Genomic DNA, 288,358 nt, shown 5'->3' with positions numbered 1-288,358 from the left:
TTCAGCAGAAGCAACACTGTTGCATTAAGAAGTTTATTTGAGGGGCCCCTGGGTGGCTCAGTGGGTTAAGCGTCTGACTCTTGATTTCAGCTCAGGTCATGATCTCAGGGTTTGTGAGTTTGGGCCCTGAGTAGGGAGGGCTCCAAGCTAGCAGTGTGGAGCCTGCTTCAGAGTCTCTCTCTCAGTCTCTCTCTTTCTCTCTCTCTCTCCCTTCCTTTCCCACTTGCACTTTCTCTCTCAAAAATAAATAAGTAAACTTAGGGGCGCCTGGGTGGCGCAGTCGGTTAAAGCGTCCAACTTCAGCCAGGTCACGATCTCGCGGTCCGTGAGTTTGAGCCCCGCGTCGGGCTCTGGGCTGATGGCTCAGAGCCTGGAGCCTGTTTCCGATTCTGTGTCTCCCTCTCTCTCTGCCCCTCCCCTGCTCATGCTCTGTCTCTCTCTGTCCCAAAAATAAATACACGTTGAAAAAAAATTTTTTTTTTAAATAAATAAATAAATAAATAAGTAAACTTAAAAAAAAAAGAAGTTTATTTGGAATTACACTCAATAATGAAATAGTTAATGTTATCTAACTACTCACCATAGGGAAGTAATTACCCATTTTTTGGCATTAAAACATGAGAGACTATCTTTCATCGACAAAAATTGATATAGACAAAGATGACCTAATTACACAGAATCCGTCATCCTCAATGCTACTATTCTTTTAAAAACAAAACCTGTCGGGGGCACCTGGGTGGCTCAGTCGGTTAAGCGTCTGACTCTTGATTTCTGCTCATGTCATGATCTCATGGTTCGTTAGTTCGAGCCACACATCAGGCTATGTGCTGACAGCCCAAAGCCTGCTTGAGATTCTCTTCCTCTTTCTCTGCCTCTCTCTCTGTCTCAAAAACAAATAAACATTTAAAAAAATAAAAACAAAATCTGTTCATATTGCTCCCCTACTTGAAATTATGCAGTGGTCAAAAACTCAGGAGGTGGCTTTCTGAGTTCATGTTTACGTGTATGAGAAACTACCCAGCCGCTTTCCAAAGCGGGTGTACCGTTTTACTCTCCCGTCAATAGTTTATGAGAGTTCCAGTTTCTCCACATCCCTTGCCAGTGCTTATCATGGTCAGTCTCTTTAATTTTAGGCATGCTGATAGGCGTTTACTCGTATCTTATTGCGTTTTTTTTTCTTTTTTTTTTTTAATTTTTTTTTCAACGTTTATTTATTTTTGGGACAGAGAGAGACAGAGCATGAACGGGGGAGGGGCAGAGAGAGAGGGAGACACAGAATTGGAAACAGGCTCCAGGCTCTGAGCCATCAGCCCAGAGCCCGACGCGGGGCTCGAACTCACGGACCGCGAGATCGTGACCTGGCTGAAGTGGGACGCTTAACCGACTGCGCCACCCAGGCGCCCCTCTTATTGCGTTTTTAATTTGCATTGCTTGATGACCAATGATACTAAATGTCTTTTCATGTTTAGTTTCATAGTTAGGGACCCAACAGAAATAAAAACACATGTTTACAAAAAGATAGCATGTACACGGATGGTCATTGCAACTTTACAACAGTTCAAAACTGAAAACCCAAATATTCATCAACAGATAAACGAATGAACAAAGTGTGGTATATTCATACAATGGACTTCTACTCAGCAATAAAAAGGAATAAACACCCAACAACACGGAAGCATCTCAAAGACATTATGCTGAGTAAAAGAAGGCAGATATAAGGGTAACATGCTGTATGATTCTATTAATATGAAGTTCTCACACAGACAGAAGTAATCTATTTTGACTGAAGAACACATCAGTGGTTACCTGGAAGTGGGATTGGAGGAGGATGTTGACTGCAAAGAGGCACAAGGAAATTGAACCATGGAAATGTTCTATATCTCAACTGGGGCAGTGGTGACACAGGTGTGTCGGCCGAAACTCACCAACTTAAAATGGGTGCATTTTATTGGATTTGAAATACACCTCAATAAACATTTATAAAGAAGAAAGCATTGGGGCGCCCGGGTGGCTCAGTCGGTTGAGCGGCGACTTTGGCTCAGGTCATGATCTCACGGTCCGTGAGTTCGAGCCCCACGTCGGGCTCCGTGCTGACAGCTCAGAGCCTGGAGCCTGCTTCAGATTCTGTGTCTCCCTCTCTCTGACCCTCCCCTGTTCATGCTCTGTCTCTCCCTGTCTCAAAAATAAATAAATGTTAAAAAAAATTAAAAAAAAAAAAAGAAGAAAGTATTCAGTTGCTCCTCATTACATCAGAATGAAGCAACTTATACTAGTATTACACACAGGTCTTTGATGATATGACCCCTTTTGGTCCCTCCAACTGCTTTGCCTGCTAGAATCCCACCTGTCTTGCTCCAGCCCTGAAATACCTGCTGCATCCCGGTCACCATATTTATTTCATGTCTCTGTCTTTATAAGTGCTACTCCCACGTCCTGGCATCCAGACCTCATCCCCTGCCACTTGTAACTTGACTCGCTTCCACTCAGCTTTCAAGATCAACTCAAGCCTGCTTGAACTCCTCTCCAAGGCTATATCCAATACCTCCCTGATATCTTCTCACAGCATCCTGCACATTCCTCTAGCCTGATGTTTTCACTGTGGTATGTATCACAGCTAGTATTTTTTCTGTCTCCCTGACTGATCTCCAAGCATCTTAAAGCCAGGGTCTGTCTTATCACATTCTTAATCCCTAGCACAGAGTTTCCTACATGTTGCTAGTGAATGCTGCATGGACGAACGGAAGAGTGAACGAACAAATGCCCTGTCTACCATCAGAAGGACCCACTAAGGATCGGGTAAAATAAAAAGTGAATCCCTGCCCTCTATTATTTGGGCGTTTGACTTGAGCCCATAATATAGTTGTGTGGCTAAGACTATATACCTTCTGGGATCCTCCACCAGGGTATAACCAGTAAAGAAAACTTTGCCAGTTGCTATCTTGGGATCAGGGTGACAAACATCCCAGCATGAGCTCAGGAGCTCCTTGAGAGGTCATCAAAAGAAGTTTGACTCCGGGAAGTCACCAAGCTGACAGTGGTGGCCGCATTCCTTCTGTGGGGTAGCACACCTCAAAACACAGCTATTCGTTTCCATAACATTTTCCACTCTTCCATATAATATTTGTTCATTGATATATGTAACCTAATTATATTTGCACTTCTAAGACCATCTGTTTTAGTTTAATGTATACTCTTTAATTCCTAAAGATTCTGAGCCGTAAATGTTACCAATATCTGTCCAAGCAAACACAGGGCAGCCTTGTCCTCATTCCCAGAGACTCCCTTGGCCATTTCCTTGATGACATACTGTTGGAGCAGTGGCTTTGCATGATTGAGATCCATTTTCTTCACCTTCACTGAAGCTCTGTCCAGAAAGAGCTGGAACTCTGCCATACCCTCCTCCCTCTCATCACCTTGCCACTTCACCAACATCTCCTCAGCATCCAGTTCCGTTCTGTCAACGCTGCCTCCAGTTTGATGAAGAGTGACAACCAGCTAGGTGTCAGTTTCTTGAGTGAGGGCAATGGAGGCATTTCACACCCCACCATCATTCCTTGACCCTCTACTTTTGTTTCACAAGTGCTTTTCCTTCTGTTTTGGCCAGAATTCATTAGAGAGCCATCCAGCCTCTTCTCCTGCACAACCATCACTGACGGTCTTTTCTACTGCCTGGCACTGAAGGTTAATCTGGCAAAATAAAGGTTAGTGAAACCTTGGACCAAGTCAGTGCTCAAAGGTGAATCTCTGAAGGGGAGAGGAGGGAAAGTCCAGCGAGAGGGAACAGTATTAAATAGAGTTGGGTTCCATGATTCTTTTTTCAAGTCACAAGGAAGGATTCCTTTGTTTACTTATTTATTCCTTCTTTCAATCTGGCTAGCTGTCCCAGAAGCGGCCTCATCTCTAATGTGGGCCCAGAGCTCCAGCTCTGTCAGGAACTCCAAAGTTCCCCAACGCCACCCCAAGCTTGCCCTAGAGAGTAATGTTTTGTGGACACTCAAATCCATGGAGAGCTTAAAGATGGTTCTTTGGGGACAGGGCAAGGTGACGGAATGACCATCATCAGCAATCTGTTCTCTGAAAAATCTGAGCCATGGGAACAGAGAACCTAAGTCTTGCATACCGCAGGGGAGGAGAGGGGGTGATTGGAATGTTTGCCCATATTCTCCTAAAATATCCAGTGAACCGTGAACCTAAACTTTATACCTGAGGCAAACTGGGAATTGCTATTTTAACAAAGCACAGCTTAGAAAACAATCCGCACACGTTTTGTAACTTCGGCCAGCCCCAGAGAGATTTCTGGCAGCGTTTTATGGGTGACTAATACTCAAGTTAAAATCAACACGGGTTTTCCAAACACAGCCTCTCCGAGGGCAAACAGACTTTTCACCTGTCTGCCACAGCTCTTTGCCACATGGGATCCGGGAAAAAGCTTTTTTCTGGACATACAATGGAGCTTTTAAGCTGCCTTGAGAGTATTATCATCTGGTCTAGGCTCTCTCCACTCGGTCTACTGGTGTATCTCTCATAGAGGAGGACAAGAGAGAGCATGTGCAACATGAGACAGGAAATGCACTCGTTGATTCCACAAACATCTGTGGAACTCCTCCCTCCCTGTGGGGCCACTGGGGAATACCAAGATGACTAAGCCACAGTTGAATGAGGGCAGATAGGAAAACAAATAATTAAAACAATGCAGCCAAGTGCTGAATAAAGTTTATACCAACAGCCGTGGGAACACAAAGAAGGAATAATTAATTCTATCAGAGGGAGACAAGGAAGATTGCATAGAGGGTCACCTTCGAGCTGTCCCTTAACAGATGAGTTGGAAAGTTCAGGTGACAAAGGAGAAGGCGGGCATTCCTGCAGGCAGAGGGACCGCAGACAAGAAGGTGTGGAGGCATGAAAGCCCCATGAGAAGTGTGGTGTGTGAGTACAGGGCAGGTGAGAGTGAACAGAAAGGGTATGAGGCTGATACATGGGTTGGGATGAGATGTGTAGGCATGTATGCAACACTAAAGGATCCAGACTTGAGGTGCCTGGGTGGCTCAGTCGGTTAAGTGTCTGACTTTGGCTCAGGGCATGATCTCACGACTCTGGGTTCCAGCCCCATGTCGGGCTCTGCACTGACAGCTCAGAGCTTGGAGCCTGCTTAGGAGTCTGTCTCCATCTCTCTCTGCCCCTCCCCTGCTCGTGCTCTGTCTCTCTCTTTCTCTCTCTCAAAAATAAATACACATGAAAAAAAATTATTTTAAGGAGCCAGACTTATTTCTTTGGGTGAAACAGAAGATTTTAGGCGTAAGTATGATTTATCAGATTTTACAAAGATACATCAGGCAGCTAGTGATGTGGCACAGGGAGCAGGAAGGTCAGAGGCTCGTACCATAGCCCGACTAAGAGAAAATAAAAGCTAAAATAAGTGAATTGTGGGCGAAATGGGGAGGAGAGCCGGGCATGTGGCCTTTGGAAAATGGAACCAATAGCACTTGGTGGCTAAGGAGATTTGAAGAGCGAGGTGGGAAGGGAGTCAAGGGGGATTCTGAGGTTACCAACCTGGCCATGATGATGGCGGTAACGGAGCTAGGAAATTGAACACAAGAGGCTGAAACACAGAGAAATTAGTCTCTGCTCATCCCAAATGTTTAATATATAGTAATAGGATATGGAACAGCCTAGGTAAAGGCGGTTGCTTTCATATAGACATAACTTTTAAATCAATTGCTATGAAATTAAAACATTCTTTTGTTGTGGGTGGTGTTAGACACGTGTCCTTCAGGGAGACAAGTGAATACAGTGCTGATGGAAGAACATTCCCTCTCCTAGGCAGAGTTCCCGAGGTAACTGGCAGTGAAAACAAGAGCCAGGCAGGAAGGACCTCTGCCTTCCTCCCCATTTCCAAATGCGTTGAGTGCCTAGGGCATGGAGGGCACCGAGGAGACCTGCTGAGCTGAAAGGTCAGGCCCTGGCGTGACCACTTGGGATGGCCAGGAGCAACTGGGGTGCAATTAGGTGCAGTATTTACACTGGGACAGATTGCAAGGGCAGAGGTGACGAAGAGGCGCTGCAAGAGTGGCCATGGGACCTCAGAATTACTTCACTTCCTCCTCCCTCCAGTCTGAGCAGCCCCAGAAAATGGCAGCTCTGAGCTGGGAGGCTGATTGTCACTCTGTGTAATTAGCCACCCTGGTTGACCACATCCCGCGGGCGGACAGCCTGGGCTGTGAGTAAGAGGCATCCTTGCCATCTAGGAGGCTTCAGTCTGAGGATGAGAAATGTAAGTGTTTACGTTCAATGAGGGGACCACAGAAGGTTGAAGCCAGAGATTAGGCGAGGCTGAGGAGATAACCGTCAGCGTCCTTCTGAAAAGAAAGGCTTCCTGGAAGCTATGAGCTGTTCCTTGCGTGAGGAACAGGGGAGACATTCCAGGGGTAAAAGCACTAGGTCGGCTCAGACCTGAGAGAGTTGTGCGACCTCCCTAGTGGAAGGTGAGGCTGTTGGGGTTCAGAGCAGTGAAGAATAGCCAATGGGGAGCCATCCAAGGGTTTTGGACAGAGGTTCGACTTTGGGGAATGATCATTTCAGCAGTCGTTTCTGAGATATGCAGGCTGGGGAGAAATGAAAGACAAGATCCGCTAGGAGACCACTGGAATACGAAGTAGGAATCTGACTTTTATTAAGGCAAGCACTGAGCTAAAAAATGTTGACATAATCTTATACGACCAGTATTATTACTCCCCATTCCACAGTTTGGCGAAAGTGAAGCTCAGAGGTTTCATAGCCATGTCTGTTGGACTTCCAAGCCTGTGTTCGCCTCGTACCGTATTGGAGGTGGGTACCGGTGAGAGTGCAAAGGACAGTGATATCCATCCCTGGCTGAGCGTTAGATTCACCTGGGGAAATTTGCAAGATCGTGATGCCCGGACCAATGAAATCAGGACCTCTGAGAGTGGAACCCAGACATCAGTATGTATGTAAATCTCCTAGTACACACCTGACTTTGAGAACCACGGCTGCGAGAGATGCTGCAAAGAAGAATTGGTAACGGTTGCTAGCAAATGTGAAGACTGAGAGGGAAGGAGGATAGAAGGTGATTTTTCACTTGGATAAAGTCTGAAAGAGATGCGATTGTGGAAACAAAGAATTCATTTTTAGAGTCCTTTATCTTACCCTTGTACTGTGATGTCCAGGTGGAAATGCCCAGGGGATGCTTGGCTTCCAGGGCCTCAGAGACGAGACCATATCAAGCTGAGCACCTCAGCACTGTGGTGTGCCGGGGCCAGCCCAGACCAGCTTGGGAGAGCCAACTGCTCCATTTTCCGAAATGCTGTAAGCCAGTTATCCACGTGGCCATCATTCAAATCAAATCATAAAAACTTATAATTAAATAATCTTAAAAACAAATGTAATCTATTCTCAAAACTCGTCCCTTCCTAATTACTTTACCCCGCTTTACTTTCATCTGTGCTCTTGAGGTTATTTACATCTTTTTATCTGTGTGGTGAAAAAATCGTGTAACGGTATCTTACGTGGACCTCTCCCCAAGTCCATATCGGCCATGTCAATAGCTTGAAACTGGCCGGGATGAAGACTATTTACATCGTGAAAACTGGCCGAAACCATAAATTAGGACCGCCCGCTCCCCCAAATAGCCAGTGGTCAAACATTTGCCAACACGCCACTATCTGCAACCGTGTGATGGTCTATGCAGAAAAGCCCATGTGTGAGCATGCTCCAAAAGCTTCATGAAGGTGAACCAAAGAGAGTAAGGTAGAAACTAAGACCTCACAGGTGAGGGGGGCAAATCAATGCCAGAAACACTTTTTAATATTGACTGATATTTCCCCACACACAAGTTCTTTGCCCTACTCAGGTCCTTTGGGATCACTGTTATTCCAAATAAACCCGTTTCATTTAGCTCCATGAATAAGAAACTTCTAGTCAGAGAAGATATATTTTATACGCACACATAAAAATACTCTGTTTATATAGCACTTTCCTTTTAAGGAGCTCACAGCAATTACACATGTTCTCATTATTCCTATGAACACCCTGGGGAAGTAGCTAGGTGGCAGAGGAAATAGGAAGGAATGAAAAAAAACCTGTTAAATTAGAAATCAGGGCATTACCTAGCCTGAGTACTATAAACAATCTTTCTTCTCCCAGTGCAGGAAACCCTGACTTCAGATCTTTAAAGCATCCTGCTTAAGAAGGTTCTAGAATTGGATTCACATCACTGACATTTCCCCATGGGCATGGCTATGGAAACCTCCCACTCTCTCCCTTCTTTCCTCCTCGTTCTCTTGCTCTTTTGGCCCCATCTCCTAATTTGGGCCAGAACTGGAGTTTGCAGTCCAAGCCTGCTGGCCCAAAACCCTAGGGAGTTCACCAAAGGGGCCAGCCGCAGGAAAGGAGATGAGCCCTGGGCAGCAGTGACAGTCACTGTGTCAGGAGACCTTCCCTCGTGACTCGATGTCTCTGTGATGCTGATTCCTGGGCTTGGTGCCAGTGACACCACCATTCCCCCTGCACCAGCTGCTTTGTCCCACTGGGGATCCAAATGACTTCTCTGGCTTTCCTTGGCACTCCCCTGTGAGGCTCTGGATGATTCCAAATTGGTCCTTTGGAATACAAGTCAGTATAACACTAGTGCCAGCATCTTCTCCATCCATTTGGGATTTATCCACTACAGAGCACCACTTATGAGATTGGCGATGATGAAAATGGGAGGAAGAATGAACTGAAGTGCATGTGTCTCCAAACCAGAAACAAACTGAGAAAGGCAGATGGAAACAGAGACAGAGACAGAGAACCAAGAGGGGCAAAGAGTTATAGAGCAATTCGTAAACAGAGAAGTTATTTTCTTTGGAGTAGTTCTGTTTTGACTAAGAATTTCACTGTTTGTGAGTAACTGGTGGGGGGTAAATCATTAGGGTAAATCTTCCTGATGGATGACTTTGGGCTCCACCCAAGCAAGACTCCCATGTGGCAGTGTCCCCTTGACAACTCCTCTGGAGGCAACCCTGAGCAGGGAGTAATGGCCTGAGAGTGAGCCCTGCCATGGGGAGCAAATATTTGGCCAAATACCACTAGATATTCAGATTGTGGGGACCCAGTCGAGTCTGAAGGAGACATTCCCAGGAAGGGCTTCCTACTGGCCACAAAAATGGCAGCAGATCTGCTGGTGCATTCCTTCTCACCTTCTCGCTCCTAGGCTCTCCTTCTCACCGAGTTGTGAGGTTCTGAAGAGTTCCCTGAGATCGGAAGGCCCTCGGACTCAGCCGGTGGTCCACACCAGCCATACAAAACAAACAAGTCAACTAAGTGGAAGCAGCCCTAGCTTGGGAGGCAGGGGACAGGTTTTCATCCAACCAGCTCCTCGCGGCTCCTGGGGAGCTCAGGTTACTCACCTGTGAGTTGACTTGGTGAAAGTAGCAGCAGGTCATTTTCATTCCACAGTCATGTCCTGAGTACCTACCAGATGTCCAGGGTTGTGTTGGGTTATAGAAACAAAAAGCCAGACAGCCCACAGCGACCCAGGAGATATCAATGAGCATACAGGCCATGCTCTCTGAGGGCACGTCCATCTAATGGTCTCTAAATAATTTCACAGGGGGCTTCCCAAAATCTCCTGAACTGATGAATTCATCCCTCTTAAGTAAGAGGAATCCTGTTTTGTTTGTTTGTTGTTTGTTTGTTTGTTTGTTTGTTTACATTTGGGTTCGCAAACTTAACTATTTGACATGCGTCTGTGGGTGTCTGGAATGTTCATTGAACCTCCCCACAGCCCCTGGGGACGTAGGTGCTACAACATCTGCCACAATCCGAAACAGGCTTCAGGCTCCTGTCTGCTCAGGGCACCATATGCACTATGTTAAAGAGGCACAGCCCAGCTGTCCAGAAGCTTCTAGAAACCCTGGAGCTCACCCAAATAAAAGACAAACAAACAACTGAGCAAACTTGGATAAAATGGTGCTGTCAGACCAACAAAGGGAATGCAAACGAAGAGCTGGTGAAGAACCAACAGTTGGGGGAGCGGGGGTGGCGGGGGGGGGGGGGGTGGCGAGAGAGGGATAGATGAGTTTGCACAGGCCAGACAACGGGGTTGGGGGTGCAGGGTCGTTCTTTCTGTCTCATCCGTCCAGGGTTGCCAGGGTCTTTTGAATGGTGGACAAAAGAGGGTAGAGAGAACTGGGGTGGGGACCGAGGATAAAGCCCCACAGTGAATGAGTCCCAAAGGCGTGGGACATGGGTGCAAAGTCACAAAGCCAGGGTAAAGCCTTCTAGCACTCCACTCTGGCTCCTTCTACAATCTGCTCCCCTGCCCGCCCCTCCCCTCCTAACATCTTACACAAGAGTCTCCTATTGTGTTAATATCAGGGGGAAAAGTGACTAAGGCTGGGGTATGACTAAGGAAAATAAAACTAGGAAGGGAGTCTCAAATGCTTGCCTCCACCCCCAGGTTACTTGGCTCATTCCCTGATTCCGTCAGTTCACAGACTCTGACATAAAAGGCAGGAAGTTACATACGCTAAACAAAGCTCCTTAGATGTCAGGAAATTAACCTGGGAAATCGGAGCCAAGAGCGATTAAAGGCGCTGTACTCGGAGTTCAAAAACCACTATGGCGTTAGATCAAAAGCTGTTTGCTGGGCACCCCGGGCTCAGCTCTGCCAAACTGCACATCCCGGAAAACCTGGCCACAGGGCCCGCATGCCTGTCTGCTGTGCATTTGCTCTGCCCCATGACTTAATCCTCACTCACAGCTACGGCTTTTGACTCCTCTTGCCATAGCAGTTTGGATGCCTGCCCTTGGTGGGTCAGAGCCAGAAAAGCAGCCAGCCTGCCCTGGCTTCTGGGGGTGGGGAAGATCACACACCTAACCTCAGAGGGAGTCCAACAAGTGGTCCCCTGAGGGAACAAAGAAAGTCCTTAAAAGGAGGGGGATGGGAGGCACACTGGGGAACCTGATCCTCCTCCCTAAGAGAACAAATGCTTCATGGAGGGTGGAAAGGTCAGAGCAGAGCAAACCGTAGAATTGTGAGAATCATTACTTACGTCCTCAGCAATAATAATATCCTTTGAGTGTCATCTTTATAATCTTTACAATTAAGGGATTAGACTAGGTGTTATGACACCTTCTAGTTATCATATACTGAAATTCTTAAACAGCTTTAACATTTCACACCACAATGAAGTCATCAAGGGACTCGCGCACCATTTCATTTGTATCTCCAGCGATGGGCATTAGCCTCAGGTACAGAGGAGTAAACTGAGGCGCCGGGCAGCGGCTTGCCTAATGTCACAGAGCTGGCAGATAGCAGAGCCCTAATAAACCCTCATTCTGGTGGCTTCCGGTCCATCACTCTAGAAGGGCAAGAGTGGAAAATGGCATTGTCCCCGAAATGACTGAAAGTACATTTCTAATCACAAACTCAAAAGTGTTAAGTCGTCCTGATTTTTTTTTTCTTCTGGTATTGGAAAGCAAGTGAGGTCAGAGAGAAATCTTTTTTTTTTTTATTTTTACTTTTTACTGTAGTAGAGTTGACCACACTATTATATTAGTTTTGGGCGTGCAACAGAGTGATTCAACAATTACATGTATTACAAAACGTTCACCATGATAAGTATGGTTCCTATCTGTCACCATACAACGTTGTTATAATATTACTGACTATGTTCCCTATGGGGAGAGGAGCCATTTAGTGTGCCAGGATTCTGGGATATGGAACACTCAGAAATGTTGCACCCCACAATGGCCTCACAATGGTGTAAAAACCTTTTTGTGTCTACAGAGGTTAGGTTAGTTGTATTAGCTAGAGAGGAAAATGGTGAGAGAAGTGTAATTAGTTTGTTCTTCACCCATGACACCTTCAAGACTGGCCCTGTCCCCGCTCTGCATGGGGTGATCCTTTGGGCCACACCACCCTCATCCAGAGCTTATTGGACCAGGAAGAGTAAGTCAGAGTTGCTCTGCCACAGGACTGGTATGGACACGTAGAAAGGGCTGTTCAAGCATCATGAGCTTGAAGCTATTCAATCACTGTATTCGTCAGTGTTCTCCAGAGACGCAGAAACAATTGGATGTATGTAGATATAGAAAGAGATTTATTATAAGGAGTTGGCACATGCAGTTATGGAGGCCAGCAAGTCCCAAGATCTGCATGGAGAGTCAGGTAGCTGGAGACCCAGGAGAGCTGATGGTTTAGTCCCAGGCCAAAGCCTGGCAAGCTCAAGATCCAGGAAGAGCCAATGCCCCAGTTTGAAGCGTGTGAGGCAGGAGGAGGCAGTAACTTCTCTGTTACTTAGGTCAGGACTTTTTGTTCTATGCAGCCCTCAACCGAGGGGATGAGGCCCACCCATATTGGGAATGCAATTTGCTTTATTGAGTCCACCAATTTAAATCTTAATCTCATTGCAAAACAGAAACACCCAGAATAATGTCTGGCTAATATCAGTGTATCCCATGGCCTAGACAAGTTGACACATAAAATCAATCATCACAATCACATAGAGAAGGGCCAGGTCAGCGGTGGGAAGCCAGAACCCAGGCAAGACCAAGGAAGGAAGCCCACAGATGCAGGGAAAACCAGCTTAAAGAGCGGAAAGTGATCATTCTCAGTGAGGAATTGAGATGAGGGATGGACAGAGTACTGGCCGGAGGCCTTCCGGATCCCATGAGGGTTCTCTGGTCCTCCCAGCCCCCCCTCCTTAACTGAACTGGTTTGGGTAGGTTTCTCTTTCTGATGACAAAACCACCTGTGATTAGAACAAGCACACCGTGGATGTCTTTGAGTTGTACTGCGTAGCCCCGTTCTCCCAGCTTTAGACCAGCCATTAATCAAGTGATGAACCATACTGAATGCCACGTTGTATATACTCTGTACCCTTGGTCCTTGGATAATTTACATTTGCAGTTTGATTGCATGCAAACACCCACACGCAGCTGAAATAAAATGTTTTCATGGGATATGGGCTTGAATAAGGTGCTTTGACCTATAAGGCTTAGGGACAAAGAGAGTTACTCAGCTAGTGAGAGATCTCATACAGCTGCTCAGCGTCTAGTCCACAGTGCAGTTTTACTCTTCTCGACTCACTTTTCTTTAGGAATTTTCTGAGGAAAATCCGATGTTAGGGGATTTCCCTGAATTTAGGAATTTGTAGTGGCCCAGGCTGAGTTCCTTCCAAATGCCATGTCATGAACATAATTTTTAGACATCTCTGTCACCTCTTCTACTATTAGCTTTTTGGAATGCCTTATTCAACTGTGTGGCTTTTATACTCAGAACACAGTTACCTAGGACCTCGTAAGGGCACAATCCGTTTTTAAGTTCATTCTCTCATCCAGTTCTCACAAGATCATATTATTCTCGATTGTATTAATCTGCTTAAGCTAAGTTGTGCAGCCATAACAGAAAACCCACAAATCTCAGCGTTTACTGCGGCAAAGTTTTATTTCTCGTTCATGTGATACGTGCACCGTGGATCAGCTACGGCCCTTCAGGTCATCTTCATTCCAGGACCCAGCGACAGAGAGACACAGAGTGGTAGACCACACAGTGTCTCCTAAGGCGTCCCGAGAGCACTGACACAATTGACTTTCGCCAGCCAAAGCAAATCTCACAGCCAAGCCTGACGTCAACAGGGCAGGGGCTCTATAGTTTTTCCACAGGAAGGAGGGGTGCCCAAAATCACACGGCCACACCCGGCACCAGGGGACAAGGATGTATAATCCTTCCTCTGAAGGAGACGGCAAAATTATCAACACTAATACCACAGAGCACAGTGCCTTACAAAAAAAAAAAAAAAAAAAAAAAGAAAAAGAAACCGAGCTGAAACAATTGCCTGATCAAACATCTTAGTAGCAGACTGGTATTTAAAGGAAGTTTTAGGAGTCCAGGTGGCAGAGTCTTTCCACTACACCACAGCTGCTTCCAGGTCTTCCTCTGGAGACATGCCCTCCAGGACCCGATCTGTATCTCGTGCCACCCCCGGGTACTGTTCACGTCAAGTTGTCACACTAAAACATTTGGCCCTTGAATCTTTTATTCTGAAGGATCCCACATCCGGGGGAAATGCAAGCGAGCCAAGGCAGACAAAGTTAGCAACGGAGAAAGATAGATCGAGCCAATAAGGTTCTCAGAAGTGGTGCCATTTAAATTTTTCCTTAGTTTAACCAAACCAAAGACAGAGAGGAGGTGGTGGCACCTGGAAAGGACAAGAAGTTGTCATCCTCTAAGGGACAACAGAGAAGAAGGACGGGGCTGCCTGGGTGGCACAGTTAAGCTCCCGACTCTTGATCTCAACTCAGGTCATGATCTCACAGTTTGTGGGTTCAAGCTCTGCTTCGGGCTCTGCACTGACGGCATAGAGCCTGCTTGGACTCTGTCTCTCCTTCTCTCTGCCCCTTTCCTGCTCGTGTACTCTCTCTCTCTCTCTCTCGCTCTGTCCCTCAAAACAAATAAACTTACATTTGTTTTTAAAAAGGGAAGGACAGTGCTGTCTGCTTGCAGCACTTCAGGGTGGTGTCCACTGGGTCCCTCTGGCCACTGGCTGATTACACCCTGCAGTAGCCAGAATAAAGGGTCTGGGAAGTACAGGCACTGAGGCCTGGGAAGAGCCAGGCACCAATAATTTAGAAAGGGCCTTAATCACGGCCTGGTCAGCATTTCCAGGGTTCATGATTCCCATCACCACTAACAGCACCCATCCCAAATGGGCACCCTGGTGGCTGTGGCTGATGATCTCTCTGGCCAGCAAGAAGTTTTGCTCAAGGAAAAAGTCCGACTGCATACGGGTCCCCAAATATAGAAAACCAGTCCGAATTCACTGGGGTTTTGTTTCTGGATCCTTTCATTTCCTTAAGTTGCACAGATGACGTGTTCGGTCTTCGGATGGTACTGGCTACAAAAAGTTCAGTGCTGTCACACTTCACAGCAGAGTCTGTATGGAATACCTGTTCCCTCTCTCTGCCAACATTTTTAAGAGTGGGTTTGGTTCAAATACAGTAAGTCAAGAATCCATCCTGCCCGGGATGTATCAGATTGCACAAGTGTTATGAAACACATACCATCCTGGACGTTCTTCCAAAAGAACGTGCAGAAAATGCTGCCCTTCTGCCAAACTACAGGCTCCTTTCCAACCTGCACCACTCTCTGCCCTCAGTCCAAACGCCCAACCAGCTGACGTGTGTCCGTGGCTGTGACCGACGGCTGGGCTGCCTCGGGACACCCGATGTCACCTCTCCTGGGTTCTCTTCAGTGCGTCGGTGCACAGGCAACACCAGGGGACTTTGAAGGAAAAGGTAAGAAGGCTCAATGGGGCAATTTCCACAGCATCTTACTACTCTATATTGCTGGTAAGCAAACAGCAAGGCTCGCTTTTGAGAGGGACGTCTCAAAAGAAAGTCCAGAAAGCAGGCTCAGAATCGTAGCCTGGCTGCAGGCCAGAGTGTGGCAGACGTACTCTCGGGCATGTCAGATACAGCACTTCAATGCTCAGTTCATTCACAGGCCCAACCATCTGTGAAGCTGGACACAGGGTCATGCAGAAGGAAGTCACTGAAAGCATCCTCCAAAACACCCAAAGCTGCAATCCCAAAGTTACTATCGTTTCACTGCTGTGTCAGACATGTTAATAGCATACAGGCCAAAGGACATTAAAAAAGATTAACGTTAATAGAATGTTAATGTTAAGGGTGCCTGGGTGTCTCGGTCGGTTGAGCGTCTGACTTCGGCTGAGGTCATGATCTCACGGTTCGTGAGTTCGGGCCCCGCATTGGGCTCTGCGCTGACAGCTCAGAGCCTGGGGCCTGCTTCGGATTCTGTGTCTCCTTGTCTCTCTGCCCCTCCCCGACTCGTGCTCTGTCTCTCTCTGCTGCTCAAAAATAAAGAAAGAGTAATTAAAAAAATAAAAAATATATAATGTTAATGTTAATGATAAATATTAATGTTCAAGGGGGCGAAGAAGATTACAGAGCAGAGCTAGGGTCTGATAATAAGCCAAGAGCATTTAGCAGGCAACACAGAAAACATGGATTTACAGCCGAAGCTCTCCCCCGGGTGGGCAGGAGCCATCTCTCAACACTCAGCCTACACACGTTTACTGTGGCCACCACATGTCCATATGTCGACAGGCATGCCAGAGTAGCCATAGTATAGCACCGAAGGGGACGTGATGCCTGCCCCGACAAGTAGATAAGACCTACACACCAATGAGTGAAATGACACCCCACAGGTGAAAAGTGCCACAAAAGAGGTGCAAATGAAGCATTTTAGGATGTCTGAAGACAGATTGCTCCCCCACAGTGGTGAGACCTTGGTTTTACGGAGAAGCAGCATTTGAGCTGAATCTGAAAAGGGGCTAAGGATGAAGGCTTATGGAGTTGGGGACTAAGAGACCTCATCAGCTGCAGCCATGTATGTCGCAGAGGTGCTGGGGTCTCGCCCAGATCCCCTTGGCATGCGGGGTTCCCTTAGCCTAGCTGCTGGGGCTTTGGCTCCTCACGGCTGCTCCCAGCTGCTCCCCTTCCCTGGAGGCTCGTCCCCCGGCTGACCAGAGCACCTCACCAGAGAGATAACCACACCCTGCCTCCGGGGCGGCTGACAGCCAGTGATGGATAGAGGGGTACGCAAGGCCAGGCCCCTTGCCCCCAGGCGGAGACAATTCTGCAGTGTGGTGTATGAAGACACCACCCCACCCCAGTGGCTCGGGCTGAGGCTAGTCTCTTTTCCCTGGCTTCTCTCCCCACTCCCATCCTGCTTCACCTCCTCAGTGAATCACGTGTACCCAATCCTTATCTCAGCCTTTGCTCTAGCTCTCCCTCCTGCAGCTGCACAGGTGCCCTGCCAAGGCTTTCTTGGGATAGCCTGCAAGCTCCCCCATGGGCCACCTGTTCCACCCTCTACCCCCTGCTAACTTCCTCTGCTGCAGCCCCACCCGTCCCCTCACTGCTTCCACACCTCACACCTTACTTTTGATCTTCCTCCTGCTCCAAAAGCTTACTCTCCATTTGTCCACCTCTTCCAAGATCTAACTCAAGTTCTACCTAGTCCACCACCTGTACCTCAGGTGTATTTTTAAGTACTGAAGACAGGTGCCAAAACACGTACCTATTTTTTTTTTTTTTTTTTTTTTGCCTTTTAGACAATTAGATCAGAACTTAATCATCTAAATAGATGTTGCCACTTTCAAAGTACTCATCTTGAGAGATTAATCACTTCCTCCAATGCAGCCACGGCCCATCCTAATTTAAGGATCCCACTTCTGAGTTTGCCTTCAGAGCATGTCATCGACATTAGTGAACACACGACAGCCTCCAGCAGTTCTCTGCCCTTTGAATTTTTAGAGAATCACTCAGGACCGTGACTAGTGATGGCAGGTCAGTGAGAGTTTATATTTTTTTTTTGTAATTCCACAATTTACACACTTAGGCCTGGCCCTTGGAAAATAAAACCCTTCATGCCACAACACTGCCTTAACCCCAACCAATCCCAACGATGGCAAATATTTGCTCCATGAAAGTGATTTTTCTTTCCTTTACGAGACATTTGGATTCACACCTGATGAGTAATGCAGGTATTGATTTCTTCATTCCACAAATATTTATTAAGCACTTTCCACATGCAAGCACTGTGCTACAAGGCTGTAACATCAGATAGAAGATAGTTTTTACTCACATGAGGCTTGGATTATAAGGATGCTGGATGACGAGGGCAGGAACTACTTGCAGGAAGGCATAGATAGAATTCTGGCACAATGAGGCCCCTCTTGTGAAGGGCGGACTGGAGAATGAGCACAGAGGTGAGAGGTACTCAGGCTGCTGAGTGGCCAGCAAGGGCTCATCTTGAGAGTGATGGGAAGCCACTGAGGGCTCAGTGAGAAAAGCCAACCAACAAAGAAAAGCCGTATCATGTGACTAAAAACTCATGAAACAGTTGTGATGTGTGTGCTCAGTACTTGTTCACATGTGCTAGCCTGATTAATTCTCCTAACTTCGTGAAAGACACATTCTTGTGGTGCCTTCACGGATGAGAAAACCAAGACCAAAGAGGTTTGGTAATTTGCTCAAGATCGTACAGCTGGTAAGTAGCAGAATTGGGATTCAAACTCTATCTCTCCACATCTCTCAACTCCAAAGCCCGGAATAACCCCCTTAAAGAACTCAGCAAAAAACATAAACAGATACTTCATTTCAAAAGAAGCTTTGAATTCCGAATATATGTACGGCGTTCAACCTGGGCACCAACCAAAGCATTGGAAAGTTAAACAATAATATTGAGCCACTTTATACCCATTTAACTAGTAGGAACATTAATAACCATGCATGCGTCCGTCTAATTTGTGTCACTCAACTTATCATTAATACATTAATGGCCATATTGTAAATTTACGTAAATCTCTTGGAAAGCAATATAATAATATATATCAAGTCATAAAAATGTCCATATTCCTTTATTGCCTCTAGGAATTTATCTTAAGAAAATGCTTCCAAAGTAGACCCAAAGTTTATCATTGCAACATCATCGTAAAAAGTGCAAAATTGAAAACACCCTATATGTGGAATAATAGGACAATAGTTTGGTAAACCATCATACAACAACTCAATGGAATATTCCATAGTCATTTAATATGATCTTTACAAGGATTACATAATGCCATGTGACTGTCACGTAAAAAGGTAAAATACAGTACACTATTGAATTCATGAAGAATATGGCCCAGTATCTTTGCAAATTCCCAGATAAGTGAAAACCATTGTAGCATACAATTTCCCCCTTTAAAATGCAGTATCTAAAAATGTTAAGTAACCCCTTAAGACTCTTAATGTATCTACGAGTTCAGAATTTGCTTATAAAGCTATATATATACATATATATGTATATATATATATAAATTCTGCCAATAAAACAAGCTCTAGATTGCATTATAGCACATTATTAGTGTACTTACCCAAATTTACTGAAATCTGCAAAGAAACAACATCTTTATCGTTTCATGAGCATTCCTTGCAAGCTCCACACGCAACCACAAAAGCAGTGTTGCAACGCTGCCCCCAGCAATGGTGGGAGGGGCTTGCTCACTCACTCTAGATTCTTACCTTCTCACACGACGGTTTGGAAATCCAACCATTTCAAAATCGAACCCCCACAAAATTACAAATTATTGCCATCTTTGAAGTTCCAGGCAAATAATGAAGTTGAGAATATCAGATTCAAGAATGTCAACAGTCAACTACCATCCGTAATTATAAAAGCATTATGATTACAGCTACTGGAAAATGCAGACAGCCAATGCTGCTTGGAAACACAAAAAAAAGAAAGACAGTTGCATTTGGGTGAAAGAATTCTAAGCAATATTTCCTTTTAAAACATCAAGTGTTATATTGCTGTTTTATAATAAATAAAGTTCACACAAAGATTTATTATTCTACAGCCACATTCTTCTACATTGAACTCCATTGCCTTTAGCCCATTGGTATTTTATAGTTTTTAATGTGTTTTTACGGCTTTAGGGTTACGATAAATGGGTCAAGACTGGAGAATTAGTAGGAACTTGCTGCAGAATTAACCATTTCATGTAACGTTCAACTAGAGATGTCAAAATCAGCAGGGTCTTTGTACCCATGAACACTGGTACAAAACCACATACTTGAGTTTCAAAGCTGACTCTCGTTCACTCAAATAAAGAAATGTGCCTATGATTGTTGATCACCCATTGACCGATTTGACGGGAACTACAAGTTACATCTGGGGCTCTATCTACATGACTTGGAGAAAGGAAGGGAGGAAGGAAGGACAAAAAGAGGAAGGGAATCATTACGTATTCATGCTAACAAGCATTGTGAACCAGTTTTATTTTTCTTGCTTTCACAGCAACTTGTGTTGATCTTTAGGGGTCATTCTACCTGTCACATGCATGTCACCAGAGATGGAAGGAGAGAGGCCGACGGAGCAGGTGAGAGATGCTTAGCCTACACATCAGTGTGTGAAACAGAAACTGGGCCTGATGATCCTCCAGGGACTCATCATACAGGAGCATCTAACTGAGAAAGCAGATGCTCTCTGATTTTGCGGAAGGGCACAGGGAGGGAAGAGCCACAAATGTTCGGGAGCATGAACTTTGCAATTTGTAAATACTCACTGTTTTTCCACCTAGTATAAATAATAATAATAACAGTAATAGTAATAATAATAATAATAATAATAATAATGCAGAGACAAAAATTCTGATGTCAAAGGAGAAGCTGAAAACAGCCTAAGAGAAACACCAGTAACAAGGATTAGTGGGGATGGGGAACAGCAGAAATTACCGTATTTAGCTCCAATCTTGAAATATTGTGAGTTTGCTGTGAAATCCAATTTCTGCGTTTTGAATAATGGAATTTCATAACCTCGTTAAGCCTTGGGGTTATGCATTTTTTTAATCGACCAAATAAATTTAATAGAGGAATGGAGTGAAGGCTTAGGATAAGAAGAAGTGAGAAAATTTAATTACGCAAGATGAGTAAGTTCTGGAGATCTAACGCACAGTATGTGATGATAATTAGCAACACTAGAGCATATGCTTGAATCTTTTAAGAGGGTAAATCTGAAATTAAATCATTTCAACACACACACACACACACACACACACACTAACCATGTGGAGGTAACTGTCACCTAGGTTAATTATCTGGATCATGGTGCTCAGTTCACCATGTGTATATATATCGAAGTATCAAGTTGTACCCCTTAAATATACACAATTTTAGGTCAATAACGTCTCAGTTAAGCTGCCTTAAAAAAACGTGCGAGAGGAGAAAAGACTATTTAAAACATTTTAGGAGTATTAGCACCTCCTTCTTTACCAAACTATCATCCTACCACTGCCGGAGTGAAGGGCCATGAGGAAAAAGAATAAAGCACGCTAAGATCACACCACAGAGAGCTCAGGCTTCTCCTCCCAGTACACCTCCCACCCAGCCCGCCTCCCAACTAACAAACTCAACCCCTACTGACTGTCCCCATTAATCAGGCACAGCCAATCCTCATCCCACTGACTCCTCAGATCTGCAAACAGGTTAGGTAACTAATTGAAGAGTGCCGTGAACACTGTGGTTGACTTCGCCAGCCAGGAGCTGCTTCAAGAATGTTCCTGGAACGTATTTCTGCTGGCAACCTCCTGGGGAAAGCTTCTCTCTCATGAGAGACCATCCCTGGCAGAGGAACTCTCTCACCACCCTTGGGCAAGGATGTGATTGATGTATCTTTTCCCCAGCAAGGATCACTCTAAGGATGGCCGAGGGGCAAGGGGAAAGATAGCAAAGACCCGGGGTGGCATCACTGAGCTGCCAAGCACACCAACCCCACAGTCAGCCCAACTTCTGGACCTCATGTTAATGAGATAATAAAATTCCTAAGTGTCTACACCAGGATGAGTCAGATTCAATCTCCTTTTCATCAAAAGCATCCTGGCAGATGCAAAAAGCCAGTATCCAAACGCAGGTCTGTCTGATGACCAAGCACCTACTCATTCCGAAGGTTTTCCAGTCTGAGAGGCTGTCTCTGATGGGCAGAAAGTCTCGAAGTGTTTCCAGCCCAACAGCTGCAGTGGCTCTGGCGTCAGATGAAATCCCAGCTCTGACACTCAATGTCCGTGCGATCGTAGGCAGATTACCTCTATTCCTTATTCCTTTTACCTCATCTGAAAAACGGGAATAATATTAGGGCTTGCCATAAAAGATGTCTGAAGCCTAAAGGACATTTCCATACAGTAAGTAACCAGTGTCCCTAGCTCTCATGAGAAAGGGGGCCTCATGACTTTGGACACCTAGATTCTTTACAGAATTTTTATGTTTTGAACAAAGTGGTTTTATTTCCCACTGATTTACTATATCTATGTCATAACCAAAATACAGTGTTTCCCTGATGTTTGTCCCTCTCTGAGCTTTCAGCTTTTTAATTAGTGACTGTCCTCATTCTTTTTCAGGAGAACACAACATCGTTGAAGAAGGCACTTAAAATCTCACCCATAGTATTGCACTACCTAAACTATTTTCGCTCCTTGATATTACCTCTTGCATATAACGTGTACACAGCCACAATGATAGTGAGCATTCTACTTTGCTGTTATTTTTACGTAACTCATAACACATTTCTCTGTAATTCTACACATTCTTTGTGAGCATTCATTTTAATAATGCTATGGTATTGGTATAGCACAATCCACTGAACATTCTCCTAACATTGGTATTTTTTTATTCAGATTGCTTCCTTATTTATTTTATCTTAAAGATAATGCAGCAGTAAACATTTGTGTTTACATGTTCTTTGATTTCTGTGAATTATTTCCTTAAGAAAAATTCCTAGGAGTAGAATTACTGTGTCTCAGCTATGTAGTGACTTTATGCCTCCTGCTGTATAATTCTTTCCAAAAGGATTGTTCCAGTTTGCAACTATAAACTTTATCTTAACTAGTCAAGACTGAAATTGAGTTCCTCTGAGCAGTGACTTGGTTTGAAACATCACAGAAGTCTTTGTAGTTTGGTGAAATCAGTATTTTGATTGCCTTGCCACGGTTTCAAGATTTATAAGTCAAGTTCTGCTTTCTTGCTTTGAAAGTTCCCCCTTGAACCAATCAGTCTTTTTTTTCCCCCATAGGCCATGAACTTTTAAAAGCCTGTCTGCTTTTATCTCCTTGTCTCCCTTCATGAATTTAATTGGATTGATATACACCCCCAAGGATTCGTAAATGGCTCAAGGACACCATTTTAAATGGATAATCTAACCCAACTTCGTACTTCCTGTGAGAGGCACATTTCTAGTCTGGGAATGAAGTGGTACAATCACTCCATCCAGATGGGATAGCACTGATTTTCCCAGCTCCTTGGAAACCCACTGACCGCTTCATGAATACCTGGGACATTAATTGGTGAAGTAATTAAGAAAAATTCATCCCATGCAACGTTTAAGGTGGACCCCTCCTCACTCCTCCATATAGCAAAAATAACTACCCTCCTTTTCCTTTGGAGCATGGAAAGTGGGTTTGGCTATGTGAGGATGGGTCTCTTGAGGGGGCGTATTTTTGTCTGGTTCTGAATTTACCTGACTCATGGGCAGACACCTCTCGGTCATAGGCAAGGCAGTTAACGCAGCCCTGGGTGCTCTTAAAGGGACTTTGTCTGCTTGCTATGAGGTCTTTCCACCTTCTCATCTTTCCAGTGATGATCAACCCTAACCTAAATGCAGACACTGAAACACAAGGCACCATGACTAGGTTCTAGAGCAGTCGTTCAGATGATGCAGAGCATGCTTATGTTCATTTTTCCCTCCAGATCATCATCCACATGAACACACAACATTGAAAAGTTCTGGAAGAATTCCCACAGTATGTCTAGAGACCTATTGGAGTTACAAAGCCCATGTTAAGAAACACTTCAAGTTGAAGGAGCTAGAAATGTTTTTGTTTTCTGTAAAAGATCAGATAGCAAATATTTTATATTTCGAGGCCCATATGGTCTTTGTAACAACTACTCAACTCTACCAGTACAAAAGCAGTCATAGACAATTTATAAACACATAGGCACAGCCATGTTCCAATAAGACTTTCTTAATGAAAAACGAGTCCTGGATTTGGCCCAAGAGCCATAGCTGGTCAATTTCCATCTACTATGTGAATGGTAAAGTGGGAAATCTGCCTATCTATCAGCTCTGTGCTCTTGCTATCTGCAGATTGTGTTTGCAAGCCCATTGGTTCATTTCATCAGTGTCTGTATTTATATGTCATGAGATTTAGGATGTAGATATTGATTCATTTCGTTCAAACATGTCGGTGTTTTTGCTACTTACGGTATGCCATCACAGTACAGTTTTGTCCTTCAGTCGTCTTGTCTCTGTCTATTAAGTCTGACCCAAGACTGCATTCTTTGGTGAGGTAGGTGGAATTCACTAAGAAAATTAAAGCTGAACAGTGGTGGGCAGTATAAATCAATTTCCAAGAACTTCTGATGAGCAATTAGCTCTAGCTTCTGCTTTGAGATCTGAGCAGATTGACTGGAATGGCTTTTCTAGGGATCAATGAAGAGTTGAAGGCAGGAAACCTGTCTGATGTAGACGAGGATACGGAGCTCAGAGCTAATGACTGGTGCTGCAAATATTTAACTGTGTGACCTTTCCCTGGGCAAGCTGTTTAATTTCTCTGGGACTCCATTTCCCCTGTGTAAAGCAAGAGATTTGTATTAGGCTAACTGGATGAGTCCCAAATCGGCTCAAGCCTTGAACAAAGTTTTGTGTCAACCAGTCTATGCTAAGAGGCTTCCAGTATGCCAGAAAACAAGCAATTTAAAGAGATTTCTTTGTCTAGTGGAGGTCAAATACGCATCCTGTGAAGGTCCCTCATTTTGCTTTCACCTAAAACTAGGACATTTCGTTCATCTTGAGCACCATGATGGTCATGAAAATGTACCTGACTTACAAGTCTTCCACCCAAGGTTTAAAGCACACATGAAACTGCAAATTGCAACCCGAGGCAGAGTGCAAACAGAGGGGCGGCGGGCCGCGGGAGTGGGGAGAGGAGGTACTGACCTGACCGGAAGCAGAAGCATTCAAATCGGGCCCTGTGGGATGAGCAGATTTTAATAAGCCTGGAAGGGGGGGATTCAGAGTATGGTCACCGCGCGAGGGGGTGGGCTGCCTACTTCCTGTTGCTGTCGGTACTCACCTCCGCCGGTTCAGCAACAGTAACTATCACAGCAAACACGCACTGAGGAACTTTTCATTATATATGATTTTTTTTTTTTTTTCCACATTGAGGATGACACTTTGGTTTGCACCTTTCAAGTGGCTGATCCTTCAGGGTCATGGGCCCGTGGTTAAAAATAAAGTCAGGTCAGGGCACCTGGGTGGCTCAGTCGGTTGAGCATCTGACTTTTGATTTTGACTCAGGTCACGATCTCGCGGGTTGGGGGATCAAGGGCTGCGGTCTCTGCACTGACAGCTCAGAGCCCGCCTGGGATTCTCTCTCTCCCTCTCTCTCTCTCTGCTCCTGCCCCACCCCCAAAATAAATAAATAAGCCCAATACTGGCAATTTCCTTTCAGTAAAACACCACCTAACATATGAAATGAAGGTTAATGACTTGAATGCTATTGATATTTTTGTCTTATTTATATTTAATTCGATTTCAGTGGTTGCATGACAAATACAAGCATACAGAATGTATGTCTACTTTCATATTTTTACATTTTTATATAACTCTATGAAAATAATTTAAGTCAACACTTGGAGTCTGTAAGAATTTTTTAAAGGTATTTATTACTCAATCTTTTAAATATCACATTATATGAACTCAAAGTTTATTTCTTCATATACCAGAAGGAGATGGTAATTGTTTATTTTGCAAGGCTATTAGGAGGATGAAAAGAGGTCTGGAAAGTTTAAAATGCTACATAACAGGGGCGCCTGGGTGGCTCAGTCGGTTAGGTGATCGACTTCATCTCGGGTTATGATCTCGCCATACCCGAGTTCAAGCCCCGCCTTAGGCTCTGTGCTGACAGCTCAGAGCCTGGAGCCTGCTTCAGATTCTGTGTCTCCCTCTCTCTCTGCCATTCCCCCCGGCTTGTGCTCTCTTTTTCTCAAAAATAAATACACAATAAAAAAATTAATTAATTAATTAATTAATTAAATGCTACATAACATCAAGGAGATAAAATGGTATTTATTGTTAAACAGATACAAGTGAAAAACCCAAAAAAGCCATCCAGTATCTACCTCTGAGCCTACATAATCAGGGTTCTTGGCAAAATGATTTTTCTGGGTAAAGAACAAGGACTCACAATTTAGATGGGTTCCCTGGGGAGCCCTACACATGCAGCAAAACTCTACCTGCCTGATTGCATCATTATTCCTACAAGTTCAGAGACACTCATGAGTTAAGTCAAGACTCCTTCCATTTGAAACAAAACTCAGTCCCGAGTCAATGTAACTGCCAGCTCATAACACTGAAGCTTTGCAGAACTGTGTGCAAGCAGATGATGACAGAATGCATCTTGAAATCTAAGCTGGGAAGTCTTTTGACTGAGGCAGGTGGACAAGATTTTCTATAGAACATTCTTTTGCATCAAGGAATCCAAATAGGATGCATCCCGTAAGACACTCCATTCCAGCTGGGCTCGGGAAGATGGGTGCATGCAGGAATCACAAGGCAAGTGTGTGTCCAGCTGAAACTGTGGAGGACAGTGATGGGGATCCAGGATTTCTGCATGAAATGGCTCACTGATACCCACACATTAGTATTTACTGAAGAGAGGTGGATCACCACCATCAATGAAAATAAAATTTGGATAAGCCAAGCATTAACTAGTAATTTCAGGAATTTACATTTTTATCTGTTGCACCAATGTGGCAATTCCTTATTCAAGGTGAATCAATTCCCATTTCTTGGGTGTCCAAGGAGTGACTGGTACTGAAGCTTTTGAGTTTCAGTTGCACTGTTTTAATGATAATGACATTTTCCTGGCTGATAGAAGTTTTTATAGTCTCCAAGAATTTTTTTGAACTTCACAACAAGGTGGAAGTATGATTTTTTTTAACTTGAGATAGATACCTCTGAACTATTATGCTGGAAATTTTGTTCCACGTCACTGAGCAAAATCAGTCCTTATAATTACTGTTTCTGCATTCTTCTCAAATGCCTGACAAATTACTCTAGCTGGTACGTTCTCCCCAACCAATACGCTTTCCCAATTCACCCTGGGGGAAAATTTGGACCTCTACAACTGGACCTCTACATTTTGTCAGGAGCTATCTATTCTCTTCCTCTCACTAGGGGTAGGGTCCTCTTGACCAGGTGAGAAGCAAGCGATCTGGTTTCAAAGCTCCCTCTTATTGCCTGCTTTCCTGGACCACTCCTGGTACCAACTCTTTCAGGTTGGCAGTCAAACTGGATTGTTCAGAAGCAGACTTGGAAATGGAATTTGGCAAACTGGGTGTTTCTTAGGGATCAAGAGCTGTGGAAGTGAGAGGGAGGTGGGTAGGACTGGTCAGAGGGAGAAGTCAAACCAATACATGCCAAACACAGTCATGGCCAGCATCACAAGGAGCTCAGGAGTGTATATGACCCATATGGGGCTGAAATGGCTGGGCCTCTATACCCACCTCAATCAGTCACTGGAAGAGGCAGATCTGTCACTGATACAAGGCCTGAAGATACTGACAACTGGGAAGCCAGTGGTTTCTTGAAGGGGGATCTGGACAGTGCACCTTTGTACCCACCACAGTCCACCCCTTGCACTGTTCAGAACCACTTCTTGATGTTCATTTGGGGAGCAACTCTTTAGGATTCCAGAGAACGCTTCTTCCTGGAGAGACTCAGAGGAAGTTTTGAGTGATGAATCGTATCTCCTCACACTGCATCTGTTATTAGGGACACAGTGGATACTCAACTTCTCCCTCTTCTGTTATTCTCTACTTGAGTCCTCTTATCTATAGCCACCACGTCTGTGGGCTCCCGTGGCTTACCAAGGGTCAAGACCCAGACCTTCTTTCTTGAGTAGTACGAGTCTCGGGCCACCATGACCTTCTCAGGCCAGGGTTATAGCCTCACAATTAGGCAGGGGAGTACCAAGAGGCACCTGAGTGTATCACCTGAGGGCCACATATATTCCTCCTTGCTTCCATTGTATGACAGCAGCCTTGCTCCTAAAAGCACTCAGGTCAGGCCACCTGGCTTCTTAAAGCTTTTGGCCACTGGGACACGCACAGGATTGTTTCAATCCACTTAATTGGAATCCAGCCTCACCACAAGCCCTCCCAGGGAGAGCCAGAACACAGAGCTCCTGAAAGACTGAGCCTGACCTAATATGGAACTCAAAACTGAGTCCCCACTGTAGAGAATCTCTCTCCTCTTGAGCCTCTACTCTAAGCATTTAAACTCTGCTGGCACACCATCCTTTTCTAAAATGAGATTCCAATTTTTAAAATCCAGTTAAAAAAAATCAACTCTTAAAGCAGCATCCTGCCCCTAAGCCCCTTCTAACTTCTACAACGATCCATGGGTATGAGCCACTTCACTCTCCTCTAATTGTTGTTCCCACGCAGCCCCAGCCCTTCCCACCATGGGCTCACAGAAGGCAAAAGGAGACCCAGTAGGATATGAGAAGTACTATTTTCACTCTGGAGAACTTGAGGAACAAAAAGCTACCTGCATAGAAACTCACAAGAGAACCTGTAGAAGCTCTCTTATCACGAAAAATGTCTCATTCATTTTAGTATTAAAATAACATCACATCAGAATGGTATTTGGGAACAGTCTTTTGTTATCTTTGAAATGCCTTTCTGGAGCATTGCTATCTCACGGAGCCCTCCCAATGGCTCTTTGAGGTAGATGTCTATTTTGCCAGCTGATCAGAAAGTGGTTCAGTCACTCTTCCACAGCCAGCATGTGCAGGGAGTCTGAGTACAGAGGTCTTAAAATCTTCTGGGGCTGGATAGGGCCCCATGGAGAAATGTCCTTCTGTCCCTTCTGCCGCCACTGCCTTACAGGGCCCGGGTCTCATCAGTGGCCTCGCCAGGAGACGAGATGCTGTGTTGCCTCTCTTACCTCTGTCAGTGCCCTCCACAGCAACCCCCCCCCCCCCACAGTGAATGCAAAATCATATACTTGTTTTGGAAACCCAATTTCACACAGACTTTACCTCTACGCCCCTCCTGTATATTTTCAGCACCTCTCCTGGGGTCTCACAGACAGGATTTACAGTCTGGGGACCATGCGGTAATCTCTGAGTGAGGGGGAAGGGTTGCCGGAGTTGAGACAGAACACTCGGTCCCACTCCTCAGGCACAGTCCACGGCTGTATAGCTGAGAATTTACTCGGGTGAAACAACTGTTCTCACCATTGCTTCCCCACCTCCTTCGTCAGGAGCTCAAGAAGCCCTGATAGATAGCGAATGTTCTGGCTCTCAGAGGCTCCGCACAGTTCTGGAGGGGTCCCAGCTGGGGGTTCAACGTGTGCCTGCTCAGGTCATATCCTGAAGCCGGTTTTTTAAAGAAGACCTCTCCTACCTTTCCCTCTCCTATATCTCCCCGAGGGGCCTCATATCCTCAGGTGCAGCTCAGGCCTGCGCCTTTGGGCTTTCTTTGCTGGTCAGATAAACTGCGAATTCCCCTGGGAGGAGGTCTATTTTAGCTTTATTAGCCCTTTTACTTTAACATGAATACACTGTAGAACCTTTCCTGGGGTAGTTTTGACAGGAAAATGCCTAGTGTTTGCAACTGCACGCTCACCAGAGAAAGAGAAATGCGTCCTGGGGAAAGGCAGAGCCGAGAGGAGTCAGAGGAGTGGGGACTTCCGCTCACTGAGGACAGCTCCTCGGTCCTGTTCGCTGCAGATGTGCAGTGATCTCTGGGGGGTGGAGCTGCCAGGGCTCCTGGTTTCCTAGCAACAGAGAACTTGGGGGGCTCAGCACAGCCGGGAGGTTTTTCTCAGCACAGCTGGTCTGAGAAGTCAAGTGCACAGCCAACGACCCACCACAGGGATGAGGGGATTAGGAGCTCATCTCTGCAAAGTCACACGAGGTCCCCAAACTTCTGCACACATCCCTCCCCTGCCTCCACCTAGGACTCGGTGCAGGGGAGAATTCCCCCAGAGTGCCGGGCTCTGTCCTAGTGGCAAATGTCCCCCAGAGAGGGAAGCTCTGTTCCTTACCTTGATTTAAGATGGGGGGGGGGGGGGGGCTTCCCTTCCACCAGACCAGATGGATTTGAATCTCCAGTACAAGGAGATTTCAGGAGGAGGCAATAAAGATAGCATAGATTTAAAATCAGGCAGAGGAGCTCAATTCCTGGCTCAGCCACTTACCGGCTGCATGACCTTGGGCAATTGATATAACCAGTCAGGGTCATGGTTTTCTCATCCATTTGATGGGGGTAACATTTTGTATCTCACAAAGTGATTGGGTAGAGTTTCAAGAAAATGAAAACATAAAACAGCTGGCCCCGAGCAAGAATTCGGTAAATACTCTTTCCTTTCACCTTCTTCCATCCCAAGCTTCTGCGGGTCATTGGCCCATCACAGGTCCAGCCTGGGGTGCAGTGAGAGCAGTTCTCCACAGGGATGAGCTGTCATTGTTAGACGGAAGGAGGGGGCTGAGCCCACATCAGCATTTCTGAGGCAGCCAAGGGCGAGAATCTTGGACCCCAGCGGCACCCAGGCGTGCTACGTGAATACCCACCCAAACAGCCTCTGCAGCTGCGAGAACTCCAGCCCAAGTTATCTGAAACCCACCTTATGAAAGCAAAAAGCAAAAAACAAAAAACAAAAACAAAAACAAAAAAAAACAGAATCAAGGAAAGACAAGTGACTTTTCCCAGTCCAGCATTCCTAACTACTCAGGCCAAACAAAAGATTGATCCATTAATTTTTTTAATCCGGAAAAGGTATTCTCTTCCCACTGGAAAGAAATAGGCAATGCTTAGAGAAAAAAGGCTCCCTTTCAGATTGCCTTAATGGGACGAAAGTCTGATGAAATTAGCACAAGCAAATATGAGCCCGAATACACCCCTCAAAGGCCTCCCCAGGTGGAATTTGTTTGGAGAGAAACTGCCCAAGACCATCACTTGCCTCCTGTTTGAGAGTGTGGTGATGGCACCCCACCCCTGAAGTTAGACGAAATATTTGTATGTCTGTAGTTTTTAACTACAGTCCTGATCTCAAATATTCCATGCCGTTGCCCCACAAACAAATATTTGCCCAGATGATAGATGTGAATTCAGAAAATGTGGCGGGGCAAACATAGGCCCACTGTGCTCAAAGGCCCCATCTGCCCTGGTTTTCACGGTTGGGCCTGAAAAGCCTCTTCTCTTGTTGACTCTCGTAGTGGGTCCTCCAGGCGCTAACAGGATGCCAGCACCTTCCTTGCAGGGTGTTGCTTTCTTCCCAGAGCTGGAGGACAAGGCCTTCTTAAACACACACACACACACACACACACATACACACACACTGTGCTGTCTATGGGAACGTGAGTGGTTACTGGGCCCCTGAAAAAATTTCCAAACAGAGTCAATCTCTTGGAACACTTAGTAACAATTTTTCTCTTGGTTTTGATGTGGGTTTTTGTTGTTGTTGTTGTTGTTGTTTTTAATCCTCATATCCAGCCTGTCAGGGCCCTGTCATGGGAATAAGACACCGGAGGCGAGGGTGCATCTGAGCTGAGTAGCAACCTGCAAACCCCTCTCCACTCTGAGGTTCAAATGCCAGCAGGCCTGCCGGCTGCTCGGCCCCACAACCTGGGTGAGGATTCGCTGTTCAGCTTCTACTGGCTGAACCGCGCCCCTTGCGAGATTCCGTTCTTACCTCAAGGCAATACCCTCAAGGGGCCCATTTCTTGGAGACAGGTGTCCTTTAGCAAAACTTCACACACAAATACAAATTAGTTTACCCAGTTACCCGTCAACAAGAACTATTTACTTAAGTCTTCTGCTCTACCCTCTTGCATAAATTATTTAGCTTTCGTGTGAAATATCACTTACAATTTCTTTACTTACTTGGTGAGAACGTTGTCTTCAGGCATGTTCACCAGCAGTTAAATAGAAAGGAAAATAGAAGCAAAATAAAGTGAAATAAAGTGAGTAACAGTTCTTTAAGTGGGGCCTAAAGCTCTCTCCCTAGGCCTAGAAGTTTTCATGTGAAGCGCCTTTATCATCCTGGCCAGACAAGTGGTTGCTTAGTAACTCCTCTTATCAATGATTTAGGTTTTCTCCTGATTGCCTTGTAAGACGATAGTACCTCTGGTATTTTCTATTCCTTCCCTTCCACTTGTAATGAGAAACGATTTTGTAAAAGGTCACTGTCCAGAAATTTACTTTCATTTACAAGCACAGCCTCTCACTAGCACGTGCCCACGGCGGAAGTTGTACAATAATTAATGTTAATCCTCCAACAGCGGTTCTCAAATTTTAGTACTCATCAGAATCTTCTGGGGAAGTTTTTAATAACACGGAGGCGCAGGCCCTATCCTATTTCGAAGAGCCTGAGGCTCCGTATTCTTTCCTAACACACCAGTGGTGGAGACCCACTCCCAGAGCCTGCATCCACTTGCTACAGAATCACCAGAACCCGTAGTGCTCAGGTGTCCACGTGCCGATGCCAATCAAAATCAGATCGATGCCTTAACTTTCACATGTGGCTCCAAGGAGACTTCTCCAATGCATTCATCACGACCCTGCACCCAGGCACACGCAGACGTCCTAGAGGCCCCGCGTCAGCTCTCGTATCCGCACGCCGTGTACACAGAGGGGCTGTGATGGCAGTGTTTGGGTCCTGCCTCCCAGGAGACGCATTCTACAGAAGATGAACATCAGAGAGAGCGAGCTAAAGTCTCACCGAGGGGAAAACAAGGTCCGAGTCTCACTTGCTTCAAAGCTGACACTTCAGTTAGCTGGTAAAACTCATTTCGCAACAGGGCTGTGAGACACTGAGATTCACTGCAAAAACAAAACTGCCGTGGCATTTTCTTCTCTGGAGAATTTACGAGTTCAGAGAGTCATCTCTCCGCAGTAGTTGAAAGCACAGATCTGGCTGCATGTACGTGACTTGAATTTCTGTGATCTTCAGAGAAACTTGAGCTGCTTCCTGGAATGGTTTGGAACAGTTTCTCCATCCTAGAGCACTGGATCAAACAGGCCAATACAACAGAAATGCAACTGTCCTAAGTACACACGAGAAATCAAAAATGAAAGATGATGAAGGCAGAAAATACTCTAAACCCTGTCAGAATTTCTGCTTCCAAGTTCATCTCTCCTTCCAAAAAAAAAAAAAAAAAAAAAAAAAGAGCAAACTGATCTTTTTTTTTTTTAAAGAAGGAAGAAGTTTACTACTGTTTGGTTTTTAAAATGAGGTGCCTAGAAAATATGTGTCATCCTTCCCTCAGCTGGAAAGACCTATGGAGCAGACATCCAGCTGCTACAAGGCTCATGTCCCAGGTAGAAGCACCTCTTGGCCACATTGACATCCTCACAAATCACTGGAAACAGAACTTTGTGGAGTAGACAAGGAAAATGCTGGGGTTACTGGCAACTCTGTTCAGAGACGACCTAGACTCTGTTGGCTTCGTTTCTACACACTCAGAAGTCCCTGGGATAGAAACTCATACTGAAGTTGTGGCAAGAACCTGGACTCCAGAGGTTTAAACTTTGCCCAATGGAAATGAAGCTTTACGACAAGGCCTAAAAGTGGTCGTCTTGCATGAGTAACACTTTTATGAGCACTATCATCTGCTGTTTCGCACCTAGAGAAGAAAGGAAGACTGACAAATGGAAGGCTGCCCATCAATATATACAGAAAGGATGGGCTTTGGGTTCACACAGAGCTGAGTCTGAGACCTGCTTTCACCACCTTCCGCCTGTGTGGTCTCAGGAAAAGCTGTTTCGCTTGTCCAGACCTCCGTTTGCTCATCTGTAAAATGAGACAGTTAAAGCATCCACCCATGCAAAGAAAGTGCTCAGTAAGTGTCGGTGGCCATTTGGATTCTACAAGGAAACAAGATCGCTTTATACTTCCAGTGAAATTCTCAAGTCAGTGGAAAGCTGGTAATTGTAAGAATGAAAACGAAGTCATAGAAGGTGATGGAAGGATCCGGCCTGTTATCTCTTCTAAAAATAAAATGTATGGAGAACTTAATCAATTATTTATTGAGTACCTGAACTACATGCCCAGGACTATTCTTGGCATTACCGAGAAATCAAATATGGTCCGTACTCTACAAGAGGCTACAGTCCAATTGTGTGGACAAATCATACAATTATCTAACTGTACAAAGAAAAATTAGGTACAAAGCTAAATGATATGTTCAGTGAAGAAAGGATGAGAAAAATGAGATCAGCGCGAGCTTGGGAAAAACTTTTTGAAGGCAGTGGGGTTGGGAGAGGGCTTGAGAAGTAATTAAGATGCCTCACATTTGTGTTCACATCAGTCACCATGGGAAATCCAACTCTCTAGGCCATGCCTACCTCCTGTAGAGGTCTGTATACCCCCACGCCAACTCAGTCTCACCCTCTTCCGAACCTACCAAACCGTTGTCCTGGGCCCTCTGATCTCATGACTGAAACACTGAAACCTAAACCTCTTCTCTCAGAGTCCTTGTCACCTTCTTGCCCTAACTACGCCTAGCTCCATCCTAACCAGGCTGATTCTCCCTCACCTTCTCATACCTCTGAGTTACCCATGTGGCCAGGGTCCTCTGTGCCTCCTCCGGCTTCTCCTCCCAAACCTCTGGTGAGTCTAACACACATACTCTCAGACCAGAAGCCCTTGTTGTGTCATCTACACACAGCCTGAGCCCATCCCCACTTCTTGAAGCCTTTAGCACTGGAGTGATGGGTATTCTTTTCATCCTTGGAAACTATAAATATGTTACCTGTGATATGGCCTGAATCCCATCTTCCCCAAATTCAAATGTTGAAGCCCTCACTCCTAGTCCTCAGAATATGACTGTATTTGGAGATAGGGTCTTTAAAGAGGTAATTACATTAAAATGAGGCACTTAGGTTGGGCCATAATCCAATCTAACTGGTGTCTTTATAAGAGGAAATCTGGACACGCAAAGAGACATCAGGAATGTGCACACTAAGGAAAGACCATATGAGGACATAGCCATCTGCAAGGCCAGGAAAGAGTCTTCAAGAGAAACCAAATCTGCCAACACCTTGACCTTGGACTTCCAGCCTCCAGAACTGTGAGAAATAAATTTCTGTTGTACAAGCCCCCCATTCTGTGGTACTTTGTTATGGGAGCCGACTAACACACATGACAAAGGGAAGTTGTAGATGAAATTAAGATTGCTAATGAGCTGACCTTAAAACAGAGAGATTATCCCGGATTATCCAGATGGGGCTGATCATAAGGGTCCTTAAAAATGGAAGAGGGAGGGTCGTCTGGGTGGCTAAGTTGGTTGAGTGTCTGACTCTTGATTTCAGCTCAGGTCATGATCTCAGGGTCATGGGATCGAACCCCCATGGGGCTATGCACTAAGCATTGAGGCTTCTTGGGATTCTCTCTCTCTCTCTCTCTCTCTCTCTCTCTCTCTCTGTGTGTGTGTGTGTGTATGTGTGTGTGTGTGTGTGTCTGTCTGTCTGTCTGTCTCTCCCTAAGCCCTTTTCCCTTGCTGGTGCATTCTCTCTCTCTCTCTCTCTCTCTCTCTCTCAAATAAAAAAAAAAAAATGGAAGAAGGAAGCAGAGAGGTCAGAGTGATACCATGAGAGGAAGATACAGCCTACAGTAGCCAGCTTTGAAGTGAAGGAGGGCCATAAGCTGAGGGATCTGCAGGCAGCCTCTAGAAGGTGAAAAGGGTAAGGAAACATATTCTCCTCCAGAACCTCCAGGAAGGAACACAGGCCTGCCAACACCTTACTTTTAGCCCATGACGCTGTGTTGATCATCTACATAAAAGTGAGGTCATCCAGGGGCGCCTGGCTGGCTTGGTCGGTTAAGCGTCCGACTTCAGCTCAGGTCACCATCTCGCGGTTCGTGAGTTCGAGCCCCGCGTCGGGCTCTGTGCTGACAGCTCAGAGCCTGGAGCCTGATTCAGATTCTGTGTCTCCCTCTCTCTCTGCCCCTCCCCTGTTCATGCTCTGTCTCTCTCTGTCTCAAAAATAAATAAACGTTAAAAAAAAATTAAAAGTGAGGTCATCCATGTGTGTTGCTCAAACCACTACATTTTTGGTTATTTTTCACAGCAGCAATAGGAAGCTGATACAACTCCAGTCATGGCAGTTGTAACATCTATATAGAGTAGACAGTCCATCCAATATCCTCCCGTCCTTCCGTCCGTTGGGTTTCTCTCTTCCACAGGCCTGTCCTGCACACTCCCTCAGGCCACATTCCCTCTTGTCACTGCCTGTAACCTGTCCACGTGTCATTTTAAAGCACCACACTCTCCAACTTTCACTTGTTGTCTTTCCACCTCACTCTCCCAGTTCCCAGCCCAGACTCTAGACATCCCGCAGCTGCACGTCCTCTCTCCCTCATGCTCTTCCCAGTTGAGGGGCACTGGCCGTAAACACAGTCATCCCTTACATGCAGCCTCCCCATCTTTACTTGTTTTTTCCCTTTCGTACTCATGTGGATGCACCCTACCCTCCATCCACTCTGTACTTGTACCCAAGCACTTGAACATGGCTCAAGGACAACATTCTGCAAGGCTCCATGGTCTCGGTTTCAATCCATGACTAATAATCTCAAGAGGACCCTCGGTGCTATCAGCTAATCCTACCACGTTCCTCTCCATTCACTCTCTCACTCTCCAGGATGTATATCTCATACCTGAATACTGACCTTGAGCTATCGCCTCCTTACCTCTTCCTTGGCCACCCCAAAGCTGACTGAGGTACCTCTCCTTGGTGGGGGGGGGGGTGGGGGGGGTGGGTCTTAAAATATTCTGTGCATCTTATTATACTTACCATCTTAGATTATAATTATCTGTACCCTCCCTGGATGGTGAGATCCCTGAGGGCAGAGACCAGGTGCTTTTCCATGCCCTGCAGTAAGCCTAGTATCCAGAACAGAGCAGGTCCTCATAAGTGCTTGATGAATGGATGAAGAAATGAATGAATGAGCCAACAAATAACATGGAAGGAAAGAGGCATGGAGTAAGCCAGGTGACCTGCAGCATTATATAGTAGTTTCTTTAAACTCTGAACCACTTTTTCCCAAAAGAATAGAAGCCAGAGTGGCTGGCTGACCTCCTAAGTTCATTACCGCACTAGGCAAACATCCTGAGACAGCCGTTGGAAAGTGAGTTGTATATATTTGTTTAAATCAGGATAGATTTCATTTGGAGATGTTCTCAAGTCTGGAGTCATGAAATCTTAGAAGAGGATGGGGCCTTTGAGGTCATGTAATTTCGTGCTCTGAGGTTGTCCAGCCCAATCTGAGGAGTGAGCTTGGCTTGAAAGAGGTGCTGTTTGCTATTTTGGTGGATTTGTTATTATATCAATTATTTTGAATCCAAGTTGTCTAGAACATGACAAAGACACTGGAAAAGAAAAATAGTCACCTTAAAAGAGGCCAGTTAAAATCGGCCTCTTTCACACATTTTCCTGATTTGAAAAGTTAACACAGAACCAGAGGGAATGGAGAGATACGCAAACCAAAGTCAGGAAATCGAGGTCTATAGGCTCCCGTGTGTACTTGTGCAAACCACTGAACCTTACCAAGTTTTTATTCCAGACAATAGAGGTTACTGTACCTCCATTCCCCTCCCCAGACCTGACTACATTAGGTAATGCCTGTAACTACACTGTGCTCCCAGGAGAGTGGGTACGAGCAAAAGTTATACTGTTGTAAATATTCCAGCAACAGTGAGAAACTAATGGCCCTTTCTTGTAATTTTTTAAAAAATCATAAACCACATGATTTGACCCAGCCAAGTTGTGAAAAATGTCCCTCGTGATTTGACTTAGCCAAGTTGTGAGAAATGCAGCTGACCACAGCAACTTACAGGATAACAAATGGAAACTTCTGGATTTGGGCTGCTTTTTACTAGAAAGAAAATCAAATGCAAAAATACAGAACACACAGTGTCTCCGGGCCAGGCCTTTGAGCTTTCCGTGGCGAACATTTACTTGTTAAAAACGCAACACAACAGAACAAAAACCAAAACGTGTATTCAGCACCTACACAGTGCACGGTGCTGGGCCAGGCCAAGATAGATAAAGATGATAACTTCCAGTGTCTTCTCTAGAGACACTCACAGGTGATGGTTGGGGAAGACAAATCACAAGGATGACAAGTGCTGCTAATGAGGCACTATGGGGATGAGAATGCCATCCGCTAACATTTTTAGTCCCTCTTCTGAGCAGGGGCGAGTTGGTCTGGTCAAGAAATGTTCGAAAAGATACTATGGGCAGAAGAATTTAACTGCCAACGTGAGACTCGGTGGAGACTCCTCTGGTATCTTAGTGCCTGTGGAAGTGTGAACTTGGCCTTGAGCCAAGGCATGAGGTCAGCCACCCAGGAGAGGCCCCCAAAGTCACGGCAAAGGGCCTCGACTAGAACTCCGTGGTTGTTGTTTGGGGCCTGTGAGGTTTAGGGAGTGTCTGTTGTCCTGCTACCCTGACTGCAGGGGAGATGCTACAAAGGAAGGTGTTTGAGAGAAGCCCCTTCGCCCCCTGCAGAGGAAGGGATGGGAACCAGAGCCCTACCAGAGGCATTACCTCAGCACTAGGGCTGTTCTGTTTTGTTCTCAGTGTTCAAGGATTCCATCATTTCTTCATAATCCGCCTGCCCCACTGACGCTCTGCATTCTTGCCGAGTAAGCTTCTTCGGCAAACTGTGGTCGGAAATAGGTCTTCACGTCCGGAATCCGAGGCGCAAAGAGCAGTCTTCCCTACTTGTGTCGGGAGACCCTTACAGATGCAAATCAGAATGACATCATCCACGGCAAATTTGAACCTAACGGCATTTTTTTTTTTTCAGGTATAAAAATAAGAGAATGTAAGAGTTTAGTATCTTCCTTGAGTGATTTCTCCTCCACTTATCCAAATATGCTATCTTAAGAAGTCACCTGCTGGAGAACTCTGGAATACTACGTACATCCCCTTCCTTCAGGAGTTTGGAACATCCCTAAGGGCAATTGAAGACACACAACACGCGGGCCGATCCACTTGCAGAGGTGTCTCTACAGGACGACTAACCCAAAGTGTTAGAACCCCCTGGAGTGTTAGGTATCCGGGTGAAAGCTGTATCCAACACAGTAAGATGACTGGTTAAATACAACACAGATTTTTAAAAGACTTCTTGAGATTTGTATATTATAAAATTGACCCATTTTAAGTGTACAGTTTGAGTAATTTGATTTTTTTAATGTTTATTTATCTTTGAGACAGAGAGAGACAGAGCAGGAGTAGGGGAGGGGCAGAGAGAGAGAGAGAGAGAGGGAGACACAGAATCCGAAGCAGGCTCCATCCAGGCTCGAGCTGTCAGCACAGAGCCCGACGCGGGGCTCAAACCCACAAACCGTGAGATCATGACCTGAGCCGAAGTCGGTCGCTCAACCGACTGAGCCACTCAGGCGCCCCTGGTTTAATTAATTTGGGTAAACTTACACAGCTGTACAACCATCACCTTAATCCAGGTCTGGCGCACTTCTATCACCTGAAAGTTTCCTCACACCTGTTTACGGCTAATGCTTGCTCCCATTCCCACCCTCAGGCTACAGTTTTGTCTTTTCTAGAAATTCCATATAAATTGAATCATTGCAAAATGGAGTCTTTTGTGTCTGGGCTTCTCTCACTTAGTATAACATTTTGGAGTTTCATCCATCTTGTGACGTGTTTAGCAGTTCGTTCCTTTTCACTGCCGAGTAGCATTTTGTGATACGGATATGTCACATTTTGTTTGTGCATCAGGAGATGGACATTTGGACTTCAGACTATTATGCATAATGCTGCTCTGAGCAGTCACGTACAAGTCTTTGTGTGGGTAGATATTATCATTTCTCTTGAGTGGATACCTAGAAGTGGAATTATGTTTAAGGGTTTGTTGTTGTTGTTTTTTCAGTAGGCTCCACGCCCAAGGTGGGGCTTGAACTCACAACCCTGAAACCAAGAGTTACATGCTCTACCGACTGAGCCAGCCAGGCACCCTTATGTTTAAGTTTTAAGAAACAGCTAAACGGATTTCCAAAGTGACTGTGACTGTACCATTTTACATGATTATCAGCAATGTATATGGGTTTCAGTTTCTCCACATTCTCTCCAAAAGTTCGTACCGTAAGTCTTTTTGATTAGTGACATTCTAGTAGGTATAGAATGTACCTAGTATATAGACGTATACCAACTAGTTGTGATGTTATTTATATTTCCCTAATGATTGAGCATGATAAGCATCTTTTCCTGTGCTTTTTTTTGTTTTGTTTTTTGGCCATCGATGCATTTTTGTTGATAAAATGTCTATTAAAAATACCTTGTCTATTTATTTGTTGGATAGTTTGTCTTATTGGTGAGTTGTAGGAGTTCTTTTTTTTTTTAACGTTTATTTATTTTTGAGACAGAGAGAGACAGAGCATGAACAGAGGAGGGTCAGAGAGAGAGGGAGACACAGAATCTGAAACAGGCTTCAGGCTCTGAGCTGTCAGCACAGAGCCCGACGCGGGGCTCAAACTCACGGACCGCAAGATCATGACCTGAGCCGAAGTCGGCCGCTTAACCGACTGAGCCACCCAGGCGCCCCATGGAGTTCTTTACACATTCTGGATATAAGTCTCTCATGAGAGACATATGGTCTGCAAATCATTCCTGTTAGTTTGCTTTCCATTTCTCCTCTAAATGTTACTCAAAAGTCAAAGTTCTTAATTCTCATAAAGTCCACTGTATCCTTTTTATTTTCTTTTATAGATCACACGCTTGAAGTCTTACTTAAGAAATTTTTGCCTAACCCAAGGTTGGAAGGATTTTTTCTAAACGTTTTATAATTTGAGCTCTAACATTTAGATTTGTGGTCTGCTTTGAATTAATTTTTGTGTATAGAATGAAGCGTCTAAGTATTTTATATCTGTTGCTGTTGTTTGTTTATTTTGCAAATGGATATCCAATTTTTCCACTACCATTTGACAAGACTATCCTTACTCTTTTGCATCCCTTTTAAAAATCAATTAACCACAAAAGTGTGGGTTTATTTCTGGACTCTAGCGTCTACCATTGACCTACATTCTATCTGTATGCAAATACCACATGTATTTGGTTACTGTACCTTTAGAATAAGTTTTGAAATCAGATTGTTTAGGTCCTCCAACTTTGTTCTTCTTTTTCAACACTGTTTTGGCATTTCCAGATTTAGTTTTTTGCATTTAGGTCTTTTGCATTTCCAGATAAAGTTTTAGGATGATCAAACGTTATTTTTTATTTTTTTTTTTTTAGCACTATAGTTTTTACCTTATGGAAAAAATTCTGTATTTCTTCCAAGTATTTTTTTTTTTTTCTGAGAGGTCAGAATTCGATCTGACTTGAACAAGAGGGAGGGATTGTCAATGATGCGAAGTATATAAGATGATCCCTAAAGTGTAACAGGTGCTTCTCCCTTTTCTCCCTTCCACACCCTCGCTTGTGTTTCCCCCAGAAGGTGGGGAGTCAGAACAACATGGATTTAGCTTCTGCCTCTGTAACTTACCAAGTGGGCAAGTTTAGGCGATTTATTTAACTTCCCTGAGCTTAATTTCTCGATCTGTAAAAGAGATAATAATATCTACCTCACAGGAGTGCCCTGACTATTAAATGTAATGTGCCAGGTACCAGAAAGGTTTAACAAAGACTTTATAGATAAATGAATAAATAAATAAAGAGTTGGTGATTATTCAAGCTTTATGGCAAAACAGACCAATGACAAACATTCTGTGGCTTCATGATTAAATGCACATTGGGGAGAGAGAACTCATTTTCCGGTTTCCCACAGATATTCCTCGTAGGAAACTAAACAATCTGATTCCACTTACCTTTGGCACTAGTAGAAAGGATATTCAACACTCCTCCCTCAAGGGTCCAGGCTGAGATTTTCAGAATTCAGGGATCTGCTTTTCTCTTTCTTGTGTTCCATATAATGCCCTTGTAGCTCAGTACGGCCTTGAGTCCCAGGGAAGCGAGAGCATGCTCTTGGCCTCTAGGGTTGCCACATTTAGCAAATAAAAATACAGGATGCTCACTTAACTTTGAATTTCAGAGAAACAGTAAACAATTTTTAGTGTAAGTATGTCCCATGCAATTTTGAGGATATGCTTGTCCTAAAAAGATGGTCTTTGTTTACCTGAAATTTAAACCGAATTGCGTGTCCTGTGCTTTAGCGGGCTTTGCAGAATGTAAACACACTTAACACAAACAAGCAAAAACTGTAGTAAAGAAATACATGGGCCCCCTGTCGTCCGTTACGCAGACCTGGCGCTCGTCGGTAGCACCGCATAACCTGTCGCCATAAACGTTCTCTCTCGTAACTAAACCATTCTCGTAGCGAACGCCACGCCGGCCCCAGGGAACCCCTTGTCCACACCTCTTGCTCTTTTGGCCTTGAAATAAAAGGCAACTGCATCCAAACGCCCTGAAAGCCTGTGGCTAGGGCTGCTGCCAAGGTCAGAGGTGGACGCTGCTTCAAAGTGCCCGGAATGTTTGCGTGACAGAAGCATGAAGGTAAAAGACAAATTAGCTTGCCGAGAACTTCCTCTCAGATAGCACGGATGACATCAATTAAGTATCACTTCCCAGGAGTGCCGGATGGCTCATCTGTGCTCCAGAGCATGGCTCTGGGGCTACTCGCAAGTCAGCAGGGCGTTGGCAACACGCTGACAGAAGAACGTTTTGCGATGTCAAACAGCTCGCATTACTCTTAAATTTGTGTGTGTATATAAACATGCACGTGACATACACAAACCGTGATGATTCTTTTACGTTGGCAACTGAAGGGACACGTAACGCTAGAAATACAAACAGATTTATTTTTTATAAAGCATTTAACAGGATTCGGATATTTGAAAAATTAAAAACTCCACTCCATGTAAATCATTTTGGTTGGATGTGCCTCATAATTTTAATTTGCCTCTTAATTTTAAAAGGCCACTGCCACTATTTTAGGAGAAAAATAACGATTAAAAATGTATATGAAATAATGATTAGTTTTCACATTTAATGTCGTTCATTTTTTAAATAAAAACAGACTTACTTCATCACCTCCAAATAATTACAATGTATTTTAATAGAGACATTATTTAATACAGACATTTTAATAAAGACATACATGTCTTTATTATGAAGTAAGCATAAACGACAGAAAAATCTTGATTATAACAGAGTGGTTGAGCTGAAGTAGGGCAGGATAAATAAAATGTATGTAATAATTATATAATTTATTATGATTTAAGCCTCGACTTATTATTTATCCAACATTGCCAGTTCACCAAAAGCTCACCCAGCCATGTACAACATGTTAAATTCCGTATTTTGCCAACTATGAGCCAAGTAAAAACTATAGCCTTATATGTATTTTTATTTATTTATTTGTTTGTTTGTTTTGAGAGAGAGCGAGCACGAGCTGGGGAGGGGCAGAGAGAGGCAGAGACAGAATCCCAAGCAGGTTGTCAGCGTGGAGCCCCAGTGGTAGTTTCCATCTCAGGAACCACGAGATCATGACCTGAGCTGAAATCAAGAGTTTGCCGCTTAACCACCCGAGCCACTCAGGCGCCCCCACCCTATAAGCATTTTTTTTTTCAACGTTTATTTATTTTTGGGACAGAGAGAGACAGAGCATGAACGGGGGAGGGGCAGAGAGAGAGGGAGACACAGAATCGGAAACAGGCTCTGGGCTCTGAGCCATCAGCCCAGAGCCTGACGCGGGGCTCGAACTCACGGACCTCGAGATTGTGACCTGGCTGAAGTCGGACGCTTAACCGACTGCGCCACCCAGGTGCCCCATAAGCATTTTGAAGCTTTGTTGCTGTTTCGCATGGTAGGCAGACATAATACATTTTATTTACCAGTTTGCTGGCAACGTTGATAAGCTTTCTGGACACAGACGTGTGGGCTGTGGTTCTCCACCAGAAACTCTTGCTCTGGGCACCCCCACCCTGTCAGAGTGGGGCCTGCCTAAGCAGCCCAAATAATTGAGGTGGGCAAGGGCAATGGGCACGATGCTGTATCACCCCTGAAGGGAGAGGAAGAGAGAAGGACCAGCGGGCAAAGACCTCCCAAGGTGCTGAACAAGCAAAGTCAAGGCGAACGTTGGATTGGTGGGCCATAGAATTGCTAGATCCAGCTGGGTCCTGTGATGGTCCAAGAGGCAGGCCTTGGTTGGGACCTGGAATTTCTCCAGTGCATCAGGTAGAGGGGAGTATGCCATGGCCCGCTGTAATTGAGGATGGTGAGGTCCGGCGTGTGCAGAAATCCCGGCTGAGGGTGAGCCCAAGGCCAGGTGGGGGCGTGTGACTAGAAGGACAGAGGGAAGGCTGCAAGAAATGACTTCAGATATGCACACGACTGAGCACTGCAGTCTTTGCAGGGATCAAGATCCAGGGAAGGTTTGATTTACATAATTAGCCGACATAATGACTGGCCCACGTTACCTGATGATGGCAAAACAGTCTGCCACACCCTCAGCTGCCTGTTCCTGCTGGGAATGGTTGCCGATATCCCTTCCTCCAGTGGAGGCCCTTCACCTCCAGCAGGAAACCCTTGTGCCTGACCCGGAAGTCAGCACCAGCCCCACCCCGCCCTCCTCTCCCACCTTTCACTTTTATCTCCCCACCCCCATTTTCCGGTGCCCCCATTTGACTCGGAGGAACACCAGAGGGTTTGTAAGGTTTCCTCACAGTGTTTCCCATCCACATGCTCGTCCCCACCTTGTCATCTCCTTTCTGTTTCTCATGGAACCCTGGACATCTTCCAGACCCAGAACAGTGCCACCCCACCCACTGCCAGCCCAGATTGGGGCCATGGCCTCCCATAGGCTCTTGTCACACAGGATGGATTTCTGTGTCCCGGCCATCCTTTAGTGGATGGAACAGGGTCTATCCTCAGTAAACTGGGAGCATTTGAGGCTCAAGAACCTTCCATCTTTTGTTCCCTGCATCAAGCATGGTGCCTGGCACATAATCAACACTCCATAAACATTTGTTGCGTGAAGTGAACACAATCACACTTGAACTTCACAGCACCAAGTAGAAGTTGGCGTATTATTACCTCATTTGTATGGGTGAAAACTCAGGCTTAAAAAATTGAGATTCTCTCAGAAAGGATCTTGGTATTAATCCTAAAAGAAAAAAAAAAAAAAAGTTACCGGCTCCTAAGGCCACACACGGGACCTTCTACTAAATTGTGAGTGCTCAATTAAATGGCTTTTTTTTTTTTTTTTTTAATTTAAGAATGTTTCTGTAGCTGTGAATTCTGTTTGAAGAATAAGGGAACAAGTTGTTCTCACCTTTGAAGCTATGAAGCAGTAGTTATACACTTTAGAATATTCCTTGGTCAATGAGAATTGTTTTTGAACCTTCCCTTTGCATAAAGTTGAGTTGGTATCATGAGTTAAGAAATAATTACATAGTAAAGAGCAACTCAGCCCACAAGAGCCTTTGTTGTTGTTGTTGTTGTTGTTGTTGTTGCTTTTAAATCAGTCCTTTACAGGAAGCTGGTTTTCACCCAGGTAACTGCTGCAAAATATTTTTCCAGGTAAGAGCAACATTCTGCAGCCAATCAGAGGCATCTCTGTTGTGCGACTTCACCTACCTCATTACCATTCACTACACAGGCCAGCCATGTAATTACCTTCAGTATGGCACACATCCTGTTTCCGCTTGCTCAGACTCCCAGACTAACATTTTCTCTGACTTTCCAGAACTGGGCTGTGAAGCCTCAGACGGGTAAATAAGTGGCCTGACTCTCAAAACCCCTGCCTCCCAGCATGTTGGGGCACAAACTCAAAGCCAACCCTGAACTGTGAGAAGCACGACTAGCGAGCTCCCACTTGGTCCTTCGGGAAGAGGGTCATTAAAGGAGTCCCTGGCTCCAATCAGGGGCTAGTAAATAATGCCCCGGGACTCACACACGGGCACCTCCTCCTGGTGATCCTGCCCCCCTCTCTCCCCATGAGCAGACCCAAAAAGCATTAACAACCGCCAGAACGTTAAGGGGGAGCCTTAACATGACAGACACCAAAAGCTCCAATAAGCCTGTCTCCTATCCTTTGGCCCAACATAACAAACAGAAAAGGGGTGATGATTTCTCAAGGGCCAGCCTCGAATACCATCTCTGCCTCTTTGTAGCAGTGTGACCCGGAGCAAGTTATTCAGCCTACCAGGCTTGCTTAGCCATTTGTAGTACGTATTTTGTAATTTATACTTGAGGATAATAGTATTTGCCTCACAGCTGTTGTGAAGATTAAATAATACAGGGTGTGGAAAGTGCAGGGCACAGAGCTGGCCCATCACCAGACATTATTTCTCTTCCCTCTTTCCCCCACCCCCATCCCCGGAAGCTCAGAGAAAAATGGCTTAATCATCATGAAGGAACTTGAAGACTGAAAGCGCAAAAGCAGGGGGTGCAAATCCAGCCCCCCGCCAGGGCCAGGAGACGTTAATAAATATAACCAGTATGAGGGCATGGGGGCTATGACAAAGAGGAGAAAGTGTGCCCCATGGAGAAGGGCCTCTTGGAATTCTCTCAAATACAGAGGCGCCCGGCCCAGCGTTACCAGAGCTTCAATTATTTAAGAGAAGCAAGAAAGAAATCAAGATATTTGTTTGAGAGTCCCCAGTTTTTAAAAGTTGAATCACATTAAAATAAAACAAGAATATCTTGAAGGTCAAATAAAATACATTCCCTTGGGCCTCCAGTTTACGATCTCTCTTCAAGGTAAAAATACAAATGGCACAATACGTTACAGAGGGGACTAAACTTGGAGACCAGTGCAAATCCTGTGGCACTCACGTCATTTACTGTGATCTGTAATCCCCAGACATAAATCTGGTAGTTATCACCACAAATAGCCAAAAAGAGCTGTAATGAGCTCTTACCGTGTGCCGACATTACCCCACCTGATCCTAACAATCCTATGGGGTAGGTCTTACCATGGTCACCATTTTGCAGATGAAAAAAACACAACGGAGAGAGATTACTTTCCCAGCATCATCTATTTGTTAAGAGGTGATACTGAGATCAGCAAATGCGTGCTCCAAATCCCAGTTTCCTCAACACTCCCGAGATCCATGCTTCAGTAGGCTTGAAGCGTTAAGGAAGAGAGGCTCAGGGAGAATCATAGTCGACAAGTCATTGCTGCCATGTCTACTCCGTCACCGTGTCCACTTGGCACAGATTCTCAAGAGACATGGGAAGCAGAATGTTTTCTGCCAAGGGCCTTTGGCTGGAGGTGTTTTCTGCCCCGCAAGCTTCTCAGGAAGAGTGGCTCCTGAATGTAACCAACTGATAAACAAAAAGCAGCCTACACTTAAGAAAATTAGGGTCACTATTTGTTATGGCCTCGCGTCCCTGACAACTAACAGGATGTGGGTACAGAAGCAGTCATCAGACTCAGAGCATGACATATCTTCCACCCACCCCACGGGCCACACCCCAGCCTGCCCACCTCCTCCCTGTGTGCTTCGGACACTCAGGTGAGCATAGAGGGTGGATGGTATACAGCCTCTCCTGAGAGGCTTAGACTGGTAGTACCGAGGACATAGTCCACATTCCAAAAAGCCTTTACGCATGTCAGAAACAGAAAACTCACCAGTAAATTGAGACAATGGAGTTACCTCTTCCCACTCATCAGATCTGCAAGAGTTGAAAAGTTTGACAATCCCAAGTGTCGTCGAAGATGTGAGGGAAATGGGAATACTCACACACGGCTGGTAGGAGTGTAAATCAACGTAAACATTTAAGAACATTTCATAATATTGCAGGTGCACGCAGCCTGTGACCCAGCTAAGCAATCTAGGTACATAACCCCAGAAGAAATGCCCCTTAGGTGCACAAGGAGCTACGTCCAAGAAGGTTTACTAAAACATGCTATGGGATAGCCCAAGACAGGGGAAGTGATAGGTTTTGTGGTGGGTTCACACTAAGGAACACAAGGCAGAAGTGGAAATTCATGAGCTAGATTCGTATAAACCAACATGGTTACCTCTTAGGAATCTGACGTGAAGCGAGCAAAGAAAGTCACCGCGTGAGAAATAAAACATGTCACCACCTCTCTGCAAGTATTTTTAAAACACACTATTATGGTATGGTGTGTAGGGAAAGCAAAAAAGACATGTATTGGAAGATGTGCACTAAATTCATGGTGGTGGTGGCATCTAGGGAAGGGGGACCCGAATAGGACTGGAAAGGAGACAGAAGGAACTAGGTCGTTTCTGATAAAACCCGTGTATCCGTTCCTTCCGGCTGGTGGGCACGGGGTATTGGCTCTATCTGTTGTTTCGTTTTCTTTTCTTTTTTTTTTTTTTTTTTTAGTGTTTATTTATTTTTGAGAGAGAGAGACACAGAGAGCGAGTAGGGGAGGCAGAGAGAGAGAGAGAGAGAGAGAGAGGGGGAGACACAAAATCCAAAGCAACCTCCAGGCTCTGAGCTGTCAGCACCGAGCCCGATGCAGGGCTTGAACCCACGAACCATGCGTCATGACCTGAGCCACCCAGGCGCCCCTACCTGCTGTTGTTTCTGACTTTTCATCCAAACTGTAAAGTGTGGAAAAAAATTCCATCTTCCTCATGTGTCTGTTGTGGGGACTAAATTAATGAAGAAAGCATGTCCTTACCATACCATGACTCTAAGTCACCTCATTTCCCGTTTTAAAATCTCTGCAGTCAGGGACTGCTTACAGTCCCCAATATCTTAAAATTATAATTGGTGGTGATTTTTGTTTGTTTTTTCTTAAGCCCATGACACAGAGGTATGTGATACGCAATGGGGGTCTTAGCTTCTATTGTGGTAGTTCCTGACCTTTCTGTTTCAAATAGCAGCTACGTGTAAATCAAGATAAATCAGTACATGACTGGGCTGTTACCCAATCTGTATAGCCAACCCTCAGAAAAGGGCTAAGAAGAACTTACCCCATTTTAAACAGTCATCCCAGCCTACTTAGGAATAGAATGAGGTTCGCTCCTGGCCCTAGATATGTTGTATCTCTAAAATCAGCCAGTGTATTTCAACATAGTTTATGGATCTTTTGCAGGGCAGCTGCCGGGGTATCCCCGCTGGGACAGACAGGAGTATTAGGTGCTCAGTAACCACGGTAAACGAGCCCTCCAGCCCATCTTTTTAACAGGCAATGGAAGGATTTGCTAATTATTTCTGAGAGATGAGGACATATTTGGACAATCTGTGGGAAAAAAATGTGATTACAGATAAGGAGCCTGAGAGGCAGTAAAGTTACTGTGCCGAATGATTTAAAACTGGTAAATAATGATCCAGGAATCTGGACCCAGGTCTGTCCAATTCCAAAGCCTATAATGCCACGTTGGGTTTTATCGTATGTTGACCTGTTGAGAAGTCCGACCCTCCCACCGACTGCGCTGTAAGGTTGCTGAAGATGATTGACTGGCACCTCGTGCGTCCCAGCCGGGTGTTCCTCCTTTTGAAATCTTGGATCCCCGGGGCGCCTGGGTGGCTCAGTCGGTTGAGCGTCTGACTTCGGCTCAGGTCATGATCTCGAGGTCCGGGAGTGCGAGCCCCGCGCCTGGCACGCTGCTGTCCGCCCGTCAGCCAGGAGCCCTCTTCTGATCCTCTGTCACCCCCCCCCCCCCGTCCCTCTGCCCCTCCCCTGCTTGCTTTCTCTCTCCAGAAATAAATAAAACATTGACTTAAAAAAGAAAATAAAATCATGAGTCACATTCGACATTCATGGGATGACGGACCCCAGGATTAGACTAGACCCGGGAGACCATCTTGCTCAGGCCTCTGCCTGTGGACAGGCCGCACACACTGCCCTTGTCAGAGAGGACGCTGACTGCCAGGGACGCCAGGAGGTGCTGGGACGCAGGTGCGGCAGGGGACAGACGGCAGATGTTTTCCAGTGCCCGGCTTTTTCATCATTGGGAAATAAGGAATAAATGCTGGGGAAATGTGTATAATAACACATATTATGCTTTATATTTTTCAAAGATTTTTTTTCACTTGTTTAATGGGCTCATCACAACAATTTCATGCATTCAGGGAATAAATATTATACGACTCTTGTTTTACAAATCAGACCAGTGAGGCCAAGAAGTAAGTGGTTTCTGAAGACCGTATAGCTAGCATAGCGAAGAGTAGAACCCCGATGTTCCAATTCTCAATCTAGCCACTTTCCAGTCAACTCTAAGAGCAACCCAGGAGAAACCACTTATAAAGATTCTGTTATAATGGGCTCGCATGCCAAGTATTTTATTAGATTTCTTGCTCCTCCTTTCAACCTATTTCGTGAGCAATAGCAGCCGAATTACTTTTCTTTTTCTTTCTTTCCAACTTATGAACACATGCGGTCTTTTCTTCCAAAACATTTGACGGTGTGTGGCGAGAGCAAAACCCAACGGATTCACTGTTGTCCTGTCCCAGCCTGGCAATTTGCCTGTGTCTCCGGGCATATTCTGATGAAATTACCGCTCAACTCACAGTGTACTTCCTTAGAGCCCTGAGTGAACTCCCCTGCCCCATTAAGCTGAAGTTTTATCTATCCAAGATGTCAACTTGATATCTTATTTTCCATCCTGCCTAATGCTCGCAATGCAATCTGTGAAACAACACATCAAAATGGAAATTGCTCCTCGAAAATGCGGTCATAAACATGCATCAAGTTTTTCACGTGGTAGATTTTTTAAAATACAGTTCTAATAGGCTTAGGATATACGTAATCAAGAATACATCTGTGTTTTTTTATTTTCGAACCAGGAAAGTGAGCTCCCAAAGATTTTCGAAGTAGTGATTTGACTTTCAACAAGCTTGTTTTTACGGCCCATCGCTAGTCAATAACCCATTATTTTCATGTGCTGGAACGACACAAGAAGATTAATTTGTACACTGTGGAAACTCCAGCCAAAACAGTTGGTTAATAATTACTACTTTTCACCGAATGCCTATTATGCATCAAGTGTTATACTTTACTTGGGGAGATTAAGTATTATGAAACTGGTTTCACAACTGATGAAGTTGAAGCTCAAAGAAGGTAAGTGACTTACTTGCCTCCGATGGCCCAGCTCAGAAGTAGAAAGTCAAGATTTGAACTCAAAGCCTATACCCTTAACCACTCTGATATGATTTAATTTGACCTGAAGTTTTGTCTTTAAAATGGGGTTTGAGGGGTGCTGCGTGGCTCAGTCGGTTAAGTGTCCGTCTCTTGATTTCAGCTCAGCTCGTGATCTCACAATTCATGGGTTCGAGCCCCAAGTCGGGCTCTGTGCTGATAGTATGGAGCCTTCTCTGTCTCCCTCTCTCTCTGCCCCTCCCCCACTCACTTGCGCACGCGCTCTCTCTCTTTCTCTCAAAAATAAATGAATATACATTTAAAGTGAAATCAAATCAAATCAAGTAGGGTTTGAAGATTCAGAATCTGGAATTCCCATGAGACGTTGAGTGGCTCTTGAAATAATCCTGCAAATATTAGTATGTTTTGGCTTTCATATATTCAGTCAATTGATACCATTTTCCTTTCTTCTTCTTGGTCCTGGGGATGAAATGGTGATAGCAGATATGGTGTCTGTCTTCACGGAGCCTACAGCCCGGAGGGAACACCAACTGCTAATTGAATAATCGCACAAGTGAATGTCAAGCTACACTCCTACAAGCTCCTCTGCCACATTTAATGTGATAAAGGAGATGTATGGTACACGTTCAGGGGGACCTGACCAGGTCTCAGAGGTGATGACCGGCTTCAGAGTAGGAAGTGTTGAGATCCATAACCCATGAAGCACAACACTCGGTGGGTTGTCGCCTCTAAAGCTGGGGAAACAATAGGAATGACAACCATTAGGATTTCTGAGTCCGGCCGTCAGTGCTTTCAAACTGAGTCTCCTATGTCCCCTACTGACCTGATCCCTATTCTCTTAGAGCAAAAGACGGTGTCTCCAGCTCTTTCAACTGAACCCAAGGGTGTTCGAAATGGCCCATCCCGTCAATGCCATGGGCGTGGAGAGTACTTGCGGAGAGCAGAGTCGAGGAGGACTCTGAAAGTATCAACGTGGGTAGCTAGGAACTGAGCTCCGTCCTTCAGTAGCAACGCTGGAGTTGAACAGCAGTGAACAGGGGAACTTGGATTGCAACAGTATATATCGCGTTTCAGGCTAAGAGATTCAAGCCATGGTAAAATATCCAAGGGGAAACAGCTTGCAGACTGGCAGTGCTGGGGGAAGGGATAAGAACAAATTGTAAAACTGAGTCTCAGACCAGAATGTATCTGCATTCAGTAATAATGATTCTTTATGATTACATACCATCATCATCATTTCGCATGGTGCTTACTACACGTCTGCACACATGTTAACTGCTGGAGTCTTAGAGCAAGACTGGGAGGCAGACACTGTTATCATTTCCATTCCACAGATCGGGAATCTGAGACACAGAGAGTTTAAGTGACGTGGCCAAGGTAATAATGCCAAGCCAGTTTCAAACACAGGCAAGCTGGCCCCCAAGCCATTGTCCTTAACCAGCCGATGCCTCCCTACATAGCGTTACCAATTACAGCGCCCTTGTACATCCATCCCATGCTTACCCCCCCACAGCAACGTATTCCCTCGACAGAGGAAGCTTCTTGTTCTGCTTAGCTTTACAGAAGGCCAACACAAAAGCCGGCCCACAACAGAGGGTTTCAGAACTCAAACCCATGTCTTCTGATTCCAAATTCAGTATTCTTTCACTCCACCAACGCTGCCCTGGAAAGCTCACGAGCTCCCGCCTCAGGCAGCACAGAAGGAAAAGAGGGAATTCTCACAGGTGTTGAGGAGAAAAGCGGGACGGTGTAAGAATGAAAAGCTAGAAAGACAAAAGGCCTAGAAAGCCGGATAAAGATATTTTCCCTTCTAGTAACAACCTTACCAAATCGTGATTGATGACTGTGGGCAAAGCGCTATGTTGGGTGATTAATAAAAGCTCGTCCAGGATCAGATGCAATGCTAAATACCTTGCAGCAGACCCGATTCTTGTCCTCGATGAGCTTACTGTCTTGCTGGGAAGTTAGTCAGACTTCAAACACAGGGAAAGAATTTTTTAAGGCAATCGTACTGCCAGTTGAATGTCTGGGAGAAGAGCAGGAGGACTTTGGAGAAGGAAAAGTTACCAGCTGAATTGTTACAGAGAAGTCACAAAAAATGCCTCATGGGGGAAGATGGGTCCTGAGCAGTTTACATAGAGAAATCATTCTGTGCTCATGCTCTTCTGTTTATTTTTTTTTAGTGTTTGTTTGTTTGTTTATGGATGGATGGATGTATTGAGAGAGAGAGCAAGTGCAGGAGGGGCAAAGAGAGGGAGACAGAGAATCCCAAGCAGGCTCCATGCTATGAGCACAGAGCTCAAAACCGGCTCGAACTCACAAACTGCAAGATCATAACTTGAGCCAAACCCAGGAGTCGGTCGCTTAACCGACTGAGCCATCCAGGTGCCTCTCTTCTGTTTATTTTTAATTACATCCACACATTTATCCTGATCCTTTAGGGACCAAGACGGCAGAAAACAAATTCATATCCTTTCCTCTACGCTTCCTCTCTCTTGCCAAAAAGTGAAAAATAATAACTTCTCTAAACGCAGCGTTGAGGTAGTTACCTGAGCGGCCTGTTCCAGTTCTAGAAGCTCTCCTTCCCCTGCCACAAGAATAAGTTTTATTTACACTCTTACCCCAAAGGAATTTGAAAGTGCTCTGAAAGTGCCCAAGGGGCCACCCTCCAACTGTTAACTAAGTCAACAGTCCCTCAAGGAAGTAATTTTGCTTTTAGAAACCGGCAAAGCCCCACCTGTAGCCGAAGAAACATAGTCCATGTGATTCCTATTTCCCAAGAAGAAACTAACCCAATACGGACAGCGTTTGTTAAAGTGGTTTCCTTATCACCGTAAAGGGATCTCAAAAAGCCAATCTATAACCAGGAACCCAGCTGTAAATCTCCCCAAGTCCACCTATGTTAAAACAGATGCCTGAAATAAAGACCAGAAGTTGAACAAATCCCTTTCCCCTTGATGTGAAATCCCGTCGCTGCTGTTGAACAGGATTTACAGACCTTGAGTCAATTAAAGGGAATTATATGCAGCTAGAACGGGCACCTAGAACGGGCAAATTCATAAAGACAGGATGGTGGTTACCAGGGGCTGGGGGAGGGGGAACAGGACAGTTGTTTTTAATGGGAACAGAGCGTTGGTTTGGGGAGATACAGATGTTCTGGAGATGAATAGTGAATTGGAGTACAACAACGCGAACGTGCTTGATGCCACAGAACGGATTAAAATGGTAGATTTTATGTTCTGTATATTTTACCACAGTTTTAAAAAAGGAGTAAAGAGAATTTGTTCCAAAACCTGGAATCTAGAATCTTTCCTAATAACAGCGACGAAGGCAACTGCCACCATTTTATGACAAACTAGTTTTCAGTAAACTATTTTTAAAATACCATAAGTGAGGGGCGCCTGGGTGGCTCGGTCAGTTGAGCATCTGACTTCGGCTCAGGTCATGATCTGAAGGTTTGTGAGTTCGAGCCCCGCGTCGGGCTCTGTGCTGATGCCTCAGAGCTTGGAGCCTGCTTTGGATTCTGCGTCTCCCTCTCTCTCTGCCCCTCTGGCTCATGCTCTGTCTCTGTCTCTCTCTCTCTCTCTCTCTCTCTCTCAAAAATAAACACTAAAAAATAAATAAATAAATAAATAAATAAATAAGTAAAATAAAATACTGTGAGCGAAGGGAAGGGAGACAGTAAGGCTTTTGAAGAGCGTAATATGAAGAAGAATCAAACTGTTTACCAGGAGCCATAGTATGAGTAATTCAGGTGCACCATCATTTCCTGGATTATTTGAGGAACAACTCAGCCCGCCAGATGGTCATTCAGCAACCTAACAGAAGTGCGTTGAGGGTTTGAGCCAATTATTATCCCTTTAAGGAAACTAAGACTGCAGAACTATATTTTGGTGCCTGGAATAGACCAAACTCATAGAAACAGAAATAGACTAGAAGTTACCAGAGGCTGGGGAGAGTTATTGTTTAGTGGGTATGGAGTTTCTGCTGAGGATAATGAGAAGATTCTGGAAATAGTGGTGATGGTTACATCACATTGTGAGTGTCCTTAATGCCACGGAATTGTACCTTCTGGAATAGTTACATTTTATGTTCTGTATATTTTACCACAATTTTTTAAAAATGGTAAACCATCTCAGCTGCTTGAAATAACAATAAAATGAAAACCCGTTCCAAGAAAGAAAGAGGGAATCCTGAGGAAAAGGACGAATAAAGAGCTGGTAGTTGGTAGACAGTGGAAGGAAGAAATCGTATTTCACAAAAGGGCCACTGTGGGCATGAGGCAGCACGTAGGCAATCTACCCTGCAGACATCTATCACGGATCTCTGCCGGCAAGGTCCCATTCAGCCAAAAGTTTTTCTATCGGCCCAGCCCCTCTTTCTCTGTCCTCCTGTCCCCTTCCTCCCCCTCCTAAACTCTTCAGAGCCCTAACCCGTCATTTTCTTTCTTTTAAATTGGCAACCGCCCACATTGGATAAACAAGATACACAGGATGGAGGGGGGTGGTGAAGCGGAAGCACATTGCAGGGCTAAGAAAACAAATAGCCAATGAAGCAGAAGAAACCACAATGTGACTTAGACGCGCTTGGCTCTGGAGAGCAGTGTCCGACGAGTCAATTATTTCCAGATCTCCACCGGCCCTGGGATGGAGAGGGCAAACCGCACCGTTTGTCGGAGTTGAGTTCCTATGGGGTGGAGTCCAAGTCAAAGGAATGGATAGAGAGAAACAAGAAGGGGACTGAAGGTCCCTTTTCATTAAGTTGTCACTGGGAAAGCCAAGTCTGTAATAAAGCTTGTTGGGTACTGATTAAGCTCTGTGGGTTTGGGCAGGGAGGAAAAGGATAAAATAGCAGTCGTGACATGACACCTTCTCCCTGGCTCTCACTGGAGCAAAGCCGGAAGATGTGGCCCACGCCAGGCACGGAGGCCACAAAGCCACATGGCCACACACTGAGAGGTTCCCATGGGCGCTCAGGTCCGAGCATCTCGGGAAGGCGGCAGAAGCAGCAGGAGGAAGGGCGGATCACAGGCAGGTGAACGGGCTCCGCCTCTTTGGCACTCTTAGCCACTGGGAGAAAGACCTAGATGGACCTTGCCTTTCCATGAGCTCTTTCCTGAGCCATGAGCGCAGAGGCAAGGAGACCCTTAAAAAAAGTCAGTTGTGGTTTACTGTAGACAGAGGTGAGCAGGGCCCTGTCTCTCAGACAAAGAGAGCTGCTGGATGAGCTAGATGATTTGTTTGCAAGTCCAGCCAACCCTTTTGGCAGGTAGCAGTATAAACGCTCCCCCCCACCCCCATTGCATAGAGTCAAAACGTGGGATGCACCCTCAGGCTATTTTTAATGCAGGCCAGCTTTGCCCATGTGAAGTGCACTCGCTGCCTGAACGTCAGTGCCTTTGAAACGTTGACTGTGCAGAGCACTGTGAAAAGCACCGTAGGGAGGGTGACCAGAGAACAGATCGTGCAAATAGGAACCATGTGGATACGTATCACATGGATACGAATATCAATGACGACAAAAGATAACGCATAAAAGGGGCACCAAGACACTGGGTGACCGGGGAAGATGTGTAGATGGAAACAACCCTGGGACTTTTCTGGAGAACCAGGCTTGCCAGTAAAGTGGTGAACTTTTAGTATTAAAACAGTAACGCTAACATTAACCACCATTAACCTGAAAGAAACGTATGTTTGTTCCTCCAGGACAAAGGAGCAACAAAGCCCTCAGTCGACCAGTCACATTTTCTTCCTTCTGGACTTTGTTCCTTTAATTGCCAAACCGTGTTTATGACTTTTACTACAGAATAATGACTACCGTGTTCAGATGAAGTGATTTATTTTAACTACGTGCACTACATATTATCAAAACGAACAGAAAATGGACCCCACGTGCTCAGATTCTTTGGGTACAGTTTTTGCATATGAAAATTACCAGTCTCAGTTACCAAGCACGATCATGATGAATTTTCCTCCTTTTGACTTTTGCTCTGCACCCGTTTAAGTGGGAAGTTGGACTGGATAATCCCCAGGTCCCTTTCAACCCCAAAGTCCCATGAGTGCATGTAGGAGGGGGGATCGTGGACTATCAAATGAGGAGCTCTGACAAAGAGCGGGGAGACTGGGCGACCTGAACCCTGACCCACTGCCACCATTGGTATGCCCGTGGGAACATCCCCCCACCGCCCCCCGGCAGTCAGCTGTCACTGTGGGCAATGGGAGCACCAAAGAGACGGTACCAGGGTGGTTGGGCACATTTGGGATTTTCTCAGTTGTGTATAAAATGTTTTGCAAACACGACTTCAGGACACATTCCTACCACTGCCCACCCCACCCCCTCAGACCAGATTGTTGCCCCTGAGACCCTCCTGTAGAGAAATCCTGTAGGGTCACCATCTGTGTGCTAGTGTCTCAGCTGTAAACCTGGAATAATAATAACATTGACCTCTCTCCCCATAGTGGCGTGGGGATTGACTAATTAAGCCCTGTAAATCGCCTTGAAAACTGGACAATAGAATTCTCTGCCTGACTGTCAGAAAGAATTCACACCATCCCCCGGGCCTGACCCGAGGGTGGTGGCACAGCTCTCTAGTCCCTCTTTGCTAGTATTTTGTCACACTTGGACAAAGGGCTCTGGAGTCAAAGGGCAGCTTAAACCACACACCCAATATCTCGCTAAGAGGAATTCCTGAGAATCAGCTTAGTGCTGATGATTGCCAAATGCTCTGAATCACTTCCTTTTCTCCCACAGACTAGCTTTTTCTTGATTTGTGTTCCCAGATGAAATGGGTGTGTATGTGGGTGTGGGAGAGGGACCATGCCTGTAGCCCTAGGCTGGTACTTCCCAGTGACATGGCGGTTCTAGACGCTGCCACGGTGACCCAAATAGGGATTCCCTTCAAAGCTTCCTCTTCCTAGTCCCTGTTTCCTAATCTTGGTTCAGATTTCACTTTGATACTTAACTACTCGAGGGCAGACCCTGCCTGGTTTTCCACCCAGATGAAGCCGAGGAAACCAGTGCGGCCCAGAGCCCTCCAAAATCATGCAGGGATGTTGTACAATTAAAAAGCTGCTATGGTTTCTGTGAAAACAGCTCCGTGCAAACATCTGGACCTTCTGCAGATGGTTTACTAATCCATACATATCACTGCCAATGAGCTCTTTGCAAAATCCTTTTAAAGTATATCAGATGTGACAGGTTTCCAGAAGCTGGGATCCTGAGTTTAATGTGCTGACATTCAGAAAAGCCAATAGCATTCCTGATAATTCACAAAGCTCCTTTCAAGTAACTTTGTGATGCAGTTATTGAAAGGGCTGGACTTTTCTTTAAATCAGACCTGACAGAGATTAAAAAATAAATAATAACTATAAAGAGGAATGAGTGAATTGGATCAGGAAAACATGAATGTTATTTAAAATGGTAATTTAAATTTTCACTTAGATCAAAAACAAATAGCAAATGCAATTAAATGAGGGCTTACATTGTTATCTGTTTTAGACACCAGGGTCACAACTCGGAGTATGAACCTGTTTTGTGTACCTAGCACAAGTTGACAGGTACTCTGAATGAATGAAATACCAACTACATAAAATACTGAATAGATATTAATTGCAATTAATACCCCAATCCCCCAAATCTTCTCAGTTTTCCACTATTCGTTCATTCCGTATTCACTGAACACCTACTGTTTGTCACCATGACAGCTTATGGGGTCACCGTGATGAACAGCTGTGGTCTACGCCATGAAGGAGCTAACGGTTTATGAAAGGCAAGGATTGTTCATAAATATAAGCCCTCTTTCTCTAAATTGTTTAGAGCAGTCTACTAAATACAAATATGTCTTGCTAAAAATAATGAAGCTTAGCAATATTATCATTTTTAAAAATTTAGATCTTTCAATAATTTCCCATTAAAAATTTACACTCTTTAAATCCAGAAATCGGGGCGCCTGGGTGCCTCAGTCGGTTAAGCAGCCAACTTCGGCTCAAGTCATGATTTCGCGGTCCGTGGGTTCGAGCCCCGCGTCGGGCTCTGTGCTGACAGCTCAGAGCCTGGAGCTTGCTTCCGATTCTGTGTCTCCCTCTCTCTGACCCTCCCCCGTTCATGCTCTGTCTCTCTCTGTCTCAAAAATAAATAAAACGTTAAAAAAAATTAAAAAAAATAAATCCAGAAATGGTCAAGAGTATTGCCTATCTGTCCATTTTCTACTCTAGTCTCTATTGTGACTCACAGAACATGGAAAGAACTAACCTTGACTAAAGTGACAGCAAAGCTAATTGAATAGTTAGTGGATAAATTCATGACCTTGGCCTCATTAGCAGAGCACTCAATCTAGTAAATATAAAGAAATAAAATGAAGCAATGCTCTTTACCCAGGATTGTTTTGTTTACGGCCATACAACTCGGAAATCATAGCCTGAACACAGTTATATACATTATGGGAGGAGTATACATTGATACAAGTTCTCCAGAGATAACTTGGCAATATCTATTACACATTTGTGCACATAACTTTTGGCCCAGTAACTATACTTCTAGGAAGTTCTCCAACAAATAGATGCATGCATATTTGCAAAAACACCTACACAAGGTTTTTCATTGATTCATAGTAGCGAAAAACTGGAAATAATCTAAATATCCGTCAATAAGGGATTGGTTAAATCAATTATTATATCTCCATGCAGTGGAATACCATGCAGCCATTTTAAAAGAATGAAATAGATCTAGATGATGTACATCAACCTCCGTGATATACTACCAACTGAAAAAAACAAAAATAAGGCACAGATCATATTGAATAATATGATACTCTTTGAGATTTTCAAGAGGAGATTAAAAGGATTTTGTAAAGAGCTCATTTAAATATATATGTGTGCATATATAAAGTGTATTATGCATGCATGCTTGAATTTACATAGAAAAGACACACAGTGGTTGCTTTGAACTTGAGAGTCAGGGATGAAAAAGACCAATTCTTCTCTTTGATATGGTAACGCTTGAATTTTTTTTTTTTTCAGATTTTAAAGTAATTAAAAAGAAATGACCTGGAAAGATTGTCCACATGTTCTGTCTCTCAATTCAATGGCTTCTTGTGTTCATCCAGACTTGAGACATTCAGTAGTGTTTAAGTACTTCAAGAACACTCCAAACCATCTGAAGGCAGGGACTATGGCTCGTGGTCTTGACCTTCCTTGGGCAAGTTACCTATCTTTCATAAACCTGTTGCCTCAATGGTATATGGAGACAATAACAGCGGTAGCTAACATTTATTAAGAACCACGATCCAGCCTGTTACTGCTTTTAATGTGGATTGCACCTAGTCTCAAAACAATCCTAATAAGCATGATTGCTGTATCCCATTTTATAGATTAGAGAAGACACATATCACTAAAGTTGTAAGTGGAGGATTTGTCTGTGTCCAGGCCCCTTGTACCTACTGGGTTGTGTAAGAAGTGAGAAAGTGCGTGTAAAATACTTGGCAATGTCCGGCTCTTCAGGAAGTGCTTAGGAAACGTTAGATATTATTCCTGATGTTATTTCTTCCCTTCCAGGAAACTCTTCCAGCCATTAAAAACATGCACCAACTGAACTGAAACAAGGTAGCTCTGTGCTGAAAGCACTGAGATCCTAGCAGGGGCAGGCTCATGGGAGATACACAGCCACTACTTGGGCTCAGACATGTGGAATCACCTCACATGTCTTCAGCCACGTGTGGATTGCCACGGGAAGTCATTAGGGAAAGTACTGTAGCAGGGTATGTGTTTTCCCCTTGGGATATGAAGGTTCTACTGCCAGTAATAACAGATGTGGCCAGCCAATTACAGACTAGAGATGGGTAATCACATCTTGCATTTTAAGGCTTAATCTGATCACCTCTGGGGTCAAGGAATGACAGTTATCGTAATGGCTAAAGTTTGTTTCCACCTCCACTTATGGACCGAAGTTCAAGCCTCGGAGGTCTGAAATGGAATCTATCTTTGTTCTGCAGTATGCATGTATGCATGCACAGGTGTGCATTCCTGCGTGTGAGTGCGTGTGTGCATGTGTGTGTGTGTGTGTGTGTGTGTGTGTAAGAGAGAGAGAGAGATTTTTTGTGCACATATAAGATGCTCCAAAGCTTGGCCCTGTCGCCCTGTCTCCAAGTTTACCTAGTAAATACTTCTTTTGAGAAAACGGGGAGTCAGGAGGCCTCACTTCGGCTTTCAGTTCTGCTCCAAATTGCTTTGCAATTCCGAGGCTGTGGCTAATCTGTGAAATTAGGGCAGTCTCCAAACGTTTACTTCGTCTCCCCCACACAACTGAGAACTCCCCAAAGGCAGAAGCTCTTGTATCAATCATCGAATTCTCAGTGTCTAAAATAGTGTCTGGCATACAGTAGACACTCAGTAAACACAGCAAACGACTGAGTTTCTTTCCAGTGACAATGTGGCGTGAGTCCACGAAATCATAATCTAATGCGTTGAGTTGATTCCAGCACGTGCAGCAGATAACATTGGCTGTCAGCTCTCTTCTTTTCTCTGCCTGCCGTTGAGACACCTTCGTGAACATTGGCACCAGAACCTAACATGTGCGAAAAGAGATGATGTTGAGATCTGCCAAATTTTTCTCTACTCCGGCAGTAGTGGAAATGATTTGGATGAAGAAGAAACAAAGTATTGGATGAAGAAGAAACAAAGTATTAATTCGAAGGGCTGGTGATTTGCTGGTTTTGTTGAAGCAAGGTGTGTCTGTCAATCGCCCCATCCATACTCACAACTGGCCACCCACAACACTTGTCACCAAGGCCTCTATCCTCAGTTCCCCTCGGTGAGACAAGTCAAAGACTGCTGGCTAACAACGTCTGAGGGCTTCCAGTGACATGGCAATCATTCCAGATCTGGAAGGGAAATGACCAAGGAGGACCTTCTGGGTTTTTGTCTGTTTCCATGAACGTCAGTCAGGGTTCTTGGATGCAAACAACACAAACTCTGACCAACAGAAGCAGAAGGGGGGTTTAAGAATTTCAGGTACCACAAATCAAGTGGGGTCCGCCCCTCTACCACCCCCCGCCTTTACCGCCGCCCCCTCCGGTGCTGAATGCTGCTTGCCTCTTGGGTACCCCACCGCCAGGGTGAACGTTGATTGGTCCCTTGGTTTTCGTGCTGTTTGATCAAAATTCGAAGTTCCAAAAGGAGCATATGATTGGCCAATCTGGGCCTCACCGCCCCCCCCCCCCCACCAACCACAGGCATACACCAGATATACTGCAGGTGCTGTTCCAGACTACTCCAATAAAATGAGTATCACAGTAAAGCCAGTCAAATGAGATTTCTTGTTTCCCAGTGCATATAAAAGTTATGTTCACAGTATATTGTAGTCTATTAAGTGTGCAATAGCATTACATCCAAAAATAAAACAAAGCACATACCTTACTTGAAAACTACTTTATTGCCAAAAAATGCTAACCATCATGTGATCCCTCACTGAGTTGTAAACAATGATCGCAGATAACTGTAACACATAAAATAATGAAAAGTGTGAATATGGCAAGAATTGCCAAACTGCAACACAGAGACATGAAGTAAGCAAACGCTGTTGGAAAAATGGCACCAATAGACAGGCTTGACGAAGGGTGGCCGCAAATCTCCAATTTGTAAAAAGCGTAACATCCGCAGAGCATAATATGGCAGAGCACAATCACACAAGGTATGCCGTATCTGTCCCAGTGGGCTCCCACAGTGGTAAAGGGGGTCCTAACTCTCACACGGCGGGGGAGTCCCCCAAGTAGAAAGGAGATTTGCATGCTGGTCAGCCACAGAAAGGTGACGGGTAGCCACTACATCACAACCCGATAGTGTAGCATCTGTGCGCTTTGATAATACATCATTTGTAAAGATGGGTAAAACCTAGAGCCTACAGTCACAAACCCCAGCACTCGAAGCGGGGCAGACTCGTGATGGATGGACATGGGGCTTATTCGAATTCCTGCTCTAAAGGCTGAAAAAATCACCAGCCCAAATTAAATTTTAATCACTGGGCAGCTTCCTGCAACTTCACCCAGAGCCATTTTAGAAGTTGTGGTTGAGCGCCACTGGTGTGCCCTAAAGTTCCTGCTGCCACCACGAATTCAGCCAAGGGGACTTCCGGCTCTTGATCAAGCTTCCATTCCTCTCTTAAGTCCTCCCACCTCCAAAACGCAAGATGACCCCACGCCTTGCTCCTTCTTAGCCCAGGGGTCACTCTGGAACTCCAGGGACACAGCTTCAGACCTTGGCCCCAGCTTCCCTGTAGAAGGGGATGAGCCAGCTCAACCTCTAGTTCATGGCAGCCTGACGGTGGGGTAGGAAGGGACAGAAGCCAGGGTGGGAGGGAAGACCCTTCTCAGCAAATAATGCTGATGTTCAAGGCAATGAACAGGACTGGGATCTACAGAGTGGGGACAGGAGGGGAAGCCCAGATGGGTAGGGTGCAAGTCACAGCCGATGGACCCGTCCCAAACCAGCAGCAGTGACTCTACCAAAGGACTTGAAAAGGTGCAGCAGTGTCACTCCCAGCCATCTGTTGCACATGTGTACTTGCACAAGTGCAAGTGCATAAAGGTAGATGTGCAGGGATATTCACTAAAGCATTGTAGACAAACACACACACACACATGCACATGCACACACACACACTGGAAATAACTGCCTAGCAATAATTCAACAAATTCTATACAATCATCCTAAGGGGTATTTGTATATGAATAAAAAATACTGGAAGGGTCACCTAGGACCCGTGGGAATTAGCGAGAAGGGCAACGAAAAACCCTTACTTTTCACTGCGTAGCCTATTTCATTTACATGTTGACTGTGGATACGCAGCCTCTGCTCTATAATTAGAACCACACATTTAGGGGCGCCTGGGTAGCTCAGTCGGTTGAGCGTCCAACTTTGGCTCAGGTCATGATCTCATGGTTCACGAGTTTGAGCCCCACATAGAGCTCTGTGCTGACAGCTCAGAGCCTGCAGCCTGCCTCAGATTCTGTGTCTTCCTCTCTCTCTGCCCTTCCCCTACTCGTGTTCTGTCTCTCTCTGTCTCTCAAAAATAAAAACGTTAAAAAAAATTTTTTTTAATGATGTAAAAAAAAAAAAAAAAAAAGCAAAGCATAAGGCCGCTATCGAGCAGGAATTAGGGGTCAAGAATTTCTTCCCAGACAAGGGGTTCACCTGAGCCTCTGGGAAGGCAGGCTTCTCTCAGGTGAGAACACATTTCTCCTTGCAGGCCCAAAGGGATAACCATCTCTGCCCGTATCTTTTCCTTAATGTTCCCCAGAACCAGCTCTGTGCTCAACTCAGGTGGAGACTTACCTTCCGCCTCCTCCGCAGGAATGTGGACAAGATTTGTAAAAAGTGAGTCAGGGAGAGGAACTTTCTGGGCCTCACATCACGGTGGGGGATGGGACAGCCCTCTCTCCCCATCCAAAGAGTCAACAGTTACTAAAAGCACAAGCGTTCCGATAACAGGCCCGCTTGGTTTGTAGTTCTGTATGAATGGTGGAGATGTTGGCGGGAACTGGTTTGCGAACTCAACTGACCTCTAGAGCCAGAAAAGTCATGGCCAGACTTTACTAACTGCTAGGTAGATTGTCTTCTTCTGGGCTGCCAAAAGCAACCCCCCAAAACAGCTCGTATCAGAGCTGGGACAACAAGAAATGGGGAGGAGGGCGAGGATGAGCTTAATAAAGGGCCCTTAAAAGAAAGAAGGAACTTCCCCTAAATTTCTACTGACGCTAGGACACTCTCTCCACACAAAACCTTTAGAAGCCCGGCCACAGATGCCTGCAAGGGAAGCACCGGGGGGCGCGAGCCAAAGCCAAGCCTAATGCCTCCGTTCTTCCCACCGCTTCCTGCTGCCCCGGACCTTCCAGGCTGACGTTCCCCGTTTTCCTCAACGCTTCTGAGCTTCTAAGAGCTCACCTCGGTTCATGCGGCACAAGGAAAAGTGAGGGACTGAACCCCTTTCCCCCTGCCCCCACCGCCGACCAGGCAATCTGTAGGGCCCTAACACCAATGTCTGTGGGTCACATACACTTCAGTTTTTATCCGTCCACTGCAGGGAAGCTCCCAGTTCAGAGCCCTTGGGACGCGGGTGGCTGGAGGAGGGCCAAACTGCTCCAGGCAGGTGGGGAGCCTAAGCTGGTCAAATCCGTCCACTTTAGGGTAGTGACCGCCACATCTGGCTGGGCTGCAGGCCTAGGACCTTCCTCCACTCAGATGCTGACGGTTGCTGCCAGTGTTCCATGGAAGGCCCTCAGCTACCAAGGCAAGATGACGGAGCCCACTCCATCCTCGCACCCACTTATCCGCATCCTTGGGGAGTTCCAGCCCTTTCCGCAGTACTTGAGAAGGGTCCTGCGGTGGGCTTCCCTCGCCCCGGGCCCTTCCCCAGACCCCTGAAGGGGAGGTTCTTTAAACTGTCCCCCAACAGCGTGGGCCGGGACTCGCCCTCATTCCACTTGTCTTTTGAGACCCCCCCCCGCCCCCCACCCCCACCCCCACCCCCACCCCCACCCCCACCCCCACCCCCACCAAGGCCCGCCGGCCGCTGCCTCCAATCCGGCCCTCGGCCAGGGGGTAGTGGTGCAAGGCAGACTGGCTTAAAGCGCGGCCGCCCCAATCCCGGCCCCGGGCGCCGGCGGGTCCCCGGCCGCGGAGCTCCAGAGCGGCTGCGCCCCCGGCCCCTATGCGCGCACAAAGCCCGCGGCCGCCGGAACCCTCGGCCCCGCCGCGTTCGGCCGCTGGCTCCCGAGCCGGCAGGGGCCCCGGGCAGAGCGGCTCCGCGCGCGGCGCTCCGGCCGCCCAGCGCGGGGAGGACGCGCGGCAGCGCCAGCCTCGGGGCCGCGCTGGTTAGGTAGCAGGGGGGACCGGAAGGATGGCGAGGAAGTAGGAGAGGGTTTCCTGAGATGAAAGATTACTTCCGTCCGGGCTCTGGCCTCTCTCTGGAGCCGGCTCGTTGGGGGCTGGGGAGCGGGGTGCGCGGGGCTCGGGGGCCGCGCCTTGCCACCTGCAGCGCCCGCAGCCGGCGGGACGCGCGCGGCCGGGTCGGGGGGCTAACGCGGGGGGATTCTTGCAGGTGGGACTCGAGGGCATTGCCTAGCGCCCAAGCCATGGTGGCCAAACAGCGGATCCGGATGGCCAACGAGAAGCACAGCAAAAACATCACCCAGAGGGGGAACGTAGCCAAAACCCTGGTAAGGCGGGGGCGGCGCCGACCGGGCCGAGCGGGGCAGGGCCGGCGGGGGCGGGGCGGGGCCGGCGGGCGGGTGGCGGGCGCGGGGCCCGGCCTCCCCGCTCCCCGGCCCGGGCCCGGGCCCGCCCCTCCCGCGGGGTCCCGCAGAGTGGGCGCCGAGTGCCGGGCTGTGGGGCGCGGACCTCGCGGAGCCCTGGCGGGCGGCGAGGGCCGGGTCGGTGGTGGCCCCTCAGGGGGCGGCCGCCGGGGCTACCACGGAGGCGCGGGAGAGCCTCCCCAGGAGAGAACTGGGCCTTTGTCTCCGGGAAAAACGGAAAGTCACATCCTTCAGGAACAGTTAAACCAACTGCGTGACACAGGACCCAGTAGGTGCTAGAACGTTCGATGAATGAATGAGCAGGTAAATGGAGGCCTCTTATCATCACCCCCTTCCAAGCTCCGACTCCTGGCCTCCACCCTCAACAGACACCCACCAGGATAAGGTTTCCCCTCCAGCCTCTTTGTTATGGCGCTGAATAAGTTGGAAGGGCGCAAAGTGCGAAATGAGGTTCAGACCCATGTTTCCCTCCATCCTCCGTTCTCTCCTTCTCCTCTTCTCCAGGGAGGCCTCTCGCTACCGGGCTGAAGTTTAAATGCAACGTTACTCTTGTTCACCCTGTAAGTTCTGGCTCATCCTGGTGGTATGATCCAGAACTTTGGAGACTAAAGCTTTGTAACTGGACTTTAAAGTAAAATCTGTGCCTTATGCACCAGGGTTAGTTTTAGCAAAGCAGAATGTCTTCAAGAGAAAATGCCAGGTCCGTGAGTTTGGACACTCAGAGGCATGCCTGGGATGAGTTGTTGGGCAGTGTTGGTCTCCAAGTCTGTGAGCCAAGATGCCTGGAATCTGTTACCCCAGACACTTAAGTGAAGTCCAGCTGAAGCTTTGGGCTTGGCTGGAAAAGCTCGCAGACCTGATGAGGCACTTCCTTTTAGCCAAAGAAATGATCCTGGTTTGAGTAACTGAGCAAAAAGCTAGAGCTGCAATGATCACACCAGAATTCTTGCAAAACTGAGCAGTACCACGGCAGAGAAATCTTAGGATCAAACTCTGTTCTACTCAGAGCTTTATCCACAGTTCCAGGCTTAACTTATGCTGGAAATTCTCTCATTGGGAGTTAGATCATTTAGTTGTGACTGAACAGTAACATGCTAATATACCAGTGAATTGGAACCATTTTTCACATAGATCTATTTTTCCTATTTCTTTTTACTCAGAAAAACAAACCTTGCTGTCCAAATTGACCTTGAGAAACAAATTTTAATCGGTGTTAAAGCACTTAGGGTTTTATATCCCTAGGAGGTCACTTCTTCCTAGATATCATACAGACTAGCTGAGGTACTGAAAATCTCCAGTTGTGTGGTTCTCTTGAATGAACTAAGAAACTACAGAACTAACAGTTATGAACTAAACTCGGTTGACAACATATCCCACTGCAAAAGTAGCAACACGGTAACTGATTTGCAAAGCTAAGTTATCCATCCCGGCTTGGTGAACTCAAGGTCGGCCACCTTTAGCTTTTCAAGACCATTAGAAGGTGTTTGAGACCTGGGGGAGGGGAGAGGGCGAGTTAGTGGCTTCAAAATAAGAAAAGAAAATTTTAAAATTGGAGGAAAATATTTAAATATCTAGGAAATGTAGTTGCTCTCATTTCAACTCAACTTTCAAAGCTACATTAGGACGAATGTTTAATCTCTGGTGTGAGTGAATTTTAATAAGTTCAGATATACCATGGCTTGGGGCCCTTCAGAAGTGCCTGGTACCTGTGAGGATGTTCAAACGGCCCTACTACATTTGTAATGAAAGGCTCCCAAACCAAGCCACGGTGTATGTTTATTTTCAGTTGGCTAGGAGAGCCTTTTGGTTAACTTTATTGTAAATAGGCCAACATCCAAAAAGAAAACCGAAGTACTTTAAGCCCTAAATCTCATTGTCCTAATTACAGGTCAAACCCAATTATACTTTGAAAGAAGTAACTTGCAAGAGATCACTTGTTTGGGAGGAAATTGGGAACATATGAACAGATTCGAACTGAAAAATCAGCATAAGCATTCGGAAATAAACCCCTTCAATTGTATGCAGATGCTTCAGTATTTCATTAGCTAATAGCTGTGGAGTAAATCGATATTATTCTCCCAGATAGCAGATATATCCAAAAAAACAGAAGTAGAGTAATCATTTTGTGATTATATGGTAGTAACTTCTCCAGAATGAAGGGGATTTAAAGTTCAGAGTTCTGAGTTACCCTGCTAGTATATAATCATGGGGGAAATGAGCCCCTGACATTATGAGGGAAGTAACATACTCCTGTTTGAAATAAACCATGTCATTTGCAAGATTCTGCTGCTTGTCTTACCTTTACCAGCGATAGATTCAGGCTTAGGTGAATTGCCCCAAAGGGATTGTGCTGGGGACTGCTTCCAAAACAGGAATTCAGAGCTCTCAAAAAAAAGGATATATTGGTGTTCTTGAGCTCTGAAAATCCCCAGATCATATCGAGTCACTGGAAAATGCCATCAAACAGATTTTGGTACTATAGAGTCCAAGCTCTGCATGTTGATAATTTGTGTTTTTCTGCAAAGGAAAAATAATGGACTCCATTGCTATCTGCACCCGGCCAGTAATTCATTTACAGGCTCCTGAATTCACTTGTTGGCTTTGCTGGAGATCAATGAGCTTTTTATACAGCGTTAGTGGGATGACAGCAACAGAACTGGTTTGTGGTCAACCGTGACAGATGGGTTAGGAAGTTAGTGAAAGAGGGTGGGGACGGGCTAAGTGTCGCACTCTGTTCAGGTAACTTTATTTGATATCTCTGTTATTTACGTGATCTGGCCTTGACCTGGCGTTGGGTGCCAAAGAGTGACACAGTGACAACACTGGTTCAAGTTATCTTACGCAGTTATGTAAGACTGATTTTGTCCTTGTCTGGTCAAGAGCGGGCACCTATTCCCTTGCAGTGCGATTTGTTTGTGCAGGCGTGGTGGTGGAAACAAGCTCGTCGAGGACAGAGAACCGAAGGGTTTTAATCCTTGGAGTCTGCCTGCCACTAACACTTTAATCTCTGCTCTGGTATGGAGAGAGTCAGGGATAACCCTATCACCAATTAGGAAGTATTTACAAAAAAGGTAATATCCTTCCTAGATCCCGTCTTTACTCTGCTTGACCTAAGAAGCCATATTTAATGACGTTGGTGTGCTTATTCATTCTTCAGTGAACACTTATTGAGCACCTACTATGTTTAAGTCCTGTGCTAGGCATTGCTATATGCATTGACACGTGAAAGAGACACAGTGCCTGCCCTGGTGGGGTAGGGTCCGGTGGAGAGACAGACAGTAGACACGTTATCATGAGAATAAACATGAGATACAAACTGGGATAAATGCTGTGAAGAAAACATACATGGCGATTTAAGTGGTAAGGGAACCCACTTGAGGTAGAAGAGAGAAGGCTGTCTCAGAAAGTAACAGGTAAGCTGAGAACCGAAGAATTGTTGCCTTATTTATAATAAAATGAGTTCTTGTCTTGACGTGGGTAACAGCCTATTTCTGGCTCACACATGTGAGGAAATGTTAGTGAGTTATTTTCTTCACTCTAACATCTCCCTTTTTATTGGAGAAGATCACTGTTTTTTTGGACGCCTCTCTCTCAAAAAAAAAATAGTTTTTCCTTGATCGATTTGATTTTTTTTAATGTTTACTTATTCACAAGAGAGTGAGAGACAGAGTGTAAGTGGGGGGTGGGGCAGAGAGAGAGGGAGACACAGAATCCGAAGGAGGCTCCAGGCTCTGAGCTGTCAGCACAGAGCTCGATGCGGGGCTCGAACCCAAAAGCCATAAGATCGTGACCGAGCTGAAGTTCTACGCTTAACTGACTAAGCCACCCAGACACCCCCATCGGTTTGATTTTAAGGACCAAGCCGTACCTGCAAATAGACCTAGAGGGGTTGTGGATGGTTGTTCTTATTACGTCTGTGTTTTTAGTATGAGGGGAGCAGGAGGTGTGCAGGGACTGGGTTCGTGTGTGCACAGTAGTGCCATTCTGCTCCCCAGGGAAGGAAGAGATTTCTTCAAAGTGTAAGCTTCATTTGGGTTGAGGAACTTTTCTCATTACAAAATGCTGCTTCCTTTGCCTACGCGCTCACCGTTGCTGTGGTGCTTCCGCCATTCTGAGAATTTCCACAGCACTCACCTTCCCCATGTTCTTGGCGTGTGGAAGGTTTTGAGAAAATGGCTGTTCTGTGACCTTATTTGGAATCCACAGATTGGGGAATTTAAGATGATTCTGTTAGTGGACACCACCCAGGCTCTGTAATGAGGCAAGTCTAAATTTGAATCCCAGCCCTTGATCAAATTAACAAACTCTGGGTGTCAGTTTCCCAACCACAAAATGGAGTTAATAACACTTGCCTGGCATGGAATTGTGAGTGGTGGAAAGAGTGGTTGTAGATTGCCTAGGATAGAGCCTGGCATCCAGTGTGCCTTCAGCAAATGGAAGCAATTATTAGTACTATCATTTGGGACTCCCAAATCACTGTATCAGTTGGTACTTATACCCCATCTGTCCCTAGAATACTTAAGAGTGCCAAGTGCGCTGAGTTACAGGAGTATAAATAAGGTTATTGGTTAATTTTTTTCACACCTATCTGGATCCTTCACAATTGGCTTTATTCAGCTATTCCCTGCCCATTGGGCATTGAGAATGGATCCATCTCACCCATCGTGGTATTCCCAATCTTTAGTAGGGTCTAGTAGTACCCCACAAATGTTTCCTGAATGAATGAACCTAATCTTACTTTACCCCATTCCCTTTCAGAGGCCGCAAGAAGAGAAATACCCTGTGGGACCATGGCTGTTGGCACTGTTTGTTTTTGTTGTCTGTGGCTCAGGTATGGGTTTTTCGCTGACTTCATAGACCATGCTGTCCTCTGTCCTTCAAAAACACAGGTTTTATTCACAAGAAAATAGACAAAAAAAATACACACACACACACACACACACACACACACACACACACATTGTTCTGGGATTCAAGTTAATCTCTGCCTGAAGCCTTCATCTTAATGGGTTTTGATTTGGTCTCTAGTCTAGCAGAGCAAATATGAGTAGAGACAAAATTGATATCCTATCAAATCATAATCATAAAATGATTACACTGAGTAATTAAATTGGCTGTTTACACTTTAGAGTTCAGTAAAACATAGCCTAAAAAGGGCATTTAGAACAGAAAGTGGAACACCTGTCTGTCTACCCAAGGTAGATCCAGATTGCAGAGAAAGGGAGAGGCTTTATGCCTTTCTCAGAGGAAACTCTACAGAACTCATAAATAGAACTGAGCCTTTGACCTGAGCCTCAAGGTACAGTCACCTCACACTGAAAGGTGGCCAAGTTCAGAGAGCTTTGCTTACACTCACGTGCAAACATGCGCACACACAGGGGAGGCTTGAGCAAAGGATCATGCAGTTGTCTCTCGTTGAATTTGGTTACTGGGAGTCTTGTAATTCCTGGTCCCCAGGGGTTGGGTCTCTAAGATAGTGGTAAGTGAGGAATAGTGGCGCTACTTCTAACAAGGCAGGCCTTCCGAGGTTCCTGAGATCTCTCACTCGAAGAAACAAAACTGCGCACCCCATTCCCAAGGATGTGACTCGAAGGGAATATTTTACCCAATACAAGGAATCCCTCTTCTTTAACAGAGTTTACCCAACCTCTACTGGAATACTTCTGAGGGTGAAGGGCTCACTTCTTCAAAACGCCTATCCCATTTCTGTATAGCTCTAGTTATACATCTTTTGAACTACACTGAACTATCTTTTCAGTAGTTCAGGTGCAAACTCCTAAAACCACAAGGCATGGACTCATTCTCTTCTGAACATCTTGAATCATCTTGACTCTTCGGATATTTTAAAGATGAGTTTAAATTCCGCAAACTAAACTTCCCTACTTCTCTCAACCTAGCCTCAAAAGATGTGGTTTCTAGACCCCGCTTCTGGGTACACTCCATGAGTGTCTTAAAGTATATAACATTTGCAGCTGTGGAAGTTGGTCTAGAAGGGGTGTGACTGCTACAGAGGCATTAGGATTGCCACTGCCCTTGATCCCATCACTCTGCTTCTATTAATGTGACCCAAGCTTCAGTTTATTTTCAGCAGTCACAGCACATCCTAGACTCACATCAAGCTGAAGGATAGCCTGGCCCCTCCAAATTCTCCTTAACATAAATGCTCTACAAGCTTCAGAGAAGCATGTACATACCTCCCCCCAATCCAGAGCTGTCTCTTACCCCATCACACATTGTTTATTTTATTCATGACCCTCATCAAGGTATGACATTATTTACTTTGCTTCTTTAGTATATATTTCCCACTGCTGGGACATAAGCTCAGGGAAGGGAATGTTTATTTTCCACTAAACCGGTAGATTCTTACAAGTATTTAGCATATAGCGAGTGCTCAGTGTGGTTGGCTGAATGGATTCACGGATGGGTGGATGGATGAGTACAGCAAGATGTTCCCCATACTATAGATATCCAGCTGGCTTTCTTGAGACCTAATATAAAGCTTCATGAATATTTCTATTAAAATTTTATTGTTGGTTGTCAGTTGTCTTTTTATAGCGTAGCCACAAAGTCTAGAAATACAGAAGAACATGCATAGTAAATGGCTTGCATGAAATTGCATTATCATGTGCGATATGGTCAGTGACATATGATATGGTCAGCGTATCGCCTTCATCAGCGATGCGTAGTTCAGAACGCTGTACAAAATTCCGAGGAATATGGTGCATTAATGCAGCATTTCCATCACCGCCTGCATATTCGTCTGCCGTGTGTTGCCTCAGATGATTGGTCTCTGATTTTCACCCGGAAACAAAACAAACAAAAAACCATGTGCCTTTAGCAAGCCATACAAAAATCAAGAAAAATAAATCTATGTGAAAAGGTGATCTGCCCTTTCAGGCCTTGTGGCCAGCCTGTAGATTGTTAGATCTTGAACCTTGAGCCTCCTATCTAATCATCTTTCTTTGCCAGCTTTATAGTCTCGGAAAGTATACTGTACCTCCAAGTCACTGATAAAGTCTAGACTTGGAGAAGCCCATGGAACACAATTCGAGACAACTCCCTCCAGGTTGACTTTGAACCTCTCTGCAAAACTTGTACAAACAATCATCGTGTCTTGGGGGCTTGGCGGGGTCCGCTGTGTGCCTGGCACTGTGCCAGGCTTTGGAACAACCACTTTCAGGAGGCTGCAGGCAACGGGAGAGGCAGATAAGGAAGCTGTCAGTTGTACCTAGGGCAAGAGTTCTATGATAGCAGAGTGCCCAGAGTGCTTGGTGGGCACGGATAAGGGACTGTGTTAGCCTGCTCAGGCTGCTATAACAAAATACCACGGGCTAGGTGGCTTAGAAGTAGCAGAAATTTACTGCTCACAGTTCTGGAGGTTGGAAGTCAGATTAGGGTGCCAGCCTGGTCTGGTGAGGACCCTTTTCCCGGTCACAGACCTCTCCTCATATCTTCATATTGTATCCTCACATGGCAGAAAGGGTAGGGAGCTCTGGGGGGGTCTCTTTTATAAGAGCACTGATCCCATTCATGAGGTCTCCACCCTCATGACCCAATCAGCTCCCAAAGCCCCCGCTTTCTAGCACCATCACATTGGACATCAGGATTCCAGCACGCGGATATGGGAGAACGCAATCAGACCATAGTGGGGACTTCTCAGTCATACTGAGCAGAAGAGAAAGTTGCCCAGAGGAGGTGCCATTTGTGGTGAGTTTTGAAGGACAAACAGCCAGACAAAGGACAGGTCGTTCCACATGAGAGATTACTACGTGACAAAGGCACATAGACTGGAGATAGCGTGCCGGGCTCAAGAATGGCCAAAGCCCAGTGGCAAGGACCTGTGAGTCATCACGCAGCCCGTGTTGTCAGGGGCTACAAAGGTACAGAGCCAGTATTGTTTTCTTTTTTGGCGTCCAGATACATATTAACCGGTGCCCTCCCCAGTCTGCACCGTGAGGTAGCACATGGAGGGGGTTAAGTCGATAAAGTGATTTGGTCTGTTTTTCTCAAACCGGTGTTAGTTCTCAATATCCACCCTTTTCAAAGGGCTTGAAAACCTTCTCTAAATTACGCTTTAATTAAGATCTTGCCAGGCTATCGGTCTATATAGTAGGAACTGTATCTCCTCCCCCCGCCCCTCCCCCAACCTCCGGGTAAATTGGGACATCTGCTGACAGCAGTCTCTTGGAACCCTCCCAGTCTCCATTCGTTTTCTCAGGGATCAAGTACATTGGCTCTGTTATCCTTTCTGGGATGGGAGATCTATCAGGGGGCTGGAATGGGAGCCCACAGGGCCCAGAGACATGGATTTAAAGTGGCTAAGAGGACACAGCACTTACTTGCATGCCACACCCCCCCTGTCTTCACAGCCTGTTCTCTCCCGGTGTCGCTTCTTTAAATCCTTGTCGTCAAGACCGCGTTGCTTTTATGGAGAGGCTAGTTAGGAGTTGGTTAACATGTTACCATGATCCCTAAGTAATGGGCTTCATCTCTTTTTTAATCGTAACTAAAAATAATCCACTAACCCACCTTTAATTTTTATTTTTATTTATTTATTTTTTTTGCTAACTTACCTTTTTTTTTTTTTTTTCCTGCAAGCCTCAGCTCAAGTCAGGCACTGTTCTCACAGAAATGTGTCACTCTTCTCAGCTTGTCCTTGGTGCTGTGCCCTTCCTTCTATCTTTGTACGCGTGCTTTTCGAAGCCAAACATGTCATGAAAAACACAATAACTCCTTTAGGTCTGTCCCGGTTCCCACCTCGCTGGGATTAGTCACGATTCAGTTCGTCTTGCAGAGCCTACTGCCCTTCTTGAGTTTCTCCTCCTTCAGGTTGTGGGGCCAGTGTCTTCTCTATATTTAAGAGAGTGTCATGTCCTAACAGCTAGCCATGCCGTCTGTGGGTTCCTTTGCCTCATGTCATGAGCCTTCCTGGTGAGAGAGAGGATGACGGAAGCCTCGTGTCACTATTCTCTCTGAGGCCAGGTGGCTGGCGGCTCATATGTTGTATATTTTTATACAGACGGGGAAAATATGAAAGCTTCCAATATTAATGAAGGTGCTGATCAATGATCTGATTCTCTTGAAAGACAACGCTCTCATCACCTCACTCTGTTGACCCACTGTTCCCATGATGATTGGTTGGGCAAAGTGCTCTTTTTAGAAATAGTGTCCGTGTACCTAGGATAGGTAAATATTTGGGTCAGGCAAGTAATAAGGAATGCACACCGTATCCGTTCTCCTGGCGAGATTGTGGGAAAGGATCAGGACTGGGGAACGTTGGCATTTAGGCTCATGCACTCTTATTGGCCACCGTTACTCCACTTCGTGTGGAAAAAAAACAAGTTAACAAACCTCCAAGAGGTCACAGGACCCCTTGACTATATGGGGCGTGATGTGTCACAGCAGTCTTGACCCCTTGCTTCTTGGCTTCTTCCCTGTGGCCTTCCTCATTCTCCACACATGCCTTTAATGCCTGCGGTGCTGATAAGAACAAGATAACAAAAAAGAAGGGAGAAGAACCAGGAGAGCGGCAAGAGTACAGAACGCAGAGGCCCCTGGCGCAAACATGCACCCAGGGAACACTCACCCCCTCATCAGGAAATCAGATAAGAGCACCAGACCTCCTGGGGCTGCCCTGAGGCCCCCAAGATGTGAGTCCAGCCCAGGTACACGGTGGTAGCCTCTAATACATTACCCCGTTGACATGCAGTTGGAAGGAGGCGATCTAAATGCACCCCTCTTCAGAGTAAGTAAATTTCCACTCTCCGTGATTGCAAAAGGGCTCTTAGGCAAGACGCTTCTTTGAAGCCTGACCGTTTGGCAGGAACAGGATGAGAGATGAAGAGGCCTCAGAGAGGAGGGTAGTTTTGGAATCTGCCAGATGTAGGTTCAAAGCCTAAGATTCACTGTCAGCTGGACAACCTTGGACACGTTATTTACTCTCTGTATCGATTTCCTTATTGATCAACTAGGGATACGAGTAGCCCCTCCAAAGGGCATTGACTGGCTCCGGGGATATTAAGCGCTGGCCCACAGCTCGACACCTGCAGCCTCAGTCACTACCACCATCCCCATCAGCGTAGCCCCGATAGTGGCACCGTGGATGGGAGGGACTGGTGTGCCATGGGGGGGGGGGGGGGTTCAGGTTTCCATTTGCTTTGCATCTTTCCCTGCTGGGCCTTCCGTGGACAGCCCATGGGCAAGGCTCAGCCACTCACATTGGTCTTGCTCTTCAACAGTAGGCCCGGCCTCTTCGCTCCAAGGATGAGTGTCTGCAGTTTGATAACATTCCATTCCGAGGGTGTGAGCCTATCTTTCCATGATAAAGCTTCAAAATCTTCCCAACCTCCCCACGCAGGGGAAAGGAAGAACCCACCTACAGACCAAAATCAACAAACAGGGGTTTGTAGTTTACGTCGATATATCAGAAATATCTATTTCTGATATCTCGACCTGAATACACCACTGTTTTGCTATAAAAGTTCTCTTTGTGAGATGCAAAAGCTCTGGGAACAGTGCGTTCTTTTGAGACCCAGTATTATCCAGATAGAGGACATCTCAGGGCCATATGGTTCTTTGTTTTGTATAATTTGGTAACTAGCTGTATTGTTATTATATACATCCTGTCAGAAATCTGAAACCTGTTTCTCAGAAAGCGTGTTACGAGAAAACCTCATACGAGGTTTATGTTATGAGTTATGAGTGTCCTCAGATAATTATTCCAAACTTCTCTTGTTCAAGTCTTGCTTGGCCCGGGACTTTGTTTTGCTTGGGCCTTTTTAACTGGTTACATTTGTCTTTACTTGATTTCCTAGGGCCCCAGATCCACACTGAAGCCTTAAGGATTCAAGCATCCCGCCCCCCGCCCAGCCCCTCTTAGAGACTCTGCTGTGTTTTTCTTCTCTTTTTATAAAAACACTGTCTTCCATTTCTGCAGGCAGTGGGGCCTCTTTCCAGATAAGCACCTCATCCTGTCTCTCCTGGCCCTTGGTTTCAAACCTGCCTCTTTGAGAACCGTGTGATAGCTTCTGAAGAGTGCTGGTTTTTATCTCGAGACTCAGAGACAAGCGTGACCCAGAATGTCTGTCTGAGGCGGCAAAGATGCCGTCGCTCAGACGGGCCCGCCGCTATCTCTGGGGGACACTTGCAGTCCTGATGCACTGCCCCAGACCATGAATGAAGCCAGTCACCCTGCTGTAACCCTGGATTTTCCTCTACTTTTGTCCTCAGCTCCTTTAAGAGTTTTCTAGACAAGGATTCTGAGGCCACGCCCAAGCTCGGGGGGGGGGGGGGGGGGGGGGGGGGAAGTGTGCTGCAATTGATTAACAATGTCCATCCTAAACCTGGTGTGGACAGCGGGGTCCCGTGCTCACCCTTGCCATCCCTGGCCTTTCCGTGATGGGAGTGCCACGGGGTTCACAGGACAACTGTCTTCCGCATTCCCAGCTTTCCTCTTTGACCAGAATGCCCCCTGGACTCCACGAGATTGATTAGGTCTTTTCCTTAACACATTCGTTGTCCAGACAATCGGGCTGTTTAGTCAGCATATACGCGCATCTTGTGATCCTGTAGCATGATTTCCCTTGTCCGAGCCCTGTGTGAAACTTCACGGTGACAGATGGCAGCGGCCCGAGACCAGGCTCTTTGCAACCTGCTTGTCCCCTCCCCTGTCCTTACCCCTCACTGAGGTTTCTACTGGGATTAATGGAGTCCCCGTTTAATTCCTATTATCCCTTGATTCCCAGAGGGAAACTCTCACACATCAGCCGTGCCCCAGCTCCCTCCCTCAGACCGTTTCTCCCTCATGTATTCCTAATTTCAATTTGATTTCTCTCTCTCTGGCCAAGCCTGATATTCATTTCCTAATTAGGGATTATGAGAATTTTAATGGTTACTGAAGCCTGAGCATTCTTGAAACTGATGAGCTTATATCCCCCATCAAAGGGGAACCTCTCGGGTAATAGGATTAACGAGTGGCTGTTATTTCCTTCAGACTTTTCTATTTCCCCGTGTGAGCATATATGACTTTTATAATATAGAGAAATACAGACAACTTTCATAATCTAGAAAAAATTAAGTGTATTTTAAGAAGAAAACATCTTGACTAGTGGTTTTTAGCCTGTTTTTAACAAGCAGCCAAACTCTGTTCATATCTTAGGAACAAACGAAAGAGCAGCTGTTCTGGTGGAAGTGGGATCTGTGTGTGTGTGTGTGTGTGTGTGTGTGTGAGAGAGAGAGAGAGAGAGAGAGTGAGTGTGTGTATGTGTGTGTGTGAGTAGGCATGTGTGTGCGTTTGTGAGTGTGCATATGTGTGAGTGTGTACATATTTGTGTGTGTTTACATTTGTGAGTGCGCTTGAGAGTGTGAGCGGATGTGCGTTTGTGTGTGTGTATGTGTTTGCGAGTGTGTGTCTTTGTCTGTGTTTGTGTAGGGGGTACCTCCGGTGTTGCTGGATATTCTGGGTTTTTTTCCATCCCCGGACAGGAACAGACATCTGGACCCTCTTTGCCCATCAAATAGGAAGCTGCGTCTGGCCCGGAGCTGGCCTCTGTCATGACAGAGCTCATGCCTCTGAGCAAACGGCCTGCTAGGTTTATTTGGCACATGAGTTGTGAGTAGTGACACTGTTTCTGGGCAGGGACATTGCTTTCGTCTGTCGGTTTAGGGGCTGTAGGCTCCCGTATCCCCCAGGGAATCTGCCTGTGGACACAGGGGAGGTGGGAGACATAGCATGTCATAGACCAGTGCGTTTTTCAGGACAGCCTATTCAGAACGGATATGAAGAAGTGATTCCCTGAGATGTTCTTGGCTGGGCCTGAATCCCTCCCATTCCCCAGTCTCATGTTTCAGGTGGTCCAAGGATCTCCCTGTACAGAAGGCCTCTCCATTTCTGGAAGGGCCAACACCCCTGTCCTTCCTAGGACCTACTGTTTCTGCTGAGAACAGTGTGGAGGAGGGAAAGGATCAAGCCACCTGTGTGCCAGCTCCAAGGCCAGCCTCCCTGGGTTTGACACCCAGCTCTGCGACCTACTAGCCATGTGGCCTTATCCAGCTTACGCCCGTTCTAAGCCTTGGTTCTCCCATTCTTAAAAGACCTAAGAATGGTCCCTAACTCCTAGGACCTTGGGAGTTGATTGTTAGTCATTATATTCATGGCCCTTAGTCACGCTCTCTCCCCACATCTCAGCCTCCCAGGCAAGGTTCCGACCAAGACTCTGAATGCTCACAGAGAAAGAAAGAGAACATTTGGATCTTCCTAGTGATTTTGCTGTACGGTGGTAAGAAAACTTGTAGGGGGGAGCATACTAGCTCCGAGATCCTGAGGAAGCTGGGGTGATGTCAGCCAGAGGTCGGTGGGGTCACCTCTGTAGGGGCAGCGGGAGCCTCCTCTCTATTTCTAGAAAGAATTCTTTATATAAACTAGCTAATAGGGATGAGCAGGACCTGTTCATACAACTGTCTTGGCTACTTACTATACACGTATATTTTCTCTTCTCGTCACATAATCCCTACGAAGGAGCTATGGTACTCGTTTTTCCAGATCGTAAAACTGAGGCTCCTAGAGGAAATCAGCTAGCATCACACAGCTAAAGAGTGAGAGAGCCAGTCCCCAAACCTGAACTCGAAACCCTATTACACTGCCTTCCCTCCCTCTTACCACTTCTCCCAAAAGTACTACCAAGCAGAAGGTTTCCACCCACCTTAGGCCTTCAGCATATGACCATGTATTGAAAAGAATTCCTGTTAAAACATCTCCTGCTTTCCCTGCCAGAAAAGGTGCGTTGTCCAGAGGTTCCACGTATACAGCCATCCTGGGTCTGCTCCCAGATGGATAAACCCTTGACCCAGCCGTGGGCTGCTTGTTGACTGGGCCACCGGGGCACCCGACCTCCTTACCCTTTTCTGGACCTTGCTCCAGGACAGATTTGAATTCACCGTGTCTACAGGTCGACCCAAAACACTGGCCTTTCCTGGAGACCGCCAGAACTGTCTCGAAACTGTGACACCCAAAGTGGCTGTCACTCCCCTGAGACTGACAAGCAGGATGTTTGAGGAGCTGGGCAGCCTTGGAGAAGGTCTTCTATTTCACCACAAAGGGAAGACTGAGGACATGCCTCTGCCGAGAAACTCCTGCCTCGAGACCTGACATGGACACTCTGGAAAAGATGTCTCCTCAGCCACTGGCTCCCTCAAGGTGACCTGCATCCTCCCTTGTTCCATGCCCTGTACCCTGTGCCTCATGGAGCATTTGGGTTTGTGTCTGATCTGCTGCTCGAAGAGCGTTTCTGCTGTCTGCCATTTTACTGTGGATAAAGGGCATCACGCTCTTTGCTAACGTCCCTTCTCTTCACAGTGCCTTTCTGCCCTCTATCCCAGGCACCTCTGTCTTTCCCCTCGTCTCCATCTCTGGAGACGCTACCAGGAAATGCTACCAGAAATAGCATCATGCCTTCGACTCCCTTTGTGCTGATTCTTCCTGAGAGCTTAACCCGCCTTTGCGACGTCTCCTTTCTTGACGTTTCTACTTGTCTCTCACAGGACCTATACTTTTTCCTACCAGCTTTTTCATTTTTTAAATGGAAAATAATCAAAATGATGTGATTTCTAGAGCGGTCTTGTCCTCCTCAATGGTATTCCTGTGGCCTCTCTCAATCTCTCTTCTCAGCAACTCTCTTGAGCTCGCTTATCATCAACCTTATTCTCAATAAAAGTGGCCTCCTGAAGCTTCCTGTTATCTTGCAGGCAACGCCGGCAGCCTCCCACTCTCTAGCTGTCTCCCTTCTGTCACCCCTGTGTCCTGGCGCTCCCAGTTAGCCGAGGTAGGTCTGTCCCCAGGGTAAGAGTGGGCTGGGATGACACAGTCCCAGGCCTTAAGGAGTTTATGGTCTTTCATGACTTTCCTTCCCTGCCAAAGACCGGGCTCTTGCAACATCGGAATCTGAAAGCAGTTATTTGATGTTGTTTCTTGGTTCGCAAAATAATTCTCTAAGGTTTATAATATGTGTTTTCCTCCATGCTCTTTGCAATTATTCACCTTTCATTTTCCTCCAAGAAATATTCGCTGAGGACCTGCTACGTGCCTGGTGCTGAGCTAGGCCCAGGGTGGTCATGAGCAAAATCATGCACGGTCCCTGCTGTCCTGGAGCCTTCAGTCTGGTGGGGAAGCAACATAAGTTTACCAAGTAGTCATGTTGAAACCTGCGCGATTTCAGTCATGAAAGTGGAGGAGAGACATGTAAAGCTGTGAAAGCAGATAAGGCAAAAGGCTGGGCAAGTGGTTCTCAGAGTGTGGTCCCTGGACCAGCAGCCTCAGCATCACTGGTGACCCAGTTAGAAATACACATTCTCAGGGCACCTGGGTGGTTCAGTCAGGTAGGCATCCAACTCTTGATCTCAGCTCAGGTCTTAATCTCAGGGTCCTGAGTTCAAGCCCCACGGTGGGCTCCCCCCTGGGCATGAAGCCTACTTAAAAAGAAATACACATTTCCATTTCCCACTCTAGACCCACTGGATTAGAAACTCTGGAGGTGGGGCCCAGCCTCTGTTTTCACACATCCTCAGGAGACTACCATACACACGCAGGTTTGAGAACTCTTGCCTCAGATGGTCAAAGAAAGCTTCTCTGCAGAAATAACTTCTGGATTATAAAGGAAAACTAGGCAATAGGGTACGGCGGGAGAAGTATTTCGTACAGAAAGAGTGGCACATGGAAAAGCCCTGAGAGTTTTGAAAACATGAGGGATTAGCCCAGGAGAGAAGAGTAATATAAGATACATCTGGACAGGTTGATAGGACCAGGATATATAGGTCATGGAGGCCACATCAAGGATTGGGCAATAGGAAGCTTTTTGATGTGCTTGAAACACAGGGATGACACAATCTTACTTGTTTTCATTTAAAGAATAAATCTAGCTACAGTATGGAGCAAATATTGCAGAAGAGCAAGGGTAGACCAGTTGGAGGTCATGGCAGGGGTCTGGGGAAAGATGGCGGTAACTTGCACGAAGGTGGTTTCTGGAGGGATGGGGAGAAAGGTGCATAATCACAAGATTCTTAAAGTCCACAGGTGTTGGTAATCAGTTGGAGGTGCCGAGGATGACTCTTGCGTTTTGAGTTTATATGCAAGATGGAGGGTAACGAGGCCAAGTTCGGCAGTGGGAAGGGATTCTGAGAAGGTCCTGTTGAGTTTGAAGCGTCTTTGAGCCACCTACATGTAGATATCAATTCAATGATGGAAGGTGTGGGTCTGGAGCTCTGGGAAGTCAGGGCTGGCAATACACATAGGTGAGTCAGCAAAAGCTAAGGGCCACCTAAAATTGTGGGGCAGGGTGAAGTCACCCGGGAAGTGAGAATGTGAGACATGAGTGAGAATAGAAGAAAGCCCGAGTGCTCACTGAGAGGTGTCATTATTCTTGTTTATTGGTCAGATGGAGTTAGGATGACCCCTGTAAAACCCATTTAGTGTAAAGAGCCAAAGAAAACTAGAAAACCAGGGAAATATAGTGTCACAGAGGCCAAGGGATGAGAGGGTATAGGAGGGAGTGGTCAACAATGGTGAGTCAGGAAGTCAGGCAGGAGGTAGCTGGAAACTGCCCATTGGATTAAGTGACATGGAAGGCGCTTTGTGTCCCTAGCAAGAGATATTTTCGGTGGAGTGAAGAGAGCAGGAGCTAGAATAAAGTGGATTGAGGTGGGAATTGAAAGCAAGGAAATGGAGAAAGTGAGTATAGACAGCTTTTTAGAAATGGTTGCAAAGCGGAAGAGAGGGCACCTGTTGGTAGCAGATGTGGACTCGGGCGGATTGATCCGGTTCATTTGATTGTTGAGTGTGAATGTTTCTTGCATGCTAAAGCCTGAGGATTTCGTTGAAAGGGGATGGTTAAATAAAAGAGAGATGTGACCATCCGAGGTCACCAAAGATCAGGATGCCAAACACAGGTTGGAGAGGGCAGGGGCTCGGGGATTCTGTAGCTCCTGCGCTAGCCTGGATTTTTCTGAACCCCAGTGACTTGCCCGAGGCCAGATGCCCTGACCTGGAATGTCTGCCTGTCCCTCCTTTCCTTGGCATCTCTCTTCCCTGCTGTCTGGCTTACCCACGGCCCCTTTCCTACAGCCTGCTCAGCTGTTTTCTCAGCTTTGTTCACCCACTGTTAAGTTATTAACTTGTCAGGGTCCAGACTCCCCACTTCCTTTCCCTCTTTGAACCCACTGTTGGCTCCCTTCCTGGTCGCTGCCTCGGGAAGCCAGCACGTGGAAAGCCAGGGTGACTCTGCGGGTCATTACTGGCAGGCACAGAGACGTACAATTAACATAATTGCTCTAGAATGTTGAAGGCTTCTTAAAGACATTGATACAACTGAAAAAGGAATAATAAACGCAACCCACTCTCCCTTATCTCAAAGGTGAAGGCAAATGGTGAACTTAAAACAGACTTTATTCAAAGTAATTTCTCCAACCAGGTTCCATTTTAAAGAGTCACCTGTACACCTGTTAAGGACCATCAGATTTTTACATTTAATTCATGGATTCAGTAGGGTCAAGAGTGATCTTTAATTAGTTCTTAAAGCAGACTTAGGAACTGGTAAGTTGCTTTACCAGAAGTGTTGCTACTCCGAAACAAAAAAAAAATCTCATCTAAGACTCTTTAGAGAAATTTGCAACCGTTCCGAAAAGAGAATTGAGTGGCTTTATCATTACCTAGCACTTTTGAAGTCATGAATTAACTTAATGGGGCATGATGGACCGAAGGCACAGACTGTTTCCTATTTGTTGACCTACTTTCCGCTGATAACGATGTCCTGTCTAAGGCTAAAATGAAGGGAGAAATAACATTTTTGAGCATTTTATTATGGGCAGATTTTTTTTTTGCTTCTATCATGATCTTCATTCCTTGCCATCCTCTGAGATGCACATTATCTACAGCTTTACCAGTAGAGAAAGCAGGGCTCCGGAACTGTGTGGGAGTTTCCCAAAGTTCACACCACTAGGGAGTGGCAGGTGGCACTTGGTACTTGAGCTCTGGTCTCGTGCTCACGCACGGAGAAGCAGCGGTCATGACCGGAGAGATGGTAACAATAGCAGTAGCTCCCACGCATCGAGCCCTCCGTGTAGGCAGAGCCACTGTCGTTATCGTTTAATCCCTATGACAGCACCGCAAGCACCATGGTTCTCATTTCACCCAAAAGGAGGCGGTCTCGAAAACGTTAACTAATCCGTCCAGTGAAGAACTGAAATTCAGACCTAGTTCCATCTGACCCTGCCCTTCCATGGTAGACCTGTTTGTCAAGATTAGGGATGCTTCCCTGACCCCAAGAACAAAACGTGAGGCACGGTAGATGTAGATATTCTTTTTCCTAATGTTGTCCAATATACAGCTGCCTCCCAGCACTCCCGTTGAACCGGAATACGGCATGTTTATTTAACGTTTGTTCCTTGTCAGCCCTGGCAGGGGAGGACAGGAAGGTCAGCCATTTCTGTGAGCTTATCCATTTGGGGAAGGTACTTTCTCACCCCCTCAGCAACTTCTGCTGTCATAGACCCACCTCCAAACCCGGGATGGGCCAAGGAAACTTCCGAGCACAACCATAATGGAGGATCACAAGTTGTTGAATTCACTCCTTCGCTGGACGCGGAGAGGACAGTTCACACAGAACTGGCTAACTTCGATTTTCTGTGTAATTCTAAACGGTCTTTGTGTTCAGCTTGGTCGGTAGCAACATAGTAACAGAAGAGGGCCCAGCACAGGCTGGTTTGGTAACACCAGAGAGGTGAGCGGAGATCATCACTGAAATAAAGGACGCAGAAGCAGAAACGAGAGCCCAGAGCACAGTCAACCAGAGCTGTTTGGGTCTCAGATCAAATACCTTGCACACCCCGTGCCAATACTCCATCGGGGTCTTAGCAATGACTGTTTTTCATTATGGTCACACTGAACCTTCGTGAAAAATTAATATTATGTCAGGTTTGGTGTATATCCAATTTAGGAGGGTAGTGATGATGCGTGCAGGGTTTTTGTTTTGGTTTAGTTTCGGTTTTTTAGGGAAAAAAAATGCATTCATGCTTTATCTTTCCTTCAAATCTAGCTGTCCAAGGAAGATCCCCCAAGGCCCTGTGTGTTACTAACCTCTGCACACCCAAAGCACAGTACCTGGTGCACAGTACGTGCTCACTAATGTTAGATGATGGAATGTCAAGGGCTTGTTTCCCGAAGGTTCTGGGTAGCCTGCTTTAGCGTGGCCGCTCAGCTCGTCCCTGTTTATCCTGTTTTTAGACGGGATTAAATGAAATGATACCCAGCCTCACCTCCAAGAAATCATGCAGCACATGGTAGTGACGGTTCTCATCTGTTCTCGTCCTCATCAAGCCTGACCACCATTGCCCTCTGGGGAGGGCGTAACAAAGACGCTTCGGCCTTATGTTCCCCAGGACACATTTAACCCCAATAGCTAGAACCGGGCCGGGGGAGCTAACTCGCTCTTAGCAAGATAAGCGGGGGTGCCAGGTGGGCTTCCAGGCTCCCCACCCCCTCGGTCAAAAACTCCTGGTGGCTCTGGATGAGAGGTAGCGGCATTTCAGAGGAGTTACAGGCAGCCAGCAGATCTTGCATCAAGGGCTACCGGCATCCAGGGGCCCGGTTTGATGCATCTGCTCCAAGCACCTGGCCTGCATTCCCTGCTCGGGGGCCGCTCATTTTCCAGGCCACTGCCGTTTTGAAAAGGCAGCCTCGCTGACCTGTGAAATGAGTGCGGTGCCTGTATGAGAGCCCCGTCCCCTCTCCCCAGCAGCCACAGGACACTTCTGGGGAAGGGGGCCAAATCCGTGAGCGCCTGAGGGATCCTGATGGAATTAGCAGGAGTTATCTATAAATCCCCGAGGCATCCATCAGCAGACAGAGCAAGGCTGCCTTTTTAAAGAAGTTCACTGACCTCGTGTTAACTTAACTCCTTGTTAGGAAATATCTAATCAGCTGGATGCTAACATGTCAAGGGCCCAGGGGTCAGCAGAAGCAGGGTTCGCTGTGGGCTTGGGTTTCCAGCTGTGTGCTGCCTGCTATCTGAGCTGTCTTGTTTTCCTCTTTCAGCTATCTTTCAGATCATTCAGAGCATAAGGATGGGCATGTGAGAAGGCCTGGGGATTTGACCCTGCCCCCTCCCTCTGGAGGGCGGAGGACCACTTAAGCTTTTAGCCAGGGATCTGTGGGAAGCAAACAGCCACACCGAGTAGGAAAAAAAAGGCTCCCTCCATTGTTCCCTGATCACTTCATCGTGGATGTCAGACCACACTGCCTTCTCACAGGACATCTTGGTACATCCGTGTTCTCGAGCGGAAAGGACATTTTGCTTTTCTGTTGGTGGGATTGGTAGCTCCCAGATGTCTGCGGCAGCACCCTGTCTGGTTTTGCCCCTGGTCTCACAAATGTATGTATGTGGCCCTCCGAAGGATCACCAGGTTACTTTCTATGGATACAGCCTCTCCTCCGTTGGGGATTGGTTTTACGAATAAATGTCTTTGTTCAACCTTATACCATGTGTGGGTTACAGTGAGAAACCTGAAGTGAAGAACATGCCAGAATAGCTCCAGGTGGGGCTGGGGTGGGGGGTGGGGGACAGGATTAGACGTTTGGGAAAGGGTCAAGGAATCTGTGGCTGGGGAATTAGAGCTAGATTTACCTTCGAGGTCTTGGCCCAGAATGAAGCCCTGGGCTGCTCTCATGACCTTGGATTTTCCACACATTTTACTTTTTTACTCTTTTTTTGTTTTGTTTTGTTTTGGGCGGGGTTTTTTGTTTGTTTTTTTTTGTTCTTTTTTTCGATGCAGAAAAGCCACCTGCAAAGCGTGTCAAGGTTCGACTAGCTGTTATCTGCTCTTTGTCTGTCTTAGGACTTGACGAGGAGCAGGTGTCTGAGCCCTCTTTATGAAAACCAGCCAACCTCAGGACCCAGGAGGGCTGGAGTCTCATCTCACTCTGGGTGGTCAGCCTGGAGGCTGGGAGAGTTTGGCCCAGGGCTGGTGGGTGCACACCTCTCCCTGGCCAGCCTCCCCACAGCCCCTCAGAGTGTGGTCTGCCTACATGGGCATCCCAGTGTGTGGCGGGGGTGGGGCAAGTGGGAGATGCATCTGGAAATGCAGACTCTGGGGTTCTACCTTACGCCTGCTCAATTTAAGTGCGGCAGGTGGGGCCGACGCTAATGTTTTGTACAAACTCCCTGGGTGAGGCTTACGCACTCTAAATTTTCAGGACCACGATCCTGAGAAGACCCGGCTAAAGAGAAAGTTTTGTCCCATTCCAAGCGGCAAAGACAGCCCCCGCTGAAGCTTGCTCTTAAGCGAGGCCTATCCTGCGGGCACGGCTGGTGGAGGAAAGGGAGAATCAGCCTGCTCGGTTGTTCTGACTTCTGATACGGCCTCAGGAAGTCCGAGGGGCGACCACAGAGATCGGCATCGGGATTAAAGATGTTCAGTGTGCAACTTTAAACAGTCCTGTGTTGCTTCTTAAAATTCCATCTTTGCACTCTTGGCAATTTTGTTCATTCCTCAATATTGGGAGAACTTTAAACATGGAAGCGGTGGCAGTGGCCAGGACTTCTGCCAACCACTTCGGGGGCTTTGTTGGAAATGGTGCACTTGGAAATGGGGCGGGGGGGGGGGGGGAGCTTTTTGTCCACTGGAGTCTTTTACGAAACCCAGACCCTTCAGTGATATTCTTTAGGGCCTTCTTTTCTCCCATCCTCCTCCTCCTCCTCCCCCTCCTCCCCTCCCTCTCCATCCTCCCCCTTCTCCTCCCCTCCATCCCCCTCCTCCCCCTCCTCCCCTCCCTCCCCCTCCTCCCCCTCCTCCCCTCCCTCCCCCTCCTCCCCCTCCTCCCCTCCCTCCCCCTCCTCCCCCTCCTCCCCTCCCTCCTCCTCCTCCCCTTCCTCCTCCTCCTTCTCCTCCCCTCCCTCCTCCTCCCCTCCCTCCTCCTCCTCCCCTCCTCCTCCTCCCTCCTCCCCTCCTCCTCCTTCTCTTCCCCTCCCTCCCCTCCCCCCTCCTCCTCCCCTTCCTCCTCCTCCTCCCTCCTCCCCTCCTCCTCCTTCTCTTCCCCTCCCTCCTCTTCCCCTCCCTCCTCCTCCCCTCCCTCCTCCTCCCCCTCTTCCCCTCCCTCCTCCTCCCCTCCCTCCTCCTCCCCCTCCTCCCCTCCCTCCTCCCCCTCCTCCCCTCCCTCCCCCTCCTTCCCCTCCTCCCCTCCCTCCTCCCCTCCCTCCTCCCCCTCCCTCCTCCCCCTCTCCCCTCCTCCTCTCTTCCTGCTGAGAAGAGGGTTGCAGGCCTGCTTCAAAACCAGCAGCCCCAAGGACAGTCTACCACCCTTGTGCTCCCCATCACTGCCACTGCCAGGCCCCTCCCAAGCCGGCAGAAGGCATCTCCCACCACGAGAACTGCACACGAGATGCTCTGCGAGCTGGTCCCCTCATCCTGTTGGCTCTGCTGCCTGTTCTCTTCTAGGTCACTGAGTAAGACCAGTGTACTGTGAAAGATCAGACCTCAGGGCTCCTGCCAAGAGGCCAGAGGAAGAAAGGCTGCTTGACGTAGTTTACCTGGTCCGTGCTCCCTTACGTGGCCTAACTCCCACATGGCCTAGTCTTGCTTGGAGTCTGGCCTTTCTCTTCCTGCCCTAACAGCATGCCCACCATGAAAGGCCCTTGCTGGGTCCACGCTTTGCGGGTCTTCCCCCACCACCAATTGGGTTTTTCCCACAACAGTAACAGTCAACAGGGTGGTAATCCCTATTTTCAGGAAAGGGAAACCGAAATTTAGCCAGATCAGGCTCTGGATAAGCCCCGCTGTCCCCAGGTGACAGGTGTGGCCAGCTGAATCAGCTACTATTGGTAAAACTTCCTGGGATTGATTTATCTCCCCAGGCTACTGGGATCATCCACAAATTGGTTTCCTATTACTTTTCAGGGAGCCTCCCCGAAGTTCTCGTGTGTGACAGTCTGCCCTTCCCGGTGACTTCTGTCACTCTTCTGAAAGCAGAGACAGGGCTGCCTAAGTACCTTAGGGTCATGGTTGATTTATGCCATACGGCAGAGACGTACATTTTTTGCCACGACCCATGGTAAGAAATACGTGGCAACCTAAAGCACAACGCATCCACCAAAACAAGTTTTCCAGGACAACGCTTATCCTTTTTTTCTTAAAATTTTTTTTTCAGACAACGCTTATCCTTAACATATGTCATGTAGTCTACCCCCTCCCCGTCCCCAGCCTCTTTCTTTCTTTGTTTTTTGTTTTTTTTGTTGTTGTTTTTTGTTTTTTTTTAACACTGGTTGCGTCCCCCTCAGCTGATTTTATAGCCCATGAATAGGTTCCAACCCAGTTTGGAAACGCTGCTCTTCCACCGAAAATCAAGCCCCTGGCGGGAGACGGATGAGCAGGTCTCATGAGGTGAGAAAGTCTGAATCTCACTTTGCGTGCTGGTGAGAGCCTGGCGTCACGCCGGTCACAGCCAACCAGTACCTCCTGCGATACGTGAGCGCTTTCTCTGGGTATGTAAATTACAGTGGCAGACCCTGCAAAGAGAGCACTAGCGACCCCTTGAATTCATTGTAATAATGTGAAATAAACACCACATTCCATTTGTCAGCAATCCCTTGCTGTTCGGCACCATCTCTTGGGGTGGGGAAGGGTGGTTTTTTTTTTTTTTTAATGTTTATTTATTTTTGAGACAGAGAGACAGAGCATGAACGGGGGAGGGTCAGAGAGAGAGGGAGACACAGAATCTCAAACAGGCTCCAGGCTCTGAGCAGTCAGCACAGAGCCCGACGCGGGGCTCGAACTCATGGACCGAGAGATCGTGACCTGAGCCGAGGTCGGACGCTTAACCGACAGAGCCACCCAGGTGCCCCGGAAGGGTGGTTTTTAAAGCTGGAATCCACCCAGGGTCTGCAGAGAACCAGAGTCTCCAGGGACCACACGCATGCGTGTGTATATCTTTTCAGCGTCCAGAAGATTCTGATGCTGCCCATCCACCAATTAGCATCTGGGAACAAACTCGCCAGCTTAAACTTTGACTTAGTTTAAGCCAAAGCAAGGACTCAGCAGGAATACCCCCAAATTGAGCACTGCATCGACACTGTGCAAGAGCTTTTCCTGCCCGCGTTTTAAGCCTTTGGGGTTCTCCACGGAGTTCGGCAACAATGAGACGCTGTGTCTTGTTTTGCTCCAGGTCTTGTGTGTCTTTGTCGTCCCAAGTAGATCACACACCGGGGTACAGGGCGCTGAGTCTCGACTCCCAAAGCTCTGTCCATGGTGCAAAGGCTAAGGGCTTTTTCCACGTCTCGACCTAAAAGACAATTCTCATCCTATGCAGACACGAGAATATTCTAACTTCGTGTCCGGGTGCCGCCATGTTGCAGTAACAACAGAAAAGCTCTCACTCAGCCAGTGGGTGCTTCCTTCTCGCTCACACAAGTCTGACCGGTGCAGGCTGGCAAAGCTTCCCTGCGAGGGGTGTCTCGATAGGCCAGCTCGCACCGCCTTCATAACACAGGGTCACCGCAGCACAGAAAGTGAGACGTAGGAGAGACACCACCCTGGCCCCGGAGGTGATGCTTCACTTCCATGCAGCATGACATTGGCCACTGCCAGTCGCATGGCCCAGCCTGTCTGCAGGGAAGACTGGGAAATGTTGGGGCGCACGCGGGTATTCGGTGAACTCAGTTTCTGCCGTAACACTGACTCTATTTAGCATTTTAGATTCAGTGTTTAGTTGAGGTCAGTTTTCTAGCCATCGCCTTTTCTTATCGAGGAAAATTTAGATTTCTTCTAAATCTCACTGCTCTCCTTAGGCCTCGAGGGCCCATCTGTGCAAAGCTCACAGTGGCTCAGAGTAGGCCAGCTGTGTGCTACAGGTAAGTGACCATGGCATTTAGCACCCCAGCCAGGATACTTGTAGGCACGAAATGGGGTACTATAAATAATCATACCAGGACACCAAACGTAAATGGTGACTGTCCTGGGCAGATCAGGACGTACGGTCAACCTGCCCACGGATTGATGCACAAACTGTCATCTCGAGAGACACTGGATTAAGTTGGAAAGTTTTGCACTTTCACAAGCCCCTTGTCCATAGCATAAGACAGACTCTCCTAAGAAATTCAGAATTTAAACAATAAAAGTGATACAGGTAACTGACTTGCCTCGGCAGAGCTGTGAGAACACCCAAGGATATCAATCCTATCTGTGCCCCAGGGTGAGTGGGGCATCAGATGGGACCCTGGGCAAAGCCAAGCCAGCCCCTTAATGGTGGGGACGGGGGAGATGCCTGGAGTCAAGTTCCATCTGTGAAGTAACTAGAAAGTTTCAGCCTTGGATGTTCATAATGCTGTCAAAACAGAGGCATAAACTGTACCACTGATCTCTTGAAAGTCCTCAGTACACACACCTATTCGCAGACTTCTTTTTTTATCTTACTTTGACGGACACAAACTTTAAATAATTGCATCAGGGACCCAATGGGAACTTAGTAGAACTGCATAGAGCTCCAGAAGAAAAGCCCACATGAATAGTTTTTAAACGGGCCATGAGATTGGTATAACTAATCCATTTCTTCTTGGTGGGAGAAGACGAAAGGAGGTACAGAGAAGAGAAGGTAAGTCACTGCTAAAAAGAAAAGGCCAGAAAGAAATAAGTGTAGGGGCGCCTGGGTGGCTCAGTCGATTAAGCGTCCAACTTCGGCTCAGGTCATGATCTCATGATTCGTGGGTCCGAGCCCCACGTCGGGCTCTGCGCTGACAGCTCGGAGCCCGGAGCCTGCTTCGGATTCTGTGTCTCCCTCGCTCTCTGCCCCTCCCCCACTTGTGCTGTCTCTCAAAAATAAATACAAGAAAAAAAGAAACAGGCATAGAGTCATCACCCAAATTTTACTGCAATGTATTCGTAAGCATTTTACAATCTTCACACGTATTTAGGTTTTTCAGCCCCCCCATAAGATCGGTTGGACCCACCAGTAGCTTTTCTGGAGGGCTTGCTGTGTGCCAGAGACGACTCAGGTACTCGTGAGAATACACTTGTACCCTCGTGTCCACCGCACTAAACAGCCCTCAGGGAGGTACTATAATTATCCTTGACTTACCGATGAAGACACTGAGACGCAGAAGGTTTGAAAAACTTGCCAGAGAGGCTGCTGCTGGTGACCAGGGGAGCTGGGACTCAGACCCAGGCAGCCGGGCCCCAGCCTCTGAGCTCTTTATCACGGCACTGCCCTTAACAGGGCCTAATCATAATGAACAGAAAGGGCTGGTTTGGGTTTTGTTTCACTTTTATTTTCACTGCCGTGTATTCCAGACATACAACAGTGCCTGGAGCTCCATAATGGTTCATGAAAGGAATGAATGAATGAGTCAGCAAGTAGTAGCCTTTTGGTGAATACATACTTTCAGCAAGACCGGAGTGGTGGGGGGAGGCAGAACTGAATTGTAGAAATGGCCCAGGACCAGAAATCAGGCCATTGGCTTCTCGCCCTGGCTTCTGCCCATCACTCTTTTCTCTGGACCTTGATGTCCTCAGCCATACGTTTGAAGATGTCCTGCCCTCTCGCATCACAGGGCTGTCGTGGGAAGCAAATGATATGATGTATGTGACATTGCTTTGAAAAAACTGTAAAATGCATGCAGATTATATATGTACATAATTACATCTATGCATACAATTATATATGTAATCATTGCTGCAACCATATAATGATATAATAATAATTGCTACTCAGGACAGGTGGGGACTGCATAGGTTAAAAAAAAAAAAAAAAAAAGATTCACATTCAAAATCCTACCCCTACCAGGACCCTATCTTAGAACAACACGCTCTCAGCAGCAAGAATGCCCAGACAGTGTGGGCAAGTGGGAAAGTGTGGATAGGTCAATGCAATCCATTCCAGCTGATGGAGAGAATTCAAAGTTCAGGTAGTACCTCGGTGCCATGATTATCTATATTATTGTTATTTATAATCAATAACAGAGGTTAGGCGAGACTGAGAATTGCTCTGGGCTCTGGAGGACCATCAGAATCTGTTAAGAGGCTGACCGACTGCTAGTTTCACTCTCATTGTATGTTTGTCATCTTCCAGTCTCCTCCTATGTCACTCCTGAAGGGAGCGGATGCAGCACATGTGGTCAACTCACATGGAGCTGGAGATTCCAAAAGGATGGGGCTGGGGGAGGAAAGGAAGATAGAGAGGAAAGAAAGGAGGGGGAAGGGAGGGAGGAAGGAGGGAGAAGAAAACGGCGGGAGGGCAGAGATTTTCCAACATTTCAGTGATTTGCCTTATCACCCACTCGGAATCCCCGGACGTGATTTGCTTGGGCCAGGCCACAGGCCCTGCCTGTTCCACCTCCCACACTCTCGACCTTCACTCCAGAACCACATCCCAGAGGGACGCGTCCTCAGGAAGGATGGGAGAAACGTGTCCAGTTCTGAGACCTGTATTACTTCTGTATGAGAGAAAGGCTTATTTCTCCTTTGTCTTTCATCTTAACTATCATTTTGATAAACATCTTCAGACTGGATAAGCTGGTGGTGGCGGGGGACGAGCGAGAACAGAACAAAGGTACATTTCTAGCGGTAAGGCGTGAACAGGATTGTCAGGGAGTAAGACGCAGGAAACGGGAGCTAGATGTTGCGGACTGAGCATCTAGCTCAGTTGATGCTGAGCTGGACACAGATGATGCTGTGTCTTCGGAGCTCAGGACGAGCAGAGAGCCGGGGCCTGGGGCTGCTTCCTGGGCTCGTAGGCTCCTTAAAGACTTCACGAGCACGAAGTCACATCGTGGGGCCCACAGCATCTGGCATCCTCGGGACCCCCCACCTTTCACACTGGTCCTGGGGGCACAATCTAATTGTCCTTTGAGGAAGTCAAGGTGGTTGCCAGAACACAAGACGACTTTCAATACGATGGTGGCACAAAAGGTATCTGTTTATTAGGCAGACCTCCACTAAATCGGTGTTTGCCCTCTCTTCTGGTAGGTGTTTTGGGAAAATAAAAGGAGAGAGGTTGGTGGCATTGTTCCGTGCTCTGTATGTGGGAAAACTCAGGCTCTTTACACAGTAGGAAAACACTCCGTTTGTTCCCTGCCTAATACGGTGGAGAACCTGGCCGGGGGGTTTCTTTGCTGCAAAAAGCAGAGGATGGAAACCGAGCAGGAGCGTGCAGTTCTGTGAATTAAGGTCATTTACTGGCAGAAGTCACCAGACCTGTATTTCAAGGGACATCTCTCCAGCTCTCAGTCTCTTGGGCTGGCCTGCAGCCCTGAAGGGACTGGGCTTAGCTCCAAACCCTCTCAACCTGAGCGAAACCCAAAAGATGCCTCTCCCCATTTTCTACAATCAGGGCCGCTACCGAAAATTATCGTTTATTTGTGTTGGAAAAGATTCCTGCTGCTTTCCAACCTGGCCAGCCTCCCCAGGGGCTGAGGAGGGGGAAAGTCACTGATGTAATCACCCAGCTTGGGATTTGCTGCCATTTGCACCCGGGACAAGAGGAAGCCAGCGCACAGCCTCCCCTGCGCACCGATGCCACAGGGAGGCTGGGCAGAGTGCCAGAGGACCAGCCATCAAAGCAGCCCTGAAAGCGAGGGCTCGCGCTTTTCCCTAGTAAGCCACCTTGACAAATGTCCCTTGAGGGGGCCGGGGGTGCTTCTTTCTGCCTCTGTCCGTCTCAGTCTCTCACCAAGGAGCAGTTATCGCTACTCTGTGTCTAACACGACTACTTATTCTCTCCCCTGGACTTGGGTGTTCAATTAGCATTGCCTCTTCAAACTGCACGAGCTGTGGCCCGCTGGCTGGTCTCCAGCGTCCCGCCCCCCCCCCCCTCAGTCCAGCGCAGGCTGCACGCTGTCCCCCTTCCCCAAGCCAAGCCAGCTCTTGCATTGTCTCACCTGAGAGGCCCGAAAGCTTCTGGATGATCTCCCGAAGCCTGAGAGGGTATGGGGCTGACGCAGACGGTCACTGGGCCTGGCGATCCGCCCTTTGCTTGGGGCCGAGGTTCTGTTCGTGCAGCCACCACCAGCTCCGGGCACCAGGACGATGCCGGGGACAGCAGTGTTTTCCAGGCCGCCAGCACAGGAGCCGGCCCCGCTGGGGTAGAAACCCTCCTTGGGACGCTTCTCAGCCTCCACGGAGAGAGGAGATCACATTTTTTAAACGTTAACCCAAAAGGGCCCCCTGTGATGGCCCAGATTGAAAATCAGTGTGGACCCGTGTCCCGCCCTTGACCCTTCAGAGCCATCACAAAGTGGGGCAGGGCCTCAAGGCACAGGTGGGGGACGGAGCTCCAGCCACACAGCGTCATCAGGGCCTGGAAGGGCCAGGACCCATCTCTGCCCAGGGAGCCCCGGGCTGTGTGGGCTTCACCCTCAATCCGACACAATCTGGGAAGGGGTTCCCTCCGGCCAAAGATGGGAGGAGACCCAGAGGGTTTACAGGGGTAGGAGGGCAGGCACGAAGGCTCGGGCGCACCGCGGAATCTTTACTATTAGGGCTGAGGCGGTATGTGGCCACCAGGCCCCTCCGTCACCATCCCTGGGACCTAGATGGCTGTTGCCAGGCAGACTCTCAACGCACAGCGTGCTGAGGCGCTTCAGGGAATCCAGAAAATCGTGTTCCTTCACACAATGGAGGCTGCGCTATTTAGATTTAAAAATACAATGAGGGAGGAAGAGGAACAGAGTCAGCTTTATGGGAGAAGAGCCAGACAAGGGAGCCCCGCCCAGATTCCACCTTTCCTTGCATTGCTGGGCTTCCGGGACCAGCTCCTGCCCGCACCACCCACCCCCCTTCCCTTCCTCTCTCTAGTCCACCACACTCTCCACCTCTGCAATAATCAACAACGTCCACATGGCACTTACCGTGCCAGGTACAGTTCCAAGTTCTCTTCAGGACACTTAGCTCCCAAAACTCTCTGAGGAAGGTTGTTTCTTTGCATCACTTCTCCTCTCTGCTGCCTCCGTCTCTACCCCACCCTTGCCCCGCGCCTTGGGTTTTCTCACACACGCATTTACACACACCCCTCCCCACAACTTGGACCTCTGTCTCTCACACGCGGCCTCATCTACGGTTTCCCAGGAAGCGAACCCTCTCCTCAGGGAAGGAAAGGCCTCAGAGAATGAAGACCTTCATCAAGTTTTCCTCTTGCTGGGCCATCTGGAGATCAGCTGAGCTACCCTGCGCTGGGGTTGCCTGGAGGGACCCGGGGGCTGAGTCCCCCCTCACTCCATTAAAGCTTGTGGGAAAGGAAGCACACTCCCCTGCTTATGGCAGCCCCACCGACTCCATGCTGGGCTGCCCGACCTGGCAGGGCCCTGACCCAGAGCTGGGGCTGGCTCTGGGGAGGGGTCTGCCCTGTCTTCTGAGGGAGGAGACAGGCAGAGAGCAAGGGGGGAAACGACAGGACAATCGCCTTTCGTGGAGAAGGCCGTGTGGCAGCAAGGCCAATTAGAGAATGGGGACCATGGGTTCGGATCCTGGCTGGCCCACCAACTACGCCAGGATGCCTGGCAAATCACCAGCCCTCAGTGGGTTTCCGGTTTTCCCACAGGGAACTGGATTATATTCGTTTTTGTTTTTTTTATTGTTATTATTTTAGGGACGGTTTTTCCCTTTCAAACAAAATCAGAAAAACCCCATGTATAAAAATACACGCGAGCCGGGGCAGGAGGGCTCAGCACCACGCCCTCAGCAACAGCCCTGACCAGATTTGTTCCATTCTAAGCCTTTCAGAAGGCAGACTGTGGGCCCTCCATGGCATCAGGGTGTGGGAATGTTGAACACGGTTCCCTGGCCACCAGGAACCTACAGTCCAGCGGGGAGAGACCCATGCGAACAGACAATGGCCACACACCTTAATAGGTGACAAAATTCAGGGGCCTCAGTCAGTTAAGTGTCTGACTTCAGCTCAGGTCATGATCTCACGATTCTTCATGAGTTCAAGCCCCAAGTCAGGCTCTCCACTGACAGTGTGGAGCCTACTTGGGATTCTCTCTCTCTCTGCCCCTCCCCTACTTGCTTTCTCTCTCTCTCTCTCTCTCTCTCTCAAAATAAATAACCTTTAAAAACAATAGGTGATATAATTCTCAGGAGCCACCCACAAACAACCGTTGTTCACCTCAAAGGAAAAGTGATCTACAATTGCTCATCCACTTCTGGGCATATACCCCAAAGAATGGAAAGCAGGGACTCGATGAGATATTTGCGCACCCGTGCTCAAGGCAGCATGATTCACAATAGCCAACACGTGGAAGCAACCCAGTATCCTTCGGTGGATGAACTGATAAGCAAAACGTGGTCTGCACGTACAATGGAGTATTGTCCAGCCTTACGAAGGCAGGAAACATTCTGACACATGCCACATGAATGAACCTTGAGAACATGACGCTAAGTGAAATAAGGCAGTCACAAAAAGACAGATACCGTATGACTGCACTTGTATGGGGTACCTAGAGTAGTCAGAGTCCTGGTGACAGAAAGCAGAATGGTGGGTGCCAGGGGCTGGGGGAGGAGGAGTGGGGAGTTGTCGGCTAATGGGTGTCAAGACAAGACACCCAGAAGACATTGGGTGTCTTCTTCCGGACAACATTTCTGGAGATGGATGGTAGTGATGGTTTCACAACAACGTGAATGCATTTAATGCCACTGACCCGTACACTTCAAAATGGTTGAGATGGCAAATTTCATGTGACGCGTATTTTACTCACAATAGTTTTAAAAATTGTTGATGGGGGCGCCTGGGTGGCGCAGTCGGTTAAGCGTCCGACTTCAGCCAGGTCACGATCTCGCGGTCCGTGAGTTCGAGCCCCGCGTCAGGCTCTGGGCTGATGGCTCGGAGCCTGGAGCCTGTTTCCGATTCTGTGTCTCCCTCTCTCTCTGCCCCTCCCCCGTTCATGCTCTGTCTCTCTCTGTCCCAAAAATAAATAAACGTTGAAAAAAAAAATTTAAAAAAAAAAAATAAAATAAAAAAAATTGTTGATGTGGCTCAGGCCACTCTTGATTTCGGTCCAGGTCATGATGTCACAGCTTGTGAGATCGGCCCCCACGCCAGGCTCTGCGCTGACAGCATGGAGTCTGCATGGGATCTTCTCTCTCTCTCTCTCTCTGTCTCTCTATGTCTCAAAATAAATAAACACTAAAAAAAAATTGTTGAGTCTTTGGGTCAAAAGTGGCCAAGGTTTCGCATGGGCTGTGGTGGAGAAGTATAGACAAGGCTGCTCAGCCTGCTGGGGTTCCAGGCCCCAGGCCTACCTCTATTCCACCCCCGCCTCCCACCAGGCATAAGGAATCTTCTTCATGGTCTCAAGGATTTTGCATGTGCTGTTCCTCTCACCAGACGCTTTTCCCCCAGGTATCTCCCTGGCTCAGACCCACCAGGCTCTCTCCTCAGATGTCACATCCTCAAAGAACCCTTACTAACATCACTAAAATAATGTGCCCATGTGCATGTGCACGCACACACACACACACACACACACACACACACACACTCACACACTGCCTAGCACCCACCTTACCTAGATTTACTTTCTTCATAGCACTTACTACCATCTCCTGTGTTGGCATTCAGATATTTAGTTGTTTCTTTTCGGACTCCCCTGCCAGAACATAACAAGCTTCACCACGACAGGGACATTGTTTTTTCCTCACCGTTATCTCCCCCATGGCTGGCATATTGTAGGCGCTGCTGATATGAATTTTTTGAAAGAATGACAACGAATAAACAAATGAATGACAGCTCGCCTGCACAGCTCACCAAGCCTCCACTCTGGAGCCCCATCTGGTCACAGGCCCGCCTACCTGGCGTTGTCTTTTTTGTATTTACCTCTCTCGAGAACTTGGCCGAGAGGTGATGTCCGACTGAGGACAGGGGTCGAGGATTTGATTCCAAATCGCAGCTAAGGAAGAGCTATTACCATCTTCTCCTCTACTTGGCTTTACAGTTCAGATACCAGGCGAATGACAGATGGTGAGCCGGGAAGGGAGAGTCAATTTTAGAGAACGTAGAACTCAGTGTTTAAAATAGAATCCTACAGTCTTTGAGGTGGAGAGGGCCGCAGACTTGGGCTGGGCTTGAAGCAGCGAGACGATTGCAAATGGGCCGCATGGCCCTGGCCGCTACCAGCCCCCGTGACATAGACCGGCCTGGGTGTCCTCTTGGTCAAGCTCCACAGATAAGCAGGGCACTACGAAATGCCTCTGCTGAGGAGGAGAAGAGCTGCTGTTGGCAGCAAGGGCACAGAGGAGAGGCCCAGGAACCCTCGGACAGGCACTCGAGACGAGCTGTCCTCTCCAGGCTCGCTCCAGAGCGCTCCAGTGATCCCCGACATTGACTTCCATGAAACAGATGCTTAAAATCACTCATACCCACCGGCGTGTTTGAAGAGCTTTCACTTGCCCTCCCCCGCAAACTGGGCCAAACCTAAAAAAGGCCAGCTTGGGGTAAGAATTCTCCGAAAACCTGAAGACAGAATGGCGATGTTGTTTGATTTTTTTTCAAGGCCATGAAGCCAAGTCCCGTTAGATGCACCGTCGCGGTGACACTATTACATTCTCATTCATGATGCCTTAAATTCTACCGTTGGGGGGTCACAGACTCTCCGGGATGGAGGGAATACTGAAGGTCACTGGGCCAGTGCTGCTTAAGCTGTGGGTGGGAGTTATTTTTCAGGTCATGAAATCAATTGAGCAGACCACAAGCGGAATTTGAACTGGACACAGAACAGAATGAAATAGAGAATATCGCAGTGTGTCGCACACGGCAAAGGTAGGCATTGCTTCACCAAACTTCTCATTCAAACGTGCGTGTGTCTACAGCACTGCTGTAGTAGCTATGTTTCTTAATATGAATCCTGCCCCCCCCCACCCCCCCAAAAATGAAAGCTACTCCCTGGGTCCATTTTCCACGGAGGACTCAACACTCCTATATCCAGCCCACGTTGAATCATTTCTTAATCCTCGGATTTATTAAGTGTCCGTGGCATGGAAGGCCCTGTTCTGGCCCCAGGGAAACAAAGATGAATAGAGAACACTGTGTTAGGCAGGGTCCCGGCAGGAACCAGGTGGCATGCCTAATTGGGTAATACGAGGAGAGTTTAATAAAGGAGCTATTTATCTAGTGGGCAGGATATAGGGAAACCGAAAGAGATAGTGCAGAACCCGGGGCTGTGAACAGCACCGCAAGGCTGGAAGGGGTGAGGGAAGGGAGGTGTTTCCAGAGCCCAAAGCCATGTGGAGAGGCCTTTCTGACAGGAGCTGTCGCCTTCAGTTCAGGGAGGCAGCCTGTAATCTTGCAGAGAAGGAGCCGGAGGGATGAACACCTCAGCCTCACTGTCCTCTCTGTTTCTCATCTCCTGCCAACGAACGCGCTGGCCTACCAGGCCCAGGGTGCCATGACGCAGTCCACATGGGAAAGCAGGGTGACGGGGGCGGAGAGTGAATATGGAGTTCAGACAGAGCATGACCCGTGCAAACAAAATCTCTGCCCTCCAGGAACTTATATTCCATGGATGGCCAGGTATGTAATCCAAAAAACCCACAGGTACCCCCATGCTGGCAGAGAGGTATTAACGAGGACTTCTGGAAGCACCTGCCAAGAAGCACTTGCCTCTCCGCGTAGGGTTAGGGAAGGCTCGCCAGGGAGAAGACACTCTTTCTGCCCAACACCCTTCCTTGGGAACCACCCTCTCTGTTTCCCTCCCTGCAGAAAGGGTCCTGGTTGGTCCCGGACATGGTGCTCCGCCCCTCTGCTGCAGGGACCAATCAGAGGGAGTCTTTAATCCCCTGGCCACAGTGATTGGCTCAGGGAAGGGCCAAAGTTCAGCCCACGGACTCTTACGTGAGAATGTCCAGCTAAGGACCAAACTGTCTCTTGCCTCTGAATTCCGGTTGCTGGGAGGTTGTGAAATTAGAACTGTCGGGTGCCATCTCTCCCCTTTCCCCAGTAAGTGTAAATATCCAACCTAGGGGGGAAATGGAGGCAAGGCAGAGACTCATTTTACGGGAAATAGTTTATGTTCCGGGTTACTGTATGTTCGGGCATATACTGCATACATGATCACTTCTCCTTTTAAGTTAGTTGGAGTTGAGCTTCTGTCCCGGCTCAACATGCAAAGAAAACCGCCTGTGCAAAAGTGTGGAGGGGAGAAAGCGGATGGCATATTGAGGGTCCGGCTGGGTTTGTGGTCTGGTGCTGGCGAAGTGGGCAGAAATTGGAGAAGGCTCTAACAGTGGGCTTGGGTCAGATGCCGAATGTATGAGCATTCATGAAGGGGGTTAAGCAGGAAGTGACACGAACAGATGTGCATTTTAGAAAGCCCACCCTGAGAGCCATGTAGAGGACAGGTGGAGGTGAGCAGGCCTGGGAGGAAGGGGGCTACGGCAGAGCCTGGGGCGACCTGGTGGGCGTGCAGAGCTCAGCTGGGGACACGCGGGAAGGAGGGCAATGCTGGGATGCAGGAGGGATTGAGGGGAGTGAAAGAGTCTAGAATTCGTACCAAAGTGCCAGTTTGGGTGAGAAGGTGGATGACAACATAAATGGGATCTTACTTCCCACATCTCACAACTTGGAGGGCCTTCTCCTTCCTCAACATTTCCTGAACGCATTCTGGGTTTACCCATCGCATATGTAAGACATGGGGGCCCAGAATAGGACGTATTACTCCAGATGTGGTTTGACCAGTGGAGGACTTGGACCATGACACATTTTCATGAATGGAGCCCATCCATCCGGAGGTTCTTCCTCGAAATCATTTCACTACGATGACTCATGAAACACATCACTTAGGGGTCTAAAACCCCTAAGTCGTCTTTAACACAGGTTCCAGATCACTTTTGTCATGCGGTGGTGAATATTTTTTCAAGTGAATAATTCTCTTGCCCTATCTGAAATGCAAGCCTATGGCATTAAGTTTAGCACGCCTTCCCTGCCTCTGAAAACTACACCTCTCCAATTCTTTTCCTCTGATCGAATTCAACCGGCAAGCATGAAGCAAAGAGTCTGAAACGGGTACTATGGGGAACGCGTGAAAAGGACATGTTCTTCCATTTCCAAGAAGCTTAGAATCCAATTATATGTCTATAATGAGGTATACGTATAATTATTAAAAGTCCTTGGAAGTCTCTAGTTGTGAAACATTGGCGTGGAGTGCTCGCTATGATTTTGAAGGGCCCGGGAACATCCACCATGAGGTTCATCGCAACATCTTCCCGGGCTGGCAAGTCTGAATGCTTTCACCGTGTCAACTTCTGATTGCCTGTCATCTGTCCACATTGCAGATAATTCAGATTTGTCACTGGCACTTCACCTCTGTGGCCTTTGCCCTAGAATATGTCCCCTGAGTCTATTCATTATGGGTTGGTACCATTCTCTGGCTTCTCTTTTCTGGGGTTGATCTTTTATTTATTTCCCCAGATCTCACTAACTTCTACAGATACGCCTTACAAGGGGTGGTAACAGAAAGCAGGTTTCTTGATATGCCTTTTCCAGGTGTTATGTAAACTCTCTTAAACTCACAATTTCCCCCTCCTGTTCAGGTAACTCCCGCCTACCTCGGTACTCATCACCTGAGAATATGTTCCTCAGCGAGTCTTGCTGGAACCACTACGCCATCAACCTCTTTCCGGTTCTCCTGGATCACCTTTTTATTCAATCCCAGGAGCCAGGCCGTGGGCTGTGCTGTGAGTCCCCCACACCATTACACTGGCCCTTTTCTAGGGATTGTGGGGAGCCTGACACAGAGCTCTCAGGACAGGGCAAGATGTGCAAATCTGTTCATCCTTCCAGTATTTTCTGAGTGCCTACTGTGTATCAAATGCCCTGGGTGAGCAGGAGTGTCCCCCCCCCCCCCACCGAATGGAGTTGGGAGATGGGGGAAGGCGGGCCAGCTGAGCCCAGATGAAAGAAGGAGAAGGCAGGGGAAAATGACTGGCCCAAGAAAGGGAGGAGTGTGGCTTCTCTGTGCCCCAGGGTGCGCGGGATGGAGGGAATAGAAGAGGCTACCCGATGAAGGGCCAGAGGAAGCGTTTTAGTCATAAGCCATAGGCTCAGACTTGTATTTCCTTCTTTGTTAGATAGCCTAGAAGCTCAGAACTGAATTTGCAGCCCACTGCTAGAAACTAGAGGGCCCATCCACGTGCGATTTGGAGATTAATTGACCTTTCCATCATCTTGTTTTCCCTTAGTCCCCGTGTCCTCATTTACTAACTTCCATTGTACTCTGTGCATCTCTGCAAGCCCCGCCAGGTATCAAGAGATCTACCCTGTGAGCACGGTTACTCTCATAACGCCACCTGAGTTAAACACTTGTACGCCCATTTTATACAGAAGGAAACCTAAGTTGGGAGAAATTCGGGAACTTGCCCACATGGCCTTAGCACCATTTCACTCATTCTGGGGACTTGCTCAATGTCTCGCTTCCCCAACAGATGGCAGATACAAGGAGGCAGCGATGGGGGTCTGCCATTGGGGGGCGGAGGGGGGTGTGTGTGGGGGTGTGTCCACCTCATGAGCTGGAGGTCCCAGCCCTGGCTTCCCACCGCTGACCCACCCTCCCTGCCCCGGGCTGTAGGATCCCCTGACCTGAGCACCATCCAGCCCCGCCCTCTGCCACACCGGCCCCTCCCCTCCTGCTTTGGTTCCCTGCCTGCTGCCTCCTCAAAGCCTCTCCTGTGTCCTCCACCTGTACATGCTTTTACAGAAGACTTGTCATTTCACTCAAGTACACCAAGTAACTGAAACCAGCCTAACAGGTGGCTGCCTTTAGAACTACATTTTTCGGACTAAAGCAACCTGAGCAACGATTCTGACCTGACCAACTCATTTCATGATGAGTTAACTCAGGTTCAGAGACGGTGGGTGGCTCCCCACAGCTGGCTAATAGCCATTTTGGGGGCGAGGCTCTGGTCCCCAGGCACCTTAAAAATGTTCTGCCTGGTATTTGTAGTGTCAGTTTGTTCATTTGGAAACATGAAGAGTCCATGTTGAATTGGGTCTGCTCCTAAAACTAAGTCGTTTGATATACTTAGAAGGGCTGGTGAACGTTTGTTTTTAAGAGATGTTAAGCCACAGCCCCGTGATTTGTTCTGCCTCAGATACTCAGAAAACAGCCCTACGTGCTCTGGGCCACAGCTGTCCTCCCTGTCTCCCCACTCACTCACAACTGTCACGCTGGCCATCTCATCTGCTCGTCAGCCTTCCCCCCCCCCACACACACACTAACATCCCGGGGAGCCCCGGGGAGCCATGATAAAGCACTAACACACTTGGGGCACTTCTATGCACCAGACACTGTTCTGAGCACAGAGCCACCATGGCAATCCACACTGTGCAGGGGAGGAAACTGAGGCCCTGAGAGGAAAACAATTTGCCCAAGGTCACAGGTGGTAGCACTAAGAGTCCCCTAAATGCCTGACTGTAGCAGGTCTCCTTTACCGGTACAGGACTGTCCGTAAAGTTCAGCTCTGGCCCCAGGTCCCCTCTCCTGAGCTCCAAATCCCGGCCACCATTTGCCCACTGGGGTCCCCACCAGATTATCCCAGAACCAACTCAAAGCTGAACTCGACTCCTTGCCTCCAAACTGGCAGGTTGCATGGCATGGCTGGCACCAGTAATGGCTGGTCCTCCGTCCCTTGGTTTCCTTACCCACCACCTGCTACTGGTTCACTTCATTCCTAGATAGTTTCAGGTCTGCTCCTTCCTCCCAGCGTCACAGTCACTGCTCATGGCTACAGTTTCCGAAGTGGTCTCTACGCCCAGTGCCAACCATAGCCCTTGCCCGGTCCCTCACCCCCAGCCTGCCCCCCCCCCCAAACAAGTGCCAGTGCGGGAGTTCTAAGGGCAAATCTGAGTACCTTCCCACGGACCTCAGCTCTCGATGGCCCCAAGCATGACCACAATGCTCCCTGTAGCCACACTGCTGGCTGGCCTCCATTGGGGCGAGCAGCCTGGCCTTGGCTGCAAGACCCGGTTCCAGGCCAGACCGTCTGGTTTCACGTATCTCTGCTCTCCCACCCACTCTTCTTCCTTGGAATGCCCTCCTCCCCTTCCCTCAGTGACCAGGACTGGACGTTTCCTCCTTTGCTCCAAGCCTGCCTCTTACACTTATGCTCAGGGGCACCTGGGTGGCTCAGTCGGTTCAGCATCGACTTCAGCTCAGGTCAGATCCTGCATCGGGCTCTGTGCTGACAGCTCAGAGCCCGGAACCTGTTTCGGATTCTGTGTGTGTGTGTGTGTGTGTGTGTGTGTGTGTGTCTGCTCTTCCCCTGCTTGCACTCTGTCTCTGCCTCTCTCAAAAATAAATAAACATTAAAAAAAAAAAAAAACATTTTCACTTATGCTCATCCAGCACCCTTTCTGGGTTACAATGACTTACTTTCCCATCTCCCCTCCAGGCAGAGAGAGCTATGGTAGGCCCTCATAGCTCAGTAGTGCAGGTAGGATTTACATCCGGTCTCTTTGGATGTAGGTGGATGGGTAGGGTGAGGAAAGAATGAGTGGCATAAAGCTCTGCCAATCAGTGGGGCATTCACTTGTGCAAGGCGCTCAGCTCTACCCAGGCCCCTGTGGGCCCAACGACCCCAAGCAACTCCATCCTGTCCACATCTGCCACCCCCTCCCCCCACCCCTCCAGCTTCCCAGCAGCACCCCCAGTGAGCCCCCCACCCCAGTCCGGGACGTGAATCCCTCCCCTCAGCCACCACGTCCTTACCTCAAGGGCTTCCCTTAACTAAACTGGGAAGAGTGGTTGGAATCTGCCAATGGATGGTGAACAGTAGCCCCGCACCCCCCCCAACCCGCCACTACCCCACCCTACCCTCTGCAGTCCTAGAGGGAGCCACCAACCGTTTGCTCTCTCTGACGTGAGCACTCAGTAAATATTTGTGGAGCAAAGGCACGACCTATAAACATTCGTTACAATGAACGCGCAGCTTATCTCCGCAAGAAAAAACTTGCTTTGCTAAAGCAAAGCATCAGGATTTTCCGACATTTGAGGTTAGCAGATTTCAGAAGGCTGTTTTGGCGAAATGAATGCGGATTCCTTGCCCAGAGTTGCCTGGGCCCCCGGCCCCCTCTAGGTGAGAAGGAAGGGGCCGCTGGGCCCCACGAGACGCTCACTGCTCCATACCTGTGTCCCAGCCCCGGGCGCAGGCTAGGTGACCCACAAGTAACACGCTGCTGCTCTAAGTGGCAGGCTGGCCCCTGCTGTCAGTGGGGGTGGGGCCCCGGGGGGGGGGGGGAGGCTCCTGATGCTGACTCCTCCCCCCCCCCCCCCCCCCCCCCCGCCAGAGATTCAGGCTTCCCCCCCCCCCCCCCCCCGCCAGAGATTCAGGCTTCTGATGATGAGACAGGCACAGGCTTCAAACCTTTCCCTTGGGAGCACTTTGCTGTGCCTTGTTCTTGTTGTTGTTTTTAAGTTGCCTTCACTGAATTCACACTGCTGGGAGATGGGTTTGCCCTGAACTTTAATTTGGTGGAGAAGTGATTTTTTGTAAACATACTCGGTGGTCCTTCTGTCAGACACAAATTGACCAAATGTTTCCTCAAAAGCGAATGTGTCTGGCTAAGCTACATACTCCACGCTCCCTGCAAGAGGTTTGGAGAGCCTGGAAGAGCAGGTGGAGAAAAGAATGTGTGTGGGGAAACCCCATGGTGCAGTGCGCCTGAACACTTCCTGTCAGCACTTTCCGGGGTGGGCAGGGGTCTAGTCAGCTTCCCCATCGCTGTCGAGCTGTGATACTCCCGGATGGCTACATTTGGTTTCGCTCTCTTTGCAATGGATTATGAATGATTCCCTCTGGTTTGTTTTGTTTTGTCTTGTTTCATTTTGCTATTGTTTAAAGCATCGGCAAAATTTTTGCACACCTCTTGGAACATAATCGTTATTTCCTTAAGAAAAGCTTCCAGCAGCGGGACCTCTGGACCGAAGCCGACGCACGCATTTAAGGTTGGGGGTACTTACTGCCAAACCGCCCCACAAAAATGTCAAAACACATGCAGGGTGAGCCTTTCCGCACACCTTTCTCGACGCGTTTGTTATTTCTGGTTCGCTACACAGCCTGAAAACAAACAAACAAACGACACCCTCCATCTGACTCCTGGTAACTCAAAGGTATTTATGCAGCTCCCAGGGTCTCGTTGAGTTCTTGTCCTAAGGTGAAAAGGAGGCAATTCAGAGTGTCGACCCGCTTCAAACCTCTCAAGCCAGGCGCCTCCTCCTTGGTGTCCCACAGTAGCCTGCCCACCTTATGCCAGCAGCCTCCTCACCTGCTAGAGCATTCAGTTCGGTGATTTTCCCGGAGACAAATCATTTCCACCTGCATCCAAAGGGCCAAAATTATTCCAAAGCACCAGCACCATGATTCACCTCCTCGCAGTGGTTTCTGCCACCAGGCTCTCGGTCTCAGAGGTGCCCACCCGCAGCGACCAAGACTTTGCTGGAGACGCAGGTGCACGGTAGCTGAGGAATGGCGCTCGCAAGCCGGGAAGAGAACTCGGTGCTACATCCACCTTGCACGGGGAGGGACCGGAGTGCCTCCTTGCTTCCCCGACCTCTGAGTGTCATTTAGCGTTTTCTTCAGTAATAAACAGGCCACTACCACCTACAGTGGGGACTGGATTATGAGTAGAAATCATAAGTATTTCCAGCTCCATTATGAATGTTGCGCATATTTCAAAAGGCCGTTAAGGTCATCGCCGCCTTGAAATCGCGGGAATTAATGAGAGCTGGATCTTAATATTTAACGTGTGGCTACGTGTTATTTATTACTGCAAGACGAATTTATTTTTTAAAATATTCTGAGAATTGCATCGTAATCTTTTTTACGATCCTGTATAATTAATTTTAGTATTTAAGCCTTGTTCTAAAAAAGAAAAAGAAGTAATCCACTCCTTGACAAAGAGTGTAAAAAAAAAAAAAAAAAAAAAGCCTTGTTCTGAGAAGGGTTCGCCATACACCTAAGGCATCCAAGACAGGGAAAAAAGGTTAAGAATCCTGGAGGAGGAAGCTAAGATCTGGGTCCTGTTACGCAAGGGTAACTAAGCCTTCTGTTCTGTAATCCCAGAATTACAAAACATTCCTCTGGGGGCAGAAGGATAGAGACCCTTCCCTATTCACTCATTCATTCAGCAGACATTTATTTAGCATCTACAAAGGGAGGCACACTGGAAACAGGACACCAAGGCAGCCCTGGCGAGAAAATTGCTGAGCCTGGCAGGTAAGAGGACGGGCAGGACCCGGAGGAGCCAAGGCTCAGAGAAAACGCAGATTCCAACAGCTCACGGTTGTGAAATCGACGGAAAGGTGGAAATGCCATTAGAATAACTGCGGGCTCCCCCAGGAGAGCTCCTATCACCAGACGACTCCCCATCCACCTTGTCAAAATCCTACCCATTCCTCAAGATCAGAGCTCTGCTCCCTCCCCTTCCAAGCTGGAGTTCATCTCTCCTTCCCCTCAAGGCTCTCCCTGGGACGTCAGCACTGTCGCTCTTTATTTGTGTTATTTATGAGCCCGACTCGCCTCCGCCTCCGGGATCAGTGTCTTCAGGGCGGTGCCCAGTGGCTCGGGTGCCCAGAGGTCTGGTTTCGAGCTCTGCCCCCTCCAGTTCTCAGCTGAGCGATTTGCACTGAGCGGGCAGTGCTGTAACACACGCACGCCCAGCCCTCTCTTTCAAGTTTCCTCCTCCGTTCCCCACCACTCAAAACGTGATTTCCGGACCCGAGGGCTGCTTCCGCACAGTGGGCTCGGTGGCCCGGCATCTGCATCTCTGCCGAGAAGCCCTTTTCCACCCGATTTGCCTCATCTGCCACGACTCAGTCAAGTTGCTTCCTTCTGGAAGCTTTTCCTGACACTGATCATCCACCCTCTCCAGCATCCCAGGAAATGACTCTTTCCTCCTTGGTGCCCTGCCGTATCCGGCACACTTGATTCCAACAGCTGTCTGAGTCCCTTCCTTCAAGGCAGGTACCAGGTCACTTTCTTATTTGCGGCCTCAGCATCTAAAAGGCAGTACTTATTTGCTGAAGGAAGAAGTGAGTGGAGGAATGGATGAATGAATGAACGAACGAACAAACGAACGAACGAGTGCCCCTCCTCTTCTTCTCCCCACCTCTCCCCGCCTCTTCTCTTTTCCTTCCAGTCACTTTAGGTTCCAGGGCTGTCGTGGCCACTAAGTCTGTGATCACAGATAAGTGACTTCATGCCCCTAGGACTCAGTGTCACCTTCTGTAAGAGAAGGGAGGGGACAGAACCAGACACTGTTTAGGGAACACCCCACCTCCCATCTCCTGAGTACTGTGACTTTATTATGTAACCGTGTGGGGGTCAGTCATGCCAGGATAGAAGAACCTCCTGAGGCCATGCCCTCTGTCCCCGGCATCCACCCAGGACCGATGTGCCCACCCTCATGTCCAATTGGTCGCGCAGTCCTCTCCAACCTACGGCCTTTTTGTCCTTAAATCCCACCCCACCCCTTTACCGGAAACCACTGCTCACGCAGGCCTCCGTTTCTCCCAAGTGCACTATATCTTAGTTGCTGCCCGAGTGACAGCCTCCTCACACGAGTCCATCCTGCCTTCTGCACAGCCCCCAGGCCACCTGCTTGGGGGCAGAGGCTTCTGCAGAGACCACGAGGTCTGGATTTGCTGTCCGAATTAATTGATGTCAGTTGCTTCCTTCCACAAATCTTCTGTGTGGTTCTATCTTCGGTGCTTTGCTCAGGCCTCCGGGCTTGGCCGTGTGAACTTTCCGCGCAGACCCCCCCCCCCCCCTCCTCCTACCTCACACCGGACACATTTGGTTGGTGGGAGGGACCTTCCGTTTCCCAACACCTGCAAATAGGCCTGGGTTTACATCCCCTGGCACTTTTTCACCCTTTGCCTGGGAAGACCTGATTCCTCCACCTGTGTTGCTGTTCCAAGGTCTTCCTGCTTCCCAGGGGACTGTCAGCTATCACTCTATGATTGATAAGTATGTGCAAATGTCTCCTATTAACATTCCCCCCTTGATCCCAGCTGTTTCTCATCTCTTTTCTTCCTCTTATAACTGAGTTCCTTAAAATGCCGGTTCCACTCATTGACTCTCCTTCACCTCCCACCCATCATCATCCCGGCCCCTGGCAGAAGTTTCTGCTCCTGCCCACCTACCTGAGTGCATCCTGTGCTTTCCTTGCCGACCTCCAACCTCTGACTTCTGGCCTCCAAGGACGCTTTCCTGGTTTTAATCCGCCCTGGTATCTCTCGATCCCTCTTCTGGATTTCTATGGCTCCGAGGCTGTCTTCTCACTACTGCCTCTTCTCTGTCTCCTCCGCGGGTGCTTCTTCTTCAGCTCGCCCTGCAGCCAGGGTGCCCCAGCTCCCTCCTGGGCCTCTCCTCCTGGGCTAGGCTTTTCCTGAGCGGCAGGTCCACCCCTGAGGCTTCGCCACCACTCACAGGAATGACTCCACTCGCTTTCTTCATCTGTGGTAGTCACAGCCGGCCAACTGCTCTCACAAACACTCTCCACGTGTCCGGGGCTTAGCTGCAGGTCAAGTTTACTCTTTACTGCCTTCCCAGTCCTTTTGGAGTCGGGAGGGAGAATGGGGAGGAGGTGCCTGGCTCCACACGGTCCCTTGGACAGCCTGGCTCCTTGGTTCACAGCTCTGCCCAGCTCAGCTCCCGGTGCCCACAGAGCGGGAGGTCCTGGGGTCAAGCCTGCAGCTGGGACACCCGGCAGCCTGGCTCACGTTCCACGGGCCAGGGAGGTTGGGGAAGGTGGGTGGCTGTGCTCCGGAAGAAGGGAAAGGCACGGGCCAGTCCCCCGCCAGTGACCCAGAGCTGTTGGTGGGGAGAAATCCCCACTTGGGTACCTTACAGCTTCCTCCCTCTCCATATTCAAAATGGAAGCATGGGGAAGCTCAGAAAGGGGTCTACCTTTCTCGTCCCGGTGGTGGGACTAGCAGCACCCAATTACCCGAGCCAGGAGGAGCCCGGCTCCCCCATCCAGCCCGACAAGTCTGTAGTTCCCCCACGTTTCTTAGATTCCTCTCTCACGCCTGATCTATTTCAATGGCTCGATAATGGATTTCTCTGCACGCGGTCTCATCATTCTTTGCTTCTTCCTAAAATGGATTTTTCATCGTACTGTCTCCCTTCAACGTCTCAGGGTGCTTCCAGGGCCCTTCAGGCTGGAGCCCAATCTCTCTTGCCTCAAACCACTGCAGCCCGTGCTCCAGCCGAAGGGAGCCGGCCTTCCTCTCCCCAAGGCCACAGGATGCCTCCAACACTGCCCTCCACACCTCCCAACCCCCGCCTCCTGGCCATCTCCAGTTTATCCAAGAAGGCAGAGCCCAAGTTCACTTGCCCAAGGAGACTTCTAGGACCTCCCCAGAGAGAGTTGGCCACCACCACGATGTAGACTATGGTTGGTCATTTTACAGAATGGTCTCAACCATACGGACTGGTTGAATACGCCAGGGAACATGCCCTTCATCTATGGTATTAGTAAAATGTTCGCACACTAATGACTCAATTTGAAGCTATGGAAGGTTAGCTCCAGTTCCTTCTCTAGTACTCCTATAGGACTTTGGGAAGTCAAAATATGCAACAGTAATTATTTCTTCTGAAATTCAAAGTAGGCAACAATAACTCCTGTGGACAAAAATAAATAAATAAACAGACTCCCAAGCTGTTGACAAGAAAGCAGAGAAAGGACCTGTATAAGTTAGGGATCCTCTGCTTCGCAAGCCATAGAAAACCCAACTTCAACCAGCTCCAGAGAAAAGTACGACGTCTAGGGGTAGAGCTGGCTTCAGACTGGGATGAATGATGTCACAAAGATCCACATCGCAGCCCAGCTTTCTTTAACGGATCTATATAATGAGTCCTGCAGGAACCCCAAGCTCTCTGCTCATGGCTGTGCACGTTTAAGAGTTTCATTTTCAAACTGCTAATCCCAGCAAGGAGAGAGAGAGAGAGTCTGAGACAAGTTTCTGAGCGCTTTGTGGGTTAAGGTTTACACTAACCAGACCAGGTTGGGTCACCAGGGCAGGGGCAGAGGTCAAGCAGGGCCATTTCTGTACCCATGTCAGGGTTTCCCAAGGGAAGGAGGGAAAATGAATGCTGGACAGCTAATAGCAAATGGTATTACAACGCTTCTTCCCAAGCAAGCATGGAAGGAGACAAAGATGTCCTCTATGAAGCCACGTCTCTTCCCTCCCTCGGTGACCCACTTCCCAGACAGAATTAATTCTTCCCTCCCTGTGTTCCATGACACTTCAGTGTATACCGTTTTTGAAGGGGATAATCTTTTGCATTATAATAATTCTTAACATATCTGTCTTTGCCACCGGACTGGGCCTCTTAATAGCAGCAGTGAAGAGTTTTTATTGTTGTACCCACAGAACCTAAGGGACTCCCTAAGCTGGCACATTGTGGGTGCTCAGTAAACAAGGTGGCTTTTATCACTGAATGAATAGTAGCATCCTCTATAGGAGTATTTCATCCTCCAGGGCTGGCTTTTCTGGGTCAAGTGGCCATGATATTGGAGCAAGAAAGGGAGCTGTCTGGTCTATGCCATGGATCTATCTGTTGCCATGCTGGACAGGGAGAAGGGGTGGGGTGCTTGCTTCTCTGCTATACTTTCGCCTGTGTATCCTCTGACTCAATCCGTACCTACTGTTACCTGTGGGGCATCTTAAAGGACATAGAATTCTACTGGGCCCTGCTGGCCAAGCACTTGACAGACAGGGAAGAGTTTGGGGCAGAGTGCTGTCTATTGCCATTTTCTGGAGGGGATGGGATCCACACACCAGCCCTGACCTATACTGCCACACGCACCCCTCTTTAAGGCACACGGTGAGGGAGGGACAGAATGCCAGACGTGCTCCACACGATAGAGCTGCTTGGCTTTGGAAGTGGCCAAAATGGTGGCCAAGAGCACGGACCCTGGTGTTAGACATGCCTGGTTTCCATAACACTCATCAGCTCTTTCTTTACACTTGACTTGGCAAGTTACGCATTCTCTCTCCTTCTGTACCGCGGGATAATAACTTCTTCACAGGGTGTGAAGAATAAACGAGACGCTGTATTACAAGTGCTTAGACCGCAGTAAGCGCTCAAACAATAAATAAGTAATAGTAATAACAAATGCGGTCCATTTTCCTTTCCCCAGAAGGAGTTTTAGTCTTCATGCTGTGGCACAGTTCAACCATTTCACATCGGCGAAGGAAAAAGCATTAACTGCTCATTTTCAACAGCATGGATCCATGAAGCAAAATAAAACCCAATAGATAACAAAACACGTCCTAGCGGTTTTCTTCTTTAAGGATCTAAATCATGAGCATTTCACAAGCAGAGTTAAAATGAATTAAACCACAGAATGTTATGAATCGGTGTTACCATCTGGCTTTGGGACACAACCTCCAATGCCTACCTGAGCCGGGTACGTAATCGGATGACCGGATGAGGGAGGCACGCTGGCAACTGACTGTGTGGGGCCATCAGAAGCGTGGCAGTCTGGAAGCCCACAGAACAGCCGCCAGCACTCAGCAGGAGCTGATTATTGTCATGTAGGAAATACACTCAAGGTTGCCAGAACTTGGAAAAATATCCCCGGTTCAGAAGGGATGTCACTGACTCACTTTTTTTTTTTTTTTTGATGTCGTTGTCTTCAAATGCTGTGGAAAGCCATACCTGAAAGCCAGCTCTGGTCACTAGACTTGATACAGCCCGAGGATCACCAGATTGTGACCTCTAACCTAGCCAACTCCTGGCCAGAGGTGCTTCTCAAAATGGGTTACACTTTACAAGCTCACCAGGCGGCTGTCACAGCATATAAGCATTTTTCAAAAGCTCTTAGGAAGATAATTTATTCCCGTCACAGGGGAAGGCAATTGCTTTCAATAATTAGATCAAAAGTTATTTTTGCTCGTATGTTGCTTTCCAGCTCCTTCAAAGTCCACCTCAAGGTTTCCGTCTTCCCGGAACCCCTCTGTGATATATTCTCATCTAACGCTATTTACTGCTTCTTGGTACTTGTATGCCCATTGGTTTTTTGTTTTCGTTTTTAGTTTTTATTTTGTGGCACCAGTGCCTTTAAACATTTTAATTCTAATATAATTCACATATAGTATTGTAGTAGTTTCAGGTGTACAATATAGCGATTCAACAATTCTATACGTTACCGGGTGCTCATCACAATAAATGTACCCTTAATCTCCTTCACTTATTTTACACGCCCCATCCCTGCTCCCCTCTGGTAACCATCAGTCCTCTTTATTTAACAGTCTTGTCTTTTGTTTGTCTCTTTTTTTCCTCTGTTCGTTTGTTTCTTAAATTCAACATATGAGTGAAATCATATAGCATTTGTCCTTCTCGGACTGACTTGCTTCATTTAGCATTATGCTCTCTAGATCCATCCAAGTTGTTGGAAACGGTAAGATCTCATTCTTTTTATGGCGAGGTAATATTCCACTGTGTATATACACCACATCTTCTTTATTCATTCATCAACTGGTGCACACTTGGGCCGCTTCCATATCTTGGCTATTGTAAACAATGCTGCTGTAAACATAGGGGTGCGTGTATCTTTTTGAATTAGTATTTTTGTCCTCTTCGGGTAAATATCTTCAGTAGTGGAATCACTGGATCGTAGGGTAATTCTATTACTAATTCTTTGAGGAACCACCATACTGTTTTCCACGGTGGCTGCACCAGTTTGCATTCCCACCAGTAGCACACAAGGGTTCCTTTTTCTCCACATCCTCGCCAACACTTGTTTCTTGAGTTTTTTGTTTTAGCCACTCTGACAGGTGTGAGATGATATCTCATCGTACTGATTGTGGTTTTGAATTGTATTTCCCTGATGATGAGTGATGTTGAGCATCTTTTCATGTGTCTGTTGGCTATCTGGGTGTCTTCTTTGGAGAAATGCCTGTTCATGTCTTCTGCCCATTTTTTAATTGGATTATTTGGTATTTTAGTGTTGAATGGTGTAAGTTCTTTATATATTTTGGATACTAACCTTTTATCAGATATGTCATTTGCAAATATCTCCTCCCATTCAGTAGGTTGTCTTTTAGTTTTTTTAGTTGTTTCCTTTGCTGTACAGAAGCTTTTTATTTTAGTGTAGTCCTAATGGTTTATTTTTACCTTTATTTCCCTTGCCTCAGGAGACATAACTAGAAAGATGTTGCAATGGCCAGAGACAGAGAAATTATTGCCTGTGCTCCCTTCCAGCTTTTTTATGGTTTCAGACCTCACATTTAGGTCTTTCATCCATTTGGAGTTTATTTTTGTGTATGGTGAAAGAAAGTGGTCCAGCTTCGTTCTTTTGCATGTAGCTGTCCTGTTCTCCCAACACCCCTTGTTGAAGAGACTGTCTTTTTCCCATTGCTTATTCTTTCCTCCTTTATTTACAATTAATTGACCTTTATTTATTTTTATTTTTATTTTTTAATTTTTTTTTATGTTTACTTTTTAGACAGAGAGAGACAGAGCATGAACAGGGGAGGGTCAGAGAGAGAGGGAAGCACAGAATCTGAAACAGGCTCTGGGCTCCGAGCTGTCAGCACACAGCCCAACGCGGGACTCAAACTCACGGACCTCGAGATCATGACCTGAGCCGAAGTCGGCCGCTCAACCGACTGAGCCACCCAGGCGCCCCAATTGACCTTTATTACAATTTACAAATAATCGGGGAGGGTTATTTCTGGGCTATTATGTTCCATCGATCTATGTGTCTATTTTGGTGCCAGTACCATACTGTTCCGATTACTATAGGTTTGTAGTGTACCTTGCAATCTGGGGTTGTGATACCACCAGTTTTGTTCTCTTTCAAGATTGCTTTGGCTGCCGAGGGTCTTTGGTGGTTCCGTACCAATCTGAGGATTACTTGTTCTGGTGCTGTTGCCCACTGCTTTGTCACACTGCATCAGACAGTCTGTGTGTTAGTGTACCAGCTAAGGTAATGAACTAAAAAGCATATGTCTGAAACATAAATAGAAATCTATTTCTTGCCGTCTCGTAACAGTCCTGAGTAGTTCCAGGGTGTGGGGTAGGGGGGCAGAAGAAGGGCTTTGCTCCGCTCAGTGACTCAGGGACCCAGGCTGTTAAAGCTGTGCAATCTCCCACCAGTTGGCCGAAGGGGAAAGGGCATGGAGGATTGCCAATGGGAAATTTTATGAATCAGGGCTGGAAATGACAAGACAGCATTTCTGTCCACGTTCTTAAGTTTGGTGCAGATTCCATCAAATGGAATTTCCCAGCTGCAAGGGAATCTGGGAAATGCAGTTTGTGCATCCAGGAAGAGGAAGAGATTTTTTGGTAAACACCTACCAGTCTGTGCCACAACCCTTCCCTTTAGATCAGAATATGCGTATCATCTTCTTGCCCTCTCAGAACACGTTCACCCGCCCAGGGGGGCAGCAGCCCCCAATCCCATCCAGCTCAAACTCCAAGATCTCTGGGTGAGGCACAGGTCTGGGTGTGGCTCCTAAAGGCCTGGAACTTAGAGGCAAATTGATCTTCCCTCTATGGACAACGCACAACGGGGGAGGCGGGGCACAAGATCTGCCATAAAACTCCCATTGGAAGCCTGCCCAGTCCTCAGCAGTTATGAAATCCTACTGGTCAGGCATTAAGAAGACCCCCTTACTCTGGCAGTGAGAGAAGTTCCCTCATTAGACCCTGATTCCGCCCTCTGGGAAAAATCCCTGGCCCATCATTCTCCAAAGTTCTAGTGTCCTTCTTCTGGAAGGTTTCCTTGCCTGGTACCCTGCATACTACCTGTAAGTGCGTGTTGGGGAGAATGTTCTCCTGGGGAGCTCTAGCGTCAGCCATCTGCTTCCCCCACTTCTAGCTCTTGTGAGTTCAGGGACCTGAAGTTTATTTAAAGGTTCCAACAATGTCTTGTTGTAGTTGTTGGTTAAGTCTGGGCTGTCTTCTGTTTTCCTTGGCAACGGAAGTCCCTCAAAAACTTAGTAGACTCCTGCCCTATTTGTATCTGACCAACTCAATGTGTCAGCAGCAAGACCTGAAATATTTTTTCAGGACAAGACTGTTATGTTTTAATGCTTTGTCTCGCCCACCTCTATTAGCTGCCAGCACATCTGAAACCAAAAGTACATTGGGAGTCTATACCATCTTTGCTGAAGAGGTGAAGCACCTTGTTTAACTGGAAAGTCTTAACGGGATCTCGAAGCTTTTCCTATGCTAGACAGCCCCAAATTTCTGCACCTTTCATTCCCTTTCCTTTCTACTTACAAACCGGGCGAATACTTTTCTGAGCTCACTTCTTTCTTGAAAGCCTTCGCCAAACACAGTGAAGAGCCTCGAGTCGCTGTTTGGCTCCCCAGAGCTACACGCTCACCAGACACGGGGGTGGCTTTCTAAGCGATCGCAGGCAACTTTTGCTGCCTCCCAGTAGGAGTCTCAACCTCTCAAGCCTCCAGCAGTCTCCGTGTCACCTGCACCCAACTGTAGTCAATGCCATATATTTTGGGCTTTGGGGCGGACGCGCTGTGCGTTAAAGGTTTGCCACTGAAGCGAGCAGAATCTAAAATGCCCCATGGCTGAATGGCTGAAACAGTCCTGCTCATGTAACTGTGCCGGCAGGTTCCAGATTAGAGGGGCTGCACACTCCACAGTCACTCCGGGACCCAGGCTGACAGGGGATCTGTCACGCCCACGGCACCAGGCCTTATCTGTTGGGTCAGCAGAAGGGGAAGGAGCACAGCAGATCCCTGAGAATGGGTTTCTTAAAACCAAGTCTGAAAGTGTGGGGTCACTTCAGCCCTTTGGGTCCTGCGGTCACATCTAACTTCAAGAAAGTGAGAGATGTAATTTTGCCGTGTGTCCAAGTAGAAGAGGAAATGGGATCTGGGGCAACCAGCTTTTCCCCGTTTGCCTGGGACGTCCCTGGCGTTAGCGCTGAAAGTCCCACTTCCCGGGAACACCCGCAAGCCTGGGGACACCGGTACTGTTGGTCACCCTAACGCCTCCATCAGATCTCCTCTATCCTTAAGGTGAGAAACTTAAGTCTCCAGTTTGCCTGGCCCCCTAGTCTGCAGTGACTATAAACTACATTTCGGGGCATGAACTCCACGTACTTGAGACAACAGGGAAGATGATTTTAATTGAAATATATGTCATTCCCGGGAATTTGGAGCATGCGTGGCATAACCTAGTAGCACACACATCTGCAAACACTGTCTTTGCCCCTTGACTGATCAGTCAGTTATAAAATGTAGTGGAGGGAGTTACACTACCATGAGCGAATGCCACTGATTTAACAAGAGTTCTTGGAAATATTTTTGCCGAGAGGCTGATCTGAGGAATACAGAAGGAACTATTCAGGCATTATATTGCATAAGGCAAATTTCACCAGAAAACAAAATACCTCATTTAGTTTAAAAGAAGCTAGTGGGCTTCTTGAAGTCCTTGGAGGCAAGGACAGTGGCTCACCCACCATACGATCTCTGGCATGTAGAAGGACTTCAATGAATGTTCTCTGAATAAATGTACACATAGTTTACCCGATCGCCTGTGTTCAGTTTCTCTAATCAAAAAGGAGGGGTTTTGTGATTAAAACCTTTTTTGCTGAAGGATGAGCTGCCATTTAGGACAGGAGGCCGGTTCTTGAGGCAGACACAGGAAGGGAGTGGAAACTTGGGTCCCGTGGGCCAAATCGGTATAGTAGGTGTGCTTTTGTTCTGCAGTGTCCAAGAGTCAGGAATCTTCAGACGGAGCCTGGATTTCAGTGTCTTGAAGAATTGGAAAACTTGGCAACACAGCGTTTGAATCCCCACGGAGCAAACACCGGATGGAGCTAAGGAGCAGCCGCACCCATTAGATGGGGCACATACTCTCCACGGCACTAACGCTTCCTATTGTCTTACCCTCACCTCAGTCAAGAAAGTTCTGTCATGGGGAGCCTGGGTGGCTCAGGCGATGATCTCGCGGTTCGTGAGTTCGAGTGCCACGTCGGGCTCTGTGCCGACAGCTCGGAGCCTGGAGCCTGCTTCGGATTCTGTGTCTCCCTCTCTCTCTGCCCCTCCCCCACTTGCGCTCTGTCTCTCTCTCTCAAAAATAAACATTAAAAAAATTTTTTTAAATAAAAAAAAAGTCTGTCATGTCCTATAGACATCTGAGTCTAAAACACCTGGATTGAAGCACAGATTTATATTGTAATATTATAGTAACTTTGCATGTTTTAAAACGGCCACCGAACCTTCCAATTGCTATTGACAGAGTCTGATTTCTAATGCCAGTGACTTTGGGCCTGACTGGCATTCTAGAGCACTGTTTCACATTGGGTTTTTCCATAAGAAAACTAATAATTTTATATACTTTTATATAAATATTAAAAACTATATATTACATAAATATATAAAATCATATAAATATGTAAGATTATGTAAATTATGTGTTATATATAAATTATATAAAACACACATTTTATATATATCTCCCACCTGTAATTGTGAATTTACTTCCACCAATACTATTTCCAACCATGAAGACTTCTCAACTAATCCCTTGTCTAACTCACATAAATGAAACAGCTGCCTTTAGGTACTGCTTCTGAGGTAAAGAAGAAATTGTATATTTGTGTCCATATTCTAAATGTTTTTTTTTTTAAGATTTTTTTTATTTTTAGGGGCGCCTGGGTGGCTCAGTCGGTTGAGCGTCCGACTTCGGCTCAGGTTATGATCTCCCGGTTTGTGAGTTCGAGCCCGCTTCCGGCTCTGTGCTGACAGCTCGGGGCCTGGAGCCTGCTTCGGATTCTGTGTCTCCCTCTCTCTCAAAAATAAATAAAGATTAAAAAAAAAAAAAGATTTTTTATTTTTAAGTAGTCTCTACACCCAATGTGGGGCTCGAACTCACAACCCCAAGATCAAGTCACATGCTCCACCGACCGAGCCAGCCAGGGGCCCCCTAAATGGCACTTTTTTGTGTGCTTTTGTAATAAAATTTTAACAGTCACCACTATTATAAAATGCTAAGTCAAAAGCTATTAGAAAATAAAACTGCCACAGCTTTATTCCTACAAAAAATACAAAGTTAAATATATAAACAAAAGAATGAGTGACTCAAAAATTATAGAAAAGCTAACATTCCTTGAACAGCGTGCTCTGAATCCAGCCCTGTGCTTACTGCTTTCCAGCACTATCCTTACAAAACCCCTGTGGAGATAACATGTCCCATTTTGAGCACGAGGAAGCAGAGTCCAGCTAGTAAAATACCCTGCCCAAGGTCACTTAGCTAGTAACCAGCGGAGCGACAATGAAAACCCAATCGATTTTAGCCTAAGAAGTTAAATGAACAAACAAAACCGGCATACTCCCCCCTCCCCCAACCAGTTAGAAGAATAAAAGAGTCATCTTAAAAGGCAGAGAGGATTGTAGCGTCTCATGGCAGGACGGAGTCTTCTAACCTGATCCAACTCCGTATTTTAGGGATGCGAAAGCGGGTCTGAGAGGTTCCATTTCTTGTCCAGAGGCTGGTGACCGCAGGGCCCGGCCTGGCGGTCGCGAGGAGTCTCCTCGCGCAGCCTGGTGTCCTTCTCACACCTGCGGAGGAAGCTTCCCACACGATCTGCTTCCAAGTGCCATTGGCGGGCACACTTCTCCACGCTGCGGCAATTTATCTAAGGGGAGGAAACATCATTTTCTCTGCCTCCCGTTTCGAATCCTCATGCTGTTGCTGCTGCTAGAATGGACTTGAAGTTGATGGCTCAAAGCAGGTGTGTTGGCCGGCTCCCAGGAGCTCCAACTACTTCTTTCACATACAGCAAGGTCAGAGTGGTGTCTATTGAACTTAACTTTCATTTTTTTAAATGTTTATTTTTTGAGAGAGAGACAGACGGACAGAGGATCTGAAGCAGGCTCCGTGCTGACAGCAGAGAGCCTGATGCGCGGCTCGAACTCATGGACTGAGAGATCCTGACCGGAGCCCAACTCAGACGCTTAACCAACTGAGCCACCCAGGAGCCCCGATTTTCGTTTCTGATCTCAGTTATAATGAACTTCTATACATTTCTTGTGTAAACTTAAAATTGATTCTGGCATGGCATATTCATCACACAATGACAAATAAAGTTCTGTTTTTAAAGTATGCAAAAATAGCACAGAACTACTGAGCCATAAACATTGTTAATTTGAAACAGAAAGCAGACGGTCATTAAAATCATGTACAATTCCTTGTTTCTCCTTCACTAGACAGCGGTCTCCCCTGCTGCAGCTGATGATGTCATGAGCACCCAGTGTTGATACAACATTCCATTCCTCTTAAAAATCTTTCCTGTGCCACAGAACATAAGTGTGATATAATCAATTAAATAATAACCCACAGGCCAACACAGGCCTGTAAGCAAGCGGTAAAATGCCTTTTTTAAATTACCTTAAACATCTCTAAACGTCAATCACTTTAAACATGTTTAGTAATTACTAAAGTAACCACGTATGGAAAAACATCTTTTGATTTTAATAATTCATTACTTGCATACAATATTCAACTCCCAAAGTGTCATGGGAGTCTCACATTTGTAATCAAAAGTCCAAAATTCTATTAAATAAGAGAGAAGTAAGTTCTCCATCGTCCTAATACATTGACATGAAAGTTCTCAAATTTTCTACAATTACCACCTTTGCTACTGAGGATCTTCATTAAAAACAGACAATGAAATGGTTAGCGATTCATTACGGTTTTCTTTTTAAAGGAAATGTAATTACTACATTAAGTACCCCTTTACTTAAAGCGAAGTTATAAAGCCTTCCAAGTAAAATGACAAAAGACTTTTTCAGGTCCTCTCCAAATTCCCAAACCATCTTCATGGCCACGGCCACCGGCCTATGGCAGTCAGTTTACTGCTTCAACAAGAGCTCGTGTCGCCACACCAGTTGCCTTGAGCTTTGTTACCACATGCACTGGCCCGTTCTCCTCCGAGAGCACGGATGTTCCATTCACCTATCAATCTCCTACCAGCTCTACAGTACAAAAATGAAGGATTCAGGAAAGTTAAGTCCTCGTCCTGCCAGGGCTTACCTAAGCCTTAGAGCTCACAAATGCCCCAACTCCTATTGGGTGGAAGGGGCGCTGCGGAGGTCCTGGGGCAGATTAGAGCTGATAAACCCACCCGTTCATGGGCTTGCTGATAGGGCTCCGAGAACATCTCGGGTGCCGATTTGCCTTGGGTTTCCATCCTGCTTTTAATTTCGGCCTATTTTAGCCTTGGAGCATCAATCAAGAGGGAGTGACTGCCTTGCTCATCTGGTCCCACCTCAACTCCAGTAGAGGAAACACCTGCAATTTATCCTGTCTTTTGCTTGGACATTTCCAGGAGCTGGGAACTCAATCCACGCTAGGAATGACATCCCAATCTCTGTCACAGAGTTCCTAAAGTGGAAACCAGCTTAACTTCCACCTTTTGATTCTAGAGCTGTTTATTGGGATTATACACAGAGTAAGGTTCATTCCCCCCCCCCCCCCAGCACTGATAAACACTTGAAAATTAAGGCTTCTACAGACTCCTAGGACTTGATGGCCACAGAACGGAGAGCTTTCTCTCTTTCAATGTCCCAGATCAGCCCTGAGAGGGTGAGACAATTTGTCCAGATGATACTGAAGAAATAAACTCTCATCTCCTTCACTATGTCTCTCCTCCCCTTCCTGGCTTGATGGAACGCAATGTCTGTTTCCTTTCACTTCTACCGTCAAACCACTAGCACCCTGACTTTGTCCACCCTTGGCACGCCCCTTCAAGATTCTGCTAGTCAAACGGTTTTAAATTTCGGAAAAAGTTGTGGAAGTGACTGCAGTTATGTTAATACTTTCACATGAAAACACTGGTTTAGCAACATTTTATATGCTTTATTGAAAGTTGACAAGTGCAACGGTTAAATACAGTGACACCTTACAGCTGTGTAGAGAACATGCACGGAAACAAATGCATATAACTACTATACAGGTAATATGCAGAAACCCCTACTGGGCGATCCATTTCATTAGCTAGAATGGATCATTTTTCAAAGTATTCAACCAGCTCAATCAAAAGACTTCAGCGAACAGGAATTTACTTCAAGATATTCAGCAACTAGAAGATCTCAGGTTACACAAAGTGACTGACAACGCCAAATTCTTAAAATTTCTTCAGGTGTGGTTTTCTTCATGTGGCATTTTTTCTGTAGATCTCTATATAAAAGACAATCCACACCTCTTCAGACAGCCAATGAGACACCTAGATTTCAATCTGTACAACCTAAATAGTAGTTACAGTCCTCTATTGTACAAAATAGTTACACTACATACACAAATATACAATAAGCAAAACAACCTTCATGGTAAGATAGCCTAGGTCCCAGCTACCTGTCACCGTCTCAGAGTTTTGTGTCATCCACTGTTTCAGAAAGAGGCACAGTACTATCGTTTTATGGATTTTTGGTGACAGTCGTCAGTTTGTACGATGAACTATGTTTCCCCTCATCTTAGGTGAGACTATGCGTCAGTCTTTACTCTGACCTCCCTTTCAAGTTCCTCATGGGGAAAAGGAGAGAGGAAAGTCCAGTGGAGCCCCACTGCTTCCAACCCCATGGAGTACACTACGTGCAAGCAGGAGAGAACTCTTGGGAGTGGGGATGGGGAGCAGGGAAGGGATGATGGAAAGGCACACAGCTCCTCAGCATGAACGGAACCACTTCTCACATTATCTGCCAAGCTGCATGAGGTCCCAGTATATCCATGCTAATTCTCTGATTAACCTTTAATTCACCCAACTAAGAAATTTCTTCAAGCCAAAAGCACGAGTGTTTAATACTGGAAAACAGAGACAATGGCATAGGTCAGCCTCACTTCTCTTGTGCAGCGAGCAATGAAATGGGTGACTGTAGAGGTGGATGGATTCCCCCTTGTACGTCTTCTCTGGTCTGTTTAGTTCAGACAGCAGTGGCCAGTTCTGCGGGGGCATGGGAGGCTATGCGGTTGGTCCTGAGCCCTGGGATGCTGGCTGGGCCGGGGGCTGTGTGGTCCCCTGTGGCTGTGTGGTCGCAGGCGGGGAGCCAGTCTGCAGCTGGGCCTGAAACTGGGCAAGCTGCTCAGGACTGGCCAGTGTCTTCAGCAGATTGTTTTCCTGCTCCAGCTGGGAATTTTTCTCTATTAGTTCTTTGATTTGCTCTTTAAGGACCTCCACTTCCTCTCTAACCGCATACATCAAATGGCTTTTCACCAGATCCTGAAAGGGAGGGGGGGGGGGTAAAAAAAAAAAAAAAAAAAGGTTTAATTTAGTATTTCCCAGATTCTGAATTTCTAAAGCATTATTTTTGCATGATTCTCCGTAACCATTGGCAAATCCGGCCTTTATTTAAGCGGCCCTTTGAGCAATCTACTGAATACAACCACAACTGTACAATACTTAAGTTCAATGCGTAAGGGATCAGGCTTTTAAAAAACCTATGCTTTTTCTGCAGCCGTTAGCCAGGGATGCATACAGTGAGATCTCCTACTTGAGATGGCAAAAGGCACTGGGGTTCTGGAAGGCGGGGCGGGAGCCTGGCCGCCGGGATGTCCAGGCCCACATCCCCGCAGCAACGGTAGCTGCTTCCCCGCCCCCAAGTCCCTCCTCCCACCGCCCCCCCCCCCCCCAACCGCCTCCCTCAGCACCGGCTGCAGCCAGTTCCTACAGAGCATGTTGCCGCATTTTCCTCCCTCCACCCCCGCCCCCCCCTTTCGTGATTAAGCTGACATCACAGAAACCTGGGCAGACGACGCAGCCAATGGGAGCCCGAGTTATTTATAGCTCCGAATTAAAGGTTCGGAGTTTGCCTAGCAACAGTGGGCAGAGAATCCCGTGAGAAGAGCCACAGGCGCTGCTCCAATAACAAAGAACAGCCAAGGCGGAAATAAAAAATAGGAGAAATCCAGGCACAGGCTGAGAAGACAAAACTTTTCTCGGATTCTTCTTCATTGTGCAGTAGCCTACCTCACTGGGGATCTGTCTGTGCAAGGTCTAGACGGCCCTTGAGATCCTCATTCTGTCCCCTCTCCTTCCCTAGTAAACCTTAAGATTCCTAGTAAAGCCACATCGCTAGAGACGTGACCACGACCAAAGGACGCACAGGGCAGAGCTTCCCTAGCAATTCCCTACTAAAAAGGGGGGCACTCCGGCAAAAGTCCCGACGTTACGTGAAACCGACTGGGGAAGAGAGAACATTTAATACCCCCAAGGCCCGGATCTCTCTCCGTAGCAGCCATGGTATGTGGCTTCCTGCTGGCCGAATGGAGACAGTGCCGGCATTTCTAAATGTATGAAGAGTAACCATCATAACTATGGATGCACTGCTTCCATCCTAATCTCTCGCTTTTTGTAATGTGCCCACATTTAGTACAAATGAGTTTTAATCAGTACATACCATAGCTTGCTCGATTTTGTTGTCAATAGCTACCACACTTGCACCAGAGGAGCTGGAAAAGAGGGGGGAGAAATCGATAAGTGGAATTTTTATAACATCCAAGACAAAAAGGATTTCCCAGTTCTGTGATGTTATTAGCATCATTTTTTGAACATTCTACAACGCTATGGAGTATATCACCCTCCAGAAAACACCAGCCACTCTCTTACTAACGAATATCCCGACATTTCCCTATTTTAGTGAGTCACAAAAGGCTAAATTACATAATGTGGTAAAAGCCTGCTCTCTGGCTAGACCTGCGAAAAGAAAGCGATTCTAAACATTTCAAAAAGCAGCATCCATGTCACCGTAGTCTCTCGGCAATGGACAAAGGAATTCGCCTGGCTATCTTTCACCTGCATTATTAGAAGTATCTCACGAGAAAATTTAAAGAAACTATCCCAGCCGACATTTACCTATTGTCAAGTCTCACAGAAGCGTTTTCAGTCCCCAGCAAGGATGACAAGAAAGAAATTGAAAAATGTCTCAGTTGGTAAACTCCTAGATCCATCGCCACTGGTCTACACCATTGGGATTTCATGCAATTGCAGCCAAAAACACCCTCGCGGAAAAAAAAAAAAAAAAAAAGGGAATACCAGCAGCCTTGTTTAAGCTAGATAAAAATCTTCTAGCTTTCTGCAGCCCAGGGAGAAACAGAAAACAGCAGCCCTAGTTTAAAGAAACCCAGCTTCTAGGGCTCGGCGATCCCGGGAAGATGCTGATCCCAACGCTGTGCAGAGAAGCCTCCCAGGTCTACAGCCGGGCTCCACTAAGGTTTTAGACCAGGACTCCAGCTCGGTGCAGAATATATGGAGGCAAGAGCCGCGCCGATTGGCCAGCACTGCATTGGAACCTCCCCCTTCTCCCTTCCCCGCCCTCTTCGCGCTTCCCCGGCCAACCCCCCCACCCCCACCTCCTGCCCCAGCCTCCCCATCGGATCCCGCTTTTCGGGTGGGCTGACCCAGGCCGCAGTGGACCCGCAGAGCTGAGGGGCCGCCTGAGGCCTCCACGGCCTCGGCAAGCTGCACCACTGCTTCGGCAGAAAACGTCAAGGGGTCCCTGAAAATACAATTGGGGCCCCGCACGTGCTTACGTTTAAGGGAGTCAGACCCCGTCCCAGGAGCTGCCTGTCCCCGAGGCTGCCGAACGGCGAAAGCTTCCTATTTGCAACCAGAACCGTCTGAGCTACTGGGCATGCCCAGTCCCACCGCTAAGACTTGGAGGAGCTCGAGTGTCTCGATTTCAATTATCTTGTTCTTACAGGCAGCAGTAATGGGAGGATTTTATAGGCAGTTTTATTTATAAGGATAATAATCCTACTGTAATAATACTTTTTAAAGAGGGAGTGAATTTTGGAGGGAAAAAAATCACATTTGCTTTTTGAGAAATACTACCTTTCCATGGATTTATTACTTGCAGCAACAAAACAAAAAATACTACATATTCTTTGCTAGGCATGTATCTACTGAAGCAAAAAGGAACCCATCAGATGAAATCTGGTATATCTTCCCAAAATGTCCCTAGAGCCATAAACCTTAAAATCACATCTCCCCTTCTTCCATTTACAGCTAGAAAACTCAATCCACAGGTTGAATCCTACCTCGATCTATTTTCAGTAAGTCCCTAAAGCAAGTTTTTGGAAGTGGCAATTCCTGTAAGTCTCAACCCTATGAGCCTTCTTACATCAGAAGGACTGAAATATTGTAAAGTATGTATTTCACCCTGAAGGCCATACTGACCAAGTCATTCCCTTCTCCAAACCAAAATCAAGAGATCTGGGTGTAAAAAAGCTTAACCCTTTGCACATTTCCTCTATTAATTTAAAATACTTGCAAGAACGCACCAATTGAGGTTACAATTTAATATACTGAAAATCTAAGGCTTTAAATTTGCCTGATTATTATAGATTTCTATAGTTTGCGATTCAATACATTTTAGAAAGCAAATTTAACCTCTACAATACTGCCCTCTAATGGCACAATCCTATAAAACCACAAACAAACTACAAATGGTAAAGACTTCTCTAATCCACAGGCCAGTTGTATCATCACAAATAATTCCAACATAAAATTTGACCGTAGAACAGATATATGTTAATATCCTATTTACACACACGCACACTGTCTTTTCTCTCTCAAGCAGGCATTCTTTCTCAAGTTAGCACCCTTTTATCCTCAGCACCCTTTAATTCAGGAAATTTTAATTGCCATCGGGGCCTTTCAGACATTCTTTTTTAAGTGGACCCAATACTGCCAGCGAGTATTTGGTTTTAGAAACGGTCGAAAGGAATTAGGAACCAAATGTGGTGAAAGTAGTAGATGAAAAGGGCAATTCTCTTTTGGGTTAAAAACCAAAGTGTGACTAACTATAGAAAGGAGTAACATCTTCTTTATTGTAAGGATCGTAATAGTTTCCAAATTTTAAGTCTTTGATTTTGAATAACAATGTTTGTTAGCATTTTGTAATTTATAAAACTTATGAAATATCAAATTTGAGGAAGGCACCCATTGTCAATAAAAAGAAAAAGAGTAAGTGGAAAGCTTAAAAATCAATAATTCAGAAACTAGGGATGTGGTCTCTCTGTCTGGGAGTGCTTCGCAGAATTATTTACTACACAATAGTTTCTATATTTTGAAAGTTAAGGTTGCCACAAACTACCTGTGTAATTAAAATCATTTACATATTTTTAACTGAACTGCACAGGACAAGTTATTAAAGAAAGTATCATCCTAAACTGTAAAAAAAAGACCTTAAAAAATAAAACTATAAAAAAATAAATAAAACTCTAAGGTCATATGCAGAAATGAATTTAAAATTCCAGCTGAAATTTAAGATTACTAAATTAACTGAATTTTATTTATTTACGATGTTCCTGAACACAAACAGAAAGAAACAAGCTGTTATGTTTCCATTTCATTCAACATATCACCCACTGGATTAAGCTACAGAAGCCAGTATAAGCCATCATAGTCCGTTTAACCCATATCTCTACAGAGGGACATTACAGTCACCTCCAGTACTTTGCTATTTTAAATAAAATTGCAAGAAATATTTTGTATGTACATCTTTGATCATTTGTGTATATATTTCTGGAGAATTTGCCAGGGCCAAGAGAACATAAAAGCCCACCAGAATTACTAGAAACCTATTGCCTTTCATATCTTCTACACAAATGGGCTAGATTCCTTTCAAACTAGATTTTTATATGCAAACTGGAATGACAATTTGAAAAAGAAGGCAAATTAGCTGGAGGAAAACTCCATGGAGGGGAAACCAGGGGTCAGAAATGTTTGAGGCACAGTGGCTAGAATTACTGTCAAAGATTCTTCTCTTTGTAAGACAAAACATCTAAGAGTCGGGTGCTAGTCGGAGCTCAACAAAGACTAGCTGATAGGACGGGGAAAACACTGCCTTCAGGAGAAACCCCTAAGGGCATGGGTGACAATAGCCATCTTCAGACGTGGGGCAGAGATCAGGTCTCACTCCCTGGGGAATCCGAGCCCAGGAAAAATGGCCTGAACATTAAAGATAGGTGTATTTGTTGTTTTCATTTTGTTTTATTTTGCCTAAAAGCCTCTTCTCTGGATTCCAATTCCATCACCTCTGCATACTGGGAGCAAGCAAGCTAGGATGGGAGAAGAGGAGCAGGGGCAGGGCCTGTGTTTTTAATTCATTCAGTAATGCGTGCTTTTCTTTCCAACTTCACCTGATTTGGCCAATATAGGTACAGTTGGACATCTGACGCTCAAACAGGATAACCTGATTCTCCCTCTGTCCAAACTCCCTGTAAATCTAAAGTGACTGCTGGGGAGGAGGCTGAAGCCTATCGCGCTATGTCTGACCAAATCTTACGGTCTGGGAACTACCAGCTCACTTACTGTCTCCTCCTTTACACTCACTGGGCGCTGAGTGGGCTTACGGGGTTTAGCAAGTAAAGCTACAGGACTTCCAATTAAAAGTGAATGCAAATAAACAACAAATAATGTTTTAGTGCTGCATCCCACACACTGTGGGAATAATAAATCGTTCCAAAGAAATCAAAACACAATTCAGCCATATCTGAAATTTCCTTGATTTCCATAGAAAAGTTGGAAGATAAAGAGGAGAAAATCTTCCAAAAAGTAGAATAAAGGAGATGGAATTGAGAGAGAAAAGAAACCAAAAGTGTAAATCTAGGAGGTCCAACATCAGAAATCAGATGATTCCAAAAACACAGACCAAAGAAATGATTTAAGAATTTTTCCTCAGCTGAAGGGCACAAGTCTCCAGACTAAACAAGATGACCAAATGGCCACCACAATAAATGAAAAAAAGTCCTACACCAAAGCACAACACATGAAAGTAAAGGTCACTTGGGACAGGGAAAATCCGAAAAGCTTCCAAACAGAAAAAAACAAGTTCTAAACACAGGAACAAAGATCAGAATGGTTTTTGCTGGCTATCGGGAAACAATGGAGAAAATTCTGAGAGAAAAAAAATTCTCACTTGGCCAAATTATCATGTAAGCGTAAAGGTAGAACAAAAGCATTTTCAGACATTTCAGACACCAAAATGGAGGAAAAGGTTAACATTTTTAAAAAATAAGGACTATCGTATATTTCGAAAGGAAAAGAAAAGAAAAGAAAAATGTTTCAATAGGAAACATGAACCAGGGGCTCAAACACTGGAGAGAAGGGAAGGAATGAACAGGGTGATGGGGAAGGAAAGCTCAAGACGACAGCTGCTGAGCAAGCGTGAGCAGCATCTGATCTGTAAGGTGCAGAAAGATGGGAGCCTCTGGGAGGAAGAGCTCTGTGGCTGGGAATTCACGGAGAGATGATCCAATTCGGCTGAACATTTGCAAGGGGAGCAGAGCTACAGACAGGTGTAAGACAGATCTAATGGAACCACTGGATAAGTTTGAAGACAATCTTACAGAAAATAAAAGAAAAAACTAGTAGGTTTATCAATAAAATTTACACAACTATATTAATTTTGAAAAACTGTTATCAGTTTAACTTTAAAAAGTTAATTGTATGAGGAAGGTGGTGGGAAGAAAAACTGAGCCCTAGGAATGGTTTAAAACTGCTAAATCTGAATCGATAGCTTGGTTATAAAATATATAAAAGTGAAAAAGCAAGAAATAACAGTATAAATATATCACATAGACATGAGTAGGTAAATATGAGAAAAGATAAAAATTAAAAGTGGCTGCCCATGAGGAATAGATGGGGGGGGGACTGAAAAAAAGGATTTATTTTTTCTATTCACTCTGTGTGATCTTTAGGGATGCACAGGTCTTTTCCTAAAGGAAAAGAAAGAAAATGGGATCTGCAGAGGGTTCCTATGCTCCCAGGCTTCAGCGAAGTACTTATCAGCACAACCATGTGAGGAAACTACCCACGATGGGAAAGAGCCACCCAAGTGGACGAGGCAAAAACAAACGAGTTTTGGAAATAATACAGGGTCAGGAATTGTTGGTGTTACTACCAGCCAGAGATAAAAACAAAAAACAAAACAAAATCCTTATAAACATGGGGCACCAAAGCTATTTAGATATTCAGAAGGATACTGCTAAAGTAGATGGGAAAAATTAGTTCTAAACTAAAGGGTGTTTTGGTCTTGTGCAAAGCAGTTTTAAAGAAAGCCTTGAAGATCAGACTGTTTCCAAGTAACTTAATTTTGTCCCAAAACAAAGCTCTAGGATATTAAATAAACACTTAGCATCCAATAATTCACAGTGTCTGGCATCCAATGAAAAGTACCAGGCATATAAACGCAGGGAAATATAACGCATAACAAGGAAGAAAATCAATCAAAATGACCCAGATATGACAAAGATGATATAATTTGTAGACAAGGATATTAAAACAATTATTATAACCATACTTTATATGTTCAAGAAGGTAGAGGGAAAATTAGCATATTAAGTAGAGGTATGGAAGTTATAGAGAAATACATTTCTGAAAATGAAAAATATAATGTTTGAGAAGAAAAATACACTGCATGGGATTCACAGTAAATTAGAAAGAGTGGAAGAAATATTAGTGATACATTTGCAATAGAAACTATCCAAAATAGGGGCGCCTGGGTGACTCAGTCGGTTAAGTGTCAGCTCTTGATTTCGTTCAGGCCATGATCTCTTGGTATTTGTGAGATAGTGTGGAGCCTGCTTGGGATTATCTTTCTCCTTCTCTCGCTTCCCCCCACCCCCTGCTCATGCTCGCACTCCCTCTCTGTCTCTCTCACAAAAAAAACATACATTGTTTTGTTTTGTTTTGTTTTGTTTTGTTTTGTTTTGTTTTGTTTTAAAGAAACTAAAGTAAAACACAGGGAGGGGGAAAAACTGAAAAAAAAAAAAAAAGAATAGAACAAAAAAAAAAAAAGAAAAAAGCGTCATTGCACTGTGGGGCAATTTCAAGCAACCAAATGTATCTTTAGTAAAGCCTCTAAAGAAGAGAAAAGGGAGAGAGGAAAAATATTTGAAGAAATAATGGCAATTTGCCCCAAATCTTATTAAACAATAAATCCGCAGATCCAAGAAACTAAGCCTCAAGCAAGAGAATCGTGAAGAACACTACAATAAAGGTGTGTCATATTCAGATGGCTTAAAACCAGTGAAAGTGAGAAAATTTAAGAGCAGCCCAAGAAAAGAAAGAGATTATACACAAAGCAACAAAGATAATGTAGCCGACTTCAGGTTGGAAACAACACTAGACAGAAGGCAGTGCAGCAATATCTTTAAAGTGCTAAAAGAAAAAATTTAAAAACATGTCAACCTACAATTCTATGCCCAGTGAAAATATCTGTCAAAAATAAAGGTGAAATTAATTCTTTTTTCACACATACAAATGCTGGGAGTATTCATCACAGGCACACCCTACACTGTAAGAAATTCTAGAGCAAGTTCTTCTGACAGAAGGAAAATGATACCAGCTTGCAATCTAAATCTACAGAAAACAATGAAGAGCATCAGAAATGGTAACTAGGTGGTTAAATACAAAAAAAAAAAAAAAAAAATGTTCCCTAACAATTTCTTCTAAGAGATAAATAAATGTTTACTGTTGACAGACTCATAGATACAAGAAACAAACTGTTGGTTACCAGAAAGAGGAGAAATTGGGGGCGGGGGCAGGTCAAAATAGATGAAGGGGTAGGCAGTTGCAGTTAGAAAATAAGTCATGGGGTTGTAAGGTGCAGCATAGGGAATATAGTCATAACATTGTAGTAACTTTGTGTGGTGACAGATGGTAACTAGACTTATCACTGAGATCATTTCACAAGGTATAAAAATATCAAATCACTATGCTGTACACCTGAAACAAATAGGATTTCGAATGTCACTTATACTTCAATTAAAAAATTAAAATTGAGGGGTGCCTGAGTGGCTCAGTCCGTAGAGCGTCCAACTTGGGTTCAGGTCATGATGGCACAGTTCCTGACTTCGGTCCCGCATTGGGCTTGCTGCTGTCGGCCCAGAGCCCGCTTCCTATCCTCTGTCCCCCTTTTTCTCTGCCCCTCCCCCGCTCAGGCTCGTGCTGTGTCTCTCTCTGTCTCTCAAAAATAAACATTAAAGAAATTAAAATTGAAAAAATATGACTAAATGTTTAAGGCAGAAATAAGAACAGTGTATTGGGAGGCGGGTGGCCAACAACATATGTAGAAGTAAAATGTAAGACAAAAATAGTACGCAGGCCAGGAGGAGAGAAGCAGCATACTGCATTGGGTTCTTACGTTACTTGAAAATACACTATTATGAGATACATACTAAGAACTCTAAAATAACAACTGAAATTACAATATAAAGAGTCAGAGCTAATGAGCCAATAAAGGAGATGAAGTGGAATCATAAGAAAATATACAATCTAAAAGAAGAGAGAATAAGAAGAAAAGGGGAATAAAGAACGGAATAAAAACCAATTACCAAGATAGTAGACTTATACCAACTATAGCAATAATCACATTAAATGTAAATAGTCCCAATTAAACACCTTAATTAAATGGTAAAGGTGGTCGGGGTGCCTGGGTAGCTCAGGGGGTTAAACATCCAGCTTCAGCTCAGGTCATGATCTCTAGGTTCATGAGTTCCAGCCCTACCTCGGGCTCTGTGCTGACAGCTCGCAGCCTGAAGCTTGCTTTGGATTCTGTGATTCCCTCTCTCTCTGTCCCTCCCCTGCTCACACTCTATCTCTCTCTCTCAAAAATAAATAAACATTAAAAAATCAAATCAAAAAAAAAAAAAAGGTAGAGGTTGTCAGATTGAATTTTTTTTTTTTTTTAAAGGCAAGATGGGGCGCCTGGGTGGCTCAGTGGGTTAAGAATTAGACGTCAGCTCAGGTCATGATCTCATGGTTCCTGAGGTATCCGGCTCTCAGAGCCCTCTCTGTCAGCACAGAGCCCGCTTGGGATCCTGTCTCCTTCTCTCTCTGCCCCCTGCCCCTCTCCCTCTAGCTCTCTCTCAAAACTAAATCAACTTTAAAAAAAAAAAAAAAAAAGGCAAGACAAAACTATATGCTGCCTGTAAGAAACATATTTTAAGTATAAATGCACAAATAGGTAAAATAAGACGATGAAAGGTGATATTGTATGTTAACAATAATCAGAAGAATGCTGAAGGCTATATTATTCAAAGTACACTGAAGAACAAAGATCATTTCATAATGAATAAAGGGCCAATTCATCAAGAGGTCATAAAAATCTTAAATGTTCACACAGTGACAGCAAAGCTTTAAAATACACGAAGCAAAAATTGATAGAATTGCATGAAGATATAGAAAAATCCACAATTAAAGAATTAAAGTTGGAGTTTTCAATAACCTCTCAATAATTGGAAAAAAACATAAGCAGAAAATAAGTAAAGATATAGAACGCTTAAATAACACTGCCAACCACTTGACCTAATTTATTTTTGTAGAACAGTCCATCCAATAACAAGAGAATACACATGCTTTTCAAGCACACATGGATTTTTTTCCAAGATAGAGTATATTCTGAGCCATAAATCAGGTTTTAATTAATTTAAAAGGAGTCACATTATACCATGTAAATTCTCTGAGCACAGTGTTATTAAAATAGAAATCAACTACAGAAAATTATCTGGAAAACCTCCAAATATTTGGAAATACAACAACACATATCTAACTCATGGGTCAAATAAGCAATCAAAAGAGAAATTAGGAAATATTTTGAACTGAATGACAAAAACATGGCATATCAAATTTATTTCAATAAATTTAACAACTTAGATGAAATGGCCAAATTCCTAGAAAGATACTATCAAAACTCACTTGAGGAAGAACAGGTAACATAAATAGCTCTGTGTCTATTTTAAAAATTAACTTGTAGTTCAAAATCTTCCTACACAAAAACCCTTAAGCACAGATAGATTCACTGCTGAATACTACTAAACATTTGAGGAAGAAATAATACCCATTCTACACAAACTCTTCCAGAAAATTGAAGAGGAGAAAACACTTCCCAGCCTATTCTAGGAGACCAGCATTTCCCTAATAGTAAAACCAGATAAAGACATCATAAAAATCTAAACACATAAAAGGAAAACCACAGACCAATAAACATAGATGTAAAAATTCTTAACAAAATTTTAGCAGAATGAATCCAACTAGACATACAAAGGATAATAAATACATCTTAACCAAATGGCATTTATCCTAAGAATGTAAGGTAAACATGTGAAAATCAGTCAATGTGATTCACCCTATCAATAGACTAAAGAAAAACCATAGGATCATCTCAATAGATGCAGAAAGAACAACTGACAAAATTCAATATCCATTCATGATTTAAAAAAAAACAAAAACAAAAAAACAAACTTTTAACAGAATAGGAATTGAAGAGATTTTCCTCAACCTGATAAAGGACGTCTATCTATAAAACACACTCAGCTTACATCATACTTAATGGTAAAACAATAAACACTTTTCCCTAAGATTGGAAACAAGGCATGTCCACTCTCATCACTCCTATTCAATCTGATACTGAAAGTAATAGTCAGGCAATAAGGCAAAAATTAATATATAAATAGCATCCAAATTGGAAAGAAGAAAGAGTATCTGTATTCACATGACTATGTACAAAATCCCAAAGAATCCAAAAATAAGTTACTAGAACTAACAAGAAGCATGTTTAACAGGGTCACAGAATATAAGTTCAATATAGAAAAATCAATTATATTTCTATATATTAGCATGAACAAGTAAAACTTAAATTTTACAAAGTTCCATTTACAATAACATAAAAAACAAATGAAATAGGTATAAATCCAACCAAATATATACAAGATCTTTACGCTGAAAAACTACAAAACACTGATAAAAGAGAACCAAATAATAAGGTTAGATATACCATGTTCATGGATTGAAAGAGTCAATTATTATGTTAATCCCTCCTCCCCTTAACTAATGTATAGATTCAGTGTGATCCTAATCAAAATTCCATCAAGACCTTTTGTGAAAAATGACAAAGTGATTCTAAAATGTACATGTAAACGCAAAGGAATTGGAATAACCAAAACAATTTTAGAAGAACAAAGCTGAAAGACTGCACTACCTTATCTCAAAACTTTCTGTGAAGCTACTCTAATTAAGATGGCATGGTATTGGTGAAAGAACAGAGGTACAAAGCAATAGAACGGAACAGAGAGGTCAGAAATAGAGCCACACATATGTAGCAAACTGATTTTCAACAAAGATGTAAAGGTGATTCAACACAGAAAGACAATCTTTTCAATAAGTAATGCTAAAACAACTACATAGCCATATACAAAATAAAAACATAGCAAAAAAAACCCCAACTTGATCCATTTCTCCCACCAAATGAAACATTAACTTAAAATGGACCATAGACCTAAATGTAAAATCCAAAAATTTCTGTAAAAAAAAAAAAAAATAGGAGAAATCTTTGGAACCCTGAATTAGGTAAAGATTTCTTAGATAGAACACCAAAAATACACTCCATGAAAGAAAAAAGAAAACAAACAAACAATAAACTGGCCTTAAAAAGCTCCAGGCTCTGAGCTGTTCACACAGAGCCCCACACAGGGCTCTAACTCACAAACCGTGAGATCATGACCTGAGCCAAAGTCAGATCTTAACCGACTGAGCCACCCAGGTGCCCCAACAATAAGCTGGACTTTATCAAAATGAAGAATTTGTTTTTTGAAAGACACTGCTGTAAGAATGAAAAGGGAAACTACAGACTGGAATTAAATATCGCAAGTCACATACGTAATAAAAGATCTATATCTAGAATATGTAAAGAACTCGCAAAACAAGAGAACCTAATTTTTTTTTTTAATTTTTTTTTTCAGCGTTTATTATTTTTTTTTTTTTTGGGACAGAGAGAGACAGAGCATGAACGGGGGAGGGGCAGAGAGAGAGGGAGACACAGAATCGGAAACAGGCTCCAGGCTCTGAGCCATCAGCCCAGAGCCTGACGCGGGGCTCAAACTCACAGACCGCGAGATCGTGACCTGGCTGAAGTCGGATGCTGAACCGACTGCGCCACCCAGGCGCCCCGAGAACCTAATTTTAAAAAAAGGCAAAAGATACTTCATCAAAGAAGATATATGAATAGTAAATAAGCACATGGGAAAAATACTAAACATCATTAATCATTACAGAAACGCAATTTCAAACCATAATGAGACACTACTGCACACCTATTAGAATGGCTAAAATTAAAAAAAAAAAAAATTAAACCTAAAAATACCAACTGTTGATGAGACAGCAGAACAACTGGAATGCTCATATATTGGTGGCAGGAATGCCAAATGTTACAACCATTATGCAAAAACAGTTTAGCAGTTACTTATTAAGCCACACACTTTCCATAAAATCCAATAATCCCAACCCAAGTTATTAAGTGAAAGGAAAACTTATGCTCTCACAAAAATCTGCAAGCGCACGTTTTGAGTGGTTTTATCATAATCCCTCAAAATTGGAAGCAACCCAGAGGTGCCATCTCTTGGGTTGGGCTCAGGTCATGATCCCAGGGTCATGGGATCAAAACCCCACTTTAGATTCTCTCTTTCACAAGTGCTCTCTCTTTCTCTCTGCCCCACCCCATCCTGCTCCCCCCTCCCTCTCTCTCTCAAATTAAAAAAAAAAAAAAATATATATATATATATACGTATATATATATATACATATATATATATATATATATATATATATATATATATATATATATATATATTGGAAGCAACCCAAATTTCAATCAGTTACTTATACAAACCATGGTATACCTTATATAAGGAAATACTACTCCGCGGTGAAATGAACTGGACTACTGATTCACCTCACAAATGAATCTCAAATACATTACAGTAAGTGAAAGAAGCCAGGCTGAAAAGGCTGCTGAACATATGATTCCATTTAGATGCATCTAGCAAAGGCAAAACTATAGGGACAGAAAACAGAAGTTGTCAGAGCTTCGGGGTAAAAGAGGGGGAGGTTTTGTGGGTAACAGAACTGTTTCTTGATGGTGGTATGCCCACTGTTTGTATTTGTCCAAACTTCTAGAACTATATACTAAAAGGGCAAACTTTACTATATATAAACTATCCTTAGAAAATGAAAGAAAAGTGACTGCCTCCTAATAGCACACTGGGAAGAATGAAAAAAAAAACCCAACAACCGCTTATACACACATACACACACACACACACACACACACACACAGACGTATTTTTTTTTATAGTGGTAAAAAATATATAAAGTTTACCAATGTAACCATTTTTAAGTGCGCAGCTCAGTAGCACTGAGTGTAGTCACGCCATTGTGAAGCAGAACTCTTTCTTCCAGCACATCTAGAACTATACCCACTAAACAACTCCTCTTTGACCCTTTCCCTCCAAGCCCAGTAGCCACCATTCTACTTTGTTTCTATGAATTTGACTATTTTAGACACCTGTACATGTATTATTTTGATTAAAAGTATTTTAAAGTAAAAGCAAAGAAAAAAGCTATTAAAAAAGATATAATCCAAGGACTTGAACACTTTCATTGAAGAGACCTAAAATGCCGATTTTATAACTAATTTCTCCATAATCGTTTCAAATGTATTTCTTGGTATGAATTTTAAACTGTAATTTTGCCTTGTTCTTAAAGCTGTCAAGTTTGTTGGTGATTAATCTATAAGAGAACTAATTTAAGTACATTGATACTACAGAGTTCCTAAATCCCACAGAGTCAAGATACCATACAGTTCTACAATCCCATAGTGTTAAAAGATTTTTTTTTAAATGCTTGATTAAAAAAAAAAAATACTTTCTTTAAAGTGTGAGAACTTCAAAAATCATAAAATGCTAATAAATTTAAATATAATCTTTTATGTGTTTATACACATATAAGGCTTTCTATAAATACATTTTTCTGTGTATTTTCGCTCTAAGCATTTATGATTGCTTTCAAATTATTGTTACAATTCTAGAAACAATTTCCAGTCTCCCATGCACATACCTCTGTTTCTTTGCCTTACTTAACATAACTACTAATTCCAAAAGAATGCCCATATCCTAAAAAGACTCAGTGTCTTTAAGCAACAGGACTTAAATGGTTAGCATTCTTTTTTATTTTTTATCTCTCTGAAAATAAGGTCTGCAAAGCCAAATTTCTTCCTAAATTATCACTTTTCTTAATCTGGAAGATTCTGAACACCAGGAGCCAGAGACAAAAAAGGGCATCTCAGATTTAGAAGCCAGATGATATACTCTATATAAAACATCTGAAGAAATACAAAGTTGTCCTGATTATGATTTTCTATTTCAAGAATCTCATGCAAGTCTCCCATCAAAAATGAATGAATACCATTTCTATTTTACTTTTGCACAGTTATGGAAAATAAATACTTCAAACTCTTCTTTTAACTTTTTAAAAATAACTAATTACTTTAAGCTACATTTTCATGTTAAATTCCAGAAGATGTCAACAATGATAAGCAGTATAGAAAGAAGAACCAGTAGGAAGTGGATTAACCATTATTCTATGCACGCAGAAACACTTAGGGCCATTAGAGTCAGTCCTCTGGTGAGCCTAAAACAATCAGAGCTCAACTGAACAGTTTTATTTACAAAGGTGAACATAAATTCAAGGGTATTAACATAGCTACTGAATTTCTAATGTACCACAGTCTTCAGTAAGCATTAACAAATTGGAAAGGTAACTCTGTACGCTGGGGACACAGTGAGTGTTTAATAAGTACCTTCTGCTCTGATCAAAGGACACATTTCCATATTACGGTCTCTCTGGACTCTAGCCCCGGGACTTCAAAGGGCCTGAGGGTTTCTTTAATTGATCTATTCAGAATTCTACGGTTGAAATGGACCTTAGACATCTCATAGTTCTAAGTTCCTTGTTCTGTAGGTTTCGAAATGAAAGCTGAAAAGACATTGTGGGTTTTGCCCAGGGTTTATCTACTTAATTGTAGGATGAGGCATAGAACCAACTTTTGATTCAACAGTTCTTTTCTAGACAGGCAGACCAGGAATTCTAGATGGATATATACTTTTATATACATGTCTATTTATGTATATATTATATATTTTTATATCTATACACACTATATACAACTATACACAACTATACGCAACTTGTTTCCAACTACTGTGAAAGAAGTGGCCACTATAGTACATCTTACCTAAGATACAAACTAGAGTAAAGAAATTGTCTATGCATTCGTTCTTCAGGCATTCCTTCCTTCATGTATTCGTATTTGTCCAATACTAAGCACCCATAAGAGGCCAGGAACTTTGGGCCTGGCACTAAAATTACCAGGATGAATAGGTCACGGTCCCTGCTGTCAGTGACCAGGGGGTAGTTGGCGGTGGGAAGATACCCGGGTTTATACAGAGAATGGGGGTTGGCAGAGAGGAGCCAGAGGGTGTTTCAGAGAGCAGAGGACTCTGCCTCTGGGCCTTGAAACGCGAGTAGGAGTCGTGCAGTCAGACCACAAGGTACAAAGAAAATGAGAACGCTCTGAAAAGGGAATGGTCAGGCAAAACCAGGGTGATAAAGCAGCAGGCCGAGCGGAACACCTATGGGTAGCTGAGTGTGGTGAGGGAGTAGGAAGCTGGGAGGTAGTGGTGGGAAGTGTAGAGGGAAGCAGAGAGAAAAGTTGAAGGCAGCTTGGGGAGCCTCACAGGCCACCAGGTGGAGACTGGTCTTCAGTCCAAGGGCATGGGGTCCACACAAGAGGATTTTCAGCAGGCAAGTGATACACTGGGATGTGGGTTTCAGCAAGACACCACCCGCCGCCCCCCCCCCCCCGCCACGCCCAGACCACAGTGTACAAGACGAAAGGAGATGGGACTTGCAGTGAAAGAATAGGAATCATGAGGGCCAAACCCACAGGGGCAGATAGAGAGAAGAGGGTATGAATGCAAAAGATATTTGGGAGATGGAACAGAAGGACTGGATTGCAGGAGGTAAGGGAGGCGGGAGGGCTCCCAGGCTTCTGGATTATGTGAATGGGTGAAAGGCAATAACATTGACCAGGATGACACAGTGGTTAGACGGCAAGTTCTGGAAAATGACACTGATGGGACATCCCAGGCAGTGGAAAATATGGCTTTGGAATTTCAGTAAGATCTGGCTTGAGTAAATATTTGGAAGTTGTTGGGGGGGGGGGGCAGTGAGGAGCTGTGGGAGTGGATGAGATTACTTCAGGAATGGATATGGCTAAGAGGGCGGGGCCGAGAGGCCACACACTGTTGGGGCAGCCATTTGATATGGCAGACACCTGGGTTTTCTGTGGGCCTCATGGATACCACAGAAGACAGCGAGGCTGGAGCCATCTGGCAAGACCTTGTTCAGGAAGGGCATCCTGTTGGATGAAGAGACCAGGAAGCAAGAAGGTGAAGGTAGTTTGGCTCTCCAATGAGAACCACCAAACACGTCTCATGAGAGAGCTTGCGTGTGAACGGCTGCCTCACAGGTAGAGCCAACCGTCAGCCAGAGAGACAGAAAAGCAGCTGCAACCAACACAGAGAAGGTGACCCGGCAGCAGCTGATACACAGCCTTCTGCCTCTCTTGAGCTCCCTAACCCCCAAAGCTGGTGCACTACTTACTGAGAAGAGGAAGGGAAGGATGCGAGAGCCAAACACTACCCCCCGAAAAAGGTGCCAGGACCCAGACTGAGCTTTCTTTTCCTTTTGGGGGTGGGAGGTGGACCGAGAAGAGAACGTTGATTCTAACATCAGAGTCAAGTTTCCAAATGTGAAGAGCTAGGTTTTAGAAAACTGTGTTTAAATAACCAACATGTACCAAGTGCTGATAAGGAAGCCTGGCACCAGTGTGAAAGGGAGATTCAACAAGACACAATGAGTAGCAGTTATTTGAAGAAATAAAACCAAATTGTTACATGTTTACTCTCCCCAGTGGGTTAAGACACTTGAGTAAAGAGTTAACAGAGGGAGTTCCAGAAGATCACAGTGTAAAGCCACCAGTTGGAGAGCAAGTGGCAGATGAAGCCAGTCTCCGAAGGGACTGGCAAGAACTAGGTGAGACACTTGGGAGCACTCTTACCTGTGGAGCCTGTGGGGGTCACCACATGTCCACAGCAAGCCCACAGATCGCAAACACAATAGCCATTAAGCTGACCAAGGAGAGCACTGCAAGGTCTGAGGTAAGGACACCTGTCTTCTCCCTCTCCTGTCATCCCAGCCCCACACCAGGGGAGCTCGCTCAGGGAAGGGGGAAGGGGCAGACCAGCCCCCTACCCCCGTCTCCATTCCAAACTGCTAGAGACTCAAGCTTATTAGCCTGACTTGGCAGAAGTGGACAGCTTTGAAGCAAGTAGGATAGAGAGTCACTGAATAATAGAACTAAGTCTTAAGAACCAAAAGTTACTTAACCAGTAAGTTAGAAAAGTAACTTTAGTTATAAAACCAGAGTGAGATACTGTGCAGCGGCCCCACTAAACAGCAAAAAGGAGGGGCTTGCCAAGGGGAAAGTTGGTACAATTATTAGAAAGATAAAACTGTTGCATAATCATACCTGGGAAGCTGGGACTTCTCAGTCAACTGGTTATAATATACATTTTATGTATAATATGTATAATATACATATAATATACATTTTCTTATTTGAGCCTCACAACTACTCTGCGGTAGTGGGTACCCTTATTTTCTTCCTTTAAAGAAAAAGCAAAAACACTGAGGCTTAGGGTGGCCTAACAACTTGCCCAAGGTAACACCACGCTTAAACAGACAGGCTCCAAACTCCAGTCAGCGGATGCTGCTGTATATAGAACACGACTCCACTACCAAATGGAACCAAAAGGTGGGCAGTTCCTAGACACCCCAGAACTGCATGGTTCATGCAGTAAAAACACCTGTCCTGAAAGCAGTAAAGGTTCCTTATAGTCATTATGGTCAGACACTATAGGATAATTTATATCTTAAATATACCGATTTATCAGACTATTACACTCGTGTTTCTAATAAAAAGAAGTAGTGTTAATTGAATATGCTTTAATTTGAACAGCTTGTAATTGTTTTGAAGGTGAAGTTAAAACACAAAGCAATTCTTCTAGGTCAGTCTCATGTAGAAAATGAAATCCTTAATCTCATTACACAAATACTACAAATATTTTTAAAATTCAGGGATATTATTTCAAATGAAACAAGAATGCTTTGCAAAAGTCATGAAAATGGTATCAGTGACAAAGCATAATTCCTATCATCTACCCCAAGTTAGGATAACTCTACACAAATTCCATAAAACTAAATATTTCAAATAGACACTGGGAGTACAAGCAGGGTTAATTAAAAACAAGTTTGCCTTTAAAAAATGGAGGGGGGGCACCAACTAAGTTAACACTAAGGGATTTTTAAAAATCAACTCTCTAATCAGGATAAGTAGGTTAAATGAGTAATTAACCTGTTTCAACACTTTATTTACTTATATTTTTTGACGGGGGGGGGGGGGGGACAGAGAGAGAGGGAGAGAAAATCTCAAGCAGGCTCCACATTCAGCACAGAGCCTGACATGGGGCTCGATCCCACGATCCTGGGATCATGACCTGAGCCGAAATCAAGAGTCAGACATTCAACCAACTGAGCCACCCAGGCGCCCCACAAGGCTTTACTATGCTTGGAACAGAAAAGATTTCTTAAAATGAAGTATTAAAAGCATATAAAATACATAACATTTGTGAAGTGTAACAGTAGAACAAACACCCACAAACCCAGCACCAAACTAAGATGGTGACCAACACCACTGAAATCCCTGTGTGCTTCCACTCCCCTAAGCCTGGAAGTGTTCAAAGTGTCATCCCCATTTAGTTACTCTGGTTATTGTCTGCATCTCTGCACTAGAAGGCTGGAGAAGGCGGGGGACTTACTGTTTTATTTACCAGTGTGTCCCAAGCACCTAGGTCACAACCTAGTCTACGGTGCATGTTCAATATGGTGTTACTGAATGAAGGAAAATGAACAGTAATAATAATCATAATGATAATAAGAGCAGCAAACACTTAATCACACTTATGACCTGTCAGTCTCTATTTCAAACCCATTACATGTAAACTCATTTGATCTCAACAGCTCTCTCATCAAGGAACAATTACCATTCTCATTTACACAATGAGGAAACTGAGGCAAAAAGGAGTTGTGTGATTGAGTTACTTGATTGAGGCCAGACTCATCACCACTAAGAAAAGCAAAAAAAAAAAAAATAAAAAAAAAATCTGCAATATTAACATAATAGATACCATCACGTTTTTATAATCTTCAGAATCTTGAAAAACTGGTTTTCACTGGAATATGGAAATAGTTGAAAAAGTGAAGAAAATCCAACAAATCTATATTGAGCACCTGTTCTGGGCCAGGCACTGGGGATTTAGCAGTGAACAAAATCCCCGCCCTCATGGAACCTACATTCAGATGGGGTTAAAAAAGTAACATGAGAAGCAACTGCACAGCATGTGGGTTAGTAATGGTGCCCAGGAGACAAACCGCAGAGCGGAAGCAGGGATATGCACTATCACAGGGTAAAACCTCAGACAAGGTTGTCAAGGAAGGCCTCCCTGAGGAAGTGTATTTTGAGTAAAGACCAGAAAGAAATGAAGGAATTAGTCATGGAACAGCTTTTCAAATGGAGAGGACAGTAAGAGAAATGCTCGTCTGATATTCAAGAGTCCCAACAAGGTCAAGCTATCGTGGAGCATCACAGGAACATGCAGTAAGCGATATATGATGCAGGAGATCACCTGTGCTTTGGTATCTTGTCCTCTGTGGGTGGAGAAGATTTACTAAGATCAGAATTACAATACACAGTGCATTTAAGAGGAGCTATGGTGCATTTAATAGCAATGCAGTAATAGGTATTACATACCATTTTGTAGCCCCCTAAACTAAGTTTCTTCAAGGATTACTTTGGAGCACTTTTCACTTTCCAATAAAAACTCAATCTTTTTCTGTCTGAACGTATAAACAAATGATAGAATCATCTGCCTACAAAGTTCAAGCACTAGATAGGCAATGATAGCTCTTTTCTGAGTCTTGGTTTGGATCGTTTCATGAAACCATGAGAATCTTGCAGAGAAATTACTTTCTTCTACAACAAAACTGTTGAAAAGTGAGTTAATATGGGAGATGAAACACACTTCTTTCTTCTCGGTTTCTACCTACAAACCACTAAAGAAACATACAAGGGTAGAAGAAATAGGACAGCTGTCAATTTCGACAGTTGGGAGGACTGGAAAACAGATGGTGATTCATCCAGCAGGAACTTAAGCAAAGCATTAATAAAGTCCAGAAGATAGCTGATATGCATTAAAGAGCCCAATACTTATAAACCACATGCTTCTCAAAGTGCACCATGCAAGTGGGAAGAGAGTCTGCAGGAAACATGGACCTTATCCCACCCTAGTCTTACACAGCTGAACAACAAGCAAGGGCTGACTCAGAAGAAAAGGAACCTGGAGAAAACAGAGGGAGTGTAGGGAAACGAGGAAACTTTAAAGATCTAAAAGACATGGACATAATGATAGTAGAAAGACAACAACAGAACGCCAAAAAGAACTCCTGGAAACCGGAAAATGGGTATTATGAGAGCACAAGTGAAAATTCACTAGAATAGACAGAAAGCAAAGTTGAATATCTCAGAACTAAAACAAAATACCAAAATAGGGAAGTAAACAAAGAACAGCAGCTTAGAAGGGCTAATATCTGAACAATAGGAGTTTCAGAAACAGAACAGAGACTATGGAGGGGAGCGAAGTATCATAAAATAGTTCAAGAAGATAACCTAGAACTACAGATCACGCTTTTTCTTTTTCTTTCTTTCTTTTTCTTTTTTTAAAATTTAATTAAAAGAGCCTAGTGGTGCCTGGGTGGCTCAGTCAGTTAAGCGTCCAACTCTTGATTTCACCTCAGGTTATGATCCCACAGTTCGTTCGTGGGGTCGAGCTCCCAAGTTGCACTCACAGCCCGAAGCCTGGTTGGGATTCTCTCCATCTCTCTGCATGTCCCCCTCTCGCACTCGCGCGTGCTCTCTCATTCTCAAAATAAATAAATAAACTTAAAAAAAAAATACCAAAAGACAAAAAAAGAGCCTATCAAATACAAGCTGTTCTGCTTTAAAACTTGTTTAGAAAACACAAATTTATTCCAAAACAATTTATATATGTTAGAGAACAACTTGAGTATAATGCACACTTCATGTTTTGCTTATGTTTACGTCTTCGAGAAATACTAAGTGAAAGCAGGAAACTGCACCAGCTGAATGAACCAAGCCACCTAGAGAGACACAAACACACACGTATCTCAAACATAAACCATGTATGTCAGGCCACCACATTTGTTGTGCTACAAAGATTATGTTTTGCTATTCTTTTGCAAATGTTAATTTTTCTATACAGAAAGCACGCATTCAACATCCCAAACATGTCTAATCACCCAGATTCAAAAACACCAAGCAGTGCACACAAAAGAGGAGCTTTTAAGTATCGAGGAAAAGGTGGAAAGAGGGAGTTTTGAGACAAAGGAGAGAACATGTAATTTCTCCAGATCAAGAGGCATAAAAGAATCCACACTGTGGACCACCAAAGATAACCCGCCCTGAGCCACCAAAGATAACCCAGGAAAATAACGGAAACTTCTATGGCTACAGCAACCTCAAGTGAAGAACCTTCACTTCTAGTGAAGTCAGCAGGAGCAAGCCCTAAAGAAACAGAAGAAACGGGAAGATTGTTGAGCAGACAGACGGAAGAGCAAATGGAAACAAGCGAACGGGAACAACCTTCCTCCCAAAGAGACAGCACTATCTGTATACAAAGACCTTACATGGAAATCTGCAAATCCTTCAGAAGCTGCTTCTCTTAGTGCCAGTAGTGGCTGGCCTGGGAGTTTCAAACATGTCTATAATTTCCAAAGAGTAGCTGTCGGGGGAGGCAGAGAGTACAGACCAGGGAACTGCAGAATTTCCCGCAGTGGTTCAGAAGCAAACCGAAGAAGAAGGCTCTATATTGGATCAAATTATCAGTTTGATGACACAGGTTACCTATTTTAATTGTATGCATTTAATCCAAGTCTCCCCACAAAATTAGATTTCTGGGGATTTCAAGGTCCCTTCATTTTAAAATAGAAAAAGTTCTAGGATCTACTTTCACTTTTTAAACAGATTAGTGAAGTCTCTGATCATCTCTGAGTCCCTATTTCTATCACATTTACCCTCCTCATGTTTCTAAGATTCTGATACCAGCAAAAATTCTCCACATTCTCCTAAAAGCAAAATTCTATAGGGCCCAAGAGAGGTAAAGTCAAAATAATGCTGGCTCACCCTTTCTAATTCCAATTAAAGTGTCGCTTCTAAACAACCCTTAAAATAATCTATGATGTTATTTTTGGTCGTTTAGGTCTAGATATGCAATTGCAAGACTCAAAGTCTATTTACTCCCTGATTAGAATTGACTTTTTAAGTGCAACTTTAAAGAGCAACAATCAGATCTTGAGCTTTGGAGTTGGACTTTAATTCAAATTTCCAGAAGTTATTTCTTCCTATGTAAAATGAAGAGCTAACACAAAGAACCTGGCATTTCCCACACCACTAAGGTGAGCAGTGAAGGCTATGACCTTGTGCTCTGGGTTAAGTCAAATTTTTCCAAATCACATGTCTCCACTTATTCTTTAAAGTAGAAAATTTCTTGAAAATAGCCTGATATAAACAGTATTATTAGAGATCATATCCAAAAGAAAATGTTTCAGCTGTGAGAACCACCTTACGCAACTTGCTTTATTTGTTCCTAACCATATAATAATAATCCTAAGAACAAATTCATAATAATTAATCATTCCAAGAACCAATGAAGATTTCATTGTTTCGGTAAAAGGGAAGATCAAGATTTGCTTTAATCTCTGTAACATGACGAATTTGTTCACAGAGTGAGTCCTGACATTTTTGTTTTATATGTTTAAAGAGAATCCCCTCTTTTTTTCCCCTCGCCTATTTTTAATGTCCCAAACTATGTTACAGTCCTGGTAGCCTCCTTCAGGAAAGTTGTCTGTAGCATCTGAGTCTCTCAAGTGAAAGCTAAGGAGGGAACCTCCCATCAGCTTCTATGACTTCTCTTCCCATGATTTTGGTATGCCTGTTGTTCCAGAAAGAAATCAAGTGAACTCATGCCCAGAACAAGGAAGGGAAGACAGTCTTTCTTTCCCATGATAGCTCCCTTCCACAGATATTTTTTGCACAAATATTTATTACACAATAACTACTTATTTATTTCACAAAAATTTTGTGTCTGGCATTGGGCTAGTCACTGGGCTCCTTTTGAAAAGTGAAATAGTCCCTCTCCTAAAAAGCTGGTAGAAATTGGTAAACAATGTTTTTCCTTGGCAGGAGTGACATAACTTACCCAGTTTTACCACAGAGCACTAGAAGGGAGAAATGTTTTCAGATGAAAACTGCTTTCTTGTTACAAATTAAGATTCAAAGAGAAAAATAAAAGGCAAGACTAAACTTTTAAACTGAATTCAACTAGTAAAATGCATATCGAATAACTATGCACTAGGCAATATAGTAAGCACCATACATATTATCTTGTGTAATAGTCAGCTCACCTCTATTACCATCACATATACAGATGAGTAAACTGAGACCAGCAAAGTTAATTTGACCACTGTCACACTGCTGTTAAATGGCAGACCTGGAATTTGAACTCAGGTTTGTCTCATTCAAAAAGTCGATTTCTTTCCCCTGCACTGTAATTATTGCTTGCAAATCTACCACCCTTCCCGGACTCTGGGGCTATCACGGTGCTTAGCACAGGTAGTCACTAAAGAAATAACTTAAGTGTGAAGTAATAAGTATGATAGGTGTTGCAAGAACCAAAGAAAGCAGAGGAAGAGGTCAACAAGCAAAAGGGGACAGGGGGAGTATTGTAGGCGTTGGGTAGTCAGGAAAGGTTTTACAAAGGGGTTTTCTCTTAAATTAAATCCTTCATGAATAATCTTACATCACTAGATCAGAAAAAGAGAAAATATTTCAAGGAAAATTAACAGCATGTCCAAAATAGGCAGAAGGGCAAAGTATCTTTGTGGAAGATGCCCCAGAAGTAGGGCCATCTGAAATAATTATAGAATGGTGGAAAATGGATGCAGAAGTATCCAGAAATCCTTCAATTATCCAAAAATCTTGAAAACACTGCTCAAGAATCTGAAATTTACCCCACAACACATGAGCTCCAGGCCACCAGAATAGATGCCAGTTATAAAAAGCCAATTTTACCTAACTAGTGCAAACCAGCCAAATATCAACCCTGCCTCTAGGAGATGGGAGCAGACACTGAAGGCGTTCCTACAGGCAAATGTTCTGGATTTCAGAAAGGTGATCCTGGATACAGCATGAAGGCTGAAAGGAAAAGGGCAAAAGCAGAGACTAGGAAGAAATTCTGGTAAAGGGTCTTAACCAGTTAAGCAGGTTGGGGAGTGATTTTAAAGGAAGCCAAGTTATCAAAATATAATCAACATTTCAAATGATTCTATCGCTGTAACAAATAAGTATATAAATTACACAGCAACCATTATACAATAAGAATAATCCAGAACTGTGACTCCTAGATTGCCCACGTACATACATATGGATGTTATTTCAGCAAAATAACAAGAACAATCACTATCATTTAGCTAAGCACCTTGTTTTGTTCAAGTCATATAACATCAAACACTTATTTCGCATACAAGCATTTTTAGAAAGGTCCTGCCTAGTAGAAAATATGGCTCTGTAAACGCTACATCACAATGGCCTCCTTTAATCTTTTACGGAAAATAAGAGCAGACTTTGTACAACAAAAGGAAGTAGTAATGATGTGTTTCCAGCAAGCCTTCTGAGTCCTTCTTTGTGATTATCTTATAGCAAATGTGCCAGATGTCCTCTGGCCCACACTACTTTTAGTTAGATGGGTCGTCTACTCCCATGGATCATTTACAAGCCTGCAAATGAAGGAGCACAAGTACAACACAAAAAGCCAAATAAACACAAATCTTGTCATATAAAGATGGATAAATGGAATTTAAAAGTCTAGTATAAGATACAAGATATTAGAAGTTACTCTACTTATGGTATTTATCCGGGTGTTTAAAGAATTTGATATAGCCTCCATTTCCACATGAAAAAAGAGGATATAAAGAATTAGAGAGAGCCCCAAAAGGGCAAAAAGTAACTTAAGAAGTTATAAAACTAGAGTGGAAGAGAGTAAGCAACAAGGAAACAAACTAATGCAATACAATGCCAGGTCCATTAAGATGGTGAATATGTCTGGAAGTATTTAGAAACTCTGTTTATTTATCTTTGAAAAGCAATGCCTATGTATAAGATATATAATGTACAAACAGCAAGTCAACATGTAATTATAATGCATGTTCTACTTATTAAGAGTTTGAGAAACTTAAAAAATAATTTAAATCATGCCACTCTTTTCAAGGAAAGAGATCCACTTAAAAATTTTAAACCTTCCTCCAACTAATCCTAAAACTGAAGTTGATCATACAAGAAAATATTGCACCTAAGTTTCTTAAGTGTTAGACCAAAGGGGTCGATTTTACTTGACAAACTAATAAAAAAGACTTCACCATCTGTGTATAAGCCTAAGGAAAGAAGTATAAATGGATATAAAACTATATGTGACTTCCTAAAATTACAGAATTTCACTTTAAAAGTCCTTGAAAATTTCTTTGAAGAGTGGTAATGATCTAAGAACTATAAATCAAATTCAGGTCATTTCACATATTCTCAAGCTTCTGACATACCTTAATCTTCAGTCTACCCAGAATTGTAGAAACAGTAGTCCTAGCCAAACTTCAGCTCACACACTGGTTGCACTTCTAACTCTAATTACACTTCTAACTCTAATTAAAAGTTACAATGGCTAAACAGCCCATGTATAAGAACACTATACACTTGAACTCAGAAATAGGTCAATGAGAATAAATTCAGATTAACTACTGAATTTCATTAGGAAGTTTATAGAAAGAAAACTGTTCTCTCATTCAAAATGGCCTTTAAGGAGCGCCTGGGTGGCTCAGTTAGTTGAATGGCCGGCTTTGGCTCTGGTCATGATCTCAAGGTCCATGAGTCTGCAAGCTCAAGCCCCACATCAGGCTCTGTGCTGATAGATTGGTGCCTAGAGCCTGCTTTGAGTTCTGTGTCTCCCACTCTCTCTCTGTACCTCCCCCACTTGCACTCTGTCTGTCTCCCTCTCTCAAAAATAAATAAACATTAAAAAAAAAGTTTAATGGCCTTTAAAAGATACGTCTAAATCCTTAAATGTGTGGCATTTGATTAGAGGATTTAATGAAAAAAATTATATTTGCAAACTTATATTCATTTGCTCTTAAGATATAATAAAGGAGAAGAAGTTTACAGGAATCCTTACGTGCAATCCAATCATAGTAATTATCAGAGAACAATGCCAGAATAGATTAAATCATGAAAGAAAAAAAAGAAAAATCAGTCATTTTCCATACTGCTTACTGTACCCGTAATTGAGATATTTTATATGTATGTACATAGTTTACATTTTCATATATGCAAGATTACACTGGCAAATTTTTTTTTTTTTAATTTTTTTTTTTCCAACGTTTATTTATTTTTGGGACAGAGAGAGACAGAGCATGAATGGGGGAGGGGCAGAGAGAGAGGGAGACACAGAATCAGAAACAGGCTCCAGGCTCTGAGCCATCAGCCCAGAGCCTGCCGCGGGGCTCGAACTCACGGACCGCGAGATCGTGACCTGGCTGAAGTCGGACGCTTAACCGACTGCGCCACCCAGGCACCCCTACACTGGCAAATTTAAAATGCTTATCTATGTACACAGGGAGTACTCAATGTCTGCTAAGTTGAGTTTGGGGAAAAATTAAGTATATTATATTTTATAATCACATGTTTAGAAACAAGGGGAACTAGGGAGTTATTCAACAAAAAATAATAGAAACTAAGCAACATAGAAAATACATATCTAATGTTAAGGGAACAAAAAGATAATAGACTATCCATGACCTATGATGACACCTATCAACATGAATGCGTATGTGCAGTAGCCAGCATTCAAGATGGTCCCCAATCGTCCACCCCTCTTGGTTTTCATGCCCTTGAAAAGTCCTTTCCTATAATAAATAGTGCTCACCTGAGAATAATACTGCACAAATGACGGTGTAGGATTTCTAAGACTAAGTCACAAGGATTCTGCTTTACTCTCTCTTCAACCATTCTCTCTGGGAGAAGCGAGCTGCCATGTCATGAAGACCCTCATGCAGCCCTATGGAGAATTCCACGTAGCAAGGGATTTAAGGGCACCCTGTCAAGAGCCAGCATCAACTTGCCACCCACATGAGTGAGCCATATCGGAAGTGGAGTCTCCAGCCCAGTGCCAAGCCTTCAGATGGCTATAGCCCTGGCTGACATCTTGACTGTAACCTCATGACAGACCTCGAGTGAGAACTGTCCAGCTAAGCCTCTCCCACATTCCTGACCCTTAGAAACGGAGTAAGATAATGTTTGCTGCTATTTTAAGCCACTCAATTTTAGGATGATTTGTTACAATAGAGAACTAACAGAATATATATTTCAAAAGGCCATTAGAGTATTAGAATATTAGAGTATGACTACAGAAGAGGACCAGAGGTTATTTCTTCCTCTACTTACCAAACTTTCTATAAGGTTATTCACTTTCAAGTTTCAAATTTTTTCAAAAGCATACTCAATGCTCCTATCTCTAGTTGCTCCCACCACTTTCATTAGAAAAGTTCTACCCGAGTCATTCATTCATTCAGCAAATGCCTGCAAGGACCAGAAATCGAAACAGTCACAGTCCCTGACCTCAGGGAGCTTACTTTCTAGTGGGAAAGAGAGGCCTCACTCAAGATGTGTGCCAGAGCAGTCTGGGATTACAAATTGTGATATATAGTCCACTTTGCTTTAACATGCATGTGTTTCTGGAAGGCAAATTAATTCATAAGTGATTAGTAAATGAAAATATGATGTCAGGATAACACAAATATTTTGTTGATTCACTGGGGTTTTTCCTACACAAGAGGAGCCATGACATCCAGTGAATCGCAACCTTTAACAAGAAAAGAAAAAGCCCTCAGCACGCTATAGCAGCAGCAGGAGCCCTTTCATTGGTATTTAATGAAACTTAAAAGCAAGCCCTCCACCAGGAGCTCCCCCCACCAGCTCTGTGCAGCTTTTCAGCTTATGCCAGCTTAGCTGACTCTTGTACCGGCCTCACCACAGCCCCACTGGCTTAGAGCTTCATTTCTTCTGCGTTATCTTAGCACCTGCCGCCTCTGCTCTAATTAAAATATTGCTGGCATTTCACTCTACTTTTTTGTGTGTATTTTTAAGATCTACCATGAGAGCTTCCAGCTATATTGAGCTGGTATCAATTTTTTGTTCCCTCCCTGCTCTGGTTACAAAGCTGCCTAAGTGTTGAGTGGTTGGCCCCAACTCTGTTTTCTCCATAAGCTGTCTTATTTTTTGCACGCAAAATGAGGTTTTTTAGGAATATACATATCATGGCATAGAAGGAATGCCTGCACTATTAAGGAAAATTTTACAGTTCTAGGAGACAGTGTAACAGAGGGCCTTGAACAATCTGGGCATGGCATCTACAAAGGTCTAAAGCCCAGACACAGGTGGACACGAAGAGGCTTACAGACCCTTTCTCTTTCCCTGCCCCAAATACTTGCCAGACCCCGGAAGCTATATTCACTTCAGAAGGCTTAAGCACTCCTTTGTCTGACCAGACGGTGGTGAGACCTAAAAGCGCTCCTCCGCCTGGGCTGAACCTTAAGAGTCGATTGGGAAGCTTTTCACAAATACAGATATTCAGGCCCATCCTGATTTAATCGATCAGTGAGAGTCCTCAGTCCCGCTAGGTTTTAAAAGTTCCCCAGGTGAATTCAATGCGAAGCCAGGGCTAAGAACCACTAAACCAGCAATAATCAAAGGATTGGAGAATAGGTCTTAAGAAGAACTTAAAAAAACAAAAACCTGATATAATTTATGCATTTAAAAACTCTGCAATTGTAATTAGTCAATAAGACTAGCAAGGTACTGTATTTTTTTTTAAATTTTTTTTCAACGTTTATTTATTTTTGGGACAGAGAGAGACAGAGCATGAACGGGGGAGGGGCAGAGAGAGAGGGAGACACGGAATCGGAAACAGGTTCCAGGGTCTGAGCCATCAGCCCAGAGCCCGACGCGGGGCTCGAACTCCCGGACCGCGAGATCGTGACCTGGCTGAAGTCGGACGCTTAACCGACTGCGCCACCCAGGCGCCCCAAAGGTACTGTATGTTTTTAACCATACTAGTTTTCCCCAGTACAATGTATACAGATTTATCTGAGAGCACAGGCAGGATGGGGAATAAGCAGAGCTGGAGTGTGAAGTCCAAGACCAAGGAGCGCTGATCTCCATCTCTGGGAGAGGCAGCGCATAGGGCTGGAACATAAGGGCTAGGAGCCTCAACTCCACTGGGGCGACAAAGTGGGGAGAAACGGGGGTGGGGGAGGCTCGGAGGAATTTCCAGGGGGATTTAGGTCAACTATTCAAAAGGAGTTCCTGATAGAGCATGCTACAATAGTAACACATACCATTTACAAACATGGCCATGTTTGGAATGTCAAAATAAAGGATAAAAAAAATGCACAGAGTGGTTTAAATCCAGTCCTATTTTATGGAGGTAGAAAAGCAAGTTGCAACAAGTTCTCACACCTGGTGATCAGTCACAGGAAGGGATATTATGAAAATACAGATCCCTGAGTCCAATGTCACAGGTGTGGACTGGAATCTCCAGAGGCAGGAAATGATATATACCCAGCAAATACCAATAGTTGCGGCCATCTAGTCAGCATTTCCAGGGTGTCAGGCAGTCTCTTAAGCACTTTGTATGTTTCCTCTGATTTCCTGCAACGACCCTAATGGTTAACTGGGGCAGAGAAGTTAAATAACTTGTCCATGGCAAAGGGTGGATCCAGGTTCAAAGCCTGCAGACCTACATATAGTCTGTGCTCCTACCCACAACATTCTGCAGCCCCTAGAACACTTAGCCCACCCCCAACAAACCAAGTGATTTTGAGGCTGCCAGGATTTGAGAAGCACTACACCATAATCTCTCAAAGTCTTTTTTTAGCCGTATCATGCTACAAAATCAGGCTCAAAATCAACAGTATCTTTTGTATTGTTGGGCTCTAAATCAAGTAGCATTATCTCCTTTATTATGAAGAATTTGCAATATGCTAAATGTACAGAAATAGTTTTCCCGTAGAAGATGGGCTTATGTCTAAGACTTCTGCCTTTGACAAAAATAGAAATTTTATATAACAGTTTCTTCTTGAACACACTTAGCAATTTGCTGTCTTATCAATTCTTCCTTGATAATATCTCTGCCTTTTCTTTTTCTATTCCTACTGCCATCATCCTAATCCGGACCCGTATCGTTAAGACTTCCAGATTACTGCCATATCATCTGGTTAACCTGGCCCCAATCTGTATTCAGCCAGACCCAAACAAATTCGTCCTGTATACTGCCTTCCAGGCTAATTTCTTAAAATTTTCTTTCCTTTCTTGCCCATCACCCATTCGCTTAGGAGTCCTCTAATGATTACACACTACCTATAGGATAAAACCCCACCCTTTAGCTTGGCATTCCTGGTCTGCAACCAACTGCCCCTTAACCAACTTGAACTTCTTTTTAAAAAAACTAAACCACAATGCCTTATTTTTAAAGCCCAAATTCCTTCATCAAAACAAGAATTAAATAGATCTGAAAACCACATTTAGGATGAGAAAAATACTTAAATTGTGGGCTAATTCTTTAAATCCCTTTAGTGAGATTCAAACTATCTTACCGTTAAATGTCCAGACTTGGTACAGACTCAGATGAGCTGCTTGCTAATACGTAAACGTTTTGCAGAGCACGTCGAAGGATGTGAACTTGGCTGAGTTCTTGCACCAGATCTTTCAGGTAATCTCAAAGTTAGAGTTAATTGAGTTTCAGAGTGTACCATTACACCAAAACTGCCCCAAGGCCACAGGGAGGGGTCGGCCTGTTCTTAAGGCATGAATCTTTTATATAATCCACAAAACCAGTTCGCAAATCTTGAATAAGATTATTTTTACTTTAAAACATACAGTACCTTGCCAGGAAGAAAATGCATACATACTAAAATTACAAGCTAGGGCAATTTAACCATATATATTTTAGTCTTGATACATCTACTTCTTCATCTACTATAAGTTTAAAAAAAAAAAAAAAAAGAAACAAGTTGTTACTACGAAGGAGAACTGAGAAGGATCAAGTGTCTATGGGCTAATATCCATTTTCAGGTGGAGCTAATTTATTAGTCAGTTCCGAGGCTTCTCTGGAGCGCTTGCAAGAGGTCTCTGGTTACCCCAGAAGAGCTGAATGAAAGATGAAGGCAAAAAACACAACCCTCCATAAGGTGATAATCACTCTGGAGAGCGGAAACGGGGCAGGCAGATAGATGAACATTTGAGAGAGTCAGAGAAACACAGGGCTGTTATTAGAGACCACGTTCTCTTCCTTTCCCCTTACTCAGTAGAGCTCAGCTACTGCTTTCTTAGTGCTTACGTGAGGTCCAAGTAATTCGTTCTGATATTTAATCCAAGGAATTCTCTATGTAATCTCTTTTAAAAGATTCAAAAAATATGCAAATAATTAATGAAGGAAAGAAATCCAGAAGAAAACCTCTCCACAGTCCAGTCTTGTGTAACAGACTCACAGAACAACTCCAGACCTGGAAGTACACGGGAGGGGAGAGAAAGCCTCTGGCAAAAAGCAGCATCCAGAAAGGAACTGAGAAGTCCAAGGGATTGAAGATTTTACCCAGTGCTTATTGTATCACCAACAAAGACACGAACTGCCTTGGAAGAGCTCTCCAATAACTAGATCAGAAAAAAAGAAGAGTTACCAGGGAAGTGCACCGATGCCTAGACACATCTTTCGTAATCAATGTTACCTCATTCGTAAAAATTATAAACAGTTCAGAGTCTAAATTATAAGAGAAATTTCTTAAAGTTGCTACACAAGCAGTTACATTGGTTTTTAATATTGCTCATAACTACAGAATCCTATTCCTCACTGTCTGGGGCTACCTTTGCCAGCGGGGCCATTGATGACGAATTTTCAAGGCCTCGCTGTTTATTTTCCTTTTCTCAAACAACCTGTTACAACCCCCCCTGGAAGAACGCAATGTCTGCCTTCATTTGCTATTTAATTTTGCACAAAACAATCATGTTTTACCACGCCAGGGTCTGGCACTTGACATGATTCATTGCACTTTAATAGGAAAAACGCTGAGGAGCCAAAAGCAAGCTGACGTCAGGCACAGCTTTTCAGAGCACAAAATCCAGTCTCTGCTGGGACCAGTCCGCATCTCCTCCACACCACCTTTAGCTATCACCTCATCGTAACACCATCCAATAACTGGAATTCAAATGGCTCACTGATAAAGGCTACGTTTTATTCTTCTGCTTACGAATTCAGGAAAGCATGGAATGTAGTTTAGAAAGTTTTCCACCAGAAAAGTTAAAGTTTAAAAGTTTTGGTATATAAAATGCTTACTAGTTAGTCACATGGAAAACTTCTGATGTTAGATAACCAAGGGTTTGCAGTACATCAAAGCAGAAAGAAATCTACAAAAATGCAATCCTGCCACCTTGTGGTACCCATTCAAAAGCACTTCACCACTTTGTACTTGAAAACAAATTTTGATTTTTTTTAATGTGCTTATTTCAAAAAATGTTAATCAAAATAACATAACAATTATTTTAAAATCTTAAATATTGATTTAATGTTCCCTGAAATATATTGAAATCTATTAAATTGTCAATGTTTGACTTAAAGAAATTGTTTCTAAGGTCAAAACTAAATTCTCTCTTCAAGTATGTATAAGAAGTAGAAATACAATCGTGAACACTTAGAATTCTCAGCAAATATTTTGTAGCAATTATGGATCATGCTTTTCTTTTTTGGTAGTTAAAAAACCATCATGTTATATAGATGGAACTGCAAAATTTTTACCGCCACGGACACAGCATTGTTTGATCAACTTTAAACTATGAAGTCAGAATATATGTAGTAAATTTCTCCAGTAGCTTTACTACATATATAATTCTTAAATTGTTCAGACTCCTCAATGAGTGCAAATAAAGAATTAAGTTTCTTAACATCATGTTGACATAAATAAGGTTAGTTTTAAAATAGTGGATAAAAATGTGGGACCACTGACATTTTCAGAGCACCATCTAAAATAATTCATTCCTTTCAGAAAACTATTAAGTGAAAACTAGTCTCTTTTGACATATAAAGGGTTGGAAGTTTATTCTGTGAAAATCTGAACACAAATTACAGAAAAACATGACAGGAATATTAGGTTGAATCAGATGAAATTCCATTTATGTAGCTCAAAAACTGTTGAGTGTTGCTTATTGTAATAACTAACATTTCACTGACAGCTTCCTGTAAATGTGTGCTATGTACTTTACCTGATCTATCCTATTTAACAATCCTCATGTTAACCTTGTGAAGGAAGTACTATTATTATCCCCAGCTTACCAATAAGGTAAGAGGCTTAGAGGACATATAACCTGCCATGAGTGGCAGGGCCTGCCTGCCTCAGTTCCCCACCACCATATCCAACAGAATAGACATTTATATAGATAAAAATAGAATATCTGCAAGAATGTTTCTGAAAAGATAATCAGATCTTTTGGCTAATTTTTTTTCTGTTAGCGATGACTCTAGACAGCATTTATACCGTTGAAACTTTCAGGGAAGAGCCAAGGGCAACTACTGCCATTTTTGTGATCTGCATACAGCATCATTTGAATTCACTTCTTTGACAGATGCCGGTCATCTCTTTTATCTCACAACCTCCTCTTTTTTCATATAAAGCAGGATTTTTTTTTACCGTGCATGCTGGTATTAACCTCTCAGATACTCATAACCACTGGCATATCTGATTTTTCTCTTCTCATCCATTCAAAAAATACCTGGTTTCATTCTTACCTGACAAAAAACATAAAGCCATAATCTATACCCTCAAAAAATCTGTATTTTAGTAAGAGAGACACAAAAAGATGGTCTACTGCTAAGTATTTCAAGATAAGTATGTAGAAAGTATAATGGAATTTGGGAACAAAGGCAGCTAACTTTGTTTTGAGGTTATCTATTTTTGCCCCTTCCTTCCATGTTCAAAATCATTCTCCAAATAAGCTCCACATTTAACTAGGCAGCTTTGCTAAGTGTTTGTAGTCTAAAGTCTTATAATACAAGAGCTGAAATTAGCATTAATAAAAGAAGTTAAGAAACAACAAGTTTTATCAGGGATAGTGAAACTATCAAATATTAAGCAAATAAATACTTCCACCATGTTTTATCTTTTCTGTCCACAAGTCCGACTAATCCACCAAATGGCTACAGGAGAAACAAAGATATCAGTATTACCTATAAATTCTGTAAGTAAACTCAGAAAGATAGAAGATTAAAGAAAATTCAAGAAACAAATATTTGCAAGTCCATTTGCTTTAAATTCCATTGTTTTGACAAAAGCGCCCCCTTTTAAAGTTCTATCACAGCCCTTCCTTTACTCCTTTTCCCCTTTTAGCTTTCTTGATAAAATAAACAGCTTTTCTTAATTTTCTCCCTACACGTCCCTAAAATTGGACATAAACTTCTTTAGAAAACCTTCTTGCTTCAGACCAAGTCTATGATCAGATTTTAAATTGCCAATAAAATATGATATCAGTTTATTAAAAAGATTTCCAGTTAAAAAAAAAAGATTTCTAGGTAAATCTTTAATAAGTATCTATTGCTTTTATGATGAAAACTCTTTATGCTAATTCATCCAACAAGTACTTATTGAGCATACTTTACATGTACTAAACATATATAAAAAAGTATAAACTCAGGAGCTAAAAGACTGGGACCTATTCTCCTTAAGCAGCTACCTCTTGACTTCAATTTCTCCACTTGTAAAATAAGGATAAAAATACTTGCCTTACCTCCCTCACAAGTCATGCCAAGGATCCAAATGAGACAATACATGTAAGAGCACTTAGAGTACTAAGTTACTTTTAAAGCCAATCATAAGGAAGGCAGTTAATATCACAAAAAAGGTAGGCAAATAAGATTACATAACGCTGTAACTGAGGTGAAGTGTATCCTTTATAGCCAAAATGATTTCAACTAACCATTAATTTCAGTGGGATATTTATTTGTGAATCATAAGTTCTGTTTGGTTTCACAGAAGTGTCTTTTTAAAATCATCACAAGCCAGCTATAAAAACATTACATCTTAAACAATAACCTCCCACTGTCTATTTGTCGACAACTAAAATCTAAATTCTTTCAAGGTTTTCTTTTTTAAAAAACACTCTTTCCAGGGCACCTGGGTGGACCAGTCGGTTAAGCATCTGACTTTGGCTCAGGTCACGATCTCATGGTGTGTGAGTTCAAGCCCCACATTGGGCTTTGCACAGACAGTGCAGAGCCTGCTTGGATTCTCTCTCCCTCTCTCTCTGCCTCTCCCCTGCTTGTGTGCACTCTCTTTCTCTCTGAGTGAATAAATAAACTTTTAAAAAATTAAAAAAAAAAACACAACAATCTTTCCATCTGCATCTGTATTATTATAAAAACAAATATTATTTGACCATTAGTAATCAGATAATAAATGATCTCTCAGCCCACTTAGTGTTCTAAAATAATGTGATGACTTTGTTAGAAAGTTTACAAACGTTTCAGGAACCCATTAATCAAAATAAATTAGAATTAATAAGTGAATCATTTTTTTACTGAAAATAATTAGATAAATTTGCCATCCCATGCAAGGGTTAATTTAGGAAAAAAGCTTATTTCTCCTTTAAGATTCAAGAATTTTCATTTATGCTAAGCAGAAAACTTCCCATTTGCAATTTCAGCTCTAAAATCAATATCCTTTCTTCGAACTGTTAGTATTCATGAATCTACAGATTTAATCACAAGACTTAAAAGTTTATTTGTCCATTATCCTTTTGATTCACCTCCCTTTAAATAAAACTAACTATATAATCCATGTCTTTTGATGGTAAGCTAACTGCAAAATTCCTAGAAGTATTTTCTCTAATTTTAAGCCAGTTAACAGCTTATTTTGAAATTTAAATGGTTTTTAAAATGTAATTCTACATTAATTCTTAACTGAAAAAATTAATACCAACTGCTCTCAAGTATCTTACATTTACGTAGAACTGTGCAAGTAGATGGGTACTTTCACCAGATTCAAGTCAGTTTATTTCAGCTACAGAAACAGTAGATAAAAACAGTATACACATACGGGATATAGATATACTTATGAATATATACACATATGTGTGTGTATACATCTATATACACACTAAAACAGGAAGTTAGAACTTGCCAGCTCTAAAAAACACTCACAAAAATTCATTTCAAAAGAACCAGTGCAACGGCAGCTTTACACATACATTTAAAGACCTCTATTTTGAAAGCATCCTGAAGGATGGCTGGCATCATTTTCAAGCATAGATAAATGAAGGTTAATATTTTCTGACAGAAAAACTCACTATAAAATTCTAAACCATCTACAATTTTAAGTCAACTCGTAATGGCTTCACTCGGAGAATGAAACAAATCAAAAAGTTGTTACCCAACTAAATTTTTAAAAGTCATAAACTAAAACAGGACTCTGTACAATTCGTCTCTGTTTGCACCTGAAGGCAAAAAATTCCTCCCTTCATAATCCCCAAATAATCTTCCAAGTGGTTTTTAAAAATAGCTTTTAAAATGTCTCAAGGGGGGGTGGGGACCCAAATGACTGAAGTGAGCCTAATTTCACCCTCCAGGACGGGTACTGAGGAGCCAACCACCTTTCAAGGTAATACAGCCTGCGGAGGACCACAGGGGGGCAATTCCTTCCACAACTACTACTCACAGCAGGCCTAGCACTAGGCTACAGAGTGAGTTTCAAGATGGGCACACCATGGTGGCTCTCCAGGGGCCAACTGACACTCCTGTGGCCCCAGCACAGCAGGAAGGAGTCCCAAAGTTCCAGGGCCCCTCAAGGCAGTTTCTACTTAAAGGGGCAGTGGCCCCATTCATTTATAGTGATTCACTGCTTCAGAGAGAACAAAAATACTATGCATATAGTGAGTTGCTAGGTTTCTGAGATTTAAAGGACTTAGGAGATTTTCTTCAGGTTTTCTTAGCCTGTAACAAGTCAATAGCACATGGCCTCTATTGATCATTTCTCCTTGATCCAAAAAGGCAGAAGAATCTAGGAGGGGATTTTTCAGCTTTTGAAAATGTTTGTATGGGGAGAAAAAAAAAAAAAATAATGAGGATTCGGGAATGGAAGGAAGAAGACTTGAGGAAGAGAAAGGGTAAAGGAAGGGATGAAGATAGGAAACAAGGAAGAGAGGAGGGGGGAAGGAGGGAAGGAGGATCAAGCAGACAAGCAAAGCAAAACTGAAACAAGCAGATAGCAAGGACTCAGAGAGAAACGGGAGTTGTCAGACAGCTTTCCTCTTCCCAAGAGGCCTCGCAGTACTTCCTGCAGTTTGTGTCAAGGATATTTGTGTCCCATAAAAATACCATTTTACTGGAGCAGAGGTGGGGACGGGGTGGGAAACACACAGTTGTTCATTTGTTTCTCTCCTGAGCAGCCTGCAATGCTACTGCAGAAGGTAGAGAAAGACTGATAAAATCAAAGTAGAGGGAACTGATATCAAGGGTGCCTGGGTGGCTCGGGTGATTAAGTGCCTGACTCTTGACTTCAGCTCAGGTCATGATCCGATGGTTCATGGGATCGATCCCCATGTGGGGCTCTGTGCTGACAGTGACAGAAGGATTCTTTCTCTCTCTCCCTCCCTCTCTCTCTCTCTCTGCCCCTCCCCCAACTTGCTCACTCTCTCTTTCACAATAAATAAACAGTAAATAAATTTTTAAAAGGTAAATGGCAAAAATAAAAGCAAAATGATATAAATTTCATGAAACAGGAAATGTATGCAAGTAAATGGGCCAGTTCGATCTTTTTAAAGACAGCTTAAACTTTAGAAAATAAAGGAAAATGTGTAATAGAAAAATATGATACAAAGGAGTCAACATCACACAGACATCTTTTCTAATCATGAGATTAAAATGAACAATAACAAATACAGTATATATCAAAATTTCAGGATGCAACTAAAGTAACACATAAGGAAAATGTACAATCTTGAGCATTAGAATAAAGGCTAAAGAATAGTGAGATAAGGCTTTATCAAGAAAACTGTGGGTGGGGGATCCCCAGCAAAGTAAGCCAAAATACAGGAAAAGAGATAATAAAAGTAACAGCAAAAGCTATTAAAACAGGAAACACCCATGTAAGACCGAGGCCAAATATCGGCTCTGTGGAAAAGACTATAAAAATAAACCGTGAAACCTCCAGGATGGTAAAGAGGGAAGGCAGAGAGAAGCAATATTAGGAACGAAAAAGGCATATAACCATAATTTAAAAGATACAGATTAAAAGAACAAACTGTTAGAAAAATACAATCTACTGAAAGAGTCTGATGAAGACCTATGAACTCTAATAGTCCTATGTTGCCATGAAATAAAATTAGAGCAACAGTGAAAAGTCTTCTCACAAACAAGATCTGCAGAGTTGACAGCTTCACCTGCGAGCCCTACGCGTCATGCAGTGACCCAGTCCAGCTGCCCCTGCAGTGGCTACGAGCAGGATCCACAACACAATCCGCCCAAAGTGGCGCCGCCCAGTGACCTCGACAGAACCTTAGCGGGTGGCCAGAAGAGAAGAAAATTGTAAGGATACCATGTGTTTGACACCAGATAGCTGCGGGAACCCATGTGAGACAGTCTTTTGGACTCCCCCAAAAATACTTAGGAGAGGCACAGTTACCCCACACTAGCAGGTGGAGGCCACTGCCATAGTCAGATTATGCAGTCATTAAAACTAATATTCTAAACAAATAATGTTTAAGTCATAAGGGATATGTAGTTGCTAAAAAAATAAATAAATAAATTGAAATGTGATTGTTGACAGCATATGTATATCAGGTATTTTTACTAAAAGTCTATTTAACATTGTGCTTTAACTATAGACAAACTGTAGAACTCATGTAAGTTATTTCCAAGAAAAAAATACATCAGAATTATGACAAGAGTAGTTCATTCTAAATCAGTCAAAAAATAAAAAATACTTGTGGTTTGCAGTACACTTAGAAAAATAAAATAGTTCTCTTCCTTTTGTTGATTATCATCTAATAAATGGTGCCAATGTACAAAAACAGAAATAATGTGCTCTATTTTTAAAAAAATGGTGAGGATTATTCATAGACTGCATGATCTGACCCTTGGATTATCAAAAATAAATATCTTACACTTGAAGTCAATCTTTATTTTTAAAATCATAGTTAATTTTGAGTCAAATTTTATGATTTTATGATTTCTCTATATTTAGTAATTAGGATTTATGCTTAAATAATATATTTAACAGGAAGATATTACCACTGCAAAAAATAAGAATTTTTTTTAAGTTTATTTATTTATTTTGAGAGAGAAGAGTGGGGAAGAGGCAGAGAGAGAAGGAGAGAGAATCCCAAGCAGGCTCTGCACTGTAAGCACAGAGCCCAATGCAAGGTTCGATCTCACGATGTGGGAGATCATGACCTGACCCGAAATCAAGAGTTGGATGCTTAACCGACTGAGCCACCCAGGCGTCCCAGAATTATTTTTTTTAAATACACATTCTCCATATATAATAATGGCTCCTTTCTGTCTCTGTCAGCAATGTGCACCCTGCCACGTCCATGCCTTTTCCAGTTAATGCCATTGATCATTCTTTGGATCTCAATGTAAGTTCCTTCTTTTTTAAAAAAATTTTTTTAACGTTTATTTATTTTTGAGACAGAGAGAGACAGAGCAGAGCATGAATGGGGGAGGGGCAGAGAGAGAGGGAGACAGAATCTGAAGCAGGTTCCAGGCTCTGAGCCATCAGCCCAGAGCCCGACGCGGGGCTCGAACTCACGGACTGCGAGATCATGACCTGAGCTGAAGTCGGACGCTTAACTGACTGAGCCACCCAGGCGCCCCGTAAGTTCCTTCTTAAAGGGAGCCTTTCCTCAACCCTTAGACCCAGTGAGTTCTCCCTGTCAAACACTCTCATAGATCTAAAGACTACTGCTTCATATAATTTAATTACCTGTGTGTTTAAAGGTAAGACAGCCTGACTCCCTTATTCCACGTGTGCTTTTTTCTTACTGTCCTATCCCCAGGGCCTGACACACTGCCTGTAAGTCAGATGTGTTTAAAAGAGAGAAAGGAGGGGCACTTGGGTGGCTCAGTCGGTTAAGTGTCTGACTTTGGCTCAGGTCATTATCTCCCGGTTCATGAGTTTGAGGCCCACAGGCTCATGAGTTCAAGCCCCACATCACTCTCACTGCTATCAGCACCGAGCCAGCTTTGGATCCTCGGTCTCCCTTGCTCTCTGCCCCTCCCCCACTTACACTGTCTCTGTCTCTGTCTCTCTGAAAAATAAACATTAAAAAAAAAAAAAATTAAAAGAGTAAAGAATAAACCATGGAGAAAATTGCAAGTATTTTCTTATTTTAAAGTAAAGTCCTTATGTAAAAGATAAAATAATTTCACCAGATTCCTTGTGAACAAAACTTTTTTGAACTACTTTGAATTGCTTAATGCTTAAATAGTTAAATCACAACATTCTTTTGGAGATGCCAGAAGATTCCAGAAGTTAGAAGTTTGAAGATAGACTAAAATTTACTTTCATTTCAAATGTTTTCTGCACAAAAATATATAAAGAATAATATTACCACTACCGAACTACACACATTGTTCTAAGCAGTTTACATATATATTATCTCATGTAATCCCCACAATTTTACTTTATCACTTATTACCAGGAAAACCCACGCACAGAAAGACTAAGTAATATGCCCAAGTTTGAGGCATAAGTTAGTAACTCTTTGGGTCAGGCTGGGAACCTGGCAGCCTGGTGCCAGAATGTATATGCTCTATTGCCTCTACAAGAAACAAACAGGATTGCTCAAGTTTTGAAAAAAGTAATATAATGGGGTATTAATTTCTTCACATTTTTAACAACAATTCTTTATGTAATTAATATAAGGCAATGATAGTCAATGTATAACACATTCCAAAACATAAGCTAGCATCGAACCATTTATGGAAAACTCATGCTTAGTTTGTTTCCCACACTCCACCACAGTACCTAGTCCCTCCCGCTGTGCACACCACCCAGCAAGAGAGCCCAGTAGGCACGCACGGACACTAATAATCTTTATAAACAGCGCGAGGCAGGGACTCAGGCAGTGAACTACCAACAAGATCGATGAATATGTGCTATGTGTGTATACAGATTTTCAGTCAGGCCCTCCAACACCAAAGATTAAAGCCCCAAAACTATAGTGACCAAACAATATGGTACTGGCACAAAAACAGTCAAAAAGATCAATGAGATGGAATAGAAAACCCAGAAATGAACCCACAACTGTATAGTCAATTAATCTTCGACAAAGCAGGAAAGAATATCCATTGGGGAAAAGTCTCTTCAGCAAATGGTGCTGGGAAACTTGGACAGCAACATGCAAAAGAATGAAACTGGACTGCTTTCTTACACCGAACACAAAAATAAATTCAAAATGGACTAAAGACCTAATGTGAAACCCAAAACCATAAAAATCCTAGAAGAGATCATAGGCAATAGAGATCATAGGCAATAACCTCTTTCTGGATACGTCTGCTGAGGCAAGGGAAACCAAAGCAAAAATAAAATAAACCATTGGGACTTCATCAAAATAAAAAGCTTCTGCACATAAAAGGAAATAATCAACAAAACTAAAAGGCAACCTAAGGAATGGGAGAAGAAATTTGCAAATGACATATCTGATAGAAGGTTACTATCCAAAATATATAAAGAACTTATAAAACTCAACACCCCAAAAATGAATAATCCAATTAAAAAATAAGCAGAGGACATGAATAGACATTTTTCCAAAGAAGACATACAGATGGCCAACAGACACATGAAAAGATGCTCAGCATCACTCATCATCAGGGAAATACAAATGAAAACCACAATGAGATACCACCTCACACCTGTCAGAATGGCTAAAATCAACATGAAACAACAGGTGTTGGCAAAGATGTGGAGAAAGGGGAGTCCTCTTGCACTGTTGGTGGGAACTCAAACTGGGGCAGCCACTCAGGAAAACAGTATGGAGGGTCCTCAGAAGCTTAAAATTAGAACTACCCCCTAGGACGCCTGGGTGGCTCAGTCAGTAAGGCGTCTGATTCTTGCTCTCAGCTCAGGTCATAATCTCGCAATTTGTGAGATTGAGGCCTGTTTTGGGTTCTGTGCTGACAGCACAGACCCTACTTGGGATTCTCTCTTTCTCTCTCCCAAAATAAATAAATAAACTTTAAAAACAAAAATAGAACTACCCTATGATCCAGCAATCGCACTACTAGGTATTTACCCAAAGGATACAAAAATACTAATTCAATGGGATACATGTACCTCAATGTTTATAGCAGCACTTTCTACAGTAGCCAAATTATGAAAATAGCCCACGTGTCCATTGATGAATGGATAAGATGTGGTATGTATGTATGTACGTATACACACACACACACACACACACTGGAATATTACTCAGCCATTAAAAAAAAATGGAATCTTGGGGCACCTGGGTGGCCCAGTTGGTTGGGCGTCTGACTTCGGCTCAGGTCATGATCTCACAGTTAATGAGTTCAAGACCCACAGTGGGTCTGTCTGTACTGACAGCTCAGAGCCTGGAGCGTACTTTGGATTCTGTGTCTCCCTCTCTCTCTGCCCCTCCCCCACTCATGCTCTGTCTCTGTCTCAAAAATAAACATTTAAAAAATATATATAATCTTGATATTTGCAACAACATGGATGGAGCTAGAGTGTATTATGCTAAGTAAAGCAAGTCAGTCAGAGAAAGACAAATACATATAGTATTTCATATAAATTTCATCATTTGTGGAATTTAAGAACAAAACAAACAAGCATAGGGAAAGAGAGACAGAGAGACAGAGAGAGAGAGAGAGAGAGTGACAGAGGCAAACCAAGAAACAGACCCTTAACTACAGAGAACTGATGGTTAACCAGAGGGAAGGTGGGTGGGAGGATGAGTGAAATAGGTGATGGGGATTAAGGAGTGCACTTGTCATGATAAGCACTGGGTGTATAAATTGTCATTATAAAATGTAAGTGTTACATTACTATTTTGTACCCTGAAACTAATATAACACTGTATGTTAACTACTGAATTTAAAATAAAAGCTTTAAAAAAAAGAAATCAAGCCTTCTCGCTCTGCCATACATGGCTCCATAAGCAGTGCAATGGAACACCAGTAGACGAACCATAAATGAATGGAAAATACACCTAGGTATCTAGAATCAGCAACCCTAACCTTCAGTACATAGTCTAGTAACTCAAAGACTAGTTGAACAGTTTAAAAAACCGTTCATAAAGCCCCCTATGCCAAAGAAATATACTGTTTCTTAGGTCTTGCTCGAGAATTACTGACTCTTATCTATCATACAATTCTTAAAACATGATTCAGAGATTAAAAGTAACTAAATTAAAAGAGCAAGATGTTACCAGCCAAATGCAGTCTCATGAAGAGATAGTTTCAGCCTAATAAGAAAAATTACATAGTAGCCATCATATGAGATAATTCCTCATCCCAATGCTGACCCTGAGTCATCAAGCCAGAATCATCTCAGAAGGTAAAAATAAGGTTAGAAGGTTACAGCAATTAGTTACCTAAAAATTTAAGTTTTGATTACCTTCATATTTCTCTTGATACTAAAACTAAGTTTTGATTACCTTCATATTTCTCTTGATACTAAAACCATTGGAAAGCCCACCTACCTAAGTTGTTACCATTTAGAATTTGGGACACACTGTCCTCTCTCTTGTTATTTATTTAGGTCTGAAATGGACAAAGTCTCCACCTCTAGACTGGTCCTGAAAATACTACTATGTAATAAGAACAATTTATTTCAATAACGACAACAAATGGAAGGCACAGTTACATACATTTAACAAAAATGTTACTAGCAAACCACCATTTGAGAGCATGTGATGAACAAAAATAATACTGAGAAATATTAAATAAGAAAAACTGGATCCATAATAGGACTAACAGAAAGGAAATTTGGACTTCATTTTTAAAAATGAAGGGATTAGAATATAGGAGTTCCAAAATGTATTGATGGCAGATAAAAAAAAAAACAAAACTTTCTTTTGAGAAACTTAAGAATAAGATCTTATAATATATCACTTTAAAATAACATTAATTTAACATTCACAAATATAGAATTTTTTTAAAGGAAGGTGAGAAGACCTATTGTTTTTGAGTGCTTGACTTTTTTGAGACAATAAAATGACTAGTTGGGCATTTACTACCATACAAAAATTATTGTAGATAGTTGGAACATAAAAATTTTAGTGAAAGAAACAGATACTAATCAAATAATTATGATACAATGAATCAAATTCCATCTATAGATGAAAGAAATTAAGGCAGTAGTAATCCCAAGGCAGTTAAGGGAGAAGCAGGGGCACCTGGGTGGCTCAGTTGGTTGAGCATCTGACTCTTGGTTTCCTCTCAGGTCATGATCTCGTGGGTCACAGGATCAAGCCCCACATCCGGCTCTGAGCTGACAGTGCAGAGTCTACATGGGATTCTCTCTCTTCCTCTCTCTCTGCCCCTCCCCTGCTCACGCTCTCTCTCAAAATATATAAACATTAAAAAAATAAGGGAACAGCAGAGTTGAGGATGATGTGGGGGTTTGGGCTTATGATACAGAGTACAATCTTGTTACTGCTAACCATGGCAGAACATTGTTTGAAAGGAGTGATAAATGAGGAGCCCAGTTTGGGTGCTACATACAAGTAAATACGTTCACAGGAAAATTGAGGGCAATCACGGTCAGCTCCAGAATTTCTATAAAGGAGTAGTTCAGGGGCAAAAAGGATTAGGAGACACTTCTTGAGGTTGAGTTTCCATACCAAATATACTACTTTTATCTAAGTTTTTTTTTTTTAATGTTTATTTACTTTTGAGACAGAGAGAGACAGAGCACAAGCAGGGGAGGGACAGAGAAAGGGAGACACAGAATCTGAAGCAGGCTCTAGGCTCTGAGCTGTCAGCAGAGCCCGACGCGGGGCTCAAACCCACAAAACGCGAGATCATGACCTGAGCTGAAGTCGGACGCTCAACCGACTGAGCCACCCAAGCGCCCCAGATTTTGTTTTGTTTTTGCACAGATTGTATGTTTGCTTAGGGAAGCTTTAATGTGTTAACAGGTGATGGAGATTATGAGGGGCTAAAGCCCATGCCCTCTTCCCCTGGCACTATAAGTCTCTGAATTCAGGTGCCATAGAGAAAACTGAGATGGAGGCACCAACCATCAGCATACGGGTGAGGTCCCTGGCATGCAGAGAAAACCTATAGAGTAAAAAGGAGGAAAGGCAAATGATAGACTCTAAAGAAACACCAACATTTCAGAGGGCTGGGAAGAAACCAACAAACAAACAGTAAATGAGACCAAAAAGGAGACGGTCCAGAGAGAGGAGATCAGGAGTAAATGGCACACTGGAGCCACGGGAAAAGGATGCGGGAGGTAACAGGCAACAGGGCCGAAGACAGAGGCCAAATGACTGAGGACTCGGGTGGGGCTGGCAGCTTATGCAAGAGTCAAAAATTAAACAGAACAGGACATGCTATATCCTGATGAAGCGAAGTCCCAGGGCACACAGGAAGGAATTAGTTATTTATAATGATACACAGAAATTTATATTAGGATGTGATAACAACACTAGTTTTAGTTAGCATCATAACTGTGATGCAGACTTTTCATTCATTCAGTCACACATTTGCCAGCACCTCCCAAGCTCAGGAACAACATTTTATCATTTACCACCACACACCCCTCATCCGTACCTTGCAGGCTGAATACACACCCAGCCTGGTTTCACTGAGCTGGTAGATAACATGTAATCAATAAATATTTCTAATGATCCATGAGTGGATTTTATCTTCTTTGTGTCCTCCTAAAATGCCGAAGGGGCCACAGCTACCATAATAATTATAAAGGCAACAACAACAACGATAATAAAGTTGGTACGGGACTAGTAAGCCAGATCCAGTATAAAAAGTATTCCTTCTTTGAACTCCTAAAAAAAAAAAAAAAATTCTGTATAATTTAACAATAGCATACAAATATTATTGCATTAGTCAAATTAATTCAAAAAACTTCACATTATGGCCCATCTTCTCAGTTATACCCCTTGAGGATGTCACAATTTCCTTGCATCCTTCTCAAACCCCAACTCTTTCAAATATAAAGAGTGTTTAATATTTAATTTTAGCATGAGTAACAAAATTATAGAAATATGTACATGTTCCTAAACTTGTAATAAGTTGTTACTGAAAGAGAATCAACGGTTATGTTCTGTGAGTCTACCAAATGTCAAGAACGACAGCTTTACATACACATTCTATCATTTAAGTCCTCAAAACAACCCATTTTTCAGATGAAGAAACTGAGCTTTTGGTTAAATAACTGCTGTAAGTTACACGGCTAGTAACTGACAGATCCAGGACCCAAAAGGCCTGTTCCTTCCACTTTACCATACTATCCTCTACTCTAAATGATGTGCAGAAACAGTAAACACTTTGAACATTCATATTCTTAAGTTACATATTTTATTCATACGTTGTAGGTTTCAAAAAAAGGGATGAGTTACCAAAATTAAAATATATTTATTGAAACATTATATTTACTTCGAATACACAAGCAATAACAAAAGTAGCAACAATGACAATAATAATAGCAAGTAACATTTATTATTTTGTGCCAGAAGCTATGCTGAAGTGCTTTAGAAGGAGTGTTCTGTTTATGCCTCACATAATCCCAAAAGGTAGGTACTACTCCTGATTCCCACCTACAAATGAGAAAACTGAGGCTCAGAGAAGTTAGGGTTAAACAGTCTCAAGATCACAAGTGGAACAAGTGATAAAGCCAGCATTGAAACTCAGGGAGTCTAACTTTGAAGCTCATACACTTAAGGAGTACATTATATCAACCTATTTTTGCAATATCCTTTTTTTTTTTTTTTAAGTTTATTTATTTTTGAGAGAAAGCAAGTAGGGGCGGGGCAGAGAGAGAGAGAGAGAGATTGATTGAGAAAATCCCAAGCAGGCTCCATGCTGTCAGCACAGAGCATGATGTGGGGCTCGAACGCACGAACTATGAGATCATGATCTGAGCAGAAATCAACAGTCGGGCGTTTAACCAATTAAGTTACCCAGGTGCCCCTGCATTATCCTTTCTTAACAAATTGAACTCCAAGAAAATGACCACATTATTTAGACAAAGGTTTTCCTCTAAATTATCAACACACTTAATGCTGTCCTATGCAGATCTGGACATTAATTAACTAACAAGCAACATACTGAGAAATAGTTTTCCAGAGTCTTTCAACTACAAATGGAACATTCAATTTAAATCCCGATTTTAATCCACCAGTCTTTTTGTAACAATAGTAAATCAATCAGCAAATTTTAAAACAAAAGTGCTACATGGAAAGCTACCATAATCGGCTAGCTTTATTTTTTAAATCCTGAACTGTAAGGAGTACAGTATAGGAAATTTGCCACTGTAACTTTGACAAGAATTATGAAGCAATATCTCCAAAAGTTGGTTAATCCTGAACACATATAGGATATCATTTGAATTTCCCAAAACATGCAGATTACACAGAGTGGTCAACTAAGTGAGAATATCCCCAGAAATATGCAGGACTTAGAATATGGCACTGGGAAAAATACAAATATATACCAGGAAGTGATTATTCTCACTCAACAGTAGATGGCGCTAAGACATCATATGCTATTAAAAAATAGCGGACCATACTCTTCTAGAACATTTTTACCTACACAACCCTGGCTTAACCATAAGTTAAGTACTTAACTTACTTAACTGTAAGTTAAATAAAATTTTATTTATATAAGAATCTATATAATTTAATTTCTAAACTATTAAAATCTAAACACACAGACCTCTTATATACAAATCTGGGCCTTTTTAAAAATGTATTACTTAAATACAAAATACAAGTTACAAGATTTGTTAACAAATACAAGCCATGCTGTCATGACATCTGAAAAATTGAAAAAAGAATAAGAATGGGTAAAATAAACTCAAATAAATAATAACTGAATGTTTTGAGGCTTGAGTAGGCTGTGAAATTGAAATAATTTCTACGGTCAACTACCAGTCAACTACTATATACATATATATACATATATATAGTTAATTAGTCTAGAAGAGGAAAAATGCATAGTTATTTATTATTACTTGTCATGTTAGTCTAGGACAAGATTTGGGGTAAAGGAAGGCTGGGAGAGATCAGGGTTATTAAAAGTACCAGTGACACACATGATAATCGTATTTAATGATTGTGGCATAAGACAGCTATCTCAAATCCTAGAAGTAAATCTCATTATAGGCCTTTAAAGCAACACAGAATAATAGTACAGCAATATTAGTTACTTGGGAGGCTCTTTCACACACCTAACGTTAAGCTACACAGGTAGTTCTCTAGGCTGTCTGCTCATCTGTATAAAGAGGATTGATTACTATAGGATATCTTAACTTAAATGACACTAGAATTATAGAATATATATGAGCATTTGTGTTTTGACTCCTAGCTTTAACACTTAAAGATACTATAACACCTTGGGAAGTCACTTAACATTCAAATTCAATTTCTTCACTTATAAAATAGAAGGTGGGATTGTAGTAAGAACTAAAATATATATATATATATATGTATATATATATATGTGTGTGTGTGTGTGTGTATTTTAATCTAAATATATATATATATTTTAATCTAAATATATATATTTTAATCTAAATATATATATATTTTAATCTAAATATATATATATTTTAATCTAAATATATATATATATATATTTAGAGTATATCATTTGAGTGATACACAAAGATTCAGTGAATATTGGACTCCATCCCCTTCCTTTTGCCATATTAGAAAAGTAGTAAGAAGCAGGCAGAAATAATAGTATAAATCCACTTAAGCTGATGTAAATCAAAGCAACAGTTAAAAAATAAGATTTTAAAAGACAAATGCAGATAGACTGCCCTTTTACCACCAAGAACTAATAAAGTATGAGTTTCTGAAAAATGAGTGCTTAGTATAGGCAAGTAAAAACTCAAGGCCATAAACAATCATAGGCACTATAAATAGTGACTCTACCCATAAACCCAAATCATGACACATATATGTAAAGTTCTTTTAATCATATTTCCATTTTTAAATGTATAGCAATTCTACCAGTAACCTAATACAAATTTTGTACAATGTTAAGAGGCTTCTTAGTAAGATGATTTTCATTAAGCCTGCACATAATAAATATTTGACTTCAAATTACATTTTTCATTAGCAAGACATTTCAAAAATGTTCTGCTTTTGCAGAAAAAAAACAATGACCACGATAACTCTTCAACCTAGAATTAGGTACTCAAACCTTTCAAGAACTAGAGTAAAAAAAGACATTTTTCAGATAAACAGAAAATAAATTTACCACCATTTAACACTCACTAAAGTGACTTCCAAAAAATATTCTTTAGGAAGAAGAAAAATGCTCCATTAAGAGGGGCTGAGTTATTGGGGCGCCTGGGTGGTTCAGTCGGTTAAGTATCCGACTGCAGCTCAGGGTCCAGGAGTTCAGGCCCCATGTCAGGCTCTGTGCTTACAGCTCAGAGCCCGGAGCCTGCTTCAGATTCTGTGTCTCCCTCTCTCTCAAAAATAAATACACATTAATTATAAAAAATAAAAAATAAAGCAAGGAGCTTACAAAAAAAAAAAAAAAAAAGAGGGGGGCTGAGTTACAAGAAAAAAGAGTAAATAAAGAAGCTGGTATACATATATTTAAGCTAAACAAACATTGTCTACAGAAAATAATGTCAAATGTGTGAATTATGTAAAAATGAAATTAAAATTATGGACAATGATATCATGTAAATTGTGGGGAATGGAGAAGGTGATAATTAGTGTTAAAATGTGGTAAGGATTTTGTATTTTTTCTAGAAAAGGTGGGTTTTAAGATATTGATTAACCTTAGATTTTTGTTAAGTTGATTAAAAGAGTGCAAGTAGAATGTATAGGTACCAAATAAGGGAGAGAGGAGATAGGAAGGTCCCTCCCCTGACCCAAATCCTCTTATACAGTATTTTTAAGAGACACCCCAAAATATGTAAATGCTAAAAGGCAGAAAATGGGGGGAAAAGATATTATTAGCAATACCAACTGAAGATAGGTGGAATAACCTTGTTAAAATAAGACAAAAGAGAACTAGGCAAAAAGCACCACTAGGATTAAAAAGAATCATGACCTAACAGCTTCAATGCACCAGCAATGCTAAGCTCATATGTACTCATATATATATAAATATATAAAGCAAATTTTGATAGAACTATAAGGGAGAAAGTGTCAATCACCTTTCTCTAATATTGTTGGGTCAGGCAGATAAAATTAGATATAGATCTAAACAAAGAAATTTAAAAACTTGTCTTAATGGACACATAGAGAATACTTGACTTCAAAATTAAAAAACAGACACAGTCTCCAAGCATACATGAAACCACCTAAAATGTTCACGTGCTCAACCATAAAGCAAGGCTAAAAAAATTTCCAAGAATCAGTACCATACAATCAAGTTAGCAGCAATTCATTAATACAGAATTCACTAACAAAGTGATAAAATGTAAAAATGCCTACATTTGATGATTTCAAAACACACATTCACAATGGAAACTAAAGCACTTAAAATAAAAAGAAAATGCAGACTTGTAAGACATGCTGCCAAAATATTAGCTTGGGAGGAATTTTATAGCCTTAAATGCTTACAATGTTACTGAAGAAAATTTGAAAATTGGTGAACTAAAATTTCAACTTAGTATGACAGACTAGGAACAAGAATGAACCTTACAAATACAGAGAGAAGGAGATCACAAATATAAAAGCAAAAATTAACGAAATTTTAATGTTTATTTATTTTTGAGAGAGAAAGAGAGGGATTGAGTCAGAGCACGATCAGGGGAGGGACAGAGAGAGAAGGAGACACAGAATCCAGGGCAGGCTCCAGGCTCCAGGCTCTGAGCTGTCAGTAGGGTGCTCGAACTCACAAGCCGTGACAGCATGACCTGAGCCAAAATCGTACACCTAACCGACTGAGCCACCCAGGCACCCCAGAAGCAAAAATTAATGAAATTTTAAAACAAGATACAACATCAAAGCCAAACTTGGCTCTTGGAAAAGACTATTAAAATAGGTAAAACTCTGAAAAGATTAATGAAGGCAATGGGATGCAATATAAACGGTATTAGGAAAGAAAAGGGGATATAACCATAAATACAGAAAAAATTAAAATATAACAGAATACTATGAACTTTAAGACAACACTTAGAAATACCAGGTCTAGAAGTTTTTACATGTAAAGTTCTACTTAACAGGCCAAGTAACAGAATATAACACTCTTTCCTAAAAACTTTTATATATGAAATTCTTTACAGCTTATTTTAAGAGGCTAGTAAAACCTTGAAACCAAAAGCAGAAAAGCACAGTCTGAGAGAAAAAAATCTCTCATTCTCATTCATTTTATGAACAGAGTAAGAATCCATAAAAACAAAGAAAAATAAATCTAGTAATAAATACAAATACATCACAACCAACTTAAGCTTATCCCAGCAATACCGGAGTGATTTACCATTAGAAAATCTTTAAATTTTAGGGGCGCCTGGGTGGCGCAGTCGGTTAAGCGTCCGACTTCAGCCAGGTCACGATCTCGCGGTCCGTGAGTTCGAGCCCCGCGTCGGGCTCTGGGCTGACGGCTCAGAGCCTGGAGCCTGTTTCCGATTCTGTGTCTCCCTCTCTCTCTGCCCCTCCCCCGTTCATGCTCTGTCTCTCTCTGTCCCAAAAATAAATAAACGTTGAAAAAAAAAAATTAAAAAAAATTTAAAAAAAAAAGAAAATCTTTAAATTTTACTTACGGTCTTAATAGATTAATGGGAAAAAAAATCACCTAAAGAAATATTTAAAAACCTTAACAAAATTCCCAATTACTTACTACTTAATAAAACTTTACTAAACTAAAAACACAAAGAAATTTATTTTATGACACAGAAGCCAAAACCTACAGAACATAATCCTTCTTAGTGGTAAAATGTCAGAAGCATTTGTTTCAAAATTAAGAACAAGATAAGCATGCCCAGTATCAGCACTCTCCTGGAAATTCTAGTCCTACATTGTCCAATATACTGGCCAGTAGCCACAAGTGGCCATGAGCACTTGAAATATGGCTAGTCCAAATCAGAATGTGCTGTAAATGTGAAGTGCATGCCTGCTTGTAAAGATTCAGTACCAAAAAAGTAAAATATCTCATTAATAATTTTTATACTGATTATATGCTGAAATCATATTGAGTAAAATAAAATAAGGCATATTATTAAAATTATTTTCACCTGTTTATATTTTTTAATATGACTACTAGAAAATTTTAAATTGCATGTGTTCACATTATGTTTCTATTGAACAAAAAGTAGAAAAAATAAATATTGATTGGAAAGGAAGAAACAAAGCTACCATTAATCTCAGATACTATGACTATCTACACAGTAAAACAAAATAACATACAGAGAATTTTAGAATCAATAAGAAGTTTTAGCAAGGTGGCTAATAATATTTCTATACATATCAACACATAAAAACTGTAATTTTCAAAAAGATGCCATTTACGAAAGCAACAAGTATAAAGGACCTTAAGTTTAACAAAAGATATGTAGAATCTAACTGAAATATATAAGAGACCCCAACAGAGGGAGAGATTCAGTATGATAAATCCCCAAACTAAGCTGCAGATTTACTGGTACTCCATCAAACTTCCAAAATGGCTTCATGAGGAACCATAATATTCATATGGAAGAGCGAAGACCCCATAATACCCATGGCATCCTAAAAAATAAAAAGGTGGAATGACTTACCCTCCCAAATACCAAAACTTTTAACAAAGCAATAGTATATTAAAAGAATAGATCAATGAGACAAAGAGCTTGTTTTCTGGAAGGACAAACAAAATAGATGAACTTTAGCTAGACTCCCCAAGAAAAAGAGAGAGAGAGAGGACTCAAATAAAATCAGAAATGAAAGAGGAGACATTACAACTGATAACACAGAAATACACAGGATCACAAGAGACTACTATGAACAATTATATGTCAACAAAGTGGACAACCTAGAAGAAATGGATAAATTCCTAGAAACATACTACCTACCAAGACTGAACCATGAAAAAGTCGAAAATCTTAACAGACCAATTACTAGGAAGGAGATTGAATCAGTAATCAAAAACCTGTGAACAAAAAGAAGTCCAGGACTACACGGTAAATTGTACCAAACATTCAAAAAATTAGTATCAATCTTTTACAAACTTTTCCAAATAAACACAAAAGGCTGGAGCACTTCCAAACTCATTTTACAAGGCCAGCAGTACCCTGATACCAAAACCAGACAAGGACACTACAAGAAAAGAAAATTACTGGCCAATATCCCTGATGAACATAGATGCAAACGTTCTCAGTGAAATATTAGAAAAGCAAATTCAATAATACATTAAAAGAATCATACCCCATGATCAAGTGGGATTTATTCCAGGGATGCCAGGATGGTTGAATATCCACAAATCAATCAAAGTGATATATACCACATTAACAAAATGAAGGATAAAAAACAGGATATATCAATAGATGCAAAAAAAGCATTTGATAAAAACTGAACACCCATTTATGATAAAAACTCTCAACAAAGTGGGCATAGAGGGAACACACCTCAACATATTAAAGACCATATATGATAAGCCCACAGCTAACATCATACTCAACAATGAAAAACTGAAAGCTTTTTCTCTAAGATCAGAAACAACGCAAGGATGCTCACTCCAGCCACTTTCATTCAACATAATATTGGAAGTCCTAGCCAAAATAATTAGGCAAGAAAAAGAAATACAAATAAGAAAGGAAGAAGTAAAATTATCACTATTTTAGATGACATCATCTTTTATACAGAAAATCCTAAGGATGACATAAAAAAAACTGTTAGAAGTAATCAGCAAATTCAGTTAAGTCGAAGAATGCAAAATCAGTATATAAAAATCTGTTGCATTTTTATACCTAATAATAAATTATCAAAAAGAGAAAAATAAGAAAACAATCCCATTTACATGCATCAAAAAGAATAAAATACCTAGGGATAAATTTAACAGGGAGGTCAAAGACCTGTGCACTGAAAACTACAAGACATTCATGAGAGAAACTGAAGACAACATAAATAAATGGAAAGGTAATCAGTGCTCATGGGTTGGAAAAATTATTATTGTTAAAATGTCCAATCTATGGATTCAGTGGAATACCTATCAATACTGCAATGACATTTTTTCACAGAAATAGAACAAACAATCCTAAAATTTGTATGGAGCCACAAAAGACCCAGGATAGCCAAAGCTATCTTGAGAAGAAGAACAAAGCTGAAAAAAACCCACAAAATTCCTGATTTGAAATCAGTTATTATTGATAACTACAGTAATCAAAACAGTAAGGGGCGCCTGGGTGGCTCAGTAATCAGAACAGTATGATATTGGCATAAAAACAGACACATAGATCGACGGACCAGAACAAAGAGTCCAAATGGATGAAGGGGACGATGCTATGTATGTACATACATAGCACTGTATGGTGACAGATGGTAGTTACACTTGTGGTGAGCAGAGCATAGTGTATAAACTTGTCAAATCACTACGTTGTGCACCTGAGACTAATGTAACACCATGTATCAACTATATTCACGTAACAAACTTTTTTAATCAAAATAAAAACAAAAATAACAAATAAAAATAGATCCCAGAAATGAAACCATGCATTTATGGTCAATTAATTTATAACAAAAGAACCAAGAAGGTACATTGGAAAAAGGGCAGTCTCTTTAATAAATAGTGTTGGGAAAACTAAACAGTCATATGCAAAAGAATAAAACTGGACCACTATTTTATACCAGACACAAAAATTAATTCAAAATGGGTTAGACTTGAATATAAGACCTGAAACCTCAAAACTCCTAGAAGAAAATATAGGCCAACTCCTTGATGTTGGCCTTGGTGATGATTTTTCGGATTTGACACCAGAAGCGAGAGAATCAAAAACAATAATCAACAAATGGGGCTACAGCAAACCACAAAGCTTCTGCACAGCAAAGGAATGTTAATCAACAAAATGAAAAGGCAACGTACGGAATGGGGGAAAATATTTGCTAATCATATATCTGATAGGGGGTTGATATCCAAAATATATAAAGAACTCCTACAACTCAACAGCAAAAATACAAATGATCCAATTAAAAAATGGGCAGAGGACCTAAACGGACATTTTCCCAAAGAAGACATATAGATGGCCAACAGGTATATGAAAAGGTGCTCAACATCACTAATCACCATGAAAATTCAAATCAAAACCATAATGAGATATCACCTCACACCTGTTAGAATGGCTATTATCAAAAATACAAGAAATAACAAGTATTGGCCAAGATGTAGAGAAAAGGGAACCCTTGTGCACTGTTGGTAGATATGTAAACTGATACAGCCAATATGGAAAATAGTATGGAGGTTCCTCAAAAATTAAAACTAGAACTACCATATGATCCATCAATTCCACTGCTGGGTATTTACTTGAAGGAAACGGAAAACACTAACTTAAAAAGATATCTGCCCCCTCATGTTCATTACAGCATTATTCATGATAGCTAAGAGATGGAAGCAACCTATCTATGTATCTGTTGGTAGATAAATGGGAAGAGAAAATGTGATTGATACACACACACACACACACACACACACACACATTATCAGCCATTAAAAAAGAAGGAAATTCTGCATTTGCAACAACATAAATGGACCTTGCAGTCATTATGCTAAATGAAATAAGTCAGATTAAAACAAATAGCACATGATCTCACTTAGTGTGTAATCTTAAAAAAAAAAAAAAATTTAAAAACAACCAAACTCATAGATACAAAAAGCAGATTAGTGGTGATCAGAGACTGGGGTAGGGGGAGCAGAAAGCATTAGATAGATGAAGGAGGTCAAAAAGTATAAACTTCCAGTTATAAAATAAATAAGTCCTGGGGATATAAGGAACAGCATGGTGACTATAGTTAATAATACTGTATATTTGAAAAGTTGCTAAGAGAGTAAATTGTAAAAGTTCTCTTCACAAGGAAAAAATTGTTATTATGTGGTGATGGGTATTAACTAGACTTATTGTGACTATTTTGCAATATATACATATATCAAGTCATTATGTTATACACCTGAAACTAAGATAATGCTATGATGCCAATTATCATCTTAGCAACAAAAAAAAAACTTTTTAGCACTACAAAGAAGAGAAAGGATGGTCGTTTCAAGTATTAATGCTGAGCCAATAAGCTGCCCCTTTAGGGAAAAAAAAATTACTTAATCCCTATCTCATACAAAAAAAAAAAAAATCAGATCAGATGCACTGTAGCTGTGAAAGGTAAAACAGTTTCTAGGAAATAACACAAGAGAACCTTGGGAATGGGCAAAGATTTCTTAAACAAGGGTACAAAAGCATTAACTATAAAAGAAAAGATAAACAAATGAAAGTACATCAAAATTGGGAATTTATGTTTATTAAAAGACATCCATAAAAGAATGAAAATATAAGTCACACAGTGAGAGGAGATATTTGTAACATATCAAAGAGCTCATTTCAGGAACATTTAAGGAAACCCTCAAATCAGTAAGAATATGGGGAGCCTGGGTGGCTCAGTCGGTTAAGCGTCCGACTTCAGCTCAGGTCACTGATCTCGCGATCTGTGAGTTCAAGCCCCGCGTCAGGCTCTGGGCTGATGGCTCAGAGCCTGGAGCCTGCTTCCGATTCTGTGTCTCCCTCTCTCTCTCTGCCCCTCCCCCGTTCATGCTCTGTCTCTCTCTGTCTCAAAAATAAATAAACGTTAAAAAAAATTTTAAATCAGTAAGAATAAGTCAACCGGTTAGAAAAGTGGGCAAGACGGATGAACAAGCATTTACAAAACAATACATCCAAATAACCTATTCTCAATCTCATTAGTAACAAGAGAAATGCAATATAAAACCACAATGAGGTATACTACGCACCCATCAAGATGGCAAAAATGAGAAAGATTGACAAGTGGGTTTAAATCTAAGTGATGGGTAGGATGTGGAGAAACTGGAACACTCCTACAGAACTGGTAGGTGTGAAAATGGGTATAACCACTGTGGAAAACTGGCAATATTTACTAAAAATGAACATATACAAACCAACAAGCAGTATTTTTTTTTTAGCAGTCTTATTCCTAGGAATATACTCAACAGAAATGCAAACATATGTGCATCAAAAGACATACACAAGAATAGCCACAGCTGCATTATTCATAAGAGTCTCCAAAATGGAAACAACCCAAATGTCTATCAGTAGAATAGAAGAATAGAATGTTATACATCAAAATACTATACAGCTTTGAAAATGAACAAACTCCTAGTAAACAACATGAATGAGTCTCACAAATAGAATACTGAGCAAAAAAATAAATAGAAGAATATATAGTATATAATTTCATTTATATAAAGTTCAAAATGAATTAACGGATACTGTACTATAAAAACTCTGCAGAATAGGTACCTTCCGGGAAAAGAAGGAGAGCAGTAATTAGGAGGCAGTTTGAGAGGGGATTCTAGAATGCTGGTAATGTTCTGTTTGTTTTGTTTTGTTTTTTAATCCGGATGAAGGTTACACAGCCATTATTTTGTGATAATTCATCAGGTGATTTATGTATTTTCTCACAACCTGAAGGACAGGTGCTTGCCTCTGCTTCACCTAACTCAGACTCTCTCAGGGTGAGAAAAGTGTCTAAGCACAGGGCATTCCTTGAGAACATTAAAAGGCAAATGAATAACCCACTGTTGTCTGAGGGGGAAGATAGAGCACACAAAAGAACAGGCTGAAAGCCTGGGGAGAGCGATGCTCTGGAAAAATTAATACACTGAAAAGCGACATGTAAACTGGGGAATTTAGAATGCCAAAGTACATGCCCAGGACAGGATGTAAGAAGACCCTAAACTCTCATCTCTGGCTGATCTTTAGGGTCAGTACAAGCAGGAGGAGAAGGTTAAGGGAGAACCATTAAGAACCTACCTAAGCTTTGAAGGAGGGTCCCAACACAGAATCAACCTGCAAAGACTGAAAGAACTGAGGTTATTTGGGGGGAAAGGGGGGGGCTCCACATGTTCAAGGAAATCTGTGCCAAAACATTAGATGACCACAAGCTAAAGGAAACAGATACTTCAGAGATCACACAGGACGAAAATATAGAAATAAACCCTATTTTGGAAAGGATAGACTATGGAAAAGAATAGTCTCTTCAACAAATGGTGTTGCCACAACTGGATACCCACATACAAAAGAATAAAGTTAGACTCCCACTCGCACCATATACAAACTCACAATAAACCAACGATCAAGATATAAGAGCCAAAACTACAAAATTCTTAGAGCAAAACATAGAGCAAAATTTCATGACCTTGGTGATTCTTAGATACAACACCAAAAGCACAAACAACAAAAGAAAAAATAAACTGGACTTCATCAAAATTAAAAATTTTGTGGATCAAAGGACATTATCAAGAAAAGGTAACCTACAGACTGGAAGAAAACATTTCCAAAACATATATCTGATAATGGTCTAGTATATACATTACAGACCTTTGGGGTATATGCCTAAAAGTGGAATTAAGAAGATATACAGATAGCTAACAAGCACATGAAAGATGCTTAACATCATTAATCATTAGGGAAATGCAAATCACAACCACAATGAGCTACCAACTCATACCCATTAGGATGGCTGTAATTAAAGATTCAGAAAACAAGAATTGGTAAGGATGTGGAGAAATTAGAACCCTCAAAAATTGCTGGTGGGGACGCAAAATGGTACAGCCTCTGTGGAAAACAGTTTGGCGATTTCTCAAAAAATCAAACACAGAATTGCCATAGGACTCAGCAATTCCACTCTTACATATATATGTCAAAAAGAACTGAAAACAGGTAACTCAAACAAATATTTGGACACAAATATTCATAGCAGCACTATTCACAAAAGGTAGAAACAACTAAATGTCAACAGATTAACAAATGCCAACAGACACACATGGAACATTATTCAGTCCTAAAAATGAATGCAACTCATAAATTCATAACATGAATTCACAAAAATGAATGAATGCTGTAAGGCAGATGAAGTTGGGAATCATTATGGTTAGTAAAAGAAGCCAGGCAAAAGAGACTACATATCGCATGCTGCCATTCATATGAAATATTCACAATATATAAATCCATAGAAACAGAAAGCAGATGGGGGTTGCCAGGGTCTGGGGCAGGGGCAAATGGGGAATTGCTGCTTAATGGATATGGTGTTTTCTTTTGGACTGATGAAAATATTTTGGAACTTGATAACAAGTAGAGGTGACACAACACTGTGAATGTACTAAATACCACTGAATTGTACTTGTTAAAACAGTTAACTTATGTTTAATTGAACTTCACCTCAATTTAAAATCAAAACAAAATAAAACCTATGGCCTGAATTAGAGAGGCAAAATTACATTCAACTCCATTTTTCCATCACCTCTCTGAGTCAAAGTAGATTCTACCTTCATTTCAGAATACAATTCTCTCCTCCACCCTTTCCTTGCCACACTGTTCCTGCCTTAATTCAGGCCTATCACTTCTCACCTACTACCTACAAAAGTGTCCCAGATGATCTAGTTGCCAACAATATTTTTCCCCATTTTTAATCCCTCCTCTAAGTTGCTGACAGATCCATCTTTCCAAAATGCAAATATCTCATCAATTTTCCTACTCAAAATCCTTATTTCCATATAGCTTTTAAGATAAAGTGAAGCTCCTTACCTTAGCCCCTTCCTACCCTTCTGGCCTCATTTCCTGTCATCCCCTCTATTATGAGAGGTCATGCTCTTCTACTTCAAAAATCTATATTGTTTAAAGTCTCTGTATTTCCTATAACTGGGAAATCCTTTTCCACGTGAGTAACTTCCCTCGATTACTCCCCAGCTCCCAATTCACTACTTTCACAGTATACCAAGCATTTATCAGAGAACTTAACACACTACAGTACAATTGGCTTACTTTCCTATAGACTAGATAATCCCCTTGTAGGCCATGAGAACAGGGGCCATGGCTTCATCATATTTTTATCGCAAGCACCTCCCTTGGCAAATATTCATCGAGTCAGTCATTTGCTCAAACATAAAATAATTCATAGATCTACTCCCCTTTTGCTACTTGGTCTTCATGGCTGACCAATACCTGAGAGAATAATTAGCAACTTGTTTGTGCAATATTTCTGCTAAACAATTCATCCTCAAACTAATTAAACAAGAGCTTCTTGATTAATGCATTTCGTACATGAAAGAATATTTGCTAATCCTTCTTATTAAAAACATTGTTCTAGGTCAATCTAAAGAAATGCAAATTTTCTTTTTTATGAAATAAGACTACAGTCAAGGCAAAAAATCCCTTACTTGGTTTTGAAATGAAAACCTAAGTATAAAAATTTAGCTAACTGTTCTCTCCCTCACTGGAAATACAAAATCGATTTTGGCCTTTAGGACTTAGGCATATCATTATGCTCACTCCTATTCCATTTCATACCAATCCCCTCGTCACACTGCCCTGGGCCCTTAGGCTCCCTAAATCATTTGGTTGGTATTAGATGATGTTCTAGAAACCAGATTCTTTCAGAAGATTCTTCATAGAAAATTTAAATTTCAAAGAAATTTTCAACTGTTTCTGCTGGGAACACTTGATATCTGAGAATGCTTTGCCAATCTGGATTTGAAGGTACCCAGGTAAACCCCAATAAGTAGAAATAGATCTTTAGACTGCCTTGATGACCAGAGGTAAACTGGTATTTTGAAATATCTAGAATTTATAAATACTTCCTTTAAAATAGTACTTTGATGACAAACTATAGTTATGCGATTTCATTGTCTATGGGGTAATTTTTACTCTAATAGTTCTAATTCAATCTAATCTGCTCACATAATAACATCTATAGATTCCCAACACCTTAAAAAAAAAAGAGCCCCCCCTCCCCCATTATTAAGTTACTTATTTTTCTTACACTTAAGACTGATTTTTTCCTATGGCTATTTCTGCTGACCCAAAGCATGTTCTCCATTTTCATTAAGTTTATAAATTTACAGAAAAGACTTTGGGCAAACATTTTCTCAAAGCCAACAATTGTTGCACTTTGCCTAATTAACTCATTTGTTTTATGTTTTACAGGGTTGGAATCCATAATTGCTATTTCTGCCTCTACACTGGCTACTAGAAAGCTCTCAGCGAATTTATGGCCCATTTCTAAACTTCCTCATATGTAGAGTCTGAGTATTATTCTCATTCTGAGCTCCCTCTTCTCCTTGTCAACCTCTCTCCTTCATCACAATATATATTTAATTTTATTTTGTCACGCTAGATAGATTTTTGTAAGCTGCCTTTAACCCCTTCTGGAATAGATCCTAGAAAAAGCACACATATGCACTTGACTAATTATCAACCAGTCTGCTTCTGGGCTCCCAATGTTACAGGAGCCAGACATAATCAGACGTATTCCACAGCTGTTCTACAATTCCTGTGTTCATTCTTGGTTGATGAAATATCCATTCCCACTATATATTTTTTTTCATTCTCTTAGAGCCATTATAATTTATCTACCAACAAGTGAGATATCTTTCCCTAAATTTCAGAGATGATAGAGCCAATCAATTAAATTCCCTCACTCTCCTCCCCACAGTCCACCTTAAAATTTCTGAATTATAATCCCGACCAAAAGAAAGAAAAGGCTCCCATCTGGGTTCTTAATGCTAAAACTTTCTCAATTTTTTTCTATGGCCTTACTTTATCTCCTATATTTAATGGCATCCACTCTGCTGGCTCTTTCCTTCACCAGAGGTTTTATAAAGAACATTTCACTCCCTGCCATTGTCATTTTGGGGGCAGTGCCAGAGGTTCCCGAGGTGGGACTGGAACAGATAAGGATTTGGAACTAGAAACTGGGAGGTGGTGAACCAACAGCAGGCAGAATGGAAAATTTAGTAGGTAAAAAACAGATAAAACCCAGGGTGCCTGGGTGGCTCAGGCACCAAGAGTCTGACTCTTGGTTTCAGCTCAGGTCATGATCTCACGGTTCATGAGACTGAGCTTCACGTGGGGCTCTGCACTGACAGCACAAAGTCTACTTGGGACTCTCTCTCTCCCTCTCTCTCTGCCCCTCCCCAGCTCGTTCATTCTTTCCCTCTCTCAATAAATAAATAAATAAATAAATAAATAAATAAATAAATAAATAAATAAATAAATAAATAAATAAATAAAGTTAAAAATATTTACACACACACAAAACCCTGATAGGCAACAAATAATAATTAGGCCAATGGTTGGTGCCAGAAATTTCAGCACACATTAACAGAGGCCCCAACAGATATGGCACTGACAATGGCACACATGGGAGACAGTCCATCTCTGAGTTCCATGAACAGGCTGACATTTATCAAAGCAACAACTCTACAAAGAGAAATAAAATATTCTAGGCGCGTGAATTTGGGGGAGAGATGAGGAACTAATGACGGGAACAGAGCAGTATACCAACTGTAAATACTGAGAGATAAAGCATCAGATTTGCACTGCCCCTCTTGCTGAATCTCCCAGTATTGAACTGGAAATCTTTAAATCCTCCCTACAGTCCGACTTGGTCCCAGAGGCTGGTCGGGGGGGAAGGGGTGAGTGTACTAGTGGGAGTCCAATGGTAATTTTTACTCTAATGGTTGTAATTCAATCTAATTCTCCCCCATCTCCAGTGGGAGATGACAGAAAATGATCATCGAAGTGACACGTAGGAGAAAATGCAGGGAAGGGGAACTCTAAATGTAGGAGGATGAGTTAGGAGTCTACTGTAGTAAAAACAACAAGGAACAACTTCTTCATAAGCATATCAACTGTATCAAAGCCATATCAGTTTACAAATATACTGAAACTGTGAGAGAGACGGTAAGTACTCACACGTGCACTGTGGGCTGATACTCCAGTGAAATGGCTCTGTCCCAATGTTACCAAAGATCCTTATACTCGACAGCCAATTTTTCATACTTAACCTATCTAAAATTGTGTTTATAGGACACTATTGATTAAATGAAATAAACGTTTCTCTTCAGCTTGCCTTTACATGCAACAACACAAAATTGTAGCCACAAAAACAAAGTGTGTTAATTTACCTTTTTGGTATATGGTTAATTTCCATTTGCTATCTCTTGCTCACTAAAAATTTTTTTATCTTAGTTTCAATATTTGTATTGTATTTGTATTTGTATTGTATTGTATTGTATTTGTAAACTTACATGACTTTGATACACATAAGAAGGGGTTGTTTTTTTTTTTTTTTTTTGATGCAAAACCTTCCTTTCAAATGTTCCACGCTTTTCTGATTCATGACTAAGTTGTTGATTTTCCAGGTCCCATCTTGGTCCTAGCGATACAAAGTAATGGGATACTTGTTTGAGATGGAAAACACTTTCAGATAACGCTTAACTTCTCCCAGCCTGAAAAACTCTTTACCTCTGATTAAATACTCTTTTTCAGAGTCCAATACCAGCCAACACTTGCAAGCCCTGCTCCACATGATTCATTATATGGTAATGCATTTAGTCCTCGACCAGGGTTACTCCCTGGAATCACTGCACACAGAAAATTATCTGAGTAGCTGTTTTCTCAAATCTCCCAAGGATGGCTCATAACTGGTCCCATCCCAGATGCATAAAAAGAGAAGTCAAGTCATTACTTACAATAGATGCCTAAGGTCATTAAGGCTTTTTTTTTTTTTTCTCAAGAAACCCCAGTTTTAAAAAGGCCACACACAAGTCAACAATCCTAGGGGATAAGTTATATTATCATCCCCATTTGCCAGTTAACAGGCATAAACTAGTTACTTGATCAAGCTCACATAGTTAGTAAGTGGTAGAGTCAGGACTCAAATCCAGCCAATCTAACTCCAGAGTCCTTACTACTCAGTAAGTCCTACCCTGTTGCTCTGAATCCACTTAGTTCTTCCTCCATGTATAGACTATGTCTTGTGACCTAATCCTTAAGGATTTGCTGTTTTTACAACTATTTCACATGCATACATTTTCTTCACAACAAAACTACAAGCTATTTAAAGCAAGGACCACAACAAACTTCCCTTGTATTCCCACAGCACTAGGTCCCCAAAAAGGTATACAGAATCTTCAATTGATTACTGCAACTGATAACAACAGCCATAAGAAATCAAGAAACAGTGAATTCAAATAGGCGAGATCAGATTACTTGATAGAAGTCTTGCTCGAGACAAAAACTATTATTGTCAATCATTACAGACACAGTAATATGTGCATATTGAACATAATGAAATCTGAAGATAAAAAATATGAACAAGATTCACATAGCACAGACAATATCTACAATCAACAATTTTCAAGTTATCATGTCATTACTAATAAGAAGGTTGCCATTTCAGCAATCCTACTTCCTGATAGTTTCTAACGCTCCCACACAGATACTCTATAAATTACAGGGGAAAAAACAGCAGGGGGCAGAGAGGTGACATATAAAAGTATCTAGAAACCTGTTGGGGCTCTCTTGTGGAATATACAAATCTAGATTGAAGTTAACACGGCAGAAGAGAAAGGAAGGAAATGATTTCCACCACAGCTGCAAGATGCCATACATAAATACCCTTAAATTTTCATATTACCATTGCTAATAAATCTGTAAATCACCTACTTGCCCAAGAATGTTCTTCAATTTTGCGCGCGGGGGGGTGGGGGGGGTGGGGGGGGGTTGACCTAGAATATAAAAATCATCTAGTATTTTCAACTCTAAAGCACAGAGAATAGAGAAGTTTACAGCATGAACTCCCAGTGTTTCTACCCAAAGGTTAGAAAGACGAATGAAACAGTAACAGAGGTTAAGACTTGGCAAGTGGATGAGCAGGTCATTCTACAGCTGGTGAATATTTCATTACAAGTACCCGATACCTTTCCTCCTTTTACTTAAACACTGATCCATTACAAAACCTAATTTTATAGATTCTTGAATACATCTATATTTTATTTTGACTAGCAATACTCAGGGGCGCCTGGGTGGCGCAGTCAGTTAAGCGTCCGACTTCAGCCAGGTCACGATCTCGCGGTCCGTGAGTTCGAGCCCCGCGTCAGGCTCTGGGCTGATGGCTCGGAGCCTGGAGCCTGTTTCCGATTCTGTGTCTCCCTCTCTCTCTGCCCCTCCCCCGTTCATGCTGTCTCTCTCTGTCCCAAAAATAAATAAACGTTGACTAGCAATACTTAGAACACCTTAATATTTAAAAATATATTAAATAAATTCATGACAAAATTAAGAGACGATTAAATAATCTTAAGAGTATATTAACATAAAAAGATGGAAATTTAGTTCTTAACTCTGTTAAATTCGCAAGTTAATAAAACTACTATCAGAAGTAATGATTACTCGGTGGGAACTTGAACTCCTAGTGGTTCTTTGTCCAATGCTTCAAAACCCCCCCATAAAACCTAGAGGAAAAAAACACTTTACTTGGTATCCTCAAATAGAATAAAATATTAAAGTTTAAAAAAATAATTTTACACTCTTAGAGCACTTAATCAGACTTCTGTTTACTGGTAAAGATTCCATTTTTCTCCTTGTGGAGCCAGAAAAAATAAATATTTAAGGGATATTTCTTCCCTTTTTCCCCATCTGAATCAAACATCACTCTATATTTCACCTGTGGTCTAATTTTAGAGCTATTTTTTTAAATATTTATTTATTTTTGAGAGAGAGAGCGAGCAGCGGGGAGCAGAGAGAGAGGGAGACACAGAATCCTAAGCAGGCTCCAGGCTCTGAGCTGTCAGCACAGAGCCCGATGCAGGGCTCCAACCCAAGAACCATGAGATCATGACCTGAGCGGAAGCTGAATGCTCAACTGAGCCATCCAGGTGCCCCTGATTTTAGGGCTATTTAATCTCAAGCAGATTGATAAAACCAAATTAAATGTCTACCCCTATGATAATGTTTACCATTTCTTTAAACCATATGAATAAAACTGATGGAATGTCAAATATTTAAGCTTCAAACAATATTATCACAATTCCAACATATTAAAATTTAACATACAAGACTGACAGCAAATATTAGTCCTGCACATCTCTTACTCAATCCTAAGGAGGTACTCAAAAACTCCATTCAATGTATTTTACAAAAGCCATAGGTATATGTAAGTTAAAAAATCCCAGAAGGGAGACTAAAACTAGTGTTTACAAAAGAAAACGATACATAACTGCTAACGCTACTCTGGGAGGCTTTCACTTGGAAGGTCATCTCTACTGCATGCAAACTGTTGCCTACTGTAACTCTTAGGGTTTTTTTGTTGTTGTTAGTTTAATTTAAAACACCAAAGCTTATGTTTTCAGTGTTTAAGTACCCAAAGGTTTGCTATTCCATCATCTTTGTATAATTTTGTTTAAAATATACATTTTAAAACTACATGGTTGGGTTTTTTTCCAAACCATATAATTAAACAAGGAAACCGTATACTCTGCTATTAAATTATCCCGGAAAAACTCTGTGACCTCACTTTATGGCTGCTGAAACTACTCTGTACAAGTTTAAACAGCCTTATTTCAAAACCAAAAGTAGCTGTTGTTGGACAACTGAATTTTGCAATAAATTTCAACTTGATTCAATAAGTAGTTATTGAATGCCTACTATACAAAAGGTACCAGGATAGATTCTGTAGGGCATTGCAAATGAGAAGAAAACATTCTCCATTTTAGCAGCTTAGGGAATAGGGTATTTTCTTAACATGTAAGGATAATAGCAAACATCCATATAGTACTAGGCAGGGTTTAAAATATCTATTAACTTACGCCTCACAACAGATCTGAGAGCTGGGTACCACTACTGCTCCCGATTTATAGGTGAGAAAAATGAGGCTCAGAGAGGTTAAGGAATCAGCTCAAGGTGCAGTAGTGAGAGGTGGGACTGAGATGTATGTGAATGTGGGCAGCACAGCTCGGGTCCTTTCTTATAACCACTCTGCCCTGGACTCAAGAAATGAATAAGGCAGGGTGTGGATGAGTGGCAGTTTTTTTTTTAAAACCGTCACCAAAAAAACAAACAAACCAACAAACAACACCTATCTTGAGTTTCCAAAAGCAGTTCACATCTAATCAGGCATAACTTAAAACGTGATCCCAGGAGAGGTAAGTTTCAGGGGAAGAATGAAGTGGGAATTTCAGGTAAAGAGAGTACATAAGAGCAAGGAGCTAGGATGAAGTACAATTATTAAAAGCATGAGTAAGTAGTCAGCTAGGACAATAGGAAGCAACTAAAGACTTCTAAATTGAGTATTGAGAGGGAATTTTTAAATTTTTTTTAATGTTTATTTTTGAGAGAAAGAAAGAGAAAGGGAACAAGCAGGGGAGGGGCAGAGACAGGAGACCGAATCCAAAGCAGGCTCCAGGCTCTGGGCTGTCAGCACAGAGCCTGACGCGGGGCTCGAACCCACGAACAGTGAGATCACGACCTGAGCCAAAGTCGGCTACGTAACCAACTGAGCCACCCAGCCTCCCTGAGAATGAATGTTTTAATAAGACTAATTGCATGACTGGGATGGTTATTGGATGCCCGACGGTCCATATGGTGTCTCCCACAAACAGTCCAAAGAAGCGGTTATCACCTGGGGCTGTGGTGGTGATATATAGGAAAGTGGACGCAAAGGTGACTACGCTTTAGAGCAAAGATGATGGAAACGCCGGGGCAATCATTCATAGAAGCTACGCACTTAGAAGGTGCTCCAACAAAATCTGAGGCAAAGTTAGCTCCATAGGACAGGGAGATGGGAACAAGGTCCAAGGTTGAAGGTAAGGATTTGGAGTCCTCTGTAGAGTGTGGAGGTGAAGAACTATGGCAAATGCTTCAGCAGGAAGCTGACAGAAAGAAATAGAACTAAGGAGATGACTTTTACATACCCACACCCAGCTCAAGGGAGCGAGGGTAAATAACCAAGAAAGGAGATAAAAACAGCAGAAAGAAAACTAGAGCAGTGCAGTGTCGAAATAAGCAAGGCTCAAAAGCAGCGTAAGAGCAAGCTTAGCCAGGTCGAAGAAGGAAAGGAGTCAGAGCATCCGTTATCCTGGAGAACTAAGGATCTGAATCCTTTTCAACATTTTGCGCTCAATAGTAAATACAGGATCTTTAAAAACCTTACAAAGGCTAATCACACAGACACTGATGTTATCCCCTAAAGCCAACAAAAGAAAGTAACTTAAAGTATACAAAATACTACAGAACCGTAACTCCTCACCCTGGAGAAGATAACAGTATGCTGAAAGTAGAGAAAGCCACACTTACGGCTCCCTGTAATGTCGACTGTGTACGATGTTAGGTAATTTAAAATACTATTTCTTATTGAAACAAAACCATACTGTGGCGTGAAACAGAAGAGTCACAGGACTTCACAGAAGTTACACACTTGCCTCAAGTCCCTGCCAGGTTGTCCCCCTAATTGTGTCCTGCCCTTGCCTTCATTCTCCCCAGTTTTGATCGCTGTCCTCAGAGCCACAGGATTCAGCACAAGTAGATGGTTAACACAGAGGAAGGTATAAGGTACCATCAGAGCACAGAAGAGGGGCCTTTTCCCAGGCGTGCGGAATCAGAGGCAGATTCCCAGAGCAATTACACAACCTTTAATTTGGGACACAAAAATAATAAATACCAAAAATGTGCATATAACTCTCTAATTTCATTTACACCCTGAAGTTATAAGAGATTTGGAAGGAATTAAACAAAAAGCACGATGGTGACAAAATGGTGCTTGCATTTAAAAGAAACCGACAGATGCTTTGCTTTTTTATTTTGGTACTATTAATGACTGTACTTCCTGTTCTTCATATATAAAATAGGAATACGAGTATCTTTCTGAATTCACTATGTCCTTTATCATTAAAGCTCATTTAACCTCACAGGGATGTTCAATGATAGTCGACAGTGAATTCTTGAGATTTACTATATTTAGCCTGGGGTTAGTTAGCTTGGTTACAATAGGATATTAATGAACCCAGCACTCCAGATGCTCATTTGTTCTTATAAGTTTCACTTTTCCATGGAATAAACCTGGCCAGTTATCTTCAGTTGTGCCACAGATGGCCACAATATGTGCATTTAGTAATGAAAAGAAAGAGAGAAAATCAGTATAGCAGTGCCCCCGGGATAACAGAAACAGCTTCCCAACACATCACCCTGCTTCTATTCTTTTTCCTCTATAATCCAGTTCCCCAACCCAGCAGCCAGGATGATCTTTAAAAAAAATTATATATATATATATATATATATATATATATATATATATATATAAGAATGTTTCCAGCTCCCATTCACATCCTTTAATGGAGTTCTAGTTTCAGTGCTGTAGGAATTTAGCTACCACAGGGCACTACAGTACCTGCCCCTGCTTACCCCTGCAATCCCATCTCATACCACGGTCCCCTGGCTCCTTGTGCCCAGCCACCCTGTGTCCCTTCGGTTTTCTGAATAAGTCACACTCCTCCAACCCCACACCCTGTGCCCTCCTCCCACCTTCCTGTGCCCTCTGCCAGCACATAAGGACACAGACAGACACAGAGACCTATCCTCACAGACAAAATTTCTGAGTGAAGTAGTCAAAAAGAACAACGACAAACTGTAAATATCGCATGAGGCCCTCTGTGAGAAGATGAAATAGCAGATGAGCATCCATCGTGTAGAACAAAACAGTAAGTTTAGGGAAAATGGACATGAATGCCAATAAGCCATAATACTGAATGAGGGACCCTAAATTATTAATAACAACCCAAGAGCCAATATAAACTGAAATCTCAACTATGGCACCCAGACAGTGTGATTCTATGCTTGGACAAACCAACAAATCTCCACAAAATTATTTTAAAAATATTAACCAAAATAATGGCTCACTAATGGTAGGAATGCCACAGGTAACACTGGTGAATCTCAAAGCCAACACTGTTATGCTGCAGGACTAATCAAAATGACCAAGAGGGTAGGGTGGTGGTGATGGTTGTCCCACAAAGTGAATGCACTTAATGCCACTGAACTGTACCCTTAAAAATGGTTAAGATGGCAAATTTTATGTGATGGGTAGTTTACCATAGTTTTAAAAAAAGGAAGCGGGGAGGAGTAGGAAAGTTTTAATACACTTTTAGGACAAAAAACAAAACAAAAAAACAACTAGACCTCCTGGTCATGAAAATGATAAAAGCTAAGGATATGACCTAAGTCTATTAAATCAATAAGAATATGCAACCGTTCACTAAATTAGTTACTAGAACTAAAGGGAGAGAAGACATCAAAAGAAGAAATGCAATTAGTTTTAACATGTTTATCATTAATAATCAAAGATTCACATTAAAACAAGGTGCTATTTTTACCCATAAAATTAGAAAATTAGCAAATTTAGTAAAAGATAATATCCTGAGTACTCTCATATATTGCTAGTGCAAATATAGTCAAGGCCCTTCTGAAAAGCAATTTGCCAGTATTTATTAGGAGTCACAAAGTGTGTGTACTCTTGCCCAGTAATTTTATATCTGCGAATTAACCCTAGGAAACGATCCTAAATGCATATAAAGATGAATGAACAAACATGAATGTTCATTAAATCTCTATTTATAAGGAAACAGTGAAAAACATGAAATGAATGTCTGGCAATGAAAATAAGGAAACTCTGATTCAGCCACATAATGTTTTTATATAGCAAGTAAAAATATTTCTGAAGAACTTATGATAATGTGGGGAAACACTAAGTTAAAAAAAAATATGGAAATGTATGTGTAACCAGGTATAACTTCAAATATTTTCAAACAACTTGAACAACAATCTATGCCCAAGATTTTTCTGTTTTTCTACAGGTGAGTATATGTCACTCTAATAGTTGGGGGGAGAAATAAGGTTAATGTAGCAACAAATTAGTTCAAATTTACATTTAGGAGGAGAGAATAAGGGAAATTATGAACTTCATAAAACATCCGCCCAGTTGTCTTATTTTCCACATTAAGCTACTGACACCCTCAGATCAGGAGATATATTGTATTTCTTGATCTCTAACATCTAGCACCTAATTAGTTGACATATAAGTAGGTGCTCAGTATAACAATCTAAAAACACCCACCCATCCAAATGACAGCTTTCCAAAAAGAAAAAAAAAAATACACACACACACACACACACTTTTTAAACATTCAGGAACCAGTTAAGTCAAAAAGCTGGGATTCTATGTAGTAGTATTTGATTGACTAAAAATAAATGCTACAAACAATAAATATCTTTTTTCCCCCTAAATTCTAGAGAAAGTGGTAGAAATGGTTTTGTGATAAAAAAAATAGGTTTTAATTTGACTGCTGAAGGACTGATTAGGTTTGGTTAGGTGAAGAAGCTGGGTAGCATTCAGGGAAGGAGAAACAGCCCAATCAAAGGCCGTTATGAGAATCTTCTTCACATCCCTTAAATGCTGATGTTCCCAAAGCTCTTCCTTGAACTCCCTGCTCTTATTTTACACACACTTCCTGGGTCATCACCTCTACTCCCTTATCTTTGTTTATCAACCTGAGGATAACAGCTTCCAAGTCAATCTCCTCACTTCAGAATTTTATCCCAATTTTCAGGCTCAAATTTGCATGCTCACTAGGCATCTCTACTTGGATATTTGTTTCAAACTCAACATGCTTACAAGTGATTTAGGCTTCCCTCTGAAAACCTGTTCCTCCTGTATTTCCTATTTCTGTGAGACAGAATCACTTTCCACCTAGAAAAACAAGTTATTCTTAATTTATCCCTTGCCTACACCCACATCCATCAATTAACGAGGCAGGAATTCCTAAGTCTATCTCAAATCTGTCTCTTCATTCCTATCTCTAAAGCCTCTGACCTAGTTCAGACCCACATTCGCTCTTGGCTACATCCTGAAATTGCCTCCTACTTGATTTTCTTGCCTCCAGTCCTGTCTCATGGATCCTCTTCAGGGATCAGCTTAAAAGTCACCTCCTCGGGCTGGCCTTCCCTGCTCTTCCAGACCAGGTTAGGTTTAACTGTGACCAATCACACAGTAATCCCCTACCTCACCTCTCCTCACACCTCTGAAATGTTCTGTAATGGCTGTCTCCCCCATTAAGTCAGCTCCTGCATGAGAGAAGGGACTGCCTCTCCCATACCATTTTGCTTTACTGCATGTAGGACTTAGTCTAAATGATTTAGTGTAAAGGATCTAAAAGGTGATTGATAAATAGGAATCCCTGGGCTCTGTATCTTCAAACATGAACCTACTCACTTTTTCAAATATATATAGATGCTTTTTGTGATCAGTATAGTATCAATTCATTTCAATCTCACTGAAAGAAATGATGGGTTTTGTCAGATCTTTTCTTGTACCATATACAAAAAACACAAATATCGGTGACTTTCATCCTTGAAAACATGAAGATAAATGGATTAGGAATAGACTAACAAGATAGAATGAACTATTTAATAGAAAACACTCCTGAAATAATGTGAATTGACTAAAACAGAGATCAGCTTATAAAATCTGGTGGTTCTTTTTTTTCTTTTTCTTTTGATTCAGAATTTGCAACAACCATTGGAAATCCTAACAGCAAACAGAGGAGACATATCCAACTATATGTCACCATAAGCAATACCAGTCAGTGCTATGCTGAACCATGGTAGAGTATCTTTTCTCCACCACCTTCTCCTTCTAAGTTTGCTCTCAAAGTTGACTAACTACTTAAGGTCTTTGCGGGGAGAGAACTCAGAAGACAAGTTACTTAAGTACGTATGGACAACACAGTTTTGAGTTTTGAGAGACAAACCTTGATAGTGACCTACACTAAACTCTAGCAAATGTAGTAGAAAAGTTGTGGAAAATTTCCTTTCTACATGTGGGTACCTATAGATCATTACAAGTTTGGTAACTCAATTAAGAAGAGAAATACAGAAAAATGCTACCTTTCCTATTACTCATCTTTTGTTTACTGTCCTTAGATTCAAAACATTAAAGGATATTCTAATTAAACTCATGCTGAGTATGAGCTGATCATCTAAAGAAAATATACTCATTAAATGTTGTCAGATCAACAGGAGCTATCTGCAAAAAGATAAAGTTGGATCTACTTAGTGAACTAAAATAAACTCCAAAGGAGTCAAAGATGCATATAGAAAAAATGAAACTAATAGTTAAAGAAAATATAATTTCTTCATACCTTTGGAGGAGAGAGGTCTTTCTGACTCAAAATTTTAGTCATAAATGGAAACTTCGATGAATTTGATTCCATAAAAATCAAAAACCTCTGCAATGGCAATACACACACACACACACACAAAATCAAAAAACAAATGTCAAACTGGGAAAAATACTGGCTACTCCCTCTTATCACAAAAGACTAACAGCAACAAAAACTCAACAGAAATGGGCAAAAAATATGAACTGGTAGTACATGGAAATAAATATGAAAAGCCTAAAGTTACTCATAAGAAATATGCAAATAAAAACTACTCCGGGATACAATTTTCACCTTACAGATGGGCAAAATCCAGAAATTCAATTGTATACTCTAAAGACAAGCCAGGAGGGAAAAATGCACTCACTCTCACCCATTGCTAGTGGGAGCATAAATTGGCACAAATCTCATGGTTGGAAACTTGACAATTTTCCTCAAAATTACAAATACACTTTGATACTGCAAGTCTACTCTTGGGAATTTTACTTACGAATATAATTATGCAGCTAGGAAATGACATATGTACAAGGTTACTCATCACAATATTAGCAAAAGAGGAAAAAACCTAAAAATACAGTAATTAGAGACTGGGTAAGTAAAATATGGTCCACCCATATAATGCAGTATTATGCAATTGTTAAAAAAAAAGAATGAGGAGATAGTCTATTTATTGTATGGAAAACGGGACAAAACAGTGTGTATAATGTGCTACCTTTTGCATAAAGTTTTAAAAAGTGGAAAAAATAAGAATATAAATTCTGAATTGCTTTAATATGTATATAGAATGTCTGAAAGAACAATAAAGAACTTAATAGTGGCTGCTTAGAGCTGAGTAAGGAAGGTAGATACCACTGGGTGAATATGGAACAGAAATAAGAGCAATACTTCGCAATATGTACTATTTTTAAACCTATTAAAAATCTTTAAAATAAACAAAGCTTCTTCATTTCAAATGAGCAATAATTTCACAGAGGGGAAAAATACGGATATCAGTATGAATAAAATCCTACGTATACTATATGAATAAAATATAATATAAAATATAAGAATATATATTTATATATGTAAATATATAAATATATAATATAAAATAAAATACCTATGTATACTATATGAATAAAATCAATGTATACTATTTCTGAGAGCAGATAAACCTCTTCATGTTGCCCTCTACAGTACTTTGAAAGGAATGGTTGAAACTGAAATTGAAGTTGATTTTAGTATAAACATAATCCCATTTTCCAAAAGTAGTTTCTAAATGTTTTAGCTAAGCTGTGTTATCCTAGAGTATCCTAGAGTAATGTGTTACTTTACCTGCAGAACAACAGTATCCACACTATTAAAAAAAGAAAAAAAAAAAAAGGTTTTGAGATGCTCAACATCACTCTTCATCAGGGAAATACAAATCAAAACCACAATGTGATACCACCTCACACCTGTCTGAATGGCTAACATTAACAACTCAGGCAACAACAGATGTGGGTGAGGATGTGAAGGAGGAACCCTTTTGCACTGCTGGTGGGAATGCAAACTGGTGCAGCCACTCTGGAAAACAGTATGGAGGTTCCTCAAAAAATTAAAAATAGAACCACCCTATGACCCAGTAATTGTGCTACTAGGTAAATCCAACGGATACAAAAATGCTGATTCGAAGGGGCACATGCACCCCAATGTTTATAGCAGCACTATCGACAATAGCCAAAGTATGGAAAGACCCCAAATGTCCATCAAAGGATAAATGGATACGGAAGATGTGATACACACACACACACACACACACACACACACACACACACACACACACAAATGGAGTATTACTCGGCGACCAAAAAGAATGAAATCTGCCCATTTGCAACAACATGGGTGGAACTAGAATGTATTATGCTATGTGAAATAAGTCAGAGAAAGACAGATATCATATGATTTCACTCATATGTGGAATTTAAGAAACAAAACAGAGGAACATAAGGGAAGGGAAGGGAAGAGAAGATAAAAACAGAGGGAGACAAACTATAAGAGGCTCTTAAATACAGAAAACAAACAGAGGGTTGCTGGTGGGGTGTTGGGTGGGAGGAAGGGCTAAATGGGTGATGGGCATTAAGGAAGACACTTGTTGGGAGGATGACTGGCTGTTATATGTAAGTGATGATGAATCATTAAATTCTACTCCTGAAATCATAATTACACTATATGTAAACTAACTTGGATTTAAATAAAAAAATAAAAATAAAATAAAAGTTATCTTGTTGGGGGGCCTGGGTGGCTCAGTCAGTTAAGCCTCTGACTCTTGGTTTCCACTCAGGTCATGATCTCATGGTTTGTGAGTTCAAGCCATGGTTTGTGGGTTCAAGTCCCACGTCGAGTGCCACCACCAGAGCCTGCTTGGGATTTCTCTCTTCCTCTCTCTCTGCACCTCCCCAACTCACACTCTCTCTCAAAATAAACTTAAAACAAAAAAAAGTTTTCTTGTTAAACATCATTAACGTGCTTGGGAATCTGGGGGCACTAGAAATTGATGCTGAATGATGAGGGGCACTCCCTCTTCCTGTTTCCCCTCCACTATGGGTGACTTCTTTCTTAATTCTGATGACTCTACTTAAAACAAAACAAAACAAAACAAAACACCTCTTAATAATCTGAGTCTCTTAATAAAAGTTCCTGAAGGCATGGATTCAGGCTCCAAATGGTAACATGGGTATCACAGCTAATGGAAACTAGCTATGCAGCCAGTCGACAGAAAAACCCAGGACATCCCAATGCATCAAACACACCTAGGTCACTTTCAGAATATACCCAGTAACTGCATTATACCAGTAATGAAACATTCTTCCTTACTTATAATGAGAAAAATCAATATTGCAAGTGACATACTGTTTATGTTTGTTAAATGCAGCAAAACGTAGAAAGGGACACCTTAAAAAACACTGCATCAAAAGTACACTAAATAGAAAAGATGAAATCCAGGCACTTGAAATTTCTCCCCTCAAAGACAGGATTTTAAAAGTCAAGTTTTGCCTCTATAATTCCCTTCCCTCTCCCTTCTATTTCTGGAAACAGCAACACTATTAACAACAGGAGCTTCTTAAAAGCAAACATAAGACATTTCAGCAAAAGCAGATTGGTTACTACTGATGAAGAAAGGGACAGCAGTCATTTCCCCAGATCTTTCCAGTTGTCAGTCACCCCTTCTTCCTTCTACCTCCTGATCTCTTAGCTCTAGAACATGGCACCAATTCTAAAAAAGCAATCTAGAATCACAGCTATGTGATCTAGCATGCTCTCCCTGGTCAGAGATCAACAAAGTGTTTATATACACACACATATACGAAGTGTATGTATGCACATGTTTGTGGGTATTCACAAATAAATATAGGTGTATATATAATTACTTCCTCCTAAAATATTAGTAAGAGTTGTAGAAAAATTAAGTGAGCATAAATTAGAAAATTTCTCGGAAAAAATTATTAGCCCCTACAATTTCTAAGTCACATCGATAACAGAAAGCAATCATTAAATTTTCAAAGTCAAAATGTGTGGGAACATTATTCCTTTTCATCTATCAAAACCTGAGCATTTTAAAGTATTTTCCAGCGTAATACTCTTACTTTAAATGTTCACAAATTAGGTAAATCAAGAATACATCTTCATGCTCAAAAGTTTCAGTGAAAAAAGTTAAAAGTCTCCAGAAAATGAGTATGCTATTTCAAAGTGGAGGTAAACAAATTATATATGTAAATCCACAAAGAGTATTTCTAATAAACAAATTGTCTCATCCCCCTACAAAGGGTAAAGTTAAAAATAGATTGCTTACTTTATTCATACAGTCCTAGTTATAGTAGCATGGATGTAGGTTATCACTTTCATCAAACTTTGTTTTAATATTTACCTAAGATTGCACAGTGGTTTAATTCAGAAGGTTTGATACCCTCGGAAACTAAAAAAATTTAAGGAAATTTAAGGTGACGGAAAAATTGTGAACCGTTTCATAAGGCTGGAATTTTAAATGACATGCGAATTATTTTAATTTTCAAGGACTATGCAAAAGAGGTTTTTTTAACCATAGTCTAAACCAGTAAATTTCAAATCAGAGGGTAAAAGACCATCTATTTGGTGCAGGAAAAACTCTTAAAAATTTTTTTCTTAAATCAAAAACTTCAGAAAGATGCTGCACCCTGCTGATATTTAGCATGCAAACTGACACTGCATACCTAGTCTATCCCTGGGTCAGATGGTCTCCATCAACTACAAAGTCCAAGGTGTGTTCCACACAAGGCTTCCTCAGTGGCAGTGCTACAAAGGTACAGGAATTTCAGTATTCCTTTGACTCTTTCTTGTCATTTTCCATGTTTTAAATTCTACTGAGGTTTATGGGCATCTGATTAAATGAATTATTTTATATTGTTTTAAACAAAATAACCCACACCAAATGGAGAAAAGGCTTTGCTATATTCCTGCGAAGAAATTTAGAATTGGAATGATACTAACAATGCAAATACAAGCACATAAAAGAAAAATGGTAGAGCCAAAACACTTCTCCCAGCATGAACACCTTATTCACCACACCAGTTGATAAATGCAATCACGCTAATCAGATCTATGAAAAAAGAACCTGCAAAACTATCAAGAATTCCACATGAAATATAGATTTGTACCCACTACCAAAACCAACAATCACAGTCCTAATAAGAATATACTGTGCTATAATTTAAGAGAATAAGAATCACTAACAAGACATCTAAAACTTAAACAACCAGAACATAAACACAAACATCTGTATTTTTTGAAGACCCGTTTAAAGCCATGCAATACTCAACCCAATTCTTTCAACATTTACAGCACTCATTAAACAGTCCTAACAAATAAAGTTATGTTACATGGGAAAGACTTGCTGTTCCTCCTATGGTAAAATGGGTAAAGGATTAAAAAGAAAAAAAAGCATAGTGACAAAATGCAATCCTTAATCACTAAATATTATCGGAAGAATTATAGGAAAAATTGCTTAATATATGAAGAAAGAAGGACTGGAGCAAATTATATAGTAGGAAATGTTGGATAGAAGGTAAAAGACACACACCTTACATGTCTCAGACTATGGTACTTGTTAGATTCCACTTTCAAAATAAAACATTTTGTATGTATATGTTAAGAATTCAAGAAAAGTTTTACTGGATAACATGTAATCTCCATAGCAAATTTTTTCTTTAATAAATCGTGTGTGTGTTAACTTCTGATGGAACAGCTGTTTTAACTAGAAAAGGGATTCTCAGACAAATTTACAAAGACAGCAACTCAGGTGAAAATCACTCAACCAGTCAGTCACAGGCAAGCTACTGCAGCAAAAATGCTGAAATAAGAAGTGTGCACTTAATGTTCCAGGGTTATCATCTGTGTGGTTAATTTAAAAAAAAAAAAAAAAAAAGGACCTTTAAAATGAAGAATCATTAGGATATTTCATGAGATAGGGAGCAGCTAAAAATTATTTTATTTTCCCCTATACAGTCCACTAGTTATCTATCATAAAGAACTTAGGAGTTGTTAAACTTAAGAGATGGACTATGGACTTCTCTTTCACAGAAATAAAAACATTCAAAATTTGCTGACCTTTTTTGTAATGACAAAGCAGAATCTTCAAAACAATAAACACACCACACCTGTACCTTCAATGTAAAGGGAATGTTATTAACAGTTCATGAGACGGTGACTGCTTTTCTACAGTAACTTCCTATGAGAAAGGAATTTTAAAGACAAATGTTTTTAGAAAATCCCCATCATTTTGTGACTGGTACTGAAATGTTGAGAGTAATCTAAAAACAAACAAACAAAAACTCTCAGAACTGCACACTCAAAATACATACTTACATTAGGGGTGAGCCAAAAAAAAAAAAAAAAAAATACTGAGGAGTTATGGAGGTGAGCAATAAAAAAACAATTTATGTAACAAATTTGGTCCTTTTCCTAATCAAGAAGCCAAAATTAAATAGAAAATAAGATGATGCTCAAAAGCACAGCCAATAAATAGTACTCCATTTTTCATTGAAAATTTATAAGTTTACAATGTACATATAAATACCTTCCTTCCTAGTAGAGCCTGCATGTCATATAATACATTTCCAAGAATTCAAAAGAGGTGTTGAATCTTCTAGCATAACCTCTTCTTCATTACAGGTAACCTGACATTTTTAGTGGACTCAGTGGAAAAGGCAATGAAAATGTTCCAATGCTGATATATACTACAGACCTATTAAGAAACTATACTATGTGAAGATAAATTAATACATTTAAACACAGGTTTGGAATTTAGACCACTTAATTAGAAAATGTGCATAAAATGTCCTTATTCAGACTGTCCTAGATCCACCACCAACACAAAGAGTTCAGAGGACAAAGGTGACTGCTAGAAGGTGATTATTGATTTTTGTTTTTAATGCACTGAACTTTACAACTAAAATACCATGGCTCTAGTTTATATGAAAAGTGGAAGTGGAGTTAATTATTTTTAGAAATCTGATAGCCATTACAAGATTGTTTTTAACGACTTTCCAAAGACATTATTAAAAAAACACGAGTTCATTAAGTCACATTTTCCATGAAGAAAAAAAGGGCTTATATTAGAAAATGTACAGAATCCTACCAACTTAGAAAAAAAGACTACATACTTAAAATGTTTAAATAAAAATTGCTTATGAAAAAATTACTGAGTCCTTATAATTAAAACTTTAAAATTTCTAGGAAGTATTTAACAAGCTATTTTACACAGATATATTTTAATCAGTGTGATAATAGTGCCTGACTTTTAACTGTTAAATAAATATCAAGGTTATTATCTGCTTTCAAAGGACTACTACAAATTTTACTGAGAAAATAAATGCAGTTCTACCTTTAGCAAAGGAGCATTTCATACGTTCCTAAGATGCCAAAGGTAATTAGTTCTCTATTAATTCAAACATATCCATTTCGCAAAATGAACTTATCAGTACCTCAGCAAGAAGAAAAAAGTTCTATACTTCAGTGTACTTTTCACTCTACAAAAGGACATGTACAACCAATCTGACTGGATGGGAATAGTCTGTTGTCCAGCAATATGCTTTGGCACCACCTGATTTTGAGAATAAAAATGCACACTAAGCTCAAAACCGCCACCAACTCTTCTAAAGAACACGAAGCAATTCAAGCAAGAAAAACAAAAAGAGCTAGAATGTACGTTATTTCAAAACAATGACTCACAGTTAATGAGTATTTTAAGTGATTGCAAAAGACTGAAGTGATTAGTTTATTCCCTCGCTACCAAATGCCAGGTTGCCAGGAGTGTTTATTATTTAGAACCTAGGAAAACAGCCCCTAAAATTACAGAAAGGTTTTTGATAGATTTTTTTAAACTTTCCTTTGAGAACATCCAATGTTAAGTGGCAAACTGAGTCTTTCCATGATAAATTTCTCTAATATGAAGAATAAACTGAATCAAGATAAAAAATTAAATGTTATGGAAACGACCTTTTCAACCTCCTATAGGAATAGTGCAGAGGAGAGGTCCTCAAGCGAGGAATGAAAACACAAATGCTGACAGTGGTTAATCTCCCTGTAGGAAACAAAAGCATGAGGGAAAAAAAGAAAGGATAAATTAATGAAATGAAGAGCTAGCTAAACAAACAAGCAATGATTCACTACACATCACCCTAAATTTAAAAATTCTTGTGATGTTCTTAAACTAAAATTATCACTAAATATCCCTTCCCAGATAAAATCACAAGTCAGAATCATTTGAGAGTTCAGAAAGTCATCAAACCTATACTTAAAGCCAAATCACAACTACCTTGAATATTTATCTTTAAAGTCAGAAACAAATCTAACGTTTGTTTTGGAAGGCCTGAAGAGTGGAACCACTATTAAGTGTCAATTATTTTCATAATGTATCAGAATCTAGAAATAGATTCCAGAATTTTTTTCCTTCAATAACATTTATTTTACCATCATAGAAATGTAGGGGGCTGGGAGAAAATGTTACAATTCAAGTTAATTCAGCTTTTATAGGAAATTCTTTCGATAATATTGTAAGCTTATCTTTCATTAGATTACTTTCTTTTTCCTTAGTGAAGGAAAAATAAAATTGGTATCTTAAGAATCAATTAATGATGGGTATAAGCCAGTTAACTGTGCTAAGCACTGGCAAATGATAAACAAAAGCAAACAAGATCCTTGGCCTCTTGGGGTCTTTTAGCTGGAGGGGAAAATGGCACATAAAAATGTAAAACCATGACTATAAGCAATGAGACAGTAGGTACACAGGTCACTGTGAGAGCAAATAGATGATCTAACCTAAGAACATCAGAGGAGGTATTCCTGACGTAAGAAAATGACCACTGAGCTGAGACATGAAGGATGAGAAAGAAAAACACCGTGTGGCCAAAGGTGAGACGGGACAGATAAATAGGAACTCGTCTTTCGGGGTTTCACAAATTATAATATAAAGGATTTGTGTCCCTATCCTTCCCATAGATCTTAAGAGCAATAGGAAGTCAAATGAGTGTTTTAATTAAAGGGATAATATCATTAAATTTGTGTCTTAAGAAAACATCACTCTGGCATACTGTGGCAACTGAATTCAATTAGTGCAAGGGTATGTACAAGGAAACAACTTAGAAATGTTGTTAGGAAATTATTTCAAGTTAGGAAATAATGGACTGAGCCAGAGTAGTGGAAACAGGAAAACAGGTTGTTGAGATATTTTAGACACAAAATAAGACTGGATGATGGACTGGGGTAATATTCGCTAAAATGGGGAAAGGTAAAGGAAGCCCACATTTAAGGGGGGGGGGGGCGAGATCATAAATTCATAAAACATGTTTGAAGTGCTCTTGGAGCACATGCAAAGAGATGCCAAACAGGTATTTGGTCTATAAAGTTGGGCCAGTGTTATTAAACTTGAATCATCATTATAAAGGTAATGAATCTGCAATATGGATACAGACGCCCGAAGAATTGAAATCATGACCAACCTTAGCAATTCCAATATATAAAATAAAACCTTGGTAGAGTGGGAATAGTCTGCAAATGAGACTGAGAACCACCAAAAAGATACAAGGAAATCAGAAGTAACCCACAGAACCAAAATGTCAAAAAAGAATGACATCAGTTGCTTTGAACGCTTCTGACAAGATAGGAAAATTGTCCATTTGATTTGGTGATGAGTATTATGATTATCAATAGTATTATCAGTATTATTTCAATGAAGTTATTAAGAGGTAGAAACAAGCCCAGAGTGGGTTGAGAAGGCAGCAATGTTGGAAGAAATCAATGGACAGAATGTTATAGTCAGTTTTGGGTACATAGATGATGGGAGGGCAGGACAGCAGCTACAGTTACCTATTTTTTTTAATTGGAGAGATTTTACCATGTTTATAGGCATATAAGAAGGATCTAGTTGAAAGGAAGCAGGTGAATATGAAAATAAAGAAGGGATAACAAAATGTTAGGACATCTAAGAAAGCAGAGGTGCTAAGAAAGCACACAGGAGGGAGAGAAAAGGATGAGGGTGGCAAAGGCACATTTTATGTCTGTCATCAGGGAGAGTGAAGCCTCTCTTTCTCTGTACAATAGGAAGTGAGGGATCTGTGGAGAAAAGCTACATGTTTATATCCTAATGTAATAAAATCTTACTTAAATGAGGTCTTTACATAACAACAGAAACACTTGCATTTATTGCGGGACGTGACACATAGTAAATGCTATATACATATATGTCCATTTAATCTTCAAAACAATGCTGTAAGTTCATTAGCTCCTTCACAGATGAGGAGCCTAAGGCACAGGGAGGTTCAATGATGTGCTGAGGTAAACGGCAGCACTGCGTCCTCAAAAGCGAACACTGACTCTACAGCCAATGCTCCAACAATGTGCCACCCGGCCTCCTGGTGGGCATGAGACCGCCTCTACGCACCCACACTGTCCCTACAGAATGGTGGGTTCTTCAGACACATAAGGTCCTAAGTCTCGGACTGCTGGGATGAGAGTTCTGTTGACCCCCACATTAGCAAATAATAAAAATATGAATTTATGGCTAAGAAGCCTAGGCAGTTAAGACTTCATAAACTGACCTTTGTAATCACCAGTTCACACTAGTGAGAAAGAATCCCAAAGATTTCTTTTTAAATCTTTCATCTCTTATTTTCTGGGACAACTATCCAATAGGACCGAAGTGGCATTACAATTCATCTATTTATGTGTGGATGTCCCTCACTAGATTTGGGCATTTCAAAGGCTGCCTATGTCTACTCCATTAAAATATTTGTTCAGTGCCCACTATGTGGAAACCACCGTGCCAGGTGTTAAAAAACAACATAAACAAGAGAGCCACAATCTCTGGTCACTGGAAGTCAACTAACAGACAATATATGCTTTTAAATTGAGAAAAATACTAGGAAGAAATCAATATAAGAATGAAAGGCGAGATGTAGAACTGGATGTTTATAATATAGTAGCTAGAGAAGGCATCTCTGAAAACATTTAAGCTGAGACCTAAAAGCCAGAAAAGGGATATTCCATTACTACAAATCTGCTAAGGTAGAAGATATATAATTTAAATAATTCAGAGACTAAATGAAATAAGCCCAAAGCTGTCTGGAGAGCAAAAGCAAAGGTAAAATTGAGGAAGAGTCAGGTCAAGATCACTTAGGGCTTAATAGGCCATGATAAAGAATTTGGATTTCATTGTTTTTACAATAGAAAGCAATTAGTATTGAGCAGAAAACAGACAATTTTATTTATGCTTAAAATTATAATAACTCATAGACAGATGCCGAGGTCAAACAATAAGGCAAGGAGACCTGTAGCAGTTCAGGCGAGAGGTGATGGTGGCTTGGAGGAAAGGTTGGTAGATGGAAATGGTAAGATGTGGACAACTTTGAGAGAGACTTAGGAGTTAAGTCTGAGCTTTGAAAAGGGAGCAAAAGTAATTCAAAGGAGAAAAGACCATCTCTTCAAATAATGGTATTAAAACAACTGGACATCCACATGCAAAAAAAAAAAAAAAAAAAATTTTTTTTTGCCAAAGAAGTTAACTCAAAACTGATCGTCTAAATTTAAAACTCAAAACTATAAAACTTCCACAAGATAACACAGGAGAAGATCTAAGTGACTATGGGTATGGCAGTAAGTTTTTAGATACAACACCAAAACCATGACCCACTAAAGAAAAAAAATGATGAAGTGGGTTTCATTAAGGTTTAAAACTGCTCCTTTGCAAGAGACACTGTTAAGAGAACAAAGACAAGCCACACACTAGCAGAAAATATTTGCAAAACACTTATCTGGGAAAGGACTAGTACCCAAAATATACAAAGGATTCTTAAAACACAGTAAGAAAACAGATTTTTAAAAGGGCAAAAAATCCAAACAGACACCTGTCAAAGATGATATACAGATAGGTAAGAAGCTTATGAAAAGATACTTGGTATCATGTCACTAGGGAACTGCACATTAAAACAATGATGCCACCATACATCTACCTATTAGAGTAGCTACGATCCCAAACACCAACAACACAAAACACTGACAAGAGTGTGGAGCTAAAGGAAGTCTCATTGACTGCTAGTGGGAGTGCAAAATGAACGGTTCAGCCACTGTGGAAGAGTTTGGTGGTTTCTCACAAAGCTAAGCATAGGCTTACCGAAAGACTCAAAAATCACACTACTAGGTATTTTTCCCAATGAGTTGAAAACGTATGTCCATAAAAAATTTGCATATGAATGTTTACAGCACTTTATCCTTAAGTGCCAAAACTTGGAAGAAACCAAGATATAATTCAATAGGTGAAAAAATAAACTGCAGTAGAGTTATACACTGCTAAAAAGAAATGTGCTATGAAGTCACAAAAAGAAAAGGAAGAACATTAACTGCATATTGCAAAGTAAAGAAGCCACTAGAAAAGGCTACATACTGGTATGACTCTAACTATATGAAAGCCAAACTACAGACACAGGAAAAGTTCAGTAGTTGTCAGGGATTGGGATGGTGAAGGATAAAAAGGTGGACAAAAAAAAAGGGGGGGGGGGGCGAGGGGGGATGGATTTTTAAGGGCAGTGAAACTCTTATGTAAGATGCCCTAATGGTGCATACAGGACATTAGGCACACTGAGTGAATCCTAACTTAAACTGTGGTCTTTAATGTATCAAAAGTGGTTTAGCTGCAAGAAATACACTCAATAACTGCAAGATGTTAATTAGTAGGGAAAGGAGGAGGAGGAATCGATATAGATACTTTCTGTACCCTTTGGTCAATTCTTCTGTAAACTTAAAACTGCTGCAAATATGGGCACCTGGCTGGCTCAGTTGATGGAGCATGTGACTCTTGACTGCAGGGTTTTGAGTTTGAGCCCATGTGGAATAGAGTTTACTTAAAAAAAAAACAACAAAAAAAAGAAATTAAAAAAAAAAAACAAAACTGCTTGGGGCCCCTGGGTGGCTCAGTCAGTTGAGCTTCTGACTTCAGCTCAGGTCGTGATCTCACTGTTCATGGGTTTGAGCCCCACGTCAGGCTTTGTGCTGACCGCTAGGAGCCTGGAGCCTGCTTCAGATTCTTTGTCTCCCTCTCTCTCTGTCCCTCCCCTGCTTGCACTGTCTCTCAAAAGTAAATGTTAAAAAAAAAATTTTTTTTAAACTGCTATATATAAAGTTTAAGAAGTCCAAAAAAGAAACAAGTGAGGTAACAAATAATGAAGATACTGAATATGGGATGTAAGGAAGAGACCACTCCATGGTTTTTGACATAATGAGATAAACGATGGTGCCGCACTGAGAAAAATAGCTCAGGATTGGACATTTTAATTTGCTTTAATTATCCAAGTGAATATCAAGACTGGAGCTTTGAGGAAGGGCTAGAGGGGAGGGGGGAGATAAACATTTGGGGAGAGTTAACAAAGGTATTAAACCATGGTAATAGATAAGATCATCTAAGTGTAAAGGGAAAAGAGGTTAAGGGAAAAGCTCAAGGACTGAGCACTGAACTACTCTCCATAGTGTATAAAAAAATAAGACCAGCAACAGCAACTAAAAAGTAAAGGCAGGGAGGGAAATCAGAAGTATATGCTGTTATGGAAGTCATAAAGAGGGTGTTTCAGAGGTAAAAGTGTTCAATTACACTGAATTCTGCTAAAAGGTCAAAACAGCACAGGTTAAGTGCCCAGTGGATTTGGCAACAGGGAGGACTTGGGTGACCTTGACAAGAGCAGTCCTAGCAGTATTAGATGCAAAAGCCAGATTGGAACAGATTGAAAAGTAAATAAAATTTGAGAAACTGTAACATTATGAGCAGACAATTCTTGGTAATAAAAGTGAGAAGAGATTGCATAAGTTAAAGGGGGCGAAGATTAAGTAGTTTCCTCCTCTTAACATGATATATGACTGAATAACTAGACACAATAATGATCCAACAGAGAAGGAGCTTTGTTCATAAGAGAGAAAGTACTACAGCCACAAAGTCCTTGACAAGATATAAGAGATACATCCAAGCTCCAGAGGACAACAAAAAAAAGCAAGATTTTGAAAAGAGGTGTACAAGTGTAGAAGCATCTTAATATCACCAATGTTTGGGAGATGCATGAAATTTAGTACTAAATGATTCATTAAATGAATCAAATTAAATAATTATAATGGCTTAGAAGGCTCCTAGTAAAGCACCATTACTTGTGTAAGGACAAACCAAATTGAAGGCAAATTCAAACATCTAAAAATGCTCAGTGACTTCCAGTTTCCTTCCAACAAGTACAAGTTGTCACTTCCTGAGCATACAACAAGAAAAAAGCTACACTGAAAATTAACAAATTCTCTTATATCCATCAGAGATCTAAGGTCACAGGATCAACTACCAGCCCCAAAACCGAAGAACTAGGCAAAATACAGATATCAGCAGCTTGCCAGGAGAAACCACCACTGAAGCCAGCCGGGTAGAAAAACATAAAAGGAATTGACTAACTGCTAGAGACTGAGGGCCCATGAACTTGAGAGATTAAAAATTTTTGGGAAATCAACTTTAAGGGGCCTGTTACATTTTCATGAGTTTTATCTCCAGAAGCCCCATCACTTTCTCAAGGTAAAGAACAGAAAAATCTCCTCTAGTTCTGGAAGCAGAAGGAAAAATAACCATTTTGAAGTACACCCAGAGCATATGGTTCTCCTTAACAAAGGGCTGCCCTCAAGGAAAATTATTTAACCAAAGCCTAACAAAATGGAGAAAGAGAAATACCCAAATCAGGCCCTTTCTACCCTTTGCGTCTCATAAGGGGAAAGGTAGGGGGATGCTTGTGAAGGTGAAAGCCCACAGGAGAGTCCACTAAAAGATTGAGACCATGGACAGGACCACAAAGAACTTCTTCTATCCCCACACCTTACCCACCAAATCAACAAGGAATTACAATGGAAAGAAGGCTCTGATTCTATTTATAAAGGAATCTCTATGCAATCAGAGTGGACCTAAAAAAGCACGCAAGAGGTAATTTCAGCCTGACATATACAGGTAGAGCAAACAGTAAACAGACTAACACCTAGTCAGATCAACATAAAACCTCACTATAGACCTATCTGCCTAAGTTCCTTTTCCAAAACATCATGTCCAGCATTTAACAAAAAATTACAAGACACCCTAAAAGATTAAAAAACAACAACCAAAAAAAAAAAACAAAAAAACCCCAAAAACCACACAATATGAATATACAAAGCAAGCATCAGAACCAGGTTCAGATATGACAGATATGTTGGACTAATAGACCAACAATTTCATATAGCCATTAACACGCTAAAAGCTTGAGTGGAAAAAGGAGATAAGCTGAAAAAATGAATGGGTCATGTAACTCTAAGAGAGAATCAAAAGGAAATGCTAGGACTCAAAAACAAAGTCAGAAATGGAGAATGAATTTTGTGGGCTCATAAGTGGACTGCACAAAGCCTAAGAATCCATGAGCTCAAAGATATGTCAACAGAAACCTCCTAACTGAAAAGGAGGGGGGAAAGGAAGATAATATACGAAAACTATGGGACAATTTTAAAAGATGCAACACACGCACAATGGTTACACCAGGAGAAGAAGAGAGAAAGGAACTGAAGAAATATTTGAAAAAATAATGGCTGAGAACATTCCAAAATTTATGAGACACTAGAACACAGATCAAGGAAGCTCAGAGAATATAAAACAGGATAAATCCCAAAATATCTACACTTAGGCATATCACAAACTGTAGAAAATCAAAGACAAAGGAGAAATCTTGAAAGAAGCCAGAGGTAGGAGTAGGAGAGAAGAAATCTTACCTACAGAGGAATAAATCATACAAACAAGAAGAGGAAGTAAAGCAAAACATTTAAAGTGTTGAAAGGGGAAAAAAGCCCTACCAATCTAGAATTCTGAATACAGCAAAACTATTCTTCAAAATTAAAGAAGAAAAAGCAACTTTTGTCACCAGTGGACCAGCCTTGAAAGAAATGCTAAAATAAGTTCTCCAGAGAAAAGAAAGATTATATAGGTCATGGGTCTACACAATTTTATTGTGTATATATAGTGTATATATTGTGTATATATATTGTGTATATATAATCACAGAGAAGTGATTATAAAAGGCAAAACAAAACCTTTTATTTTTAAAATTCTAAATTGATGTTAACACTGTTTGTTCAAGATGACAGCAACAATATTTTGGTTGATTATAGCTTATGGAAAAGTGAAACAAAGAACAGCAATGTTATAAGGGATAGGAGAGAAAAAGCAGGAATACTCTATTATATGATATCTGCACTACCCATGAAATGGTTATGTATTAGTTGAAGATAGATGAGTTGTAAATGTATACTGCAAACTCTGAGGCAACAACTAAAAAAAGTTTTAGAAGTATGCTAAGACGAGAGAAAATGGAATTAGTACTCAAGATCAGAAAAAATTAAAAAAGGGGGGAAACGCAAAATAAATTTTAAAAGAACAAAGGCAATGAAAAGTTACAAACAACATATTAATCCAACTATATCAATAATTGCTTTACATGTAAGTGGCTGAAATATATCAGTTAAAAGACAGAGACTATCAAGTGGATAATAAAAAGAAGACCCAACTACATGTTGTCTATAAGAAATTCACTTTAAATATAAAGATACATGTAGATTAAAAGTAAAAGGATGAAGAAATTATACCATGACAACACCTGAAGCTACACCAGCTTCATTAATTTTAGAAAATGTAGACTTCAGAACAAGAAAAAGATCTCAGGGATAAAGAGGGTCATTACTTAATGAAAGGGTTAATTCTCCATGAAGACATAACAAGCCTTACTACACACTTGCCTAACAATAGAGCATCAAAAATATATGAGACAAAAACTGACAGAACTGAGAAAATGATTAATCAATCCACTATTATACTTAAAGACTTCAACACTGCTCTATCAGTAATTGACAGATCCAGCAGATAGAAAATTTGTAAGGGCACAGTTGAACTGAATAACACCAATCAACTGTATCTAAGTGATACCTAAAGAATACTTCATCCAACAACAACAAAATATGCCTCAAGCTCACATGGAATTTTCACCATGATTAAGGGCCATAAAACACATCATACAAAATTTAAAAGAGCAGAAATCACACTAAGTATGATCTCAAACCACAGTGGAATTAAACTAAAAGTCAGTAACAAATATTTACAGGTAGATAGAAATCCCAAAATACTTGGGAGATTAAACAACATACTTCTAAAAAACACAGTGGTGTAAAAAAGATTTCAAGAAGAATTTTTAAATATTTCAAACTACAAGAATATAACTTATCAAAACAGTGGGATAGCACAAAACAGTGCTTAGAAAGAAAAGCAATATAAACCTAAGGCAAGCAGAATACAAATTAGACAAGAAATCAGTGAAACTGAAAATTAAAAAACACAAAACCAAAATCTGGCTATTTTACCAATAAAATTGATAAATCTCTAGCCAGGCTAACAAATAAAAGGAGACACAACTAATGTTACAAATGAAAGAGGGGCCATTACTGCCAGTCTCTTGGACATTAAAAAGATAATAAGGAATATTATGAATAGTTCTATCACCACAAATTTGAAAACTTAAATGAAATGGACCAATTCCTTAAAAGACACATCTCCTGAAACTTACATAGGAAGAAATAAACTGAATAGGTTATCTGTATTTTAAAAAACTAAGTAATTAATAACCTTCACAAACAGAAAGCACCAAGCCGATGGCTTCATTGGTGAATTCTACCAAATATTTAATGAAATGATACCAACTCTCTGCAATCTCTTTTAGAAAGTAGAAAGAGAAGGAACAATTCCTCATTCTATGAGGCAAATCTAGTATCGAAATCAGACAAAGGCATTACAAGAAAGGAAAATTACAGATCAATATTTCTCATTAACATTGATACAAAAGTATTTAGCAAAACCCAAAGACGTGTATGACACAAAAGTAAATCCTAACGATGTATCAGTATCAGTTCATTAATTGCAACAAATGTGCCACACAAAAGTAAGGGGTTAATACGAAGGTCAACTATGAGAGGAAAAACGGGGTATATGGTTGGAGGTGGGGGTCTCTACTTTCTGGTCAACTGCTCTGTAAAACCAAAACTACTCTTTAAATACAATTTGAAAAGGCATACTAAGTAAAAATATCCCTTTTATCTACTTTAAACACTGAGCTTCTATAGGAAAAATGTTCCTGGGAATATGCATTCATTTTGGCAAAGATATTTGGTAATCAATGGTGCAGAATTCTTTATATTTTGATAGATCTTTCAAATGCCATCTTTGTTGCTTACTGAGTATATGCCCTTGGGCAAGTTTTGAAACCTCTGGTATTATTTTTGTGTGTAAAATGGAAAACATGCCCTTTCTCACAGGTCACAGGTCAGCTGGATTAAATTAGGTAAATATACATAAAGCAGCTGGCCAAAGCTGCACACAGGAGGCATGTGTTTGTTCTTTTCTTTCTCCCTTGCCCTAAAATTCTAATTTACGTAGGGTAATATACCCTATTTCAAAGGTTTGTTTGAGAAACACGCAACCCTTAAACATTCTATGTCTTCCAGGAGCTCAATTTTAAAATTGGGAGGTAAAAGGCTAAATATTTAATTGGTAACTTAAAATGCTGTTACGCTACAATAACACTGCTGTAGTAGAGTATTCGCACTATGTTTCAAGAGGCAACATAAGACTATGCCTTCATTAGAATTTAGGCCACATTCTCAGATTTCCAAGACTGCTACTTCACCATCTTCTCTGCTATTTGGGATCTATCCCTAACCTTTCCACTGAAGAACTGCTTTTTGTTTCTAATTTTAATGATGTTACTAAACACCAGTTGATTTTCTTCTCATGGTCAGTCATGTGTCAACAGTTTAGCTCCAACAGGCCTGGTTACCCTTAAATTATCAAGAACCACCTGAAAAGTAACATTTCACATTATACAAGTCATTTAAAATGGTCATTCTAGTTCATCTGAGTCAGAACTAAGCAAGCAAATACAAAATGGAAGACTGTACTTTTTAAACTATGATTTCTTAAAGTTTTAGCCATTACGATAATATTTTTTCTTTCCCGCTGAACTGCACACATTTGCCTGTACCTAAAGACTACTAGCCTAATTTTTAGACACCAAGTATTCTGCATATCACTATAGAATGTTTTTGTGCAAGAGAACCTCAACATGCATAAAATTAAGCACCTTACTGGACAGATATAGAAGGATAAACAAAGTGGCCATGAGTATTCTACAGCCAGTCTGAGCACATCTGTACTGTGTTGGCTCAGTGTCACACATTAAGAAAAACAATGATAAACTGAAGCATGTTCATGGAAGATCTACAAAACCTTCAAGGATTTCACAACTATGTTACGTGAATAAGAACAAGAAAATGGAGGTGCTTAAATCTATTTACAAACAAAAACAAAAAAATGGGCTTAAAATTAATGGGGATGTAACAGCCATCTTAAAATACCTGAAGGCTGTCATGTTTGAAGGAAATCAGACTTGCACTATGTTGTCCAGAACTAGGATCAACATGAGAAGACGGCAGAATACAGATCTCTGAGCTTGCAGTCAAGAGATCGGAGTCCTACAATTGTTTATCAATCGTGTGATGTTAGAAATATAGGAGATATTCCTGGGTATACGCTACTTTGTATGTAAAATGAGGGTGCTAAAATAGATTACTGTCTATGGTAATTTTCAATAAATATGCCAAGGAAGCAAATCTTGGATCCACTTCTTACCATTAAGGCATCCTGAATAGGAAATCAGCTACCTCATGAAGTAGTGAGTTCTATCACTAGTTCGTATCAACATTATCATTTGCTCTACATATAAAGGTGAAAGTGGAACAGACAGCAAACTATTGTCCACAAACTAGTGTTCTTATAATAAGAATTAAAGGATAGGATGAAAGATTATTGTGGTTTCTATGTTACCATCTATTGAATAAATTATACTATTATTTCTAGGGAAGAACACCTAAATCATTTTTTCAGGTCATTTGCATTGAATATTTCATTTTCCTTTGATTCTAGATACACTAAATACTATATGCTAACACTTTACTCTGAACCTACTTATTATTCCTCAGAGAATAATAGCATAACTTTCTTCTCTAAATGATTTTATATACTAGCCCTTCAATATTATTTTTTAATCCTTATAGAACAAATTCCCCTAAGTTACAGTATAAATGAATGTTTATAAGACTCAAATTAATTTCTCAAACCAAGTAAAAATTATTCAGTACAACAGTTTTCTAAGTTCTAGATATCATTTAATAAAAATGGGCAAAATGAAGCCAGGCAACAATCTCATGGAATATGTACTCAACTTTCCATACAAAGTATATTTTAATGGCACTCAAAGCTTAAGAAATAGTAAATCAAAACTGGATGATAAACACTAAGAGACCACAAGTAAAAGATAGCTTAAAATACAGGAGGCTAAGTACACCAAAGGTACAATGTCTATAGATGTATCTAAACGCACTCCAAAGTCATATAAAAACAATCTGTGGCTTATCCTTTTTTTTCTGGGAGAGGTTTATTTAAAAAATTATTTTCCTAATTCTACACCTGTCTGAAAATCCAAGGATATCTGTTGTAGTTTACTTCCCCATCAGACATCACATTGAACACATTCTTTGAACATTTTTCTACCTATGCCATACCTTACCTCTTGAGTAGAGATCCCTTTGATCATAATTCCTGACAACTCCGATGTATACTTTGAAGTTCCCTAACATTTTTACTGCAGTAATCTAATTACCTTAGATGATATTTAGTGTTAAAAAATTTTAGAGCATCTTTGTGCTTATTTTTGAAAACAAAAATCTTTCACATTTTAGGACTAAATTAATATGTCATCTTTTTAATGGGAAATAAAAATACCTGAATAAAAAGAAAACAAGAAATTACATGGGACATCTAACCAATGGACGTTTTGCTCAATTGTTTCAATATAGCAAAATAAGATCTGAGCTTGTATTTACAATAAACTGCAAGATCAGTACTTTGCCAGTCACACTGCTTATGTGACGTTTACTTTTTTTAAACAAAAGCTATTTTTTAAAAAGTCTCCTCACTAATGAACATCAAAATTTTACACTACAGTTAATCCAATCAATGATGGTGAAACAAGCCTATGTTCTCAACCTTGAAGATACAAAGATAAACCATGTTTAGCATTCTGTAATATTTTTATTTTGAAGACCGTGTAGGGAAGCATCCATGTAGTAAGAATTTAAAGTATTTAAAACTCCCATTTCACCATTACTTTTATAGTATGTTTGAAGTTTCTGGTACAGGCTTTTTATTTAAAACTCCACAACCAACTCTTTATACACATATAGTTATGGCTGATAATTTTTTTGTATTCAAGTAAAAAATATAGCCTTCCATTGAAATATGTCTGTAAATCTTTTAATGGCTTTAATTCTAAAAACAAAATTTTATCCACAGAATCTTAACTCTTTTCACTCCCTTTTCCAAACTTACCAGACTAATAAAGCCAAGAATTTTTAGTTTCCTCCTACCCCACAAACACAATAACTATTCTAAATCATAATTTCCTTTTTCTTTATTTTTTCAGAGTATAATTTCTTTGGGGAGCCAAACTGTTTCATTTTAATCCACAAGTTGTCATTAATTCAACTTTTATTTCTTGCCTAGGACACCATCACAATGTTCATTTTTAATTTTTAGAGTCCACTTCTTATGTAAGTTTTCTTCAAATCAAAAGGGAAAACCCTCTTGCTTCTAGCAGACTCTGCACAGAAAAGGTAAATTGTTCCAGGGGCTTCAAATAAGTTTATGTAAGCTATAAAGAATCCCAAAAACCAAGCTTTACCCTTTTCCATGTTGTCTTGATAAGGTTAAAAGCAAGAGACTCTTAAATAAGGTTTCTCCTTCTACAATTATTTGTTCAAACAGAACATTAAAACATTTTTCTTTCTCCTGTTAACAGCTCTTGTGAATTGGATAGTTCTCCAATCAGCCATTATTTCCAAATGTTCTTTTCCTGGGTTGAGAATTTGTCTTTTATATGCTATTTTGTAAGGGATTATATTTTGATCAATCTCACTTCAAAAAACTTGACCATATTATTCCTGATATTTACAATATTTACTCGAGAGTTTTAATGGTTCGTAAAATGGACACACAAAAACGGTATCTTAAAAAAAAAAAAAATCCAATTCTGAAAACAAAGATGAAGCTTATCAGGAAAATGAGAAAAAAGACTAAATAGATCACCTATTTCATACATTTGGGACTGGATGACCCAATGAAGAATCATTTTAATTTAATAGTTTAAAAAAATTTTTTTTTCCAAAAAGGTTAACATACACAAGAAGAGGATATATATTCAGAAATACTTAGAGGAAGACACATAAAATTAAAATACACTTAAAAATACTGTTGCAGTTTTCATTTTCTACTCCTGAAACAAAAATAAGCCATTTATCAGTAAGTGCATTTTTTTCATGGAGAAAATATTTATTAGTTTTCAAATGATCACATAGTACAAATATTACACAATTAGTCATTCTAGGAAAAAAAATTAGCTTATACTAATAATCATAAAATAAACACTGAAAAATATAGGATTGCATAGTGACACGAAATATTGAAAAATCTGAAAGGAAAATGTATCAAAATAAAAGTTTAAATAAACAAATCAGTTCACATTAATATACAAAAAGTTTCACTTTTAAATAGCTTTTAGTGGCATGAGGTGAATTAAATGCACTTACATTTCTTTTGCACACTTTAAGGAACAGAGCTAAAATTTAATCAAAGCATGAGGTTAAGAGATTAAATCACTTTTCATCTTTAAAACTGAAACAAAAGGCTAATCGCACAGGCCATAAACTGGTTGGTACTGTGGTTCCAAGAGTTCAACTAACTTAATTTCCAAGCAAATTTCACTTTCAGTTCCCCTCAGTTCTTTCTAAAATGTTGGGTAGTTATTTTTTAATTTATAGGTGTCTGTGAAGACTCTTATCCAAATTTAACAAAAACAAATCAAGCATACAAAGCTATAATCGTTTATGGGAATTCAGAGCTCCCTACGGAAATTTTAGTTCAAACTGATCTTTTAAACCTTTAAGTACTATACAAAAATTCGTAACTAATGGGGGGAAAAAAAGGTCTCATAGAAAGAGAGGCGACACGCCAGGTATAACTTAGCAAATGTGGCTCCTAAGACCATCAAGATCATTTTAGATGCTTCCATATTAACTCGAGGATTCTTATTCCTAAACTTTATACCAAATAAAACAAACTGGCAGCATCAGGTAGCTTTTAAAAACTTCTTTAATAGCTTTTGACTGATCAGTTAATAGATGCCAAAGAGAAAAACAGAAACATTTTGATAACTACTTCCGTTTGGATCAAATGTTTTGCAACACTTATTCACATGTGGAGACTTATGCCCATACTACTAACTGCCTGTGCTCTCTACATGCATCTTTGTTTCAGTATCGTTCAAACTTTAGAATGCCTTCAATGCAGAACAATACCTCGAATTTAACAGGTATTTACTACTTTAGAAGACCGAACAAGCTACTTTGATCTCAAAAGATGTCTCCTCTACTTCTATCCTGGAATCTTTGTTGACTTGACAAATAAGAAGGCTCAAGAGCAGAAAAAGATAAGCTAAAAGAGTGTATCCTAATAATAAAAGCAATTTGGAAATAGTTAAGAAGTTCACCTTTTTATTTACTAGTTCCTTTCAGTGTCAGGCAACAAAAAATAATTTTGTAAGTTTTCTAGATCTCCTATACTACTAAAAAAAAAAAAAAATTTGCCTGCTTCATTAAGGTGATTTTCAATCCCACAAATCTTTTAAGTGAAACAGAGAGCTGCTTTTAAAAGAAAGGAGTCTCTCATACTTTCTCTATTTCAGTCTTCGAATAGAAAGGAATATTTGCATGGCCATGTAAAACTCCAATCTGAAAAAATTATTTCATTATTTGAGCCTTTCCGTTTCCAGACCAAGAGTACACGAGAGTAAATCTTAAAGTTTATAAATGACAAGATCAGGTGGCTCTCTCATCCTTGTGTCTTCTAGATATATTGCGTGGCTCCGTTCACCACTGCCTTCCAAACTGCAGGTGCTGCATGTGTGACAGATATCATCCATGAAGGCTCTGCTAGAAGAGTTCCTTTTGCTGAAGAAGTATGATGTTTACCAGTTGAAAGAAATCTGGGCAATTAGAGAACAAATAAACCGGTCTCCCATTATCAAGATACCTGGAGTCACAGAAGGAATCCACCAAGGAAAAATGAAAACTTGCCAAAGACACCAAAGTCATGTTCTACCCATTGTAGATGATAAGAACTTCCTGGAATCAAATCCTACCCTTGGCATCAAAGAAACTAAGAGAAAACCATCTTAATGCCATGGGAAACATCTAGGACAAGGCTCTTTTGCCACAAATAACATTATTCCTAGGGACTGGAAAACTACTTTTGAGTATATATTTAACATAGCTTTCAGGGATAATATATCCTGAAACTTATATTCATTCACATTTATCTCATTAAAGAATGAAGCCTCAATTTGACAGTAAAACCATAATGGTACTATCATTGTATCTTCTAAAAGATCTAATTAATATGAAGTCCTAAAGTTTGAGGTAGGAAAAAGACCAAAAAGTTCTCTCTAACAGGGTAGGATAACACCTGGACATCAGACTTGTGCAAATTAGGAGAGCTCAGATGTCCAGCTTGCCCAAAGATGAAATACAGAAACTTCTTTTTTACCTTCCGGTAATAAAAGAGCACTTAGAAGTCCACTAATACCATTAAACATTAAAATGGGCAAATATTCCTTTTAAAAATTCCTGTGGACTTAACACAGGCAGTCACCAAATCCAGTGCCCCAAATCATCCACTGCTTTAATTATCTGGAGAGAAAATTAAATAAATTTTAGGCCTCTTTTCTGAATGGGCACTAGTTAGCATTCTCAAGAAAAAACAAACAGATTGCAGCCCCACTTGGTTCTTATATGAACCCAAGGAGTACACCAATAGAATTAAATGGGCAATGGACGGACACTCCAATCTATAAATAAACCCAAGTAAATAATGGAAAGCACCCACTTGTTTATTATCCTTTCCCACTCTCTCCAGAAGCTGGATATTCTGCCTCCAAGGGTTCAGTGGAGAAAGTGGACCCCTGACGTCAAAAGCTCTCCGTGGTCTTGGCTGTATCTGTGGTTCTAGGATCACTCCTTGCACCTCTGGTAGGAGAGAAGCACTGAAATAGAGAGCTGAATATAGATTTAAGAAAAAATTCTTATTAAGAAATTACATTCTCTGGTCATTTGAGTTTGCAATGACTTATCCTCAGGATAAAAAGGAGCTACCTTTGGGGCACACTTTCTTTAGTGCCTTCTTAATTTGAATCTTTGAGATCTGTCACCACAAATGATTAATTCTTCAGTAACCTATTAAGAAGGGACCTATCTTGGTGTAAGCCATAACACACTCTGTGACAAACCACCCAACTTCAAGTGGAAGACCAAATCAAAAAATGATAAATTATGACTAGAACAAGAGCACAGCAGCACAGTTGTCTTAAAGGGACAGGGAAAGGAACTCGACCTCCGCTATATCAAAGGAGGAGTCCCAGTTAATTCTTCTGTCAAAGAGAAGAAGATGGATTGAAAAGGAGAAACAGAATAATCAAGCATATTAACAGGAACACTACTAAACTTTGGGAATTGTCTAAGAAGCTGAATTTGTTCTTGTTTTTAAGTCTTCAGTAATTTAAAGACTTAAACTACAGTCCCACATTATAGCAATACAAAGCTAAACCTAAATTTTATCAAGCTAGGACCACCATCACTGAAAAAGAGTTTTTCTTCAAGCACTCATATTTAAAAGTGGGAGGGCAGAATACTGTACATAGGTAATACAATCTAAAAATCTTTTTTAAATGTATGATCATTTGGTTTTGGGTCAAGAAGGACCAGGAAATAAATCATTAATGGCTACAATGCAGAAATTAAAGCAGTAAGATATACTCAAATAATAGATGATGACAAAGATACTGGAAAATAGTTTGCTTTATTATAGGAATAAGGTAAATAAGAGAAGGAAGTTCAAAGCACATAGCATCTGATCAAGGAAAAGCTGAAAGGAGAATAAGATAGGCAGATATGTATTTAAAGTTATAGGGACTGCAGGATAAATTTTAACAGTGGAAAACAGATCAATTATACTTTGTGGTACAGAGTGATATATCCCTATTAAATTTCAGATCTTCTAACTAGAAAGGTGCTGCACATTCCTGTTGTATTGAACATAATCACACTATCCTATTTCATGGACATGTTGTATTTGGGGATAAATTAAGAAAAAAACTGCTAATCAAGTAATTTTCTTTCTCATGCCAACTGGTTATCACAAGGGTTCCTTACCTGTTAGTGGAACGAGGACTGTGCTCTCTTGTTCTCTATCAATCAACCAACAAAGGTTATAGTCTCAGCACTAAGAAGGTAGCAACCAACCAAAGTTAGTGTTTTAATGCCTTTACTTCCTCCTGGCTCTGCCAGCCAGTTTGGAAATATACCAACACAGCTGAAAAGGAATCGTTATTCCATTACCTAACAACATTTAGACTCAATTTTTTTTAAAAGCCTGAAGAAGAAAGAACAAGCTAACCCTTCTGCTTTAGGAATATATTCAATTCTGTACAAGTGAGAAATGAAAACAGTTTGGACTAAGAAAAGAAAATCTATGATTTAACCATCAAATCTGTGATTTCCAAAATGTAAAGAAGTGAAAAAAGAAATCTAAAAGAAGTCAACGGGGTGAAACTTCCATCTAGCAAGAGGTAGCAAATAAATAAGTATGAAAGTGCTTTACAAGCCTATGTGGCAGCTATTTTCTTATTTTAAGTTTCCAATAGATTTTAAATCCTCAGGTCTTTTAGTTTTAAAGACTATACTTTTTAACCAGTAGCTTACAACAGTATTTTACAGTATAATCACATTGAGGAGGTATATGAGGGACGATGACAGGAAGGAAGTACAAATTAGAAAAAGATCTGAATACTAAATATCTCAAGAATGGCACTCTAGGTATTTTCAGGAGTCCAAAAAAAAAAAAAAAAAAACAAACAAACAAACAAAAAAGAAAAACAAAAAACAAAAAAAAAAACAAAAAAAAACCCCACTATAATCCCAAAAAGATTAACAAGGTATTCCACAATTGGAGTTCTTAAGGTATGACTTTTTAACAGATGAGAAAGGTTTAGAATTAATACATCAGAGCCATCTCATTTATGTATTCATTGTACCTACTGTAGTCCCTCTGAGACAGACAGACACACACACACACACACACACACACACACACACACACTAGCAGTACCTACAAAACCCCAAGGTTTTGCTTTCCAAGTTTCCATTTACCCTGTTCAACCATGATCCGGAAGTAGATTATCCTCTTTCTGACACGTCGTCAGGAGGTCAACAGCAGCCTAATGCTACGTCACAAGGCAAAGGTCATTCACTTCACTTCATCTCATCTCTAAGCATTTTATCATCTCACATCATCACAAGAGAAAGAAGGGTGAATACAGTAAAATAAGATCTTTTGACAGTGAGACAGACCACCTTCACATTATTTTTATTAGGGTACACTGTTATAATTGTCCTAGTTCATTATTAGGTTATTGTTGTTAATCTCTTACTGTGTCTAATTTACAAATTAAACTTTATCATAGGTATGTTATGGTACAGGAAAAAACACAGTATATACAGAGTTTGGTACTATATGTGTTTTCAGATATCCACTGGGAGTCTTAGCACATAACCCATATAGGTAAGGAGAGACTACTGTATACTGTGCAATCAGGTGCTACAAAAGTCTTTTTTACATTATGAAAAAAATCACCCTCTAGTCTTTTCCAGTTAATTTCCTTAACAAATCATTCTTTTTCATGTCTAATATTTCAATACAAACTAATAAGATTAAAGATTTCCAAATTAATGAGATCTAAGTAAACCTTAACTATTTTATGATATAGTTTAAAAAAATAAATTCAGAAACTATAAAAAATATGATTTTCCAAAATTTTCCAGTTTTCCTTTATTTCTTGAATACTAATCAATAGTAACAATACTTCTGATTGAAAATACAGGTTAAAAGGGAGCATTCCATTTTGGAATAAAAGATATTAACTGCTGAATTTTTTTTTAAGTTACAGGCTCACTTAACTTTGAAAATGAAAAACAACTCCCAGGAAATCATATCTTGCTCAGATTAACAGTGGGCTAAGTTTACAATTTCCCCTTCAATAGGAGCTCTAAACCACTGATTTACTTACCACACCCCCACAGAATTTATAAATTAAAAATACAAACATATTTAAAAAACCAAATGCCCTTAGGATAGGTTATAGGGCTGGAGAAGTAGATACACTCATAAAAACTTCTCCCAAGTGAGATTATTTTCAAGATATAACTTCTTGATTTTGCTTAAAGTAACAAAACTTATGGATTCAACATACTCATACTCAACATACTCATACTCTGAATACAGATTTCCCTAAATAGAAATTATTTGAATCCTTGAGGAGAGCTGATATCTCTCTTGCTTCAGGAGTTAATTATTTATGATGATTGTGGATTTGATCATGTATCATTTATAAAGAAAAAATGTAAAGGCACTTACAAAATGAGATCGTTATTCAAACAAGAAAGAACAACCTTTGCGAGACTACCATTGATAAAGGCTCTTAAGAATGACACAGTAGGACCTTACCTAATTCTATTTTAATAAACAGCATTCTTCTATGTAATGTTTAAAGAGATGAAAACAATAAGCACTCCACTGGAGAACCTGTATTTCAACCACTAGAGAATAAATTCTAAAACAAAGCTAACAAAATCACCTGTGCTAAAATGTCACAAAGGAACTCAAATGGATGTTAGGAGGTCTATCAATCCACTAGTACTTCAATAAAATCATTTTAACATTATCCCTAAGTATTTAAATTTTTAAAGATTCTTACTGAAAATCCAGGTATATTCAAATCAGAAACAATAAACCTAAGTATTCCGTATTTAAACACCACTGAGAAATTCTCCCAAAATATGCAAACTAGACTATTTGCAATACTTGTTCTCAATACTAAATTATTAAATGAGCATATATTGCTTATTAGTTTTAAGCATTTCTAATACCGAAGAAAGAGTAAAGGCTAAGCCTAATCATTTTTAAGCAGTGAAATGCAAGGTAATGTGTTTCTACAAAGACTATTTCTATTCCTTTGTATTACAACTGACTGAAATTGAACTTGCTAATTTACAGATTTATAGATTATTTATAAAACAAAACATTCTACACTAAACTGGAAGCATGATGTAACATAATCTTATTTTTTTAATCACTAATCATTCTTACTGGTCCTAAGGCACGTCTATTAAAAAAAATAATAATAATCATCTCACAAACCCCTTCAAGTGCCCAGAACAGTCCTAGCTGGCATTAAGAAAATAAAAGAACATCCTTAACAGAAACCATGAGAGTCTATCTCCAGACCCTATAAGAGTGCTTGGCACAGTTAATTCAGTAAATATTACACAAATGAAGTCTACTGATCAAGAAACAAACACACAAAAAAATTTTGTCAAGTGGCTGATGTCTAAAGTAGACACTAAAAAGTTCAACTTTCTAATCCTAAGGAAAATAAAATCAAAAGTATTACTTTCATGTACCTCTTTGGGGGTCATCAGCTTCTAGGATTAATTTTTCAATATGGTCAGCAGAAAACAAACGTATCCTAGGATGATACAAATTTTAGCTAAACTTTAACACCCGTTATAGATTTTCTAATCTTCTTTTCCAGCTTTAAAATCAGTAAGAAAAGAACCCAGATATTGCCAGAACATCCAATTTAAAAATTTCAGTTTGAGAAAGTGAAATCTTGCCAAAAAACAAGCAAACAAACAAAACCAGCTACCTTAGAATTAGTCACAGTATTGTAATGACTCTGGAAGGAAAGATTACTTCTAAGCTACAATCTTATATTTATTGTCAAGTAAGTAGGTCACACCTCAAAAACGCCAAAATAAGGAAGAAAGCCTGAAACTTTAAGGAATGCATACCAATATGAGGATATACACTTATCATGGAAAGCAATTTCCTAAAAGAAAGTTGTAATGAGAATGATGAACCTTAACTACTAGAATCTTTCAAGAACTACCAAATTCCAAGATTTACCACTATATTTTCTCTTCATCCTTTTGGAAAAGATGCTATCCAAAAATGTTATTGGGATTCAAGTTACTCCACTAGGTTTAAACATCAAGTATTTGTCAAAAGATAAACAAGAAAGAGACAAGCAATGGGTCTTCACGTTCCACTGATTAAGGTAGAAGATGAAATAAAACAGATAAGGAAACAACGCACATTTTTTAAAGTAGTTAATCCACTATAGAATAAAAGATAAAACACAATCATAAAAAATATATATCGACTATAAAAAAAGGCAACTTCAGGATCAAGAAGACCAAATATTTACATTTGCTACTGCCTCTTTTGCATGAAAAAAAGGCTTCCAGATTTGACAAAAAAAAGAAAGTCAATTTTAAGAAAACGCTCTAAATTACTCTTGCAAATTCTTTTCATAATTAATGCAGCCCATTACTTTTATCTCTTTTTCACCTGTTTATTTTACTATATGAAATATTTGGCTTTGTTCTTACAACGGCCAGCATATCCTGAAGTACATGTAAGATAGTGGGAGGAAAAAAAAAAAAAAAGGATCGTCTTTTGATCACATTTTTTTATTCCAAGATCTTGTGTTGTGCTACTTCCCTAAAGACTGCATTCAGACATAGATGAATATAAAAGACTACAGAAAGAAAAAGTTATGTTTTATGAATTATGCTGCCGTTACGTTAATTCTTTTGTGACACTTATCCACCTATGACAAGAAATATATTATCAACAACAAAAAGATATTAAAGAATTAAATTCAATAGGTTCTGATCAAGTAAGATTCATTAATGGATGCTGAAACTAATGGGTGAATATATGATGAGAAACAAGGCATTTACAGTGTCTCAAAATATCTCCCCACAAAAAACCTTGCTATTTACAAAGGGGAAAAAGAGTAATTTTTAAAAGTATAGAAACTTGGCAGACACCTCCTTAACCAAATGATCAAGATAACGTCACCAGTAAGGGAACAAATCAATATCACATTTCTCCTGATACAATGCACTGATAAGGACATACTATCATTTCTGTGGTATTCTTGCCAAAAATGCATTATCCCAATCTGATCACAAGAAAACATCAGACACACAAATTGAGGGACATTCTAACTAGTTACTCTTAAAAAGTGTCAAAGTCAAGAAAGGCAAAAAGACAGAATGAAGAAGCATCTCAGATTGAAGGAGACTAAGGAGACATGACAATTAAGTACAATAGTATGAGATCCTAGATTAGATGCTGGACCAGAAAAAGGTCATTTAGTGAGTGGACAATGGTCAAAATTCAAATAAAGTTTACAGACTGGTTAGTATTAATATTAATTTCTGATTTGTTCTATGGTTATATAAAATATGACCATTAGGGCAAAGTGGGTGAGATATATGAGAACTCTATGAAGTAATTTACAACGTTTTAGTAAGTCTAAAGTGTGCACGGCCTGATGCAGGGCTCAAACTCACGAAATGCGAGATCATGACTTAAGCTGAAATCAAGTCGGAAGTTTAACCAACTGAGCCACCCAGGAGCCCCTAAAGCTATTTTAAAATAAAGTTAAAAATAAAAAATGAGATAGTCTGGGGGTACCTGGGTGACTCAGTCAGTTAAGTGCCTGACTTCAGCTCAGGTCATGATCTCGTGGTTCACGAGTTCAAGCCCCGCACAGGGCTGGGTGCTGACAGCTCACAGCCTGGAGCCTTCTTCGGATTCTGTGTCTCCCTCTCTCTCTGCCCTCCCCTGCTCGTGCTCGCTCTCTCTCTCTCTCACAAAATAAACATTAAAAAAAATGAGAAAGTCTGAATAAGGTACCATATTTGACACACCTATGAAATGTCCACTAAGAAATATAAGTCTACATTTTTTAATTTGAAAAGCTTACACTAATCTTTATTTAAAAGTTATCCTCATGGAAATAACAGCATTGTCGTATTCTATACTAGTACCAGAAAATTAATCACATGGTGATAGTCTTAAGTGTTTTAATATCTTTGGTAAATAGTTCTCTATACAGAGAACTGATTCAGAAGAAAGTATAGAAGAGATCAAAAGACAAAATCTTCCCACCTACAAACAGAAAAACTAAATTATGTTTATGTCAAGCAACTAGCATAGAAATTAACTTTAGACTACAGCAAACATACGATAGAAAAGATGGATAAAAAAACAAAGCACTTCCAATTTAAATTATTATATATGAACTTACACTGCTGCATTATAAAAATAGAAGGAATAAAAAATTCTCATTTTTTTCTTTAAAAATGTCCATAGGAAACAAAGCTTAGTGTCATAAGTGTCCCTCTTGCATTTTTTTTTACTTAAAAATAATGACACTCCCAAATAATTTTTTTTTTTTTTTAATTAAAATCACTTAAGTAATCTCTATACCCAAGGTAGGGCTCAAACATACAACCCAAGATCAAGAGTTACATGCTCTTCCACCTGAGCCAGCCAGGAGCCCCCCAAATAATTTACTCTACTTTCAATTATAAAATCAGTTACAAATATTCATGATCATCTGGTACCTAGGTAGCTCAGTCAGTTAAACTTCAACTCTTGATTTTGGCTCAGGTTCCTGAGTCCAGAACCCCACTGGATTGTGCTCTCTGCCCCTCCCCCTTGGTCACATGCGTGTGTGTGCTCGCTCTCTCACTCTCCCTTTCAAAAATAAACTCAAAATTTTTATTTTATTTTTTAACATTTATTGAGCCTCATATATAGCAAACAATATATTATGCATTATATATATACTGCCTTATTCAATCCTCTAACTCTGTCATATACAATATTAAAATAATCACAATTTTATTGATAAGAAAAACTAAGGCACAAATTAGTGAAGTAACTCACCTAAGATCATACACCTAGTAAGCAATAGAGAAATTCAAAACCACTTTGCCTCTAGGATCCTGAGTTTTAACTAATTTTATACTTTTCCAAGTCATGTTATTTTCATTAACATAAATATTTTCTTTATAAATACTTAGTATATGACCAACAGCTAAAATAAACATTCTGGGGGCACCTGGGTGGCTCAGTCTTGATTTTCACTCAGGTCATGATGGCAAGCGTTTGTGAGTTCAAGCCCCAATTTGGGTTCCACGCTGCCAGTGCGGAGCCTGTTTGGGATTCTCTCTCTGCCCCTCAACCTCCTCCCCCTTCTCAAAATAAATAAATAAATAAATAAACTTAACAAAACCCCTCCAAAGGCTTTCCATTGTCCTCAGAATAAAATATTCATATGTTAAATAAATATACATACATTCTGTTTTAACTAGAATTCTGAAATTCTTTCCTTCAATTTCATTTAAACATAGATCAGTTGACAGTTATTTGCTTCATCATTTCTATCAACCTATGAAAGTTTGACAAGGCAATAAAACTTAGAAAGTGTAGCAAAACTCACTATCTGCAAAATAATCTAGAAACATGTTTCTATTGAGCTTGAAAAACCTAAATCTAAAAGTATATTGGAATGGTAATCAGAAATCTCTCTTACCTTTTACGTGTCTACAAAGAAGCAAGATTCCAAAAGTTTTATTTGAATTTCTAGTTTGCACATCCATTGACTTGCCTAACAAACAATATATGCAATACTCTTAAATGCATAAGAATTTCATGAAGAGTTTAATGAGTTCAATTATCTTAATGTAATTTAAACATATCTACAACTTAAGTCATCATTTCTATCATGAGCAGGATTAAAATAATAATCTGGCAAAAAAATTAGACTTTATTCTCTGACAGCTCAATTCTATTACCCAGAGAACAATCTTCGATTTATTACAGAGTAACCAATACTCTGAATGGATGTTATAGTTGTCCTAAATTGCAACATTTTAAAAAAATTATTTGCAGAGAGCTTGCAATGTACCTACTGAAATTCTTCTATATTTAAGATGGGATCAAACGTCACCTGCCTCCTCCATCTCAATTGAAGTCTAATAAAAATCAATATAATATAATCATATAAATGTAAACATGATATTAGAAGCAATATAACTTTATATAATAAGAACAGGGTGCTTTCCAATTCTTTAAGTTTTTTAAAAGACAAAACAGATATCTAATTACAAATAATGCCTTCAATCTATTCTATTCTATTATATATAATTGATGGAGCCTCAATGTCCAGATAAATTATATACCAGTGACAAAAAAAAAAAAAAAAAAGTCATAATATCAATGATCACTCATGAGTTTTAGAGAGAGGGTATCTGTTCCACTGGAAATTAAGAACGCATGTATTGATCAACTAATCAGGTAGTTCATTTCCTAACAGTAATAAGAATATACACCAGTAAAATGAGAAATGCCCGACCTGATATGCCATTCTATATTTAAGTACTGGAAAAATACTTTAATCCTGGTATTTTACTGACCATTCAACACTTTCATATCTGATTCCACTTTCCAAACATTTGGGGTATAAGATTTTATTGTCACAGTCTATGTCTTGAAAGGGGAAATATTTCCAAAAATAGTAAAAAAGTACAAAGGGAAAAGAATTATCACCACCATCAAGTTAATAACTTAAGAATATGATTTGATATAATTTAAGAAATACAATTTGATATAAGGCATACAGGAAGTTTAGTTAGCATTATATGGGCTATCAATAAAATTTTGTAAAAGCCACAACAGATCTTGGATTAAGCCCTTGAAAGTGCCAATGCTACTCAAGTTCTCAATACAGCATGTGAGACAACTTCACTTATGGATGTACCTTCATTAAGAAATGAAATTCATGGGGGCTCCTGGGTGGCTCAGTCAGTTAAGTCTCCAACTCTTGGTCTCAGCTCAGATCATGATCTCAAGGTTCCTGAGTTCAAACTGCATTGGGTCCTGTGCTAACAGCAGGGAGCCTGCTTGAGATTCCCTCTCTCTCCCTTTCTCTACCCCTTCCCCAGTCATGCGCTCTCTCTCAAAAATAAACTTAAAAAAAAAAAAAAGAAATGAAATTCATGTATATTCTTTCACATATTTTAACAAGTCACTCTTCAAATTTTATTGAGTATAGTACTTTAAAGTAGAAAAAAAATCTCTTTACAGTCCTCCTTCAGATCTTCTGAAACTGTCAAATGCAGCTAGTAGTTTTAAAAACTCTTTCTGCAGTTTTACAGTGGTCTACTTTCAAAGACATTCCCAAAAGAACCAAAAATTCCTTCCTTAATCAACCAATGTATCATCAGAAACATCTCCAAGAATCATTCTTTTCACCCATTTAATAAGTCTTTTAGTCCCCAAAAGACTTCAATTTTTCTCCTCAGAATGGGACATCCCTTTTGATACTCTTAATCCATTTCTCAAATAGGTGCAACATAGGAAATGGATGAATGAGAGATGGTAACATTTAGTTAGTTGGCTCCTACACTTTGTTAGCAACATCAAGCTTAACTCTAAAACAGAAGACACACAATGTTAGTAAAATGTTCTACATTAATGGTAATCAAAGCATAGAACTGATCAGCCTCCCTATCTCTGAATGTTTACAGAGTTAACATGGTAATACTTTCTATCCTATTTACAGATTTCCCCCAAGAATATACTAACTCATGTGAAATCTATTCCTAAGGTCTGCAAACCATTTATAATGATGCGGCCAATTAAATGAGGCTGCAAATATGTCAGTGCTGTAGTTCTCAAAATATGTTCTGAAACTTCTGCCAGATGGTTCACTTGGTATATATACTCACATGACAACAATTTTACTTTTATTTCTAATATAAATCAAAAACTTATGAAAAATAGGGTGATATAGCAGAAAAGGAACGGTTAGGGGTAGTTGTAGAGATGGGATCCAGTTGGAGTCTGCCACCACTACTTAACTATATGACGCAGAACATTTTTTTGTATATAAATTGAAGGGGATTAACATTTCCCAAAGTATGTTACAAGGATCACAAGTTCTACAGGACATTAATAAATGTCAGATGATCAAAAAGGTTGCTAAGGTTGGTAGTCAATAAACAAAATTGTCTCTCTTCTGTAGAATTTCTTGGTCTTTAATACATTAAAACGCAATGTCAACCTCCAAGATATATATAACAAAAAGCATTCCCCAAAATTCCTGGGTTCTAAGAATTGTGTTTTTGTTTTGGGGTTTTTTTTTTTTTTTTTTTTGGCTTAAAGAACTGGTATTCCAAAAACACTACTTTTGAAACTTTTACACTAGATTTAAAAATCCAGTTCAATGAATCTTTGAAACCTAAAAACCAGGTACTGAACTCATTATCTTATTAAAAGCAAACATTAATTCCATCCATTCTAAGGAGACAGTCTTCAGTCCCATATGGGATTGAGTAGGGAACGGATGGTATTCAAGGCACTATGCCCATCTAAAATAATCTTTACAATGAAAAAGTTTAAGAATCACTTGATTAGGGTAATAGTTCTAGTTTGGAAATATTAACAAACTGCTACAAGACACTATAGTCCTTGCAAGTAACCCCCACCCCCATAAAGAAAGAAAGGAAGATGTGCTTTGTAACAACTTTGTTTCTGTAAATTCAAGAATTTCAAAGCACTTCTCAAATACTTAGATACGATATAGTCCCAGCAGTCTAGGATTCAGAAGACTTAATCCCTGGTGCCTCTATTATAAGTAATAAATTCCCTTTTCTCATATGCATCTAGAATGCTAATACCAGATATATACCATTCTTAGGAGGATTGAGAGTAGTCACTGTTTTCCTATAGGAATTATTTCTCTTACAGAGACCTAGGGGAGAAAGGCTATACCAAAAATATCACAAAGGTGCAGAATCACTGGTTCAGAAGGCTATGGTATGTAGAAAGACTGAATATGTAAGCAAGCTTTTAATTTTAATTTACAGTGCTTATGAAAGGAATCATTCTTATTTGCACAGTAATAAAAGCAGCTACCATTTACAAAAACTACTAAGAACTGAGCTAGGTATGCATTACAGCCTTTATCTCCTTTAATCCTCCCAACAACAGTTCAAGGGGAGCTATTACCCCCACTTCACAGGTAAGAAACTTGGGGCTTACATTTATATTTACAAAGGCCGTACAATGAAGAGGTAGCATAAACAAGATTAGACATCAGATCTGATGCCAAAGCTAATGCTCATTAACTCTACCTCATTGTACTCTGTGCTCTTTGTTAATCCATAGCCTAAATTAATCAATTTGAATTAAAAAGCTGTCATGCACACCATATACAGAAACTAAGCATATATAACTCAATTTGAATAATTCAGAAGATATACCAAGATCTTATGATGCTTTTTCAGAGTACTAGACAAACCTCTTGAAGACCAAAACCATGATTTTTCTTTTTATCCTTAGTACTTTTGTTCTGTGCTAGCATACATAACAAGCATTCAAGTATTTCTTAAGTAAATAAATCATCACAATACCAGGAAAGATTAGTACTATAAAAAGCCTCACAGGCTAACAGACAACTGCTTAAACTAGCTTGGGTGTTTTTCTAAAATATTTTATATAGCTAGATTTACAGATGTAGGCAACAAAATTCTCTATTAAATTATCAATTATCACCAGATCCTCCTCTTTCCCTTCCATCCTTTTTAAAGGTCTTCTATACCTTTCTATTTGTTTCTTCTCCCCTATTCACATGTTGAGTCTCTAACTCAGACCACTAAATGGCATTTACAGCATTCAGGTCACATATTTATAACCTCAAATACAGCACAATTTGGGTTTTGTTAGGCCAACGTGTCTACTCGTTAAAAGCTTTTGTTTTTGCATATTGGACTCATTTCTTAATAAGCAAATTTAATAAGCTACTGGTAGATCCTCATGAGCTAATAAAAATGTGAGTACAGCTAGAAAAGGAACTAAATCTTTAAATACAAGAAAAAACCCAAAGTGGGTTTCCATTTCATAAAAGGCAATCCCACTTTTAAAACATTCTCCCTTCAAGGTGATTGCCTACACGGATTGGGGAGAATGGCAAATTTAGGCTTTCAAAGTATATCAATAAATAAAATGCCTAGAAATGCAATCAACTTGTACATGATGTGAAAGTCATATTAGTGGGAAGTGAAATTATGGAAAAAATGATTAAGATTTATATTACTATTAAATAAATTATTATATCCTTTAAGATCTTTACTGTTAACTACAATTTTTAAAAAATTCCAATTGCTTCTTTCTATAGTTCCAATGTTTATAAATCAGGAAAAATATGATGAAAATGAAGGAAAGCAGTTCTACGGTAAAAACTTTAAAAAATTTTTTTAACGTTTGTTTATTTCTGAGAGAGAGACAAAGCATGAGCAGGGGAGGGGCAGCAAGAGAGGGAGACACGGAATTCAAAGTGGGCTTTGAATATATAGCTGTGCTGATAGCACAGAGCCTGACACAGGGCTCGAACTCACAAACCGTGAGATCATGACCCGAGCCGAAGTTGGACGCTTAACTGACTGAGCCACGCAGGCACCCCTCTATTGTAAAAGCTTTAAATTAAAAACTTTAAATTAAAAGAACACCTAATGCAATTATCTCATAAAAAAAATAATAAGCTCTTCTAAGATAATAAGCAAAAAGCCAAAGTAAATCCTGTTTTTCAACTTAATATAAAAGCATTCACATATTTCAAAACATTTTCTTGTTCCAATAATAAGCACAAGATGAATATAAGCTATCACCATTCAAAATTAAAGATCTGAGTCATAAAATGTACCATTATAATTCAACTAATTAAAGTGAGTTTTATACTTTAAAAATTATCTTAATGTAATTGGATCATGTTAAGCATTAAAAATATATATCCTAAGTATCAACAGCTTATAGTAAAAGCTCACTAAATGAGACCAATGCAAGGCTACTAATCTACTTACTGAAAGGTTCATGTCATAAAACTATCTGTATACTCACTTAGTCTTAAAAATTGGATTCCAATTAAGCTAATTTTCCAAATTTGAAGTTTATTCTTCAGCAAAATTTTGGAAAATTTAATCATTTGGATTAGAAAATGTTTTCAAAATTAAGAGAGTTAGTTAGGAGAAAATAAGATTAAGAGAAAGCAATAACTGAATTAAGATTGAAAGGATCATCATTAGGAACATCAGTCACTGTACAACTCTATAATGAAGTCTATGGGGCCAAATGTCTCCATCCTCATAGGCTAAGGACCACTTTTTATGGTTGTCAGCTATCACCTCTTGCTGCATATCAGTGGGCCAGGGCAATCTCCAGAATGGTTAAGAGTACAAGCTTTGGAATCAAATCACCTAATGGAATACTTGCTCCATCATTTAGTAGTTATGCGACCAAGTTACTTAACTTGATAATATTTTACTTAAATAATACATCAGCCAATAATACAGTAAAAGAAAAAGAAATTTTAGAATCATCTGTCATACAATCCTTAAGACCCCTGCAAATTTACCATCAATCTTATATAAATTTACCAAAAAAAAAGAGCTAAAGAGGCTGACAATTCAATTATTATGTTCCTTCAGTAAGCATTAAACATACTTGTTCCTAAAAGGATTGGGGTTCAGTATCATGGTTAATTATCATGGGATTCAAGAATGAAGACAGGAAACATTAAGCTATCTAATTTGCACTTATCTCCTCATTCTGGGTCCACCCTTCCTTCCTAGGAAAACAGGTAAAGCTAATAATAAAATACAACCAGTTGTACAAACTTACAAATTCTGCTGTCATTTCAGAGAATAACTAGTAAATAATGTTTGGTAGATCCCCAATTTAGCCGAAGAACAGTTTAGGAGTCAGATCCTTTATTCCAAGATTCTACAACAACATGGAGGAGCATCAACGAACAGAAGGCATGGCTCCAAGCTGAACTCTGAAAGGGAAGTTAAGACAAACTACAGTGATAAAGTCTAAAAAGAGGAAGAAAAGGAAAAACTCAGACATTTGACGGCTTATCAGCACCTGAACAGTGGACAGCACTGCCAAAACCAGTATTTTCTCAATTCACCTCACCACCTTGCACCCAAAGCAGTACACCTGAACAAAATCCAGCAAAAAAAGGAACTTATAAAGCAGGATTTTTTCTAAAATAAATTTGCTAATATCACTTTCATTGCCTATCACCTTTAAGAAGTAATTTTTAAAGCATGAGTATTTCCTGAACAGAAAGAGAATCCTTGTCATTGCTGAAAATACCACAACACTGCCTAAAAAACACAACCAAGAAAATAAACTTCATATTAAGCATAAACAAAAACTTCCTTATGATGTAAGTGGGTTGTTACCTAATTCATAATCCTACTTTCAACTGGTGAACATTCAATACTATATGTTTCTTTGGGGTATTCTTAAATTTCTAACTCCTACTTTGCTATCAGGCTATAAGCTGCTACTTTCCCAATGTCACCTTACCTGCCTTAGAATCCCATTTCTTTTCTTTCCCCTTCCTCCCTCATCCGCTTTAAGATGATAAAGCTAGCAAACAGTAAGACTTTAATAAAAAAAATAGTATAAAAAAGGACCAAATCTGCTATGCAAAAATAGCCCACCCTTCCTGGGAGATGGGACACCTACATTGCTTTATTTTGTGACAGCAATTTCAACCAATTTGGAAGTCTTTAGTCCAAAGGATTAAGTTACCAGTGTTCAACCTCTGGATTAGTGAGTGGAATGTTACCATGTGTGGACTGGGTCCTTACCTCCTTAGCACTTCTAATGAGGCCAAGGTCACTGATTCAAACCATTATCTCAGATTGCAACTACAAAGACAATATACCTCGGTTTCCACCAGTGACAGAAAAAGGAATTACTGAGCTCCTGATACCCCATTAGGGAAGGAAACAACTAGACATCCCAAGTAAAGTCAGCAATTCCCTAAAACCCATCACTGGGACTAGGCCACTACATAGCACAAAAACTAAAAGGGGCCCTCCACTCCATGACCAATTAAATACAGACTTCTCAGTTCTGCCTTTAAGGCTTTTCAAAGGTAGCTTTCATTTTCTATATTCTTGTATACAGACACCATTGCCTACCAACTTAGGCAATTTCCTATGCTCTTTTCCATAAATATTCCCTATAATTTGAGCCTTTTTGGTGTAGTTTTCTCTACTAAAATAACCTACTAATCCTCATAGCTATCAAACTTGTCTCAAATGTCACCTCTTAAAAGGCATGTGATTTTTACTTTGATTCCCAGTACTGTTTTATTCATATCTCTCATAACATATATCCTACCCTTGCCATACTTTTCCCATTTATTGAACTTCTATCCCAAGTCATTCCCTAAAATGCTTCAAGCAACCTACAAAGGTAGATATAAATACTACAAAATAAAATACATTATAAATAGGTGAAAAAACTGAAGCAAAGGACCAAAATTAGTAGGAGACTAATATATGGACCCTGTTACCTATTATCTTCTTTCATGTACATGTGTGCGTGTACACATATATGTATGTATAAACATATACTTATTCTTGAATGAATATGCTCTCCTTAAGGATAGAAACAGTGCTGTGTAAACACTTATTAAATTATATCCTTTCAAATACATAGGATATTTTGTAATCTAAGAATTTCAAAATGTCCTTTTAAAATTATATTCCTTTATACGTATATCCACACATATATGAACATGATTCTCAAAACTTTAAAAGGCAAGTGAAGTGAAAAAAGGTACCAACATATAAAGGAATAAGTTAGTTTGATGGCACTTTAAATGTCAGTAAAATAATCAAATTACTCACATTTAGTGTCAATGACAGCACTAAGGCTTTTAACATTTCAAATAACTGCATATGCCATTTCCCTTTTTGTAGAGACATAGGAGTGCTCAGAGGGATAGGAAGAAATAATTCCTCTTCTTTCCACTGCCTGGAAGAGACTGGCAATTGAATATATGAAAAGAAAGCAGGCAAAAGTCTCTATGATCACTAATGTGTTAAGAACCAATCCTAAAATATAAGTCCACATTCACTTGGATTTTTCACTACTAAGTATATTTGGGACACATCTGCTTTGGATTAGACACAGATGAACCCTATGAAAACATTAAATTGCCAAACATCCTACCTGAAGGTTATAACCACTTACCCTTCAGACCTTTAAAACTACAGCTATAGATAATAGCCTTTCTGGGAAATTACGCTATTTTTGTCTGTTTGTTTTTCAAAAGAAAACACGAGAAGAGAAATACATTGTTTTGAGGGAACACAGGCTAGGAAAGTGAATACAGTATTTTTATAAACTGAGAAATCTGCTAACCAAAGGACTTCTGTACTGAATCATTTTATATTGAAAATCACTATTCTTCTAATGTATTTCCTTCATGCATTAACAAATAACAGAAAAAAAACATAATTTCCTCACTGGCCCGGCCTTTTCTGCTTCCAAGTGTACCCCACTACAATCCAAATTACAGATTTCTTTTATACTAATATAAATTAGCATAAATTGAAGGTGATTTAGTCAACAAGTGTTGAGGGCCAGATCACTCCCCAATTTAATCTTCAGTTACTTCTTTTAAGGCCAACTGTTACATTACCGATGTCCTGAATGTTTTTCTTATTTCTTCCCCTTTTTATTAATACTCTCTTGCCTGAAACGTTCTCCTTCAACCCAAAGCTTTCAAAAAGTCCACTCAAATAACTCTACAACCCTCACCCACCAAAGGTCAATTCTATCCCACCTGTAAACTTTGAATGCAATTTCCTATGTCATTTTCAAGACTAGAGTTCCAGTTAGTCTAAGAAACATTTTGTAGCACCATCTGAGAATTCACTTAGCCTCTTTGAACTTGTTCTTCCATCTATAAACCAAGAGTTGAACAAGATCACAAGATTTCCAGCTCCAAATTTCTGATTTGTTGATTTCATATTTCATGTCATTTAAAAATGTTCTTTAGCTCTTATGTTGTCATATAATTTCTCCATGTATATGTCATATACACTCTCTGAGGATAAGAACCATGTTTGATTACATCTTGTCAACACCATTACTATGGAATAATTTACATCGAGTACTTACTCAATAAATTGGTATTGAGTAACCTATCATTTGATAGGTTGGTGAAGGGGAAGCATACAGAATCTAATATAACAGGCAAAGTAATATATCTGCGGAGAACTGAAACTTACTCCTGTATATCAGAATGGCCATGCCTATAATGGTAATAGGATGGCAGAATATTTGGCAGTAATGATACCCTATCCTGGATGTTTGGTGGGGGAGGGGCTCTGCACATGTCAACTCACTTATTCAACAAATATTTCAAAACATAACCATGAACCAGGCACTATCACATGCAGTGGGTAAAGTCTTTGTTCTCATGGAGGTTATATTCTTGAGTGCAAGAACAAGAGTAGCATCCCCGCTCACACTTCCAAGATCAAAATAAGAGTTTCTGAGGACTGAACAAGATAAGAAATATCTGCAGTTGCCAATGCCCTCCAATACATGAAAGCTGACTGAGAAAACAACGGTCAGAACAGCTCCATTCTGATCACATGCTACAGAGGCCAACAGAGCACAAAGGTTGTGAAAAGCACAAACTCTGGAAGGAAACCAGACTGCCTGGATTTAAATCCCAGCTCCCACTTACTAGCTATGTGACCCTGAATAAGTTCCATAATTATCCTATGCCTCAGTTTCTTCACCTGCAAAATGGGGATAATAATGGTACTTACAACCAATAAGACTGTTCTGAGAATTAAATAAGTTGATTTATGTCAAGCGCTTAAAACAGTGTTGCACGTAAGTACTGTAATTTCCAACTCTCCTACAACTATTACCACTACTCTTACTACTAAATTGTTACAATCTATGAACAAGCTAAAACCAGTACATAATACGTAGTAGTAACTCAGTATTTAATCAACAACTAAATAAATGAATCAGAGACTCAGCTTCTTCCTCTGTGAAAACTGAACAAAAGCATCCTATCAACTTTAAGACTGCTAGGACTCAAGGGGATATAATCTATTTCAAAGTACCTTGTTAAAAACACTCACCCCCAAAATCATACAAGAGTAAGGTTTTAATACTATCACCAGCAGAAATGTATCACAGCCATATCACAGCAAAAATTTAGTGCTAGATTATTTAAGTTGTAAGCTTATACCTTCAAAGCATTCCTAACTAGTTAATATGCTGGTTATTACCACGTGAATGCACACTAAGAAAGCCTAATAACCAAAGAAATTAGGTAAGTAGATGAGCTGGCAGGGAATGAAGTCTCATCACAATCAGCAGTTTTATAATCAATCCAACTAGAACTTACTCAAAAAAGGAATACTCAGACATGTACCCACAGTATTGTAAGTTCCCCAACCGGAGTGGTGAGTTAATATTACAAAAATAATCTAGGAGACCTGGAAAAATAAGATGCTATCACATCTATCTTAACTATGTGAAGTTCATAGTAACCCTTTACTCTATGGCTGCATGGAAGAGGAAGGACAATACCACCCATACCACGGTAGATCCACACCATGATCTAACCACAGTAAATCTTCTCCCCAGTCAACACCTGCTGATCGTTGCACTACAACATCACATTCCACATCTTCCCTTCTGTTTTTAATTACCCCAGCCTTAAAAGTAAAGACCTCATCCCTTAATGCTGTTTTACTCCCATTTAATACCCATACATAATCAATTAATTTATTGCTAATTCTGATCACTGTCAACCCTTTCTCATCTCCTTTTACATAATCCATTACTTACCTGTTCAATAATAAGTAACCGTAATGACTGTAAGTAATATAGATCAGTTAGGAACTTTAAACGAGTAATTAACTTACTACTTACTAACCTGTTTAATTTTTTTAAAATGTTCTTAATACAAACAGATGACATTTTTATAAGTTCGATGTTTATATTTTCAACAGCTGAAACTGCACCAAAGGGCTTCCAACACAATACTTGGATACTATTTAAGAATCATTATACGCTGAGTAGATGAATCAGTCAAAAGTGGATAAAGAATACTGATAGTCTAACTTTGAAGTAAATCAGTTTTTCTTGGTCTTATTCCAGTTGGAAAACTTTTACTGGCATAAACAAAAGTAAATACAAAATAAGCATAAACATAAAACAAAATGCGTGTTTAAAGCAATAACTAAGCATTGCCTTTTTGGCTCAAAACACAGCAAAAAGTAATCAATTAATTCTGATTCATCTCTATTCAAGGAGGAAACAATGGTATCACATGATCATCCATACAGAACGTATTTACCTTTCAAATATACCATAATAGTGTTTTTAAAAAGTTGTCCTTGTCTTATGCCAATTTGTTTCATTTATTCATTAAGCAAATTTTTACTAAGCATCCACCTGTTAAGCACTGAAATATACTTTGGATATATAATAGCAAATCAAACATCTCTGTCCATGAAGCTTAAAATCATCACATAATCACATATGCACAGAAAATCATTAAACTGTAATAAACACTATAAATAATCAAGGTACTATTAAAGAGTACTTACAAAGAAACTGAGTTTAGATTGTTACGTCAGAAAAGGCCTATCAAAAAGTGACAGTACACTTACTATGATGAGCACTGAGTAACACACAGAATTGCTAAATCACTATATTGTATACCTGAAACTAACACTGCATGTTACTTGTACTAGAAATAAAATAAAAATTTGTATAAAAAAGTGACAGTTAAACTTTAAGAAAGAATGGAGGGAAGGTGACACAGGGGATGTTCAGGTTGAAGGAACAGTGTGTGCCTAACCCTAGAGGAAGAGTAAGAATGGATGGCAACTTGAGGAACTGAAAGAAGGAAACTGAAAGTCAGGGGGAAAGTGGCAAAATATGCCGGCAAGAAGCAAAAGCAAAAAGTAATTACTTTCAAAGAAATGGGAAGGCTTTAAAGGGTGCTGGGTAAGTGAGTGATCTGAACAGATTTCTATTTTAAGAATATCATTCTGACTACAAGATATAATATTAGACAAACCCAAGAATGTATGCAAGAGGCTAGTGAGGAAGCTACTGCAGTACTTGAAGAGGTAAATATATTATCTTGTTATCTTAGACAAGAGTTGTGGCAATGGTGGGGGAAGGGGATAAATTCAGGATATATTTTAAAGGTTATGGTAAGGATGTAGAGGGTGAGGGAAAGGGAGCTATCAAGAATGGCTCTCAAGTTTCTAAAGTGAAGAATTAGTAAGAAGTAATAATTATATTCTTAACAATAGAGAACTGAGGGTTGCTGGAGGGGTGTTAGGTGCGGGGATGGGCTAGATGGGTGATGGCATTAAGGAGAGCACTTGTTGAGATGAGCACTGGGTGTTGTACATAAGTGGTGAATCACTAAACTCTACTGCAGAAACCATTATTACACTGTATATTAACTAGAATTTAAATAAAAATTTACAACAAGCAAAAAAGAAATAATTATTAAAATGAAGATGACAGAGCAGAAAGAAATTTGAGAAGTTAGGTAATGAAGAAAGAGAGAAGTTTATGATCTGTTGAGAGGCCTATGAGAATACATGCAGAGCTGTTTTATGAAGGCAGATAACTGGATCATTCTAACATGCAATGAGAAGTGTGGGCTACTGGTGCGCATTCAGAAACGGATAGCATACAGGCGGTATTAAAGCCATACAGCAGATGATTACTCAGGGAAAAGGCAGTAAGTGTGAAGAGGACTCAGAAATTCAAAGGAACTCCAACACGGAATCTGAGAGAATAGGTGAATCTGAAAGAGACGGAAAAAAAGTGGCCAGAAAGGTGGGAAGAAACTGTACCAGGGGATCGCTGAAAGCAAAGGAGAATGAATGTTTCAAGAAAGGAAAAGCAAAGCTCATCTAGGCCCAATGACACTGAAAATCCAAGTTATGATTTCCAGGTCAAACCGGTGAAGAAGAAAGAGTGGAAGGAAGGACACGTAAATATATGTGAGACTAGAAAAAAAAGTCAACCTAGATTCTAAAACTAATTACATAAAGCTCTTTAAAATAATGTAAACATGCTTTAAACTGTTTTCCCCTCATGTAATTTCTTTTAATGAGCCATGAAAGCATACTCTTACCATGACATATTCAATGCTAACACCATGGTGACGCAGCAAAAACCAACCAGCAGAGCTCTAACATTGCAGCATGCTTCTAATATTGCAGCACCACAACGGGTCATGCTTTGCATAGTTTCAAATTTTTAAATTCAACTTCCTATACAAGAAACAAAATCTACTTGTTTTGCAGTTCTACAAAGACTGAATTTAAATTATTAGGAAATTAAAATGGTTTTCCTGAAAAGATAACTTTCACACGATTTTCAAAGAAAACATACTAAAATTAATTCATTTAACACTTGAATGTCTTGCATGCCAGGCACACCAGTGTGATGACTTTAAACACTTTTTTTCTCACCAAGGGCTTATAGGTAAACGTCGGTATGTTCTACAGTAATTCTGTTACTGGTAGTAATACACAAATCAAAGAAGCCTGCCTATTTTCAGGTTTTCAGCCACTCTGATATATTTATGGGCATCTTGTTGGCTTTATTAGAAATACCAGAAGATTTTTAATTAGAAAAATTATTTTTATTATTAGCTGTTTTAGTATTATGTATGTAACCTGAGACAATCCCACCTCTCTAATAAACTAAGTAAGCTTCAGTTTATTCACCAGTAAAACAGAAAAAACTTAACTCACAAGGCAGTTGAATTGGCTTAACATGTTAATAAATATTAACTGAAGCTTATCCTAACATTTCTAATCACTTCTGTGAAGTGAAATACTGCGTTATATACTATTCTTATTTCTACTGGATATAAGCCAAGCAATTCGACTCTTAAAATTTATATACTCTTATAGATCAAATCTTGAAGCAATGACTTTATTAAAACTAGTATCATTTTTTACATTTAATTGTGCAGTATTCTACAGTTAAGACAGGTGCATAATGATAGTAAACACATCTATTTTATACTCCTTTTCTAAAAACACCACTAAAATTCCAAAAAAAATGAATTTTTAAGATATAAAGACATAAGCCCATAAAAAAATGACAGAACGGGTAAAAAGACAATAGCAACAAAAATTTGGAAGCTGGAAAGCAGATGGTTGAGTGACAAATGACTTAGCAAACACTCGAAAATCAAATCTTTAGCAAACAGTGGAGAAAGCCAAGAACAAACCCAATTTAAACTGTAAAATCCCCAAAAGACTCAGCAATTGGCAGTACCACGTACATCCGAAGTGGGATATGGGGGAGAGAGGGAGCTAAAATAAGAAGACTGTTTAAAAGTCTGTTTAACAAGTAACCAGCCCCACTGATCCCAACTGCCCCCTCACCAATCCCAACAAAAAAAACTGAAAATATGTTGTCTGGAAAATATAAAACAAAATATTCCAAGTTTCAAAAAATCAGGTACAGCTGTAGGCAAGAAAACATACTGAAAACAGGGTGATTGAAGAAATAAATATATATAGGGAAGCTGAGATTCTACCAAGACCTTTTACCCAACTCCCCTCCTATATCCCCCACAACCTGCACCTCCAGGCAAGAAAGAGCCTTCTACAGGACATCTAACCAGCTCAGAGGAAAGGCATGAAGATACTGACATCAAAAGTGCTCCAACCACACAGCCCAGCCTGGTTACCATAAAGTAAAGCTAACAAGTCTCACTGAGGATTTCCAATTAGCATTTTACTCCCCTACTCACACACAACCACCAACCAACTAAGGAAAGGCTATAGAACATGAAAGATAAAGACCAAAACAAATACAAACTAAAAAACAAACCAGGAGGACACAGGTCACACAGGGAGAAGAAATCTTTAAATAAAAAATAAAAAATAAAGTAACATTTATATATTCAGACAGCTATGAGAAAGTACTATTGTTATTAGAACAGGATACGATTTAAAAGGGGCAAAGGCAAAAAAACAAAAAGCAAAGGCTTTGGGAAATTAAATATATGGTAATATAGAAAATTTAATAGAAGTAGAGCAAAAAAGAAAATGAGATAGAAAACAGGAAAGAAAATACAAGAAAATCAGAAGTCAAAAAGGTCCATTATCCTAATAAGGAATTTAAGGAAAAAAAAAAAACAAAACACAGAAAATGGAAAGAAATAATCAAGACCTCATTCAAGAAAAAGTCCCAGAATTAAAAGATGTTTCCAGACTAAAAGGGCATACCAAGTACTCAGCAACACTGAGGGTAAAAAGAAACCTACCCAAGGAACCATCACTGTAAAATTTCAACACTGGAACACTGAAAACAGATTCAACCTTAAACGCTTTCAGAGAATTAAAGAATGAGAGAGGGCAAGAGAGAGAAGGGTAAACAAGTCAGAAAAAAAGGAAAAACAAAACATATATATACAGGTCACATACAATATATAAGAAATCAGAATGGCTTCAGACTTCTCAAAAGGAATATGGAAGTTAGAAAGCAATGGAGCAAAATTATAAAATAATACAATTTTACAATGTAGTATTCTTTACCTAACCAAACCACCTTAAGTGTCAGGGTAAACTAAAATCGTTTTTTCTTTTAAAGATTTTAGCTTTACGGAACCTCTGCACCCAACATGGGGCTCAAACTCATAATCCTGAGATCAAGAGTTGTGTGCTCTACCAACTAAACCAGCCAGGCACTCCTAAAAAAAAAATTTTTTTTTTTTTTAAGTAATCTCTACCCCAATGTGGGGCTCAAACTCATGACTCTGAAATCAAGAATCTCATGCTCTACTGACTGAGCCAGCCAGACACCCCTAAAACCATTTTAAAACATCAAGTAAGCCAAGAATGAAAATGACAAGGATCACTGCAAAATGAAATCCAAACACAGGAGAAAGTGAAGGGAATCCCACAATAATGGATGTGTACCAAGGTGTAGAACACAATTAGGTCCAAAATGGAGGTCAGAGGAATATAAGAGACTGCCTAAGGAAGATAAAATTGATAACACCTGATATGTCTGAACATCTCAAGAGACATTTGATGCAATGTTGAATTAGTGATAATTACAGAAAAAACTAAGCCCGGGGTGGGGCAGAGGCATTGAACTTCAGCCAGATCACCCTATGGTAAAACAGTCAATAAGTCACACTGAGACCAGATAAGCTCTTTAGTCTCCTAAAGTGCAAGCAGATGACCAAGAATTACCAGACCTCTGAGGAAAGGCTCTATCACAAAAGGCAAAGCAAAAATGGGTAGAAAGGCATACAAAAATGGGGGAAACGGAATTTGGAAGAAACAGAAAACTTATCCTAAGTAGTATATAGAAATATATATACTATATATTCTAGTATATTACATGTGCTAGATAGCTGGGATGGGGTGGAAGGAGGTAGGCAAGTGCAGTACATTGTACAGGACATGAAGAGTGATATTTAATAAGAATACTAAATGATCAACAATGATGTAATCATAGCTATTCAGAGGAAAGGGTACTTGGAGGAAGGGGGATCAGCTGAGTAGGTGATAAAGTTAAATTTTCATTTTCTATCCAGAAGTTCAAAAAGCCAAAACACAAGCACAAAGTATTTTATTTAACACACACTGTGTAGGGCACGTGAGTGAGACACAGTTCTAAGGGCTTTCCAAATTCATTTCCTGTAACAACCCTGAGGTAGGTACTGCTATCCCCATTTATTGAAATGAGCAACATGAGGCATAGAGAGGTTAAGTAGCCCAATGTTACATAAAACTAGGTTCAAACCTAAATAGTCTTATTCCAGAATCTATGCTCCTAACCATCTAGCCATGTTACATATCGAGTAACAATACAAGCATGTTGTTTACAACTAGCAGGTAAACATAACAATCATCTGAAAGAGATAAAAGTGACTGCTTTGGGGAATGGAAACACGGAAAGGAAGGGGGCAGGAAGCTTTTGTTTGTTTTGATAACCATGTAAATTATTTGACTCTTTAAGTTGTGGAGGTACAATCTAAATAAAATTAAAATGTACAATTTAGTACTTTTATTTTATCTAATGCTGCCATCCTCAGAAGTAGGCAAAATGAGTATTACTCCTATTTCATAGATAAGAAAACTTTCATTCCTCTTTAATAAATATTTGAGGGCCTACTATATAACATACACTGTATTTAAAAAATAGATATCAATTCACCTCAAATAATGATGAGGTGAAAGAGGTACAAAAAGTCTTTTTATTCTTTTCTCTTCAATTTATTGCATAACTTATATGATCCTGTATCTCTAACAGCTGTGCTTAAGACAAGGGATAATATAAATTGTAAATTGTGACAGAAAAAAAGAGTAAGGTCTGCTCATTAATTTGTCCAAAAAATATTTAGTTCTTGTCCTTGAGGAACTCAGTGTCTTATGTGGAACATAATTATAATTGAACGTGTGCAGTGCGTTCAATAGAGGAGCACTAAAAAGTGTTAAGGAAACATTCCCTGGGTGAAGACACTGCTTCAGAGGGAACGTTTCTGAACGGAGTCTTGAAGGATGAACAGAAGTTTGACCAATTTCACACAAGAGGCTGTACTAATAGTTGCAAAACACAAAAGACTACAGACCAGGGTGGAATACCTACACCTCCACTGTGTTATAAAGGTGACTTCATATTAAAGGCTAAAATAAGACATTAAGATTTTTTCAAGGAGCTTTAAAAAAAAAGATACATAATCTTAATGCCTGATCCATGTTTCTAAGTTTTAGTGTTGCCCCGTGATCAACTGAAATCATTTTCCACATGTCTAATAAACATTTTAAATTTTAAAGTGTTAAGAGTATTATTTCAAAAGAAGACTAAAGAACAACCAGCTTTCATTTGTCTTACCGCCAAAAAGTTTCACTGTTAACATGGTTTTTAAGTCATAATATTGAAATTATAATGTACCCCTTTCTCCCATGAGACAGAAATTGGTGACCAAGCCCCAGACAATGCAAGTGACATGGAAGCTATCATGGGAAGAAAAAGTAGAAAGAATTTTTTTTAATCGTTATCACTTTTCTCTTGAAGATAGTCTCAAATTTCCTTCCAAGGGCAAACTTAAATGAAACTTTTTCCAAACTTTAGTGATGAAATAATTTGCAGTAAAACACTATAAAGAAAATAATATGCATGTGTTCCTTTTTGACCTTTATAGGTATTTTAGGGGTGAAACATTTTAATTTTTTAGCATTTAAAGGATGCCTCTGAATCAAAAATTTTCTGGTTTTGATGACTTAACTTTGATGTTAACTAACAAAGGATCAAAAACGTAGTAAATTCGAAACAAGTAGCGTCAACTCAACTTACTTTATGCCAGTACTTGATCATACTTCTCAGTATCTCTTTTTGTCCCTTAAATTCCAAACCTTTCTACATAATTCGTCCCTAAATGATCTTCATCTCAGTTACTATATGGAAAAATTAATTTTGTACTAAACATCTTAAATTGGGCCTCTATCCCTACAATTAAAAAACCTAACTGTAAGTAGCAACATCTGACTTTAATTGCCTGGAAAAGCAAGTTGTGGAAAGCTCTATCATGCCCTACCACCAGGGGAGAAAAAGGAGAAAGTCATGTCAGTCAGGAGACCACAAATGGTAATTAACAAAAATCATGGCAGGTTTCAATTCAAAATGTGTGGTTTTCATTTGTGCATTTCATCTGTCTTTTATTTCTCTGAATTTAGTATCCACATAATATACCTGTTTTTTTAGGGGCTTCACTCGATCATGCCTCTTAGACTCAGAAAACATTAATATTTGGGGTAAGTAGTTCTTTAAAATTATGAATATTAGCAATTACAGATAAATATTAGCATATGAAACAAACTTTTATCGATGATTATAATGACTATTAAGGAAACTACCTCCCTAAAAGAGCTCTACCTTTTAAGGACAGTTTTGTACACAAGATGCAGATTACATTTGGTTCGGTAACAAGGTTTTAATTATATGATTACTGGAAAAATTACAAAAATCTTAAAAGACAAGATTTTAAATTATTTCAATTAACCATGCCTTTGCCTTACATCTGTAAATTAACTTAAAAATGTTTATCATGAAAACCTCACTGCAACATTTGGTCTTTGTTCTTTTTCTAAAACTGTAATTCTTTTGGAATACCCTCAATTTTTCCAAAGTGAAAACCAAAAATACACATTTAGAATATAAATTTCCAATTAGCTTGGTGAAAATTCAATCACAAAAATCTCCAACTAATACTAAAATAATTAAATATCTTTAGAGCTTATTCAGAGTTCCACAGTTAAAATGAATAGCCTTTGTCATTAACTCCTATGATACTATTTTGATCAAGGTTAGTCACAGACCAGCAAATCTGTGAAAAGAACATTCCTTTAAAATTCAACTTAGTTTAAAGCAATGTAGAATCATTAGAGATTTCACAACTTTTGCAGTCAGCTTCAAAGACACGATTGGAATCAATAGCGTATTTAAAGCATTATTTCCAATTCAAGTAAGAAAACACTAGTGGCTTAATAATGTATTTTGAGTATGTTTTTATTCTTTTCTTTTTTTTTTTTTTGGCAACGAAGGGAACAGGTGGAGTAGATTAGCAGGGGAGCAAAGTCTTATGTTCATGCATCTATAAATTCAACCCTCCAAGACTTTTCCTACTCTTTAAAATGGCTACCACCTTGATCTATACAAAAGAAAAAAAATGTACAGGACACTACTATCAAAGATAAATGTGGTTATTTTGACAGTGTTTACCCTCCTGCCCCCCCCCCCCAACATACTTTTTAAGATTCCCATTCCTGTTCTGTTCAGATAAAATGACCATTAAATAAGTACACAAAAGTTGGTTAATTACAGTCTGTGAGGGCAACCTATAAAACCGAGACTAGGTCATCTTTCCTACAATGTCTAAGAAAAGCACGTAACATTATCTTCCACAGACTAAGATCAAACACAGTAGAAGTGAAAAGGATTGCCCAACCTAGCAAAGGAGAAACAACCGTGGGAACCACAACCCCCACTCAAGAGATGCTCATAAGGATTTAGTAATTCAAGTGAATAGATTAAATATTATATGGCTTAGCAAAAATTTTGTTAGTAATCTTTTCAAAAAGCATTTTATAAATAACAAAAGCCATTTGGTGCCCCTAAACCTATACTTAATATTCCATAGCTACTGTCAAGTAGTTTACATATTACTTACACCCATTTGCTATCCACTCTGAAACCATTCCATAACACTCTTGCTCTAGGAAACTTACCACAAAAATGCATTTTCACATACAAAAATGGAAAAATATGTAATGCTTTCGACAAATCTTGTGCATCTATACAGCTACTAAATAAATTAACTCTGAATTTGTTGAATGTCCGCAGAAACATGGCATGATCTTACCTCTCATCCTCGCCATCCACCAGGGGTGTCGTCAGCGGTAGCACCTTCAACGGGAAAAGAGAAGCAGGGGCTGCTAGGCTGCTGCTACTCCCATCTGAAACTGCTGACATTCCCCCACTGTCACCACTGATAGTCTGAGGTAAGCCAACTAAGGAGGGTTCCGCTGGGCGCCTGGCATCTTCAATTTGGCTTCCAATTGCCTGAGCTAATGATTGTGCAGTGAACTGAGTAGAACTTAGTGGTATCTGTTGTGCCAAAGGCAGATTTATGTTACTGGCTATCAAGGGAGGTTGACTAACACTTTGAACCAAATTACCATTTTGAGTGGCAGGGGTTTGTGCTATATTCTGTGGTGGAACCAAGTTTGTTGGGGCAGAAGGCATTCCAGAAGGACCAGTTGAACTAACCTGACTTGTAACAGAAATACTACTAGCAGAGGGCAAAGGACTAACTGCAGGCAACGGCTGTGAAACAACTTGAGCTACCGATTCTACTCCTTGTGGCTGGGGAGGCACAGTTAACAAGGTACTCTGGGGTGCAATGACCAATTGTTGAGGAAGGCTTGACGCACTAGTTTGAACTCCCTGATGAATAATCGCAGTTTGAGCAGGTGGAACTATTTGTGAAGATGGAGGAGCACCTTGCTGAATAACCGAAGGTGTGACTTGGGTAGAGGGCTGCTGCACTGCAGTAGGTATGTTTGCTTGTTGACCGATATTTGCAATTTGACTGCCAGTAGGTACAACAGATACTGCTGTTTGAGCCTGGCCAACAGGCTGGCCAGATGCCCCTGCAGGTTGTGCTTGGATTGCCGCGGGCTGCACTGGCAGCTGGATACTCTGTGGCTGAGCCGTAGGAATCACTGTCGCTCCTGCTCCCACTCCTGCAGAACTGGGCTGTCCGGAGGACACTGCTGTTTGAAGAATCGGCTGCTGCTGCTGCACATACTCTGAAGGATTCTGAGCCACAGATTTACCATGGCCTGGGACCATCTGGGTAGAGACAGTCGGCTGCTGTTGTCCATACTGTAACTGTTGGGGTGGTGCTCCTGGAAGGGGAGCTTGCACTGGAGGAACCGTCTGAGAATACGGTAGTTGGGGTTGAGCCAGACTGGAAATGGAAGGCTGCTGACCTAAAGCTGAAGTTACACCAACCACACTAACAGGTGACGGCTGGATACCAGTTGCAGCGCTGATAGTGGCCTGTAGAGGTACTGGCTGAAGACCTTGCTTTTGAGGATAGCTCAGTTCTTGAGACTGTAATTGTACTTGCGTGATCTGTGACTGAGAAATACTCTGTGGAATGCTAACTGCTGAAATACTCTGGGGACCAGTGCTACTGAAATCCATCTGGGGAAGAGCCATACCTTGAAGAGCTGGTTGATGCTGCTGCTGCTGCACCACCACAGTAGGGGCTCCCATCTCTCCGCTTCCCACACTCTCCGTGTAGTGACTCAGTGTGCTGACACTACTGCTCACTGAACTCCCACTAGTGCTCTCCCTCTCCGAAGTCACTTCTGTCGGGTTCTGTTTTACAGTTTCCACCACTTTATTTATCGCCACACCTTCTGCAGCAGGTACAGCATTTTCTTTTTCATAGAACTCAGTGCAAGTCCATCTGCCTTTTTTAAAGGGCTCAGAACTAGAATCTAACTTCACAACTCTGAACCTTGACGTGTTAACTGTTGGTGGCTGCTGCTGACCCGAAAGGGACCCCGCAGTCATCCCTGCAGCTGCACTGGGGGCACTGTTAACAACAGCGGAGGAAGATATAGTACCATTGCCCATGCCACTCAAGATATTCACATTAACACTGCTGCTAACTCCAGGCCCAACACTCACAGTAGCAGCACTAGGAATATTGCTTGCATTTATATTAGCATTACCAAGTATGCTGCTTGTCACACTAGGATTAAAACTACCCACGGCAGTAATGGTGACATTACTCATTGTATTAGTGCCAGTAACAGAACTTATACCTATACTGCCAGTAGTACTTGGAGCACGGATATTAGTCATTACAGATGCAGGTGAGCCACCCGATGATACAGCAGAAGTTGGGGCCGCTGCTAAAACACTGTCAGAGCTTCCAGCTGCAGAGAGTTTTCTGGATACTGGACTGGAGGGTGGCCCTCCAGGAATGGACGTACTGGCCACACCAGCATGGGATGGATGGTGGTGCCCATGGTGTAGGTGGTGCCCATGATGGATGTGATGGTGGTGATGGAGGTGGTGTGGATGAGCATTCCCATTGATCACAACGTTCTGTTGTGGAAGGTGAGGCAAATGAGGCTGCGGAAGGTGGGGCTGGTTGGGAGAGACTGCCCCAGGTGTCTCAGCTTCCTGGAAGTTATTCAGAGTCTCTTCTGAGGAGCTGCGTTCAGGCTCCCCTAAGTCAGTAGCCCTGGAAAGTGACACATCAAGGATCTCGGAAGAAGACAGATCTTCCGTGTGAGACTCATCCAGGTCATCATAGCTCTCGGTGTCCTCTGCGATACTGTTGTTAGAGCTGATGCTGGCGGAGATCTGAGCCGGGGTAACGCTAGTTATCTGGAAGCCACTTTTCTTTTTCATTTGAGTTCCGCCTGGCGCAAGAGGCTGTGCCTGCAGCTGAGCCTGAGAGAGGAGGTTCAGGCTTTGTGGAGGCGGAGGCTGTGGTCCCGACGTAGAAGATGCTGCAGGAGGTGGCGGCTGGAGCAGCGACGGAGGCGGAAAATCCTCGGAAGATGTGGCACTACTACCAACGCCGGTACCTGCTGCATTGAGAGCAGAGGCGCTGCCACTACCGCTGCCCCTTCTAGGGAACATTGCCGGGTGCGCCATCTTCCTAGCACTAATGTCTGCAGCGGCCGCGGCCGCCGCGGCGGTGGACTCAGGCGGCTGGTGCATTGTGTCGGGTACCGGGGGGCGGAGGAGGCGAGTGCAATTTCCTTCTGCACCGTAATCTTTGTATTCAAGACGCCGGGGAGGAAAACGGGACCTGACGCTCCGCCCGGCGCGGTTCCTCCTTCTCCTCCTCCTCAGCCGAAGGCGCCGGCCGCTCCTGCCTTCGAGGGCGAGCTTCGGGAAGGGAGGATGAACGAGGGTGAACAGGGCGGCCAGGGACCCGAAGGGGGGACCCCTTCAGTCCTTCGCCATTCACTTTCCCCTCTAGTCTCACACCCCCCTTTATATTCCGCTTCACGTGGGGTGCGGGGCAGGAGGGAGGGGAAGACAAGGCAAGGGGGAGACAAGTGGAGGGGGTGGGAAAACCGAGAAATGCCCACCTTCTCCCGACAACTCAAAAGCCACCTCAACCCCTCCTCCCGCCGCGGCGGCGGCGGCCGCTGCAAAACCCTCCCGGTCGCTCTGCACGAAAGCAGCGCGGAGCGAGTGTCGCCTTCCCCTCGCCACCCCCAGCGCCGCCGCCGCCGGCGAGCCCCGAGCTCAGTGTCGCTCAAACCTCCCCTCCCGGCCCCGCTGTCCCCGCTCGGCCCTCCCCCCACGCCCCTCGGACCCTTTCAAACCCCCTGGGCTCGCGGCGGCTGTTCCGTGAGCAAACGCTGGCCGCGGCTGGGGCCGGGGCGGCGAGGCTCGGAGCGGGGTGGCGGCGGGGCGCCCGGTACGGTGAGCCCAGCAACGAGGCGCGGGCGGGCGCGCAGAGACGCCGGGTCCTCGCGGAGCACGGCCGGGGCGCGGCGGCGGCACTGGCAGCGGGAGCCCAGGGACCGCTCCATCACTGGCAGCCATGGAGCCCGAGCATTTTCCTCCCTCAGGGCAGGCGCCTCGGCTCGGCACACGTCCTCGGGGAGGAAGGGGCCGGCGCCCGAGCCTCCCCGGAGGGCGGCGGGATGTGCGCTAGCGCAGAGGGGTGCGAGCTGCTCCTGTCCTCTTCCTCCTCAGCCGGCTCGTCCTCACCCTGCTGCTCCCGCGGCCCGGGCGGGAGGGGGCCGCAGGCAGCGGCGGCTCCTTTCTCGGCGGCGTTGGTGGCCAGACGGGCTGGTGCAAGCGACTGCAGCCGACGCCGTTCAAAGGAACGAGAGGTGGGGTTGGTCGGTGTCGGCAAACGGGGCGGGTGAGTGGGTGGGTGCCGAGGGAGGGCGGCGGGCGGGGAGGGGGCTGTGGTGGTTGTTACTAGTGCTCTTCTCCGGCTCCACCGTATCCCCCAGTCTCTCGCGGCAACGGGAGAGGAGGGACCAGCGCCCGAGCGCAGGAGGAGGAGGAGGGGCGACCGTCGGCGAGAGGAGGCGGCGGCGGTGGTGGCGGGGGGAGGGGGCAAGCAAAGGAGAAGGAGGGAAGATGGCGTCTGCGCATGCGCCCCGGCGCCGCAGACATAAAGCCGGGTCCGGCGAAGAAGGAGGCGGCGGGGCTTCGGGCCTTGCCGAGTGCCGGGTCTCTCGACGGAAATTGCCGAAGACTCGCGGCGGCGCCGACGCCGAGGGTGGTGGGGGTGGGGAATTTCGGCCGGGGGAGCGAATCCGGGTCGGCCAGTGAGTTGCGGCCTGAGTGGGGGGTGGGGCAGGGTGGGGGCGCGCGCAGGTTAGGTGTGTCCGCTCTGTTCTCTCACGCGGCCGGTGCGCGCGCACGCGCGCGCGGGCACGCGGCAGGGGAAGGGGCGCGGTGGGGTGGGGCCCGCGGAGGCTGCTGGAGCCTTGGGTCTCTGGCGTACGCGTTCTGGATGGTGTTCCCCCCGCCCCCCTCCCCGCCTGCGGAATGGGTAATGAGGCTTTTCTCCGCAGCAACAGCATCACGAGTTTCAGTTCCCAGGAGCCCGCCGCCACCGCCACGATACGACATGAGTCAGGCTTTCTTCCTTGGCGCGTGGCGGAGCCCTCCCTCCTCCCCCTCGCCGCACCTGGGCTCACCCCCGGCCCGCGTCGCCCGCGCCCTCTAGGCGGAGGCCCCTGTGCCGGGAGCTGCGCGGCTGTCCACGGAAAGCCGAAGGGTCTTCGAGATAGGTGTTGCCTTTTGTGCAGTGTCGTTGCGGCTGCCATGCGGTGCCCCCCCTCGCCCTTCGACGAGCAGGGAGGGCCAGCCGCCAGCGGGCAGATGTTGCAGCTGTTTGCTGTTAACTACCTAAGTGCCTCCCGGGTAGGCTCTTCGCTAGAGAGGGCGTGCTTGCAGTCCATCCCTACCTGGAGGGAAGAAGCAGCCCAGCCCAGTAAACTAATTGACCTCAACAGGTGGAGCTTATCTCCAGCAGAGATGTCTTTTCGTTTAATTGTCCAGGCTATATAGCCCCCAGAGGTTTGAGTTAAAAGACAAAGTCCTAGTGGTAACACAAGTGCAGTGATAAATGAAGACTACCTTTTAGGGTTGGAAAAGGAAAAAGAGCCTACTGTGATTTCAGTTTAAAAAAAAAAAAAAACCTGCATGGTCTGAGCATAGTTCTACAAAGCAACGTTAGGTTTGATTGGAGGCAGTTTACTGGAAGTTGCTTCCCTAGCATTACACGTCAAAACATTCTAGCTCTAAACTAGAATGTACTACTAAGCGAGAATGTACTTCTCGCTCAGGAATTAGCAACAAACTGATATGGAAAACCCTAGAGAGTTTTGTTTTGTTTTTTTTTTGACCTAGGCTGTTGAGCGACTAAACTTTTATGGTTAGACTTCTAATTCAGGAAATCTCACAGATTTACAGATCTATAATCCTATTTCAGGAGCTTGTTTAAGCATAAAGAGCTGAATTCTCTTGCAGAGTTTTATAGACCTCTAGTTGTCAATTCAGCGCATTACCTTTAGGATTCTCTAAACTATTTTCTTCATTCCATCCCTCAGTGTCTCCATTCTCTTATATTACTGAACAGAAATGTACCCTCAACGTCCTGTGTATATCCTGTATCAAAGCCATGATGTATTGCTGTTATTTCTGTGGTCTCCGCCCCCCTCCCCCCCTCCACTCCAACCAAAACGGCAGGACTACATTTTTCACCTTAAATTGCTAATGTGGAGCTCTGCGCTAGGTACAAAGTAGGTGCTCACAAATACTGAAAATGGTGTGGTAATGAAAATCAAATACATTTGAAGAGATCGTACTTATGATATTCCTAAATATATGAGTGATTGTATTTTTACATACCCATGGCCATTTGTGTATTTTACAAAAATCTTTTTAATACCCTCGACAGCTTTTGTTGCAAGTGAAAAGGATGGTTAATAGGGGCCATCCTTTGTCGAAATGTAAATCCGACATACTATTTCAACAGTTTGTGAATGGAAAAAGAAGCTATCTTAGCCACTTGAACCTGCAATGGAATGTAGATAGGCAAAATGTTTCTTTGGACTAGCGTGAAAGAAAATGCTCTTGATCTCTAAAAATGTTGCATTAGGTCCACCCCAAACAGCAGCTCAACACCCCCACTTGGACCCTAAATACCCTCTATGATTGTGCTGATATGGTTAGAAGCAGAAGAAACAAAGTCTTAACCCAAAGTTGACAGAATGAGGTGAGATAATCCTATAAAAGCAGATACTTGTTCTGATAACCAGTAGTAAAGGATATTGTTTAGGGCTGTTTTGATGGAAGGGGAGTAACATTATTTCTTTTAAAAGGAGCTTTTTTGGTGACGCCTGGGTGGCTCAGAAAGTGTCCGACTTCAGCTCAGGTCATAATACAGAGCCTGGAGCCTGCTTCTGGTTCTGTGTCTCCCCGCCCCTCCCACACACTCTGTCTCTCTAAAATAAGTAAACGTTAAAAGAAATTTTTAAGGAGTTTTTTTTTTTCTTAACTTCCAGGAGAATGTAAATCATAAGAAAATAGTCTTTTCAAATGTATTTCGTTTTTGTCTGCCATATCACTTTGCAATTCCTGTGTAGGCTCTATCAAGCCTCACTCAGATATAAAGAGCAACTCCACAATTATGGAAACTTGAATTTTAAAAACCTCTATATATCTCTCAGTTGCCAGCATTTCTGTGACCAGGAATACCTGAATACAAGTACATTAAAACAAACAGAAACACTTGAACAGCCAGGTATTTTCATGTTACCGCCTTTGATGAAAAAAAGTCTGGACTCTTTTGCATTGATATTAAATGCCTACTACTATGTGTAATGAAGTCATTAAATCCTTTGAACTCAGTAGAGTTATCCTTTGCCTTTTGAAAGACTGAATTTCCCCTGTTTATATCCTGAAGGTGTAGCTCTGAATTCCTCTCTATTGACTAAAAGATCAGTCTACAGTGCAGTGTTCACTTTAAATCTAGTTGTTGCAACGTTGCAAACCAACGTGTCTATTTGGCTGTGTTTAGTGATCTTCCTACCATAAAATAGAAAATTGGCTGAATATTATAACAAGTCACCTGTTTGTGAGAACTGTGAAATAGGTCAGTATTTAAAACCAAGTGATTCTCCAAAAGTACTTCCCTCAAAGAGCAGGAAGACTGTGAGTGGCAAAGGCATATTAAAGAGAAATGTGTACAGAAAATATATCACTGTTCCACTAGTAATTCTAGCTAACCAGTGCTTCAATCATGCAATATTACTTACCTGTAACTTTTAAATGTCATCTGGAAAAAAAGTCAAAATGGTAAACAAGTTATAAACATGAAAGTAAGCACGCGTGCTCAAGAGCAGGGCGGGGACAGAGAGGGAGAGAGAAAGAGAATCCCAAGCAGGCTCTACATTCGGCAGGAAGCCTGATGCAGGGGTCAAACCCACCAACCGTGAGATTCTGACCTGAGCAGAAATCAAGAGTCAGACACTTCACCAACTGAACCACCCAGGCGCCCGTCTCTGGAAGATTTTTTTAGATGAGACCAGAAGTAGTATATGCTATTTGACTTTTGTAAATAGCACAAAATGCTTATTTTGAAATTTCTTACTCAAATTTCAGTGAGTACGGTTTAGCTTATAATTGATTAGTTTTTGCAGCATTTGTTAAATTTTCAATGTTTCTGGTTGGGGCGCCTCGGTGGCTCACTTGGTTAAGCATCCGTGTCCTGATTTCAGCTCAGGTCACGATCTCACGCTTGGTGAAATTGAACCCTGAGTCTGGCTCAGCGCTGACAGCGAGGAGCCTGCTTGGAATTTTCTCCCTCTTTCTCTGCCCCTCCCCTGCTCACGTGTTCTCTCTCTCTCTCAAAATAAATGAATAAACATTAAAAAAAAAAAAGTATGTTTCTAGTCAGTGAAACAATTTTATATCCTCAAAGGAGATATGCTTACAAAATAAAAGAAGTTTGAATTCAGAAGTTTTAATTTACGATTTAGGGGTCACACTGCTACACATTAGCTCATTTATTTAAAAAATTTATTTATTTATTTATTTATTTATTTATTTATTTTTAACGTTTATTTATTTCTGAGACAGAGAGAGACAAAGCATGAACAGGGGAGGGTCAGAGAGGGAGACACAGAATCTGAAACAGGCTCCAGGCTCTGACTGTCAGCACAGAGCCCAACGCAGGGCTCGACGCAGGGCTCGAACTCACGGACCAAGAGCATGACCTGAGCCGAAGTCGGCTGCTAACCGACTGAGCCACCCAGGTGCTCCACATTAGCTCATTTAATTCTATCCTTTGAAGGAGAAGACATTATCATTGTCATTTTAGAAGTGATCACAGAGAGGTTAAATAACTTGTCCCAAGTTTATACCTAAATCTGGGTATTCAGGTCCTCTTAATTTCAGATTCCATGCCTCTGTGTTGAGACATTTTTCTAAAAAAAGCAGTCTGAACTCTAGGGACTAGCATTTTTCAAAACTCTCTTGGAAATTAATGAGTGTTCTTTTAATGCTTTTGAATGCCAAGAAAGATATGCTGCACACACACTAATTGCATACAGCTTTTCCACATGAAGAGAGTAAAAGACTATTTCCCTTGTTTGACCAAATGTAAATGTTGCAGATTCTGCTAGAGTCAGTCTTTTCTGACTTATGAATGTGTTAACTTGGAGAATTGTCTCGCAACTTAAAAAAAAAAAAAAAATCATTTTTAACTTCTGCTACAAAACTGTGAAGTGACATTGAAGAAAGAATTTGTTAATTTAGGTTTTTTTTAATCTATAATGAAATAACACTCTAAATCTCCCCGGATGAGAGCTAATATGTATTGAATGCCTGCTCTGTGCTACGTATTATTCTAAATGCTTTAAGTGTTTTATCTCCATCCTCGCAACAGTATAAAGTAGGGACTGTAACTCCCCCATTTTACAAATGAGTAAAGTGAGGTGCAGAGAAGTTGGCAAGTAGTGGGACTAAGATGCAAATCACTTGCACAGCCCTTCACAGCTGCCTCCAGACATATTGTTAAATCAGCCTCCTGCCAATTCTAGCTCCAAAGTTAAATTTCTACAGAATACTCATGTTTTGATTTTTCTAATGAGATATCTTCAAAGAATCTGGGAAGCATCGTTTTCTCCCGACGTAGAGACATTCTAAGAAAGAATGTACATTTTACAGAATCTACTGTGGCCACGTAGGAATTGGACATAAATGAACAGAACAGCCATTTGATAAGTTGGATGATCCTTCGCTGATCAAAAGCAGATGTCGAATGCTTGGAAAAAAGGCATTCATCACACATAATTGAGGAACGCCGTCTATATAGGACAAGATAAATGTTTTCCCATTTTAGCAATTAGCATTTATTGAACATGAGCGCCTGTAGAAGACAGACAATAACAGCCTAGCCTTTTCAATATGTTCTAAGGACCAATTTGTATTTGTACATCGTTTCGTATACTTAAAGTTATAGAAATAAACACATTCATTATTTTTGTTTGTATCATAATTCTAATAAGACCTCCACCATACATGAACCAAAACCAGGTCAAGAAGCACAAAGAGCAGCCAGTATCTCTTTGCATTTAAAGATTAGGTTCTTGAACACAGGTATAGCTCAAGCTCAACGCTCAAGGAAAAGGAATGGCTATTGAAGTCATTCCTTAGTATGGAATTTTCCTTTGGTCATTCATTTTCTCCCTCTGCTCTGACTTTATCTTTGCGAAGAAAATTGATAGTTTTTATTAACATACTTAAATTGACGTTTCCAGTTAATTTCACTATAGAAGAAAAACAGGAAATCATTAGTCTTAAAGGCCAAAATCTTTTCTTATTTTAATACCTTAAAAAAAAGAAGAGAAAATCCTAGATGCATACAAGCTGAACTGGAGTCAGAAGCACAAGACAAAATACTATTAATATTATGACCACATGTTGTTACAGGCAACAGCACTGCTTACATATGGAAGTTGTTTACAAAACCCTTCTATATAAATGATAAAATTAGACAGATTTAAAGAGATATTAGAATTTCAAAGAAAAGCCTGAGATTGAATTTAGGTGGGAAAAGCCCAACATAATTGATTTGTTTTATTCTACACCATACACACTTGTCAGAATCAAAAAAGTTAAGTATATAACAGAGTCAGCCTAAATATATAAAGTTAAATATAAAGTTAATTGCAAAGATGCCAACCAAGCTTTCCATCAAAAAAAAGGGAAGAGAAGGTCCAGGTGCTTTTTTGCTCTAGTTATTTATAGATAGGAATGAGATCACATGATAATGCCACCTCAGTGGTTTAACTTTGATTTTAAAAGAGTTTCTGAACATCTTCCTTATTCAAGTCATAACCGGCATTACAAAAATAGTTGTTAAATGATACCTATATCAATACATATTTGAATAAAATGAGGTAATATTCTATATTATCCCAACACTGATCCCAAATTATTTGACAAAAACAAGAGTTTTGAAAGAAATACTTCCAATGAAAGGCATCTTGAGAAAGGAGCTAAATTTTCTTTATTTTGTCAAGCATATGATAGGCACTCAATAAAAAGAATTTCTTAAATTCCACATTATGTAATAATGTTCTCAACATAATTTATCATATGAACTTTACTACTAGACTTTTCACAAGATGTTTCTGAAGCACATTAAGCTCAGAAATTATGACATTAGGAAACAAGCTCATTATCAAAATTTTGGTCAAGGGCATTCAATGGTATTAAATTTCCTTCTCTGTTCTTTCTGTACTTGATCTCTGTAAAATTCTCCTTGTCCAACCTAAGCCTATAACAACTTGCTGACTACTCTTTTTCATGGAACATCATGCCCAAAGCATTTTTTTTTTTTTTTGTAAGCAGCAAAGTCCAGTGAAAATGGTAAGAAGATATGAGTTGAATCTCTATCTCCTTTTCTGATAGCTTTGCATTTGTTTAGGGACAGTGCATTATGTTAAATACTGATGAGAACTGGAATCTTCAGCATTTGCAGGTTCTGGAAATGCATTCTTTCCATCCTAGTTTAAGGATATGAAGAATTCATATGCTTCTTCCAATCAGATGAGCTCCAGAGCTATTTTCTAAGAACTAACTTGACATGACTAGTCACAGACCTCATACAAAGCCTACCATGAATAGAGTAATTTCAGATAAAATGATCCATTGTTTAAAGCTTGACCTAGTTAATATGTCTAAAAACTTACTGGCTGTCTATCAGTCAAAACTTCCATTTTGAAGTGTTAATATCAAATGAGGATTTTGCTATTTTTTTTGCACTTCCTCCTGCATGAAACATGTTTTTCTTTTTTTCATGATTGTAAAGGATAATAGGACACTGTTGGCATGCTACTTTGGTATATTGATATTTTGAGCTGTAGGTACTTAGAAAGCAAATGCAGGGCTTTCTCTGAACTCCCTTTATCTACCTGGAGACATATTCTCCAAAAGGAACTCAGTTGTCATAGATGCCCTCCCCTGGAGTTTCCTCAACCAAGGAACATGATTCTTGTCCTGGAGAGGAAACTTCAGGTCAACACCACACTCAGACAAACTTTGTCACAAACTACCATGCCTCTCATCTATTCTTCTAATGGCCCAGTTATCTTTCCTAAAAATCATTCACTGTCCCCCAAGAGGCCTTATATCTCTGCTCCCCTTTTCCTATAAAGATAGCATTTAATCCTGAATTCTAAAGACACCTCAGAGAGTTATTCATTGTTCCTGAGTGTCTCCTGTGTATACATGAGGTATACCTGTTAATAAACTTGTTTGTTTTTCTCTTGTTAATCTATTACAACGGTCTCAGCCAAGAACTCAGAAGGGTAAAGGGAAAATTATTTTTCCTCCCCAAAATTGTCAGAATAATAAAAATCACCTTTTATTATATAACTTAGGTTAGAATAAGGAAGCTACCTTGCTGATCATTATGGATATGTTTTTAATTGAAGTACATAACATTTACTTAGCATAGTATCCAAGTGTGCAAAGGCTCTCAGCTCTGTAGGATCTTCAGAGGAGGCAAATCACCATTTCCACCCAGATCTGTCTTATGAAAATATCCACAGAAAATAGTCTTTGGCACTGTTTCCAATGATTCTGTTCTTTTTTTTATTTTATTTTTATGTTTATTCATTTTTGAAAGACAGAGACAGAGCACAAGCAGGGATGGGGTGGAGAGAGGGGGGACACAGAATCTGAAGCAGGCTCTAGGCTCTGAGCTGTCAGCACAGGGCCCGACGCGGGGCTCAAACTCACTAATGGTGAGATCATGACCTGAGCCAAAGCCAGACGCTCAACCGACTGAGCCACCCAGGCGCCCCCATCAATGATTCTGTTCTAATAAGACATTAACATAGCATTCATCTTATTACAAGTTATACCAGATGAGTCAATCATTTAAGACTCAGGCCTTAACATATTTTCAAATGGCTTTGACCTACAAGTCAAAAATTTTATAATGTCGTGTAGGTTTTACAATGAACATCATACCCCATTTCACTCTTCCCTTCCCATTCACCTCCCCACCATCCCTTCCCCCACTTTCATTTTCCTCACCATATCTCACAAATTGAAATTACAACCAGCTTCACGTTGATGAAACCCCAAAATAGCATACTGCTTCATTTTCTTCCTTGTGATAATTGTGCAGCAGCAGTCAACTAAAAACACCCCTCGCTGTTCTGTTCATCCGAAGTACATGATGAGTTGTATCGCATGAATAATAGTGCTGCAAAAACATAGACAGTAAAAACAAACAAAAGCATATTGACTGATTAAAAGAAAGAACTTTCAACATCTCACAAATACATATTAAGAACCATGGCTGATCTCATCTGAGTTGTATTGCAGACATGTTTCACTTCATTAGGTTAAACTATGGGGTTTTCCCCCCTGAAAAGCACCTAATGTAGAATTAAAGTACATAATAATCTGTGGCCTGCTACGTGGGAAAGAACTAGAAGATAGGAAAGGCAGAGTTTTGTTCTCCTTAGAAGAACTAAGAACAGGAAGGATAATTTGATCCAACTTCAGTGTCATTAATTGAATATCTACTGTCTCGTCTTTAGGAGACGAAATTGCCTATACAGTGGTCTTTTATATAGCAGTGAACACAAAAAAGGAGACCACTTTCTCTCCCTACCCTCACCCCCAACTCAAAGGTATATTTGCATAATCTTACTGTAAACAAAGGGCAAATGGAAAGGAGCAGGAGAACAATTTGGTTCATGTTTCACCAAAGACATTCTTCTTCCAGGTTGTAACCAGAGACTTCCAAATCATCGCAAACACCTCTTCATCCCCTAACTACCTACAAGCCCAATATAGATCTTTAGAAATTAGATGAGAATAATTCAGGTGTGGGACACCTGGCTGGCTCAGTTGGTAGAGCATGTGCCTCTTGACCTCAGGGTTGTGAGTTTGTGCCCCATGTTGGGTCTAGAGATTACTTAAGTGATTAAATAAATCTTTTTAAAAAAGAGAGTAATTTCAACATGAAATAATAGCAGCATTATAGGTTAGAAACTATGACGCCTCACTGTTGCATACATCTGCTGGGAAATGAGCATCTGATAGTGCCCAGAACACATGTAAAAAACTGCAATTATGGTTCCTTAGTATGATAATTGATTCTAAGTAAGTGTATGAGTATTATTAGTTGTCTTAATTTTTTGTTGCTGGGTTTTTGCTTTTGTTTGTTTTTTTAAGGGCAGACACTTGGAGGTAGAAAAGTCTCTGTATTCTAAATCTAACAATATTAATAAGATGACCAGGAAAATACACCAAACGCAGCCAGAAGAGGATAGTAACAACACACTAAAAGATTCTTTGAGGCTGTTTGTTCCCTGATAAATCTTTATGACAGCAAACAACCCTGCATAGAATAAAATTGTGTCCTTGTGTATTTAACATTCACCAATTTTATTCCATGGCAGCCTATTATCCTTACAGGGGCAGATGGAATATTCCTAAGGAGAAAGACTAAAAACTAGGTTTTATTTTTAAAAATCAATAACAGTAATTGTCTTTCTCTGACCAACTTATTTTGCTTAGCATAATACACCCCAGTTCCATCCACACTGTTGCAAATGACAAGATTTCATTCTTTTTGACGGCTGGGTAATATTCCATAGCATATGATTTCACTCATATGTGGAATTTAGGAAACAAAACAGACGAACATAGGGGAAGAGAAGGAAAAAAATAAGATAAAAACATAGAGGGGGGCAAACAGAAGAGATCCTTAACTATAGAGAACAAACGAAAGGTTGCTGGAGTGGAGGTGGATGGGGGATGAGCAAAATGGGTGATGGACATTAAGGAGGGCACTTGTTGGGATGAGCACTGAGTGTTATGTGTAAGCGGTGAATCGCTAAGTTCTACTCCTTAAACCAATATTACACTATATGTTAACTAACTTCAATTTAAATAAAATCCTAGAGGGAAAAAAAATAAAAATAAAAATAATTAGTTATTAGCTCTACCTTTAAAGCACTAAAACAAAGTTTTTAAAAACATGAACTTTTTAAAAAGTTTTTAAAACATTTTTTAAAAGTTTTAAAACATTTTTTAAAAAGATTTTATTTTACTTATTTAAGTCATCTCTGCGCCCAACGTGGGGCTTGAACTCAAAACCCCGACATCAAAAGTCACATGCTCTTCCCACTGAGGTGCCTTGAGCTCCGTTTTCAACAAGGAAACCAGGGAACACTTTAAAAGCTTAAACTTGCTTATCCTCTTCAGGAAAGGCCCTCATTTGATTGACTTTGCTGTGGCTGTTCCAGGGTCAGAAGGCAGAGCCTGAAGCCTATTGCACAGATTAAATTGCATTTTGATCAATATTTTAGGTACAGCCACCACTTCATTATCTGCATGTGAATTTCCCAAGGGCAGTTTGCATTCTGAGACCATCTTGAACCTCTCAGTCAACACCAGTCAGGTCCCCATCCCCAAGCTACAATGTGTGCACAAGGGATGCAAAATCATTGAGAATTTGGTCTAGACCAAACGAAAAAAAAAAAAAGTTTAGGCAGGCAAATCCTTTGGGGGGGTAGGGGAGGAAATCCATTATAGTATTATACTTTATCCACCATTTTGGAAGAATTCCATTACTTTCTTCTAATAGCAAAGATAATGAGGAATTGACTGCTGTTGTTTCAATGAGGTCTCTCTGCCCACAAACATTTGTTAAGGACTTGTCTAAATTGTAGCTCATTTTAATTTTTTACTTATTTTTAAAGTTTTTTTTTAAGTTTATTTATTTATTTTGAGCGAGAGCAAGGGAGAGAGAGAGAGAGAGAGAGAGAGAGAGAGAGAATCCCAAGGAGGCTCTGCACTAGCAGTGCAGGGCTCAAACTCACAAACTGTAAGATCAAGACCTGATGCAAAATCAAGAGTTGGACGCTTAACTGGCTGACCCACCTCGATGCCCCTAAATTGTAGCCCTTTTTTTTTTTAATGTTTATTTATTTTTGAGAGAGAGACAGAGTGTGAGCAGGGGTGGGGTTGAGAGAGAGGGAGACACAGAATCTGAAGCAGGTTCCAGGCTCTGAGCTTTCAGGAGAGAGCCTGACCCGGGGCTCAAACTCACAAGCTGTGAGATCATGATCTGAGCCGAAGTCAGGCGCTTAACAGACTGACCCACCCAGGGGCCCCAATTGTAGCCCATTTTTAATGTGGAACGGAAAACTCCACTTTTGCCTACAGACCTTGTAACAGAACATTCTAGAATGATTATAATCATAGCTCAGTAGACAATATTATACAACCAACAGAAATGTGCAATAATCAGGTCATCAAAGAATAATAGGGTCAGTAGTGGAGCAAGTACTCAGGGGTACTGAAGTAATGCTCAGAAAGTCTGCATGGGGATAGAATTTAAAATTAATATAGAACTCCCAGGTGCCTGTGGTAGATTGAAGAGCAACTAGAAGTCTCTGGAAGATTAGGCGGACCCACTCTTTTTTTTTTTTTTTTTTAATTTTTTTTTTTTCCCAACGTTTTTATTTATTTTTGGGACAGAGAGAGACAGAGCATGAACGGGGGAGGGGCAGAGAGAGAGGGAGACACAGAATCGGAAACAGGCTCCAGGCTCTGAGCCATCAGCCCAGAGCCTGACGCGGGGCTCAAACTCACGGACCGCGAGATCGTGACCTGGCTGAAGTCGGACGCTTAACCGACTGCGCCACCCAGGCGCCCCAAGGCGGACCCACTCTTAACCAAACCCCTTTGCATTTAACTTCTGGGGGCATCTGGCTGGCTCAGTCAGCAAAGCATGGACTCTTGAAATATAGGTTGTGAGTCTGAGCCCCACTTTGGGTACACAGATTTTAATAAACAAACAAACAAACAAACCACTTCTGTCTCTGACTTGGCCTCTTTATTTTTATTTAATTGGCAGGGGGGTGGAAGCTGGCACGCCTTCTTCAAACAAAAAGGAACCCTAAACATATAGAACCTGGACTCCTGAACATCATTTTATATGATTACTGCCTTCTTCTGAGGCGTAAGCTAGTTTCCTAATGACAGTGACCCTGATATACAAGTTAAATGACAGATACAACCAGAACTTACATTGAAGACTCTGCCATCAAATGTACATTAGGGAATCATTTCGTATTACTATTAATTCCTAAAATGAATTAGGGGTTCATTTTCTATAAAATCCCTACTACTCAAATGACGCAATTCAAGTGAAAAATACAAATCTATTGGTACAACATTGTCAATTATTCAGCAAGAATTTACTAACAAGTACTATAAATTGCATATATCAAATATCCTGTATGTCTTAGGCTGAGTATCTCCCAAATGTGAGACAAGGCTTGCATGCAGTTAGTTTATTTGAAAAAATAGGGCCAGGAGGCAGGTATATCAGCTGGGGGGAAAGGGAGTAAAACAGGGAAAGAAGAAAAACCAAGACGAGGATGTATCATTGAGTTGGCTCTCATGGAGGAGGCTTAAGCATGCTTTCGAGGAGACAAAAAAGGTTCACATTTATCTACCAATTTCCATTCTCCATTGGTCAAGTGTGGTTCTATGGAACATCACATCCACTGCCCACCACCGAATTTTTATACAGGCATGCCTACAGAGCCTGTTCTAATGGTGCTCCATGCCAGTGGGTCAGGGAGGGCATTATCCTATCACATTTATGCAAAGCCACTCAAGGCCTGTATGGAATCAGTAAGTGGTTGAGTAAGAGGCAGCTCCCAGAGGACTTAGCAGAAGCTTCCAGTTATTACTGTGCTTCAGAACCAATTGGCACAATTGGAATTAGCATATAATTTTCTAATTCTGGTCAAATATTTTTTATTTGAAGTCTAGTTAACATATAATATTATGTTAGCTTCAGGTGTACCATATAGTGATTCAACAATTATATATGTTACAAAATGCTCACTGTGATAAGTGTAGTTACTCTCAGTCACCATATAAAGTTATTACATCCCTATGCTGTACCTTTCATCCCCATGACTTATTTATGTTATAACTGGATGTTATAGTTCTTAATCCCCTCCCTCTACCTCTCTCTACTCTGGCAATCACCAATCTGTTCTCTCTATTTATGAGTCTGTTTCTTTTTTTTTTTTTGTTCATTTATTTTCTTCTTTAGATTCCACATATAAGTGAAATCATATGGTATTGTCTTTCTCTGACTTATTTCACTTAGCATAATTCCCACTGAATGGCAAGATCTGGTTTTTTATAAGGCTGAGTACTATTCCATGGGTGTATATACACCATAACTTCTTTATCCATTCATCTACCAATGGACACTTAGGTTACTTCCATATCTTGTTTATTGTAATAATACTGCAATAAACATAGGAGTGCATCTATGCTTTCAAATTAGTGTTTTTGTTTTCTTTGGATAAATACCCCAAAAATGGAATTACTGGGTTGTATGGTATTTCTATTTTTATTTTGTTGAGGAACCTGTATACTGTTCTCCATAGCGGCTGCACTAATTTACATTTCCACCAACAGTGCACAAGGCTTACCTTTGCTCCACATCCTCACCAACACTTGTTATTTCTAGCCTTTTTGAGTCTAGCCATTCTGACTAATGGGAGCTGATATCTCATTGTGCAAATCTCTTTTAACTAATATTTTATAGAGTCATTTAGATTTACCAAGAATAACCTCAGTAACACTTTTGTGAACACAGTGAAATCTCAGTCATTCATACTGCATTCATCATGATTCATGGACTGAGAGCAAATTTACATTGGTATTACCTATTTAAAAAAAAAAGAAGAAGGATATGCTTAGAAATTAAGCATATAAACCTGACTCCACAGAGCATTTTAAAATATTTACCTTTGCCCATCCCCCATTCGTGATATCTCTCTCTTTCTCTTCCCCCCTCTCTCTCTCAAAAATAAACATTAAAACAATAAAATATTTACCTTCACCATCACTTCTATACATACAATTATATGTTGGCAGTTGCCTCTAAAACCGGTCATAGTAAACACTAAGTAATCAATTGCTGGAAGAATGAAAAATTTAAATTGTAATTACAAAGCATCTCAATCCATTAATTAAGCAATAGGTCATCTATGATCCACTACTAGCTTGACTCTAGCCGTTGTGTGAACTTTAAATTTATAAAAGTATGCTTTAGAGAATTAGTCAGTAAATCAGATGTTTCTCTCCATCTAAATGCCTCCAGGAAGTTTGAACTAATGATGTGTCTCTTGATAAAAATAAGGAAAATCTAAGGATAGAAACAGTTAAAATTCTATTGGCTATTTCTCAGGTAATTCTACTAAACTTCTCATACCTTTGATGTCTCTTCAAATTGAGATTGTGTTTCATCTGGCTAAAGTCTTTTAAACTATATCTTTTTAGGGTGCCTGGGTGGCTCAGTTGGTTAAGCGTCTGACTGCGGCTCAGGTCATGATCTCACCACTTGTGAGTTCGAGCCCTGCGTTGGGCTCTGTGCTGACAGCTCGGAGCCTGGAGCCTCCTCAGATTCTGTGTCTTTCTCTTTCTCTCTCTCTGCTCCTCCCCTGCTCACACTCTGTCTCTCTCTCTCAAAAATAAATAAACATTAAAAATAAATAAACTATATCTTTTAAACAACTGAGCTATCATTCATATACCATATATACACCTGTTTTTAACATTTTTAAACATTTTTTTTATTATTTGAGAGAGAGTATGCACACACACACATGCATGCAAGTGGAGGCAGGACAGAGGGCAAGAGAGAGAAAATCGCAAGCAGGCTCCAAGCTCAGCAAGGAGCCCAATGTGGGGCTCGATCCCATGACCCCAGGATCATGACCTGAACCATAATCAAGAGTTGGATGGTCAACCCACTGCACCACCCAGGTGCCCCTCACCTGTTTTAAGTGTGGAATTCAATGAATTTTAGTATATTTACAAGGTCGTACAACCATTAATTACCACTAGGACATTTCCATCACCCCAAGAAGAAATTTCATTCCCATTTACAGTCACTCATCATTCTCACTTTCAACCCTAAGCACCACTACTCTACTTTCTGTGTCTATATTTTTGCCTTTTCTTGGACATTTTATATCATAAGCATGATGCATTAAGGGTCATCTCTGCTGTTAACCTACATCTTTTACAACCAGCAAATATGGTTGTTCTGTATGTTGTCTGCAAACTGAAATCATCTCATTTCAGTTTCAAAGTAATATTTCTGGGGGTGCCTGGGTGGCTCAGTCGGTTGAGCAACGGACTTCGGCTTAGGTCATGATCTCATGGTTTGTGAGTTGGAGCCCTGTGTAGGGCTCTGTGCTGACAGCTCGGAGCCTGGAGTCTGCTGATTCTGTGTCTCCCTCTCTCTCTGCCCCACCCCCCTCAGGCTCTGTCTCTCTTTGTCTCAGAAATAAATAAACATTAAAAAAAAATTTTTAATTTGTTATATACAATATTAAATAAAGCCATTTAAAGAATTAAAGAATCACATACAAAAACTTAAGTAAAAAATCCTTTTTATACAACTTTTATTATCTGCCAATTGTAAAAATAATAGGCTCAGCATATTAAAATACTGAATATAGAGAACTACAGACAAGTATAAAATTTTATGTTAATTTTAGAATAAAATAAAGCCTCTCTTACTACCTCAATCCATTCTAATGTTGCATTTAACTTTAAAATATTATTTTCTTCAACTTTCAAACTATTTGAAAAGTTGCAAGAATAGTAAGATAAACACCTTATACTCCACGTAGCTTTACCAATCGTAAACATCTTGCCACATTTACTTTTTCTTAGAATAACTCATTATCTCTCTCTCTCTCTCTCTCTCTCTGTCTCTCTCTCTCTCACACACACACACACACACACACACACACAGGAAAGTTACATGACACATCAACCCTAAAGACTTCAACATGCATCTCTTAAGTACAACAACATTTTTCCCTGTAATCATAACACTATGATCATGCTCAGGAAATTTAATGTTGACACTGCTATTATCTAATATAAAGCCCACATTCAAATTTTCCCAGTTATTGTCCCATTAATGTTATAAAACTAAAAATAATAATAATAGTAATCCAAGTCAATTGAGAAAAATTCATTGCACCCTCCTTTAATCTGAAACAATTCCCTGGCCTTTTTCTTTCCTTTTTTTTTTTTTTTTTTTGACACTGACATTTTTGAAGATTGCAGGCAGACCAGTCATTTTTCACTACATCCCCAAAGTTAGACTTGTTTGATTGTTCCTTCATAATTAGATCCAGGTTTAGCTTTTCTGGGGGAGAGGGGAGGCCAGGAATAGCATATATATTTTGTTCTATCTTCTCACTGTATTAGAATATGCCTAATCATCTTTTAAACATAATTATTATAATTTTCACATAATTGTCATATTATATATAAATGTTTATGCCCTGCCTTTGAAAAATAAGCATATTATAATTTCACCATGATATGAAAAATTCTTCAAAATCACCACTTTTGATGGATACCTAATCCGTCATATAGTATTATCATTTATTTGATAAATACATTCTTGATTATTACACATTTAAGTCATTTCCATATCATACTATTATAAAAATGGTATACACGCTTAGGCATATTATTTGGCCACATACATGATTCCTTTCTTAGAATACATTGCTAGAAATGTAATTACCTAATATCATTGGATTAAAGGTATTAACTCTTAAATATTGACAAATTAAAGAAATGTGACACCTAGCCTTCAAGAAGGCCCCCAATGATCCCTGCCTCCTGGTCTTCCTACCTTTATGTAGTCCTTATCCACATTTACCAAGATTGGTCTGTGTGACCGAAAGAATACAGCAGAGCAATGATAGGTCACCTGCAAGGTTAGGTTATAAAAGAAACTATAGAAGGGTGCCTGGGTGGCTCAGTCGGTTAAGCATCTGAGTTGGGTTCTGGTCATGATCTCATGGAGCCCCCCCATCAGACTCTGTGCTGACAGCTCAGAGTTTGGAGCCTGCTTCAGATTCTGTGTCCCCCTCTCTCTGCCCCTCCCCTGCTTGCTCGCTCTCTCTTTCTCTCTCAAAAATAAACATTAAACAAAAATTTTTTAATAAAAAAATAATAAAAGAAACTATAGCTTGTCTTGGTCACTTTTCCTCTAGGGTCACTAGCCCTGAGAGAACCCAGCTGCCACATTGTGGGGACAGACTGGCAGCCTATGGAGAAGTCCACACGGCCAGGAACTGAGGTTGTTGGCCAATAGGCATGACCCACTGATCCTGCCCAACAATCTCAAGAGTGAGAGTAAAAGTAGTTTCTCCTGCCCGAGTTGAGCTGGCAGTGACCACGTCCAGCTACGAACTGCCCTTCCTAAGCAGCAGGTTAAGCAGTCCCTAGGTCCCTGATCCACAGAAAATGTGAAATGATAGATGTTTATTGCTTTGAGCTGCTAAGTATTACAGTAACTTGTTACTACAAGCAATACACAATTAATATAAAAAAGTGTAAATCGTCTTATATTCTCACCGGCAGGGCACGAGGGCCTGTCTTGCCAAACGGAATTGTAGTCTTTTAAAAATCATTGTTAATTTCAAAGATTTCTTTTTAAAAGGCATCTCTTGGGGCTCCTGGGTAGCCCAGTTAGTTAAGCATCAGATTCTTGGTTTTGGCTCAGGTCATGATCTCATGGTTTGTGGGATCGAGCCCCTTGCTGGGCTCTTCTCTGGCAGCATGGAGCTTACTTGGGATTCTCTCTCTCCTTTTCTCTCTGCCTCTCTCTCTCAAATAAATAAATAAACTTTTAATAAATAAATAGGCATGTCTTTATTTAAATTTGCATTTCTTAGACTATCTGTGAGGTAGAAGTTTTTTGGTTTTTTTTTTTTTTTTTTTTTTCAAAAAATTTGAGTCACTAATTCATGTTCTGTGAATGGATTAATCTGTTTACTGTTTCTGTACAAGTTTTGCCCAAACTTTCTATAAAAGTTTTCTTATTATTATGTATGAATTCATTTCTCTTTTCCAGTTATATTGCTGGTAGAAATTTTCCTAAATTATTTTTAATTCTTAAATTTTATTTAAATTCAAGTTAGTTAACACATATGGGGCTCCTGGGTGGCTCAGTTGGTTGGACATCTGACTCTTGATTTCGTCTTGGGTCATGATCTCACAGTTTGTGGGTTCAAGCCCCACATAGGGCTCTGTGCTGGCAGTACAGAGCCTGCTTGCAATTCTCCCTCTCCCTCTACCCTGCCCCTCCCGTGCTTGCTTGCTCTCTCTCTTAAAAAATAAACTTAAAAATATTTCAAGTTAGTTAGCATATAATGTAATAATTATTTCAAGAGTAGAGGGGCACCTGGGTGGCTCAGTCAGCTGGGCGTCCAACTTTGGCTCAGGTCATGATTTTGCAGTTTGTGGGCTCAGGCTCTGCATTGGGCACTGTGCTGAGAATCTGGAGCCTGGAGCCTGTTTCAGATTCTGTGTCTCCCTCACTCTCTTCCCCTCCCCCAGGTCATGCTCTCTCTCTCTCTCTCAAAAATGAATAAACATTAAACATTTTTTTAAATAATGTTTTCAAGAGTAGAATTTAGTGATTCATCACCTGCATATAACACATAACCTTAAATTTGCCATCTTAACCATTTTTAAGGGTATGTTTCAGTAGTGTTAAGTATTTTCATACTGTTGTGCAATAGATCTCTAGAACATTTTCATCTTACAAAACTGAAACTCTATACCTGCCAAACACTAATTCTGCTACCCAATTTCTCCCAGCTCTTAGTAACCGCCTTTCTATTCTCTGTTTTTATGATTTGACTACTTTAGACATTTCCTATGTGTGGAATCATACAGTATTCTTTTCTGACTCACTTAGCATAACATCCTCCTGGTTCATCCATGTTGTAGTGTGTGACAAGATTTCCCTCCTTTTTCTTTTTTAAGGCTGAGTAATATTCCCCTGTGGGTATATTCCACATTTTCTTAATTCTCTCATCTGTTGATGGGTATTTGTGTTGCTCCCTCCTCTTGACTATCGTGAATAGTGCTGCAATGAACCATGGGTATGTAAATATCTCTTTAAGATCCTCTGAATTCTTTTGGACATACACATACAAGTGAGATAGCTGGATTATATGGTAATTCTATTTTTAGTTTTTTAATGGGGCGCCTGGGTGGCTCAGTTGGTTGAGCATCTGGCTTTGGCTCTGGTTGTGATCTCACGGTTATTGAGTTCCAGCCTCACATCAGACTCTCTTCTGTCACTGCAGAACCCACTTCAGATCTTTGGATTCTCAGTCCCTCTCTCTCTGCCCCTTCCCCACCCAGGTTCCCCTACCTTTCCAATTTCTGAATTCATATTCTTATCCTATCAGAAAGTTTCCTGAAATTAAATCAACATTGCCATTAACTTACATTACACTGAGAATCCAATTTTTACTAGCCCCCTCTATTAGACATTTTTTCTAAATATATTTAGACATTGTCTCTCTGACTTTCTTATCCAGCTGGATTTATTAATTTTTAGCTATATCATGTGGCTTAGTGCTTAGCACATATTAGGCTCTCAATAAAAAATTTATTGAGGGAATTTTTGTTTAATGAATGTTTAAAGAATATTATGAGTGCCACCTATAAGCTTTATTAAACATCAAATGACAAGTACTAGGATGAAAGGAATTTTTCTGGCTTATCATAGCACAAGTTCAGGGGACTAATGATAAAAAATGAAATGAACAAGAAACCAGAATTGCTGTCGAAATGAGCTACGATTCCATGGTCAAAAAAATGTGTGTTGGGGGAGAACTGAAATATATGAGTAAATAAAAATGAAGTAGAACTAACAATAACCAACTTTTATTTAACATCCTATAAGAAATAGATTTTATTATCTCCACTGTATAAAGGGGGAAGTCCCTGAGTCCCTTGTCTAGGTGACAGAGTTGCAAGTGACAACTCTTGGATCGGAATTCAACTTATGTCTGACTCCACAGCCCATCATCTTTGCAATAAGCCACAATTTTCTCCAAGGCCCTGTCTTCCCAGCTCTAGCCCACCCCCTGGTTGTAATTGGGAAGTAGGAGAGATCTCTGAAGCAAAGGGAGGGGCTGGTGGTATCGGGATCGATCTCCAGTGAATACAAAATAGTTTGGTAGAGGTCAAATACTACCACATTTTTTCTTAAAAATATTTTTTTTAATACTTATTCGGTTTTGAGAGAAGGGGATAGACAGAGCATGAGTGGGGGAGGAGCAGAGAGAGACAGACAGACAGACAGACAGAATCTGAAGCGGGCTCCAGCACAGAGCTGTCAGCACAGAGCCCAACTCGGGGCTCAAACCCACAGACCATGAGATCATGACCTGAAGTCGGACACTTAACCGACTGAGCCACCCAGGCGCCCCATACCACATTTTTTTCGTGTCCTTGAGAATAATCTTTGGCAGGGGTGGAGAGGAATTAGACAGTTCTGCCTTTAACATACTGTTGACCTCTTTTCCTAACACCTCACTAAAGCTCACAAATGGAATCTAATGTCAGAACCTGCAGTGCCATGTTAAGAATACTGTAACATCTTACAATTAAAGAGCTCCTTTGTGCATATTTTCTCTAGGCATCTTTTTAAAATCTCTGCATTTCCCTTTTATTATTTAATAAAACTGTTAATTAATCTTACCAATGTAATCTGATACTGCACAATAGCGATTGTCTTCTTGGTTATTTAAATAGTACATATTACATCTTTGCTAACAACTATCTTTTCATTATTTTATACATTTATCAAAGCTGTTTCATTCCTTTTGTACCAGTTTTTGATTTCTTCCTTGAACATCCTCCTCCATAATGTTTAGGATCTGCGAGTTGGTAATTAGAACGATCATTCCTCCATCTCCAACTTTTAGATTGTTTACTTCTTTGCCCTTCAGTTTTGTGACTTCTCCTTGACCTCTTTAATCATTATTTTTTTATAATAGGTGTGTGTGGTGGTTATAAAGAAATGTTCTTATGACATGGAGAAATGTTCATTTACAAAGTTAAAAAAAAAAAAGAAAGCAGGATTCAACATTGCATATACAATGTGACCCCAACTAAATGAACATTTATATGCTTTACTTAGATTAAATTTTTAAAAAACTAGACCAAAATATTGACAGGCATCACTTAGTGGTGAGATTATGAGCAATTTAAAAAAAATCTTTTTTAAGTGTTTACTTATCTTTGAGACAGAAAGAGACAGAGACAGAGCATAAGCAGGGGAGGGGCAGAGAGAGAGGGAGACACAGAATCCGAAGCAGGCTCCAGGCTCTGAGCTGTCAGCAAAGAGCCCAACATGGGGCTTGAACCCACAAACCACGAGATCACGACCTGAGCCGAAGTCAAACACTTACCTGACTGAGTCACCCAGGCGCCCCGAGATTATAAGCAATTTTTTAAAATTCTATGTACTTTTCATGTTTTCTACAATGGGTACATATTATTTTTTGCCAGACCCGGGTCAGAGCCCAAAGTCAGAACTGAGGCCAAAGGGACAATTTTGCTGAGGACTCTTGCTGCTGCTAAGGGCTGTCCATCCATGGAAGACTTCCCCTGCCAGCCCCGTCCTGAGGCAGCTGTTTCTGGTGGGCAGCTGGTAGGTATGTGTGGCGTGCATGGGGTGTGGGAGTGTGGTGGGGCAGGGAGGAGAAACCCAAGAGAGAGGTCTGACAGTCTGATATCTCTGGGGAGGGACTGGAGCTCTCTTAGTCTGTGGTTAGAAGCAGATCTCACTTGGAATAGAATGGAAATAAATATCAGGATCCAGATGAAAGCTGAATACCTCGTATCTATATTGTCCAATTCACTCTCCACCATGAGGTTCATTCCCCTGAATGATATTTGAGGATATTTGAGCAAGTTCTGGTCTTTTAATTCAGATTAATTGTGTAATTTTTAATATGTTTTCCAGCATCCCTTTGTCTCAGTTTTCTCAAGTCATTAAGGGCCTAGTAAGAATCTTCTACTATATCGTTAAAGTGTCATGAAGATATAGGAATAAATATCTCCTATTTACTTTGCCACTTAGAATGTAGCTCTTTGCCCCAAATTATGTTGCCTTTCTAGGTTAGAAAGCCGTAGTGGGGGAAGAGTGCATACCCTTTTCTTTCCCTTTTAACTATCCAGACTTTATTCCATTATTCTTCTTTCTGGGAAATGAGACAGAAAAAGTGAACTCCTGTCATCTTAAAAGGTTTGCTTAATGACCGTCCCATGTGAACACACGCAGTCTTAGCTGAGAAACATGATTGCTGCAACCATATAGGCCCCTAAGACGGACTCATTTATCAAATATTAAAGAGTCATTTCATAGAATGGCTTTTGTGGCCACTTTTCAATAGAAGTGAAGCCTGAGCAATTATAAGAAAAGCAAAGAACCCTTAGGTTCTTTTACTGAAGGGGTCAATCATCTAGCATTTGGGAGACCTGACATCATCACCTATATGAGTTTCCCCCCAAGCTAAATTTGCACACGGAGCAAAAAAATACACCATTTCCCATGGCAAATAAACATAAAGAGGAGACCTTTTCAAGGGGCTATTTTCTAAGACTTAATATCTAGAGCTCAGTTCTTTTTGAATTTTTTTTTTTTTTTTTTTTTTTTTTTTTTTTTTTTTTTTTGGTATCTAGAGGGAGAAAGAGTGTGCAAACCAGGGGAGGAGAAGCAGGAGAGAGAGAGAGAATCCCGAGCAGGCTCCACGATGAGCATGGAACCCCACCTGGGGCTTGGATCCCACAACCCTGGGATCACTATCTGAGCCAAAATCAAGAGTCAGGCACTCAACCAACCGAGCCACCCAGGAGCCCCTAGAGCTCAGTTCTTGTGCATTGAATCATATCCGCTCATATCCAGCCTCAGGCTTCCCATGCGTTGTTGGATTAATAGACTAAACCGCTGAGTAAAGTTGAAAGGGCAGAGTTTGGATAATATATCATTCCTGCATGATCCTCCTTATCATATCTAAACTGACAATCAATTCCGTTTGGCACGACATATGACTCCACACATCAATTGCCAGAATATAATAGTAATGTCAGATAGTTATAAGGGCAGAGAGATTAGAACTGATAAAATAACAAGGTAATTGTTAAGGTCTGTATTGTATACCGTGGGTGTACAATTATTATTTGTGCTCATTGCATCTGATGTTTGCCCATTGCCAGCAGCATGGTGCCTTTCGTGCACATGGCTTGAGGAGGGAGCCATGGATCTGTGCTACTGGAATGCTGTGGGATTGTCTTCTGACCATCAAGCTAAGACCCAATAAGGCCAGCATCCCAAGCAGGATTAGGGCTGAATTCTAATTCAGCCTTCTCTCTGGAATTGCTCGCCCACCAACACAGAACTGGTATAACTGGGCCGCGCTGAAAGTCTGGCCTGCTCACCAGATATTGGCAGCAAGCCATTCTCTATGGAGATGTTCGTTTGATGTTCAAAACATGCAAACTTAGCATCTTTGGTAAAGGAGAACAATAACCTTTTCTTATTCAACATAAACGATGATCCTTTTTTACAACAACAGCAAAAAAGTCAATAAAAAACTCAGTTTGAAACCAGATTTTTTCCCCAATATGAATAAGAGTTCAGTTATTTTCTCCCCTAAGCTTTGGAAGTGCTCCTCTCTTTTTGGACAGTTTTGTATCTCCTTTCCAGTACAGATGTCTATTGCCTTGAAGGCTTTCACAAGAGAATTTAATCCTTGGCAGTGAAAAGAAAGAATCCCACGGGGCAAGTTGGGGGGCGGTGGGGGGGGGGGAGGAAGAAGAGACTGGCCAAGTTGAAGGAGGTTGATTTGAATGGAAAAATCCTTTAGTCATGCCAAAGATGTGAAATTATCAAAGACACAAAGATCTTATATAGAAAAAAACTACATAGAAAAAACCACAAACTCTTTCCGTACGCCAACTGTGATGTCAATTCTACAATAGGTTATCCTTGAAAAAGAATATTACTCTCACCTTTTGGAAACCCTGTGCTACTTTACAGTGTGAGTTATATTTGCTCCTAGAGATCTGAAATGAGTGAACACTAATATGCACTCTGTTTCAGGTTTAAGCTAGGTTTGTCCCCAATACCTACTGTTTCAGGAACCAAAAATAGATTCTCAGTGGGTCGCATCCCAAATCTTAATTTCAGCATTTATTTCCACTTATCTTCTGCCTCGACTGTTTCAGCTAGCGTTCTTTGATTGCAAGCAATGGTAGCTGCTCTGGTAAACTTAAGCAAGAAAGGAATTTTGGGGGAAAATTGGGGAAGCTCCAAGGATTGAGGAGAGGAGGCGGAAGACCCAGTAGTGGAAAGGACAGACCCAGACAGCTTACATGCGTCTTCACACCATGAACTTCTCAAGTGCTGCATCTGAAACAAAGGATTCTGAGTCCAGGAAGAGAGAATCTGACTGGCTTAACTAGGTTCAACTCTTCGCTCCGTTCGGGGGCTGGAGGAAAACAGAGTTTCTGAACCACAGTCCCACCAGATGGCATATCCAAAAGTGAGGATGGAATTACCAAAAAGTAAATGGAGATGCTATTATTGAAAGAATGGGGACTGAAAGCTGAGCAGCTAAGGGAAGTAAACCCAGAACAGCAACAACAAAACAAATGTGTGCCAATCCCCATCCCTTTCCATTTCACTGTTTTGTATGTTTTCTGCTCTTTTGTATGTTTCCCTCTCTTCTTTTTTCCTTTATCTCTTTCTGTCTTTCTTGCCTTTTCCATATCCTTTAAAGTTCATCTGTTATTGTAGCTGAAATTTTTGTCATCATTCTTGCTTTTTCCTAGAGAGCCTACTATCAAAATTATATCACCTAAACAACTGATTCTTGTGGGCAGTGGTGTTAGCTGAGTAGGGATCAATCAAATCAATGTCCACATTGATTTTTGAAAACATATTCCTGAATTTATCCCTTTTAAGCCAGTAACTCACTCAGCTGCCTACCATTATGCTTCTCATTTAATTGTTATAAATGAATTCCTTTAATTAACGCAAGGAGGCTTCAGGAATTTGTGATTGGAAGGATATTAATCTAATATTTACTATTTCCATCTTATCATGAAATCAGTCAACCTGTTATCAGAGGAAGCCAGGGAACAGCTCACCTGGCTGACATAAATGTGCCAGAGTAAAATGATCATTTACGATGGAGACAGAGGTTACCGGTCAGACCTCAGATCTGCATCTTTCTGACTTTGTGAACTTGGTTTAATTATTTATCTTCCTCAAGCTTCCTTGATCTCATCTGTGAAGTGGGATATAGTTCTCATCACATTTGGTTGTTACAACAAGTCAATAAAATTATAATTGAAAAATATTTACCATACTACCTGGCATATGATGGGTATGCAGTAAAGGTTAAATTCCTCATTCTTCCAACAAATATTTAATGAACATCTACTATGCCCCACACACCATGCTAGATGCCAAGAATGGGAACAAAACAGACGTGCTTCCTCCTGCTTAGAGGTTACTTTCAAGTGGGAAAGACGCATTAATCAAAATCCAATATAGAAAGTATTGGTACCAAAAAACATATTAATTAGAGGGTCACAGACAATGTCTGCTATAGGCTCAATGGTTGTGTCTCCCACAAAACTCATATTGAAACCTAATCCCAAAAGGGATTTGAAGGTAGGGCCTTTAGGAGGTGATTAGGTCATGAAGGTGGACCCCCCCCCATGCATGAGATTAGTACCCTGATAAAAGAGACCCCAGAGACATATGTTACCCCTTCTTCTACAGAAGGACACAGCAAAGAGATGGCCATTTACAAACCAGAAAGCAGATCCTCACCAGGCACTGAATCTTCTGGTATTTTTATCATAGGCTTCCTGGCCTCCAGAACTATATGAAATAAAAATTTGTTGTTTATAAGCCACCGAGTCAGTTATTTTGTTATGGCAGCCGAAATGGACTAAGGCAGTGGCACTCACACTATATAAATTAACTATAGATGTGGGTTAATTAAGGGAAACACTTGCATTCAGTAAACCAGAGTAAACTCACTGGAGACATGTGATTGACAATTCTGGGTATTCTGGAGAAACTTTACCGTCTCTCATTTTAGCAAAAAGGATTTTTATTAAAGAGATGATATTTCTATGTTTGCATAAGAAAAAGAGGACAAATTGTTTTGCTTGATAGAGAAGTTTCAATGATAGGATTTTGCATGCAATCTTTGGGAGGTTGAAATCATGTACTTTAATGATGTAAGCATTGAATGAATTAGGCTATGAGCAGTCGTGGAGGCGATCAAGTCAAGAAAAAGAGACAACCCAAGAAATTTTAGGAAAAAATGTTCTTAGTGTTTGTGGCAGACATTGCTAGTGACATACCAGTGTCTTATTTACCCTTCTTTACTAAAAGCACTCCAATTTTTTTAGCTTGGCCCACTGTTTCCCAGATAAAAGTCTACATTTCTGAGTTGCCCTTGTAGCTAGGTGAAGCTACATGACCAGCTAGGTGATCAGAAGACAGCAGAAGTGTTATGTCGTCTGACAAGTCTGCTAAAATTGAGGGGCATTCTTATGCTTCCCTTTTCCTCCTGAACCCTCCTGTCAGGAACTTTAGCACCATCTTAGGCCACGAATGAACCTTGGGACTTAAAGCCATGTAGATTCACGCGACAAGATAGAAAAAGCCTGGGTCCCTGGTACTTGCTGCCTTCATCCCACCCTTGCACTGCCTATCTCCAGACTTCTTCCATGTAAGTGGGAAATAAGCTGTCTAGTTTAAGCCACTATTTTGGGCAATCTTTATTTTTAAGCAGATGTTCAAATTTAATCAAAATTGATATATTGCTTGGATAATATGCTAAACGTTATGGGGGGTATAAAATAAACGTGTCACATGGCCTTTTTACCTTAGAAGTTTATATTGAGTTGATCCTTAGATTTATGCAAAGTTATTTGAGAGTTGTAGGCGATAAAGTTGGAGAGGTAACCTGGAGCCAGAATGCATAGGATCTTCTGGACCACCGTGAAGTCACTGGACTTTTATTCTATTTATAGAGAATTTCAGTGTCATCATTTGACTTACATTTTTAAAGGATCAGGTTCTTCACTTCTGGCATGGTAGACTGGGTAATTTGAACAAACGCTCCCACTGAAAACAACAACAAAAACAAAAACCCTGGACAAAATGTTAGAAAAAAAAAATTCCTTGAAGGCATTGGAGAATCAACAAGTTAATTAAGAATTACAGGGCCAAGTTCCAGAAGAAGACAAATCACAGACATAAGCTTGGCAGTTAGGGAACTTTTCCTATAGAACCTTTACCAATTCTGGAAGAAGTGACTGAGAAGTTGAGAAATTCATATTTTTGACAGGCTTGTGAAGCTGGGGCGGGGGGGGGGGGGGTGGAATTGAAATCACAAAGCGTTGGGGAATAAGCCTGGTAAACCATTTGGGCTTTGAAGTGATACTTAAATAGGCTACCTTACAGAAGTAAGAGTGAACTGGGAGTCAACTGACTTTCACAGGGAGTGAATCACTGGTTCAAATCAGCTTAATCATGCAATTGGATTGCTACAGCCCCTTGCTACCATAGAAGCAAATTTCTGTGAAAACATTTCACAGCCAAAATAGCCAAATACACAAGAGGAGACATGAATGGAAACCTAGATAAACAAGAGAAAACAGAAATAGACCCACTGAGGCTCCATCCAGCACAGAGTTAAAAATAGCCATATTATAATTTAAGAAACAACAAATGAACATATGGGAAGGGGGGGAAGAGAAGAGGGGGAAACAAGCTGAGGCTCTTAATGATAGAGAATAAACTATGAGTTGACAGAGGGAGGTGGGTGGGAGATGGGCTATATGGGTGATGGGTACTAAGGGGGCACTTGTGATGAGCACTGGGTGTTGTATGTAAGTGCTGAATCATTGACTTCTACTCCTGCAATCAATACTGCACTGTATGTTAACTAACTAAAATTTAAATTTTTAAAAAAAGGAGAGAAAAAATAAAAATAGCTATATTTAATATGCCAAGATCAAAAAAGACTGAGATTTTGGAAGTGAACTGAAACTCTAAAAATGAGCCCCCCAGAGTTTATATCTGAAAACTACAATAACTAAAATTAAAAAGTCAATGGAAGAGATTAATAACAGATTAGACAAAGCTAAAAAGAGACTTAGTGAACTGGAAGATGGAGCAGAAGAAAATATTCAGAATATACAGAGAGAAAAGTTGGAAAATACAGAACAGAGGATAAGAGATATGGAACCTACAGTGAGAAAGTCTAAGATACATGTAATTAGAGCTCTAACAGGAAAGAGAGAGAGAGAATGGGGCAGATGGCATATTTGAGAGACAATGGCTAAGAATTTTTCAAAATTAGTGAAAGACATTGAGCCCATATTCAAGGATCTCTATGAACCCAGACAGGATAAATAAAAGAATTCCACACCTAGATTCATCAGAGTAAAACCAAAGACAAAGAGAAAAATCTTAAAATCATGTGGGAGAAAAAGGAGCCACAAATTTCAAAGCAACAGCAAACTTAGGGCTAACTTCTTCATAGACTTTTGGAAGCCTGAAGAAAATAGATAATTTAAAACGCTGGAAGAAAATAACTGTCAACTCAGGATTCTATACCTAATGAAAATATCCTTCAAGAATGAAGCTGAAATAAATATCCACACAAGCAAAAATCAATAAAATTCATATTAACAGATTCATAGTAAAAAAATACAAAGGATACTTTTTAGGCAGAAAGAAAATTATCACAGATAGAAGCCCAGAGATGCAAGACAAAATAAAGAGCAATGAGAAGGTTAAGTATGTAAATAAACATAAATAAAAATTGATTGTATAAAATAACAATAATTTATGGTGGAGTTTTCAATAAATATGAAATTAAAGTAAAACACAACAATACCATATAAGTCAGGAGAAGGACAAATAAAGTTTGAAGATTCTAAGGCTCTAAGGCTCTTAACCTTGTTTGGTAAGAGGGTAAAAATACCAACTAATATTAGACTTTGATAAGTTATTACTATAATCTCTGCAGTAAAAGAATAATACAAGAATATATAACTAATAGAGGGAGGAAGTTGGAATATTTACATAATAAAATCAACCCAAAAGATGAAAGGAAATGAAAGAAAACAGACCATAGAGCAGGAGGAACAAATAGAAAGCAAATATTGTGATGGTTGGTATCAACCAAAACATATCAATAATGATATTAAATGTAAGTGAATTACCTGTTCCAATTGAAATACAAAAATTGTCAAACCGGATAAGAAAACAAAATTTGATTACATGTTGCTTACAAGAAGCATGTCTTAGGGGCGTCTGGTTGGCTCAGTTGGTTGAGCATCCAACTTCGGCTCAGGTCATGATCTCCTGGTCTGTGAGTTCCAGCCCTGCGTCCGGCTGTATGCTGACAGCTCAGAGCCTGAAGCCTCGAGCCTGCTTCGGATTCTGTGTCTCCCTCTCTCTCTGCCCCTCCCTCACTCATGCTCTGTCTCTCTCTGTGTCAAAAATAAATAAACATTAAAAAAAAAGCTAAAAAGAATTCTTAAAAAAAAAAAAAAACAAAACAAGAAGCACATCCTAAATACAAGCACACAGAGAAGGTGAGAGTAAGATGAGGGAAAATGGTATACTATGCAAATATTTTTTTTTACATTTATTTATTTTTGATAGACAGAGAGAGACAGAACACACGTGGGGGAGGCGCAGAGAGAGAAGGAGACACAGAATCCGAAACAGGCTCCAGGCTCCGAGCTGTCGGCACAGAGCCGGATGTGGGGCTCGAACTCACAAACCACGAGATCATGACCTGAGCCGAAGTCAGACGCTTAACCGACTGAGCCACCCAGGTGTCCCTACTATGCAAATATTTTAGAAGAATCGTTCTAGCTGTCATGACGGCAATAAATAAGAACTATGGGCAAAAAAGGCAACTTGGACAGAAGCATGAGATTTATTTCAAGTGGGAAAAACAGAGGTCAAGAGATTGCAATAGCTTAGATGCTCTGTGAGGTGCACTTACGTGTAATAAAGCACTATAGAAAGACTGCAAATACAAAAAGAAAGAAGGTATTCCTAAGAATGCTAGGTGCAAGAATTAATATCTCCCCTACTATATCTCTCCCCTTATTAACTACGTGCTCTTATTAGGGCCAAACTAAGGACAAAAGAGTCCTGGCAAAAGGACAGAGCACTTCCAAGACTCATACAAGTGGTCCCAAAGGACGTAAGAAACCCGAAGTTAAAGGCCATCCCACTTTGCTGGACTATTCAGACCTGCCATAGACTGCACTCATTGTAGGGCTGCTCTTGCCATGCTACTCTAAAAAGTCAAACTTTAACTCAAAGATATTCTTTCGAAAAGACCTGTAATTTTTCAGCTTCAGCAATACTGGCTTTCAGATCCTTGAAATAACAGGACTATTCTTTAATTTCCTTTGTTCCTAATCCCAGCAACATGCATACTGATACCCATGGTGAATGTTTAACTCTCAGCTGCTAGCACAGAATGGAGAATATATTGTCATTAATAAGATAGTCACCAATTGGTGAAAGAGTGAGGAGAAGAATAAAGAAATTCTTTATAAATTCTATTTATTTTCTGGTCACATTGTTAGGAATGACAGATTGGTTAGGTGATGACATCCTTATTAACTCATTTATCACATAATCTGGAAGGGATTGATATGTAACACATGCATAGATGTTTTAAGCCTTATTTTGTAACTGATGCTGTTTGCTTATCCTCCCATTCTGAATACCAGTATCTTGGTTGCAAAGTTACTTAGAGTCAGTTGGTTTAGATGCCTTTCCACTAAAAAACATATGAAGGAATTCTTGAGTTAGAACTTGGGAAAGATCACTATGAGTTGAGAAGAGAACCCAAACTGGAATGAACTAGGCTCAGTCAACTTACGTATAAATATACGTTATGGAAACTGTAATTAAAATATAGTCTTCAGGTGCTTGGGTGGCTCAGCTGAAGGTCCAACTCTTGATTTCAGCTCAGGTCATGATCTCAGTGTTGTGAGATCCACTCCTGTGTCCAGCTCTGTGCTGGGCCTGGAGCCTGCTTAAGATTTTCTCTCTCCCTCTCCCTCTGTCTCTCCCAGCTTGCACTCCTTTCTCTCTTTCTCTCTCTTTCAAATAAAATAAAATAATAAAATAAAA

At 41.5% G+C, this 288,358-nt stretch overlaps 3 protein-coding genes across 16 annotated transcripts; 2 read left to right on the top strand and 1 right to left on the bottom strand.

Annotated features, from left to right (window-relative positions):
* Positions 1–65,414: 65,414 nt before the first annotated feature.
* On the top strand, positions 65,415–87,483 carry SERP2 (stress associated endoplasmic reticulum protein family member 2). 9 transcript variants are annotated; one of them, XR_007155648.1, is made up of 5 exons: positions 65,415–65,536; positions 65,759–65,876; positions 70,731–70,803; positions 86,853–86,981; positions 87,211–87,483. XR_007155648.1 is itself a non-coding variant. In XM_047875296.1 (5 exons), the coding sequence occupies exons 2-4, from the start codon at positions 65,793–65,795 to the stop codon at positions 80,116–80,118; spliced, it is 357 nt and encodes a 118-aa protein (XP_047731252.1). In that variant the 5' UTR covers positions 65,415–65,536; positions 65,759–65,792; the 3' UTR covers positions 80,119–80,166; positions 87,211–87,483. The 9 variants fall into 9 exon arrangements, 7 of the variants coding, with proteins under 7 accessions (XP_047731252.1, XP_047731260.1, XP_047731245.1 ...); XR_007155649.1 differs by lacking the exons at positions 86,853–86,981; positions 87,211–87,483 and adding exons at positions 79,159–79,249; positions 79,744–79,849; XM_047875296.1 differs by lacking the exon at positions 86,853–86,981 and adding an exon at positions 79,919–80,166.
* A 35,327-nt stretch (positions 87,484–122,810) lies between these two features.
* TSC22D1 (TSC22 domain family member 1) lies at positions 122,811–256,143 on the bottom strand. 6 transcript variants are annotated; one of them, XM_047878236.1, is made up of 4 exons: positions 256,022–256,143; positions 252,527–255,585; positions 125,366–125,417; positions 122,811–124,188 (listed from the first exon to the last, which is right to left on the bottom strand). In XM_047878236.1, the coding sequence occupies exons 2-4, from the start codon at positions 255,412–255,414 to the stop codon at positions 123,931–123,933; spliced, it is 3,198 nt and encodes a 1,065-aa protein (XP_047734192.1). In that variant the 5' UTR covers positions 255,415–255,585; positions 256,022–256,143; the 3' UTR covers positions 122,811–123,930. The 6 variants fall into 6 exon arrangements, 4 of the variants coding, with proteins under 4 accessions (XP_047734192.1, XP_047734230.1, XP_047734221.1 ...); XM_047878274.1 differs by lacking the exons at positions 252,527–255,585; positions 256,022–256,143 and adding an exon at positions 161,860–161,941; XM_047878265.1 differs by lacking the exons at positions 252,527–255,585; positions 256,022–256,143 and adding an exon at positions 126,498–126,577.
* On the top strand, positions 255,784–257,742 carry LOC125163526 (zinc finger CCCH domain-containing protein 18-like). The gene is made up of 2 exons (XM_047855419.1): positions 255,784–256,547; positions 257,244–257,742. The coding sequence occupies exons 1-2, from the start codon at positions 255,784–255,786 to the stop codon at positions 257,740–257,742; spliced, it is 1,263 nt and encodes a 420-aa protein (XP_047711375.1).
* The last annotated feature ends 30,616 nt before the right edge of the window (positions 257,743–288,358 follow it).

This window comes from Prionailurus viverrinus, chromosome A1 (assembly GCF_022837055.1).
Source record: "Prionailurus viverrinus isolate Anna chromosome A1, UM_Priviv_1.0, whole genome shotgun sequence".
Lineage (NCBI taxonomy): Eukaryota > Metazoa > Chordata > Mammalia > Carnivora > Felidae > Prionailurus > Prionailurus viverrinus.
The sequence above is the reverse complement of the archived record's forward strand: the minus strand, read 5'-3'. Positions and strand labels throughout refer to the sequence as shown.

Coding starts and splice junctions, on each gene's coding strand:
- SERP2 (XM_047875296.1), top strand. CDS start 65,793: ATGGTGGCCAAACAGCGGATCCGGATGGCCAACGAGAAGCACAGCAAA. Junction 65,877..70,730: donor GGAACGTAGCCAAAACCCTG/GTAAGGCGGGGG, acceptor ATTCCCTTTCAG/AGGCCGCAAGAAGAGAAATA. Junction 70,804..79,918: donor TTTTGTTGTCTGTGGCTCAG/GTATGGGTTTTT, acceptor CCGTGTCTACAG/GTCGACCCAAAACACTGGCC.
- TSC22D1 (XM_047878236.1), bottom strand. CDS start 255,414: ATGCACCAGCCGCCTGAGTCCACCGCCGCGGCGGCCGCGGCCGCTGCA. Junction 125,418..252,526: donor GTGGATGGCGAGGATGAGAG/GTAAGATCATGC, acceptor CCTCTTTTCCAG/CTCCTCTGGTGCAAGTGTGG. Junction 124,189..125,365: donor ACAAAATCGAGCAAGCTATG/GTATGTACTGAT, acceptor CCTCCCTTTCAG/GATCTGGTGAAAAGCCATTT.
- LOC125163526 (XM_047855419.1), top strand. CDS start 255,784: ATGCCCACCTTCTCCCGACAACTCAAAAGCCACCTCAACCCCTCCTCC. Junction 256,548..257,243: donor GCCGTTCAAAGGAACGAGAG/GTGGGGTTGGTC, acceptor TTTTCTCCGCAG/CAACAGCATCACGAGTTTCA.